The 246568-nt window shown below is 39.8% G+C and overlaps 1 protein-coding gene across 1 annotated transcript; it reads right to left on the bottom strand.

The window, feature by feature from the left end:
• Positions 1-22951: 22951 nt before the first annotated feature.
• thsd7aa (thrombospondin, type I, domain containing 7Aa) lies at positions 22952-228341 on the bottom strand. The gene is made up of 28 exons (XM_041808955.1): positions 228188-228341; positions 127395-128529; positions 118789-119037; positions 115380-115570; positions 104866-105021; positions 99238-99441; positions 81702-81896; positions 74454-74694; positions 70808-70923; positions 69198-69330; positions 68899-69002; positions 64273-64467; positions 63832-64098; positions 59274-59452; positions 59086-59091; positions 57160-57293; positions 55452-55605; positions 52977-53118; positions 52169-52284; positions 51971-52088; positions 44329-44474; positions 42679-42853; positions 39227-39400; positions 39022-39117; positions 36032-36114; positions 28282-28495; positions 27656-27743; positions 22952-23452 (listed from the first exon to the last, which is right to left on the bottom strand). The coding sequence occupies exons 1-28, from the start codon at positions 228339-228341 to the stop codon at positions 23365-23367; spliced, it is 5253 nt and encodes a 1750-aa protein (XP_041664889.1). The 3' UTR covers positions 22952-23364.
• Between the last annotated feature and the right edge of the window lie 18227 nt (positions 228342-246568).

Here is a 246568-nt window from a genome sequence, read left to right as displayed (position 1 = left end):
ATTTTACTGTTTTAGCGGAGGTTACAGTTGAGATCATCAGTTTATGAGGACTAGTTTTGGCAGTTGATCGTAAGACTCGATTTTCAAATGTAAAGCAGAGTTTTAAGGTGGTGTCTAACAGATCAATGATTGGTTATTTGTTGGGATGCGTTTCAGTGTCGTCAGCAGAGGATGGCGTTTGGCTGTTGTGAGCTACTAACTTACTTAGAGCTAACAGTGCTAATGTTAAGCTAAGTGCTGTTGTTGTTTAAGTGTTAAACAAAGGCTGTTTGACTGCATGTGTGTAAGGAGCAGCTCACAGTTTTCATTGTTTGTTCAAACAACTTATTTAAATACAAATAAAAGGATGTCTTTCTGCAATCGTTTCCAAAGTCTGCTTATGTGTCAAGTAGGCTTCTTGAGGACTGCAGGTTATTTTGGAAAGAGACAAAAAAGGTCAAGTGCAAACTCAGAGTCAGTTACTGAATTGTACCTCTAAACCTTTAGTATTTTTACTAGTCCTGCTCTCCCCCAACCCCTGTAAACCAATGCATGTCTCAAGGCTCCATCCTAGGATCGCTTCTTTTCATCTTTTCTTGGTCACATCATCCACAAATGTAGTCTCAGATTTTATTCCTATGCTGATGAAACACAGCTTTATTAAAACACCACATCATCTGCCCAGTTATATGGCAATTTCTCACTTACTCTTCCCCAGGTTTACATGCAGCTACATACTCTTCAGTTATCTTGTTAATTTTCCACTTTTGTGTAGGTATATTAGTGGCAGGTCTTTTCTGCATAAACCAGTTTTTTCGTACTGTTCCCTAGGTGACTAGCAGTTAGTTTCTTGTGGCTACCCCGTAAATGTGCCAGTTTTTTTTTGTTAACTACATCATAATTACCTGATAATTTTAGAGTAATTACAAAGTAATTTATAGTAATAAGTAAAACATCTCACATGGATTTGTTTTCATACATCCATCTGGAAAACCTCTCATAGCCAGTGTTTGGAAAAGGGCAGAGCCTTTGGAAAAAAAAACTTGGAGGGTGATTGGAGAAACTTTCTGTCTGTCCCATCTTTATGGGTCAATCAGAGCAACAAAGCATGTGACGTAGTAGCTGCTGCAGAGGTTTGCTGCTACGGAGGAGTAAACTCCATAAAGAACTGCATTACATGAACCATGGCGAGATGTTGACTTTTGTTGTTTTTGAAAAGAAAACAACCCAGTGCTGTTCTTTGTTCTTCTTTAAATGGAGAAATGTTGTCAAGTTCTGATAAAACTGGTGCTATGGCAACATCCACGCTAATCTCTTCCACCATGATTGCACCGGCCTCTTGTTGCTGCTTGCTTACGTCACGACTTCGCCACGCCTGAAAGTACTGTCCCTTGAAGCTGATTAGTCCTGTCACTTTCTAGCCGGGTCCAAACTGCTCAGATGGGAGCTTTGCGAGATGGATTTAGCAGTGAGAAACACGGAAACAGGCGAATCCGTCTGCTTTACAAGGTTATCAGAAATGTGGTAATATTGAGGAAGTATTTAAGTAGTAATATTGTATTAATCGACAAGTGATTCCTCATGATATTGTGGCAATTATCTGGCAATTAGGTGGTATTTTGCTCTTACCCTAACCCTAATCCTTGTAATATTATAACAATTCTCTGGAAATTAGATGGCATTTCATCAGAACCATAACCCAATCCCCTACCCACTAACCCTAACCGTCATGGTATTGTGGCAACTCTCTGCATGTTATCAGGCAATTTATATAGAAAAAACATCATTTTATATCTCAGAAAGTAACTAGATTAAAATAACAACAATTATCAGATAATTGCCACAATATTATTAGGAATTACTTGATAATTAATGCATTATCAGTGGGTGAATACTTCCTAAATATTTAATATTTCCATGATATATCCATATTTTGGAATTATTACTTAGTAAAATTCCAAGTAATAACAAGGTAATTGGCATTCATTCTTGAGAAATTATAAGATAATTAAACTAATTACTCTAAAATTACTATGTAATAACTTGGTAATTAGGGCCTACTAAAATAAAGTCTTACCTAATTTGGTATTGTAAATCATTACTGAACCTGAACCAGTATTCAGCTAATTACATCATTTCCAGAAGAACTTTAAGTGGTTAAAATGAATTTTTGTATAAATATGAAAACACAGGCAGGAAAATATCTTTGCAGGGGACAGGATGAAAGGAGGAACAGAAATAAAAGGCAGGAAGACACTGCTGGCAAAATGATAGGTGATCGGTGACTTTTGATGCTATTGATATTTTAAATGCCTTGTCTTTGGCTCTATAAAGCACTTTCAGTTGTTGTATGAATGTTGATCTATAGATTAAGCAGCTCAAAGTAAAGAAGCCATGACCAACCAATAAAAAAATGAAGGAAAATATGAACTGTAAGCATTTGTGAATTAACTGTCCTAATCATGAATCACAAGTGCATAATCATGAGTTCCATGACTTTCAGTCTCTTAATTTACATTTTTAATCTCATGAAAACAACTTAAGACTTTTAATTGATCCTTTGCTATATTTTTTCCTGTCCTGGCAGAAATGGTCTTCCATACATGACAGCATAAGGGAGATTGAAAGCAAAGTTTCTCTCTCTGTTTTTTCCTTCTTAAAGAGTCGCTGGTGAGGGAGAGTGGTTCACCTTGGCTGCTGGTTTGTGAGCTTGATTTAGATGAATGAGCTGACATTCACAACTCTGCTGCCAATAACTCCTGGCAACACCCCCCACCCACTCCTACCCCCCTCTTCTGTACCCCAAACAAGTGAGCCTCAAACCCGAACAAACACAATAGCTGCTATTCATAATGTCATTCCAAACATACTAAAGTAATACTCGATTTGACTTTAAGACACTACCGTATGACTGATATATTTAGATTGTCCCCTACATCTGTTCAACATCTGCCACCTTGATATCTGGTGGCTCAGGCTGCATACAGTGGTGGTCTGAGATGTCTCCATCTAGACTGGATTGGTTGTGAAGATGCAACAAATACAGGCATGTGTGAAAGACCGCCCTGTCAGCTGAATTGTCCTTCTGTAAAACAAAAAGCACGGCTTTATTTTGTTTAATGTAGGGTTTTGCACTGTCTTAAACTAAGGGTGGTTGATTTCCTGTTTGGATGAAGATATGCTTTCAAATTAAAAGAAAATCAGGAACATTGGCTGAATCAAAGATTATGACATGAAAATAACCACAGAAACAGGAACTAGTTCCAGTACAGTCTGGCTGTAGACCATGAGATGCTTTATATATCTCAGCACAGAAATACATTCTAAAACTTTCAAAACAAAATCGGATTTAACTTCTGTTAAGGGTTAGGTTAAGGGGTGGATACAAAGAGTTAAAACTTAAAACCTGACCTGCAACACCTACTTACCTGTACAAAATGATTTATAATGCCAAATAAACAGTCTGCTTACAGGGACAAAGCTCGTCCTCCAAGAAAACATTCCAAAGCAGCAAGTGTAGCTTACATAGCTCCAATAGCTGCATAAACTACGTAGATGATGTAGCTAAAGCTAAGATCACAAAGCAGCTTCGTATCTATATAAACTACATAGCTATGTAAGATAGATATCTACATTATCCAAGTAGCTAAGTTAGCTTCAGCTACGATCGCCAAGGCTCGCACTGTTAAAGCTAAGTTGGCTGTAGATAACAGAACTGTGTAGCTAACACAGCTATGTAAGCAACGCAAATCACATTGCTAAAGCTAACTTAGCTATAATGGTTTTTGTAGTAACATTACAAGTAATAAGAACGTAGCTAGCATAGCTATGTTGATTTCAGCTAAAGCTAACAAAACTAAAGCAAGCCACTGTTCAAATAACTACTTCTAAAATGGGTCTATACATAATTTAATCCCGGATTAGACCTCTGAATGTTTTTTATGTGTTATTTATTAAATGTTTTTTTGTCTGTAATGTTCTCTATGTGGTTATTTTATTAATGTAACTGCCAGACTTTGTTGACGAGTAAAGTTGAATTTGAAAAACAAAAATCTAAAACTCGAAATACATTTAACAGTAAATTATGGCAATATTTTTTCCAAGATATAAGGCGTTTCAGATGAACGGTTTGTGGCAGTGGCTGTCAAAGATGTACAGTCTTGCAGCCAGACCCCTGTCCCTTGTTATGGATCTTAAAGGATATAAGTAAGCAGTTAAAAGGTAAATGTTTGATCACACAAGGGTCAGATGACTTTTGATTTGTCTACTGAGCTGTCTACGAGTTTTCTAAAGAAAAATGAGACGTGAAGAAGCAGTGGTTTAACTAGTGTCTTTAAAGTGACGGTAAAATACACAACAATCTCAATTTTAAAAATGCACTAATTATAGACCTTCATCACATCCTGATTAATGCATTAATGCTGACAGTTGCTGTTGTAACATGTCGCATGGTTACACAGGCTCAGAGTCAGTACAGTGGAGAAATATACAGTCAATGACGGTAACTTTACTCACTTTGTGGCTTATTATGACTGGTTTAGGTCAGATACATCTCCTCAACACTATCATCGTTTAAAATGTCTGTAGAGAGGAACAGTTGTATTGATTAAATGCAGGTGCAGGTTAAGGATCTTTGACTTGATACTGTTTATTAGTTGGGCCATGCCATAGTAGAGTCACTGAGCTTTTAATTTGTGTAACTGTTGAAACTCAGAGAAATCAGAGGGCATTTGTGTTTATTTAAGTACTAAGAATCCATGGTGTGCATGTGCATGCTGTGTTTGAGGCAGTACAAGGTGACTGCAGCGTGGTTGTGTGTTTCTGGTTTGCAGATAGACAGATAGGATCCTTTTTGTTGAGGAGCAGTGGGGGGATGAATGGAGAAGAAAAGACAGGAGGGGCCATGCTTTAATAAATCCCAGCAGTCTCATTGCTACAACATTGCAGTGGTCAAGCATTGTGGCCATAACTCAGCCAGCGGGGCTGATGGGATCCTGCTCTGAATGGCCCCGATAGCCTTCACAGGCTCAGCATGGCAGCGGTGCTGGAGCGGTCGGAGATATATCACCGGAGAGCGGCTGACGTCCATTGTGGCTGTAATGAAGCACCAGCTGGTGTCTGGTAAGCTAAAGGGCCTAAACTTCAGCTATCTCTTCTTGTTAATTGAGGATTTATAATCCAGGTTTAGCCAAAAGTTCATACTGTGAATTCCAGTAAGGCTAATCTGGGTCAGAAGTAGAGGGCATATGAGCAGTTTACCAAGAGAATGGAATGTAACCATGATATAACTTTTGAAAACCAGCATGACACAGAAAAGGACTTGATTTTTTTAATACATTTCTATTAGAACAGACAAAATCACTGAGCCATGCTTTGAAATAAACTAAATTTATCTCTTAAAATAGTCATTTCAAAGTTGATTCATCAGTAAAATCACTTTCAACATGGAGTACAGTGTCAGTCTATCCAATTTTCCATCACAGCACTAAGGCTGGACAAACATCAGCTGTGGAAACACAAGCAAGATCAAACCATAATGAGACAAACCATAAAAACTGTACTGAACCAAACCGTTGAAATTGGACCATATAGGGTGTTGTCTGACACCAGTTGTCCAGGCTTTAGATAGAGCCTTTTCATCCATGTCTGCTTCAGTTTCTCTGTGAGCTTTTCAAACATTTTTTGCCTGAAAGTGTCACTATGTGGGACCAACTTTTTGTGTCCACTATGAACAGTTTGCACAGCTGTAAATGGCACAAAATGTTGGCATTTGATAGCACTTGTCTATGCAGAAATCACTTCCTGTGCCCATCTGGAGTTCTCTGATGTTACAGGCGAACATCATATAGTGGGTATAACTGGCTGCTAAGCAAAAAAAAAAAAAAAAAAAAAAATATATATATATATATATATATATATATATATATATATATATATATATATATCTGGGGAGCATGTTTCCAGACCCCCCTGTTTTGGACTGAATATACAACACTTTTGGCACTGCCCTGTGGTTTCACATTAGGCTATCTCTTCATTGTGCTGAGCACCATATTTGAAAAAATATGGCACTGGCACTGGTAGTGTATAGCTAGGTCCATTAACCCCTCTTACAGAGGTTGTTGTCCTCAAAATAGTTGACCTGGGTTCAAATCCAGTTTGTGGCTCCTTTACCCACATCTGTCCCCTCTCTCTTTCCTGTTTCTGGCTCTAGCCACTGTCCTTTTTTACAATAAAGGCTTAAAAGCCCAATTTGTTTTGTATTTTATGTTAGTATTTGCTATTTAAGACGTTTCAGTTTTCTGTCTGATCTTTATAGCCATATGTCATAGCCAGCTAACTGTGTGTAAAGGGGAGCTAGTTCCTTAATAGATCTGTTATTTTTCCATCCAGGGAAAAACAGCTGCCACATTATCAGATAAGGAAACACGTGGGTGTGATTCAGAAGACTGAAACCATGTTAACTTGTTACTTGATTGGATCTACAGGGGAAATGGTCAGCTCCTGTCCTGTCCTTGTTAAAAAGAGTGTGGTAGAGTTCTGATATTTTAATCTTTAACAGGAAAGCAATGGGCTGGCTACTTGATTTTTCCAGTGCAAGTTCCTAGAGTAATTCTATTCCTTTAGTGGCCTACAGTTAAATCTGTTTCAACCCTTGAAAATGATCATATGAAACCAATGCAAACAATACAAAAATGATGACTTGAATTTAGTCAACTGTGATCTAAATTAGTGGTTCTCAATTGGTCTATCCTGAAGATCTTCTAAATGAGAAATCACAACCCCAGTTGCCAGAAATTGTGTACCACTTAAATGTATTTTATGACAAATGTTGCAGTTTGGGCCTTAAATGGAACAAAACATACAAATGAACAAATTTTGCCAAAATGTCATGACCGCTGAACTGTCACCATCTTTAGCAAAAAATCAATTCTGGCGAGAACAACTCAAAATGTGACCAAAAGTCATGACTGTGGACCTGTCGCAAAATTTGAGTAGAAAAAATCAACCCCGGTGAAAATGACTCAAAACTGGGATGAAGAGTCACTACCTCAGAACTGTGGCCGTTTTTGAGGGAAAAATTGACCCAACATAATGTGACCAAAAAATTATGACTGCAGACCTGTTGCCAATTTTAACTGAAAAATGAACCCCAGCAGAAACGACTCCAAATTTAATCACAAAGTCATGACTGTGGGCAGAAAAATTACTTGAGATCTCCAGAAAAAAGTATGATTTGTGATGGCAAAATTCTTGCATGTGAACATTGCTAACCCTTGTAAGTAAAAAAAACAACACGACTGTGACCTTGTATTCAGACCAAAAGCTAATATTGCTAAAGGTCGAAAAAAAAATCACAAATTACCAGAATTCTGACTTGATTGCAGCATCGCTGGCCATCACCAAATTCTGTGCTTAAATATAAGAATCAGAAACAATATTTGATATGGTGTATTATAATCAGTGATGTGTCCAGGACATCCCATGACCAAGATTCAACAACACTGGCATAAGAGAATTTCTCTTGAGCCTTGTGTCTAGTTTGGCATGCTAACTTTTGGTCAAAGGTATTATGACACATTCATAGCTCCAGTTCTATCTGAAGGATATCAGTCCTTGCTGTCCTGTTCTGGATACATGGGGATGAGTCGGATCTTCTGTTGTTATTTTCCTTTCAGGGCACAAGATCACAAGTGTCAGATGAAAAGCTTGTTGTAGCCATGACTGACACTATTTGACCTGCCTGTGAGTTGACCTTTGAACTCACGTACAGTTGTGAAGACAGCAGATATTGTCATGACTACAGCATTGATGATTGCTTGGGATCATATTTGTTTTGTTGCTGTTCTTTTTGCCAAGTCAGGACAAAATTTTGTACAAGTCTGACATGGTGCCATGGTTAAAGTATGGCAGCCAATTTCTACCACTTAAATAGAAGATGGCTCACCAGCGGGGATTTAGCACAAATAATCCTTACACCTGCTGTTCTTTAACAACTACGTGACAACACACTTTACAAATCATGATGGACTGATACAGGATGCACCTGCGACCCCATCTTCAAAAAAAAGTGGGAAACTGTGTAAATGTAAAAAAAAAAAAAAAAAAAAAAAAAAAAAAAAAAATACAGTGCCATAAATCTTATAAACCCATACTTTATATAATATAAACCAGGGGTTCCCAACCTTTTCAACCCGCGACCCCCAAAATAAAGGTGTCAGAGACCAGGGACCCCCACTGTACCTGAAGGTGGCTGAACACAGCCATGTACATTCTAGAATAACCATGTACAGACACAGCCGCCCCGGGGGATGGGAGAGCTTTCTGGGGCCCAGCCAACCTGGGGGCCAGCAAAATCAAGGTCCATTGTAAAGTTAAGCTGTGGTATTCTATATTTAACCTGAATAACAACCAGTCTTAACAAAGAAACACATTTTCTTTCGTTTGGCAAGTAGCCCTCTTAAAATGTAAATCTTTTTGTTAAAAACAGAATTTAAATACATTAAAAAAGCTAAAATGGGTTAATAATGGCAAAAAATGGTGGGAAAGGTGGTGAAATTGGAGTTTAAAAGTAGCAGAAGTGGGTTAGAAATGCCAAATATTGGATTGAAGTGGGAAAAAAGTAAAAACGTGTTGAAGTGGCTAAAATGGGCAAATTAGTTGGTAAAAGGGGATTCAAAAGGGGCTAAAATGGTGTAAAAGTGGCAAAAATAGGTGGAAATGTGGTGAATTGGGATGAAACTTGATAAAAACTGGCAAAAAAATGTTGACGTAGAAATAGAAACTGGCAAAACGGGCATATCAAATTTTGAAATGTGACAAAGTGGTAGAAGGGGTTAATAGTGGCAATAATGTGTCAACAGAGCAAACAGAGCAAAGAGTTGCAACATTTGGTTTAGAGGTGGCAAAAACAGGCAGAAAAAAAGTGGTTGAAAGGGTTAAAATTGACAAAAATGTGTTAAAATTGGCAAAATTGGTGGGAAAAGTGATACAAATGTGTTAAAATTGGCAAGATTGGTGTAAAGTGGCAACAGTGTAATTCAAATATGTTCTTAGTTTTTTCTTAGGCATCTAGAGACCCCCTCTCAGTGTCTCGCGACCCCAACGGGGTCCCGACCCCAACGTTGAGAAACCCTGATATAAACAACGTATCAGACAATGAATCTGAGAGATTTTACCATTTCACTTTTAAAAAATGGCTTATTTTGAATTTGATGGTAGCAACACATCTCAAAAAAGTAGGGACAGATAATAAAGGTCTGAAATAATTAGTGGTGCCAATGAATAATAGCAGTGGGAGCATTTTGCAACTAGTTAGGTTTACTGGTAACAGGTCAGTAACATGACAGGGTATAAAAGGAGCTTTTTAGAGGCAGAGTCCCTCAGATGAAAAGATGGGCAGAGGCTCACCAATCCACTAAAACTGCATCTAAAAATTGTAGAACATTTCAGAAAAAGGTTTGTAGCACCACATTATGTAATGACGCTGCATTATGTAATAATGTAATACATTTTCCATCCATCATGTAATAACGCCACATTTTCTAAGCCTCTAAGAGGTTAAGGTTAGGGCAAGGTAGTAGGGTAGGTGTTTAGTCTAGAGCCCTGAAGGGGGGTTAGGTTTAGGCAAAAGTCACTAAGTGGTTAGAGTTAGGGCAAGGTAGTTGGGTAGGGCATACCTTGGAGCCCACACTAAGTCCTATGGTTAGGGTTATTACATAATGTGGCTTTACAAGGTTCCTTGACAGAAAATTTCAAAGACTTTGAATTTCCCACCATCAACAGTCCATAATGTCATCAAAAGATTCAGAGAAATCTCTGTGTGCACAGGGCAAGGCTGAAGGTCAACAATGGTTGCTCTTGATCTTCAGGCCCTCAGGCATGATTCTGTATTGAAAATCACTGCATGGGCTGAAGAATACTTCCAGAAGTAATTGTCTGTCAGCATAGTTGGCCATGTCATCCACAAATGCAAGATAAAGCACAGGATCCAGAAATGCTGCCTTCTTCTTTGGACCAGAGCTCATTTAAAATGGACTGAGGCAAAACGGAAAACTGTTCTGTGGTCAGATGAATCAAAATTTGAATTTTTTGGGGGGAAACCACAGAAGTCATGTCCTGCAGACTAAAGAGGGGAGGGACCAATCAGCTTGTTATCAGTGCACAGTTCAAAAGCCTGCATCTGTGAGGGAATGGTGTTGCATTAGTGCCTACAGCATGGGCAGCTTACACATCTGGAAAGGCACGATCAGTGTAAAAATGTATATAGAGGTTTTAGAAAAACATTTGCTCCTATCTGGACATCTCTTACAGGGAAGGTCTTGCTCATTTCATCAAGACAGTGCTAAACCACATATCACATCCAGTACAACAGCATGGCTTCACTGTAGAATAGTCTGGGTGCTGAACTGGCCAGACCTTTCACCAAATGAAAACGTTTGGCACAGCTAGAATCCTACATTAGATGAGAATGGAATAACATCCCTCTCCCAAAACTCCAGCAGCTGGTGTCCTCACTTGCCAGATGTTTACAGACTGTTGTTAAAAGAAGAGGGGACGCTACATAATAGTAAGTATGGCCCTGTCCCTGTCCTGCATCTACTATCTCAGGTAGTTTGAGATGGAACCAACTGGAACCATTACGAACATATCTAAATAACAGTAAGACAGAACTAGAAATATGCAGCCACCACTTTTTGTTTCTTTATTCTTGTTGAACCCAACTTTGGCCCCAAAATTCAGGTATAATCTGAACTGTGACTTCTGTGAACCATCACCCCCCCAAAACCATGCATTGTCAAATTTGCATGGTTTATTTGGATTGTCATGATTGCATGCATCTAATAAGTTTAATTTGTGCAGATTTTAGGGGTGACTTTGCTTTCCTTTTATTGTAACGTGTTCATAAAAGTAAGTGAATAAAACCGGAGAGGCTTTTCAGAGCTCTGACTAATGCTTTAGGATGTGCAAGCACAGACATTCAGTGGGAAAGTATGAGTCTCATTGCATTTCAAGGACGCTGTAGAGCATCAGTGAAGCACAGAGAGTCAGAAGTGAGCGGCTGAGTTGTGTCCGTGTCAGCGAATGAGAACCATTCAGGAGAGTGATGTGAACACAGCCGGGCCTGCCGACCAACCGTCGAACATTTCTTACTTCTCTATCAAACACCTGCTCTCCTTCCTCCTCCCAGCTCCGGAGCGTCTCTCATTCATGGAGCTTAATCACGAGGTCAAGTTGCTAATTTTCAAAGCACACCTCTGGGTGGCCATTCAGAGTCGGGGGAGAAAATTACAGAGGAGCCTCTTCCTAATAGATTACCATGGGGATGTGAAGAGGAGGAGCATGGGATAAAAACAGAAGAGAGGAAGAGGATGATTGCCCAGCTGATTGACGCTGGCGTCCGGTGGCATGAATATGTTGAGCTGGCTGGGCTCCATCAACGATTGTGAGGGCAGATGTTGCAGCAGGCCCTCAGGCGTTGATGGCAGCAGGTTTGTGTGGCCGCTGCCCAACCAGCTGCCATCTCAAGTGTCACTCCACATCCGCGGCGAGGAAACGAGTCAAACTGGGCTTGACCAGAAGGGCCGAGGGCGCGCTTCACGCCATGTGTGGTGACAAAAGGCCCAGAGAGCTGCAGTCACGGTCCAGGCTGCCAGGACTTTTCAGGAGGAAGAGGAGAGTGGGCGGGTCGAGGCGGTGGGGGTAGCTGACAGAGACAAATGGCTGAGCAGAGTGACGGTCACAGGATGCAGCTGCTGCACATCAATCGCTTCCTCATCACAATTAGAATGACTGCCGGCTTCAGCGTGGAGGAGTACAAACGGAAACTCGTGTTTCTATTGGGCTTATTGAAGGGTGTGAGTGTTCGAGAGGAAGAGAGACTAACTTCTCTTTGAGAAAAACTTCCAGAACTTAACTTTGCTCCAGTAAATCTTTCTCTATGCTGCCAAGAAGCATCAGATAGTTTCCAATCACATAACTCTGAAACAAAGAGGGAAAAGATGGATCAGGTTTATCACAGCTTTGGTCTTTTATTGGTGTCTTTGTTTTTATGGATCGTGATAACTCTGAGCTCTTTTTTATTTTATGGCTAAGACTGAAAAAGGTAGCATTACTGCACAATATCTTCAAACATGATTTACTACCTCATGATTCAGGTCGAATGTCTAGGAAGTACTCTGCCCTTACTGGAGGGATCATTGTGGCTGCTATGATGCCATAGGACGAAATACCTTGTTCTGCAGAATCCTTCCATATCAGAGTTGTTGTTGTGCATCACTAACCTCTGCTAAAGCTGAAACAAATTATGACCACTCCTATGTTATATATGCATTTGTAGTTGAGTACTCACATCACATCAAGGATTTCCAACAGTTTTAAAAAACAAGAAAAAGCTTCATTTTTACAGTTGTACCAGGGCATCTCTTGTTACAGGTGCCACTATAGAGAATTACAAACCAGGGGTATTCTTATTCTTTTCCTTGCCATGGAAAGACTGCTTCATAATGAAGTCATAATGAACTGCTACTGGAAGCTACTGTTGTGTCACTGTATCTCTTTCATATTTTAACAATATTATCTGAAATTCCATGCAAACTGCAGTTTTGCCTGGATCCTGGGAACCCAGTGTACCGTGAGCTGGATCAGGTCCGGAGAAGTAATGGGCACACCGGGTGTCTGCAGAAGCTCAGCTGCCACTCTCATCAGCACATCAGCATCAGCATCAGACACATGGGACCTGTGATCACTCAAAGCTTACAAGGAAGAACACTTTTAACTGATTTTTTCCCTAGCAGGACAGTGGATAGTGTAGAAAATCAGGAAGAGAAAGTCAGGAATGCCGAAATGGGTGTTTCAGTTGGAAAAAAAATTCTCAGAACCAATGCGCAACAAAATGATAGTTCAGGAACCAGTAACAGTAGCATGCTTATTGACCACTGGATACTCTATTTGAAATGTTAAGTCTAATGGGGAAATATTATGTTATAGTGACTATAAAAAGTATTCACTCCCTTAGATGTTTTACCCATTTATTGATTTAACATATCAATTATGGCCAAAATAATTTGGCCTTTTTAACCCCCCCCCCCAAAAAAAAAAAAAATGAATGAATAAATGAATGAATAAATAAAATCCATAGGATTAAATAAGTGCATGCATACATATTCACCCCCTTTAAAGTGACTGACCTAATTCAACTGAAGTCCAGCCAGTTGGTGCCATTGGTCTCACAATTGGTGAAATGGGGATCACCTGATTGCTGTGAATGTGTTCCAAGTGATCATAGTACAAAGAAAACCGCATCTGGAAGGTCCTGTCACCGGTTTATCAGTATTCCTGGCTACCATCACTCAATCACTCAAAGCAACTCAGATAAAAGGTTACTGAAAAGTATAAGTCAGGGGATGGATTAAAAAAAAAACATTCCAAGGCACTGAACATCCCCCAGAGTTCAGTTAAATCCATCATCAAGAAATGGAAGAAAGATGGCATGGCATGAAATATGTGTAAATCTGCCAAGATCAGGACATCCTCAGGAACTGAATGACTGTGCAAGAAGGAGACCACTGAGAGAGACCACCAAGACACCTGTGACTGCTCTACAGGAGTTACAAGCTTCAGCAGGTGAGCTGGGAGAGACTCTGCATACAACAACTGTTGGCCAGATTCTCCACCAGTCAAAGCTTTATGGGAGAGTGGCAAAGAGTAAGCCACTGTTGAAGAAAACTCATGTTAAATCTCAAGGAGAGTTGGTCAAAGGCATGTGGGAGACTCCATGATCAAGTGGCAGAAAGTTCTTTGGTCTGATGAGACCAAAATGGCCATCAGACAAGACGCTGTTTGGCTGACACCAAACGCTGCACATCACCACAAACACACCATCCCCACTGTGAGGCACGGTGTGGTAGCATCATGCTGTGGGGATACTTCTCAGCAGCCGGCCCTGGAAGGCTTGTAAAGGTAGAGAGTAAAATGAATGCAGCAAAATATATGAAAATACTGGAGGACAATCTTATCTGCAAGCAAACTATGGCTTACTGTTCAACAAGACAATGATGTGAAGCAACCAGTAAAAGCTAAAGAGAAATGGTTTAAAGGCAACAAAAATTGCAGTGTCCTGTTGTGCAAAGGGTAAAACACCCAAGGGGGTGAATTCTTTTTCTAGGCACTGTACATTTTTCATGTCCATGTTGACACTGATCAGCTGGATGTAAAAAGTTACAGCAAGACATTTGGCAAAGAAGTTACTCGGTATTTATTATTTCTTTGTGAACAAAAAAAAAAAAAAAAAGAGAGAGAGAGAGAGAGAGATGATTCTTGGTTTATATTGCTCAAACTAGATCCATGATTCTGTGACAGGCTGACAGCAGATGATTAAGGGGAGTACCAGCACTCATGGTTCCACCTATAAAACTGCTTGGATTGATCGCCAATCAATCACAGGGCAGATTTGAAATCAGAGGGGCCTCATCTTGATCTGGAGATGGAAAATAACTGACTGCTTTCTTGAGAAAGCAGTATTTTGTTCTAAACATTCTGTGTCTATCTTATAGTAAAACATTTGCATGCTCGCTTTACTACAAGGATCTTGAATACAGGATCACAGCTGTTAAAGTGATTTCCCACCACTTGTTTTTTAGCATTAGAAAATTTAATTTAGGTTATGAACAATTTCTGTCGTGAATGCAGAAAACATTAATGAAGCTAAATTTTTCATGATGTTATTTGTTGGTTCTTCTCTTACACAGTGTTATCTTTGCAGTGAGGCCTTTTTAAAGAAAGACCACCACTTTGTTTGATTGAGTCAGTGCTTTATTTTATCAGCAGGAGATCATCAGTTAAAGCAGACATCTTTATCTCTGTTCTTAGGGGAAGAACTTAGAAACAAAGAATGCTGCGTTGATGATCTTTACTGTTTGACCTACTCTTTAATCTCATTTTTTAGCCAGATCTTGATGTCTCTGAGGTCAAGGCAAAGTCACCGGTTTGAAGTGGGTTTCACGACATCACTTAATTGATTAGGACGGCCTGTAGGACTTTCTTTTCTTGGCAGAGGAGATTTAATTGAAGACGGAGACGTGATTACGTGAAGTGCTGATTAGATGAGGAGACCAAAAACCATGTCGCCAGTGTCTGTTTCACTTCCCAACATCCGATCATAACGGCGCTCTGATGATAAAAGCAATTACAATACTGCGATGAGCAGAGGACAACAATTTAACCAAAGGAGGAACACAATAATTAGACCTAATTGTGTATCTACATGACTGCTTTAAGCCAGAAATGATGCCTCCAGGGTTCATCCTGAGATAAAAACACACTTTAGTGCAGAATAAGACAAGCATCTCTCTGCAGGCCTCTGAGACGGAGCAAAAAGCTTTAAAATGGGATGATTTTTTTTGTTTTATAGGCAAATTTGTGTATCTACTTCTCGTGGCAGAGGTTTGTTTATTCAGATATATCTTTGTTTAGTCAGAAAAATATCCTTCACTTGGCTTTCATGTGGAGTTTTTTGCATGTGTTTTGCACAGAGGAGAGGCTTCTGTCTAGCCACTCTGCCATTAGCCCAGATTAGTGGAGGGCTTCAGTGACAGTTGTCCTTCTGAATCTTCATCCCATCTCCTCACAGGATCTCTGGAGCTCAGTCAGAGGGAACCATCGACTTCTTGACCACCTCTCTTCTTGGGACCCTTCTCCCCTGATGGCAGAATTCTTCTTAATTTACTGTAAACTTTTCACTTCATGAAGAACTCAACCATGGTTAAAGCAATAAAATCTTGGAGTCATACCGAAATGAATGGCAAATCAACCCCAGAAAGGGAAAATAATCCACTGTTTACGTACTATTCCCACGTGACCTCGTAGTTCTCCTATCAAAGTTCTCATGTCCAGAGCCATAAGGGCTGTGTGGGGCTTCCAGTGAGCGAGGTCTCTCGCCTTCGGTCAGAGCAAAGCTCTGTGCACTCAGATCATGGTACAGGTGTAGTATGGGAAAATTAGAGGCAGGCAAACTCTGGATTGAATATTCTGGAGGCAGAGGAAAATTGGCGACACAATGTGGTGGTGAAATCTAACCAGTTTGTATATAAATCCATCTGAGCCAACTGCTTTGACTAAAACTCTATTCCACAATTAATGTCATCATGCTGATATATATATATATATATATATATATATATATATATAATTTTATTTTATTTATTTATTTTTGGCCTTTTTTTATTAGATAGGACAGTGGATAGAGTTGGAAACAGGGAAGAGAGCAGGGAGAGACATGCAGGACATAGTGCCACAGGCCAGATTTGAACCCGGGTCACCTGCAGATATGGCGCATGCTATAACCACTCGACTACCGGCGCGCCATCATACTGGTATTTTAAGTATAGCATAGCAAAGGAGGGATCTGGCATTATGTGAAGAAATCAGGTTGGGTCCTATAAATAAATCAGAACTGCAGTGAAACTCGTGTAATTGGTGGATATTTCGTACTGTAAGCGTATAAATCAGAATTCACAAGCTCCACAGTTTCAGTGTTAGAAAGTCTATTTTCTTTGACTTCCTCCCGAATGCCATCATGGTTCACCACCAAAGACCTTGGATCTGCCGGCTAATCATAAGGAGTAACCATTTCAGGTTGAATGTAGGCATGTAAAGTTCAGAACAGACGGCTGGTCTACATGCACACTTTTTCAGGTGGATATATGAGAGCGGGCGATGTTTAATAATTCTAAATTATTGTTTGTGCACACCAATTTTGTGTCTCAGGTGCATGTACAGTTTTAGTCTGGATTCTAGACCCTGTGTCATAAATAAGACCCCTGGCCATGACACCCAGTAACGGTACTGACCATGTTGTTACACAAAAACTAAGATTTAAAACAGACAAAACTTCATTTTACCTTCTGTTCTGATGTAGCTCAGTTTACCAGTGAAAAGAGCACTCCATAAGATGCATTTACTGAACATGAAACCACTGTTTTGGTTCCATTGACAAATTTCACATGATAATGAGGGAGAAAAGCTGTTAAAAGTGGTCTTCCTAGTTCATGCATTCAGGATTTGATGGTGTGGCTACCATGTTACTACAGGGGACTCAGGGTTGATGATGAAGTAATGGAGGTCATATGGATGACAGAACGCCCAGCAAATGTCAGAGAGTAACTATGATCCATGACAGATAAGCAGCACAAAACATGATTGAGATACAGCAACAGAACGGCAGCTTCCAGCAGCAGTTCAGGTTTCCTTATGTAGTCTTTGACGTAACATGTGGGATTCTCGTGGCAATAATAAACCAGTCATGTCTGTCCCTCTGGCACCATAACAAGACATTGAAAATTAAGACTCTCTAGTGCTGAAAGTATTTAAGGTGATGTAAGACCTATATGAAAGATATAGGAGTGGTCTTTTTAAATTAGACAGGCATTTCAGTGCAAAAATTCAACATATTGCAGTTTAAATATAAAGGCTTCAGCACAGCCACACCAAGCTGAGTGAAGCTCAGCGGTCTGCAAGCATTTAGTGGTCTTTTACTGACATCTGGTGGTGATTTATAAAACATTTTGACTCTGGTGTGATTTATTTTATTCCTAAATTAATTTGATTTTAAGAAGGCAAAATTACGCGATGTTAGATTTTCTGAATATTTCAGTAAGACCTATTACAGTTTTTCTGCAGAGAAGGGCGATTAAAGAAGAGAAAAGGGAACAAAAATACAAGATATGATACACTTTAATTACACCCCCCCCCCCAAAAAAAAAAAAAAAAAAAAAAATCTGATATGATAATATGAAGTTTCAGAACACTGAAAATAAAACAAAGATGTCAAATGTTGAAATTTGGGGGAATTTTATGTCCATAACTTAGTAGGTTTTCATGTCATGCAAATCATCACATTCTTTTCTTTAAGGTAAATTTGGAAGTTCTACTTTACATCTACTCTAAATTAGTCCAGTACATGATATATAATAAAAAATATTTCATAGATTTGAGATTACAGCTCAACCAAGCTATGTACCTTCCCAAAGTCCAATACACAGTATGTATGAAGTGGTTGAGAAGTATGTTGGACCCTTTAAGACACATGGATCAGTGCTAACAACCCCAATTCCAAAAAAGTTGGGGTGCTGTGTATAATGTAAATAAAAACAGAATGCAAGGATTTTCAAATTGCATAAACCCTTCTTTTATTTACAATACAACATAAACAACGGATCAGATACTGACACTGAGTCATTTTACCATTTCATAAAAAGTACTAGCTCATTTTGAATTTCATGGCAGCACAACATCTCACAAAAGTAGGGACAGGTCAACAAAAGGCAAGTTAAAGCTGCATCATGCAAAGAAGAAGCTGTATATGTGAACAGGATCCAAAGCTCACTTGAAATGGACTGATGCAGAATGGAAAACTGTTCTGTGGCCAGTGGCAACGAAGACAAGATCCCCAGCTAGAATTCAACATCAGACAAGAATGGGACAACATTGCTCTTCCAAAACTTCAGCAACTTGTCTCCTCACTTCCCAGACATTTACAGACTGTTGTTAAAAGATGTGGAGATGCTACACAATGGTTAATATGGCCCTGTCCCTACTTTTTTTGGGATTTGCTGCTGCCATCAATTCAAAATTAGGTAATATTTTTCATAAAATGGTAAAATGTCTCAGTTTCAACATCTGATGTGTTTTTTATGTTCTATTGTGAACATATTATTATTACTTTTATTTCCATTAAGCACAGCGGCCAAACTTTTTTGGAATTGGGGTTGTATATATATATGCAGTTCAGCTTCTGACTTTCACAAATTTAAACTCCTTTGCCTTAATTTATAGTTTATCAAAAGTGCACAGGTGATCATAACTGCCTCCATTGATGACATCAAGAAATACTCTAACACACTGAAATCTTTGCCTTGTTTATTATTAGTCAAATACATATAAACAAAGAGTAGGAAAAGGACAGAATTCATCAGCGACTTTGTTTTTCACAACATTATCAACATCGCTTAGAGCACACCCACACTCACACTTTCTCCACTGTTTGATTCTTTTTTTATTCTTTTTGCACATCGTCTTGTGCCGTAAAAAAGGAAACACATGATGGTACATGAACAATAAATTAAAAAAGAAATATTTAGCACTTTATTTACAACTCATATCCCCAGAAATATAAAATAAACATTCCGTTAAGTTACGAGCAACAAACTTCACAGAATATTAAACCGCTGCCGCCATCGTCTGGCGGTGATATGACGTCTCGTACTGATAAATAATACACCGTTCACTGCGTGTGACTGTGTGTTAGCGTAAACAGGACAGCAGGATATGGGTTACAAACATTTCCATACAATGATCCCCCTGATTTGAATCATTATGAGTAGAAAAAGCTCAGGAAAAATAACGTCACACGATCCTGGGACGCTAAAAGTCACTCAGACATTGATGGCTGAAAGCTCTTCAAGACAGAGACGCTGTAACAACATTTCATCATTAAGGTCTCTCTGGATGCATGGGCTCAAAGTTCACTTCTATTAATGCCATTAAACACTGTTATGGGTGAGGAAAACCTGAAGGACAGGCTATTACCCTGCAGGATTTTAAACAACTCTAAGCTGTGAGCCGGAAAGAGAACGTTTGGTTCTACTACTGATACTATGTGGGAAGGCTGTCAAAATAGATTGTGAGGTGTTTTAAAGGACAAAAATGATCAAAAATGATCAACATAAATAAAGGCGACAGTTGGAACACATTAGCCAGGGTCAGTATAAGTCTTAATGCAGCCCCAAGCAAATCTAATTGATTTCTCTTGGGATGCATTAAAAAACATTATATTTGTTTTTCACAAACATGTTAAAGAAACAGCCTTAAAGATCTTTGTGTGAAACTCCTGATACAAAATATCCAAAAGTTTTTGTTTTTTTAATCTGAGGTGGAAAACTCTTCCCTTCCAACTTTTATCCCTGTTTACTGCATTACTCTGTACCCCTGATCAATTTCCACTCTAGTCTCCAGCTGATCCCAGTGCAGTTTTGTGGCGTCATATTGTACCACTTGTGAGCATGACAACTCACAGTGGAAGTAAGTTAACCAGTAGAAGTCTATGGGGCCCTCTGGTGGTGACAGGACTCTAGGAAGCTGCTTGTCTGGCATATCCTTAGCTGGCTCTGACATCAGTTTGAATGAGATATCCTCATTAGGTTAACTGGTGACTCTAAATTACCCAGTGTGAGCATGCCTGGTTGATGTCAGCCCTGTGATTGACTGGTGACCAACCCAGACTGTTCTCTGTTTCTTGCCCAAAGACAGCTGGAATAGGCTCCTGCCCCCCTGACACCATACGATATAAGTGGTGTAGATAATGGATGGATGTTTCATCCTGCAAATATTTAACATGTCCTCATAACTGATCACTAAATACTGACGCCTTTTGTGAGGCACCACTTTGGCATCTCACAAAACACACACTCTTGTTTCTCTCTTTTTATGGTGGCCCTGAGGGTCAACTGAAAAAAAAACATTTCCTGGAAAGCAAAAATAATAGATTTCATTTGTTTCATGAAATGTTATTAAATTTCATAAAGATTTTTGTTTCACAAAATGGTTTTCTGTTTAATGAAATATTTCTGCTTTTCACACAGTTTTGCTTTTCAGGACTTGTTTTTTTGTTGCATGAGATGTTTTTGCATATCAAATGATGCTTATTCATTTTATGAGGTGCTTTATCTTCACATAATTAAAAAAAAAAAAAATTCACTACAATTTTTTGCATACTTTGAAATGTTTTTGCATTTTACAAATTGTATTTGGTATTAATTAAATGTTTCTGCATTTCCTAAAATATTTCTGCAACTTAGGAAATCCTATTTAAAAAAAATTTTTTTTTGAGTTTTGAAGTTTTTGTATTTATGCGTTAACAAAATGTTTTTAACACCCATCATATTTAATGACATGCTTATTCACCACATAAAACATTCTGTCAACTAATGAAATGTTTAAGCAGTCTTTTTACAAGTTCTTCTGTTTCCCAAAATGTTAGGGTTTTTTTAAAAGAATTATTTCTAGCAGTTAAAAATTGGTTTTTGCATTTCATAAAATATTTCAGTGTTTTATTTCAATTTTGGCTTCAAAGAAGATGTTTTCTTGTTTATAAAATGTTTTTGTTTCATGAAATATTTTTACTTTTAATTAAGTTTTTCTTTCTGTTGACCACCATTCTTTTTTTCTGTTACAACAGTTTGTTTCACACAAAGTTTAGGATGTAACTTTTCATGTATGGGTTAAATGGTATTATTAACATGATATCAGTATTATCAGATATCAACTTAAAAAGTTAAATTGGCAGCTATGAGAATTTCTGCCCATGCTTCCATCTACACCTGCCAACAGAATTAGGAAACCCAGAGAATGGGCCCTCCCCAGATGTTATTGATGGATATCAGTGCGTGTATGGTGGACCAGTAGCACTGGTGCTAGCATCTTGGCTAACAGTTAAGGTGTGTAGACTTTAGACTTTAATCGGGTTCTGATATTCACATTATTTATTTGTGCCTCTTTTAACCCCCCCCCAATTTTCACCTTTTCTTTGCCCCCTTTTGTAACAATTTAATTATTTTTGCCTTAAAGTTATTTCAATTTCTTCTACTGATGTTTGTGCACATCATGGTTTAGCTACGAAGTCTGACAATACTCCCTAAATGGTTGAGTCAATGTGCCTATTCACATTGGAAACATTTTCAAGAAAAAGGTAATTCTGGTTATAAGAAAAGATGTTACATGCTATATTTTACTCCAGCATTAACAGATAAAATTTAGTTTCTGTTTCTTTGATTAGTGTGGATATTATTGAAGTAAAAAAATTGCCTAAATGTGGTTATCACAGATTAATTTTAAAATTGACCTTGTTAATGGGCCTCCATTGACTGGGCCCCAGAAAGCTCAACCCCTTATCTCCCTTTATGGGTGGCCATGCTTACAGCAAATTTTGTGGTTTAAATCATGTATCAGCCTTAATGGTGCTTGAGAAATTCAAAAAAGAATTTTGAGAAAAAAGCTGGGGAAACTGACGTCATTTTGCCTTGTTTCATGGTGGCAAATTGTAAACATCGTGTTGATAGTCCAAACCTTTCTATCCAGACATGAACTGAAGTAAAGTTTTGGCTTCGATAACATTTCTATAACATAATATGGCTATAACAATTAAATCCTGTTTGCAAAGAGAGATCTACATCTAGATCACTGGTTCCAAATCAGGGCTCCAGGCCTCCCTGAATGATGTTGAAATGTTCATGAAACTGGGGAATATAAAAATCTTTTCTCAGAATCTTTAAAGTCCAGTTTGAACATTGATTTATCTTTAGGTTTTGCACTGTTTTGTTTTTTTTTCTTCCTGGATCACAGCTTAAGAGTGTCACAATGGGTGGGATTTTTATGATAATACATATCAATAATTTACAAAAGTAAAGGATCATGATCTTAAGCCACAGTCAAAAACGTTGTAGAATAAATAAATTCAGGCAGAGTTCGGGACGTGTAGCTGTACATACTAGAAAGGTAAAGTTAAGAAGACAGAAAAAATCCTATTTACATTGCGTCCCATCATATCACACCGAAGAGGTAATAAGAGAAAAATATTAACAAACATTGGTGAGTTCCTCTGAGAAAAAAAAAAAAAGAAAAATCTACTTTTTTACATTTCTAGCACAAGACTGTACACCATCTTGTATTGAGAGAGGCAGTTTCCTATGGCAAAGCTAGACATAAGTACATATCATGCTGCACTAATATAGTGCAAAATTATGCCTGAAAAACTGAGAAGGGAGAGGCAGGCAGAGGTGACGGCGGCTCGGGGATTCATCACACTTTTCTTCACTGTTTTCTTTTCATGTGAGATGAACCGAGACCACAACATCACCAAGGAATTTAAATATTCTTCATGGGACAGAGAGCGACGTTTCCTACTGAGATGATCCCATTTAGTAACGATAAAAAAACAACAAAAACATCGATGAAGATTTGTGCTTTCAGAGCAAAATCTTTGTGACCCTCCCCACGCCCGTGGTTGGGATGTTAGCGGCAGTATAAGATGGCAAAGAAGCAAAGGCAGACTTCCAGAAGAAGACAAAGAATTCATGAAGGCTCTTGTGAAACAAAAAAAGTATCAAAATATAAAATAAAAAAAAGGACGGGAACATCAAGGCTGCGAATGGACATGGATTCAGTGAGTTGAGGTTTCTCTTCCTGGCAGAATCGTCTCGTCAGCGTGTCGAACCTTGAAGTTGAACAATGCCCAGAGGCAGCCCTGACATCAGGAGGTTTCAAAGGAAACCCAGAGTGTCCTGCAGGAGGACGAAAGTCTGTAGGTCAACGTGGTCAGTGGGAAGACGTCTACATGTCGGCGTCTCCGTCGTAAGCCAGAGTCAGTGGCTTCAGTCTGTTGTTCATCTGTCGGCGTTGCGGCCTCTTTGGCTTTTTGCTGCAAAAAAGAAAAAAAAAAAAAGACAGATCAAAGGTTAGAAGAGCAGGGATAGGAATGTTTAAGCTCAGCTTTTGTTAACATAAGAGACTGAGCAATATTGATTTTTCCGGGTTAATACTGATAAAGTTATTGGTTTTCATCAGAGTGATAACTGATACAGAACTGATGTAGGCTATAATAGACTCCTATTATAATAAAGTGACAAGAAAAAGTATTCCACCCCTTTGATGTTTTACCCTTTCACTGGTTTTATAAATCAATCATGGTCAACATAGTTTGACTTTTTGACAAAAAACAACAAAAAAATCCTCTTCAATGTCAGACTGAAAACAGATTTCTAAAAATATAATGTCAATCCAAAAACCTGGAGGACAGTTTATTTGGTCTGCAACAGAACTCTGGATCTGGAGAAGATTTATCTTCCAGAAACACAATGGCCCAAAGCATACAGCGTAATCTACACAGAGGTAGTTTAAAGACAAAGAGGTGAATGTTCTGGAGTGGCCAGGTCAAAGCTCAGACCTCAATCCAACAAACAATTTTAGGCTGGACTTGAACAGGGCAGTTCACATATGATCCCCGTCTAACCTGACAAAGCTTGAGCAGTTTTGCAGGAAGAAAAGAGTAAAAATTGCAGCAAATCAAATTGACCATGATTGATTTATAAAATAAATAAAAGAGTCAGACATCGAAGGGGGTGAATTTTTTATAGGCATTTTTTTATAGGCAATGTATAACTCTTTAAAGTTATGACCAGAGCTGGGCACATATCCATTAATTTGTTGATGATTATTTATCAGTTTTTAAGTTTTCATTAGTTTGTAATTTGGAGGTTAATTTGAAAAATGATTATCAAAGCCTTAACTTTCCTTCCATTAGCACCATTTTTGCCACTTAAATTCAGCTTAATTGTGTGTTTTGGATTCACTCAATTTTTTAGTTTATAGAAGTAGGAGGATCCAAACCCTGCTCCTACTTGTTACAGACAGACTGAACAAGATGTCTATGTAGGTTTCTCATTCATCCAGGTCATGGTTTTCCATAGCTTTATCTAACAGGGCCAGCTGGATTGGTTGAGGTTTCTAAAGATGGGAAACGTCTTCAAGAACCTCAACCAGGACAGCTGTCCCCTTTGGATGAAGCTTTGGTTAACCTGAACAAAACCAATACGCATGATAGCTTATCCCATAACTGGAAAAAATGCCTTCAACATAAAATGCTTTGGGGACTTTTATTGTGAAATGCTGCTTTACCTATATAAAGTTAGGTACTTCCAGAGCGCTACCAGAGTGAAGACAGTGATATATCAGAAAGTTTCTATTATTTGTACATTTTCAGTCATCATGGCCTCACAAGAATACATAAAAACATATTTATGTCGTGAGCTCTTAAATGTTTTCCAGAGCTGTAGTTTGGAAATACTTTTTATAACAAATGTGTTAAATGATCACATTCACTGGTACTCTTGAAAACGGAACAGAAAGACAGAGATGGATGTAACATGAAATGAGTACGAATGAACACTAGATAGCAGCAGAGGTCATAAAACATAACCATGAGCTGAGAGCATCTGCAGAGGTTGTGAAGCCTTTTATATCCTGATTCAGGCATTCACAGTAAAAATGAGCCGAGGTTTAGCTTCTTTTGTTAAGGGTTGAAATAAGGGTTGAAAAACGTTGCATGCCTGCACTTCAGCATCTTAAGTAAAGATCACTTGTTTATTGCTTATCATGTCTTTAGCTGGACGCCCTGATTTTCAATGGCTTAAATAGGCTTTTGTTTTGTTTTTTAATTTTGAAGAAATTATGAAAAGAGATGACAGATGTTTAAAAAAAATGCTGACAAAATTAAGAAAACAGCCATTATTTTAAAAATGCATACATGAAACTAGTTCAATTTAAAATAAATACATAGTTGTCAAGGGTGATTTATGTTGAATGTAAGTTGTTTGTGAAACAACCTGTGGCACTGTGATTTGGGGGATTCCATGCTAAAAGTTTGGGGACTCCTGGTCTAGAGTGTAGCCAGCCTTCAACTGTTTCTCCAAAATTGACCACCTAAGTTAAATTTTTTATGTACTAGAGGCATATTCCAATCTGATATTGTACAGAGGGGAGAATTCATGCAGGCATGTCAGATATTACAGATGTTCCCATAGGAATAAATGGACCCTCTGATGGATTCATCTCCAAACTCTTAAGTGTTAATGAGGCGTGATGTTATCTCACCATAAATGGTCTTACTTGTAGTTGTTATTGCGGTGCATAGGAGCAGAGTGCAATCATAACTTCAATGCATGACTGCTGTGAACACAGGAAGATAACATCTAGAGTATAAATCAAGTGTGATCAGCGGTTCAAACCCCTCTGCCTTACTGTGCTGTATCAGGATAGCTCACCTCCGTGGAGTGATGCATTGAAAAGCTCAGGCACTGGATGTGTTTGGGCACAGTGAATGTGAGGCACAGAGAGACAGGAGGGAGCTGACTATCTGATGAGAGTTTCAAAGTGAGGAGGAGGGGGTGGCAGAGACTGCAGCTCCTGCTGGGGCTGCTGCGGATGTTGTTGTTGTTGTTGTTGGTGGTGGTGATAGAGGTGGAGGTGGCTGAGCCGCTGCAACTTTTCTTGCTCTAGTTGCTGGCAGGCGGGGCAGACGTAAGGCACAGTGTAGCTGTTTGGGTCCACCCAGTAAACCCCGTCTGGGGGGGGACTGGAGCTCGACTTGCAGCAGCGGCAACAACCACAATGACTGAGAGGGGAGGGGGGGGCGTGAGGGTGGAGGTGGAGACAAAAACGAGAAATGAACTGACAAACGATGAGGGAACAAAAAGTTAAATGAAAAATTATGGAAATGAAAAAGCTGTGAAGTAATGGAGGTTGGAACCATGGTTAAATTATTAGGACTAGTCCACAAGTACATGTTGTGGTGTGTATCCCGCATCCAATAACTAATCACTGAGGAAGACGGGGCACACCAAAGAAGGCCGCAGGGAGGGCAAGGCTTTGTCTAGTCTCAGGTTGTAAAATTTAGATTTGCTTTCATTAAATAAATTGTGATTAACAATTTAAACAAAAGTCTGGTAAGAAAAACATGTGGACCTATTTTCGTATGGTTTTACCAATGGATAAGAGCATTGCAACGTGACTTCCTGCTCTCCAGAGCAAGCATCCCATTTGAGTGAAACACACTCTGTCTGCAGGCAGTAGATACAGAAGTGATAGAAAATGATAGCAAAGCAAATAATCGCTATTGTGATGCATTTTGTAATTTTCATAAACCCGTAATTAACAAGGTTTCCTTCCCCTAAATTGACAAAGCCGTGTAAAAAAGAGCTATGTAGCTTTAGGCAGAAATTAGGGAGGATTATAGTGGTCAAATGTTGGAACAGTGCTGTGTTTATACTGACTTTAAGGCTGTGATCTCTCATCAATGTATTAAACCTTTACTGGGCACTCATTGAAATACTTAGAAATTAAGTTTGAGATACTCTGGGCTATTGATGATTAGCTAATCCCATCCGAACGCATTCATAGAAATTTACACAAAATGTTGACGTGACTGCTGAGGGATTGAACCAATGACCTTCCTGCTGTGAGACAAGCAACTCTACCTACTAAGCCACTGTCTCCTCAGACACTAAATAGAAACTCAAACATACTAGCTGCTTAATTTTATACTGTGACGATCCCAGTTCTTACTGAGAAATGGCATATTCTTATGCCTAATTCACCTGCCATTGGATTTGGGCTCTCAAATACTATTACTATTAAATACTATTAAATTTCAAGCTTTTAAATTGTGAATGACCCCATGTTTCCCATTCACTGCCATCCACTTTGATGGAAATGTTTTCACCCAGAAAGGAGTAGGGCTGGCATTGGTTGGCCAAAGAACCCGGATGGATTGCCCCTCAAATAAATAACTAAAATGTTTGTTGTCAATCTTTTATAACTTATCACTAATTCAGATATGTGAAAGTGGGTGAAAAAAAGAGGGGCCCAGGTTCATGAAATCCCCAAATTCCCCTATTCAAGTGACAGACTGATTGTTTATCTTCTCAGGAAACTGGTTGGTCTTTTCTCCATTACCTCACTGACAAAAACATAAAAGATGACATAAATGGTGACAAATATGATGATGAAACTAAACACATACAAAGGACACAAAGTGGAGGCATATAAATCAGTGCAGGTACATTACCATGCTAAGTACGTCATGGAGATTATAAAGACAAGCAGAACGAAGGCTCCTGCTGCAACACCGTACACCCAAGTCTTCAGCTTCCCATCTGCACAGTCAAACACACAAACACATTAACTGTTAACCGCAGGGGCATACAGTATGAAAGTTAACTTCCTGGAGTAAGCTGTAGGGGGCAGTAGAGTTATTCAAATAGCACTGCTTCTGATTGAGTCATTTTTGTGACAGTTTTGTGTGGTCACAATGTTTACATTTTGTATTACACTAATGACAAGAATGCAACCACATATAATAATGAAGCATGCACATTACCAGAATGGTTGGAATACTTACTGTTCATTTCTTCCTCTGGCTTGCTGTTTCTGTCATCTTTTTTTGTGATTTCTATTTTTGCCCTGTTATAATTACTATTTTCATCCTCTCAGCAATCACACTGTTCCTGTTCTAGTTCAACTCCATTTTAATTTGGTACCAATTAAAGGGATCATTGAATTTCTTTTTCCTTTTCATAGAATGGGCCATTTTTTACTCCTTTATTTAAAAAAAAACACAGTGTTGTGTTATTCAAAAGTATAAAAATCAAAGTAAAGCCTTCATCTTTCACAGACTGCATTATTGTGTCTCACCTGGACCGAAAGGCTGAAGGAACCAGGTGCGTCCCGCCCTTCCTGGCGTGCTGGCTTCAGGCATGGATGGGTTAAAGGCTCGGATGGTTTTGACGTCAGCCTTGTTGTCTCCTGCTGTGGGGATCTCCAGCACGGGGATGACTGTGCACTGATCCAACAGGCCGTCAGACGTCATGACTTCAGTGTAACCCTCCTCACAGCCGCACACGCCCGCCTGAAATAGGAAGAGAGAGGTTTAAAACATGATGTACAAAAATTAACCTCTGTATGCTTGCCAGACAGGCTGTGACGTTGTACTTTAGGGATACCTTAAAATTCAGATTTGAAGCAGTTCTAATGTTAGCCATGTACATCAGCCTAATTTATCACATTAGCAACCCATTAGCATTACTCCTTAATAAGTCAGCATGTCTCTTTAGTACTGTGCCTTACCTCCTGGGTGACATTATATGAATACATACTCTCTTTTTTCATTTTCTTCCTCATTGTAAGTCATTAACTTCTTCTTTCCTCTTCCATCATTCAATCCTGATTTTTACATGACCTTCTTCTTCCCTGTTGTGTTATAATGTGATAATCATTCCTGCTTTCTTTAGCTACTATGGCTCTGGTTAATGGCCATAGTATAATGCTGCTATAATGCTCTACTACCTGGATGTAAACAAGCAAATGGATATCAGGAAGCTGATGCTTGTTGTTGGTTTTGTTTATTTGCCAGTTGAGATTTGACATCATGATGAGAAATTGGATGCAGGTGTGTGGTCATAGGAAAACGAGGCGGTAGCTACGGGCGGGGTTGAGTTGCACAGTGAGATGATACCTATGGCTTCTGCTTAGTGTAGCAGTTAGCTCAGATGTAGCTTTAGTATAACGGAAGGTTTACTGAAACATGACCAAATTTCTTTATCAGGAGTAAAGAGCCTCACTGTAAGCTCCCAAATGCAGAGAGACACTACACTTCATTGACAAAGATGTCTGACAGCAGACTGCAGGACTGTAGCTGAAATGAGGTCTTCATATTGTACAGAAAAAGAATAAATTAAGTCTACACAGGCTCAGTTAAAAAGTTGTGAGCCACCACAGTGGGATTACACAATAACTTGTCGACCGTGTAACCCTCTGCAGATTAACATTTGTTAATCTGTCTTCAGTTCCTTTAAACCCCTTTGCTATTTTTGTCCATCAGTCTTCTGTGAACCAGCTGTTTGGTTGACACCAAATTCGGAAATTACTTTTCTCCCCCAGACCAAGTGGAATACTGTAAAATTAAAAAATAAACAGGCAAGTGACTTTATAATGTTTCATTAAAGACAATTCATACACACATGAAAACGTCAAGCATCCTCCATGTTTGTTTCCTTCTTAAGTCAGGTTTAACGCTGTGAGTTCCTGCAAACTCTACAAATGGCCCGCTGTCTCGCAGTCTGGCTGTCAACTACTGCCAGGGTTTTATGCTTCTGCAAAGTTTTCAGTTAGTGGAAACTGACAGAACACTGGTTCGGCCAAGAGGAAGCAGTGGGGTGTTTTCTGTGATACAAATGTTATGAGAAAGAGTTGACCATTAAGGCTAATGACCTTTACCTGTGACCTTTGAACTCCAAAATCTCATCAGACCTCCCCTGAGTGGGAGTAAACGTCTAAGCAATGATTAAATTCTTGAGAAAGTGCATTTACAAGAAAGTGATACACATGAGCCCCAGGCATGAAAATTGGTTAAAAGTGTCCTTGTGCCTGCCTTCCATGATTTTTAAAATCAGTTAAGATTAGAAAGCCATCCAAAGTGTGGCCACTACAGGTCTTAAATGTTTAGAAAATAAAACTGTTTGCGGCTAGCATAATTCTTCACGGTCCTTTGACAGGTTTGAAACTTATCTCAAGACCATTTTAATCCTCGTTTTGAAGAAATGCCTCCGTAAGGAAAAGCTTTCATTCATCCGGATTATTGTTTGTTATTTCTGCCCTGCTGTGTGTCATGACATTTCCTAAGATTGGTTTTATTAATTCATTTAAATCCTCTTATTTTTGTCTGGGGTTGTATTTGATCATTGTTGCCTGGTTGTTTTTTGGATTTTCCCCAAAAACCCTTTTCTTGATGCTCTTTGAATGGAGGCACTTGACTTGTGGTATTCTCCTGTCTGACAGCTTGTTTCTGATGTTACAAATGCAAAGTTATGACCATGATAAAGACCAAATTTGTTTAAAAACTGATATAGCATCCATAACAGCTATGAACAACAAGGCATGCCTCTCAGAACCAGACCAATTGTCTTGATCAGTCATCTTGGGTCTTGATGGTTCTGCCTTCATGATTTTGTCATTGTGGTTATGTCTTGATGGTTTGGTTTTGCCATTAAAATGGGTCTTGATGGTCTTCTCTTGATTGTTTTATTTCATCTGGTTGGTTTTATCTTAATTGTTTGGTTTAGTCTTAATGGTTTGATTTAGGCAAGCCACACACTAGACGATTTTTTAATCTGAAATGATTTTAAAACCGTGGGAGACCACAGACTTCAGGACAATTTCCAAAGATTTTTTATCTTTAATCCTCTGAACGCACACACTAGATGACTCAGCCAGACTGTCAGATCACTGGAGACCACACACCTGCTGACCTGCCTACGACCTTGCATGATCACATGACTTCAGAAAAACAAAACAAAACATGGATGTCTGTCGATACTGTCTTGCTGTCTTTCTACAACAGGCTGTCCTGGCCTGTGTTACAGGTGCAGCAACAATCATAAAACAGGAAAAACACTCAGGATGAAATCCTGGCTGGAATTAAGGTACAGTTGTGTTTATGGTTGTGAGCGGTGAATGTACATATGAGTTGTCTAGTGACGCTACATGGTGTACTTGATCTCATTGATTGTTGTGGGTACTCAATCATCGGCACTACGACATAGAACCGTAAATATCAAACATGTTTGATATTTATGATTCAGGTCCTGGGAGGCTACGCGGACTACTCAGACAAACAATCATTTGTGACGAGGCTCCAGTCGGTATACGATCCCACAATTGTCGAGGGAGTCGTTTCTTGGCTAAAATCGGGCTTAAAATCCTGTAGCGTGAGGCCAAACTTAGTCTTAATGGTGTGATTAAGTCTTAATGGTTTGGTTTAGTCTTAATGGTTTGTTTTTGTCTTAATGGTTTGGTTTTGTCTTAATGGTTTGTTTTGTCTTAATGGTTTGTTTTTGTCTTAATGGTTTGGTTTAGTCTTAATGGTTTGTTTTTGTCTTAATGGTTTGGTTTTGTCTTAATGGTTTGTTTTTGTCTTAATGGTTTGGTTTTGTCTTAATGGTTTGTTTTGTCTTAATGGTTTGTTTTTGTCTTAATGGTTTGGTTTAGTCTTAATGGTTTGGTTTAGTCACATTGGTTTGGTTTGTCACATTGTTGTTGTTTTTTTTTTTTTTTTTTTTATTAAGCTATTTTTACCTGTCAGGATGGCATAGTCTTGATGGATTTGTAAAGTCCAAATAGTGGTTTAATCTTAATGGTTTGGCTTAGTTTTGATCGTTTCGTTAAGTGTTGATTGTTTGGTTTAGTCTTAATGGTTTCGTTTGGTCTTGACGGTTTGTTTTTCATCTTGGGGGTTTGGTTTGACTTGAATGTTCATCTTGATGGTTTGGTCTTAATGGTTTGGTTTTGTCTCAATGTTGTTTTTTTAATTTTTTTTATTTCTAACCGTCTGGATGGCTTTCTCTTGATGGTTCAGTTTTGTCTTAATAGGATTCTCTTGATGTTTCATCTAGATGGTTTGGTCTTGATGATTGGGTTCAGTCTTGATTTTTTGCCCTCCAACTTCCTGGATGGTTTAGTCTTGATTGATATGTCTTGGTGGTCATGTTGGTCGTGTCTTGAAGTTTGGTTTGTCTTGATGTTTTCTGATTGTCTTGATCGTTTTGTTCTCTTGGGTTGTTCATGGATCTCGATGATCTTGTTATTATTATTTTATTTTGTCAATGGATTGTTTTAATAATTCTTTTTTGTCTTGATGATTTTGTTTTAATAATTCTTTTTGTCTTGATGGTTTTGTCTGGTGGGTGACTGGTGCAGTAGGTAGAGTTGTTGTTCGACTAGATTCTCAAGGTCATGCCACATTCATATGCCACTGCAATTCACTGTTGTGTAAGTGGTGTGTGAATATGTAGTAGACACATATTAACTGGGATCAGCTAACACTAAAGATCATTCTACATAGCAGCCTTCACCATCAGTGTATGAATGTGGAGCGAATAACTGTGAATGGGTAGCTTTGACCTGTGGTGTAAAGTGCTTTGAGCAGATGACTACAGAATTGCTATAAAAGCTCAAATCCATTTACCATTTAAAATTTAGTTTTGATAGTTTTGTCTAGATTATGTTGTCTTGAGCTCTTATTGCCTTCAACATAAATTTTGTATTTCCTGGGACACATCCAAACAAAAACTATCCAACCAATCCGACTTCTATCGAAGTCGAAGTTAGATTGGGAGTTTGTCCAGGATCAGATCTCAAGATTAAAATACTTCTTCCACTCGTGATGTTCCCTCTCTAAGTCAGACTTGTGTTAAAAATACTCAATCCACAGTTCAGGCAAAGTTCTCACAGAGTTTTCACAAAGTTAGGAATTGGTCTCAGTTACAAGGATTTTCAAACATTATCTATATACTAATAAACATTTTTTTTCCTTTTCACTGTTGCAAGAGAAGAGTTTATGGTGTGCAAGCAAAACTGTTGATCCAATGCAGGCACAGTAGTTTTCAATGAGAGGCTTTTGAGTATAGCTGCAGACAGGAAATTTCACACGGGACTTCTAGAGGTTCTGTTCTGGTTCTGGTGAATACATGAGATGCATTCAATGGTATCCATATTTGAATGTCCCAAACCAATATAAATCAGTTTAAATGCATTCTATATATGGGCTCCTTCTTTACATCTCACAGGCCAAAGCAGTCTGTTTTGTGACCTGAATATAATGTGGTGAAATGGACTTGTATCTTCTAGGATTTATCATGTGTGGTTTCCCCACTGATAAACAAAAACAAGAGAGTAGATGCTCTTTGTAGTGATGTCTAAATGAAATCCATCCAGCATCTTTATCAAATCAAAAAGAGTCTTTGAAAGCTTAGATCTCATTTAAAAACAGCTCAGTAACAGCTCTACATGTTGATGTTTTGTTTGACAGGCTGTGTGTGTTAGATTGTGTACAGTAATGATGTGTTTGTTATGCATTTTTGTGCCCCTCCTCCACATTACTCCTCTCTCTCATCCTGACTCCATTCATCACCCTGCAGGGGGTCCCCGTCTCCCCGACAATCTCTGGAGGATAATCGTCCCCAGAAATCCCCGCCGTGCAAACAGAAGCAGCAAACGTCCAACAGCAGCCCGAGCCAGAGATGAGGAAATGATCATCTACATCTTTTTGGTGGCAAACAAAGAAAAAAGATGAGGTCTACTACACCCTGCTATCATTTTATGTATAAATCTAGAGTCTGTCTCTTATGGGAGCAGTCATACTGTTCATTCATATGCTAGATGAATGTACTCATCCTGCAGGCATCTCTATCTGCCTTCTAGCAAACACGTCTCTGAGTCATACAACCACATGCTAAAACAAACACTTTCATCTCCAGTTATCTGATGTGTAATGCTTTTGGTGTTTAGCTAAACTGAGAAAATATCTTCTTCAAAACACGGCTGGATGTTGTTTGAGGTTTTACAGTGTGATGCTATGGAAACAAAACATTAGTAAACAAGCATCGCTGACTCACAGTTTCAAGCCTCGGCCATTCTAAGTGGGGTTGCAGCTCTGATTCATCACCGTTTCCAACAATTATAATTGTGACTGAGAACAAATGGAGGTTGAACTGTGTATTGACCATATTTGAAAGACTACATTTTAAATGTGGGGGGGGGGGGGGGACTGAAGATATATGCTGATGAAATTTAAAGGAGAGATTGAACAGATTTTTTCCTATAGAGCTGTAGGGAGAAAGAGGACCAAGAGCACTGTTAAAACTGTCTGAACAGGAGTTCAGAGTAGACAGATGACTAGAAAAGCGCTATACAAGCTCAAGTCCATTTACTTCCTCCCCCTCCATCTGACATTTACACATTGTTAGAATCACGTGACTGCAAACAACCCATTCATAGCTTTCATGTGATGTCACACACTCGCCCTCATGGGTGGGATATGCTTCCGTAAATGCTGGACACTAGAGAGAAATTGATGGTCTCAGCAAAGGACTGATTTTGCTGAGTAGTGTCACATGATGATTTTTGGCAAATTTAACAGTGTATAACCATCCTGGCAGCTAAAATAGCTTCAAGTCAAGAGAAACTGTAACAACTGTTAAAACGTCAAAATCTATACTGTTCAAATAAGAAGCATTCATCAAACACACCTGAGTTTGGGTAAGACAGCAGCCAGGTCGGGGCTTAAACACTGTCTGCCATTTGGCAATTCCTGCTCTACAAGATGAACAGATTTAGTTTTTTTCTGTGGACTTTCATCTTCTCTAATGAAAGCCTAAGATCGTTTTTTCCTCGTGCCTCTGTGTTGTGTTCCTAAAATACAGCAGCAGCTGCTGTTTAACCTGCAGTGCTGTGGTCCAGGTGTGTTCACTGAAGATAATTGGAAAAGATTAACAACAGGTGCCAACACCAGCAGAGTCAGATTATACATCTTTCTGCTCTCTTCTTTCTCTGTTCGTCTCCTTTTTTCTTTTACCTTTAACTATCCAGATGCACTGCTTTCATCCCAACAGGAGGTCTGGGGCTCAATCTGGCCTTCAGCACACCTTCAATAAACGAGGTCTAAGGCTGCAGCTCTTGGGCTCTGAGCTGCTGATTAATTCTTAGCAGTTTTAGTTGAGTTGGACAGGTGCACGGCTTCAAAAACTGTCCAAGAAATCTATGGCAATGGAGCCAAAAAGAACTGAGCCAAGAGAAGAAAGATAACCTAATGAAGCAGGAAGACATTCACACTGCCTACAAAGACAAAGTACATTCAGTGGTGTTACACCGAGTTTCCTGATCAGTAGCTCTTTGTTCTGGTGTTTATGAAAAAATATCAACTGATACTTTATCAACAGGGTTCATACACTCTTTCAAAGGTCAAATCCAAGCACTTTTCAGGTGCATTTTCAAGCTTTTCCAACACCTTACAGCTGTATACATCTGTATTAATGTAAGCATACACCCTTTTATACCTTAACATAAAATGCAGATATTTTGAAAGTAATTTGTCATAGTAGCAGCTTATACAGATGGACAACAAAAAAAGGGAAACACAAAAAGTCAATGTGAATATTCATAAAATATAAATTAATTTCAAACAGTTACTGATGAAAATATCCAGGAAAAATGACATGCCAAAGAAGGCATTTTTTCATAATAATTATTCAGGTTGGGAAACAAGATGAAAAAAAAAACCTACCTGTTAATGATTGGATGTTTTAGATCGCTCTTGCATATACCCCTTCTAACCATGTTGAAGTAACAATAGTAAGGACACAATGTTACCACAGCACACTGGAAAGGCATTGGTGAAAGTCTATCAGACATTTTTTTATGGGGATGGGGGCCTCTTTGATTGGTAGGCCAGTGGACCAATCAGAGAGCCAAAAAGAGACAGGAACTTCGCTGTCCTCCTTAGTGAAAAAAGGACGCTGGCTAAAGCTGCACAAGATCTTATGGATGGAAATGCTGCCAACCTAAGAGCTGACTTGATTTGGTTTGGCTCATGACTCTGTTTAAAACTCACCTCCGTGCACAGAGAGCGTGGTTTGGTGCAGGGCGGGTCACATGATCTGTCAGACATCGGTTTGGCTGTTGCCGGGCATCCACCTGCAGAACAAACAGTCAAAAATGAAGCATCAGAGATTTAGAGCTGTTTTTCTGTCACTGCAGGATGTATAAAAATCTGTTCAAGCTTTGCTGTTGGTTCATCAATAAAAAAATAAGTGCAGCAAAAATAGATTTCCAGAGCAGGAACAATGGTGGCCCATTTTTAAATCTGCTTTTTGTACACTTTTTTTTCTTGAGCTGGAGGGAGTAAGTGTGACAAGCAGCACTCATCTCTGTTCCCGTTCCTCTCAAACAACACTCAGTCAGATTCAGCTTGTTACAATGATACTCAGCATGTATAGTGATGCTGAAATTTGACAAAAACTCACTTTGAAAAGCATTAAAAATTCCTCTTAAATCCCCAGAAGAATGTAGGCCATTTTTTTATTTCTCCTTTAGCAGACATGTTTTATAAAGGATGAGGGTATTCAGGGATCCAGGACTGATTGAACAGCCATGAAATGTTATTTACTTTCCTCATTATGTTGTGATTTACAGCATTGAAGCTTAGACCGCTGCCATTCTCTTACCCACACAGAAGCGCTATGGTTATATAAGTGAAGCATATGTGACCAAAACAACCATGAGCTGGTCGGCACTGTGACGCTTTCTGTTGACAAACAGCAAAAACGTGATTTTTTCAAACCTGATGGCCTGATGGAGCATTTCTCTTTAGAATTTTTTATGTTTGTACATGCTTCTTGCATGTAAAAATATCCAAATTAGGTTCACTGGAGGCTCTAGGTTGGCTTAATGTATACATATTGGTGTAGGTTGTTGTCTGATGGCTAGATTGAGCAGCAACCTGCCAACGTTTTACCTTCCTTCCACCCAGTTTCAGCTGGGACGAGAACTACCACTAACCAACAATGGTTAGCAACCTTGCTAACCATTATTGGTTGCTGTTTGTCTCTATATGTTTATGCTAATCTTGAGCAGTGATGTTCCTAGTTGAACAATTTAATTTTCAAAGCCACAGGGTCGTTGTGTAAGCGGCAATGATGTGAGCCTGATATACTCCTTACAGCATGGCTAACATTAGCAGCTAGTTCCACCAGCCTTTGTTCCTCATTGCTGATTAATATCGTGCTTTGATATGTGGATTCTTTTCTCTTTGGTTGAGTAGTTATAAATGAGTACAACCCTCAACAACCTAAATACCACTTTGTTTACATTTTCTACTTCAAAAATGGTCAGACCGCGTGTCAGACGGGGAGCAGGAAGTGATTTCTGCATGGAGAAGTGCTATTCAGTGCTTTCTACCATTGTCCTTACTCTCACTGTCACCACAAAGGTTTATTTACGTAAGTGTTTCCATTAAAAGCATGTTTAAAGCAAAATGAGGGAGAAAAGCTGTTAAAGATGCTCTGCTAGCCTCTTAGCTCAGTACAAGACTCCTCTACATATTCAGCAAGAAAGGTGAGATGCCTGACCTGGTGTTGTTCCTGCCCAAAATATGTCCACTAGACTGAGAGAGGAGAGGATATCTTGATGGTCTCCTGATCAACCAATCTTTGCTATCCTGCTAGCCCTGAGGACAATATTGATCAGGCCCCTATGTAGTGTCCTGTTTGGGTCTCATATATGTAGAGGTGATGGCAAAGGATCATATAAATATGTATAGGTTTCTACTGTTAGACCCTAAGCCATGGAAAAAGACTGAAACAAAGGTAAGAGCTTTCATTGCATCAGCAATGTTAATAGGTAAACATGAACAAGGGAACTTACATTGGAGAGGAACTGACATTCTCATTCAATTTCAACATACATCATTTCATCTGCAGCAGGATTTTCATTCAGTCATTTATCACCTGGGTTCATGTGGGGTTTACTTGAGGGGAAGACTGTGTTGCATGAGGACAAAATAAGCTGGATAACGTAGACCGACAGCACGAGTGACACTGATCCAAGCAGCAGACATCCAGAGAAACCACGAGTCTGCAGAAACATGGTAATCTACCAGACTTTCTGGAATAATGATCAGGGTGGCGTGCTTGGAGAAAGAGCAAGCTTGTTCTGAATATTTATGAGTGGGAATGCAACTGCTTGGAAGGAAACATTTTAAAGAAGGAATAAGATGCAGCGTGCCAATCAGAGCCGCCCCACATAGGCGCACCATCTGGAGCAGTGGGTGAGCTGATTTTATCGCTCATTTAAACCCTGTGGCGTCTGCTCAGTTGAACCAGACAATGACATGACTCTGGGTCATAAAAGCGATCCCCGATGAGAGGAAGTCATTCTTACAGATATGGTTTCCCACCTGAGAAATGATGCTTCATTGAAGTGGGGAACAATGTTATCAGAAGCGGGCTTAACCCCGACAAGTGATGGGCAATGGGATTAAACACTCACTGTGGCACTGCTGTGGATTAAACACTCATCTGCTTACAGCTTCCTAGAATTCCCCGTCAGCTAATGCTTGAAAGCTATCTGGGATCCTCTGGAGGCAGACAGGTTTAAGTAACCTCATTCACACTATCGCTACGCCCTGAGCAGCTCATCACCTCATGTGTCAGAGTTTCAAGACAGCTGCTCGGCTCATTTAGGTCACATCCGGACGATTTGACTCGAGCCCAGATTACAGACGGGTTTGCACAGGATGTTAGGGGATTCATGGTGTTGTAGCGTCTAATTTCACATGAACAGTTTCATTCCCTTAAATGAAAACTAACACCCAATGGATACATTCTAAAAGCTTTAAAGGGAGAGAAGTGAATGAAAGAGTTGGAGCAAGACTTAAAATGTGATGTCACCAAATACATCCAAGCCATGAGGATGTTTCTTCACTCATTCATTATTTGCCGAATGCAGCTCAGGCTGGCAACACAAGAGACGATTTTCAAATCCTAACTGATTCACAGAGAATTAACCCTTTGAAAACAAAGAATGAAGTTTAGTCATTCTTACCCGTGGTATTTAGTCCATCAGATCGCTGACACCAGACAAGTCGAGACGACCCCTTCCATGGTCCAGTCCTCCACTTGTACTCAAAACACTGACCGTCTGCAGAAAGAGCGAGGTCACATTTAGATTTATTTAAACCTTTACCAGTAATGTGAACATCAAAAATCTGCCTTTGCCTTTTATCAAACAAGGACCCTGTCTGACTGACCTGTACATGGCCGAGCCTCCAGCTCCTGTTCTGGACACTGCAGCAGGTTCTCAGGGTCCTGAGCCACCACAGCTCGTGATCGGACCTGGACTGATCCAAAACCCAGGTCGTCCCCGCTAACACAGCTCAGCTGACACGGACTCCACACGGTCCAGTCTGTGAGGTAGCACTCTCCTACAAGACAAACAGTAAGTTCAGTTCAGAAAGACGTATAATCGTTGTGCAGGGTTGAAGAGACTCACTGTTAAAATGCATGAAATAAACAGCACAGATACTTGCAGTGTGAACTAAAAGATATTTATTTTAAAATCACATTTTTTAAGGACTGTCAACTGGATTTTTCAGTCTTCATCACTGTGATGAAGACAGAAAAATCCATCCACAAGAGGAAATCATGACATCCTAGAAAGTATATGCTTACAAATCTATAAAAAAGTGTTCTAGTTAACCCTTTAACAGGGAAAGGAATCACATATGGTTACTTTGATATGACTTCCTCCCCTCAACTCTCTGTGATACAGTAAAACCAGAATGATTTTTCTCAGCCAATCAGTGGAGATCACTCAACATCTCAGAAAGTGGTATCACAGCATCCTAACTAACCATGATAAACTAATAAACTCACATATTTCACAGGTAATCAGTAGTTCTTCATGTTGTGATACATTCTGTTTGCAAAAGACTTCATGCAATTACTGCAGTTTTAGTGTGAAAAATGAAAGAACCTTATTTGGACATATGCCCGTTAAGGGGCATTAATGTTGACAAATGGCCAACACGCCTAGCAACCATACTAAGGGTATTTTCTCGAAAATAACTTATCAAATATAAAAGGGGTTCCTCATTTTTTTAGCAATCCCCCCCATGACTCATAACTGAGTAAGACATTTTCCTTGCATGAGTTCTGCATTTGTGAGCCTAATTAAATTATTATTTTACTGGGACTGATCAAAAAGAAAATAAGTTATCATTACCATCTAAATTTAGAAGAGACATTTCTGTCAACCAGGGCTACTAAACAGCTGTTAGGGTGGGCATATTGATTTGCTGTAATTTTGTTTACTTAACAATTTTGTAATTCATGATGTTGTTAAACTTGAAATTTTTGTGTTCATGTCAAAATGTATGAATTCTAAACTCCCAAATTCTGAGTTTGGTTTTTGTGAATGTATAAAATTTTTAATAAAAAAAAATTACAAATCTTCTTACCTTGCTTTTTTGTATATTAGCCCCTAACGCACTGTAATACATTATGTTTTGAATCATGATTTAAAAAAAAAATGTATGTTCATCAAATTTTCACAACATCAGAGCAGACAGGAGCCTGTGCGTCTCAAGATCTTTGGCGCCCCAGGTTCAGTGTTAAACCACTAGCATATAGTAATAATAATAATAATAAGAAGGAGAACTTATTATTATTAATATCATAATTATTATTTAAGATATACTACTCTATAATGTAGTTTTAAAGGAATAATTATCAAATTGGAATGATTTTGTTCATTTTTATAACATTATAACAGTATCATTACACCTATGTAATGTTTGCTTTTTTTTAATTTCACTTTGAGCCTTATTTCTGCTTAAATCTATTAAGACATTCAACATTTGTGATTTTTTTTACGTCTTATGATGGCATTAGGATGGAAAAACACATGGTATGACAGCTGAATATATGTTATTTTTAGTATTGTAACTGTATACCAGTTTTATTCTACCTAAATTACATAAATTATTTTTTATTTTTATTGTGAGTCTCATCACTGCTCAAGTTCACTCAGGAATTCAATATTTGTAATTATTATTTTTTTGTCATACCTTAAAAATAATTATGTGTATGAGATACATATTTATTTTTCCATTAAAAATGTTTAACAAATATTTATCTTTCCATAAATAATATATTAATATACCTACACTTATGGCCTTGATTTTCACCATATTAATGTAAACTATATAGAGAAATGAAAAAATAGAAAATATAAGGGATGTCCACCAATAATATTCTAGGGTTTAAATTTTGAATTTCGAAGTATTTCAGAGAGTGCCTGATCAAGATTTGACAGCCTAAAGACAAAATATCTCTAGTAGCAACAAATGATACATGATGAGCTAAAGACCTTTGGCCAAAGTACTTTGGAAACATATAAAGTCAAATGCATACCATTATTTTAAGCCTCTGCAAAAGATTTTGAGATGCTTTCTTGATGACATACGTTAAAATGTCATCCTTTCTTATTGTTAGATGTTGTACACTCAGAAAAGGTCAAAAAACACTGCAGTGACATCAATACTCCTGTTCCCACATATTTTCCCAACAAATGCCTCCTGATCCATTTCTCATAACAACTGTCTGCCTGAAGCAAAGTGAAGAATATCTGTGAACTAGGTCACAATGCGTTGTTTAAATCATCAGAGCCGATGATGTGAGCACATTTCTGCACGGTACATTAATAAGATCTCCGGTAATTAATCTTAGTTATGTAAAATCATGGTTTTCATAAAAACATCTATTCACTGAGATAGAGATCATATTTAAAACGACGTCTCACTGGACACAGTCTGTTTCCTTTTGACCTCTGCTCCTCTTAAAGCCCATTAAACCTAATTATGGGCTGATTGTGCCCACCCACAATCCACCCTGTAGTACTCTGTGAAGTACACACGTTAACACAGATTTTTCTATAAATACTGTACACAGGAGCAGCTGCAGCCTGGTATCAGCTCAAGCCTTTCACTCAGCTACAAAAACATCCATTATGAGCTGTGTGAAAGCTCTCTGCAGCCTCCCACCTGTGGACATCAGCGCTGCATTGTGTGCCACTTTGTAAAGCTCTTCAAACTCCTTCAATCAAACACACTTGAGGATAAGAGCCTCACCTGGTGGCTCTTTGTTGTTATTGTGAAACCTGGGCTGAGCAGCACTGATCGAAGAGAGAGAGGCAGACTGAATACTGTCATGTTACAGTATGTGCTTTTATTACTTGACTGTTGAATTTTAAAGGTAGGAAGCATTGACAGTTTGCAGCTCTGAATCCTTACGCCATCTTTTCCTTAACTTGGGGTCTTTTCTAATGGGATGCCAATTGGCAGATCTACTGTGCAACCCAGAGGATGAAATAAGATGCGCTGCATGAATATGACAGTTCCAAAGGGGCAAGAAATGTTATAAATGACTTTACAACTCTACTAGCTTATGAATATTCTCTATGCAGGCATGACTACTTTCACATCTCCTGTACACCACGCCTTAGGTCACATAATTCATGCCCGAGATCACCTCAACAAGCAGACTTGGGCACAATAGTAAACATATCGGTATGTAGGTCTCAACAAACTATAGATAAATTTATAGTTAGTACATCAGGTACGTACATCAGATAAGCTTTATATGGGTTGGTTTGCTGCTCCAAAAATCAGCCTTTCTCTTTCTGTTTCAGTCCACTTCTTACCTGGACAGGGAACAGTACATTCCTCCTGCAGGATGATCTGAGGGTCTCCGTCCACTGTGGGCTCCAGATCTCCACACAGCTCGTCATCCACCAGGCTGCTGTCTTGCTGACCTGAACCATCCGAGACGAAGCACGATATGTTTCTGAAGCGTAGGCCTTCCCCACACCTCGCACCCTGGTGGAAGAAAAACATATGCTAGGTATTACCCTTTATTAACTTCTTTAAAAAACAGAGTTTTTCAACATTTTTTTAACTTACTTTTTGCTCAGAAAAAGGAGACAATTGGCTTAGTGATTAGCCTATGCTGTACTTTTTGATCCAAATAAAGGCCGGAATCAAACAAAGCAACCAAACATGGAAAATGCTCAATATTTTGTAAAAGATTTTAGATTTATTCATATTTGTGGCCATGATCATTAAGTTCGATGAGTTTTTGGGAAGACTATTATTTGGTTTTGCTTATAACTAGGTGTCAGCAGCATAACTGATGATTTTATGCTTGGAGCATATACACGAAAAGAGTAAAGGACCTAGGATTGAGCCCTGAGTAACACCATTTGTGATAATGCAAAGAGAACTTTTTCAAGCAAGCCCCCTAATAAAATGAAGCAAGGGTGAGCCATTCTGAAAATGAAGTATGTAATTTTGAGGAACAATCTCCATGAGCAAATAGGCATCAGTGATAACTGTGACATTTTCTATCACTATGAATATTGCAGAGGCAGAGAGAGACAGGGCAACCGAAAGTGGTGGTAATGCCCCAAAGTCTTTGATGCCAAATGCTGTTATACAGGAAGAAGAAGAAGCTGCTGCTTGGTTTCCAAGATGCAATGTTAACAGACAGACTGGACACCTTGTATCACACCTTTACAACATCAATATAAACGTTGCATGGCGCTAAGCAAGCAAAGCTTCATTGTGACTCTTGTGTTGAAATACAGACTTATGTATTGGTGTGCAATTCTGATATTTCATCAGCCAGTTTGGCATCGGCCTTTTTACATCAAGTCCTGCCTGAAGCAGAGGCGAGTCAGGAAGATATTAGGGCTTGCCGATCTCTAAAAGTTTTCAGGAGTGCATGTGGAAAAAGACGCAGATATTCTAGGACCCAAGTTCCGAATCGGTAACATGCCAAAGTAGTCTATAGAGCTCAACAGCGAGGTTCCAGAGGTCAAAATCCTATTTGTTTGCTCTTTAGTGGACTTCGTTGTTGGCCAGAATTTCATAAACATCAAAGGTGAGCTATCTGAGCGTGATATTATGGTATGTGGTCATGCAAAAGACACAAGTTCATTGGATATTTACCTTGCTTTGGGGAAACATGCTTTATTGAATTTTTTGGTGCAGACTTGTACCTTCACCTTTTACTGTTTTCCATTTTTCTTTGAATCACACGTTTTATAGTCACATGTTTTTTTTCAGGTAGCTGGTGGACTTGGTTCTGGGATCAGAAAATATTGATAAAATGATTTTCTGAAATGTCACAGCAGGATTTGACGGATGAAATTTACAAGCAGAATCAGAGCTGCCTAAAAGTGTGGGGTCACAGTTGAGTCTTTACTGTCCTCATATTTAGGAAATCAGCTTAGAGATGACTGGTTGATTGTAATGCAGAGCTCTGACAGACAGCAGGATGGAGGCTGACTGACCTCAGACTTGCACTCGGACCAGGCGCTGTATTTCCAGCTGTAACAGGGCTTCACCAGGCACGGCTTCCACTGCTCCATCTGGGATGGGCACGGCCTCCCGTCACCCTGGGGAGCCTGAATCACTGTCCGCCTCCTCCACAGCTTGCCTGCAGAAGAGATGATAAGGAGAAAAAAAAGGCATCATTTATTCATGAGGACATTGACTGGAATGCTGAAACTTGACCGCTCCATAGCCTGAGCCTTGTTAAGATCAGGCAGACGACCGGGTCAGAGCAGCTGGACGGCTGCGGATGTGTAAAGTGGTTTGGAATATGATATTCTCTGTCAAGGTCACCCTTGGGTGCTTCACCTCTGGAGCCACAGAGGAATCAAAATTCAAGTGCTGGCCTGCATGAATAAATGAAGGTCAAGCTGAAAAACATTTGGGAGAGTGGAATCATTCTAGCTTATTTGATAATAATAACACAATGAACAGTTCTACAGTTCTAGCTCAATAGTTTTAAAATCGGTTAAATGGATATGACACCAACTTGCACAACAAGGTGCTTTACCCTTTTAACAGTGTGACCTGACTGGACATGACACAAATGAGCTTCAGCATCAAAATCAGCTTGATTCCAACTGTTGTGTTCCAACATCCTGCATGTAGTACAATGCAAATCAGTGCAATGTGACACACGTTTCTTTCCCCATCTCTATTTTAATCCCTGTCACTCATGTTGTGATGGGTAAAGAGATATAAGACAGCTTAAAAGTGCATACTCTCTCAATACATTGTTACCTCAGCCATGGGTGGGTTTGTTCTTTTGTTAGTTTGTTTGTTAGTTTGTTAGCAACATAACTCAAAAAGTCATGGACAGATTTTCATGACATTTTCAGGAAATGTCAGAAATGGCATAAGGAAGAACTGATTACATTTTGGGACTGATCCGGATCACCACCTGGACCAAGGAATTTTTTTAAAGGATTCTTTACAAGTGGGAGATAGGGCTGTTACCTCTTTACACCAGGAGATGGTGGACATGAGTAACTTCAATCCCAGTACCATGTTTTTGGTGTCTTTCTATTCAAAGTTTTGGAGTTTATAGAGTTTGAAAGACACACGCCCGTCTGAGGAGACGAGTCAGAGCGTAACAGAGAGACAGACAGCGAATTGTAGTGAGAATATTCACAATGCTGGAAGGAATAGAGGAATATTCACCCTATGCCATGACTTCCAGTTGTCTGGTGAGACCATGGGTGCTTGCGCCATGACAGTCCACATGTAGGGAAGCCAGTGCTTTGCCTCACCGTGTCTCCACCCCACTGGGGAGGGAGTAATCGGTGAATTAGATTTTGGGAGTGATCCAGATCACCGTCTGGATCCAGGAATGTTTTTAAAGGATTCTTCACTATTGGGAGCTAGGACTAATGGCGGAGGTCTGTGCTCTCTGAGTGCTTTTCTAGCACACTGTGCTTTTCTAACACTGTTTTTCAATAAAAAGGAGTAAAATGAGTGAATGTAGAAAATGACTCACTGATGTTGTGATCCTGGTTGATGTTACAGCTTTTACACTTTTCAGGAAATTCATATTTCATTATCTCTGAGTAAGTGACCCAGGTAAGATTAACCATTGAGATGAGACATTTTCTCAACAAACTCTTAAGATAAGGGTACTTCGGTTCCTGTTTAGAAAAAATATATATTTTAAAGGATCATAAGGAACTTGTGCTAACACACTGGAATGCATTAGTGCAAAAGCAGTGGAGGTGGATGCAGTTCCTTAAACGTTGGGTATTTTGCTTCATGTTTGGACTAAACCAGATTTTAGTTTGAAAAAAAAACATTAAACAATTACACAGGAAAAACTGGAGTGTTTAATTCTCAGTATTAAACATTTTAAAGCTGGTTTAAACCCCATAAGTGTAATTTTAACTCCATTCTGACTTAAATGGTCTTTAGTGTTGGAGATAATTGACAGTGTTGATCCATTTAGTGTTAACCACATACAGAGTCAATTGATCCGAGCTCTGCCAACTACAATTCAAATCTGGGGGATGTAGATTTCCAATCATGCCCTTGGCAGAGTGTTCAGATGTGTTTGGATGTTGCCTTTTGCACAGCGATAACTACTGGGATTCCTTTGCTCATTTTTTCTGATGGGTAATTGTTGTTTTCACCGTGGGTGAAGTTCGCCACTGAGTTAGTTGCTTCCTGTCTGTGGCAAGGGATGGTTTTCAGTGAAGCATGGAGGCAAATTCAGGAGACACCTGACTTTGCCTCAAGTGTTGAATATGAGGTTGAAATCTTTACAAAACAAAAAAAGTGCATTGAAATGAGCCGCTAGTTAAATCTATCAACATTTAAGATTTACACCCAAAGTGAAAGGAACACAATGGTATGTTAAAAGCACTCTCTTTTGGGGCTTTTCCACTACGAGTATTGGCGTGTCGAGCCAAACCAAGCCGTGCGGATTTCCTTTTCCATCACCAGTTTGGCCAAGCCAAGCCATACCCAAAGCAGGCCAGCCCCGCCACCAAGCACACTACGCTAACGTCAAAGCAGTTTGCAGGGTGCGATTTTCAGCCTAAAGGGAGATACATTTCATCCCTTCCTCTGCTCCAGCTGTCTGTTACTCTGTTACAGTGGTTGCTAAAGTCAGCATTCACTTTGGGACTTAAACATTTATGAGACAAGAACAAAACTCGAGATTTATGTGTATATTAAGGTTGCGCACAGCTGGAGCTCTCACACTGGCGAGTGAAATCAGGAAGGGCCAAGCACAGATCCAGGATTACACCTTTTTCTGCACCTGCTAATAACAAAAGTTTGTGCCTTTCCTTTTAACTTATATGCAGGAAAATTCTCTCCTTTTGGTGATAACCATGAATTGTTGTTTGTTTACTGATTGCGGAAAGAGAGGAAGAGAAAGAGCGAATGTGAAAAGAGCAGCATGCAGCACTGTCAGTCTACAATTTTTGCTTTAAAATGATGCAAAGTCAATCAGATCAGACAGTGTAGAGAGATCAAGGATGGCTCAAATCATCTCACCATCAGCCCTCAAATGAGTGGCTCAGTAGTAGCAGAAAACAAATCCCCTGCTGTGCTGGGCTGCCGTGCTGAGTCAAACCAAATCGAACTGAGCCGTGCCATGTAATGTGAAAAGCCCCATTAGGTTAATAATTAGAGAAAAAAAGATTTTCTTAACAAACTGCCTTTACTTCATAATTTTTCTTAAGATAATGAAACATTTCCTGTTTTGAGAGAAACTTGATTTTATTTCTTAAGGAAATAAGAAACTTATGGTAACAGCTTTCAGTAAGCCATGACAGAAAGGAACTTGACATGGATTTAAAACCATGCTTGGTGTCCCAACAGAAGGGAGCCAAAAATGTAAGACAGTATGGATCCATTATTTTACAGTTATCAGAACCTTTCCCAACTTTTGAGAGTAGATCTGCATATCATTGCATACCAAACAAACTGAAATAAGCTGGATTGCTTTATGGAGACACACCAAAATTGTATTTTACTTGCTGTTTGGATAAAACCTGCTTTTGAGCAGCAATATGAGTTGGAGAAAAACAGCCAGGTACAAATTGAAAACTAAGTTTAAACAGTCAAGATGACTTTTGACTTATGCCTTGAGCTGTCTGTGAGTTTTTTAAACTGGCATGGGATGTGCCGGAGCAGTGGTGGACTTATTTTACATCAGTGTGAGAGCAAGAAGATGCTAGATTGAGTAGTGTTCAGCTGATGCCCTGTGACCAGAACTACGGTGCACCAAAAGAAACAAATGCTATGCAATAAATGTGATTCCAGAATATTTAATGCATTGAATCAACTCATAAAGTTCTGATACAAGAGTTTCCTAAAAATCATTGAAAATTAATGAGAACTTATGATGCTCTGGCCAAAGAGTTCTTGATTCAATAAAACTCTAAAAATGTTCATCATGCCTACCTATAAGTAGCCAGTGAAACCTATATCCTCGCTGTCAGGCCCCTCTTCTCATTGTTCGTTAAAAAAATCTGGCATTAATCTTCCTTTTCCTGCAAGCATTGAACCCATTTTATTCTCTTTCAGCAGACTTACACCATGGTGCAATTTGGGGTGTCATCATATGCCCCAGGGTCGTTTTGAATATTTATATTTCTTTGTTGAGTTAAAACCAAACACATGGCTGTCTTTGGTTTCAGGGCAGATTTGAGGAGAGTAGGAGCTCTCTTTACCAAATTCTCTCTGCATTTTAACCAGGGGCCCCTAGGGTGCAGACGTGAAGAAACTCTGAATCGGCGCATTCTCAAGGGAAATGCATGTCGTGTTTACACACTGTAGCACCCAAAACCAATACTACATTTAGGCATAATGACACAAAATAGGAAAGTAGGCATTAAACATTCCAGATCTTTGCATTATGAGGGAGCACTTCAGCTTCAATTTTGATACATAAATGTCAAAGTATGCCCTTTAATGCAGACAATAACACTGAAATTCTTTGATCTGCTTCAAAAAGGCCACTCTCAGAGCTCTAGGTCTTTGCAGAGAGATCGTTAACAACCATTCTTCAAACACAGGAGGGATTCATTGGTGTAATCTCCAGTGCTGTTATTGCCAGGCCCGGTAGAAGTGCACTAAATGTTGAACACCATCAGGAACAAGTCCCAGGGTGGCGATTCCCCAGCAGCAGGTCCCACCAGCTGCCAGCAAACAAACCAACGTGCATGAAACACAGAGGGAGCTGCCAAAATCCTCTGTGACTGTTAAACAATGGGCCCTTTGGAGGAGCCATGCACAGAGTCGATCAGTGAGCGTAACATGCCAATGATGTAACATCAACTTGTTGTATTCCCAACAAACAAAATCCCAAAGTGATCCTGACTCACCGCTTCTGTACAATTAACCTGCCTCTCAAATGGGGAAACACTAGAGGGGGATTTTTTAAAATATGCATTTTAATATATTTGTGCCTAAAAGACTAACACTGGTTTCAGTTTAAAGGTTCTCAACTGATTTAAAAACATGGAAGCCCACAGACAGCTTTGAACAATGTTAAATCAATAAATCTTTTTTTTTTTTGTCTAGCACCAATTCTTAACCAAAGTTATCTCAGGACACTTTACAAACAGGGCAGATCTAGACTGTACTCTCTGTTGTGGCCTATTATAATGAAGACCAGAGTTAACCACCATGAGCACAGCACTAGCCCTGATACAGCAGAGACAAAAACATCCCTAACTATAGGGCAGGACTGTTAAAAAGACCAGACTCATGTTGACAGCTCATTGCTGAAATTGTGCTGGGGTTGGAAAGGGCTAGAAGGAGGGGTAATGGTGGGAGACAGGCAAGAAGAGGAGAGGGACAAGAGAAACAACACAACAAATGAAAGACACATTTATGGCAGTTTCAGCCTTAAACTTTTTTCCGATTTTATAGGAAATTGCCTTAACTTTATTGATGATGTTAACAATATTTTTTTAAAATCAGGAATAATCTCATGCAGCACACTGTGATTAATCCATGTGTTTAATTGTTTTGGCTGTTCTCCATCAGATGAAGAAATGCATGTGATAATGTGAATGAAATGAAATATACATACAGTTCTCCAGTGGATAAGAAAAAGTAGATACTCTTGCAAATGATGATGCAAAGATAAGAAGCAAATGCTCTCCTATTGATAAGCATTAAGATACACTTTGTTGACTTGCAAGAATTGTTAGAAAAATTCTTACATGCTAGTGTTGTTGAGTTGTGGTCATTGGGCATGTTGGATGTGTAGTTCATTATGTCACACTACACAAATGTCTGTCGTTCCTCAAGTAAAATTGTCTTCTTCCCTTATTTTTTTTTACAATCCATAACAAGTTCACATTTCTGTGGTTAACTTTATGTCATAGTCTTTGATCTATCCAGAGTTCCTTATTGTCTTTCAAAATACACACAGTTATAACGGGAACAAACAGGAAGTCAGTGCAAAAACCAAGAATGAAACAAACAGTTTTAAATGAAAAATCATGGAATTTTAAAATGGAGCAAAAAGGTGAGGTTAGTTATGATTATTCAAAAAATATCTGTGGTTAATCACAATTACAATTTTTAGTCTTTTATACAGCCCAAAACAACTGTCATTTCTTCCCCAAAATTTTTAAGGTACAAGGTACAAAACTTAACAAAAATGACCCATTTTAAAAATTTCATAAGGCCTATTAAAGCACTTAACTACAGTTCAATTATTTTTTAAGACACAGAACATTTATTACTTTACACTATGCATTGTTCTGTTCTAATGACTGTCTCAACATTTAGCAAAAATAGTTTCATATCAGATTACTGCTGATCTAATCAATTTATCTTCAGAATGTTTAATTCTTAACAGACTGTAACTGGCATTTACTTTGTTAAAGGTATGATCAACCTACCTTCATTGTGGTTAGAGAGACTTGAAAACAAATAAGTGTAGGAGGTTGTGGCCTTTAAAATCAATTAATGTCAGACCAAGTACCTCACCCACCATTTTTAACTACAAGGCCCTGTAAGAACTTCAATACACCCGGGCTTTGTATTTCTAATCAAAGTCTTCGGCTCCTTATAAATTGCTGCTTTTTTCCCTTCAGAAGATGTGAGTTATTTAAGCCCACAGAAACCAGTCATCTCTCCCAGGTATGATCCTCATGCTGGAGCTGTGTCTCTGCAGGAGGCCGTGACAGTGTTTGGGTGGCTCTGAGATCTGCTGAGCCTGTGTGCGGCCTGTGCCAGCTGTCCCTATCAGTGTTTGGCTACAGAACACACGACACCATGATTATCTATGCATGCAGGTTGGACACATCCAGGAAAATACACCGCCTGATTGATAGCTGCACCTTGCCGCTTCCAGGTATGTTCATTTGCTTGAAATAACAACCCAGCTCATTGTTATTCCTGGCTATGGAACAGAAATTAGCTTCTCCAGGGAAGTTTGTGCTCACAGCCAGCCCGAGATAAAAACCAAACCAAGGAAGGGAAACGAGGAGGGCCTCTCTTCCTCTGGCCTACCTGCTGTTTCTGTGCACAAGGAGAGAAATCCTCCTCGCCTGGGGACAGATTAAGGTTACCACAATAGCTAAAGCCTGTATTGGTTTCATATCTACTGTTTGCTCTCGTTGCCTCTGGCTGCTGCTCCTCTCAAGGACTCGTGGAGAGCAGAGTGCTCCCCGAGCCCCAGAGCACACACTGGTAATGGACCGCCAATCAATGGCCTGATCCTATGGAATTACATGCGAGGACATTATTATCCCCCTCTCGGTTGGTTTAGGGCTATAACAACGTCGTTTCTCACATCATAAAGCGTTTCTGGTTTCCTCCATTACCGTAAAGAAGAGGCTTTCTAGAGCACACAACAGAGAGCAGAGCACTGCAGGCCTACAGTGGTGAAGGTTTACCTAAAGCTATGGAGGTTTATGTTATCAAAGCTCTATGAAGAGGCTGCCGTGTTGGGATTTCATTGGACTGCAATCAAATACCATAATCGTATTTTAAAAGATGAGGGCTGCATGTGAAAATGTGATTTGTTTCCTGATTTCTTGACTCAAATTCTGACTTTATTTTTAGCAAAACTTACCTTTATCTTGATGGTGTGTTATCACCCACAATAAGACCAACTACAAGGGATAAAGATATACACACCTGCTAGTCCACAGGTGTGGGTGCATTCGGACCATGATGACCAATCAGAGAGCTGGCAGTTGACGGGACACTCCACCACACAGGAAGCGTTCATCTGCCACTTCCTCTCCAGGCCCAGCTGTGACAGAACACCAGTCTTCATTTACTCAAAGAAACATAAAAATAATGGATTCTGGTGAAAATGCAGCATAAACTCACCTCTTTGCAGAGCTTGAGGTCGACAGATTTGCCATCGCTGCGCACACAGTCCAACATCCGAGTTTTGATGCCGACTCCACAAACCGCCCGGTCGCTGAGTTGGCATGTGCTCCAATCTGAGGTAAGAAAACGTATCATATCGGATGAGAGTTAAACTTTAATCTCTGATCATTTGTGCTAACTGCAGAGGACATCTGTTTCTTTAATCCTGTAAAGTTAAACTTCCAAGACAAATTACCAAATATATTTCAGCTCAAACCAAAGACATGTTTGGTACAAAAACTGAGACTGAAATAAGGTGTGACGGGAAAACAGCCTGAAGGACTATTAACGCCTGCATCTTGTGCAACCTGACAGAGCTTGAGCAGTTTTGCAAAGAATAATGGAGTAAATTTGTAGTGTTGAGATGTGCAAGCCTGACTGAGACCTATCCACACATCCTCAGTGCTGTGATTGAAGTCAAAGGTGCATCTACTAAATACTGACTTGAAGGCATGAATATTTATGAAATCACTTTTTATTACATTCAATATTTTCCTTTTATAGACATTACTTTGTAGAAATCTGTTTTAATTTTGACATTAAAAAGATTTTTCTGTAAAAAGTATTTTTGTCCAAAAAGCCAAATTATATCGACCATGACTGATTTATAAAAGCAATAAAAGGGTAAAACATCCAAGGGGGTGAATACTTTTGATAGGCACTATAAATAATGTTTTTTTTTTTTGCAGTTCATATAATCAGCATAACTTTATGTCATACTTGAAGATCTTCAGATCTGAAAGCTGCATGTAAAGCTGAGTCTCACCAGTGATGTTGTAGGAGTAGTGGAAACAGTTGCTGTTGAGTTTGCACGGCTCCGTCTCTTTGGTTGGAGGACATTCCTTCTCCTCTCCAGGCTGTCGGAGCGGGTAGGCACTCCTCACCCGCGTGCTGTTCTCGCTGCACGGCTGAAAAACAAAAGAAAGGATCAGGATTTAATCACTGAAACAGATGCATGTTCACACAGAGCCTTTTATCATTTTCTAGAACAGATTAAAACTTTCAAGCCAATTCCTGGAAAGTAAAGCGGTTTAGTTTGGTGTCAGGTCATGTAGAGGGAAAGTCATGAACAGAAAAAGCTGAACAGGTCAGAACCTGAGTATAGAAGCTAACCCTGATAGAAAAAAGTGACAAGAAGAAGTTTTGATCGAGTGCAGAGCTAATATTGGAAAAGTTGTCAACTTTGCACACAAAGGAAAAGAATGGGTAAAATATCGCCTGATGCAGCACAGCAGTGGGGTTCACAAAGAGCTCTATGAACAATAACTTACAGGTGTGCTATTCCTGTACCTCCACCATGTGAAGATATATTTGCCGAAATTCAACACATTTTTTTGTGTGTATTTTTGAGCTGGGAAGAGGAGAAAACAAACAGAATATTTTAGTGGCACTTCTCTGCTCTGTTAATCCAGTCAGAACCCTGATGAATATAAGATCAGAATGAAAACTTTCAGTGCCTATGAATAATTAGTGTTTTGACGTGTCGTCTCGATACGAGAAATTAAACCAAGAGAGTCAGCTGATCCGTGAGCAGAAATGACTTCTATCCAAGCTGTCGGAAGAGCAGAATTTGGAAAGCACACTGTGAGTTCAGTATTACTACTGGCAAGTGACGTGTGTCATGCCAAGGACTGCAGAGCTGGTTGGCAGGCTGGTTTTAGTATCTTGGAGGCTCCAGACCTTGTCTTTTACTTTCTCTAATCAGCTCCAGTTTAATGGTCACTATCACATACAGTCAAAATTTACCATAAATGTTTTCATCTAGGTTATTTGAAGATGACACCCCAACACAGTAAAATAAAAGAGAAACAGATGAGGAAAGAGGAGAACGATCAGAATGCCAAAGTTTTGTTTTGTTTGCAGCTGTGCCAACTGTTCAAATTGGTAAAATAAGCAATCTTGAGCTTCTTTTGAGTTTGAGAAAGTTTAAAAAGCTCAAGGAAAAAACAGTGGCAGTCCTGGATTAGAAGCCTCTGTTTAAAGTCTGGTAGAGTCTGGTTTGGTTCAGTAGAGTTTGTCACAGTAAACCCTAATCTTGCTTGTGTTTCCACAGCTGATGTCTGTCCAGCCTCACTCGCTGTGATGGGAAATCAGCCTCTTTTTTAGAGATCCGGAACATTGGGCTCAGCTCAGTGATAAAACTGGCCTTTAGGCTCCCAAACTGCTCCTTATTTATAACCAATTTGACTTTTAAATGTGGATTCAATCATGACAAAAATTTAAGAAAAGTGTATGGAAGGGAGCTGGCTCTCAAATGGGAGCCAGCTCCTGTCATTCATACAGAAGAGTCCCCTCATAGGACTGGATTGTTCATAAATGACACATCATTGGGTGGTCACTTACCTCACAAGGTTTATTTGTAACACTATTCACATTTCCATTAAAAGCCTGTTCATGGCAAAATAAGGGAGAGAAGTGGTTAAAGAGGTTTGGCTAGCCTTTTACCTCAGTACAAGACTCCTCTAGACTCTTGTCTCTAGCAATGTGGATGTAACAAAACCTGACAATTCCAGGCCTGTATTAGAGCTGCCATTTTTTAGTATAATTTTGAAAAGGTTGTTTTAAACCAGTAAGATGATTTCATTAATTCCAGCATTTTGTATGAGAGTTATCAATCTGGTTTAAGAAAACATCCCAGTACTGAAACAGCTCTAGTTCACACTGTTAATAACCCCAGGTTCAACATGGATAATAAATTACCCTCTGTTTTAGTTTCTTGGACCTGAGGGCAGCCTTTGATACAGTAGACCATGCCATTCTTTTAAATAGACTATGTAACTATATTGGCATCTCTGTCACTGTTTAAAACTGGTGTAAATCTTATCTTACAGTCAGAGAGGTTTATTTGAATTTTTGGAATCACTAATATAAATTTCATGAAATGAAATGTGGTGTTCCCCAAGGTTCCATTTTAGGCCCTACACTTTTTAATCTGTTTTTAATATGTTACCTGTGGGAGATGTCGTCACTCAGCTTAATGTTGCCATGTCTCCTGATGACAAAGGGCTGCTTAATGCCCTTTTAAAACTGTTTAAAACTGTTTAGATGTAAAATCTTGGATGGCAGAGTATATTTTACAGCTCAACCAGGACAAAAGCTTTAACAGACTAACTTTCCTCCATTCACATTGATTCCTTAATGCTCTTTTTCATTTCCTTGTAAACTAGTGACTTCATTTGTAGACGACGAACCCATGTATGGGCTTATTACTGGAATGGAATAGAATAAATAACATTCTTACCAGTGGACAAGGACTCCAGGCCCCCCAGTCTGATAACACACAGTCCTCAGGACAGGGCAGCCTGCTGTTTCTGGCTCCTAAAGGCATCTCCTCAGGGTCACACAGGTAGTCCTCCACCTGCTCTGACGGCCCGTCAATAGTGTTCAGCATACATCTAAAATCAGAGAAAACATTACAAATTTTGGGATATTTTTAAAGAGGGGTTAAATGATTTAGAGGCAGACACATCTGGCAGCAGATGGTCTGACTGACTTTTTTGATTGTGGGCAATTTTGACAAATATCTTGTCTTTTACTTTCATGTCTTTCAAAATTTGAATAGTTTATCTCTGCATGACTGTCCATTGTTTGTCAGAAACTTTCATTGTCCTGGCCAGAGCACTGTTGAAAGAAATTCCAATTGGGGTTCCTGAAAAAAGTAAGGTTAACCAAAAAATTGAAAGCTTCCAACAAATGTTAAATTCATTGCATCATTGGATACTAATCAGTGATAAAGGTAATGAGAACTATAGCCTGGTTGAATGCCATAGAGGTATACAATTGCCAAAAGCATAGTGATGGATCAAGCTATGAAATGTTGACTGTGACCTCATATTATACAAGGTCTCAGTGACCTTTGACCTCCAAATTTTAATCACACCCTTAGGTCCAAGAGTAGGTGTGTGCCAAATTTGACAAAAATCTCTCAATGCATTCTTGAAATACTGTGCTGGAAAGATGTAAAGTCTAAAGAAAACCCTGTGAGGCATTCTGGGATGAACATGAGATCCAGTGATCTTGACCCCTGACCTTTGACCCCAAAAATCTGAATGGTTGTGCACGGATGAACAGACAGCCCAAAAAACATATCAAGTTTGGCCCTGATATGCTGGAAAAAAGTTTTATTCTTAGAAGTATTCAACATACATCTTGATTGAAAGCTATGTTTTTATTAAGTAATGGCTGCGAAGAATCCTAACAAATTATGATCTTTAAAATAAAATAACATCGCATCTTCAAACGACTTCAGAAACATCAGAGACAAAAGTGGAGTAGCAAAGGGCTGCTGAGGTTCAGACGGCTCTGATCATGGTGTGGATGACAGCCAGTTTCTCCTCTGATGTTTATGTTTATAAAAACATCAGAGGACATTTTTAAGTAAGCACTAATTTGATAAATCTACCATTTAAAATGAATCTATTCTCAGCTGAATAACTCAAATCAACTCAAGTTTCACAGTCATGGTTTGGCTGTCTTCAGTCAGCCATCATTTGTTTGAAGTTGAATTGAAGTTGGACTCTTAAAGTTAAAGAAATGAAAAATGCATTCTTTATTCTAAAGCCTGCAGGGAACCCTAACGAATACCATATGTAAGTTTATGAGAAAATAGGCCAAGCTACCATCCGTTATAGCACCTATTCTAATGTAAAGACAAAGCTGTGAGAAAACTGGAAGTTGGCAAGCTGCCATGACTGCAGTAGCTTCTCACTTTGACATTTCAATGAAAGTTGACCAAAGAAGTGATGATGCCAAGAATTTACTGGGATATGTACTGTATCTATCCCAAGCTGATGCATGTAGCCTAATCTTTCAAAAAAACACATCAGCCAAAAACTCAAGCCACATTGGGCTCAATGGGCTAAAGGTCCACAGTGAGTCAGAGCTGGAGATTGGTTTGGGATGAAGTTAGATCAATGAAGAACGAGTTAAAACAGGATTACTGATCTTACCTGACTTTCCTTGTCTGAACTCCTTCACCACAGTTGTCCTTCAGGTCCACGTTGCTGACCTTCCACACACTCCATGGCTCGGCCACCCAGACGTACTGCCCACAGTCACTGAGGCAAGGCACCACCTCATACACCTGATACAGTAATACAAACATTATGGGTCCATTCATAGACAGGAAGAATTTAGCTTTGCAAAAAGCAAACAAGAACCAGAAAAGCGTTGATTATGGGATAAGAAGTGGTAAACAAGTGATCAATAAGATGTAAACTGGTGGCATGTTAGTAGCAACCAGTAAATAAAAGTGAGTCAGTGGTAATAAAAAAGAAAGGCAAACAAGTGGTAATTAAGAGGTTAGCAAGTGGTATAAAGTGTGCAATAAGTGGTCAAAAAAGGTCAATAAAAGGTAGTGGTACACATAAAACTAATGGCAAATAAGTGGTAAATAAATGGTTTAAAAAATTAATAAAGCAGTGGTAAAGTGAAAGTAGAAAAGAAGCCATAAAAACAGTCACTAAGCAGATTTTAAGTTGCCAAGGAGGGGTCAAAAAGTAGTGGCAAACAAATGCTGCATATGGTGAAAAAGTGGTCGATAAATGTAAAATTAGTGTTCAACAAGCTATTAATAATATGATCAATAAGTTGTCAATAAATGGTAAATAAGCAGTCATTTAAGGCGCAGTATGTAATGTTTAGCCAAGTAGCATTTAGCAAAGCAAACTTGGTGAAAACTGGGACATGATATTTATAAGTACCTCTCTAAATAAGTGTTAAATCACCCGAAAATCTAAATTGTATTATCCTTATAAATTTAGAATAAGCCTTTTATTCATGCATGGGGAGGTCCACTCCATGGACTCTGCCATCTTGGATTTTTGCATCTTGCATATTTTTACAGTACCACAGAAGGGGCCAACTGATACTAAAACAACTTTATATATTCAGCTGATTAAACAAAAACTAATTTGGATAGGCCTGCTTGTAGACATTATGTCTCATTTTTGCAAAGTTTGTTCCACTAAATGCTACTGGGCTAAAAACCACACACTGCACCTTTAAGTGGTGAATTTTGACAGTGGTAAACTAATGGCAGACGTGCAGTCATAGAGTGGTTAAAATAATGTGGTAAACTGCTAAATGAGTGGTAAATCAGTGGGAAAAAATGTTAAAAAGTGGTAAACAAATGATTTATGAGCATTAACTAAGTGGGCTCAATAAAAAGTTAATAAAGGGCACATCAATGATCAGCAAGAGGTAGTGGTAACTTTGGGGCAAACAGGTATTAAGCACCAAATCAATGTTAAAGTAAGAAGGTTAACAAGCAGATGTAAGAAATTAGAAAGTAGTTAAAGGAAAACGAATGGCAATAAAGTGATAAATTAGCAGAAAATAAGTGGTAACTACTAGTTGAATTAGGGGTTATTAGGGTCAGAAGCCATGGTCAGTAAGGGGTCAACAAGTGGTTAGTAAAGGGTTGTAATTGGTCAGAGTAAGTGACAAACACTGACATTTTTGTTCAGGTCTGTAACGCCCCATTATGTAATAATGCCCCATTATGTAATACTATGATACATTTTCACTTCATTATTTAATAACGCCGCATTTTGTACTAATCTGCCACATTTTGTAATAAATTCTTGAACGCAATATGTAATTAACTTTGCTGCATTATGTAATGCGTTCCTACATATTGCATCAGTAATTACAAAATGCAGGTGTTGCACTTTTTTATCAATAAAATGTAAGTCATTCAATCTAAATTCAGTCAAAAAAGTCTATTTTGGAGACCTTCATGACTAAAAGCAGGATAAAAACATGATTCTACAATATGATGACATTAACTGCCCTAATGTTTATTACAAAAATGGTACAGCACTATCATAAAAGTACTAACGAAGCAGTAAAGACATATAAGACAGCAAACTTACTTGAGCCTTTGATTGAAATCAGCACATCAAAGTGGGGAAAGAAAAAACAAAAAAAAAGGTCATTTGAGTTATTGTATTCAGGAAAAACACTTGAAATAAAAATCATCTTTATCATTAGTAAACATCTTAGGTAGGAAATCAAGCCTGAGATTAAAATTTATCCCAGTGTAAGATGAGACATCTCCCACCTGGTTGACGTGGTCGAGTTTAGGACAAGGTCTGCCTCCGTTGTAAGGTTTCTCCCTAAGCCACTTAGAGCGAACTTTGACCCCGCTACCACACGACTTGCTGCAGCGTGACCAGTTGGACCACTCGCTCAATTTACAGTCAGACGGGCACGGGATGATGCAAGCCTCCTCAATGTATCCTGTAACCGATCAGATGGAAACAAATCAGATTCAGTACTGGTCCTGGATCCCTTAACAAGACCATGAGCTGAAACAGATAGAGTATAGCCTTCTTAATAAGGCAAATTATTTTGGCTCAATCCCAGTACATTCTTTGCCTCTGCCACTAAGTCCTAACCCTGGACTTGCACATTCAAGTTTAGCAGTAGGGTGTCTTGTTGGAATGGGGAGGGGGTGCCATAGGGCTACATGGTCCTGTAAACAGACAATTTCTACAGGCAGTCTTCAAGCTAATTGTTATGGAAACTGTCCCAGAATAACTTGGGTATTTTCTGTAAGATTAGAGCACTGAAAAGATGCATGCTTGGATAAAAATCCCCACAGTCCATTAAAGGCACTCAACTGGCAGCAACAATTCTTGTCTATTTCTTTCTTTTTGACACTTGCTACATTTGTGAGGGCATGTACAGTAGATAGGATTCCCAATTTAAAAGTCTGACTGGAAATCTAAACTCCAAGCACCATCAAACTTCTCTCAACTTGTCTCAAATTTTCCTCAAGCATGAAAGAATTCTGGCTCTAACTCAATTCAGTCCTCTCTTTGACCCCTGCTAAAGCCCAAACCCAGAATCATTCCCAGCTTTAAAACATAAGAAGGATATCACAAAGAAGATCCAGGCAATTACCATATAACCCCGACAATACACTCTAGCAGCAGAGAGCCAGTCAAAGTCGTCTTAGGTAGAAAGACTGCAAACAGCAGCACCAACTCTGAGGCCAGTTTCTCTTCTCCAGTTACAGCCAGTTAGAATCAAGCAGCCCCATACTGGGAGGAGAGCTGCAGCTCACAATGAGAGGGTTTCTCAATGAGAAAACACAGACACGCCGATTCCCCCGAGTGCTTTGATGTGTTCTGTATTTTCCCTGAGCTGACATGTGAAGTACGACAGCACTGTGATTCTTAATTCCCTTTTCTCCCTCTGCTGGAATCGACTTTTGAATGTTAACACAGCTCACCACAAAGTGCCCTCACAGATAAAACATCCCAGAGTCACCGTGGATTATTGTTGAATTTATTTTACACTTTGACTTTCTAACACACAGAACTGACTCCAGGTCAAACAAGATCAATGGACAAGTTTGATTTCCTTTTGCCAAAAACTTCAACAACATTACAGGGTTACAGTAAAATTGTTGTCTGGTGACGCTTTCAGGTTAGGCACAACTAATCCTACCACACATCTGCTCCCTCCTTCTCCACTAGGCTGCTTTTAAATCAGGATTCCCTTTTGAATGAGTGAAAGATACACAAAACAATCCTAATTGTTGCCATTTTTACTTTTTCCTGGTACTGAAAATTTTTGCAATGATTACAAAAATAAACCCATGGGACTCAGTGTGTATGGACTGTTTATGTTTACCATTATATGGGTTATGGATCTGAAATGCATCCAGATCTGAAAAAACATTGGAAATTAATGGAGAAAAACACACTTGGCCTAAACTAGGAATTATGACAATATGAAAGATGTTAGTGAGCTTCCCAAACTTATTTTCCACACTTTGCTCACTTACAACATAAATGCAGGTGATCACGACGAGGGATGCAAGATATTATCGGTGTGATTTCAGTGTCCACTGATATAAAAAATTCTGCTGATATTTACAACAAATACATCAGCTTTAAATATCAGCTGGATGCTCAAATGATTTTATGGATTTTTTGGCAGGACCAGCAGACTGACATCAGCTGTAGTCTTTGTCTTTGTTCCTCGTCATTATTTAAACTTTAAAGTTTGTTTAAGGGTCTAATTCTTTTTTAACCCTTCAACTTCACAGGATTTAAGTTTTAGGTCTGAAATGATGTGAATATCAGTTCCAATATTAGCTGAAATGAATCTGTAAATATTGGCTTATTGGTTATTGGCAAAAATCCAATAACCCTAATCAAGATGTGTATTGTGTGAAACCCAGTGGTCCAGTTAATTTGGGTTTCTTCGTACAAAAATTGTTAGAATAGATTACTTCTTCATTCTGCAGAGAGATGTCAAGGTAGGACAATGCTGATAAGTACTCATGAATTATGCTTGAGGCCACCTCTCCAAGCGGACTCAGGATATGCTTGTGCTCACAATGATGAAATAAACCCAACTTCAAGGTCAAATGTACTCAGTTTCGGGGCTAGGCCCCTAATGTGAAATCATCCTCAGTATTTCACTGAGTTACAGCATGAAAAGTTGGTGTCTTTGGCAAACTTTCTCCAGTACAACTAAAAATAAGACTGCAACAGAGACAAAAGTGTCCCATTTAAGAGTTTCTCTCCTTTGAAATGCTCAAGATGCATTTCATCCAACAAATCTATTTTTACTAACATAGATTGTTTGTGAATTCCAAAGCAACCTACATAAGTCTTATGAAATAGTTTCATAAGTTCCTACTCTGTAATTTCTTTAGTTTAGGCTGAAGTGGGAGACAAGACACATAAGGACAGTTTTGACTGATTTTGGACATTATACTCCTTCATATAGGCTAGTCAATTCAGCCAGAATGTAAGACAACTGTAGACCGTAGTAATAATCCCACAGACATGAGGTCTCACAGAAACTCGTGACCAAATGTAACTTACTCAACATTCCATAGCACAGCTTTATTTATGTTTTCTGCCATGTTTTTGAGCTGTAACATCCATTTGGTGGCACTGTCGGATGCTGCCTAAGCTAATCAAACAAGTTTGATATTTTTGATTGAAAATGAAGGAGGCCTGACTGAGAGAGGTAAAACAATCTAAACAACACAACACACTTGAAGGATATTTGGGCAAATAATCGGGTTGTGTCAAGCCTCAAAATTGGGAAACGCCAGCCGAGTCGTTGGGAGCCAAAATCAGGGCTTAAATGGTTTAGTGTGAGTCAACGATGGGCCAGTAAACTATCTTTTTTTAGTGATTATGGTGGGTTAACATAAGGATATTTTTTTAAAATGGGAATAAATTACTTAACTTTCTTAGTACACAGACCCATACAATCATTTCATGTAAAATCCAGTGTAATTATTTACTAGTGTAACCCAGTGAATGGGGTTGACTTGATTGGCCAATATTTAGCATTTAGCATTTTGCCAATTATCTGTATTCTTTTTTATCCAACAATTTCTAATAAAATAATCACTTAAAAAGTGACCCACATTGGCTCCACTGTGAAGTGTGTTCTCCCCTTTGGCTCTGATTCCACTCCCCACAGTCCCACTTAATCTCCTGCTTACAAAACTGTCTGATATGGTTAACATCACATGTATAATAGCCAATCAGCAATGAAACCTATACCCCCACCCGTCATGGTGTATTGCAAGGTAAGGCAACTTTTTACCATCTTTTCTCCCTCATTAGATCTGAATACTTTTAAAGAAAACAGTGGTATGCTGTTATGTAAATGATCTGGTTTGAAAGTTAGAGACTAGGGGACACAGGCAGAGAGATTTGTCGAATTTGCTGTGGGTCTGTATTCACAACTATCAAATGTCCCTGGGCAAGGAGCTCAACTACTCTACAAGTAACTCGCATGAATGCAACCTCCTTATAGCAAAAACAGATGGTAGCAAAAGAGCTACATAGCTTCACAGATGTGGACTTTAGTGAACACCAAGTTTTATTCCTCTCTGCAAAACCCTCTGAAATAGATGCAGTCTTTCTTCTATTCTGGATTTTATGGTAACTCAAGTTGAGATAATCTATCTTTTCCTCAACAGCAGCCAGTCTAACAGCACAGTCTTGAAGTAGGCAGACAGCTGAACCATCACTTTGACCCAGAAATGTCTGCAATAGTATCATCCAAAAAAACTTGGCCAACATAAGCCAACTTTAGTCATAACATTAGTCAACATTAGCTCATACCAAGTCAAATAAAGCTACAGTATAACAGCAAAACTCCTCCAGGAACGTATGAAGAAATAGCTTTTGTTTGTATGCTTTACTTTATATGCTTTGACAGGGTAAGACAGGGTTAGGCCAAGTTCAACCTCCTAACGCACTGGCCATCATTTGTCAGATAATTAGCCCCTGGGGTCTGACAGCCAATAGTTTGGATTTTACTGTGTTGACAGCAGATATTCAGATCATTAAGCCTGGAGTTCCTTTCTCATTCAAAAGCCAACTAGAGTGGACAGGCTTTGAACTGGCATCCCATATGTATCCAGAAATGTGCTCAGTTAAAAGCTACATTATCTGATGATGGCCGATGGGTTCCAGGATCATCAGATAACAACTGGAAATCAAAGAAACAAGACTATAGAATTTGGATTTTGCGGTCTCTCAGAGAGGAAAAAAGTTTCCACTGTGTTTGCTCAAGCTCACAATTTGTAGTTTCGTTCCTGAGGTGTTTGCTGCTTATTTTAACATGCTTACCATGGCTGTTGCATCGAGACGTCTCCACAATGCGGTTGTCCTGGTCGTAGCACACCATGGCCTGGTAGCGGTAACCCTGGCCACACTCCTTGATGTCACCTTGGACCTTCATGCTGAGTTGACCCTCCACTCGTCCGCCCTCAGGTAGGACACAGTCTGACCAGTTCCCCACGGGCTGGGCATTGTATTTGTTGCATGGACAATACTGGGTCTCACTCAAAGGATACATCTGGCTGTTTTTGCACTGGTCACGCTTTTTACTTTTACCTACATTGGACAAAAAAAATGTACATAAGAATAAAACTTGAAAATAACTGGGTATTGGCCTTGAGGAAGGCAGACATGAACTTCCCACCAAACAAAAAACACTAACAGTTTTTCACAACCACTGACCTTATTCTAAAGCTTAATTTCCACTGAAACTGAAAGTCTGTCTCTCACCTATGAGCATTCTCTTGCGCGTCCTGACGCCCACGCAATCAGCTGAGCACGGAGAAAACTTGGACCAGCTGCTGAGTTGACAGTCTTCCTGGCAGGGTAGCTGGCATGGCTGTGTGAGAGGCGGCATGGAGCTGGCAAACTTAAGACAAGTTTCAATGTCTGCCTGCCCACCATCCTGCTTCCGGCATGAGACAGCTATAGGGGAAAGAGGGTTGGAGTTTTAGCAAGAGGATATCCATGTTTTCATAGTATATTGTTGGGTCTGACACTTGAGTCCAAGCCCACATACTAACTGTTTATTTTCCACATAGTAGAAGTAGAAATTCAAACTTGGCCAGAACTACTGCCTGTATTTATACTCCTCTGTAAGGCCTATTATAACTGGACAGTGATGTAGTGGTGGGTCGGGAAGAAGGTCTGGGGTGGCTTCTGTTGTAAACCTTATTTCTACTTGTGTAGGTGCATGCTTGTACTAAAATTTGATTCAAAGAGCTAGTTAAGTGTCATCTTGCTAACCACTGTTGTGGTTCTAGTGTTGAACCACTCCTGAACCACAGACGTCATCTGCTTCTCACCTGGGCTAAGGAGAAAATGAACCAAACTGTTGCTCAGCAATCCAAAGTCCTGTTTTAATCAAATAGTTCACTTTGTGTGAGATAAATCTAGAATACATAGAAGTTTGAGTTTTTGAATCAAATCACGGCAAAAATGAACTTTTCATGATATTCTTTTTTTTTTGTTTGATGTACCTGTTTATGAATGAATCAATAAATTCCTGTTCCAGCTTGCAGGGGCAGAGCCAAGCACAGAGTCACAATCACATGCCCTTTGATCTGCTCTTGAATTAAGTTTTAAAACATGTATCAGTGGGTTTCAGATTATATTATTATGCATACTTTGAAAGAAGACCTCCAAAATGTGCCCTGTCAGCTCAGCAGCCCCTTGATGTTGAATGTTTGATCAAGTCAAGGTTCACTGTAGGACTGGCACGCAGACCCATAGGAGATGGTGGATGATAAGGTGGCTTTGGCCTTCTGCTGGTTGTATTGAGTGAGTGGGTAAATTGTAAGAGGGTTGTATTGAATTGTGTCTCTCGGGCTCTGAGTATACGGTTACAGGTAATAGTACATAATGACAAGAGGCTCCCCAAGATGGAGGAGCAGGATGCTCATCACTGAAATCAGATAATGGTATCTGTCTCTGACACTTTAATAGGAGTCTGAGAGTGTGTGTCCTGATAGCAAGTCAGCCGTCTGACTCCCACCCAGGTCACTGATGTCAGTGCTACTCTCAGCAAAAAGTCTGAAAGGGGTAGACATCTTTTGTTTAGAGACTGTCCAGTTGTTGGTAAAGGTAAAATAGAGAACTGTGCTTCTGTAATTAAAAAAATACCACATCATTGCATATTTTACACTTTTTCACCATATCTACTCAGCATCCTTGTAGCCTTTGCACTCCTTGTAACCCCATTAACTTGACTTACATACATTAATTGAATGCCCAGTTAGGGCCTCTACATTTTAATATTTTTTAGATATGTATCTAAAGTTTAATTCCAGTACATTGAGAGCTAACCAGAGTAAAATTCTTGTTTGTGTAAGCATACATGGCCAATAAAGATGATTCTCATTCTAATTCTGAACATTTCCAACAGTTGTCAAAGCCAGAGAAACTTCTTAACTTTAATATAATTGTAGTATGATGTGTCTTGTCATGGCTGCTATGAAAAACACCATTTGTTCACTGATGCAGTGGAAACACTGTATTTACATGACAGACTGCTACAGATTGAAGCATGTAGGCTACTAGAAGCTGCTGTTCTGTTTCTGTATCTCATTCATGTTTTGTGCAGCTTACTTGTGATTTTTCATTGTAATTTTCTTACATAGCTGAATATTTGATCACTAAAGCACCCTGAGAAACTCTATTCCCCAAAGCTTCTACCCCTAACCTCCATAATGGCGTAGCTTTATTAGAAATTACCAGGTCAAGTAGAGACCAGACCCACTGAATTGAGGACCTTGTTCAATAAAAACTTAACTCCATAAGGTGTAGAATCATCCCTGAAGGATTTCTGACTGGCTTGTGGTGTTAACCAGGAAGGCCACTTTTAACAGCTTTTCTCCATCAGTAATTGAAGTTCATCCCATTCACAACCTGCAGCAATTAATTAAGAGCCTGGCGTCAGCAACACTGGTTTTGGTAGTGAAATTCACCATTCAAATCCTCCGTAGACATTTAAAAAAAATCCTTACTACAACATTTTTTATGCATGAACCAGGCTAACTAGCTACCTGACAACTCATGACTATAAGAAATTTGATTGAACAAAAACAGTGTTGAGGAATGGAGGAAGAGGTAACTGTTCATGTTTCTTTACAAGGAGGAAGGAACTACAGTCCATTGCAATTCATTTTGATTGTTGTTTAGGATTGTTTTTCTTTATTGTATTGTTTACATTTGAAATGACAATGTTGAAAAATATTGTAGTTTGCACATTTATTGTTTCATACTTAACCTCTGGCCCCACCAATCAGAAATGTTACTGTGACATGCAAGGATTGTGGGTAATGTAGTATTTTTTGGCTGAGATTGTGAATAAACTCTGTTTTTCTTAACTAGAGGTTGATATCTTATGAACTTTTGTCTTCTAAAGGAGCATATATCACACTCAAGTAGCTTTTGGTGAGTCTAACTTGGATATTTTTTAATAATATAGCTGGTAATCAAATCCACTATGGAGAAAATGAATGGGAATTTTACTTCCAGAAACACACCTTTGAGCTGCTAACCTCTGACCTCTAGACTGATATCTCATTTGACCATCTTGCACTTTCCTTACTCAGTCTACAATAGCCAATGAGGGCTTGAGTTGAAGGGAGATGCCTGCCCCTCTTGTGATGTCACCAGCCCCAGCCATGTAAGGACTGGCATGCTGCCAAAAACATGAAAAAAGTTAAATAATGTCTCTAGTAAAGTAAATGAGTGTAGGATCATATGGAAATGTAAAATTAGATTATCAGATTAGTGTCACTTTTTCCATAGACACCAAGATACTGCCTGTATGTTGAAGTGTTCAGTAGCAGCCTTTTTTATTGTAGGTTATACAACCATGGTCACCAGGTTTCCTTTTGGAGGTCTCCAGTTTGAAAACACCTGGACTTTTCCCTCCTAAAAATATATCTAAGACACTAATTTTCAGTTTGATCATATCAACTTTGAACCTCAACTACTTAAGGCCTTGTGCTTTGGTCCTGTTGAGTTTTCCAACCAATACCTCCCAGCTGTAGTCATCACTATAAAAACTCTTTACTCACTACCAGTAGCATCTATAGTGAGTCTGATGGGTATGTCCAGATAGATGTTTTTGACTATACTTGTAAAGCCGCCATCTTTCCAAAGGAGCATGCCCCCTAAGTCTCATTCCATCAGGGGATCTAAAATCCTGGCATAGAATATAATCAAGAAATAATCAAAATTAGCTTTACTTTCAGGAAATCTTGTATTTATGCTGACATTTGGAAACATTTCATCTTAGTTTTATCTTCAAGGCATCTGCTGGTTGATTTCTATGAATTATTTGCTAGATCTGCATAATAATTAAGACACTTGGACATGGATTTCCATTTTAATTTGGATTGTTGCACATGCTACAATATTGTGCATTTACTGGATTTTTTCAGTGAAGAAGACATCAGTGATTTCTTTTACCCTTAAGCTTGAAACCTTACAAAACTACAGTGAATAGTTTGGCTGCAAACCATAATGCCCTTTTGGGAGAATAAGGGATCCAATCCAATCCAATCCAATCCCAAAAACAGAGTCCATACAAGCTCAAGCACAAAGACCTGGTTATATACATAAACCACTTAGCTCCCACTGATGTAATCAAACTAACATTTAGTGAGATATGAGGCACTTTGTCCAACATATGTGCAACAGCGACAATGCCTAAAGGTTACTGAAAAACCCAACTGCTGACTGAATAAATGACCTTAGATATCTGTTGACCTTCCTAGCCTTAGTGAACTTCAGCTGTGTTGGCAGAAGTCTTAACTCTGCATGCAGAGGTTGGTGAGGGTCTTCCAGGATGGTTTTTGCTTTCTTACTTGAAAACCACGGCCAACATCATTCAAATCAATGCCAAAAATCTTCTGGCAAAGTTTGAAAATATTTCTAGTATACTGTCATACATCTGAGATATCTACACTTGAAACAGATGTGACCTTTTAACACAACATCTGGAAATATTAAGTCTACCAGTCTGGCAGTCTTTTGTCTGTACAGGTTATGTTTTTCTCATCTTGCACCATAATTTTATAAATTCTGATAGATTTGTTGAACCTAATCCCTAACATTCCAATTTCTCCTCTTAGTCTTATATCATTAACAGCTAGATCACAGTTAAATTCACCCCTCAGGTGCAGCTTTGATACAGCTCCCTCGTTCCAGGCTTCAGCAAAATGAGTAGGTCGATGGAGGGATCCCCATTTAAACCTTCTCTCTGATGCCTTTTTATGATGACTGCTCATAGTTACGTTGCTGTTTCTGGTCTGTTTTCCATAAAGCTCATACAGAGAGGAAAATGAACGCTTGTGTATTTTGTTTGTTAGTGTTACTTCTCACCCCGGATCTGTAAACCAGGTCCACAGGTCTCCTGAGCTCCTGGACTATCCTGACGAACAGACCATGGAACCAGCTGGCATCGACGCCACTTATGAGTTTTCCATCTAGACACAAATTTATACAGGAATTAGAAGATTCAAATTCTGTTTGTCATTTTCCTCATGTGTCTGCATGCATAAAAAGAGGAAATGCTATTAAGGTGCAAATATATTTTGAAACAAAGTAATGCAAAATTGATATTAATTTACAAGAAAAAGTGAGTGATATGTGCAGATATTCATGTTATCATGACATTTTACCTGTATCCTTGGCAGACAGAAGGAGCCTCACAATCTCTCTCCTGGGTCAGAACGTCAGGGCAATCTTGTCCCCCATTGGCTGGTGACTGGATGACGATCCGTTTCCTGTACTGCTTCTTCTTGATGTTACCACCTGAGCAAAGGCACAAGAAGACTCAAATAAGTACTACTTTTAGCAAAATAGTTAAAAAATCAGATAAGTTATTTGAAAAAATCCAAAAGCTTTTGCTTGAGCCCATATTTCAAAGAACTTTAAAACTGAAGATATCCTATGTCTGTTCTGTGTTTTTTAATCCTGGATGTAATGTAGGCCAGTTCATTTCTTCTGTAACACATCTCTTCACTCCCCCTCTGCTGAATCTCCCCACTTCAAGGAGACGATAATACAATCAAAAGGAATATTGAATAGCATCACATCATCTCCTCCGTGGTATCTGATACATCTCCATGGGTGGGAGAGGTTATTGATTTTACAGGAAGTCTGCAGCTATATCTGGACCATCACATCAGAATGCTGTTCTCACAAGGCCAAAGCCGTGGAGGTTTCTGCTGGAGGATTGTTTATCAAGAATGGAGATGATACAGATTACGGAAAAAAAGTGACAGTTAATGTCATCATACAGAAAAAGAGCTTTCAAATGCTAAATGTCTAAGAATTATCATGGTATAGCTACCAAGCACTGAACTTCATAATGGCAGGTTTATCTTGTTTCTTGCAGGTTAGCTTGGTTGTAAGTAGAGCAAAACCACCAAGTAGGGATGCACGATATTGGATCTGATGTGCTAATATTTACAAACTCATTTTATGAAATGCCAATATTGATACCCACATATGGTTGTGGTTCAGTTGATCAAATTCTGTCAGGTTTCATATGGATTGGGCATAAACAGCCCAGCCATAAATTCTCTAATGGATTTAGGTCTTGGCTTTGACTCGGCCACTCCAGAACATTCATCTTGTTGTCTTAAACCATGTCTGTGTAGCTTTTGTTGTATGGTTCGGGCCATTGCCTTGCTAAATTGTCTCCTAAACTGTAGTCCTCTTGCAGACTGAATAAGATTGTCCACCAGGATGTACCTAATTTTGCCACATTAATATCACCCTCTACCCTTACAAGCCATCTAGGGCTGACTGCTGAGAAGCATCCCCACAGTATGATGCTGCCACCACCTGCTCCACAGTGGAGATGGTGTGTTTGCGATTATGTGCAGTCTAGACATACTTTAATGTATTAACTTTAATGATTTTACAGCTTAATGTCACTGTTGTTTACACCAGCTGTTGATAAAAAATGTAAGCTAGTTGAATTTTATAACATTATCACAACTTTCCTCTTCATTGCTGTTTGTGAATTAACGGCTGTTTACTTTTTTAACCATTAAGCTGTTAAAAGACAATTAGGCAGAGTTAGTACTGTAACAAAAACTGGTTTACGTCGAGTTTAAACTACATTTTGCAACAAATTTAGCAGCTTTGCTCCACTAGATAAGCTTCAGCAGAGCTGATACAACAGGACACAAAAGTATATTACAACGCTGCTGTATTTGGTCCATGCTTCACCTTGAGAAACCTCAGTATTTGTGCTGAAAAACAATAAAGGCGCTGCTACCTGCTCGGCATGTTGATGGGCACTGGCTCCAGTCGCTGTACGGGGTGACGATACAGTCCCTCTTGCACGGCAGTAGGCAGGGCCTGACGGTGTCAGGGCGCAGACTCTCCGGACACCTGAAGGAACATCATTGAAATGCTCAGACACTCTCACACACAGAGTACCCTTGAAAATCTGTGAAAGATGTGCTGGATCAGAGCCAAGGGGACCACGCTGGGAGTTCATGTGGAGGTTCCTAACGTGCCTGATTTAGCACAGGATCTTTTCTGTGAGACTGGGACTGCGTGTGGTTATGTACGTGTGTGAAATCCTCAGAGCAGAAAAAAGGAAACCCTTTTCCTAAATTAGGATTTATTTATTTGTTTGTTCAGTTTGAAATTAGACCAGGTAAGGAGGAGCGGAAAGATACAGTATCAAGCAGGGAGGGAAGAGGGTTGAAAACAAGGACAAGAGGCCCAAAAAAGGAAGGATGGAAAAGAAAAAGAGATAGGAGGTAAGAACAATGGAAAGGAGAAGGATACAAGGGTTGAATTTTACAATAAAATTCACAAAATTGGCAAAGTAAAAAGGTAATAAACATGTGCCTAACTGCTAAATAACTTACTAAATAATTACTCAGAGATAAGCTGGTAGTTAACCACAGAGTGAATTGGTAACTACCTGCTTGTTAAGCAACCAACAAATGAGCCACTAACTACTAATCCTAGAACAAAAGTAAGGAAATTTCAGTTTGGTAGATTATATCTTTGTTGTAACAAGACTTCTTGCCAATAAATCTTACACTGTTGAAAAACCTGTTTATTTTCCTTTTAAGTGGTGCCGCATTTGTAAGGAACATGAGTTTCTGGGATGAGCAGCAGAGCTGAGTATATGGGTTGCGCCCATGAAAAATTTGCCAAATCCTCTCTATCAATGCCAAACATTTTGTTATGCTGTTGCTACTGACTCCTCTTTTGACACCCCAAGAAGGCCGTTTCCTCACCCTGCACAGCAAAAACTGGAGTGTTGAATTCTCAGTGTTAAACATTTCAGTGTTGATTTTAACACTCAAAGTGTTATTTTAACTCCATTCAGAGTAAATGGTCTTCAGTGTTGGAATTACTTGACAGTGTTAAATCAACCAGTGTTATTCCATCACTGTAGAGAGTCAGTTGATCCAAGCCCTGCCTACTGCAATTTCAAATCTGGGGGGCAGAGTTTTCCCATCATGCCTTAGTGCAGAGTGTTAAGCTGGGTTCAGATGTTTTAGATGTATTTAGATGATTAGCTGTGTTTAGATGTTGCCTGTTGTACAGGGGTCACTGCTGGGATTCACTTGCACATGTTTCTTGAATTATCTTGAGTTCCTAAGTTTTTGATGCATGAACACTTTTGCACCATGAGTGTAGATGTCTTCTAGGTTGGTCAAGTCTTGGCTGTGGTGACAGCTTACTTATAACTGTGGAGTGAGGGCAGATTGTCATCTCAGGACAAGCTTTGTCTTTGAGTCTGCCTCATAACTCCCTGATTGCTGTTGAATACCTCACAATGTGAGGTGGCAGTCAATATTGTCAGTTGTGTCTGATTACCAACACCCATTTTGTGGAACTTACATGTCTTGTTTCTTGTTATTATCAGGTTAGTGGAAGAGGGGCAGTTGCTATCCAAAGTATTTTACAACTGCTGAAATTAATTGTAAAACAGTCCTTAGTGTTAATTTTTTAACACGGACGCCAGTGTCGAGTACTATCAACATCTGTTGGTGGGGGAAGTGTGAGGGTGTAGGGCGTCATCTCTCCCACTGGAAAACAGAGACTTGCCATCATTGGAGGCAATCTCATTGCAGAGAGATATTGAGATGAAATTGCAACCAGTGGCAATCTCATATCTCTACAGACTACCTCCAGAATTTGGGAGTAGAGAGGATGGAATTGCCTGCCAGCAGTCCTGACCTCAACCCCATTGAACTCTTGTGGGATCAGCTTGGGCATGCTTTTCATACCAGAGTGACCAACATTACCACATTGGCTGACTTGTGGCAAATGCTGATTGAAGAACAAAATGCCATCCCATAGCAGTGTGTGACCAGGCTGGTGATCAGCATGAGGAGGAGGTGTCTGGCTGTTGTGGCTGTGTGTGGTTCTTCCACATGATACTGAGGTTGTTAAATGAATACACCGTTTAACTCCCAATATGTCAATCATTTAATCCACCAAACAAGAGTCAGTGGTAGAATAAAGTGTTTGGCATTGTCAGAGACGATTTGGCAAATGTTTCATGGGAGCAACCCACATACTCAGTTCTGCTGCTCTTCCGAAAATGCATCTTTCTTCCAAATGTTGTACCATTTAAAAGGGAAATAAACAGGATTTCTCAGATTTTGTGCCAAGAATTGTTGTTACTACAAGCAGTTTCCTTACTTCCTGTGCTAAGTTTAGTTAACTTGAGTGTAAGTGAGTCTCTCTTTAACCAGGGGAAAGAATGAGGAGCCAGTGAACCTGAGAGCAACTGATAAACTACTAGCTAGTTGAGAAAGAAAAGAATGAGCAATTACTGACTAGTTAATCATGAGTTAACATGTAGATGGTTAGTAAGTCTGCATCAGTTTTAGTGGGTCATGAAAGCTTGATTGTGTCTAGCAACTATATGGAACAAATGGAACTCATTTCCTGTTAAATTTGCCTGTTTTTGTGTGTATGATTGTGAACTTTAATAGAAAAAAGAGACAAGTTAACTAAATATGTTGGACGTAGAAGAGAAGAGCAGAAGACCCTTGCCTCAAGGTGTAAGATTAAGAATATAATAAAATCTCTTTTAACCTTTTCCAACATCATTAAATCATAAAATCCTTCCCAAGAGGAAACCAGAAAATTATCTCTGCTCTGAATTCCCATGGCAGATCAAGAGTTAAACAGTGGTAGAAATCTCTTCTGAAAAAAAAAAAAAAAAAAAAAAAAAAAAATATATATATATATATATATATATATATATATATATATATATATATATATATACATTTGCGATCATGTCCATAAATATCATAAAATGAAACAAATTTATACCTTACTAAAACACGTTTTTTAATATCTTCTTTTGAGTCTACTTTTTTGCTTTGGTGCTAATGCATTTGAAGCTTTAATGCGACTCAGTGTTCAGTGGTCATATCTCGGCCACAGCTGGGTCTGCCGGTGTAGACGGGAGCTCCTCTCTCTCCATTGATGTGAAAGTGTATCCCAAGGCAGTGGGTTCACAGCTCAGCATGTAACAGTAGGTTTTGGAGTAAAAAGCCAGATTAATTTCCATACACAGCATGGGGGCCGGCGGGGTTTGCCTGCACAGTGCTGCTGTGCTGCCAGAATAATGCTCCCGTTCTGTTGAATAAATAAATAGATAATTCATGTTCCCTGTAGATGCCGTGGGGAGGGAAACAGACCCTGATGCTAAAACAGTGGGCCAGCAGCTCATCAGCTCATCAGCTAACACCTCCACCAGACAGCAGCAACAACACACCAACCAGGAGACTAAATGACAAAAATGGCAAACACATCGGCAGCCAAAAAAGGGTGAATTTTTTTTCACCTACAAAAATAAAGGCATTAACAACATCCCAGCCTGCTGGGCTTTTACATCTGTGTTAAGGTAACATATAAACAATGATGAGTCTTACTTCTTTGGTGGAACCTGGCCCACGTTGACCCGGACACAGATGACCTTCCGGGTTTGCATTCCAACTGAGCAGGACGTGTCGTCGCCTCGTGTCCGGCCTACAGACGTGTTGGTGACAGGGATAGACGAGTCCTCGATGCACTGGCCCCACGCACCCGTCTGCCAGTGGTACACGGTGCATGGGTGGTCGTTACAGTTCCTCACCTCCTGCAGGGCGCTGATGTTTGGACACTGGGTCCCACCTGGGAAGTCATGCAACAAAATAAGTCTCCAGTCAAAGCTGTGCAGACAAAACTGACAAGAGAACTAGTACAAGAACACAGAAACCTACTGGATGTAACCACAGATTTCTAGACCTAAAAGAGCAGAAAGCAGATCAGATGATCACCTTTATTTGGCAGACATGGACAAAATTCTTTACTGCTGCTTATTTACCAAGACATCTAAGTGTGATACAAATTGGTTGCCAACACAACAGTTGGAATGAGTTTTAGCCACAGACACCAGGTGTTTGTCCTTACCAGTAAATAGCAGATATTCATGTGCTGATATTCCTGCTTTTTATGCATTACAGCACCCTCTTATCTTACTTTTTAACCTTTGTCTTGCATGTTTTGGTGAATATTTTATTCATAAATGTTATGCATAAGATATGACATCTTTTCTGGGTGAAGAAGGGTGTCAGAAGTACAAGGGGGAAACAGCTCAGAACAATGCTTTAATTCAAAATGTGAAATGAGCTGCAACACTGTGCCCTAACAGCACTTAAGTGTGAGATATTGCAAAGCATTGCATGCTTACTTTCCACACTGCATCTATTAAAAAATTTAATTCCTGCTCTATGAAAGCACTCATGACTTACATTCTTCTGGCAAAATAATGATGATAACTGGGCTCTGGTTGGCCAGCAGGTAGGCTCTTTGTTCCTGCTTTAAATTAGCTTTTAGCTTCAGCCGGTTAGAAAACAAACAACCCGAAGCTGCATGAGAGATAAACCGAAGAGTCTCTGGGGGACAAACGCCTGTCAGGATCAACAAAGAAGACATGACCTACGGGTGCAGAACACAAAGACTGAGACCTGAATGTGGGCACAGGTGGGGTGTGCACACCATGTGACCCTCTTCATGGTGAAACCTTGTCATTAGCAGCTGCCATCACCTTGGAGGAAGAGACATCCCCAGGGAAGAGGGTTATCCATTAGTGCTCAAAAGTCATTAGAAGACATAGTGAAGTCAGAGATGAGACAAATCCTCAGACAGAGGAATTGTCTGACCTGTACGGGGTTAACGTCCTTCATAGCGTCATTTATAAAATATACATAACTGGATTTCATCAGGGCTGCCATTTATCAGACCTGCAGCTCATTAACACTTAGAAGGACACCATTACTGCTGCATGGGTTAATTTAATAGTCACTTGATAAATATTTAAGTCCAATCAAGATGTACTAGAAATGTGTACTGCTATCATTTCTGCTGCCATGTAAACAATTCTTTCACAGCCTCCTCGGTATCGCCATCATCACTGTGTTCACATAATTACTGAGTGGATTATTTACTCAACAATGCCTTGTCAGCAGATAATCCCCTCTGTCATCCCCAGTGTTTGCCTTGACCTAAATAATTAGCTTACACACTGAGCTGCTACTCTTATCCTTCAGTGTGTCGAAGTGATTAAGAGGCTAATTGTTAATTGGAAACTGTTGGCAACATGTCGATACACAAAACACTGTAACGGTAGAGTATGTTATGTTTGAGGTACCATGGGATGGATTGTGATTGGGCATCGGGAGTTGGGGCAACATGAGGCAAAGGCCAAATGTCGGTCAAACTGGAGCATGCTGTAGGTAGGATTATTGTTTAGTCACTTTGCAGGTTAAAATGATGCCCCATTAAAAGCAAGTTGTCATGGAAAGGAACATTTTCAGATCTTGTGCAACTGTTCCGATTGCTCCCCCCTCTTCTCCCCTACTGGTCTGCCTTCAACTCAGTAACTGTGCCTGAGCATGCCTGCGTATGAATACAGTCTGATTCTGTAGATGGTGGTATGTGCATTGTTAGCTTGCAAATTTAACAAGAAGAAGAAATAAGACGAAGCAACCATGGAAACCATTTGGGTTGACATTTGCTTATGCTCCATGCAGAAACTGGAATCCATCCTGCTACTTTGAATGTTTTAATTATACCTCAGATGTGAACAACAACCCTCCTCCTACTTCAACATCTACTAGGATGCTCAGTCTGTCTGTCTTGATTTGCATGCCACACTGTTGCTCCAATTGTACTTGAAACCTCTCAGAGGACTTCTAGGTTGGACTGGTTTGAAACTGGTGCCATGAAAAAAAATCATAAATATGTACAGATTTGTTATAAAATCCAAAATTTTTCCGAGACATCATTTGAGGACTTCTGCTGTGTTAGCTTACCTCGGAAGTCATCGGATGTCAGCCTCCAGCTCGTAAGAGTAAGTGACAGAGCCAGAAAACAACTGGACTTTGTTGACACAAGTCCACAAGGGAACATATTTGGTTCAAAGTAAGCTCTCTATAAGGCACTTCCCCATATTTATATTAAGAAAGATAACACAGAAGATGTGTCGCATGTTGCAGTTTAATTCCTGTTTTGTCAGCTGTAGTCGCCAGTGCTACATAAACATGTTTGAGTGTGAGTCTGTCTTCACATAGCCAGCATCACACCACCTGATGCTTTGTCAAAGCTCCACAAAAAAGTGCAAGCGCTAAAACTTTGTAAATAAGTCAAAAGGCACAGCTTTAATGCTCTCCTTGTTGTACTGTCGACCTATCACCACACATACACACCTGCATGCAGAGACGCTGAGCCATCATGTAGTTATTGGGGGAAAACACAGCCCTTTCCATATAAATTAGCTTTATTGTATTAAGCATCTTAGGTTGGTAATGGCACTGTGCAAATAAAGATTAGTCAACTACTGTGAAAGCTGATGGAAGTGCACTTTTTCTGACACATGAACTTTCCAGAGGTCATGAAACAACTGTCAAAATATGTGCAGAATAGGGGTGAGATCTGACACACCATGGTTTTAAGTTTTAACTGGATCTAACTAGTTTTAAGTGAGTTTTAAGTAATCCTTTTTTTTTGGGGGGGGGGGGGGTGTATCTTCCTGATTGTTTTGGCAATTTTACTGTTATTTTGCTGCTCTAATTCTGCTGCCTTAATACTACTGGGTATTTTTTTTAATGCTGTGAAGCACTTAGTGTATTCCTGCCATTTATGCTTATGTTCACACTGACCACAGACTTTGCGGTTGAGTGTACTGTCTGCCTGTACGATTAATTTGACCTTGATTTAGCCAAATACAAAAGTATTTTTCTTTTATTTCACGAAATTAAGGATATCAGACCTAATTTAAGTTTCTAACAATCCTGCTGAAATTATCTGTGTGAATGTTCAAGTTTAAGAGTTATGCTGAATGAGGGTTTCACATTAGAAATAAACAACAGGCACAGTGTTGAATGGAAAAATATATTGAATTTACCATTCCATCTGAGGTAGGCTAACTTAAGCAACCATGCAGTGGTGGCTGTTAGTGACCTCCCCCATAGGCAGTACTTCTGTAACTGATTGGATAACTTCACTCATGGTGCAAAGGCATTCTGGACAACTATGCAGATTATAGGATTATTGACAAATAATTTCAGTATAAAACATACTTAAATTGTTTGAGTACTTTTAACTTCAACCTGCAAGTTTTATCAATTCAGGACAATAGAGTAAAATAGATGTTTTGGATTTTTAAGTCAACACAACTCAATTTTTTAATCGCCTTTTACTGTTTGATCTTACAGTACAGTGAAAAAAGTTACAAGTTCTAAACACTATTTTTTTTTTTAAACAAGTATACTTCAGAAAATTGAGTTCTAAGCTTTTACGGGCAAGGATTACAAGTAACTTGTGTATGATAAATGTTTATACAAGGTTACAACTGAGTAAGTTTAACTCTGTTTCTGAGTAAAACTGATCTTAGTGTTTACAGTTTGACTGTTCCTCTTTGTGTGAAAGAATTATTAAATGTGGCCCTAAACCCCCACTTTAATGTGAGCATGCCCAAAGCTTGAAGCATAAGGAGTCGACAGAGGAAGTTCAGAACCAGCTTCATGGTAGCCAATGTCTAGAACTGAAGTTTAAAGCTTTGTCCTGCTCACTTACTGAAGGAAAGACTGGAAATGGCGAGCTCTCTTCTTGGTATACCTTGGTAGTCTTGAGTAAAAGAAACAAGTGGAAAGTGTTTTGACCCAGTTGTTGGTTCTTGAACTAAAACATCAACTATACTACTCCTCTCTACTCCATCTTAAGACTCATTCTGTATGCTGAAGTCCTCTCCAACCTCTCACTTTACTGAGCTGATGGCTGGGAGAGCTCTGTATGACCTCAATCAGCACACACCATCAACCCGTCTGGCTCCATGCTCTGATGGTAGTCATCCATCTACAACTGCAACAGCGTCTGCCATGTGAATGCTGGGAAATCGAACAAACAAGTGTCAGGGTGTAACCTACAGCATGCATGGACGTCCTCCTGCAGCCTGCATGGCCGATGGAGTAGGAGCATCCATTATGTATGAGACGTTTCCTTACTCCAGCGCGGTTGCTGCGTTGTTGTGAATATGCCAAAGACAGCATGTCACGCAGTGTGGTCCAGGAGACGACTGTGTGAGCTGTTGAAATGGTAGTGGGAAGTTAAAGATAAAATTCTGATCAGCTGCCAGGCTACACGCTAACCATCTGTGCAGCCTCCCATTCCTTCTCATTACAACGTTTGCAGAGAAGTGCTTCGTTCTCAGGGTGTGATTGGCAGCTTGGAGGGTTGGGCTTTCACACAGGCGCTGTTACTTCAGTATCATTCCAACAACATTTAGAATACCCATCTACTGCTCTCCGCTGGGATTTAAAACACTTAATGCTAGAGGAGACTGGATGCTACTACTTTTCTGTGAGAGCGTTTTTCTATTTCAAAAAGCACAAGGATTCTGCTGGCCCAGCACAACCACAGGAGGGTATTATATCATGGAAGCTACATTCCTACTTCAATCTAAATCACCAAATGAGGACAACATACTACATCAGCAAGAATCACTTTCTACATCTACAAACATCAGATATGAATGTACCGAAGACTGGCTGGACCTTTGACAGCAGAGACGGACCTTAAACGGAGGGCACAATCCTGGTTATTTCAACAACATATGAACAAACTGTGTATCATATTTGTGTTTGTTATCTTTCTATTCTTACCCTGCATCACAGTAACCCAAGCCACAACCTTTGCAGTCACTGTTGAGGAAGACAGACAAATTTGTATCATTCTAAGGCCTTGTCCAAATGTAGGTGGATATTTTTGAAAACTGCCGTCTTGCCATTCATTAAAAAAAGCACATTTTCGGATGTCATTTACTGCTTATGCCTTACTGATTTCTGCCACTAATACAGTGGCACTCATCACTGGAACTGGACACTGACTGTGATGTCCCATGAATATCTTCTATAGGTGGAAACTAAAAGGAATGTTACAGAGATCTCATCTCTTGCAAACTTACTTGACAGGGTTTGATACTAGCATACATCATTTCTAACACTCCATTTGTGTTAGAATTGATGTATGCAGAAGAGGTGTTGGCGCAACTACTGGGCTGTGGGTCTGTCCCCCAAAAATCATAGCAGGCTGAGGCCTTAACTACCATATTATAGCTAGTAGATGTGCAAGCTCCATATGTTTAAAACAGATGGCACCAAAAGAGCGACATGTGCATAGAAACTGCATGTTGTGGATTATACTGAAGGAAATGGAAAATATCCCTGACGAAGACGGTTTAAACCTTTTCCCTAGATATCGTTTTGGACATTTGTGTAAAAAGACATCGTTCTGAACTGAACTGCATACTGACGTCGTCTGAGTTGTCTTAATTCAGATTGGATTGGTTGTGTAGACACAATTTCTACCGACCAATCATAAACTGTCATAAGTAAACAAAAATGCATGATAGCTTTATTTAAGTCTGTCCAGCCTCCCTTGGAGTGATGGGAACTGTGGCTCTTTTAAGAGATCTGGATTATGCAAATCAACTTATAGTAATAAGAGTTGGTCTTTCATCCCAAACAGAACTTCCTTTAGCACCGTTTCGCCTTTTTTAACGTCTTCAAAGGTGGATGTACACCATGCGATTTTCATCCAATTTAGCCACAAATTTTTAATTGTATGACTCACTTGAAAGTCGTGCTGCTTTTCAGCTGGGTCATGCAATGTTTGTTGTGCATTGCACAGGGAGATACGATGGAAGACCATGGCCCAACAATGGCCCAACCAGCTGCTCCTGACTGGCCAGATGGATTTCTGACATGTTTGATATTTTGGTTGTAATACTCCAGGGCAGAACCACAAGCAGAATCCTCAATTTTGGGGTATTTTTTCTTTGTAAAATGTCGTGCAGCATCTTAAACCATCATGACAACAGCAAGGAATGACTTTCTAATGCCCCATCATCTCTCTATAATATAAAAGAAATGTTCCTAACCACAGACCTCCAGTTGAAGCTGGTACCGGTGCTGTTTGTGTGTTTGGGATAGAGAGAGATAGCGGAAGAGAAAGATACTGAGAGAGGATATGACTAGATATGACTTCACCCTTAGTATGTGAGACTTTTTCACAGTAACACAGTGTCACAGTCCATCCTGACGCAAACAGTGTGAGTACTGTTGGACCATTCAGTGTAAGAACATAATCTGTGTGCGATGGTTATGCATCTTAAGTGATTAAGTCCCACAGTACAAGCTGAAATCCAGCCACAAATGTTGTAGAGTCAGCTTGAAATCAAACAGTGTATGCCCAATTTAAACAGCTACAAAAGTAGAAAAGGAAACAGTCTCTAAAATGGGAGCCAGCTCCTGTCATTCCCAAAGGAGCCAGTTCTACAACCGGCTGGTCTGCAAACAACATGTTGCAACTCCCTCATAATTTGTTGTCTTAAGTTGAGTTTTCATTTTAATCTAACCAGTACCCCCCAACATATTTGCTAAATAGTAAATTACAGTAAGACAAGCCTTATATATTCAAGTTTCTTGATGCATAAGACACAAGAATCAGCCATGTGAGATGGAGTACTCAGACAGCTCTGACTTTACACACTAATGGGAAAATCATGCTGTCACACAGCTTTTAGGCAGCTGCCAGAAATGTCTCTCTCTAACACTGTAAGAGTCTAATGAAGGACTTACCTTCTCCTGCGTTGTAGGCAAGGATGGAGCGAGCTCTGGTCTGCTTTCCTTCAGTGTTTTTCCCAGAGCATGTGTGGGAGCACAGAGACCAGGGGGTCCAGGGGCTAAGGGCACAGTCCTTTGGGCAAGGCACCTCACAGATGACTGGCATGGGTAAGATGGCATCACGGCAGAGCTGCCTCTCCACGTACTCACCTGGAAAGGCAGAATGATAAGGCTTAGAAATTTGCCAGAATACAGATGTAAGATTTAAAGATGTTAAATGGGCTTTAATCTTTATAATGAGTCAATTGAAGTGAAAAAAACTTAAAACATCACCAAAATTAACAAAATAATACACAAATACTAGAATTGACTTTTTTTGTTGTTAGTTTTGCAGGCTCTCTGATTGGTCTGTGCACCCACCAATCAGAGATGGTGTTTATTTCTGCATGGTTTAAAGGTATGCCTGGGGAGTCTGCAAGAGCGATTAAACATCCATACCATGATCTGGGAGTATTTCCATCCCATTTCCTGAAGGTTAACCATTGAAAATGCCTTCTTAGGATTTGACTCCATGGACGACCACACTGGTAATTCAACCTAACAGTTGCAATCACAGCTAAACATAAATCTTCACTGTAAAACAGCACATTTAGTTATTATTTGTATTAGTAACTTAAAACTTTAACAGAAGATGCTTTACATATTAGAAGTTAAGGAATTCGAATCAGTCATCCACTAAATTGTGCCAACAAGGTTTAAAATGTGTTTGCATACTTTATTGACCTGTGCCACATGCAGCAATGACATGGCAATGACAGTGATGAAGAATTTTTACTATTTAATAATTAAAACCACTCAGCTGGACATTAATACTTGAACATCTTTTACTCTGCCATGGCTCACTTTATCAGACTGGCCAGTTTCAACCAGAGCTAATGGATACTTAAACATGTAAGAGTTAGCACATTTTATGAAGCCAACAAAGTTCATGATATAAAGTCAAGAAATTCCTTCAAGCTTTCTCTGGATATTGGTTGTGCAAGAACTACCTGGTATACACATTAGGGGTCGACTGACAATCGGTCTGGCCGAACTTTAAAGGTCACATATGTTACCCCTTTAAGACAAGTTCATATTGGTCTCAGAGGTCCCCAAAACATGCCTGTGAAGTTTGTTGCTGAAAAAAAAAACACTCCGGTATTGGATTTTTGCATGTATAAAAACCCCTCTGTTCAAGCCCTGCTCAGAATGCACTGTTTCTGTGTCTATGGCTTTTAATGAGCTGTCTGACTCCGCCCCTCTCAGGAAATGGATGTGATTTGATGGATGTGTCTCTCTTGATCTTTCTCTTAACTGGCAGCTGAAAGGAGGAGAGGAAGGTGGAACTTTCTTCCAAGTGGGGAGGGCCAACCAAACCTGGGGGCGGGGCTAACTCCTCACATGACATCATGAGGGGAAAATCTGGGAGGTGGGGGGGGGGGGTCTGATTCTTGGGCACATACTTTTGCAAGAAAAGCCTGAAAAAGTGTATTTTGCACAATATGTGACCTTTAATTGCCTGGCATGTCTTACAGGATTGTTACTTTGCCCTACACGACTGGGGGGAAAAGGCTGTAGATTTGAGCATCCTCTCTAGTTAATAATTACGGTTCTAGCAAGGATTTTGTTTATGGACAGTTGCTGCAGCCAATATTGATCTCCATCTTCAGGCTGTCTTCACTCTCCTTATTCCTCCATTCCCCGTCCATCTGAGCCCATCCTGTCACTGAAGGATCAAATCTGTGAAAATCTGGCAGTGAAGAGCTGCAAGAATGGCAACCAGTGAGCTGAGTGATATGTCTGGGACCCCGGGGACAAAAACAGATCCATTTTCATTAGAGGAAGACAACAGGAGATCAATAAAGGGCCAGTCTGAGGGATGCCACATGGTCATGGAGGAGGGGCGGGGGTCAGTGATGGGAGTCCTATGAGCCTTGACAGGGGTAATAGAGGACTTCCTGGTGATGGATTCTTGTGGAAATCATTAAAGTTTCTGTATGACAGTGGCAGTTAAAAGTCAGGCTTATCTCTACACTTTGTTTGAAGCTCTGGATAAAGGTCCGACTCAGCCAATCAGAGTTACACACAAAGGGGAAAATGCTCTGGGAATTTTGACAAAGAAAATTGTCTCTGTGGCCCTTAGACTGTTGTTCAGCAAAGGAATCCCCACATTTGATTTGACCATTTTAGAAATACACACGTAGACAAGCCTCTCTTTGCTGTGGAATACAATATTTTCTATTATTGTTTATATTTTCAGTAAGTGAGTACTCCAATGTTGTCTTCTTTCTTGATACAATCTAAATGACCTTAGGCATGCTGATGCAGAAAATCTAATATGCCTCAGTGACCTAAAATCCTGCTTCACAGACAGGCCTGTGGTAGTTAATCTGGTTAACTTGCATGATTTTTTCTAGCACCAATGCAAAGTTCAGATATTTTCAATCAATTGCAAAAAATACACCCAAGCGTGTGCCAACAGAGTTGAAGTATTGTTTTTCTTATATGCAAGCCAAAGTCTGTTTTCATGAAATCTGCAGATTCTACAACATCTGCAACAACAAAAATCACTTTCACTCCCTCTTTAGCATGTCTTTTAGTGAACAGTGTTGGCATATGTTTCGGACTTTTATACTTTTTATGCCTGCTTGCAGTTTGCATGGTTGCATTTGGACACTAGTAATACAGCTGCATAGACTTTACTGAAAGATATGGGGATTTCTACGCAGGAGGGCACACCTTTTTGCCCTTCAGGAACCTCCATAATCAGACAGAAGCTCATGTTGTCTGTGACAGGGTTGATGGTTTAATCCACCTGGCTCAGACCGGAGCTTCTCAACCCTGAAAACAACAGAACAAATTTCCAATTTGAGCGTTCATACTTTTCAGGACTCCAAAATTTCTGTGTAAAATAACATCCTTTTTTTCTTGGTTTAAGTGATATATTCTAATTTTCTGAGATACTGAGTTTGGGGTTTTCATAGCTGTAATCTATAATCATCAAAATCAAAAGAAATACACACACACAAATCTATCAATCTGTGTGTAATGAATCAATATAATGTGTTTCACTTTTTGAATTGAAATGCTGAAATAAATCAATTTTTTCATGATATTCTAATTCACTGAGATGCACCTGTACATAGGCAAGAGACACGTCTCCAAGGCCAATTCGGGGGCATTAAGGAACACGCAGACTTAAGGTAACTGATATGGCTCAGGGCTGAAAGACCTGTTTTTTTCTTTACAGAACATCTTAAAGCTTAATCATTGCCTTTCCTGTCCCATCTACATTCTGTATATAAGTTTCTGGTGTAGGACCGCACTACCCAGAAAGGAACCTCAGTCCTATCACCATGTACTGATTCTGGTCTCTTCAATAAATCTACAAAACTTTGATGGTCTCTGATCTTTCATCATGTGTTCTCCAGTCACTTGGTCTCTGTAGCAACCTCAGGAATTGTCTCTTCATCTTACTTTCAATGATCAGCCAACATGGGACAGATTAGAGGTAATGCCAATCAACTTGAGGTTGGTCAGCACCCCTCCATTCAGGAAAGGCCAAAAAAGAGAAGCCCAGGTCAGGGATGTCAGAAAACTTGAGAGGGAACAAATAATAGGTTGTTTCTTTGCTTCTGTTACCAGCTGCCAAAAGCAACAAGTACTGCTCAGCTAGGAGGAATACATTTTCACCTGTAGGTGGAACAGCTAATGTTAGCAACCTGGGAGTAGGGAACCCCAAAAGCAGCATGCATCAGTAGATCGGATCTCGTTTTCCCCTAAAGTGAGACTGTTGGGGGAAGCGATGGGTCGTGGTTGACTGGGACTTTGAATAGCCTCTGCACCACATCACTGATGCTGTCTGGATATAGTCCTGGCATGTAAAAGATATGCAGTGCATAAATTCATAAAGCCTGATTGAACATGTTATCCTGACTTGATGATATTAGAGCACTGACTAATTACTGAGCGTTATATTTTGGGGGGCGTTTTGAAGTTGTTGCCAAGCGGCATGTTGTCATGTTGGTCTGGCCCTTTATCCAGCAGGTAGCATATCCCTTTTGGCGTCCAGGTGGAAGTGGGACCAAGCAGGACAGATTGTGACATCCTATGCAAAGGGCCTATACCAGGGGAACTTGTATGGTTCATAACCACAAATTTGACTCCAACACTGACTGTTGTGACTCATGTACAGTACTAGACTTTAAGTTGGTGAAACTGTTCTATTTTTAAGGTGGGGATATATGATCTGTTGCGTTGGTTAAGCTGAGGTTTTAAGCGAACACATGAGGATATCATAATCGGATAAGAAGCTTTCAAGGAACAGGCAGAATCCCTCCCTCAGACAGCCTAACATAAAATGTATAACTTTTGGGAAATGAAAGCCTTTCAGTGTGAATGAAAGTGAAATCAAAGAGTGCTCATAGCATAGCAGGAGGAAGAGTTTCAGAGCGAGCACCTTCTTCTTCTTCTTCTCTTGTTTCCACATGCTGCTCAGAATCGCTCCGCTAAACTCACAGATCTGAGAGGCTGAAGAGGAATCACTTCGCCCTGAGCTCAGCAAGCAATTCAGGCGATCAAAGAGAGAATTTTCTCTTTCTACATTACAAACATCAGACAAGCCAAACCGCTGTCTGAACCTGTGCTGATGGAAACATAGCAGACGGAGGCTGACATCTCCTCTATTCAATCCAGCACCATCCGGGGGAGAGTGGCTCTAACGCAGTCAGAGGTAATGGGGAAGAAAGGCAGGCTAAATCTGAGCTGACTGTGTGGAGCCGGCTGAGCTAATCTAATTTACCAATAAGACTGATTCTACGGGGGGCCATGAAAGGAAGACAGCACGTCTTCAGTCCAGAGGAAGGATGGAGATGAGGTCACCTTCAGGACTTTCTCTACTTACCTGGACTTATTCCCTTCCATTTCAATGAATCCAGATAAAACGACTACAACGAGGACGGGTAGGAGAGTGGCTGAAAGATGAGGGGATGAAGATTGGAGAGGGTTCACTGGAGGACAAGTGACAGTTAATCGTCTCTAGTCAGTTCATAGGAAGGCTACATGAATAAATGAAAAAGGCTTTCAGCAATCAGAGCATGGGATGGTCAAAAATGTGTTTACTGCTTGGATCTCAACTGGTAGGTGAAACCCAAAATCCATTTTCAGCAGATGTGTGCATGGAAAATGTCTATGACAAAGAGTCTATGATGTGCTTTTATTTTGAAGAATATTACTCCTTGTCTCTGTCCCGTTACATCTTATTTTCCATCTTAAGTTAAAACCACCCCATGTTTCATTAAAATCTTTTGGTTATAACAAAAAAATGTAAGAAATGTGGGCTGAAATTTTTTGTAAAGGAGGTGGTGGTGGGTCATCACACTAGACCAGATATGAATAACTGGTTTAATTCTGCAATGTATTGGGAGATTTTAAAATAAAAAGGGGGACCATTCCAGATAAATGCTGTCTTCTTATGTACTTAAAGTCCCTGTAAAGTGAAATATAAATGTTGTGTCTTAACATACTAGAAGTCTTGGAATAAGGTTGCTGTAAATGTGAAAAAACTGAGCCGTTTCTGTGTCTGTAAAATGTTAATGAGCTGTCTGACTCCGCCCCTGACCACCCCCCTCTCAGGAAATGTCTGCAGCACTCCTGATGTTACAGACACTTTTATCCAAAGTTTAGGACATTACTGGGATTCGAATATCAATCTCTCAGACCATAGTCAGCAGGCTAACCCACTGAGCCATCCAGCATCTTAGCTGGTAGCTGAGAGGATCAGCAGAGGAGGGCAGAACTTTCCTCCAAGTGGGGGAGGGCCAACCCAACCTGGGGGTGGGTGCTCACTCCCCACGTGAGGTCACGAGGTGTAAAATCTGAGAACGGCGTGTTTCATCACACATTTTCTGAACATGGAGAAAGAGAGGGGGAGAGAGAATGGATTTTTCTGGTATTTGAGGGGATTGTGGACAGTCCAGGGGCGCATACAGTATTTTTGTGAAGAGCCTAGCAGCTGCTCTGAAGACCAGGCAGAAGAAGATCAATGCCCTGCCTCCTCCATCATTCCATCCTACATCAGCAAGGGAGTTCATCCGAGAAGGCTCAAAGCCAGCCAAAAGCCAAACACATCAGACATCGGCCAGCTTAAGGGGCACGAGACTTGAAGTTGGTGGCAGATCTGAACCAAAGGCTCTGCTTCCCGCCCGAGATTGCCACAACAAGTCTCAGACCAGACCTTTCTGGTCCTTGTCCTCTTCACTCCAGACCGCTTACATCATAGAGCTCACTGTTCCCTGGGAGGGCGCTGTGGAGGAGGCTTTCGAATGCAAGAGCCTTAAGTACGCCGAGCTGGCAGCGGACGCTGAGCAACGAGGATGGAAAGCCAAGGTTAGCCCAGTGGAAGTCGGCTGCAGAGGTCTTGTGGGCAAATCAACCATCAGGCTGCCTAAGGATGTGGGAATTTGAGGCCAAGCCCAACGTCAAACCATCAAAGCTCTCTCAGGGGCAGCAGAAGAAGCGAGTAGGTGGATGAAGAGGCAAGACTCCTCCTGGGCCCCGAATAACACCAGTGGGACATAAGGGTTGAAAGCAGAGGGGGGCACACCTGGAACGCCAGTTGTCGCCGATGAGCCCTCTGGAGGTGTCGTGGGCCTATCATTGAAACACCAGTGAAGGAGGGCGCCCACCTGACAACCCCAATGAAGCCTACAACCCCCCCAACCTGCCGTCGCTGCCACAGCCTCAAAACTGCCCTGATGGATGTCCCATCACTACTCACTCCACAGATATCAAGATCAATCAAGGATTGTTCCACCTAGTCCTAAAACAGAATTAATGTTAGAAAAGCCTGAGAAAGTGAGTTTTGCATATGTCCCCTTTAAAAGAAACATGCCGGGGCTTTGTCTCTCTCAAAGCAGCAACAGTTCAATCTCTCATATCTGTGAGCTTCGCAATGCTAAGGTTTGGTAAAATATATCATGATAGACATGTTCTATTCTTGACAAGTCTATCACAATAAAAGCCTCAAATGCTAATCATAATTGAAGACTTTTATTTTGTAGAGCAGCATTTGGAAATTGAGTGTTTTCAACAGCAATTTAACAACAAAGATGTCTCATAAACTCAAAAAAATTAATATTAGGAATACCTGAAGAGTTAAATACACAATTAGAAAATGAAACCGAGAATTTTTCCTTGTTATGACAAGAATGTAATTGTTTCCCTGGTGGCTTAAAAAAAGAGTTGTAACACAGCAGTATGGCAGTCAGATGATTCCTCCATTCATGTTGTAACATTTTTTAAACGTTGAGAGGATTGTCTTTCTCGTGAGTGAGTGTGGCTTTGTCTCATTCAACCAACACACCCACATCATCCTAGAGCAGATGTTACTACCATATTTTTTAAGATGTCACTATTACCACATCAATGCAATGTGGTATAGAGCCAATCAGCCAGTGGCACTGCTGGGGAGGTTGCTCCAATAGCAGCCTTCACGTCACCTGTATTGTGGAGTCTGGTGTCTTTTAACTTCCTGTTGACAATTCCTCAGATATTCTTTACAGGGTTTAGGTCAGGCCACTTGGCTTGCCAGTCAAACACAGCAACACTCTGGTCAGCACAAGCGCCTGGTAGTTTTGGCTTCTTTGTGGAAAAGTGACAAGTACTGCTGGAAAAGGAAATCAGTTTCTTTTTCATTGAAGTTTCTTTGCCAAGAGACACCGAAAAGGACCTGCTTCCTACTTCCACATCTACCATGCAGCTTAATACAGTTTAGTTAAAGTTTTTGAAGAGACCCGAGCCCTTAAGAATTGTCTCTACTATTTGCTTACAAGTATTCTGTACTCAGGCACATCCTTCACAAGAATTGTGCCCAAGAGACTGCCTCTTCAAGCGGACTCAGGCATGGGGATCAGGTCTCAAATGCTTGTGGTCCCACTGATCAAATGAACTGGATTTTATGGTCAAGTACACTCGATTCAGGGCCTGGGTCCTTTATGTGAAGCTACCCTTTGAGGCCCACTGTGCATCTGAACATTTAAAATAGATATTTAAAACAGGTCTCAGTGAAGTTTTTTCTCCTTCTATTTCATGATAAATTATCTTCTGAGGACATTTTCCTTTAATTTTCCAGAGAAGCGGGATGAAAAACAATTAGTTAAAGAGAAAAAGTCAGAAAGATGGTAATTTCAGCAACAGGGAGCGGTGCAGCCTGTGAATGGGGGCCTTGATTATGAGCATAATGTGGAACACCCCCTGTCTCCCCCTTATCTCCCCCACTCTCTCTCCCTCTCTGGTTCTCCCCAGGGCCCTCATTAGCAGATACTGTGTTGTGATTCAGGAATCTACTACACAACTACACATTGACACACAGTTTTGGTAGGAAAGAAGAAAAAGTGATTGAGTGAAATTAGCATATTCAGGTCATTATTGACTCATTAATGAAAATGAGTTCCTTCATATTTCTCAAACTTCTGGTTTGATATAAAAACATGCTGCACATGCTGTTGTTGGCATCTGTTGTGTTTTCTATCATACAAAGTGGATGTCACCCGCTGGTTTGGAAACTTCAGATCTCATCTTTTGCACTAGTGAAATCTTGGTTTATTTTTTATTTTTTTCCTTTTTGAAGCGAACGAGACACCGAAAAGACAACTGTAATGTCAGCACAGTAGTAATTTGTCCATTATTGTGGTGACAACTGTATGTTTTTGCATCTCAACGATGACCCCCTTCCTACTCCTACATCAACTTTGATGAGTGGATACAATGATTTTGGAAGAGACAGGAGATGTTTAGAGTTGCCTTTACAACTCTCCTCATGGATGTTTCCATACTTTCACACTGTATCCCAGGGACATGCACAGACATTTTGGGGGGCAGGGGCTCAAGTGAGAAAAAGGGCACTTCTCTTAATCTATTCATAAAAAAAATGCTTAAAACCCTCCACCACTGCCTTAATAATCAATTTATTTTAATACCCTCACATTCACATAGTTGTTGTATACTCAACACCATGGTCATGCTTTCTATGCTTCTAGTCTCTACTAAATATTTAGAATAACTGCCTGTAGCTACTCGGGAGAGGGGCATGGTGAAGTATGAGTTTTCAAGAAAAGAAAAAAAATGCACTAATTATTTGTTCATTTTTGCACAAGATAATACATTCTTTGAAATCCTTTTGTGTAATTGAAATAAAAATTACTTCAAAATAAGCATTATCTTCACAGTGAACTGAAAAAGACTGTTCTATACATAAATAAGCAAGCCAAACTACCTTCCAAACTGCTATTAGACCAATGTTTAGTTGCAACAATAAGGCTTAGTGCATCTGCACTCCTCTACTGCTCACTTTGTTAATTTTACTGGAAAAAACAGCAGAAACACTGAAAATCACTGCAAAAAAGAGATATTGACAAAATGGAAATGGCATCATGAGACGTGATTAAACGTAAATTATTTGAGCTTCTATAGCCAAGCAACAGAATACAGAATATCCTTATAATAATGATCTATTATTATTATTATTAGTAGTAGTAGCAGTAGTAGTAGTAGTTCTATCATTATTATTATTATTACTATCATTATTATTTGTATTATCTCTCCAAACAAGCACATACTAATGGTGACATGATCTGAGTTGTAGTGCATCTTTCACATCTGGAGGAGGTCTGTCTGTCTGTTTGGTATCAAATATCTATCTAGAATGAATAGTTGTTATCTGAGGAGCCTACAGTCTAACTTATTTAGTAGCTGTTCCAGACAGGACTCTACAGGTTAAAACATTGCGTTACCACGTTCTGGTCAGTTTAGAGATTTTGGTCTATTTTGCATCCATGTCTTCTTTCACTCTTAAAGAAAGAAAACTTACAAAAATGCACGTAGATGGTGTTTATTTTGACTTTCCTCTGTCTGTTTGCATCTGTAGATTTCCCCTGAATTCTTTAAACAAGCTCCCCTACATATTTAAACATTTCAGGGGAAAAACTGTCTGTAATTTACTGGGGAAGTTTGATGGTGATCTGTTTTAGTTCCTTTTTTTGTCCTATTCACCTCAAATGCCTTGGCAAATGTGTGCAAACGAGCACATTTTAATTAAAAAGTGCATAATTAGCATATCAATGCGGCAATTTTGATGATGGATTTTTAGATACACGTGCCTCTATTCACCTGTAGTAGCTCCGCTTTAGTACAGTATGTTAGCCTGTATGACCATGATGAAATGCCTTAGCTAAACCGAACTTATAACATCAGCTAATGGCTTATATGTGTACATTAGCAACACATGTTAACTGTTTGGTTTTGTCATTTGTGAACTTGAGACCTTCCTTAATCACCACTCACCTCCAAGAGTTTTAACACCAGAAACAAAAGCAAAACTGTGCTGAGGGCTGGGGTCTGCTGGAGCCTGTCTCTGTGCTCACATTCGCTCTGCTGGAGAAGGGAGAGGGGAGGGGCAGCGTCTTACAGAGTGCACTGGAGCTCGTCATCTTCCAACCAGCTATTTGGAGTTTTCTTTTTTATAATTCATATTTATTTGACAGGGAAGCCATGCGCAAGCAGGAATGTATACATATATAAAGAGAGATAGAAATTCATCTTTTTTATTAAGAAAAAAAAAAACACTTTGACAAAAGGGCACTTTGGGCATCAAGGGGCAAAGGGGCAGGTGCCCGCCCCAGCACATGCCAGTTGTATCCTATCGTACCGAACCATGCCATATTGTATCGTATCATAAAGTGCTGTATCATATCATGGTGTATTGTGCAATCTTATCAAATCATCGTATCCTAGTGCGTTTAAAGAATAAAGAATTAAAATTCAATAATGAAATCCTGCATCAATGAAGTTAGTTAGTGAACTAAATGAGGTGATTTGACAAATTCTTAGCATTTTTCTAGCTACAGATTGAGGGATAGGGAGTGAAGAACAGCTATTCAGAAACACTATGAATGGAGGAAAGTTAGGTGGACCTGTATGCTGCAGTTATCAGACGATTTCTACATCCATAGGCTAAGATCCATACACTTTACAAAGAAGTGATTTTTACCACAGGTAAACGTAAACCTAACATAAAGGTGATCAATATCTCGAATGACTTAGTCCTGTAGACCAGATGTCTAGACCGATAAAGGGAGACCAGAGGATCTTGTATTGAGCTGTGTGTTGTTCATGAATGAAACTGATGAGCCAGCTCTTTTATATGAACAACAGGAGTGGCCCCTATTTGAGAGGCAGTTTCCTCTCTTCCATATTTGCTATTAAATCCACATTACTAAGCAGAGCCAAATGATCCAGACCTCTAAAATGAGATAGATTTCCCAACACACCAAGCAAGGCTGGACAAACATCAGCTCTGACGACTGTACTGAACCAAACCAGACCACTAGGTGGACCATATGTCAAGATTGTCTGACTCCACCTCTTCAGACTTTAGATGGAGGCCTGAATCCAAGTCTGCCGCTGTTTCTGTTCAGAGCTTCGAAAATGTGTTGCCTTTATTTGTCACTACTTAACAGATTCAGAAGTAACTCTTTTTTCCTACTTTGTCTGGCTGGCAAAGCTTAAACCAGCAACATATGTTGCCATGTTGATAGTGCTTCGTAGAGCAAAAACCACTTCCTGCCCCCCCTCCTGTCATTTCTGTGAAGTGACACTATCAGTCTTGTTTTCAGGCCCTTCTTGTGAATAATATTCATAGAATGCTGTGAGGGATTTTCTGTAAACTGCACATTTTTCCACTTAGATTTAAAGACAAACTAATTGAATTTATCAGTAAGATTTGTATGAGCACCCTACTCCCTGCCCTTCCTCCTGACCCACCCCTGTACTACCCCTGTCTGCCAACTGTAAACCTTGCAGAGAATTATAACCACCAGGCATTTGGCCTTTGTTTGGACGCAGTTTAGCATTTTTATGTCTCCATACACATCAGTGAATTATAAATTTCCCCTAGCAGGCAGGATTATCTAAATATTACATCATATCTGGAAGAAAGAACAATGAAATTAAAAATGTATCAGAACAGCTCTCCCATGATGTTGTGCCTCCTGCAGTTTAACTAAAACAAATGTTTGCTTTTGTTCAGACCGCCTCGGAGGAAAGACGAGAGCCGTGGTGTTTAGCATCTTCAAATCTGATAAACAAAATAAAGACATAGATGAAAAATACTTCCTCTAATCATTATAATGTCCTGCTTTATCTCTCCTTGAATGTAAGAAATGTGATTTTTAAGAATCATGTAGATTAAAATATTTCAACCCTAGGGGACTTTATGTTAAAAGCTGCTTGCTGCATTTTCTTATCTTGAAACTGATTTATCGCTGTATTCACATGATCTTTATAAACATTTTTGAACAACTCTGCTCTTAAATGATCCAAACTATGGGAAATATCTCCTCTGCCTCCATCACTGCACACCAGGATTCAAGTTCAACTAAATTTATTCCTGCAGCTTGAGGCGATAAGAGCTCGACACTACTGCTGTCTCCTCAGAAACAAAATCCTAACAACACATCCTGGTATTATTTTTTGTCTTTCTGTGATTTGGTGCATTATAACACTTCTTTTTTAAGCAATACTTCATATGGTTATAGGCTTTAAATAAGGAACGTCATCCTTTGAGTCATTTATCTGTGGGCTACAATTAGAGCTTTCTCTGATGAGTCAATTCATTATGGTAAATCTGTGTCACTTTAAGTATGCATTATACGCTTTGATTGGTTCATGTTCGCAGCAAACCCTGAGACTTTCAGAAAAATTCATGTCTCTGTTGCTTTGAATTTTACCACATTCTTGTTTCTCTTCTTACAGAAAATATAATGATTATTCACCAAAGTGTAAAAACATCATTCAGCCTGTATTTGGGGTTTTCAAAGGCTGATATGAGGATGGCAAAGGCAACAAAAAAGTAAGTGGAATACACTAGTGTGCTGGCTTGGCATATATTATCCCCTGCGACAGTGCACTTTAAAAAAATGAAAGCATTAGTTAGAATATTGATTTGTAGAAAACAGTAATTCCTGTTCCTGACCTAACAATGGAGTAAAGCAGTTCAAAATGGCACCAGCCCCAGCCAGTGTGGTTTGTGTCATGATGTATTCCTGGACACGCTAGTTAAGACAAAGTGGCTGCATACAATACGCAATGAATAAGAACGACTTTTCCTTTGCGTTAGGTCTTATGCACTGTATGACAGCAGCAGCGGAGCGTGCTGGAGGTAATGACGTGTCCATTTTCAGGTCTCTACAAAAATGTTCAACAGGGTTCAAGTCAGGGTTCTGGCTGGGTCACTCTACAACATTCACAGAGTTGTCCCTAAGCCACTCCTGTGTTTAGGGTCATATTGGAGGGTTAGGTCCTGAGCACTGCAGAACAGGTTTTTATTGAGGATATATCTGTACTTTGCTCCATTCAGCTTTCCCTCATCCCTGACCAATCTCCCAGTCCTCGCTACTGAAAAACACCCCCACAGCATGATGCTGCCACCACCGTGCTTCACTGTTGGGATGGTATTGGGCAGGTGAAGAGCGGTGCCTGGTTTCAAACAGACATAACATTGAAAATTAAGGCCAAATCAATATTGGTTTCAACAGACCAGAGAATCGTGTTTCTTACAGTCTGAGACTCCTCCAGGTGTTTTAATATAAATTTGAAATGGGCTTTCATGTGTTTTGCACTTAGGAGAGGCTTAGCCATGCTGCCATAAAGGCCAAATCAGTGAAGGGGGGCACTGATGGTTGTCACGTCTTTGTCTCTAACTAAAGCCGTCCTCTCCCAATGGCTCAGTTTGGCTGAGCGACCAGCTCTTTGAAGAGTCCTGGTTGTGCCAAACTTCTTCTATTTAAGAGTTGTGGAGGCCACTGTGCTCTTGGGGGCCTTCAGTGCAGCAGAAACTTCTTGTAGCCTCCCCCAGATCTGTGCCTTGCAACAATCCTGAACTGCCATAATAAAATGCTGATACAGATAATTGCACAAAACGCCAAATATTGGCACATATAATCAGCCAGGTCAATACCTTCCTAAAGTCCTGTATTATAATCTAAGCTGCAGCACAAATATTTGTCTTTGTTAATGAATCACCAATAGCTGTAAAAATAGAAAAACTTTTTAAAATAGAGCTCCCTGTTAATGTCAGAGAGAAAGTTTGTACCCTATGTAGGCATAGTGAGACTTTCTCATCAGATCCAATCGATTATTTTAATGGTAAAGTACAGCGTGTAAGTCATTTAAAAGTTTAGAGAGGCTATAAGAGAATAGGAGTGATGGAGGTGAAATCCCACACAGCTGCCAGAAGAGATAATCGATCTCTAGGAACATTACAAACTTCAATATGTCAGTCCTTATTTTGTTATCACAGCTTGTTTTTTGCCGTTTAGCTTCATCTAAAGTGAGACTGTGAAGAACTTCCTCCTTTAGTCAGAACAGTCTGGATTTCTCTGGAGGGGATGCTTTGCTTTCTTGTACTTCTCTGCGAGGCTCAAAGACTTTTTAACAGCTTCATGAACACTGTGATGAGATATGCATGGTTAGGAAAGACAAGAGAAGAATCTTGTAGAAAAAAAAGAGCAGCATGTGCAACAAACACTTTGTTTTGAAGGCTTTACAGGTGTTACTGTCTGAAAAGGAAACCATGTGTAAATCTGCCTGCTGTTTCCTTGGCAATGCAGCGGGCAGGGAACAAGAAAAGCAGCTGCTGAGTCCTGAGGTCAGTGTGTGCTTGTGTGAGTGTGTTTTGGCATGTTTGTGTGTTTGTGTGACCTCCCTCCGGCGGTGTCAGCACTGCTCCTCTGCTGCCTCTGTCTCTCTCCTCCAGCAGTCAGACGCAAGCAGCGACCGCACACATACAGGCACAAGATAAAACTGATCCAAATTATCCCCCCAAAAAATAGGCAAAAATCTTTCTTCCACGAGTGCAGCAATTACAATGTTGGGCAGTGAGCCAAAGCTAAAAGGCCGACAGTTCAGCGGTTCAATGAGAGGCCAAGAGTCTCAGCAGCATCAGAGATGAGTGGACTCACATCACATCTAATTTAACATGAATAAAAACCAGAAATATCACTGATTGGCTGGTTAACGCTTTGTTACAGCTACCCTTTTATTTCAGTATGTTTATGTGCAGCTAGAGTGAGTCGATTTATTGGGTTAGTCTGACTAAAACTGAATTTTTTTATTGCACATTATCGCCAACTCCAAGGAGAAACAGGAAGAACAGGATTGTGGATCGTATTATTCCTGCTCAAAATAAATAAAACAGAAAGACGATGTGCAAACAGCTGTTCTTGAAGGAATAAACTTTGCCAGTCACAGCTGGCTGTGCTGGAAATAGAGTAGTGGTGTGAAGTACTATGGTGTGGCATGTCCAAGCGTGTCTGGCCACTGGCGTGGGTTTGTACATACAAAATAATGGAGGTAGGCATTTGGATCACATTGGGCTGCACCAGTAATCAATTACTTCACCTTTAAATAGCCAAGTTAGTGCCATTAAGATCAGAGCTCTCTTTTTCATGGGCGACCTGACCAAGTGACCTGGCAAAGCACCATTTCACCAACTAACATACTTGAACTCAAACACTTCACACTAACCAAGTTGGCAGTTTAAAATCAGTCTTTTAAGCAAAAGGTGCAGAAAGCCTAACAAAAACCCTAGCCCCTTCTTTACTAACTCAGCCCAGACTTTGGGAAGCTTACTGCACACCGTCAAACAAACACAGGTTTTGCTATTTGTCCGCCAAGATTAAAAAAGAGAAGATAGTCTGGAAATTCGTCCAGAATGGCTTATAAAAATACATACCAATGTCCAAGACACTGCATTTAAAGCAGTCAAGTTGACTTAATATAAGGTATAATGATGAGTGAGGAAGACACAATTAGTGATAAAACTCAATGATGCACCGCCCAACATATGAAGACTAATCAGGTAAAAAAGCTGACTCAACTAGTCTCTGTTTTTGACAAAGATGGAGACACTGGACTTGTTTCTCTTAAAAAAAAAAAAAATCAAAGCCTTCAGTTCTTTAGCAACATACTAAATATGCTCCTGAAAAGACAAGTTGTCATCAAGTAAAAAACCCTCAGTATTTAGAAGAAGATACCAACTCAATTTCATCTCCGTATTTGGTAACAATATTCTGTGGCACTGTTCTTTTTGCTGCTCTCAAGGAGTGGGGCGTTCAGCATTACAAGGGTGATTTGGCAATGCGACTGAAGGCAGCCCCCTCAAAGACACGCCCCACCTGATGTAGTTAAGGGTGGGAGATATGGAAAAAATAACACACATGGCACAATATACAAGGGCCACCACCTCTAACAACCCAGGAAATGCCAACTAGCCACACCACCAGATGAAACGACTCTGCCAATGGCTGTAAGGTGACCACACAGCTCATTTGCATAGCAATTGTCAACCTAAGCAATGTATTCTGACTCTTCCCCAATCATTCTCAGGACCGAAGAAGGATGTTGTACAAAAGGCGAAATGTCTTCAAGAATTTGGAACTAGTCCAGTTGCCACTTGATCAGTGTCGGATAACCATGACCTGGATGACTGACAACCTACACAGAGATCTAGCAATACATTTTTTAAGACAAATTTGAAAGTAAATGACTAGAAAAAACAAACTTACTCTCCACCTAATTCTTTAGCACACAAATATGTTTACTAGACAAGTCTTTAAAGTTTTCTTCTGTTGGTCAATGCATGAAATTTTTTTTTTAATGACATTTTCCCAGTTGGCACATCAGGTAAGGAGGGTCTGGAGGTCTTCTCCAGAATATTCAAGCATCAAACACTCATTTCTGCATTTATTGAACCAATTTGTGCATTTTCTGCACTATTTTAAAATCATGATTTTGTATTTTTCAATCTGAATAAACTTGGGTATATGTCTGGATACTATTCAGTTACATATTTTATTATATGCAGATGATATGATCTTATCTTACTAGCTGACTCTGACACTGGTTTACAAAGCATGTTGGACTTAGTTAGATCCTGGTGCTACAAATGGAGATGAATCAGAGTAAAACACAAAAAATGCATTTTTGAAGAAGGTACTAAATGAAGCACAGAATGTTTTTCTTTCAGTTAAACTGATTAAAAATATGTTGGAGTTATATAAATACTTGGGTTTCTTTCTTGATTAATTTTTGATTCATGAGACTGGAAAACAGCTGTACCTCTACAAAAGCAGCCTGGTTTTAGACAACCAAAATAAATAAATATAAACTTATCCCAGAATGTGATTAACTTCTGAGATACATGGTCATGCAGTAAAGTAGTGGCCTTCTGCTCACAATAAAGGAAAGAGGAGAGATATGCAGGCCGAGGGGCTCAGGGCTCCAAGGAAAAAAGGTCGGGAACCACTATCCAACACAATGCATGGGATTTGTTTACCTTTGCAAAGGTAGGAGTAGTAATGAAATAATGACAGACTGTTGTTGGTTTGTACAATATTAAAAACCCAAGGGGAAAAAAAATGAAACCTGATTAATTTTATGAACTGTTTCTACTCACCATCACTGTTGACACACTGCACTTGAGGGATCTGCGTTCCTGGTCCACACTCCTTCTCATTATCAGGGATGCACTCCTCCAGTTTGACCACCAGCCAGTCGAAGCAGCTGGGGTCTTCACACGGGATTGCCTCCACCAGGTGGGGGCAGTTCCCCGTCCCTCCTGTGGGCTCATTCACAATCTTCCTCTTCCTCAGTTTGAAGCCTGTCAGGGAAAAAGAGGGAGTAAATGAGCATCAAACAGTGCCATGCTAATCAAGCAAAGCTCCCCTCTCTGCTATAAGCACATTAACTTCACTCTGTGGTCACAGTGTGTCTTTGATGATAACCATAATGTTACATTTAAAGTGACAGACCATTAACTTCACAGAAGAAGTTGGAATAATGATTTCTTATTTCCTCTCATTACATTAGCTTTACCCAAAGTGATTAATGCGTGCAGGAATTCATTATTTCAGCCGTGGTTCATCCTCGTGTGTCGCTTCCTTTTCTCAAGGGCATGGGATCCTATGACCCGAGTCCTTGGAGAGTGGGGGTGTTCACACCAGCCCAGCCAAGGTCACCTACCACCTAATCCACACTCCTGCCCAGGCCCGATAAGGCAACAGGGGGCCGGAGTGCCCGTAGGTGGAGACAGCAGAATCTCCTCTTTTCTATCTCATTGTGTCTTTCCTTTCACCTCAGAAGCCTTTATTTAATCAGGCGGGTCAGTGGAACATGTACTGTCATGTGTCTGGACCCATTGATGGAGCGTTTATCAGAGAGGGGGGAGGGGCTGGTATGAAGGAAGATGAGACCTGGGGTGCAGGGAATTCAATTCTATCAGGCATCACTCAGAGGATATCTGCAGGCTGAGTATGAAGAGGAGGCTGCAGCTCAGACAGCTGCTGGAAACAATCATGGACTGACCCGTCATGTTCATAACATGACAACTGGAGATGTTCATGAGATCAGCTCGGCAGGCTGGGCAAGGTTTTTATTTTCAGATAAGGAGAAAAACAGAAACAACAACACACATTTATATTAACTCCAAACATACACCATATCCAGTGTGGCATTTTTATCAGGATTACTGGATATTGCACTTGTTTTTATTTTATATATCACTTTCAAACATACTGCATACATTTGTTATCCTGACATATTTTTTTTGTATCTACACAAGTCATATCCATCTTGCAAAGCTTCATGCTTTTCTCCTTGTTTGAGGAGAAGGGGGTGATAGCTACAGGTGTGGTTTAGTTAAAAAAAACTGTTAGCCTGTAAACAGTGGTGGTCAGTAAAGAGATTTGCCTGGATGCAGCTATAGCAGCAGTTTGATCAGAACTGGATGTTTCTTTATTAACAGAAGGGCAGAAAATCTTGCTGAAAGGTTTGTTTGGTGAAAAGGATGTTTTTGCTAATTTTCTGACAGTATTCAGCAAGTTTATTTTACTGACTGGCTCCACTAAGAGTGAAAAGTCGACATGCTCTGATTGGCTCGTAATAAATATATTTGTCCAATCACCCTTTGAGTTCATTCTGAAAGGTTCTGCCCTTCACAAACACCATCTATGGGCTGTTGCCCAGATGGATATGAAATAAATCCAATGCCATGGTCTTGAAACTGTAATCAGTGCCTTCCTCTTCTGGAAAAGACTAGATCCTTCTTTGCAGGTGTAAAACAGTGCTCCCTAAAGTTTGAGCTGCGGCCCTCTAGTGGGCCCTGGATGTACTGCAGGTAAGCCGCAATAGGTAACAGCGCTGACACCATCATCTTGCTTCTCATTTATCATGGGGGGGTAGGTGGACCTTCATGCTGCAATTACCATCAAAAAATTTCTACATCCATTGGCTATAATCCCAACACTTTACATAAAAATGATTTTAAGGAAAGGTTAACTGACTTATCAGGCATGGAGGTGATAAATATTACTAATGACTAAGTACTGCTGAACTTATGATACATAGATGAAGGGAGACAAGAGTCTTTTAAACAGCTTTTCTCCATCTTTTTGTCATGGACATGCTTTAAAGAAACACATAGAATATGAAGAAAATAAACCTTTTGGGGTAAGAGACTGAATCATGAACGAGCCGCTTCTTCGAGCCGGCTCTTTTAAATGAACAACAGGAGCTGGATCCCATTTGAAAAATAGATTTTTTACTTCAATTATTGTTGTTATTTTTTCCACATTTATAAAGCCAAATTGACACCAAATGATAAGCTGTTTTGGAGCCAAAAGACTGGCTTTTATTACTGATCTGAACTAAATGAGCTAAAAAGAGATGAATTTCCCATTACAACAAGTGAGGCTGGATGGACATCAGCTGTGGGAACACAAGCAAGATTAGCTGCTGAACCAAACCGGACTGCTTATTGGAAACGGACTGTATACGAATGTTGTCTGACCCAGTCCCTCCAGATTCCAGATGAGGGCTTTTAATCCTGATTTTCCACTGTCTCTTCAGGAGCTTTTACCTGAATATGTCACTACTTTTGTAACTAAAAAGTAGCTTAAGATTGTTTTAATTTGTTTGCTTGTTTTGTGTTATTTTCCTGCTTTTTGTAGTGGGCACAGCCGTAAACATTACAAAATCACTTTCCTGTCACCCTTATAGAGTTAAATGTGACGAGACGTCAAATTGTTTCTAATCACCAAAAATTTCAGGCAAAACACACTACTCAAAAACACACATTCAGTTCAGAAAAGTTGCTGATGTTTTTGTGCAGTATGAACAGTTGTGAGCATGGTGGTGGAAGAAAAATGGGGACTAACAGAGACAAGGTATCCAAACATTATTGAGGTACAAATTTAGTGACTTTAAAGACTTTATAAGACCTCTTAAAGGCAAAAGTGCCAATACTACATCAGTGTGTTCAAAAATGTTGGCTTCAGCCAGAGAACCGGAGTCATGGTTTAACTGGTGTTGGATTAACTAGTGTAGGTACCTTGTTAAACATTCTACTACACCGCTGCCTTCCTGATTACCAGAATTTATCGGTGTCTTGGACATAAATGTTACAAGGGTTTGCAGAGTTACCCTAAAAGGCACATTGTGTTGAGTTACTGCATTTGAAATAATTTGTCCATAGTTTCATTCAAAGTGCAACAAAGAGAAGAGATCACAAAGTCTAAATTCTCATTCAGCAAACACGTAATCACAGCCAACTAATGACCCTGTTCTTTGTCAGGAGGATAAAAAGCTGTGAAACCAGGAGGACGTGTTTAAAGGTGATATATGTCTGGATAATGAGAGCCAGGATTCACTGGCCTTACATTGTGTGTGTGTGTTCATGTTCACTCTCCATTATGTACCAACGTCGACAGCGAGTGCAGAAGAAGTGTAGTGAGCAAATGAGCGAGAAGGAGTGGATCCATCATTAAGATGCATGGAGGAGAATTTCCAGCCGTCCCTTTCATTTGAGGCGCTTCATTAAAGCAGAGTCAACATGCATTAGTCATAGCCGACGCTGCTGTTCCAGGATAATTAAGGGCTGGAGCAGCCACTGCAGCCGCCTGGCTGATGGACCTGCACACCCTGCTGCAACCACCAACAAACAAGCCGAGGAGATCAGGACGCTTCCTCTGCTACTAACACTCTCCTCTAGTGATGTGACCCATCCAGAATTTAACTTTGACAATTCTTATATCTGAAGCCATATTCTAAAATGATACCACAGAAGAATCAATCAAGGAAAACATCTGATGAAATGGAAGAAGGACAGAGTGAGATGTATTCCTTGTTGGAATATAACACAGTAAGCCTGAATAAAAAATAATGAGGAGTGGTTGCATTATTTTAACATACCATATGCTAATGGTCCAGGAGACAGAATAGACAAGATATAACGACAGGAAAACAGGCAGGTGCAGCTTTAACAATCACAACATCAAATTTTTAAAAATGTGATGTACTATGTGGAGGTCAGACTCCACAATATCCGAATGGTTAAAAATCAGATATAGGGTATAAGGATGTGTACTCTTGCCTGTGACCACAAGCATCAGGTTATGTCAGGTATGGAAGCATATACTGGTTTGGCTCTTCAGGGCCACATCAACCTTGGCTCTGCACTGCTTTAGCCTCCAATGCCAGGCACCAGGCCCATAAACCATCTCTCCAAGTGTCCTCCCAGCTGATCCCTCAACAAGGCCTGGTCCAACCCACTGGGTTGAGCTTGCCACCAGTACCCCAAATGCTCCCAAGAAAAGGTGTTGCAAAGGATTCCACCTGACACCTCTGGTCCTAAGCTAGCATCCAGGCCTCAAAAGGATATAGTATAAGTATGAGACCAGTGGACCTATCTCTATGAGCAAGTCTGGGGTTGATCTCATCCTCGCAGTTGTCAGATTGATCGATTACGCTGCTATGGTAGGTGAACTGCTCTACAACTTCCAAACTCTCACCACCCACAGGCACAGATTTGATGGCAGCATCCCTGAATGCCTCAATTTTTGTTTTGTCCCTGGAAAAGCGTAGTCCTAATGCTTCAACCTCCTTATGAGTGCAAACTTTTAAAAATGTCCACAGTTAAAGACCCTGAAAAGTGAAATCCAAACTTTTTGTCTTAACACACTAGATATGCTTGAATATGGTTGCTGTAAACATGTGAAAACACTGAGATCTACATGTGGCTGAATTCTGGATTTAGACTGTTGGAAAGTTTTTCACCTCTTTCCAGGCTTGGTTTCATGTGGGCGGGGCCAATATGTGAGCTCATGATGTCTTGATGTCATGAGCCCACAGTGGGGAATGACCCTGCCCCTCTAACACTACAATATAAAATCGCAGAGCAGTTCATCTCAGTACAGTCTGTTGTTAGCTGATGTCACTGCCTTTATTGAAGGAAAACAGTTAAATGCTGTTTTTTCGTTTTTTGTTCATTGGGAGGTTAATCTGCCAAATCTATCAGCCACAGTGGTCTATGGATCATTGAAAGTATCATAACAGAGATTTGAGCCAGAAAAAGGACTTTGTCTCTTCTCTAGCACAGAGCCAGGCAGCTGCATTCTGCTCATAAGGTTAACATTCAGATTGAAGAATTTTTTGAAATCTGAGAGGACTGTATTTCCCCTGAGTGGGCGTGACTTCAGCTCATTTTTCATGATTTTGAAGCTTAATTTTCTAAACTTAGAGGTGTTTAAGTTGACTGAAATTTGATTTAGGGGTTCATAACGCAGTGACCCGTCATACAACAAACCTAAACACAGATTCATCTTCACTTTACAGGGTCTTTAAGGGAATTGACAGTTCCTCTGGAAATTTTGGCAAATGCTAACTACTGTTCCAGTCGGTATCAATGTGTGATTGGGTGGACTAAACAAAAATAAGTTGTCATGAGCTCTGTATGTGCTGCTCACTCCCAATTGGACTTGAAAAACCAGAGGGAGAAAGAGTGGGGAATGTCGTGGAAAAGGAGCCACAAGTCAGATTTGAACCCCTACTGCCCATGTCAAGGACAACAGCCCCTACACATGGGGCGGACTGACATAATGGCTCAGCCTCAGCTAGTATTGAGGCAAGCGTGTTGTTTCATTGTAAAGTCCAAAGTCTGAGATGCCTCAAGAACGCTCACTACTTTCACTACTTCACTACGTTCACCACTTTTTTAAGCTTTGAACTCCTAACTCTTGTGAGATCTTACCTTTTTTGGATGCCTGATCCTGGCAGTTTTCATATGTGCAGGGTCCCCAGGCACTCCATGACGAAACCTCACACTCTACAGGACAGCTGATGTGGCAGAGCTGGGTGGTGTTGGGTGGGACACCAAGGCACAGGGAGCTGTCCACTGGTCGTAATGCTGTGGAGACAGAGACGAAGAGTAAGAGCATTAATTATTGTTGATGAAAAAATGATGGAAAATGTTCATGAGCAACACTTTTTCTACTCTTTCTTTCTAAGAAGAGTCTATGACAAGACAAAATAGATCTCTGATAATAAAAACTCCAGGATAAGCAGGCCTGCTGTCCACTGGTCGAGAAGACGCCAGCTTTCATAAGTTATGAGACTGGACAGCCATCCCACACTCACTACCTTCCATGCAACACGGCCTGAGACCCAGCTGACACCATGCAGGTGAGATTATACAACTTTTAGCTCCTGCCATTTTATTTCACAATTAAGGTAAGGGGTTTCAGTCTTAAGTTATATGCCCAAGGTGAACCTCATTACAGTTCAGGGCTATGGTGTAAGTTACAGAGCAGATCTGACACAGAGGCATGGATCAGGCTTAAGACTAATTCTTAAATAGCTGTAAAATGAATACTGAAGAGCAATGGGTATCGACATGCAACAAAAAAAACCCAAAACTTAGGATGATTTAAAAATATCCACAGCCTGTTCTGCAGTCCCAATAAAAGAATGAATCAATGCAGTGAGGAGTTTTTTCCCCCTTGGTGCCAAAAGCAAAATATGAGCTTTCTCTTTCATCTCTTACTGCACTTTTATCTTCAAAACTGTACAAAACACAATGCTCATATGTTCTACCCTAGCACAGAAAGTTTTGTGAAATCTTTAAAGTTTAAGAGAACAAACGGCACATGTATGAAAACATGTAAAAAGTAAAACTAAGTCTTCAGAGCCCCAACACCCCAGCAATTAAAATCCCATGTTCCCCTGGAAACAACTTCTCTCAGCCAGAAATCAAAGTAAAATAATGCAGCCCTCTCCTGTTTCACTCCCAGCACCCCCCAATATTCCCAAACCAGACAACTTTGAAACAACAAAGCTTTTCTTTTCATCCCGGCACAGCAGGCCAGTCTTCCATTTGCCTGATTCTCGGTGGACTGCAGCTCCAAACAGCTGTAGGTGACTCTCTGCAAGGTCGTCAGGCTGATGAATCATTCTGGCTGTGCCACCACAGCACTCAGCCTCATTCACATGCAAATTGCCTCCGCTTGGCCAAAGGTGTGTCCTCTAATAGTGTTGCTTAAGCGTGCGTGCACGAGCCGTAACCTTGAGTGTCGGTGTAATGCCAGAATGAGTGATGTGTCGAATGGTGACGTGATTAGGGGTCGTTTCATTTACATCTACTTCAAATCAACTTTATAATTGCTTTACATAACTTCATCTGAATGTTTTTAGTCTTTCTTAACATGTTTCCATGTAGGAAACAAGCGAACCTTGGACCTACTTGAATGTGGGACTACCTTTAATAGTAAAAGGGTGGTATGGTGCCTTCAAGTTCTTCTAAATTCTCAGGGCTCTTTTACATGACACATTGATTTTAGTCACAAGCATTCATTAACACCACAGTGAAAAAGTGATGGCAGAAGGTTTTATTGTCAATCAGCATAAAATAAAAGCATTTAGACGCATTAAATCCACCTACATGAAAACAAGGCAAAGAAAAACATAATCATTTTTGTTTTAAACCCTTCTGGGAGTTAAATTTGGAATTTCAAGATAAAAAGGGTTTAAAAAGGATTACATTTAAGCCCCATCCACACGGAGACAGATTCAGGAGTATACACAAAATAATTTTGTCGTATCGACGTTTCATCAATACAGAAACGGCGCTTTGGAAGGCCATGAATGCTACTTTTTCAAACAGCGTCCCAGAGTTAACAAATCTGTAAATACTTACTGTTTCGTCTCCATGCGGACGACCAACCGCATCTTTCTCGAAACAATTACGTCACACATAGTGTAGCACACACCACACGAGCAGTCGAACCAAAACAACAATGGCGGATTACAGGGTTGTGTCTGTGCTGCAGAGGCTTATTAAGTCTTTTACAGCAAAATCTGATGCTCCTTTACCACCACCGAGAACACCATACACCATGTGTTCTTAAATCCACTGTGGAGAACAACCAGAAGGGCAACTAGGAGAAAGTTTGTAGCAGTTTTCTGTGATCTACTTCTTTCTTTTGGTGCATTTCTGTGGCAGCATTACAGCGCCACTTACAGGCTTGGCACACATACTGCAGCGTTTTCAGTCTTTTTCAGTGGCTCTGTGCTTATGTGAACATTTCCTGAAACGATCCCGTGTTTACAGAAAACTTTTTCATAATTAAATAGAAATCTATCGTTTTCGTCTCCGTGTGGACATGGCCTTAGCCAACAATGTTCAGGGTTTTACTGCATATGAAATTACAAGACGGCCCCATCTAGCAAATTTTGTGCCTCTCCCAGCTGTCAAACTCTGACTCTGTGTAGATGTCATTTTTAACTACAATTGGTGGTGCTCCATGTATGAGTGAGCTTAAGGACACAAACTAGAGGAGGCTTAAAGCATTTAAGGAAAAGTGCAAAGCTTTCTCTGCACTGGTTCCTCTCCACTTCATGCCATCAGATCGGTGTATAAAAGTGCACTGCCCCTTTATATTGTATGCACGCACTTCCACTGTCATGCCCGTGTGAACTGGGTAGCACGCTATGTTTATTTACTTATTTAAGAGGTCATTATTTAATATGCTTTTCTGAAATGTGGTGAAACCTCAGCATGAGTGTGTGATTGCAAAGGTCAGACATATCACTGTATAGGAAACATAGATCAATTTTGATCGTTAGGGGATCTAAAACATGTTCAAAACTCCCTTTAACAGAGCAACAGCTGCAAGAAAAAGTCAGCGATTGTAGAAATTGGTTAAATATTTTATATTCATAGAAAATCCTGGAATGTTTAAAAACAACCACCATGCATACAGACTTACAGAAAGAGACTAAAAACCTGCAGTCTTTTGCCTGGTGGTTTTCTCCACCCCATCTGTAGCATTTTCCCATGTCTGGATGGAGCTTTGGTCATGCGTTGTCAATCTTGTTCACCAACCCCACATCTCTGTTCCTATGACCAGGCTCTTTCATGCCATGTAAATCCACAATGTCTCTTTTTGCTGCCTCTATTGCTTGTGCAAACTTGAGTGTTTTTTAACGTGTCAGTCCATTGTCAGACAGCAGTCTCCACTGTATCGTGTTTATGCCACAGATCAAATGATCTCAATACCATTGTCATCAACTCACCAAAGTTACAGTCCTGCACCTGCTTCCCAAGTTCTGCCACATAATCACACCCACTTTCGGGGAAGTCCCCGAATTATGACATTTTAGGTTTTTATTGAAAATCTGTACATATTTATGATTTTTTATGGTACCATTTACCTCCTGAGAGGTATCAAGCACAATTCAAGTAACGGTATGGCATGTAAATCAACACAGACAGACAGACAGACACACCACCTATCATAGTAGTAAGACATTCCGTTTTCCATTTGGCTGGGTGTGAGATCCTTTTGATCCAATCAAATGATGGTTTGAAAAAATATGAAAAATGCTTTATTGACTACTTTTGCATGCAAAAAGAGAATTTTGTCTTTGATACGCTTGCGCAAAAACACTACAAAGCATAAATCTCAGATGTGCGACCTGTGACGTAAATATCAAACACACCAGAGAGGGTCTGCAATACAGAGAAGTAAAATAATCTTATCAACACCACACTTGAGGATTATTTGGACAAATAGTCGAATGCAATGAGCCTCAAATTGGGTTATGGCCCACTGATCATTTGAGAAGGGAAATATGGCCTAAATTTATCTAGAGTGTGGCCAGATATGCAGAAAAAGGCCCTGTTTGAGACACATCAACACAAAAACTGACTGAAATTTTGAACCAAGCACTACAAACCCACCTGGGACTGCCAGCCAAATAAAGGTTTAAGGGAAATTATGATATTATTGGCAGAAAATATTAAACTGTGAAAACTGGCTGTTAAAATTCCCCACTCTTTCAGCGAGCTAACACTTACAGCTGGCAGATGACTATAAATATGCCGCTGTGCTAACAGATGCTGAATTAGATCATCTTTAAACGACCTGTTGAGGGTTTAACACCAACATGTTTATGTGTTGTAATGCTAACGGAACATCACATCTTTCATGCGATGCTTTTCATCCTAATGGTTCATTAGGAACTTTTGGAGGACAATAGCCTTTCTGTTCTCCTCCCCCCTTGTCCAGTTGAAGCAGCTCTGCACAGACATAACAAAGGCTGATTAATGGAAATCTGCACACAGCCTGACCTTGTTCAGGTATCTCCATGCCAGATGGTCCAGTCTTCCCTGTGCTGCGCTTCCAGCAGCCAAATTAGGAACCTCAGAGGCAGCCGCCGTACGCTGGGACATGCCAAGTGCCATCAATAACCCGACTCCCTGCTCCTTTCCAGCCGGGGATTCATGGCGTCGCAGCGGCACAGCTGTTATACAGCATGTCACACTTTGCTCCCCAATAGGGTTCTCACTGACCAGAACCAGGACAGGAAGTATAACTGATACGACTTATTAACATCCTTTTGAATCTTGTAATCTTCAAAAGAACATGGGGTGGAATATGTAACACCAGGGAGATTAAAAAGCTGCTTATGATTAAAAAACCTCCATATGAAAGGGTAAAAATGTCCGAAACAGATACAGTGTCAGCAGTAATCTTCATGAGTGTGGGAGAATTTTCGCACAGGGTAAATCCTTCTGCTAGTAAATCAAATCAAGAACTCACAGTGATCTGGGATGGTTTTGGCTCCCAGTAATCGGACTGGGAATGATGTGTATTCACAGATATCACTGCCAGACTATCGTATCACAGTCACACTGGGATTTGCCGATCATCCTTGAAAGCAAATGATGAGATTACATCAGCCTAATTGGGCCACACATTCCCTCCTTGGAGCTGCTTGGCTCATCACGATGAAATCATCGTCTGCATCTTTCTTTTACCAGAAATAGGGGATGAGACAGTTTCTGTGGTGTTGATAAGAAAATGAACAACAGTAGTTATCCAAAAGCTCAAATGGGAGGATACATTTCAATGCCAAATTCCTCTGCTTTCATTTCTGGGAACTTCGGGGCAGGGGGTGGGGAATGGCCTATTTTTCTTTTCATTAGGGTCAGATCAAAGCTACACAAATTTAGCCTGATGTTGGCCGCAATTGCAACCTCACTGCCCATCAGGAAAGATCGGGCCTGAATGTTAACATTGGGAACAATAAATAATCTTGTAGTATGACTTAATCAGTGTTGTATCCAGGACAACCCCTTATCAACACGACTGTCATGTTAAAAGACTATGTCTATAATCAGATACTTTCTAAACTTTAGCATTGCGATGCTAACAGATGGAAGGGATTGAACTTTTGCTGCTTTGAGAGAGACGAAGCCACAGTCTGCTTCTTTTAATCATTCAGGACTAAAGTTGTGTGAAATATGTTTTAAAACGCATCTTCAGCAGGTAAGATGTCTGCTCCTGCTACACCTTGTTCAAGTGATAAATAGACAAGCACTCCAGCAATTAGCCTGCCCCCGACCTTACAGTGAACTATGGCCTGAGTGCAGCTGCCTGACTCTGTGCCGGAGCAGATACAGAAGTCTGTTTTCTGGTACCAATCTCTCTGTTATGATGGTTTCTATGACCAGTAGGCCACCATGGCTGATAGATTTGGCAGGAAGAAGGAAGCTTGCTTAAGGTAGAAGTTCTAGTGATGAGAGCTAGTTCAACTAGCGGAGAAAACTCTGAAACTGAACCAGTTGTTGAACCAGTCCCTGTTGCTGACTCCTGTGACGCTCTGCTGACCAGATTTAGAGGATTGTTAGCCTGTTTCTGTTTGTAGGCTACCAAAGGTCATAATAAGATTATTACTTCAATTATTTGTTTGTAAGCTGTAATCAAATTGTCTGGTTGCCACATTACCACTATTGCTGCTGCTTACACTCCTACCTACTACTGTTAAGTGAGTCATCTAGATATTTGTTTCAATCGCTGGCTCAGTTGTGTTCCCACAGAAAACAAAACGCTCCAGGGTTTGATCAGAAGCGAGCTGAGACCACTTCTATCACGCAATCTTGGCTCTCTTGTGTTGTTCCAAAAAAATAAGAAAAGAAAAGAAAAAAGAGCACTATTTTGTTTCGGAACTTCTTCAAACCATCCAGGTGTGGCAGCACCCTTAAACAAGCAGGAATAGAAAAAAAGAAATCAGTTAGAAAGTGTTGAAATGAACAATGGGGATGGATAAAGGCTCTCATTATCATCTTGGCATGTCCGAGTAAAACGATGGGTATAATTATACGAGACATGACAGCACTAAACCTGTCTGAGAGTGAGGACAGGTGCTGGGTGAAAACACGGAGGATGTGTTTCAGCAGCTGGGCTGGCAGAGCTTCTCCTCATTTATCACATCAGCTCCTCTTTCCTTTCCTCTCACTCCATCCTTTGTTAAAACACCTTGCAGCCAAATCTAGTCACTTCTCACCCATCATAAAACCTCCATTAACGTCTCCGAGCTCCCACCCTAAAACACTTTCCATAACAATCACAGTGTTAACATGCAGACCCAGGTGGTTATTTCAGGTTTTATCCTGACAATAAAGGTAAAAAGAGAACAGCGGAAACCTCACTGCTGTTAACAAAATTAGCAATGTGGCATCTTGACACTGAAGGATGAAAGTGTGCGGCTGGTTGTGAGCATCTGATCTGAATAATTTGGAGCAGCAGACGCCGGTGCAGCCTCCCTGGCCAGATGGACCGAGACTTACTGTGTCAGTGCTGGATAAGCACGGGCATGCTACCAGGCTCCTTCCAGCCTCAGTGTGCTCAGTAATACCACCAATTTAGGTGAAAGCTCATAATTCATCTGCTCTCCTCTCTATGTGGCTTTTGCACGTACATTAGCATATTCATACAGCTCCGCTCCAGATTTGATATGAGGAAACAGCTTTAATTCTCCTCTGCTCCTCATACAGGGGGGGAGGATATCAGTGACTCTGTGCAGAGCTGGAACAGATGACACGACTTTAGTGTTTGTGTGAAATGAAAGCCTGAGCAGATGATTCAAAAGCTCATAAACAACTTTTTTTTTTTTTTTGTCTGCCGCTCGGCCCGCGCAGATGTGATTTGAAGCAGCTTGCGTCAAAACATGGGCTATTAAAGATGCTGTTATTTACTCCACAAACCCGCTGTGCTCCTGGTTGCCCAGAATCGGATGTTGTTTATTTGTTATTTGAGAATATAAAAGGCTCTGTTTGGCAGTTACAGTAGTGGAACTGGGATTAAACTGTGGATTACCTGAAAAAGACCCACATATTTGACTATAACGCAATAACTGGAGACTAAAACAGATGTTTTCCTTGCAAACCCAGCCAGTAAAGTAATACAAATTTAACAAGAAGCCGTCAGTGTCCTCTGTTTATAGTTTCGACACAACCCTTCCACTAAAATCTTTATGCTACATTTTTCTTCCATTTTTCCTTTTTTTTTTAAATACGGTAAATGTACCTGCAGAGCTGGTGAAATTCAAAAAGGTAAAAAACTGAAAGATTGATTCTTGTGCAAAGAATTAGACTAGAAAAACACTTAAAAAACATTTTAAAAACTACTTCCACTGAAAACATAAATGTCAAAGTAAGGATTAGGGTATGCCGCAGGATATGGATATTGATACTGTATATCCTTTAGCCAGTTTTCTCCTGTTCATTGACCCTAATTCATGTAACTGGCACCACCATGAAACAGTGAAAAGCTGAGTCAAATTTGAAGAGACATCTGCTTTTTAAATCAGAACACCAATATGTGGCACCAGTTACGATCATTATAATGCATGAGTCAGGGCAACATCACACATTGCTGCATCGACCATTCTTCCCAGCACCACTGCAGAGGGATAATTATCTAAGAAAAGCAGCCAATCAGTGCCAGTCTTATGTTAAATCTTCCTCTTTCCTTCAGGCCTCTGAATCCCTGCTAATCATGCATGCCCACTGCACCTGCTGTCCATCAAGAGATCAACCGAGCGTTATTTTTACTCCAAGTCTTCACCCACTCACTGCTAGATCATTTGTCCTGTCACTGGTTTCATAGATGAGGTAATTTGTTCTTTGACTTTCTATTCCTGGATTTTATCAGCAGTTCTCTGTTTATGCTCAGAGCTGTTACTTACCTGCCTGCCTCTTCATCTGCCTCCTCATCCTCTTGCCTCATCCTCATGTTGCAATCTAGCATTTCTGTCCTTTATACAACAAGTCAACTGGTCTAACTTGCATCACTCCTGCAACTTGATAAGTCAGTCTTGTTTCCATAAATACTTCCATAAAAGAAGAGATTGAATTTAATGTCAAACAGTCCAGTAATGTGCTTGATCCAATCTAAAGGGAATGCTATGGTGGTATGCGTGTGGTGGTTAATCATAATGATCTATAACCAAATAAAATACACGCAGATGGCCTCACCTAAGAGCCAAAGTCCAAAACCACAGAGGAATTTTTGTCACAGGCAAAGTGATGGCTGAACAGAAGTCCCATACTCAGCCCATTAAATATAAAGACGATCAGTGGAGGTTCAACAAAACAAAGAAATACAAACATGAGCACAGCAATACTGTCTCAGCTAAAGCTGGCCATACACTACTCTGTCTTTTACATCAATCCTGAGGTGCACAGTCAAGCTCTGAACATCCTTTGTTTTCCGGACAATGTGGGCTTTAATAATAAGTCTGCTGCAGAAATGTCACTTGAATATATATATATCTTTTAAGTTATGGGATTATAAATACAAAAGAAAAAAACTGAGCGGAAACTCACAGATTTCTATGTGTGATACACAGTAAAAAATAATGACTTTTTCTTTTGCACAAACTTGTTCTCCAATCTCTTGGGGACCAAAGGTTAAAAAAAAAACATTCTGTGACAATAAGCCTTCTAAAATTTTACAAAAAGTCCCTCTTCTATGTGTTAGCTCCGTTGTGTCATAAGTCAAAGTCGTATCTGTCTGCAAAGACACAGAGGGAGACATCACAGGTTCTCTGTCTCTCTTTCTCTCCATTATGGGCTATTCAAGCTGTCTCCTCAGATATACTGTACATGAGCAGTATGGTGCGATGATGGCACAGCCTGCCATTGGTTGTCACATCCAGGTCACAATGCATTGTGGGATACAATACAGACATCATGGCAAACAGCATTAGCTGCTAGCAGCAGAAACGATCGAAAATGGATTTTAAAAAGACGTTCACTATCAGAGTTACTGGCATGAATGTAATCATTGAAGAGCCTGGAAAGTCAGCCAAGTTTCAGGCTTGCTAGGAAAGCCTCTTTAAGGGCTACAAAGGCTTCATTAGAATGACAAAACAGAGGGCAATAAATAAAAGTAAGTGGCTAAGATTAATGGTTTAATAGTTATTTCACTTTTTGTCTCTTCTTGTCTACAGGGCGTCAGCCTGAGAGGGTTAACCCCAGAAAAAATTCTCATTTTTTGGAAATTAAATGTTTATTCAACCTCCTGAAATGCAAAAAAAAAAAAAAAAAAAAAGAAAAATTGCCATAAAAGTTCATATTTTTTGCATCATTTTTGATACATTAGACGTTTTTGGCAACTGATAATCCACTGAAGGGCATTTTATATTTTTTCTGATTGTGTTCAAAAGATTAAGTAATTTATTGATCATATTGATTAGATTGAGATCTAAAAAAAATATGTATTAAATTTGATACAAAAGGCATTAAGGGGTTAAGCCCAACTTTAGGTCAGATTTTCCCCCTCGGATGACAAAGGGAATGTCGCAATTCGAGGCTTGTCGCAAACAATATTTGTCCAGATAATCCTAAAGTGTGAGGTGTCAAAATGACTATTTTACTGCTCTACTTCACATCAGTTGTCTTTTCACAGAAAACGCCTTCAAATGAGCAAGAGCGAGCAGGTTGGGTCTTTTTATCACCACTATCACAAATGTGGTTTGCAGCTCACAAACATAACCCGGACTGCACCTTCATCTCAGGCAGGATTTCACCCATATTCTTTTCCTTGTTCTTTTGTGTTTTGCAGTCACTGTAAAGCAATTCAGGATTTCACTTGTCGTCCATGCAGTTTCTCTTACGTCTGCAAAGGGCACATGTAGTGAAGAGGTTGTGAATATTCAGAGTGAGCTGGATAAAACCCATAACAACTCAGAGAGCCTATTGAATCTGTGACTGTGGTGCATTATGATGTGATGATGTATGCACTAGAGGAAAGAGTGTTAAGGGTAACAACTGAGCTTTTTCCCAGTATGGGGCAGCTTGGCCTTGTGTGAGTACTTAAGTAATATGAAGAGGTCAATAAATAATTCCTTATCTTTACATTAATAAAATGCAAGACTAAAAGGTAAAATTGTAGAAGAAAGGCATACTTGGAGATTTACCTTCTTTGCTCCGGAGTGAGCCCAGCTGCTGGTTAGCTGCAGGTGTTTCAACACTTGTCTGGACACAGTACACATCCCGGGTTTGAATCCCGCCTCCACATAACCCAGTCTGGTTTCCACGGCGTCGGTCCTGCTGGCTCAGCAGCACGTCCACCCGGCACTCAGTCCACTCAGTGGTCTTCCAGCTGTAACTGAGGACACAAGAGGAAACAAGAGGAGTTATCAGCAACATCTCATCTAAAGAACTGAAAAAAGGGGTGCACAGACCAGTGGTTCTAAACTGGTCCACAGTCAGGACCCAGCACCTCCTTGTCGACCAGCCAGGAACCAATTTCTGAAAATTTTCAATCATAACTAAATGTTCTTAATGAAAAATGAGGCAGTTTGGACTTGAGATGCAGCAAAAGATGACGCAATAAGACATGGAGACATTTCTTTCAAAATAAAAGCACATCATTGACTTTTTGCATCATTTTTTTTCTTCCAGGCGCATTTTCTAATCCGGTTTAATATCTAAAAGCCAACAGCTGTCTTAAATAAATATAAGTGTTGTATATACAGGGTAATAGTCATAAGGTAAAAGTGTTTCTAATGTTATAGATCATGTTATGCATCATGCTGATGGCTTAAATGCTGAACTCAAGGCTTCAAAAAGGCCGTCAGTGAGCCTGTGTTTGACGTCATGTTGGTTACAGTCTTTATTCATAATCAATGCTTTTCACGGGCACTGAACTGAATCGGTCTTGCCTGAGTGATCCACAACGGTGGCTGCTCTCAGCTTTGTCAGAAGACTTTTGACGTTATTGACCTGAGATCTCTGTTTACAATATGCCTGAGGATTTGCAATTTAAACAGACTGTCCACAGCCAGCTCTGTAAGGCTGGGTTTTTTTAAACCTGAAAGGAGGTTGTTAATTGCAGCGTCTATTCATAGAAGGGTTTGTGTCTGGCAGGAGAATTGGCAGCAGTCTGCTTCAGCAGTAATGTATTGTGGTTTCAGCCCTGAGGTCACAAAATGTAAACCCTGCCTCCATCTCTGCCCATAATGGAATTCATTTGAGGTCGCCAATGAAAGGGTCCATATTCATGAGCCAGGTCTCTCTGTGTGCTGCCTCTGCACTGCTGCGGGACAATGAGGCCCCTGGGAGAGCAGAGCATTGTGGGGCTTTAAGTTCTCCAGATGGGGACACTCACAGGGAGCAGTGTTTCAGCACCATGGACAGAGGCGCTGCCTCTCTTCCTGCTGTCTGAGCAGACGGCAGAAGTCGATGGAGATCGATTTACTGTTTTATATTATGGTCGATTCTTTTCTGACCATAAAACAGAACAATAACATCAGCAGATCCCAGCACTGTAGGAAATACATGTATTATGGTCTGCATGCTGCCACTAACCAGAATTAAAGACCCTAATGCAGGCCTATTCAATTAGCAGCTCTGGGACCACATGCAGCCCAGAACCAACACGCAAGTGGCCCAGCCTGTGGTCATGCTAGAGATGCAGAGGGCAACCTGTTTTGCAAGTTTTCATAAATTTCCACAGTATTTCAGACCATGAATGCAACACTCCGCACAGCAACAGTCTACCTACAATGCACTGCATTGTTTTGAAGCATGGCTAGCAATGCTGATGGAAGAAGCCCCAAGATACAGAGTATAAAACATGTCCTTTTTTAACTGTAGCTACAACTGTGCAAATTTAGTTTTTTTGCACTTTAAGACATGCCTGGGCAAGATGGGACAAAAATTATTATTAACAGATATTCATTTCATTTTTTCATTCTATTTATTTTATTTTTATTCAAGTAAAAAAAAGACATTTCTACCTCAGGTTGTGTTCAAATACAGCTCTGTCATTCTGTTTTAAAGCACTTTTTGATATGCTTTTGTCATGTTGCCAAATTTAAAAGGGAGACTATGAATAAAAACTGCATAGTTTTCATAAAATTGATCTGTATTCGATCGAAATTTAACATTACCAGCTACTTACTGGGCGCCAAACGTGTCTGGCCAAGCTACATTTCTTGATTCTAAAATTTGGCCCAGATGAATTTGTAATCGAATAGCCCTGCTCTATTGGGACTTTTTGTGTGCTAAACATTGTATGTTTTTCTACATAGTTTAGAATTAGGGCCATGCTTCCAACAAAAAGATTTCAGCCAAAAACAGTCACCTTTTTGTGTTTTGTGGCTGAAAATGGAAAGTTTTGAGTTTTCAAGAATGCAATCTTTGAAAATGCCATGATTTTTGTCATCATGTAAACTGCCGTCTTCTTCTCAAAACTGAGACTCTCTACTCAGGCCAAAACCTGGTATCTCCAAAATCAGCACTTTTCATGGAATGAAAGAAATGCAGCATTTTGCAATTAATTTAACACTGAATGGTCATAGTCAGCATCTTTTAAACACTTTTGGAGTTTTTTAAAACCCACTAACAGATGTAAAAGGTGACCAATAGCATTAATTTCTAAAAACAAAACAAAGAAAAGAAAAGAAACATGATAAATGGATATACAAGGTCTTGCCCCAACGCAAGCATAGGGCAGCTACACACAGCACACCATAAGCTTTTGTTGGCCTGTGAAGTGAGCTAGTTAACTCTTATTCTACTGGCATGAACACAAATTTCAACATTAGATTAATATTTCTCATTCAAGTCTTTAGCAGATGAGCAGATGAGGAGGACAATGGTTTGCGATTTTGCCCCAACTGACGGCGTGCTCCCTTGTCCAATGCAAGCATTTCTGGGGTGTGCTTGCACGTACACACCACAGACAAACTTAAATACAATAACACTACACTCATTAAGCATTGCAAAACTTCATGGAGGTTTAAGTGATTCATCCTAAAACAAACTGCCAAAACCATAGTTAAAGACTGATATTCATATGTGATTTAGAGAAGATGACGTGTAATGCTGTGTTTGATTTAAGAAGCTTACTTTGCAGAGAGTTTAACAAGCATTTATAGATCTTCCAGTTAGTGTGTATAGAAATAAGCAAACACTCATGTGCAGGCCAGTACTGTATTCTCCCCATATACACTGCAAACCCAAGCAACATGCTTCAGGTTTAGAAAATGTGGAAAGAAAGTCTCAAAGGGAGCAACAGGCTGTGCTCACAATCCATAATCTCCTCCAAACAAACAGACCCACTAAGCCCCATCTTCCGGTCTCAGTTGATTGTGTTAGCTTGATAACATTTGCTAATTAAAAGATTAATTATTATGAGAAGACAAAATGACAAACAACATGCTGACCTATTATCTGTATACTCAGGCGGCACTAGAAGCTAATAATGATGCTTAGGAAATGGTAAATCCCACAAATTTCTACTCCGATGAGTAGAAAATTCAATGAAAAACTCCTTCTTTCAGCACTGTTGCAGAGGAGTCTTTCTATCTTTATACTTACACAATACATGGCAGCACGCCGTCTCCCTGCGGGCTGCACGCCTCCTTCTCCTCCAGCTCCGGGCATTCTGCTCCTCCACCGATGGGGAACTGGCTCACTTTTCTGGTGCGAGTACGTTCCCCCTTGGGCCCGTTGGCGTCATAGCACTCCTTAGAGCAAACAGACCACTCGGACCACTCAGTCACATCACAGTCTTTGGTCATGACGCAGGCCTGGAAGGTCACAGGAAGTGTCTCCTGGGAGCAAAAACTGGAAGAGAGGCAAAAAGAGAAGAAGCTTTACTACCACAAGAGTCACAAAAGAGAATACATAAACAGTAAGTTCTCCTTCTTGAAGATTTTTTTTGTCAAATACGTCAGAAAAGGTCCTCTTTTGAAAATCAGTGCAGTTAATAGAAAAGTTACATCTTGCAAGATGATTTTGCACCCTGCAATAAAGGCAAAAGCAACAAAGATTTTGGTTTTAATAGTGAGGGGAAACATAGAGATTGGGAGGATAAAGTGGTGGCTGACGCAGAGGAAAAGCATCCAGATTAAATGTCAGAAAATCAAGCTTTTACTTGCAAAAGTTATTGAAAGATAACTTATTTTGGGCTACAAAGATTGGAAATTGCTACAGAAGATTGCTTCAGGCAAGAGCCATAAAATGGACTGTAAATGCAGCGGCAGATTTCAAAATGCTTGTTTCTTCCGCTGATGCCCTCAGATTGGTTTAGGTCAAATGCTGTGATGGTTTTGTTGAAACTAAAACGGCTTTTACATCACTCTCTTCAAAGCCAGCAGACTCCATCAACAAAAACAGTCATTTTTCCTCTCGCTTGAGTCGATTGAGATGTCTCTATTTATTTCTTCCACATGGAAGTCAAAAAAATACTCACAAAAAACCCCCAACAGATCAAAAGCCATAGACCAGAAAAGTCTGATTCTGAAAAATAGAGGGTTTTTTTTGCTACTATATCATATCATATCATAAAAAAATGTGTCATACTGTAACATATCACACTGTACTGTACTGTATCATATTGTATGCATATTGTAATGCCAGTTTCAAGGAAAGTAATGCTTTGGATTAAAGCCATAATAGGTTTGATTATTTAAAAAGGTATCTGTTTTCATTAGAGATGTTTGGTTCCCTTCACATGAGGGATACTAAGTAACTAATAACAATTACTGAAATTACTGTAATTGTTGTCAAATTATTTGTACTTCTTTGAGTAGATTTTGAAATCACTATTTTTATGCTGCATGAGTTTTAACCAAAGTAACTGTACTTTGGTTAGCTCGGTTGGCTCTACTGAAGCGCAATGCTCTTGTGCTTTTTCCACCTCTGTACAGTGAAGGGGGTACAGTAAAGGTTAAAATTGTGAACATGTAAGAACTCATCGAAGTGTGGACAATGTTAACAGTGTGAGCACCACTGTTTTTCTTTCTTTTTCTTGCAAGTAAATGTCTTAATGCCTTAGCTGAATGTGGCTACTCAAAACTCTAGTACATTGGTCATACACAAGTTAGAACTTAATAAAACTACAAACAATTTTATTTCTATTTTCTGGATGCTTTAACATGGCTGTGTTACAGTTCAGATGGAGCCTTTAGCATGGATTGCTTGCCTGATTAAAACAAAACAAAACAAAACATATAATTATGACATTACCTAGTTAAACCAATGAGTAACACTGGTGCCAGCTTGTCAATGAGGATGCTTACATTAATCATTTAGCTAGCAAATCCCTAATTTTTCAAATATAACGGAGGCATAAATGAGCCTTTAAAGAATGCTTTTCATTGTTGGTTTTTTAGTCAAAATTGACATTACCAGTCCTGGTACTGACTAGGAAGAAAAATACAATTTGAAGATTTATAACACGTGTTATCAGTCTATTATCCATATTGTAAGAAGCAGACATTAAACTGGCATCACAGCTTGGAAGCAGACAGCAAAAAACAAACTAAACAGCATTTTTCGATGTCAAACATAGAAATTAAAGCATTATTAGAGCTTCCTAAAGTGAGCGTAGTGTTGGGATTACAAAGATTTAAAGAAACATGGCTGTAACCTCCACGTCTCTCCTCGGTCTGACTCAGCCTGTGAGATAAAGACGGTTTGAAAGTCGTTTATTACCCACACAAACATTTTTTTATCTGTGTTTTCAGCGTCTGCGTCTCTGCACCGAGGCTCCGTTTGATGATGGGAGGCTGTGAAGCTCAAACACTTTGTTTCTTTTCTGTCTTTGTAAAAGGCTGAAAGGCCATTTAGAATAATGACACACTGCTTCTCCTTTCTACTTCACAGTTTTACTTCCCCTGTCCCCTTTTAGTCCCAACAGCTCCTTTTCTCCTCGACTCCTCTGAACGCATAGAAGCTTCTTCTACAAACAAACTGTCTGCTCTGTCTGCTTTGGCTTTTACATCCTGTATAAAGGATAGCATCACGATTTTCCTTCAGCCATTTAGCTTTGACTCAGATGTGACTTATACTGTATGGAAAATTATTAAGAAGCTAAAGCTATCTTTCTTGCACAACATTATACATTTGTTTCATTGCACTTAAGTCTGTAGAAACATTAACACCAGGGCATGCAGGTAAGGCCATGGTAAACAATTTTGAGAAGATTTCATACAAAGACCAAAGACACAGAAAGAATTTAAAACAATGAATAATGGAGATTCGAGGTTACAGCCTATCACCAGCAATGAGAAAATTTCTGGATGGTGGTCGTGATGTGGGGTCAGTGGTACTCAACCTTAAAAAGGCATTTGACATTGTCAACTAGGGGTGAGTATTGCAAGGACCTTACATTACGATACATACAGTATTATCATACTTGGGTCACTGTTTGAAAGTATCATGATATCAATCACAATATTGCAATATACTGCCATGGTCTACCCAGACAAAAAAAAAAGTTAACAGAGCACAATTTGGACTATTTAGCTCATAATTTCAACTATGGTTCTCATAATCATGACTTTTATCTCATAATTTCAACTTTGTATCTCACAATTATGACTTAGGATTCTTTTTTCTTTTTTTTAATTGCCTGACTTCCTGATTTTTCTTTTTTAAGTGGCAGAAATAGGCTTCCATAGATTACGGCCCGAATGATTGTTTATTTTATTTATTTGAAAGGGACAGTGGATTAATTCACCATCTGATTTAATCAGCCTATTATAGCCTATTCAAAATGGTTGTTAATCAGCCAAAAGTTGGTCAATAGATGCCATTGTGAACAGTCGTATTTTCTCAATTAAATTGCAAGGGATAATCTTGGTTTTACTCAGACATGATGTCTGTCTCTTTTACCCAGTAGAGGGCGCTCTGACTCCTTGAGCAACTTGGCTTAGCACCAAATTTATTGAAGAGAACGGTTTGCCCCTGTGGTGAGTGTATAACTAGTTTGTGGAACAAACAACAACTCCATAAGTTTCCTGTTTGAATTCAACCTGCTTTTCCATGAGTGATGATGTGCCACTAGTGTTGGTCATGCTTATCTTTTAATGTTAGCAAGCTAATGTTAGGATAACCTAGCTTAACATTAGCTAGCTATAAACTTTAACTGAGTCAGTGACGACACATAAGAGTGTAATATGTCACAGTAATATTACGCTCTCAGGCAGCTGCATGCCGCCAGATAAGACCAAATAAGACCAGTGAGTTTAATGACAGTGCTTATCCACTTACCTATTATCTACAGATAATCATGTATGCACTCTGACCACTTCATTGGACTCATCTGTGTAATGTAATGCACACCAATAACAACATCTCTACGATGAATTCTATTTCACTAAATGTATGACTTTGTAAATGTTGTGACATTGTCAGAGAGAGTCATTCTTTATGTTTATTACTAAGATTATAGCGATGTTGCTGTTGTTGTAAAAGGTGTACCTAATATTATGACCCTTTGGTGCATGTGAGTGGGGTTGGCAAACATCACAGACCTCAATATGACGCTCCTCACACCAACATTAAACTACCACCTCATACAGAACATACAGAGCATAAAGCACAGTATTCAGATTTCTGACTCTCAAGCTATTTGCTTTATTTATCAACTCACAGAAAGTTTAATCTGCAGATACAAATCGTTATCAGAATTCTTTTGTCCCTAATATTGGTATCGGACCCCAAAAATGCATATCAGTCCAGCCCTAGTGTTGATGTGTTTCTCCATTAGGAAACAGAGCTCATTTGAGAGATTTAAGGTTAAAATAAAGAATAAAAAATGGTGAGGATAATAATAATGAATAATGATGTCCCTAAGAAATAATCTTGGATCCACAGCTAACGTTTGATAAACAAAAACAAAGAACAACCTGAATTGTTTTAAATTATTAAGGATTAACTCAGGCAGCCCAAGTGTGTTATTGCTAGCTCTGCTAACGTTAGCCAAATTCTGTAAATCACTTTAAACCAAAAATGAAAAAATAAAACATACTCCTTTATGACTGTTTTCATAACTTAAGACCAGTTGAAAGCAACTAAATTTGCATTTAATTGGCTGTAAAATTCTTTGCCATGAAGCATCACAAATTCTCAATAAATTCTCATAATAATTGACAAAACAAAAAGCTCTGAATATTTAATTGGCAGGGAAAACATATCTACCAGTCAAGGAATAAATACAGTCTATACATTTCTTTGGAAACTCTTCTTATAGTTGAGTTTATATTTGAGTTTTGTAGCCTGGTCTCAGAGGAATAATTAGCCATTTTAGTGGGCAGATAAAACAAGAAATTCCCACTGAGATGTGCCAACAGTAAATAAAGTTGATCCTGGACCTTGGCCAGCATTAATACGGTCATCACTGTGGACTAAGCCTCTTTGAAGCTTTGAGCCATCTGTGCATTCAGCGAGTGTCTGAAAAATTAGTATGGATATGAGCTTCTCTTGTGGTTAAATATTTCAAAGCAGATATTAATCCTTCTGTGAATCATACAAATAGAATATTCTGCTTGAACTGGACGATGACGAGTGGCATTTGCTTGAAGTTTGAATGATTTATGAATGCTGACCTTCTCCCAGGCATTAAAAGCAAATGTATCACAAGAGCCTTGATTTTCTCGGTTGTAATGGAAGCTACTCACTGGCCTCTATTAGAGAGGCGAGTAGCGCTGAGAGACAGAATGAGGCCATTCATCCCGTCACAAAGAGCACGGCTCTCAGACGCCACATGGACGGTGACCTCGCTCCAGAGAAACATTTACAGAGACTGCACGTCTCACAGCCCAGCTCTGAGGGAAGAGCGTGGTGTTAGAGAGCGGGAGACGCTGCATGTGAGCTCATGGTGTTTAATACACAGGAATAAATATACAAAGAAATTTATATGCAAGAGTTATGGATATGAAAAATTTCTGCAAGATAAGAAAAATACATCTTTGAGGCATTTTATAATACAATTTATACTTAGAAAAATATCACATCTATACCATAAAACATCATTTAACAATAATCCTGTCTCATATTTTGTACATCTTTGATGATGTTTGGGAAACTTTTAGGTGTCTGTAGTAGCCAGTATTTCCCTCAAGTGTCAAAGTTTACTTAGCTACGCAGAAAATGTGGTAGCATAGCTTACTTAGCTGCTTTGAGAGCTTTGCTTCAGCTATGTTAGTTACGTTAGTTACATCAGATATAGCTCCATTATCTACAGCTAAGTTAGCTTTAGCAAAGTTAGCTTTAGCAAATTAAGCTCAGGTTAACTTAGTTATGCAAAAAACGTGGTTGCATAGCTTACTTAGCTACTTGCATAAATTACTACTTAGCTGTTGTGAGAGCTTCACTTCAGCTGTGTTAACATTGTTAGATACATAGCTCCATTATCTAAAGCTTGGTTAGCTTTAGCAAGTTGAGCATTAGCAAATTAAGCGCAGGTTAACTTAGCTATGCAGAAAACGTGGTTGCATATCTTACTTAGCTACTTTGAGAGCTTTGTTTCAGCTATGTTAGCTACATTAGAAACACAGCTCCATTTTTTTAAAGCTGCTGTAGCAAGTTGAGCATTAGCAAATTGAGATCAGGTTAACTTAGCTGTTCAGATAACATGTAAAAGTAGCTTATGGGTCTGCTTTGAGCACTTCACTTTAGCTATGTTAGCTATGTAAGATACATAGCTCCATTATCTAGCTGAATTAGCTTTAGCAAATTCAGCTCTAGCAAATTAAGCAAAGGTTAACTAAGCTATTCGGATAACACGGATTAGTAGCTTACGTATCTGCCTTGTGAGCATTGCTTACACACATAACAGAGCTGCTTAGGCTATATGCTTGCAATGTTTGATTGTTAAATACATGTCTCCACTATGGAAAAACTGGTACAAATGCCTGTTTTTAGTGTAATTTAATTTTTTGTGCTTATATTGAATCTGATTCATTAACTTATTGTGCTGTCACGGTAACATGCATGTATTGTTCTGTCCTTTTTATGTGTTTTGTATTGTTTTGTTTGGTTTTTGTTCTTTTTTATTCTCTGGACCTAGAGTCTGTAATAAAGTTTTGAATGAATGAATGAATGCTTCCATGGAGCACATGCTTTTATTCATGTAAACAAATTGTTTACTCAGCTTTATTATACGTTTTGTAATTAGGTTTTGCAGGTCAGGCTCGTAACATTTAACTTTTGGTATCATAAACCTTTACCTTAGCCCTTACCCTAACCCTAAAAGAAAGTCTAATCCATTTTTGTTTCGAAAGTTTTACTGTGTATTTCTGTTCTAAGATTTACGGTGTCTCAGATGAACAGTTTGTATGAGTGGCCATGAGAAATTACCAATCTGTCGCCAGACTGTCTTGAGTAAATACTCAAAAAATAGTGATTTATACCACCCCTGCCCCCATTGTGCATAACTTTGTTTTTAATCAAAAAAGAGGAGTTATCAAATGTACCCCCATCAAAAACAGTTCTTGTAATCCTTATAATTTCTACACACATTTTAATAAAGGGAAATTTTAGATTTCTGTAGTCATCCAGCATCCTCCTAGAATTGTCCAATGAGTTCAAGTCATGAAGTTTCAGGTCAATTTGTGTGTGTGTTTTTTCCAAGTTCAGTCCTGAGCCTTTGGACAGACAACAAGAAAGGACAGGAAGGGCATCTGACCAATGTTGTTCAGGAAGGTAAGAAGTAAGAAAGCAGAGAATAGCCTTGAAAATAAGAATAACATTTCTCTCATTGTTATATGTGTCTACTGTGTGATCTGAAAATTGGATTAGGAATGATCTTCATCCTTTTATGAGGATTTCAGGGTTACTTTTAGGCATGTAGGGCACTTAGGATTCATCATGGGGTTCATCAAAGTTTAGGAGTGTGTTTATGGGAATTTTTGACCATTCTTCCAGAAGGGCATTTGTGGGGTCACACACTGATGTTGGATAAGGAGGCCTGGCTCTCAGTCTCCACTCTAATTCACCCCAAAGGTGTTCTATCGGGTTGAGGTCAGGACTCTCCCAATCACTTCCACTTTGTTATAATACCACTGACAGTTGACTGTGGAATATTTAGGAGCAAGGACATTTCACGACCAGACTTGTTGCACGGGTGGCATCCTATCACAGTACTATGCTGGAATTCACTGAGCTCCTGAGAGCGACCCATTATTTCACAAATGTTTGTAGAAACAGTCTGCGTGCCTATGTGCTTGATTTTATATACGTGTGGCCATGGAAGTGATTGGAACACCTGATTTCAATTATTTGGATGGGTGAGTGAATACTTTGGGCAATATAGTGTATATGTGTGTTGCTCAGCAGCCAAGGTCAAGCTTGACAGTCTCTGTTTTTTTTGCCCAGGCCTTTTTACCCGTGGTAACATGCCCGGAGACAGACCACCATGGTGACCCTACTACCCACCTGGACAGTACAATAGGCCAATCTAATTATTTGGACTATGTTAATTTTTCAGCAGATTTTATTCCCATGTCCCTACTAATATAAAAGGACATCCAGAGCACAACCGGGGTTGTGACAGTCCTCTTTCCTTCCATGCCTTACTTCAGCCTCAATTTTTGGCCCAAATATGCCTTTAAGTTCTTCACAGCTCTGTACATTTGATTTCAACGTATGGTTTTTAGGTCGAATAAAACCAGTACTTTGATATTTGTGGAACTTCTTTCTGTTCCACTGCTGTTTGCTGGCTGGGCAGCATTGAGTCCTGCTTCTTTTAGCTACTTTCACTTTGGGTCCTAACTGCTTCTTTTTGGGTTTAAAAGAAGACTTTTTCCTTCACATAAAGAAGTGTTCCCCTGAAGATAACTCATTGTATTTACTGTGTCAACTCTTTAAGAAAACCCTGAGGCCTGTGATGCATTTTGGGATGCCTTCATAAAAGCTTTTATCGTGAACTATACTGTATAACCCCTGAGGGTACGCAGAGACCTTTCCATGACTGCCACTGTGCTTTATATCCCTAAAAAACTTTCTCTCTGTACATTATCCTCTAACTAAATGTTGAAACTAAACCTTTATCCTGGCAGGGCTCAAAAGAGAAAGCCAAGGCGCCATCCTAAAAATCGAGTTTACTTTCTAAAGTCAACAGAAACACAAAGCCATGGTGGTGTTTTTAAAGTGAAGAGGGGTCATATGAGGACACATTTTGGAGTCGTTCTTACCTTAAAGCCTCGACCGTGCCACTCTTGTGCACACAGGTCACCTCTCTGGTCTGGTAGCCGACCTGTATCTCCCAGAATTTTCCTCCCGGCCGGTTCTGACGGTTCCTGTTCCTCTTCTTCTTGATGAGCTCTCTGGTTTCAGGATCTTTCACTTTTCCCTTTTCTCTTAACCTCTCTCGAGCTTTCTCTCTCATTTTCTCTCTTTTCTCTTTGTTTTTGGCCTTTTTCTGTCGTTTGGGCCGGTCTGCCTGTCTGTTCGGTCTGTCTGGTTTCCCATTAGCCTTAGCTAGTTTTCTACTGGCTCTGGATGCCTTGTCTCCCTCTTTGGCGAGCTTTTTAGCCTCCTTTTTTCTCTTCCTTTCTTCTTTTTGCTGCTTGTCACTGTCTCTGCTCTGTTTTTCCTCTCGTTTGGATGCTTTGTCATCCTCGCCTCGCCCCTCTGTGGATTTTTTGTCTCCTTCTTTGGACTGGGTTTCACTTTCTCCGGATGGTTCGTCAGCTTGTCTGGCTTGCCTTGGCAGAGGGACGGAACACAGCCCCCAGGGACCCACCCTTAAGCTGTAGAGGCTCTCTTCACCCACACAGGGCCCTGGCTGGCATGTCTGAAACTCTGTCAGGTTTGGGCAGGCTGCCCCGCCAAAGAGCGGTGGGGCTAGAACATGACGTATCCGGTTTTGTAAGCCCATCCCGCATGTTTTTGAACATGGAGTCCACAGGCTGAACTCAGAAACTACACAGTCCCGGGGACAGGGGATCAGACACGCCTGCTCCAGACGAGGTTTAGGCTCAAAGTATTCACAGATGGCATCCTCAGCTGGCTCTCCATTTGCTTTCTGGACGCAGCCCACCTCCCTGGTTTGGATGCCCTCCTCTCCCCTGGTGCACACAGCCGGGCGCTGCACCCCCACGCTCCGCATGGAGATGGGGACGCACTGGTTCCAGGCGCCAAGCTGCCAGTCGTACAGGTCTTTGTGCCAGTCGCACACCCGGAAGCAGCTCTGCTGGTTGTCCGGCCGCTCTGATTGGTCGCAGTTTGTGTGTAGTGTGGTCCAGCCTTCAGAGTGGGCACACCACACCGCCCGACTCTGACTCCCACCGGGGCCGCACTCGCTACCCATACATCGACCCCACGGACCTGTAGAGAGAGAGAGAGAGAGAGGAGAGAGGTTAGACTCAGAAGAAAGAGGACTCTGCCTTCTATTGAAGGGAGCACTCAACACCAATATGCAAGCCTCAGTGCTCTCAAATTTTTAACTTTTATTTTTGTTTTGCTGTTTTGAGTTTGATGAATAGATGAGCAGATGACAAGAGGAAAAGGAAGACAAATCATAACGATTGCTTTTTGCTAAGCAGTGACTGCTATGAAGATGTGTGGGTGCAGGGTCACAGGCAGGAGTGCTAGGATGACCTCATTCATCAGCTTCTCTACAAGATACTCAAGGCAAGACACTCCAAGAGTTCCAGAGACCCATCGCTCTCAAGTTGGCAATTTTCAAACCAGAACTGATTTTATAAGTGTTGCAAACCACACATAGAAGGACAGTTTTATCTTACTTTTAACATCATAATCCCCTGAACGCACCCACTAGATGATTCAACCAGACTGTGAAACAACATACATGTTGTTTGTACTGATGATTTCACAGTGGAGATTCAACAGACATGAGATCTCACAGAAACACACATGATCAAACATGACTTTACAAGACAAACACAGAGGACGATCGAAATCCTCAGCTGGCTGTCCTGGTGTGCTGTAAAAGTACACAACATGAGAGCAAGCAGACAGCCTCATCGGCTACTGTGGTTATTCTTTCTGAAGCAACCTAAACTGGAATCATAAAAACGTGCTTGGGGCAAATCTGTGCTAAAGTTAGGCTTAAAGTCAAGGCTCGGGAGTCTCAGGCTAAAAAGTCACAGCCCAGGCTGGTTCACAACTGCTGGTACCCAAAAGTGGGTTGCAAAGCTGTGGGTTTCAAATAAAGATGCTGCAAAATATCTAAAACCCTAAGTAGGCACACACTACATGCATGCCTTTTTTATGTTTTCCTGTGATGCCAAGACAATTTCTGCTTTTTTGTCCTCAGGATTTAAACTTATTCATCTCCTTATGGAGACAGCAGTGCACACTCGCCGTTGCAGAATGCTGTGACGTCCTTTCACACTTGTTGCGGAAAATTCTGTTACGACTCTGATACTACTTCTCGGTCCGGATCAGAGGTGGGGCGAGATCAACCCCCCCATTGCGGAACCGTCGCTTTCATACAGAATGCCGCTGCAGAACAAAGACACGAAATGACATGGAAAAGAGAGGCAGTGTGAAAGTAGCTATAATTTTAGTTGACGCAATTAACACAGGTCTTGTGGAAAGCATCTTACAACTCCCTTGAGTGTTTCCTGACCCCCACTATTGGAAATGCTGGTCTAGGCAACTATCTACTTCAATTGGGTTGAAACTGCAGTCAAAAGGAGCAGGTTATTGTACATTTTCTAGCCTGACATGGCATGTCCTCACAGCATACAACATGAACAAGTGTTGGCAACAAGCATGGCTTCAAAATGGACAGTCCTAACAGGCTGCAAGCACTGTAGCACAAAGCAGTATGGACACTCATACTGTATTTCTTATTTCTTTCTCTGTCGCTTGCACAGACATGGAAGAGGAAAGAACAAAAAAGAAAATTATAAGGAACCAGGAGTTACCTACAGTAGTATTTTCATCATTTTCTTTCACTTTCTCCGCTCAGAGGGCCTGTTAGCTTGCTTACAAGGTAGAGATAGTTGAGCATTGATAATATCCATGTCAATGTGCTCTCACTCTAGTTAACATGGAAACAAAAGTATTTAGCTCAAACTATCAAATCCTTGTCAATACAAAGCACATAACTTCTGTTTCTCCACCTTCAAAATAAAAGCACTATCACAGAGGAGAATACTTAACAGTGGAATTCAAATGTCTGTCATTCTCGCTATGACTGAATGTGGGTATGTTCTTATGCTAAGGAAGGATTCACAATGAAGAATGCATGGTATGACTTCTTCTGCAGAAAATAGCACAGTTTTAGATGTACGGTTCTCCTGTCCTGTAGGCAAGTCCATTCACCAAAGCCTTATTCCCTGCTGGTCTGCTTTCACATTAGCAACATCATCCTGTGGGGAGGATGTACACTTTCATCTGTACAGTGCCTCATACAGTAGGTGGTGATAAGTGCTCGTATCTGGGCCCAGGTCCCTAATGTGAACCCACTCCAAGCTGAACTTCATTTGGTTTGGTTAGATCTTCTGTAATCATCTTGATTAAAAAAATCTAATTTTCTTTCTGCTGATGTTCCTGGTTGTAGATTAATCGCAACATTTCCAAGCATTTGATTTTATGAGTGTACTATTATCATCAGAATACTATTGAACAAAGATTTATTATACATCAGAATTATTGTATGTGCTGCCAGTCCTTGAACAGAGCAGCTGTATCTGAAACCTTTAAGTGCCTCCGTCTGCTCTAATGATGTCCTGACAAATCCACGCATTGCTTTAAATCACTCTCTCAATACTGTGATTGCACTTTCGCTGGATTTATGAGAATGCAATTATAGGTCTAAGTAAACATCGACTTTCAGCACAAAAATCCCGTTAGGAGAGCAGCAGATGTAAAACCGGAGCAGCCGAGGAGTCGATCAATACTACATAAAAATTAGCTGATGAGAGAAACGCTGCACTTAGCATGTTACAGCCTTGTCTGGAGCCTCGGCGATGTGAGTCTTTAGAGGTTTAAGCTTACAGAAACATCAGTCACACTATAACAAGGTGAGGGCAGCTACTGGGCACCACCTTATTTAAGTGAACAGGCCCACACTCCAGTCAGAGTCAGGTTGATCAACAAGCGGCTCTTGGGTATACCTTAAACAACCCTCAACACCACCAATGGGGAGTCGAGCTCTCACTGTAGCTGCTCTTAATCCGTAGAACAGCTTACTGCTCCAAATAATGATGCATTCCTGTCAATCTCAGAACTCAGAAATTCCAAGTTGCCAGTTGGATTCGTCATAAAAAAAGCATCCAGAACTCCACATTCTGACTTGGAAAGCATGGCATACACTGCACTATTTCAAGCCAAATCTAAAATGGTTGTGGTGGAGTATCAGCACACACTGTGTGACTGAATCAGTTATGACGTACGACCATCATGCATGATCTAGGTGCTCACACTACATGGTCCAATGGTCGTGCATGACCTGAGTGCTCACATTGCACGAGTGAGGTGCAAAGTTATTCCTGCTATTTTTGTGGTGATTTAATATGACAGTTTAAATCCTCAAAGTTGAGGATTCTGCTCGTGGTTCTTCTCTCACCATGGGAGTGTATCATAGAACCAAAATATCAAACATGCTATTAATCCATCAAGTGACAAACAAACGACGCATAATCTGAATGAAAATCAGAGCAACATCTAAGTGAGTCGTGCGACTCAAAATTCAAGTCTGAATCCAATGATATTTGCAGTTTATGCTTGACTTTAGTTGGTGATAAAATTAGCCTAGCATATTCGGATTTTTACTTGAAATGCAATCATATACAACACCTGAAGAAGGAAACTTCTAGTTTTGCTGTAAAGAGCTAATCCACAGGGGTCAACAAATGGTATCGAGGGGAACTTCCAATATTATATTTTGAATTTCTGGACTGCTGATCAAGCATGAATGTGCACAGCTAATAGTGCTCAGCTTTTGTTTGGCTCTCAAACATACCAACGTATCGATCATGTGAGTTTAACTTCATTTTTGTTATTAGGTTTTTACTCTGCTGGCTTTTTGCCTGGTGTCAGCTTTATTAGCTTTTAATTTGTATTAAATTGGTTCTCCTGGCCATGTATCTAAGGCATTTCTGTTGCTTCATGATGTTTAAAATGTGCTGCAGAAATAAATTTGTGAGATCAGCTAAAAACAGAACAATTCCCCAAATGTCTGCTCCCAGCGAGAGCAACCATGAGAGAGAATCCGAGCTGTAACTGTCTATCAGCAGACAATGCAGTAATTTATAGTAGTCAGGGTATGAAGTCAGGGGCTGTATTAAACAGTGCTTTATGGTTTCACTCAATAATGCTGAGAAACAGCAATGAAAATGTCAGCGGAAGAAGCAGCAGGCTGAATTAGCTTACAGCTGCAGGCAGAGGGTCCAGATCAATACCAATCAATAGGAGGAGTGAGAAACTGCACCCAGACACAAGAGACAGCTGCAGTCACACATCTCACCATGTCTGTTATCCTCCATGGCTGGAAATAAGGAAATAAACCACAGAAAGAAGGCATTTCTAAGGCTCATTTATAGAAACATTTAATGTATGGAGAGGTCAGCGACGAAAAACAGCTGTGGATTGACTTTATTATTAACAAAATAGACAAAAAGCTACAGGCTGCATGGCTAAGTGGCCATCTGGGCTGTAGTTCTCATCACCATTCAGCTCTCCAAAGAGGCCAGCGTGTTTAGTATTAGTTCATCGGCAGGAGGTATTGTCTCAGCGCCACGCAGGTGTTCACAATAATTCATGAACATGCCACTGGACGGCACCGTTATCTCTCAGCCAATGGGGAGCTGAGGAGTCAAAGAAGGGTGGTGGTGCTCACGCTGGCCTACATCACATTATCACAAAGCAGGCCAGGAAGAGAGGAGGGCAGCGTGCCAGAGCGGAGGAAACTACAGGAGGGATGTCTGATCATACCACGCCTCCACACTCAGACTACAAACACCAATCAGCAAGACACCCATTTATACCGCTGAGAGAGTGTTTGCTAATCTTTGGCATGAATTTGGTTCAGAACAAGATCAGCTTTGTCAGCTGCAAGTTCTGCTAAACAAAGACAAAATTAAACTCAAGTTCTTTATACTTTCAAGAAAAGCAAAGCGAGCTTTTTCACAGAGAAATCATGGGTGAGAAATTGCTCTTTTGTCTTTCAAGGGGTGCATACAAGATAATGCCAAAAATATGAAGGTTTACTTCCTGTTTCTTCTTCCTTACCAAAAGGAAATGATAATAATGATAACAACTTTATTTATGTAGCACTTTTAAAAACAGTTGTTTAGAAAGGGCTTTACACACAGCAAGAGCAAAAACTCAGGGAAAAATAAACAGAACATAATGTGAACACAGGGAAAAAAATAACAAAAATGAAAGTGACACAAGTAGGTCTTGAATGCCAGTTACAGTAGAAGATTATAAAATCTAAAATGTAATGGAGTCAGTGAAAAATAACGATTCCAATGATAATACTCCGAAAGATATTATTGGAAGTGGGAGAAAGAGAGCGTTAAATACACATATTCAAACAAACAGTCAAACAAATACATGATCATGATGATGATGATGATGATGATGATGACGACGACGACGACATCACATCAGTGGGATAAAATAAAGACAAGACTCAAGACAGAAAAGTAATAGAAACGAGGACAGGTAAGTGAAATTTAGGTAGATAAGTAATAAAATAGATACATAGAAGGGACATCACATAAAAGCAAGTCTGTAAAAGTGAGTTTTAAGGAGTGATTTAAAAGATGTCACCGATATGAGCAGAGTACCTGTTTACTTGTAGATGCTATAATTATGGTGATTAATAGCTGTCAATAATCCATAGCCTTCAATAATGTGGCCAGCATTGAGACCTGGAGGGCAACAAGAGTACCAAATAATAAAAACTATCATCAACTACTACGTGGAGCTGCAGCCCTGTGCATTTTAAAGCTACATTTCCTTAAAACAACAGGTTTAGATTGCCTTAAAATGACAAAAAAGCAGAGATATTAAATTAAACTGTACATTTGTGTCCCATTTGACCCTTCTGCATGCCTCTCTCTTCCCCTATTTCTTGTCTCTCTTCAGCTGTCCAATCCAAATAAAGTCAAATGCCCAAAAATAATCTAAAGAGGAAGAAACTACATGTCCCTGCTCTATATTGTTAAGGAAAGCATTAGGTAGAGAGCAGCAACAAAACCCAGGGCAGAGCAGACACCAATGACAACAGAATTACACTGATTACAGGTGGAGCTGGGGTGGAGGAGGGTTACAAGAGCAGCTTGAAGAGAGAACAGCAGAGCATAGCTGGGCAAGAGGAGTTTAAATAATGCAGCATGAGAGCAGTTAGCTAATAGCCTGATTAGTCAAGAATAGCCTGAGTTTAGTAAAAAAGTGAGGACCCTAAGGAATAACTTTGCACCTGATTTTTAAGACTGCCAGCTGCCACTGTGGACACACCACAGATGTAAATGCAATTAAACACTTTTAGATGTCTGCTGAATGATTATGGTCTCTTTTAAAATACATTAGACATTAAAGATCCAAGATCCTGGGCACCAATTGGGCTTTAACACATATTCAAAACAAGTACTGCTGAATTTCAACTCCTAAAATCTCAACAGATTCTTTAAATTTTATGGGGGAAAAGATTCAAGTCTGATTTAACATAACCACACTCTGTAGAAGAATAGAAAGAAGTACACTGGTGGCTGTTAACAGAAAAAGGCTCTTACTTGCTTTCTAAAGTCACATTAATTTGAAACCGACTCCCTGACTTTTATAGAAAACAATCAGATTTCCTTCTCAAGATTTGAATTTCTAAATAGATCAATCAAAAGATTTGGAAAAGATGCTCTGGAAAAAGAAGAAAATGTTATCTTTAAAGGGCCATCCTGCCTATTTAATGCCAAGTCAACCTGACAGCCGTCAGACCACACAGGAGTAAAAATAAAGGCTTTTTCTGGTTGTTCCTAACAGGCTTATCTCACCAGCACAAGGAAATTTAGATCTGTGTGAAATGATTTCACCCCCAAATAATGGGATTGTGCTTTTCTGACACATCCGGACCTCCCACCTGGCTCCCCTCCCTCCTTTTCCATGGTGCCAAACAGAAGATTGGCACTGGCATTTACTGGGAAAATGGAAACCAGTGTGAAGCGTGCATCCCACCAGTGGCTTTTAGATAGAAAGGCAAGAGGAATGAGTGCAGCAGCAGGCAGTCAATCTGTATTCATATGTTGAACACATGTCGATGATAAAGAGACTTTGAAAAGGTCACAAATTTTACCATTAGCCACCGGACGCCTTCCTGCAAACACAGAATTTCCATAACTGTGAAATAAAGAAATCTTATTCCAGCTGGAAATCCAATAAAAAAACAGCACAAAGATAAACAGCCGACACATGATTGAATCGTCTATCCTGTATTTTACATTTTCTGGGGCATCTAACGGAGCTGAAAATTGGTTTCATTTACATGCATTACTCCAACAACAAAATCCTTGACCCACTGACCTGCTTTTGGATTGAGCATGTAAACAGAATCACAGGCTTACTGTTCAAAAAATATAAAACCTCTCATTTATTCAATTTCTAAGCAACAAAAGAAGTAGATTTAGATAATATGTCTTAAAACAGCATTCGTGACCGGAAACAAATCAGCTTCAGATGCTGCAGTGGGCATTAGTTTCAGGGCAGGTTTGATAATTTGGAGTTCCCAGGTTAACACCAAAACAAAACAATCAGAGATGTTGCCATGACACTAGGATTGTGGGTAATGCAGAGCTGTTAACTACGATCATAAATAAATAAACTATATTTTTTTAGAATTAAGTGGATAATAAACAAGTATATATCTTCTCTATCAGTGTTTCCCCAACTTTTTTTAGTGGACCATTTTCACAGGGTAAAAGCCATCACAACCCAACAACTTCATTGTTATTGCTAACCTGCCTTTTGCGCTGTCCTCGGCCAGTTGGTTGAACTGACGTCGAGTGCCAGCTTGGAAAACATTAATTTAATTTCAGACTCAACCTGGTCCTGATCTCGCGCTTTCTACTTTGCAAACCTGGAAGAAGCCACTTCACCTCAGTCACACTGGCTGTCTTTGCATGCTTTACCCCTTTGGCTTTCAGTGGCTGTCTGGTCTGCAACAATGTATTTCATTTTTATTATTCTGAAAATGCATTTGGGGAGACAAAAACAATCTCCCTTGAACCAACTGTAGTTGATTGAAACTGCAAATAAATCATGTTTTTTTCTTTTGACAAGTGTTATGTCAGTAAGTTTTATTTACTGAAAGGATATTGGCAAGTTCCACTGACGGATCGTGCCAAGGAACTTTCAGGATTTTTTATCCTGGATGGATTATTTGCATATCGCAGGATGCCATTTGGTCTGAGGAATGCTGGTGCTACCTTTCAGAGGCTTATGCACATTGTGTTGCATGGTTTGGACAATGTTGAGGCCTGCATTGATGATGTAGTGATTTTGAGTGACTCGTGGTCTGACCATCTCCAGCAGATTAGAGCAGTATTTGAGCGATTTAAAGAAGCCAACTTAACAGTCGACCTGAGAAAATCTGAAATTGCTCAGGCCACTGTTACATACCTGGGAAAGGTGGTTTGACAGGGAAAGGTGCTACCAGTGTCTGCAAAGGTTGAGGCCATTGTAAATCTTTCTGTCCCCACCACTCGCAGTGAGCTTAAATGCCTCTTGGGGATGGCTGGGTATTATAGGGGCATTTTGCCGCAACTTTGCACAAGTAGTCGCCACCCTGATTGACTTGACCAGCTCCAAGGTCCCTTTCCAGTGGACACCAGAGTGCCAGGCTGCTTTTGAAAAAGCAAAAGCACTTTTGGCCTCAGCTCCTGATTTTTGGTCGCCCTTTTGCTCTATACATGGACGACAACAGTGGGGGTGAGCATCCTGTAGCATTTTTCTCAAAGAAACTGAGTCCTTGCCAGGTGTGCTATTCCACCATTGAGAAAGAAATGCTAGCTTTGGTTCTGGCTTTGCAGCACTTTGAAATCTATGTCACAACCTCGGATCCTTTGGTGGTTTATACAGACCACAACCCTTTGTTGTTTCTGCAGCGATCAGCTTTTGCTAACCGTAGGTTATTCCAATGGACTTTAGCTTTGCAGGAACTACCGCTGGAAATCCAGCATGTAAAAGGAAAGGACAATTTAGTCACGGGTTGTTTATCCCGAGTAGTAGTGGTTGATTAAACCCATTGTACATTTAATTTTTTTTAGTGGTGAATCATTCTATTTTGAATGACCTTTTGTTTTGATAAATCTCTATCTGTAATTTGAAAATGGAGCATCAAAGTACCAGAACTATGTAAAAAGAATTGAAAAGTTTATTTTTGGGCTATAATCTAGAATGTGGGCTATTTAAATTGATGTTTTGGACATTATATGGTTTTATGGCCTGTTCAAACATCTAAAGCCATTTGGTTGCTTTCTGCAACACTTACCCATTTTTTCTTTTCATATATATTGGAGTGAGAGTTTGCTTTGTATTTTGTCAACAAATCTGTTAGATTTGTTTTCTTTTAGGGGGGAGGTGTTATGCATTCTTAGATTTTTAAGAAACTGGATGACTTTTTTTCCCCACAAAAACTCTGTGAAAATTCACCCTGCTCATTTAGACAAATTTGGTGCACCTGAGGTGTCTGCTCCCAGCTGAGAGCTGTTGGTAATCAGCAGGGCTGGGAAGCTATATAGGAGGCAGGTCACTGCTCAGTTCAATTGGGTTATGAGTGTGGGAGGGTCAACACCGTCAGTTGGCTCTCTATTTGTGTTTGAATTTAAAGAAAAGAGTAAACTTTGTTTCAGGGTTTTTTGTTTGTGTGTGAGGGGGAAAAATCAAAAAATATTTTTATTTCACTTACTCCTTATTTGAAATGACTCCCACCTATCCTTATATTGGGTCAGTTTTTTCGTTATTCTATCATTTTGACTCAGTGGGTGGCAGTGTGAAGAAATAAAGCCCTGCCACCTTTAAAAAACCCAAGACCCATTTTGTTTTGTTCATGCAGTTTTTGTTAGTTTCCCCATTAGCAACCTTTGTTATAAAATTTGTGATTTCTTTTGGGGGGAAACGTAACACAAGGTTGATACAAACAACTGATGTCTTCTGTTTCACACTCAAATCTAAAAGCAGCATAGATTGGATGATGCTGTGGCTGATGAGGGACAGAAGGAAAAAGATGTGGACTTGTCTTAGTCACCCACCTCCCAGCACCGTCAATGACGTTCTGAAGGCATTCTGTGGGAGGTAGATGCACCTCAGCCAGAACTCTGGGGTTTAGTTAACGTCTGTAAATCTACCTTCAAGTGGCACTGTATAACTGGTAGTGATGCGTCATTGTGTACAAGTCAGTTAAAATAGCCGGACTTTTTTTGATGATGGGATCTAGATCCTGTTTGAGAGCTTTTGTTGTTGCTGTTATTCGATTGACAGAATAGCTAGCCAGAGAGTAGGTTTCACTGGCCCTTAGGGGAAATAGAATGTTTTTGGCATTAATAACATGAGATTCCCATTGAATAAAATAATTAAACACCATTGGAGTCAAATTTAGTATGAATGAACACTGTTAATAGAGCAAATGAAGAGTTGTTTAGTAGCCCAAGTGAGCTCTTCTTGCTGAGCCAAGCCAAATGATTCACATCATAGAAAAAAGAGCCACGATTTGCATTACTAAAAACTACGCCTAGACAACTTTAGAATAAAAGAATTCTGTTCTGACAAGGTAAGTTTCTCCACATAAATGCCACCAGGCTTTTAATTTGAAAAGCACAAACTGGCAAGGCTAAGTCTGAGTGTGAGCTGCAACTCTATCCCTCTGACTTCTTACTCTACCTACTGTTCTCTCTAAATAAAGGCATTAAAGCCCAGAGATACACCAAAAAAAGACAAAAAATGAAGATTCAGTGTGAGTGCTGTTGTGAAAGTAAACGCTGGGAGCATAAATATGAAAGTTTTATTTGATGTGAAGGCTGAAATCAGTTGTGTTTATTAAGAAATCACTGTTATATTTATTTTGCTGCATTAAATGAAGCTTATCATTAGCTTATGCAGGGTATAGAAGTCATACACCCAGCCACGATCAGCTGATGGCCAGCTAATCCAAATTACTAATTCCAAGGTTTCTCAGCCAATCACAGCTTTCTCTCAACACACCAGTGTATCTAAATATGACATGGCCTACTTCTCTCTAATCCCTTCTTGCATTACTGCAAAGACTGCAAAGCCTAGCCTCCTCCACCCCAGCCTCTTCCTTTATAGCATAAAGCTTAATGCACCCTCACTCAGATTCATGCTACTATGGATGAATTGCTTTTGAACTAATTTTATTGTATTGAATGCAGTCATAAATGTATCTATCCATATGGGGGTTTCTAGCTATGTGCTCCCTGGAAAGTCAAAGCATGCTGCTTGACATACCCAGGGAGCATCTTTAGTGCAGAGCCTTCTCCGCCAAGTAAAACTGTATATCCATTTTGCAACAGAATGGTTAAACATATGACAAGATATTCCTGAATGAAAAGGCATTCCTTATCCTACAGGGGAATCTTCATGCAGACTTTACAGACATAATGACCCTAACAGCCCAGAATCACCAGAGCCAGCCACCTAAATGTTGTAAATTAAAGCGTTATTCCTTTACGCTCTCACATCAGAGATGTGGAGCCCTGCAGGCTGAAGAGAAAGCAATCAGTTGGAGATTCCTCTGCAGACGTTAGAGCTAACTCACTTATCGTCTCTCTGCAGTCTCTGGTTCTCTGTCTCTGTTCCTCTCATGCATTCTCAATAAGTTTGTTTGCACCTTTCTTGCACCCTTGTTTTGTTAATTTCATCATCATTGTTTTCTTGTTTGTTGCTCATGGTTCCATCATGCACAACGAGTGAGATGTTGCTGATCAGAATTTGATGAAACGAGGAGACATCATGCTGCCGCTGTTTGTCGGACTTTGACCTCAGGAGGATCTACATTACGATTGCATTGTTTGACTAACTGGATTTATTCCAGTCTGCACCAAATGTAGAGGATTTAAAAAAGCTAATTAAGTTTAGTATGCAGCTTTCTCTTGTTTCTAACCTTACAAACTTGTATCGTGGCAAAGCATGCTGACATATAAATGTATTTCATTAGAAATCCTGTTTTAGATCACCTTGATGAACAGCAACAGCTGCTTTGAACCATTCAAAACATTTTTTGTTTTGGCTTTTTTGGGGGGCATGAAAACCAAAAACAAAGTCACAATATCCATTTTTAGAATTTACTGTTCATTTTGTATTATATGGTTAAAATTAGGGATATTATGACATATCTGTATCGGCAGATATGAAAATTTCTGCCAGCATTCACAACTGATATTTTGGTGATAAAAATCTGCCTATGTCAGCTGTATATATTCGCCATAAAAAAAATGAAGTTAGTGGATTCTGGGCGGCCGGACCAACAGACCTACCTCAGCTGAAACCATATTCTTCTGTCATTTTCATTCCTAACACTTTAGAGTGCTTTACTGATTAAAAAAACAACAAACAACTTCTTTAATGTCAAAGTGAAAACAGATTTCTACAAAGTAATAATCTAGTAGCTAGTAGTTCCACAGTTAGTGAAATGGAGATCACCTGAGTGCTGTAAGTGGTCACTTGTTAATCAGTATTCCTGGCTACCATTATACCATGAAGACAAAAGAACACACCAAGCAACTCAGAGAAAAGGTTTTTCAAAAGTATAAGTCAGACGTATGGGTAAAAACACACTTCCAAGGCACTGAACATCCCCTGGAGTTCAGTTAATTCCATCATAAAAAAAAAATGGAAGGAATATGGCACATGTTTAGTAAATCTGCCTAGATCAGGCGATCCTCACAAACAGCTGTGCAAGAAGGAAACTGGTAAGAGAGATCACCAAGACACCTTTGACAACTCTGAAGGAGCTACAACTTCAGCAGCTGCGATGGGAGAGACTCTGCAAAATATTGCTTGGGTTTTTCATCAGTCAAAGCTTTATGGGAGAATGGCCAGTTCTTCACTGTTGAAGAAAACTCATTATATATAAACTAGAGTTTGCCAGAGTTTGTGGGAGACTCCATGATCAAGTGGAGGAAAGTTCTTTGGTCTGATGAGACTAAATTGGTGCTTTTTGGCCATCAGAAAATACTCATCACAACAAACACACCACTGTGAAGCATGGTGATGGCAGCATCATGCTGTGGAGATGCTTCTCAGCAGTTGGCCCTGGAAGGCTTGTAAAAACAGAGGGTAAAATAAACGTGGCACATCTTGCTCAGTCTGAAAGAACTACAGCTTTGGAGAGGATTTATTTTCCTGCAAGACAATGACCTGAAGCATACAGCGAAAGCTTCACAGAAATAGTTTAAAGACAACAAGGTGAATGTTCTGGAGTGGCTGAGTAAAAACCCAAAACTCAATCTACAAGAAAATTTGTGGCTGGACTTGACACCCAATCCCCATGCAACCTATAACCTGATAGCAGCACAAATTCTAATTTAAAATTAGACAAATTAGGCCAAAATTGGACTCTGATCGCTCTCCTGATTTTCAGTGTAACTTTATGGTCAAGTTTCAATCTGGAAAGTGAAAGTACAGCTGTGGGTGAAGAAGCAAGGTGGTGGTGTTTGTCTCCATCTTTATTTGTATTGTGCTAATTCATGACCAAATTATCTCAGCACACTTTAGAAAGAGCTGATCTTGACCTTCAAATCAGTTCATCCTTAGCGTTGTAAATATACAATAAACACAAGAATGGTTGGCCATTCCCTGACCAGGTGTTATAACAAAGGTCTGCTTTGGCACAGGCAGGCTAGACCTGGCTGAAGGGTCGCCACTTGGGAACAGACTGTTTGTCTGTTGGCTAAATACCACTGTTTACACTTGAATTATTTAGGCAGGAGAAACAGCTGACACTTCCCAAAATGAAAAATTCAGCCTGCCCTAACCTTAACCCGACAGCTAAATACCAGACAGTGTCAACTCCTGGAAAAATCCATAGTCCTTAAAGTCAGTTGTGATGTGGTAACAGCTCATAAATAACAGCTACAATCCTAAATGCGTAATCTGTAAGGGAAATGGATTTGTTTTGCATGTAGGTGTTGCTCCTGCATTGTCATTGTCTATCATATTATGAGAAAGAAAATAGAAGAGCACATTTATTCTTTCTGGAGCATTTCATTGCTACCAAGGATGCAAACGGCAGAGAAAAATGTCCAAAAGCATGAGTAAAAACAATCATCCGTGTACATTATTGTAGACAAAGCTTCACTCATGGGGAGAGATTTAACATCATCATATTTCACAGCAGCTCAGTCTCTTCCCTCCTCTCACCATCTCTTCTTCTGTTTGTTTTAGAGCAAACTGCTTTAAGGTTTTCGCCATGTTTCGGCTCTGGCTGAGTGCCTTTGTGCATCTTTGATGTGAAGACAGCATGATCAAAAGCAGAGCTGCTTTGTGATGACAGGACAGTGCGCTTTGTTTGTCCCGGGGTCACCAAAGACCCCCTGCTGGCTCCATGTAAAGTACAGCATAAAAACACATCTATCTGATTGAACCTTCTCTGACTGCAAACGCAGCTGCATGAAAAGGCTGTATCCAGTCCATTTGTGAAAGACAGACTTCACATTATAAGCTGATACAAAAGCAGCACTAATCCAAAGACGTTTAATGATGTTTATTTTGAGAGCATAGTTGGAATAATAGCACAGCTATGGCAGGGCAGGTTAGGGAAATAAAGGTACGAGGAGGCAGCAGAGGCTCAAAGACACCAGCGTTCATGCATCTTTCATAAGAACTGTCAGAAGAGCGAAGCCATCCGTTTCAGGAAGCGACATTACACGGCTCATTTGGGGTGTCGTGCTGCTACACGGAGAACAGCTTCAGTACAGCAGCTCGGTGCTGAGCGTGCTGCTTGTTAAACGTAGCGTTTGGCTCCGTTTGGGAACCATAACACAAAACCCCAACAGATGGTACATGCTTGTATTCTCTTTTGTTTGCTTTTTTGCCCAAGTCAGGATTTTTGAGGACAATTTTGTGACCAACAGCCGTCTCTTTTTGTGCTCTTGAAATCCAAAAGAACAGATTTGGTGGGAATCCACTTTGGACTGCATTTTCTGGGAGGAATGTTGTTCAGTCATGCTCCAAAAACAAACAGAGCAGGCACTGCTTTACTGTAGCAAGAATAAAACCCCTATCCTGTCACAGTTTCTGCTTATTTTCATGAAAGGGCCAAGCATGAAATACAAGACTTTCAGAATAAATTCAGAACGAGAGGTATGGGTGATGTTTGTGCAAAACCAACAAGCCACAGAGCCGCATTATATACACCTAACACAAAGCATCTTTGCACAAGTGCCACATGTCTTTCCTGTTCTCCACCTGATGCATTTTTTTAAATGGCGAAGTACCTTGCCTTTCCAACAACACCCATGAGTCTGTTTGTCCTGAAATGCAGGTTGGTCAGGGGCAAAGGTGGCCTGTTCCTCTCCTCTCGTTGCAGACAGGACACCCCAGCCCCTCATCATCTCCCTTGTTCCTCCTCCCACGTCCATGTCAACACAATTGAGAAAGAAACAAGGTGTCGGGTTAAAAATTGCACTTTTGCTAGCTTGTGTTGAATGCTGTCAGCATATGCTGTTGTTTAGTTTTCTATGTTATGCAGTGGAACGTTTAGGTAAATTGAAAAGGCTCTTACTTCAAACTACAGCAACACCTTGTCAGAAGAGAATGGGCAGACTGGTTCAAGATGACAGAAACTCTACAGTAACTCAAATAACCTTCTGTAACAACCAGGGTATGCAGAAGACTATCTGTGAGTGCACAACAAGTCGAACCTTGAAGCAGATGGGCCATAGCAGCATCGGACCACACCCGGTGCCCGTCCTGTCAGCTAATACTGAGGCTACAATTCACACAGGCTCACCAAAATTGTAAGATAATCGAAGTTTGAAAAAAAGTGCCAGGTCTGATAAGTCTCAATTTCAGCAGCAGCATTCAGAAGCTAGGATCAGAATCTGGCATAAATGACATGAAAGCATGGATCCATCCTGCCTTATATCAGTGGTTCAGGCTGGTGGTGGTGTAATGCTGGGGGAGATATTTTCTTGGCACACTTTGGGTCTCTTAGTACCAACTGAGCACCATAGCCTACCTGAGTATTGCTGCTGACCATGTCCACCCCTTTATGACCACAGTGCACCCATCTTCTGATGGTTATTTCCAGCAGGAGAATGCACCATGTCACAAAGCCTAAATCATCTCAGACTGGTTTCGTGAACACGATGGTGAGTTCACTGTACTCCACAGTACTCCACAGTCACCGGATCTCAATCCAACAGCGCACCTTTGGGATGAGGTGGAATGGGAGATTCACATCATGGATGTGCAGCTGACAGATTTCTGAGGAATGTTTACAACACCTTGTTGAAACTATTCCACAAAGAATTAAGGCAGTTCTGAAGGCAAACTGGTACTAGCAAGGTGTACCTAATAAAGTGGCTAGAGAGTGTGTGTAACTAAGTGAACATATGGTTTCAAATTTTTGACTCGATAACTTTAAATTTACATTTTCAAGTTTAAACTTTGTCCTTTGGAGAAACCAGTGACAGTAAATCCTTCTTCTGTGTTTGTGTTTGCTTTCTTTCATCTTTCTAAATTGACTTTGTAGGAATCCGCACTTCTCTTGCAGCCTTATTTTCACCACCTCTTACTGAGATTATCATCTTTCTTTGACCTTTAAAAATGTCTGTGATAAGAAAAGAAAAATGATTTAGAAAAGAAAAGGAGGGAATGAAGTCAAACTTTGAGAAAAATAATGCTTCCAAAATCTCCAAAAATTAGTAATGTGATGTTTGGAAACACGCAAATAAAATAAAAATGAGACATATTGAATATGCACATGCAGCATTTATACAATCAGGTAAGGGCAGAAATATATCATCAGCTGAAGCTCCATCTAAAACGTTTTGTCAGCTGTAAATGATACCACTGATAAAGCAAAGTTCACTGAGCTGATGAACTAGAAGTTCTCATAAATGTGAGTAAAGGCATAATGATTCTTCTGCTAACAGCTAAAGAATTCTGCTGCTAAAAGGTCAGACTGGAAGCCCTATGATTCAAACATTTCAAGATTGATTTGCTGTGATCATTTGTGCAACTTTTTGAGTTTTATGAAATCCAAGCCTTGAAGGTTTTAATAATTGACTCATCAAAGTCTCTATTAGTCTAATTTGGAGATTGTTGAATGATGCATTCACAGTTCTGATTTAAACCCTGGTTGACCTTCGAGGAACTGCAGGGGGCAGTGACTGTGAGCCCGCTCACTGTGACTCATCAGTGTCTTTCTTATACCAACACCCAAAAACCAGACACATCAGAGGAAATACACACAGACAGACACAACAGAGGAGGCTATTTCATGCTACAGTGCTACTGAAGCAGAAAACAGACGCTGCTTATCGGAGAGAATGTGCCAAAGTGATGGCAGATATATAAGAGCACATTTATCTCAAGTGTTTTTAGAAGGATTAATTACATACTGACACCCACTCACACACACAGACATTCAAAGACACACATACACGACTGCTAGCACATTTTTACAGCAAGTTCTTCTGAATTTGATGATTTAACTTCCAGTCTGGTGACATGGCTTTCTAGATTTTTGTTTCAAAGGTGCCAGTGGAGCCCAAAGATGAAGTAAAGCAAGTTGGAAAGTCCACTCAGGCCGATGTGCCATGACATTTAACATGAGAGATTTGAATACCCTGTTAAAATATGAACATTGTGAATAATTGTGTTCAGACCTAAATAAAGGCAATCTTTTCATGGCCATGGACAGAAACTTTCTGTAGATAAACATAATCAAGTTTTAAACCTTACAAATGTTCAACATTTTGCTGCAAAAAAGAAAATGTGACACACTGACATGCTTTTCTTCAATATTTCCAAATCTACTTAAAATGAAGTGGAAAACGCTCAAACTTGTGCCTTATACACGGTCATAAATCAAGGTTTCTCACTCAGGTAGCTGGTGGTAAGTCTACCTTAAATGGTTATGACATTATGTCTAACAATCAACTCTAAAAAGAAAGCAAGATAGACTGAGTGAATGATGCTGTGGCTGATAAGGGACAGTAGGAAGGAGGAAGTGGGCATATCAAGGTAGATTCTCTTCAGATGAAACTAATTAATCTTGAAGTGAAGTAAAATAGTGTATTCAGAAGCAACTTTTAAATGTATAAGTATGCAAGAAGCTACTCATTTACATTGTAATACCAAGTACACATGTTTGAACAGAAGTTTATCTGTGGTCTAACAACAGAATACTCTCACATTGTGGTTTATATCAGAGTCTGAAAGCATAACTGTTAGCTGTAAGCAGTCAGTTCCTTCAGTTAAAGTGTGCCAACATGCTGCTGTTCATACTGCCTTAAGTGTTTTGGGTTTGAAGCAGCCATTTACTACCTCTATATGTAATAACGTCCCATTTCAGTCTCCAACCACCACCCCAAGCTTCTCTGCAGGCAGCTCGCCATTACCAACACCAACTGCCCATTCCTGCTGTGACAGCTTGAGCTCTGCCGAAAACAATCACTCCCTGTTTGTTTCCTCTAATGATGGCAACCAGCAACCCACCCCCTTCGACCCCCTCCCTCGCCAGCCCCCTCTCCTCCCCCTTTCCTCCCCTCCTAAAGCACCAGCAGCCTGCAGATGTTCAACATTTCTCCTTTGTTCTTCACATCTCTGAGGCGAGTAGGGACTGTTTGTCCTCGTCACAGTGTTAACAGAAAACACAGAGAGATGTCCTGAATAAAAAACAGCTGTTAGACCCAGAAAGAGTGTTCCCACTCTGAGGAAGAAAACAAACACCAGCACGAGGTAGGACACAAGCAACTATTAAATACTTCAGTTGTCTCAAATGTTTCGAAGTGTTTTCAAAGCAAGAGAAATCTATCATTTTTATAGTTGTGGTCCATGTCATCTCATAACTTCTGCTATGACAAGACAAGATATGTCTATCATTGTGGAAATGCAGGATCTCACATCCAAGTCTCTACATAAGAGTATGAAGTGATACTGATAGCTGCTGTTCTGTTGCTGTATCTTAATTATATTTTGTGCGGCTAACTTGTTAGTTTGGCTGCAAATTCTGACACCCTTGCTCTCTTTTGATGCAGTTTTTCTGAAAGGGTGTGTTGCTGCCTTGTAACAGCTGCATCATGTCTTGAGTTTCATTTTGGCTATGTTGGCTACCAGGTTAAAAACCCTGAGACCTGATAAATAGAAATACAAATCAGCAAATTTTTGGTATTCTTGGACCTTTAATGAGTGAAGTATTGATATCAACATATAGGAAAATTTCAGCCAATAAATAAATATTAGCTTATATTAGGATGAATATGTACCTATATCAGTTCTAAACATCACCCTTTATCAGCTATAAATATCAGCCTATATAACCTGTAATAAAAGCCTATATCTGCAGTAAACGTCAGCCTTTATCAGCTGTAAACATCAGCCTATAACAGCTGTAAATATCAGCTGTAAATATCAGCCTATATAACCTGTAATTAAAGCCTATATCTGCAGTAAACGTCAGCCTATATTAGCTGTAAACATCAGCCTATAACAGCTGTAAATATCAGCTGTAAATATCAGCCTATATAACCTGTAATTAAAGCCTATATCTGCAGTAAACGTCAGCCTTTATCAGCTGTAAACATCAGCCTTCCTCCCACTACCAAAGAATGCTTGTTAGGTTAACTGGTTACTCTAAATTGGCCAAGATGTGAATGTGAGTGTGCCTGATTGTCTGTCTCTATATGTCATCCATGTGATTGTCCAGGTTGTACCCAATGACCACTGGGATAGGAACCCCCCCCACCCCCACCCCCAGCATGTAATTTCTGTGTGAAAACACCCTTCAATTATACAGAATGCTTTAATGCTGAGTTCCCCAATGATGATAAATTAATGAATCAAGTCAATAGTAGGGAGATTAAGTGAGGGAAAAGTGATGAAGAAAGCCAAGGCTGTGACAACAGAGTGACACAGCAAATGTGCAGCAGACAAACCTGGTATGAAAGTGGTGATGGTGCAACCAGAGCAGACATGAGCTGCAGCCAACATGCAGCAAACACGCATCCAGTTTGGTCATGTCAAGTAATGATCTGAGATGATGAGGTAGAAAAGCTGTTAAATTTGGCCATGGTGTGTCACACTGATTTCAAGATGTTAGATGTTTTGTAAGTAGGCTTTAAACTAGTTTAACTGCCTGATAATCAAAAAAATCCAGTGGAGCATGTCTCTGCATCCTGACTTCAGACTAAATCCCAGATTTGAATTACTTGTGGCTCCACTGCTGTTCAGTGGTAACGTTTTTCCGTCTGTATATTAAAGTGTGCCATCACACTAGATAGCTCGGCGCTTAATCAATAGAACCATTCCAGTTTTGGTGTCAGTTATTGTGGTGTTACCCTAATAAATTTAACCCATATTTTCTGCTTAAATTTGAACCGTGGTTTCAAAGAAATAAAAGATGTGAAGAAGTGTGAAATATTAATTAGTCTCTCTGCGGGGCTAAAAAATAATCAAAGCTGCTGATAAAAATGTTCTCAAGGTGAATGCAGGCTGGATTTTTATGCCCAGTGGGGAGATTTTAGAGGGAAAAATGGGAAACGGTCTCTGCAGCGCTGATGGATGATCACTGAGTAGCAGGAAAATATGAGGAACCATCATGCTTTGAGTGGCTGCCGACCTTATCAAGACACCTCGGGGTCTACAGGGTTTCATCTGAAAAGAAACAGCAGCCTCCAGGGAGCGGATGGAGGAGGAGGAGGAGAAGGGGAGCCACTGGGTGGAGAAGGAGAGGACGAATGGCATCGGAGAGAAGATAGAAGGGTGACTCTTTGGTGAAATCTGCCCTTTAGATGAAAAGGCATTAGTCAGCCAGGACCAGTGAGTGGAGAAGCTAACATGATTGGATTTGGCTGGAAAACACGAAGAAGAAATGCTCCCCGAGGATGGGTGGAAGAAGAACGATGGACAGAGGCAAGCGTGGGAGCCAGCGGGGGTTTGATTGGGAGAGGCTCTGTGGATCAAGCTTTTGTCACCAGCTTTGCACTCATGACTGGCACTAATCCACTTGTCCTGATCTGATTAGGAGACTTTGCTTGGCAACATGGGAAATGCCAACTGTAGCTTCAGTCCATGCCCGGCTCCTCAGCTCCTCTGCTCTCCTCATTTCAACGTAATCATTCGCATCGCATGCAAAAGGCCTATACATAGATGTGGAGAGGTCACATGTGATGAAGTCAGAGGAATAAATCAGCGGAAAGATGAGCATAACGCTTCTAGAGGAACATCAGAGGATATTAAGTGATGCTGTTATTAACAGTTGACTAAGAGCTTCCTAAAGATTAAAATGTCTTTAACCAGGGATGAGTTTGAAATTAAGACATCATTAAAAGACCAAGACAGAGACACATCCATCTGCTAACATGCAAATTCCAAAACTTCAATGGATGGAAAATTCAGCAAGGATGCTAGTTATATTAAGGTGTAGTAGGCTTTTTAATTTTTTGCAATTGCGCCAGAACATTTCTTCAACCATTATTCTCAAAATTGGTTGTCAGTGCTGCAGCAAAATCCCTAGGAACCTTCCCTTGCCTGTTGAGTTTGTGTCCTTTGCATGAATATTGCCATGATAAGGGAAGAGGACTTTTTTTTAGTCACACTGAATGTGCTCTTTGGAAGTCACGTTTTCATCAAGTGAAAACTGTATTTAAAAGAACTCAATTTCGTGTCCATATTAGTAAAAATGTTCTTAGGCAATCTTAGTTATGAAGCTCAGCATTAGTTCATGCAGGACACAGTAGTCATACACCCAGCCGTGATCAGCTGATGGCCAGCTGATCCCACTTATCGTCTCCCAACTCAAACAGCCAATCACAGCTCTTTCTCCCAACATAGTAGTGTATTTAAATATGACCCACGTCTCACTGCTTGCATTAATGTTGCTGCTGGCAAAGCTTAACCTCCTCCACCCCAGCCTCCTCCTTTATAGCATAAAGCTTGTTATACCCTTATATTGAGATTAATGCTTCTATAAATTAACTGCTTTTGAACTAATTTTATTGTACTCAGTACGCATTGTCACAGGTGTATCCAACCATATGGGGTTTTCCATCCATGTGCTTCCTGCAGCCTCAAAGGATGCTGCTTGACTAACCCAGGGAGCATCTTTTGTTGATCAAGTAAAACTGTATATCATTTTGCAATAAAATGGCAAGATGAATGACAAGAGTGTTCCTGACAGAATAGCTGTTCTTGAAAAGTAAATAAAACTAAGCATGAGTTCAGTTTTGCATATAGAAAAAGCTGCAACTGACAAAGCTAATTTTGTCCCATGTCAAAAGCATGCTAAGATACACAAATGCTTGTGCAGGCGTAGGTGCACTGCCATAAATGACTGTATCGTCAGCATAAAAATGAAAAGAAAAAATATTCTGTCCAATGCAATCAATAAGGTAAATAACAGAGGTCCCAGCACCGGACCTTGTGGTACTCCCTTGTGAATTTGTAGCACCTCTGATGTTAACACCCCTTAATTTAACAGTATGGGTTTTGCCAGTAAGATAGTTTGCAAAAGACCTTAGAATACAGTATAACCACTCAACCTTACACACTGATGCACCAATGTATTATAAGCACTAATCATTACAGGGTGAGAGAAAAGCTTACAGCCCACAGTAAATAAATGACTTGAAGATCTAGAAACATATCTCATTCACATGAAAATGCACTGCAGTGAAATGGATTTACACACATCTTGTTTAAATGTGCATAAGTAGAAAAAAATAGGAATCACTGGAAGCCAAGAGAACATTTCCTAAAAGTTTCAAAATTAAAAACCATCCTTATGCGTATCATATTGGATAAAGTATCTTTCATGCCTGATAAGGTTCACATAGAAAACAGCTGCTAGGTGAATAAAAACTGCAGTTTTACCATTTTTAATCACCATGTTCCTGTTTTGTATGCCATCAGCACGCTGAGCTAATTAGCTTAGCTGAGCCTCCGGTTTGTAGTGAAGATAAATTAATAAATAAATCAGAGTCAATTCATGTAGAAGGAGACAACCAAATCCAGTGAGACTATATGAGGACTTCTGATGAAGTCCTGATTTTTCTTCTGATATCCATAAGACAGCCATGAGGTCCAGGTTATTGAAATATTAATATGAGCATGTGGAGGTCGACCCTGCTCTCATTTGAACTTAATAAAAGACTCGTATTGATCACATAGGTTGGCATGATATGAATGTGATTTCAAAATTTACATGAATGGAGGTGAAATGATGAAGAGGGAGAGTTTAAATCTGCTGAGGGAGAAAGAGAGAAGGGGATTCAGACAGGCGTACTGTCAAAAAATGAGAGCCCTCTGCAGAGCAGAGCTCGTGTGGAACAAAGGGTGGCAGGGAGGGAAGGAGGATGGTGAAGGGTGAGGGGGAAGTGGAGGGGGAGGAAAAGGATGGGCAGGTTGCTGAAATGTCACTGGGAGTGAGGTGAGAGGAGACAAAGGAGAGAGGGAGGGTGGGGAGGAGATGTCTGCTTATTCAGAGACTCATAGTAGCAAGGAAAACCATTCATTTATTTTAACCTACTATCAATGCTTATACAAGACTGGTTTTCAACTGGTGGTTCAATGTTGTGGCAAAAGTTATTGATTTATGGAAGCCTTCAGCAGAAATCTATCCCACTGTGCCATGATAACACAGGCATTTGGGTTATTTTCTTGATCTTGACTTACTGAGCTCATTAACTTTAAATATAATGGCTTGTTTTCCAATGATAATTCAGGTGTTTTCTCAATATCTTAAGAGAACCCCTGGAATCTATGTTATCACAAGAAAGAGTAATAAATATATGCATGCACGTCCGTCCCTTTGTTCAGTCATACTTTGATTTTTTTTTTTTTTTCATTTTCAGTTTGGCTAATGATTTCTGTTTCAGAAGGTCATGGTGGATCTCTGAGGACAGGCACGTTGAGAAATGCTAAAGTTTGTTCCTCCTTTGCACTAAAACTTCACTTTAAACACTGCTTGATCTCGATTTCAAACTTGTAACATCAGGGATAAGGTAGAAATGTACTCACATTCACATAAGCAACAACGGAAAGAAAACATGTCTTATACAGTATCTCCTCAACAGGCTTTTCTGTTTTCACAGTTTGTTGACTCCACTCATACTGAAATTTGAACTATCAATGCAACAAACAAATTTCTGTGTAGCTTTCACAGTAAGCTTTGGCTCATTATCTTGCTGAAAATAAATCTTCTCCTTAGTGATAGTTTTTTTGCAGACAGAATAATATTGTCCTCCAGGATTTTCCTATATCTTGCTGCATTCATTTCACCTTTACAAGCCTTCCAGGGACGGCTGCTGAGAAGCATCCCCACAGCATGATGCTGCCACCACCAAGCTTCACAGTGGGGATGGTGTATTTGCAGTGAGGTTGTTGGCCCTCTATTCTCCTGATTTTCTGTGCATAAGATGCAAGTAGGCACTCATACAGGCAGGTTGAAAGCTTTGACTTATTGAGATGTGTGCTAAAATTTAAATCAAGCCATGATGCTGCAGAGACACAGCCACCATGCACCCAGTCTGAAACGGCTGCTAGTGTTACTCTTGATTTAACATTTAAAATTTGACTAAAGGACTAAACAAACACTGCAACAGTTTGAGAAATTATCATAGCTTTTAGTGCTTTTAAATGCAATAGTTCAAGTAATTACTGGTTACAGAAGTAAATTTTTTCTTGCATTTCATTTTTTTTTTAAAGAAAGCATTCATAAATAATTCAAAGAAGGATCCTCTTTAAGCCTTGGGCCATGTTTTAACCATTTAGTCTCACCTAGACTAATTATCTTAAAGAAGCTTGTAAAACATCAACCCTCTGGTGAACAGTCAAGCTCCAAACATCCTTTTTTTTTTTTCAGGACGCCCTGGGCTTAAAGAATATGTGTGCTCCAGTAATGTCACCTGAATTTTTGAAAAACTTTAGAAACTAAAAGGACAAAAGAAAAACCAAACCAAAATATACACAGCATCCCAGCATGCTCGGCAAACCTAAAGAGGTTATAGCTAATGGATTATTTCTCTTTGTTTACTTTGGATCTGCGACCTACCGACACCTAAAAACCCAGGCTGTGGGGGATCTTGGTTAAACATGGAAAAAGGAAGTTGTTATGGATTGAAAAATGAAATAGGAGAACATTAAAACAGTTCTGATGACTTCTGACTTGTCTACTGAGCTGTCTGTGATTTTTTTCTAAAGAAAAATGAGACATTAAGGAGCAGTGGTGGACTTATTTTATGTCACAGTGACTGCCTTAACAAAAGTGTGTTTAAGGAGAGAATAAAGCATGTGATTAATCGTGATTTAAAAAATGGGCTAATTGTGGACCTTGATTAATCATGATTAACTCAATTAATCTTGACAGCCCTAGAAAAAATACACTTTTGTTTGTGTAGATAACAAAGTATTTTTTATAGTTAATGGGAATTAAATGGTTTAATTACTTGACTAAATAGTTTAATTCTAGTTCTCCAGAAATTTGGGGGTTAAAAAAACATTTAAAAATTCATTTTTGTACTTTAAAGTCAGATTGTGTACCAAAAACATGACGTTGATCTCTGCCCTATCCCTGTCTTTATTACTAAAAATGTACCCGGTGCCCCTTCATTTTGATTCTGAACACTCTGGCAGACGATGACTCTCTCTGAGTTTAAGTTATTCTTCTTCTTTGATTAAAAGTGAAAGCAAAGTCACTTCAATCCTTGGGGAAATAAATTTCTCTTAATGAGAAGAAGTTAAAAAATCATGTTTCTATGAAGCTGTAGAATTCCCGGTATGATGAAGGGCAAGGTGAAAAGAGTCGGCTCTACTTTGGTGAAATATTTGGATTTCTTTCACATGCTTTGTCTTGTATGAGGATTTGTAGTTTTTCTGATGTTAAAAGGAGAAAGATGAAGTCATAAAGTCAAAGCGTGTAAAAAACGACAGAGTTCATGTGCAAAAGGGTGTTAAAGATATGAAAAGTGACGACAATCTGCAGAAGGAGCTGAGCGTGGTCGCTGCTTTGAATACTAATGATCAGTAACTGCAGCACAAGGTCAGAGAAATGAGCTTTAGTTTCTCTGAATAAACATGAAATCCTCCTAAAACGCTCTGAATATTCATCAGCAGCACTGTTGTCGTCTGGCTGTGACTGGGGCGAGGGCTGTTTGGCTCAGTGAGCACAGCAGGGGGGGAGACACCGATATGAGGGGATTCCCTGCACGGGTGAAGACACCAGCAGCACCCAGTGAGCACCCAGGGGTCCAGAGATGGCACGCAGAACAGCCATTTCTTCCTGTAGGAAATCTGTTTTGATGGGATTCAAATGCACCTACTTAACTTCTTCAACAAGAGAGGACCTGCGTGCCTCTTCCTCTCATGGAGCTGTTAAACATCTCCGAGCTGCGGTGATTTGCGAACGCGTGAAAAGGTGAACGCTGAGACGGCCTGCAGAATAAATATTTCACTGTTTATGTTTGACATGCTCTCAGTTATTACCCAACAAGAGAGGAAGCAAATCTTTTTCCCCTGTTTCCGCTCAGTTGAAATGGAGTGCTCCCTCTGGCTGTTTATCGCTCTCCGTCTGAATAATTTGATTGCAAAGATGATTTTTGTTTCCTCCTGTGAGTTGAGGAACCTGAAGTGGGGGATGAGGCAGCATCTCTTTGGTCACATTCTGCAGCAGAGTTGATTATTTTAGGAAAGCATTGAATTTGCTGTTATAGGCATGCTTTCTGCCTCCAACAAGATAAATGTCAGTCATTTTTTTGTTTCCTTATTTGAGTCAAAGATTTCACTTCTAAACATACAACTGTGAGAATACTGAGAATACCTGTTTTAACGTACTTTAACCTTGTGTCGTGGACCACTTTTTGGTCATTTGAGTTATTCATCCTGCAATATTTCTGTCTGTGATGTTTTCATATTAAGTAGGGATGGGTAGTTTTAAAATGAAATTAGTATTCTGATTAATTATAATAAAACCTGTCTAAACTGAGAGAAAAAAATCATGATTGGACCTCCTTTGACCTTAATTTGACAGACACATTTTAATGTCCTTTCTGTGAAGGTCAGTAAAAAAGTTTCTCAATTCTGTGTGTGTATCATGATGGCCAACACAGCAGACTAGACACTAGATTCATTCACCAACAACTGGAGTCCATAAGAGTTTCAGTTTCTCGTTGGTAAACCGTGTGGTCTCTGGAAAACTTTCATTTTGATGGAGAAAAACTAAAGCTGAAGTATTTCATACGGGTCTGATATTTGTCATGTACAAAATGTACATCCACCTTTGTGTAGTTTTTTCTTTCTTTACAGCTCTCACAATGTTTCTGTCTTCAACTGATGCTGTTATCCTTGGTCTACCCATTCAACATCTGTCATTGAGTACACCAGTGGTTTCTTTCTTCTTCAGGACATTCCTACTGGTTGTACTGGTTATGGCCGATGTTTGTGCAATGGCTCTGATTGATTTTCCATCTTCTCTCAGCTAGCTTGTTTTTCACCCATTGACAGCTCCCTGGTTTTCATGTTGGTTACACCTCTAACTATCTATTAATGCAGTCTGCACAGGCAAAACCCAAAATCTGAAACTTAGTGTAGACATTCAGCGCTATTTATTGTGTGACTACTCAATGTAATAGGACACACCTGGGCAACAAAACACACCTGTCAGTCACATGTTCCAATACTTTTGCTCCCATGAAAAATGGGTGGGTTCAAACAAAGAGTGCTATCTTCAAATTGGTGTATCAGATCCAGATGTAAATACCTGAAATAAAAGCTGAAATGTTGATCTTTTGTCTCATATTCATCTTTTGATGTCAAACCCAAATGTTTTCAGTCTACAGCAAAAATAAAGGAATTGGCCTCAGTGTTCTAAAACTTTTGGAGAGGAGCGTATGTTGTACCAAATGTTTTATCATGTAGTATCGTAAAAACACATTTTTAAAGTGCAATAACATTTTAATCACTCATGTTTTATTGTTGTTATAACCTGTGTTTTAAGACATAATAACTGTGTAATAGCTGATATTCTATTGTGTAAAAATTGTAATTGCTTATGTTTTCATTGTATAATAATTTCATAAAAACTTGTGTTTTTAATCATGTAAAAATGTCCATTTAACATTTTTTGTGTTATAACCTTGTTATAACTTGGTTTTTTTTTGTGTGTGTGTAACAACATTAGAATCAGTACTGCCTTTATCATGTTATAACTGACTTTGGTTAAAAAGGGAGGAATCACGTCCAAAATCACCTGCCTTTGTTTTCTTGTTGCATAATTTCCTAAAGTTGGCTCTCTGCTCACACGGTGAGCACATGGTGATTTATCTGGACCTTAGTCCTGTCAATTAGCAGATGAACATGTGAGTAGTTGCTGCAGCAGCGTGCACAGCTGCAGCATCAGCTTTGTACCATAATAGTATCATAAGCAGCATTATAATCAGGGCTTTAAGAGGAGAGGAACAGTGTCATTTGGGTCAAACTGTGTGTCAGCGGCTTTTCCTCCCTGACTGCAGTCAAATTAGCACAGTGAGCGGAGATGTGTCCTCGCCTCGTAGTGTTAGCTCAGCAGATCAGGGCCACTGTGTCAGTGAGCACACACAAATCCAGCGGGCATGTAAAATCAAACCAGTGAGAGTTACACTATCATGAATTTCATAGATGACGAAACACCAGCTCAGTTTATTCAGCTGAACAAGGTCAGCTCTGACGGCTCTTTATGATTCACTTTTATTTTCCTCTAAACACTCTGCATACATAAAAATTATGAGTGAAAATAAACATCCAAAACTTTTAAAAATTGTTAATAAAAAAGTCAGGAGAAGTAGATTTGACCTTTCTTTGATTGGCATTTCTTTACCCACAACAACAGCCCATGATAATCAGTGAAGACCTACATAATCTATTTGACTCGCCTGGTTCAAAACCAAAGGAGAAAGCAAAAGTCATCAATAAATTCATGATAATTAGTCTCTAAATAGAGGATTTAATGCTTTACTTTCCTTGTCATCATCAGCATTAGTAATTAGATGCAGGGTTAGCTTGGATATGCTGTCTATGTTTCTAAGAATTAAATTCATGCATTTTGGTTCCTTATCTTTCAGCAGTGAAAGAGGCCGTATGTCTGCAATGTAATCCACATTGGATCAATGTACATCCTGTAAAAGCTGTCGGTCTTTTCACTTTGCTTTTAATATTGTGTTTCAAAGTGGTCCAGTCCAGTTTCATTCAGTATAGTATGCAATTATAACCTTGCAAAGCAGATGGATTCGCCTGTTTCCGTGTTTCTCACCGGTGAATCCATCTTACAAAGCTCCCATCTGAAGAGTTTGGGCCCTGTTAGAAAGTCACAGAACAAATCAGCGATGAGGAGCAGTACCTTCAGGCACGGCAGAGTCGTGCCATAAGCAAGCAGCGACGAGGCCGGTGCAATTATGGCGGAAGAGATTAGCGTGGATGCTGCTAAAGTGCCAGTTCTATCAGAACTTGACGACGTTTCTTCGTTAAGAGAAGAACAAAGAACAGCAGTAAGTTGGTTTCTTTTCAAAAATGACAAAAGTTGTGTGCTGACATGTCTATAGTCGCCATGGTTCGTGTTGTGCAGTTCTATATGTAGTTTATTCCTCGGTAGCTACACACATGCACCTCGGTAGCAGCTACGACGTCACATGTTTTGTTGCTCTGATTGGCCCATAAAGATGTAACAGACAGAATGTTCATCCAATCACCCTCCGACTTTTTTTTCAAAGGCTCTGCCCTTTCCCAAATCCTGTATATCGGAGGTTTTCCAGATAGATGTGTGAAACACATCCATCTGGTTTGTCAGGTTGATGCAATTATTAAAGTTGGGAAATGTAGCAAAACAGTGCATGTTATCTTGAGATCTAGTTAGGCTTTTTTATGTCTCTTTAAAGTGAAATCCAAACTTTGTCTTAACACACTAGATATGTTGGAATTTGGTTGCTGTAAACATGTGAAAACACTGAGAGCTATGTGACTGACTTTTTGATGCAGACTAAAAGAGTTCTTCACCTCTTTCCTGACTGGGTTTTAGTTGCACAGGGCAAATATCTGAGCATGTGACATCATCGGTCTTAATGGAGAATTACCGCGCCCCCAAATGCTAGAATGATATAAAATCACCAAGCTGTTGATCTCAGTACAGTCTGTTGTTAGCTGATGTCACTGCCTCCACTGAAAGTTAACAGCCAGCTACACGCTGTGTTTTTGCTCATTGTGAGGTAAATCTCCTACAGCTATTAGCCAGGGTGGCCCACAGGTCATTAAGCGCATCATAACAGAGAGAGTTGTACCAGAAAACAGTAAATTTAATCCCCAACTTCTGTCTCTGCATTTTTTTAATTTTGAAAGAGGATTTTATTTCTCATGAGTGGGTGTGGCTTCGTCACATTAAAATGACACGCCCACACCATCCTACAGCAGATTTTACTGCCTCTTTTTTCATGATTTTGATACTTAATTGAACTAAGAGATGTTTTTAATGACTGGAATTTGGTCTGGTGGTTCATAACAGGGGCCTGTCATACAACAAACGTATTGTTGTTTTTATCACTTTACAGGGGCTTTAACCTGATGATGTAGTGAAATAACGGCTGACTCAACCAGCTTTCACTTTCGTTATCATGGCACAATAACAATTCAGAATCATACAGCCTACAAAATAACCTAAGATAAAATATTTTTATCTTAATTGATAACGTTAACTATTAACAAGACCCATTTGTTCCAGCCCAAGCTGTGTAATTTACAAGTATATACCAAACAGCATGCAGCATTTATCTATTGAGGTAGAATGAAAAAAACATCCACAGGTCAGGATGTTTAAGGACCAGGAGACATTACTTTCTTTCTCCTCTGCTCTCTGTCTGTAATAGTACTAACATGAGTGTATTTTAGCAAGATAATAAAGGGGCAATGTATTTGCCGACTGGTGAATAAAACAGGCATTAGGAGTAGATGCTGCTGTTGCATTGGCATGCATTAGTATCAGTGTGCTAATAATACACATGGAAGCACCAAACATGCATGATGATGATGATGATGATGATGAGCAGCCTGTGCATCTTGTAACAAATCTGACTGTATTTATCAGAAATTGAATCTCCCCTCTCCCATGAGCCTAACAGAGCCAATCGGCAGGGGGAGGGGTCATCACTAAGCCGCATCAATATAACCAAAGCATGCTTTTCTGAGCATGCATATTAACATGCATATGCATATGAATGCTGCGTGCTTTGAACACACCACACTTAATCCCACTTCCATTTGCACACAGCCCACATTGTGCGTGGTTAAATGATTCCCAGACCCGTTCAGCTGATAACTTTAACTCTGAGTGTCAGATTTCATTTCATTTGTGTTCGCCACCATCCAGGAACAACATGGGCTGATCCCAGTGCTGAATAATTCATCAGTTACAGTACGCTGCCAGACAACGACAGAAACTCCAGACTATTTTAGGGCAGGAGAAATGCGCTGGCAGCTGCTGGGAGAAAAGGCAACGAGGTTTCATTTCCGTCACTTTAGACTTCAAGAAGCCTTCAAGGAAGAAGCTCCACAGTGACACTGAGAGATATCATCAATGTTTTCTACTGTAAAATCCATCCTATTCACTCCCTTCAAGGATGCTGATAAGACACAGACTATTTCTGCGTTTGAAAAGCCTCCATGATATGTCAAAATAAGAGTGAAAATCTTTGTGGAAATACAGATTCAAGAGGATTTATATGCTGCATTTCCACCAGGTTGTCCAGCTTGGTTCAGAACAGTTTTAGAATTTAAAATTCTGAACTTTTTTGCATCTCAACAGCCAACTCCATCCCATAAGCGTCCCTTACTGTCAACTTTATAGTCTCGTGATAGAACTGACAGGCTCTGTATTGCACTTTCATTTCAAAGTCTGCCTCTTTTACCATTGTCAAATGATCTTCAATATAGTTGTCACAATGCTGTATTTCAAATGTAGATCTGTCAGCATGAATATGATATTAATATTACTGAAATATCAGTCAACCACTCAGCTCCACCCTCCTATAGCACTTACTTCCTTTGTTGAACTGAGGCATTTTTTCAATGAAAACTGCACTCTGTAATGTATATCTACTAATTCTTAAAATACTGTTGGCATTTCACTGATAATTGTCACATGTCAAGGGAGAAAACTTATTGTGGTAAAGTCTTCCTGCTTCCAGCATGAGTTACACACAAAGCATTTTGGAAGCAAGCAGCAGCATGAGGCCCGAAGGTACTGCCACTTTTGAACAAATTTTCTCCCTCAATATTTTAAATCCATATATGAAACAGAAGTACTGGTTTACTCTTTAGAAAATATACCAAAAAATTATAACAACATAAGTCGCCCCAGTATATAAGCCAATGTCTGTTTTTGAAATCTCCCACGGGGAGTCAGGAACTCTCTCTCATCACATTTAACCAGTTATTGCAAAATTGATGTACAGTTTTGTTTGGTGGTAAAGACTAAAGACACTCCCTAGGTTAGTCAAGAGGCATGCTTCAAAGTTCTGAGGAGCGCAGTGCTATTTATGGCAATGTATTTCAACATTTTATCAATTTTAGCATTAATCCACTCGTAAGCGGAGGGAATGCACAATTTTATCGGCAAAATATCAGTAATGGCAGCTGAAAAAGTTAAATATTGGCATAGACAGATATCTTGCTGATATTCACAGCCATGCAGTATCTATAAAAATGACCCTCTCCCCTTGGATGTTTTTCCCTTTCATCAATTTTATGAATCAATCATGGTCAATATAATTTGGCAAACACAGCATCCTCACTGTGAAGCACAGTGAAGGCAGCATCATGCTGTGGGAATGCTTCTTGGCAGACATCCCTTGAAGGCCTGTAAAGGTACAGGGAAAAATAAATGAGGAAACATATAGGAAAATCCTGGAGGACAATCTTACTCAATCTGCAAGAGAACTACAGCTTGGGAGGAGATTTTTTTTCCAACAAGACAATGACCCAACCATACAGCAAAAGCTGCACAGAAATCATTTAAAGACAAGGATATTTCAGCATATTTGACACCAGCAAAAATCCAAGTCAGTCAGTCATTTCACATTTGCAATTTTTCAAGCATTTATTATGCTAGCATAGCATATCATAGCTTGGCGTCAGGCTCCAACTTAATCACTCCTTACCGACATCTTACATGGAGTGATGAGAAAACATCTTATACCCCCAGCAGAGGAAGAGACAGGAAATCTTGCAGCTTAAATAGGCTGCTGAATTAGGAGGATGGGGGTCATGTGATTTGATTACATAGATGTCAGGTGTGAATCGTTGGGCTCCAAATTACTGCCTGAACTAACTCACAAAGTTCGTCACATATTATGCGCCCCCACAAATATGATGGTGAAACAAAAGTGTTAGGTCAAGAGAAAAGCATTTTTGTGGGAGAATGAGCTGTGAGTGGCTGCAAGAGAATGTCAATCACCTGGCAGTCAAGCAGACGCACATACTTGTGGTAATGATATTGCATGTCTTGGCAATTTATACTGATATTTCAGCTGTCCTGGTATATAAACCTTGTGTCCACTTTGAGGGATTTGATTGGTCAAGAAGCAAATCAGGTAAAGCTGTGCTCTTTAAAATAGACTTAAAAGCAGTTCTGCACAGGAATCAGCATGTTAGCCTTTAATAATACCTCTGTGTATAACAGGGGTCAGCTCTTAGTTGCTTGTGTGGACCCCAACCCCAGCTTTAATATGGGGTCCAGTCCAAACAGCATCAATATGGAAACAATATATATTAGCTATGCTAAGTGGAAATTTAAATGGATAGGTACACGTTTTTTGTCACTGCTTTTTAATTTACATGTTCTTTTTCTCTATACATACAGCAGTCAAAAACTGTATTGTAAGCTCATGGTCTGCCTATGTATTCACACAATAAGAGAGTACGAGCAGGGACCAAAACAAACATTGTTGGTCACCATGTGTTACCGTCTCTGCAGAGCTGTCACCTCCTGTCTGTGTCTGCCAGCCAGCCTGTGGGGCATCATCTTCAATCGGCCGACACACTGACGCGTGGGGGATGGGACTACACACAAACACACCTACTGTATGAAAACATGCAGCCAAATTTAACAGTGCAGAAAATCTCTCCTGTAAACAACAGCACACATAGAACCAGGGGTTCTGTATTAAAGATGAATAAAATCTGCTTCAATATTTTCGATTTAAACATTGAATTTAATCACTTCCTGTCATGCACAAAGCTGGTGGAGTTGGTAGGATGCCAGAAATATTTGGAAAACAATCGGTAGGGTGAGCAAAGGCAGAAAAAGCTCCATAGCAACATGAGCACGGCTTCAATATTCACACATGAACTCTTACACATAAATAATCCTCAGGCTAAAAACGCTCTCACTCTCCATGTGCTGGCCACAAACTCAGTCTGATCTGAATACAGAAGAAAAATTAATAACCGCATCAAAACGGATTTATTCTCTGCCATGGTTAAGCCTCAGCATGTGTGCTTTAGTGTGATATAAGAATCATTAAAAAAGACAGAAGAATTCTTATATTCATTTATTCTTTCAGGTTTGATTTCAGTCAACAAGGTGAATGAAATGACCAGCAGGATATGGATTAAGGATTATTCCAGCAATACTGAGCAATAAAGAAGACTTCAGTGATATTATAAACCTATAGGCTTGATTTTTATAATTCCATCACACACATATACCATAAAGACTTTCCATTGAGGAGCAGGAGTATCAAAAACATGCATTTACACAAACCAGATTTATGAAAGGATTAATCTTGTATTCATACCTTTTCCTTTTAATAACCAACATTGGCACAAACCTACCTTTAACTTGTAGTAAATGCAACTTAAACATGTAAAAAGGATACATCAATGTTAAAAAAAAAGACATTTTGAGTTTCAAACTTGTAAATTTCGAGTTAACAAAGTCATAAATGTATGACCAAATAGAGTTGTATTATTACAAGAAACAAATGGATCATAGCCCCAGTTTCTGCTGATGTCTCTTCATTGTCTGGATGGAAGGAAAATGTGACGATTCTGGACTAAAATCAGAGATACAATGTTGTTTCTCAGTCCCAGTAAAAATGTACTTTTTACTGGAGGATATGTGCAAGGCAGATAGCTTTATCTGGTTTATCTTCCAATCAAAATTCTGAGTTTTGATTCTCTTAAATCTACAACTTTTTCAACAGAATAATCCATCTTGCAAAGCTCCTGTCTGGACCGTTTGGGCCCGGTTAGAAAGTGTCAGGACCAATCAGCGTCGAGGGGCAGTACTTTAGGGCGCGGCAGAGTCGTGACGTAAGCAAGCAGCAACAACAGTCCGGTGCAATTATGGCGGAAGAGATTAGCGTGAATGCTGCTGAAGGGCCAGTTTTATCAGAACTTGACGACATTTCTTCATTAAAAGAAGAACAAAGAACAGCACTGAGTTGTCTTCTTTTCAAAAACCACTAAGTCGTGTATTGACATGTCTATAGTCACAATGGTTCACTGTGTTGATGCAGTTCTCTATGGAGTTTACTCTTTCGGTAGGGGCGCAGCTTGGTAGCAGCTACGTCACTTCCTTTGTTGCTCTGATTGGCCCGTAAAGATGTGACAGACAGAACTTTCATCCAATCACCCTCCGACTTTTTTTTTCAAAGGATCTGCCCTTTCCTAAACACTGTCTAAGAGTGGTTTGCCAGATGAATGTGTGAAACAAATCCATCCAGCTTGCCAGGTTGGTAAATTAAAGCATGAGAACCAGAAAAAAAAGAAATCAGCAAATGGGGAGAAGAGGAGACCACATGTTAGTGGCATTTGGTCTGATGGTGTTATTATTTAAAAAATACATGTGTTTGTGGTACTGTGTGAAAAGCAGAGCTTCCACAAATCACACCACTGTCCTTCTCCCATGACTCCACATTGCACTGCATGCTTCCTTCTCCTTTCCTCTGTGGCTATAAGGTTGTCGTCTAATGAGGAAGCTCATTAGGGAAACTCGGCATCAACTAACTCATGGTTTTCAAGCTATGCCGGTTATTTAACATGCTGATGTCAGACCGTCAGATGCCGGCCAGCTAACCAATCAATGTAAACTACAGAGACATACAACGCATGTAGCTGATGAAGCTATCACACAGGTTTGTCATGTAAAGTCTGTTAGTCCATTTGCTATAATTACAGTGTGAGACCAAAACTAACCTAACCAAATATGTAACAAAATCCCATACTTTGGTCCAGACCTTTAGGTGTGAAAACACCTTTAATAAACATTTTATTTTCTTAGTTATCAAAAACTAACTTGGTAAGCTGTCAGAAACACTCAACTAGTTAACTGCAGAGCTGCAAAGGTGGATGAAGTAAAATTACAGATTCATTAATACTAAAGTAAAAGTAAAAAGTAATTCATATAAGTGCTTCAAGTAGCAAGTAGCTACTTTTAATACCAAAGGGACTTGTTCTAATCTTTCCTTAAAGGCAGTATAACAAGGGATTATGCATCTCCAACCAGATTATTATAAAGACACACCTTTAAAATGAAGTGGAATGTAACAGCTGTTTTTGTAGCCAATAGTCAAAAGTCAGACCTGGGTCACCTGCTTGGAGGACTGTTGGCTCTATGTATGGGGCGGGGCCTAACTACCAGACCAAACGTGAAAACAATTCAATTTGAAACTGTCATTTTTAAGTCACAGAGTCATTTTAGAGTTCCAATAGCATTAAGATTGCAATTATTCACAGATAATAGTGTATAGTTTTAAACATCTTTTGTGATCTGGAATAACTTTATAAGCTTATTTTTTTATATTTGCTTTTCCAGCATGTATTATTTTAATAAACAAAAATAAATGTCCAACAAAAGCACAGTTAATTATTTTCCTTGTTTTCTCATAGTCTTATTTTCTTACTGTAAGTTGTGTTAAACGTCATTGGCACCTTCTATATGAAATCCAGCCTCTTTACTTGATTTGCTGCTATAAAATATACAAACACACCATGAACTAAACTCATCTTCTTTCTGGCAGGTGTTAAGCTGAGCTGCATACCAATTTATCCTGACAAAATGACATGAATGAGCCGTTTTGACGTCACGTGCACGCACAGATTGCTGCTGGTGTTTCTGGTTTATAAAAGAGAATCTAAAAGACAAAATGAAAGAGAATGAGAAAGGCACTGTGGGAAAAGAAACGAGTGACCCCCTGCTTCTGCACCATCTCCTCCCGCTCAGGCTAATTGCAGTAAACAGAGCAGATGGGGTACAGCGGCACCTGGGGGAGGGCTTTATGGGGGTGAGGGTGGGAGAACAAGGGTTGTGGGGGAGGATGGATGGATGAGGTGTTGATTAGCCCACCATAGACTCATCGAGATCTCGGCTGTGACGCGCTGCCAGTGATATATTTAGTTTAATCACTCGCAGTCAGGAGTATTTCTCACATATAGAAAATGTGATTTCTCGCCTTGATGCATCCTCTCGGCTTAAACCTGCTGCCACGCTCTCTGCCTGTACATCCACTCTGTGTTTAATCCATTTTCCTCCCCATTTAAGAGACGAATTAATGCAGAATGTAATCTGTTTCCCGTCTTCTTCACACAAACACAGAAGCTTCCCAGGACCTCATCTTCATCGCTGTCACTAGAACGAGGATTTCAATTAAATCTCTCAGCTCTGAACTCCTCAGGCTTCACTGTATTATTAGACAAAAGCGTCATTGTACTGGTTTGAATGGGATGTACAGATGAGATGATGCTGTGCTTCAAATTGTAAAGATATGAGATAAATCTCTTCCTTAGTGGGGTGTTGATGTGGAAATGACTTCTACAAACAAATTTCTTAAAAGGGATGGGTATGTGTGTGTGTGTGTGTGTGTGTATGTGGGTGGGTGGGTGGGTGGGTGTGGGGGGGGGTTCAAATAGCTGAATACTGAGGGAAATGTACAGTTACAATCTTCCCTGAAAGAGTTACTAAACCACAGAGTTTAAGGTGAGCCTCATCTAAGCCTTTAGACTCCAACTGCACCACATAACCCACAATAGTGTTGTATGACATCTCTGATTGGTTTAGCTCACCTTTTCCCATGAAACTTCCACATCCTGCTGCTACTTATTAATTTGATTGTTTTTTAAAGGAAAGATTTCAACAAAGAAATGATGATTTATTGCCATGTTGTAGACACAAGTTTGTATATTATCTACCTTATTTTGAGAAAAACGTGTTTTATTGCAATTTTGGGAAACAGCACTACATTACCCACAATCCTGGAGAATCATAACATCTATGATTGACTGAACCCACCTTTCCCATCAAAACTTCTGCATTCTCTTGCTACTAGTGAATTTTATGGCCAATTTTTACAAAAGACAGATAAAAAAATTATAAATGATCAAGAAAAAGACACATTGTAATGTGTCTTCAACCTTGTTTTAATAAAAACATGGTAAATCTACAATTACAGGCACTAAACACAATTCCAAACCATTACAGGGACGACTCTGATTAGTGGAGGCCACTCTGCCCCATGAATTTTAGTCACCAAATGCTACCAGAGAAGTTAAAAGTCATTTCTTTTTTAACAAAAGACTTTTTAAAAGTGTAAGATAAACTTAGCACAAAAAGTAATGAAATTAGTGTTTGGTAGAGTTCGGTCCCAGGCTGTGGAGATATGGGATTGCCACTGGTTGCAGAATCTCATCTCGATATCCCTCTGCATTGAGATTGCCTCCAATAATGACAAGCCTTGTTTTTCCAGTGAGGGAGATGCCGCCCCACACCATCACACTACCTCAACCAAAAGATGTTACTCTATTGGAGCAGCAATCAGCAGAGCTCTCCGTGTCTTCTCCACACTTTGGCCCTATGATCCAAATGTTCAAGAAAGTTAGCACTGTAAAGCTCTAAATGACACTCCAAATCTTCTACATACATTGAGTATAATCCCTTCACTTTAGAAAACAGTGATTTTTTTTCCCAATAGTTAAACTGATTTACCTGGCATGGAGGTGATCAGTATAACAATTTACTAGGGATGGGTACCAAATTTGGTACTTTTATGGGTACCGACCGAATTCCATTAATACTCCCGAGTACCGATTCATGTAAAATCAAACGGTACCATTTTTTGATACCTAAATGCATCCTAGCAAATGAGTGGAAGAGTAGTCAATTTTCCATGCCAGACCTGAACGCAGCATTGCACATATGAGAGTAATGACGTCTGTAGCAGCTTACTGAATTAACAAAACAAGCATGGCTGATAGGAAGCGGTCGACTCTACTTTTTAAAATACAATGCAGATTACGCTGAGATATTTGTGACATGAAGTTCAAGGTTTACCGCGGCAAAACTTCTAATCCAAGGAAACGGTGTGATGATCGATGATTCAGATCGCCCCCTCACCCCTTCCCTCTCTCTCTCTCTCGTACTAAATCCTCACTTTGAACACAGTGATTTGCCTCTTTATCATGTGGATATCAACCATGGAAATATAGTAGATAAAGGGATATGTTCACTCAGTCACCTAACAGACACTGGATTAAGACACAGTACGGATTGCCTAGTGTGACTGCATCCCAAAAGTTACTCCCCATCTCTCTAACTTGGCACAGCTGGTGCCGTATGAAGCACTCTGTCAGGATGGATTCAGAGTGATTTTGAAGGAGTGACAGAGCCACAGGCTCGTCCTCACTGCTTATTTTTATCGCAGGATGAAACAATTTGCCACTTTCTATTAATTTTTTGCAGTAAATACAAACAGAATGCAATGGACCCAGTGTGCACAGTTGTGGTGTGTGACGTTTTTTTCATAGTAAGACTCAGGAATGGTTCTGCGTGGACGGGCGCATTATTGATTGATGAGTGAGGAGCAGACTCTGCTCTTACCAGAGAAAGATGACATCTTAGTTTTTTTGGAAAAAGAACCAGAGGCAAGAAGATGTGAAGTAGTTCCTGGTAGAGAAAGTAGTTTGTTTACTTTCATTTGAAATACTTAAATTGGTAAAATTGTATACCTTTATTTATTTATCTAGGTATTTTGACTCCATACTCTATTGTTCATTTGTTTTAAACATATTCGCCCTCCATGGACCCCAAAGCACATTTTTACAAAAAGGGGAAATTAGAGGAATAGGGGGCAGCGGGGCTGGGTTTTAATTTGTGCAATTTAAAGAAAAAGCACTAGGTAGTTATAGTAGTTTAGGTTTTCCATGTTGGAGTAATTTGTAAAAACACTTGTGATGTTATATTACAAACGGTGTTTGATGTTGTTATGATATATTTGATAGTGTTTTGATATTGAGAAATAAAAATCTACAATTCAGAAGTTTTGAGGTTATATAACGTTTATTATTGCATATTATTCACACACAAACGTACCAAAAATGGGTACCATTGTGTACCAGTACCGGTTCATAGGTACTGGGTATCAGTAACGTACCAGTTCAAATGTGAAAGATACCCTTCCTTACGATTTACTCAGTTCTGCAGACTTCCAGGCATCGTCTAGCTAGATGAGGGAGACAAGCATCTAGAGGAGTCTTGTTCTCAGCTAAGAGGCTAGCTGAGCTTCTTGATCGACTATCACCTGAATAAACCTAGCTCGGTAAGAGACCAAGTAATGATGTGCCATTCACAGATGAGCCTGTTTGTGAGCCACTGTAGCTAGTTCCCATTTGAGTGCCAGTTTCCTTTCCTCCATCTTTATTAAATAATCCATTTTTACAAGCCATACGCTTACCAAATGTAAGGCAAATGATCTGCGTCTCTCAAAAGAGACGGATTTCCCATCACAACGAGCAACACTGGATAGACATCAGCTGAGGAACATGGGTAAGAGTTAAATGTGCTAAACCATGGCAAAACTGTGCTGAATTAACCCTTAAAAATTAAACTTATGGGATCGCCGCTGCTCCCATTTGTATATCTATTTTTAACAGCAGGTAGAATTGTAACCAAATGAGATAGAGCAATAATTATTTTTGCATATAAAACCAAGAGAGTAACACTAACATACCACACAATCAATGTGTTCAGGAGTACTGTTTACTTCTAGAAATATCCTTCTTTCTTTTGCAGAAATGTAGTATAAAGCACACAGATCAAAATATATATATATATAATCCAGACTATAATTGTGTTGTTTATTTGCAGGTCACGAGTCGCACTTATTTTTGTTTCAACATGGTCTTCTGCAAACACATGTATGCTCAAAAGTATCTGGTGCACTTAGAGATTTGATTGCACTACTGTAAATAGTTCATTTTATAAAAAGATGCTGTCTTTTTGCAAATTGAGCGCAATTTCATTTTTTCTTCGTTGTTGCCACAGTTCATAAAGATGAGTGTATTTCAAAAATGAAGTTATGACCATACTCAAAATCAATTTTTGTGGGTTGAAATAATCTTGTACAACATTTTTACAATCACAATTTTGAGGGATACAGCTATTACATCTCTGTATTAAGGAAAATGTGTTAAAAAAAAATCTCTTTTCATTTTTTTAGCATGTAAAAATGTAAAGATATGCTCTGGCAGACTTGTTGTATGGTAGGTAATGGTAGGTATGGCGCACCATTTGCCACTTACTTCCTTTAACTTAGAAATAATGTTTTTAATCTTGCACTCTGAAGGCTTGGCATAGTCATGTACAGCTCAAACCACTGCCTTTTTTGGGAGCGTTTCCACCCTATGCAGAAATCTCAATTTGTACATTTCACTTGTATGATGGAGGCACGGGATTAATGGTCATAATTTTAACATGTTTGGAAAAGAAGAATGAGGAAAGAGCAGCAGAGTAAGAGGCTGATTTGCATCTGTTCCTACTAATAGCTGAAGAAAGCTTGTAACACAGAGCTCAGTGTTGATGTTTTTTACACTATAAGTCTGTTAATAACCTGTGTTACTATCATTGCTGAAGAGCAGATGAGCAGCACAACAAAGAAAGCCTGCAAGTATGTGTCTGGCATATTTGTGACAGTGATAAATGCATTAAGTGAGTACTCGAGTAATGAAATGATTAAAATGTCCTTTTATAGTATGCATTATTGGACAAGAGGATCATTGTGAATTAGTTTGAATGGGATGTACAGATGAGATAATGTTGTGCTTCTAACAATGGAATAAATCTCTTCATAAGTGAGGTGCAGATGTAAAGTCAGCTTCCACAAACACACCCCTTAATTGATTCCACTCTCTAATTTCCTCTCCTCCGTCTCCTGCACGGCTTGTGATCATCTTCAAATGAGCCATGCTGACCGATGTGTATTCATTTATTCAAATTAGCATATGGCTTTATTGAAATATTAATGTGCACAGTTGTGCGTGGCCTAATGAAGGTGGAAAATTAGCAGGGCTGTGAGCAGGGCTGCAGCCGTGAAGGTGGATGAGCCAAGCAGGGAGAGGCTGATGCAAACAGACAGGCAGACAGCAGTGAGGCTCCTTCGACCTCATGGTGAACACATGGACCCATCTCTGCAGAAAAGAGTCAAGTTTCTATCTGCACTTCAAATCACATCTCAGCACTGGAGATGGATAGCTGTGTTCAGGAAAAATCTCCAAACTTTTTTTGGGGCTTTATTTCAACCTTAAAACTGCAGATACATTCACCTTTTTGCTGCATTCACCATGTCCTTTCCTTTAGAAATGTGTTAAAAACCCAGTTTCATTAAATAAAAACAAATTCTGTGACTAAAAGAGCCCCAGTGTTTTGACTCCATCCACGCTGACATTTCCTCATCTGTCATCCAGCGCAGGTGTTTATCACCCAAGACAAACACTCATCCCCTCAGCACACAAGTACTTTTAAAGCTCTACAAACATGCTGTGGTATTTCCCAGACTGACAGTTGTTTACCATAAAGCCTCACAACAGAGAGCGCTGAGAGCGAGGATGAACCGCTGACTGACCCGCCACAGTTTGCCTACAGGCAACGGGATGATGAGCACCACTCCAAAATCACAAGATAATGCACCCCTCCCCCTGATGTGAGTTAAAAACCATCCTCTGGTTTCTACAGGGACCAACACCAGAGGGAAACATGACAATATGCATGACAAATAAATGTTTTAATCCACAAACTGCAGTTTTAAAAGTGCATGAGGCGTCTGTCAGCTCCTCCCTGGGATAAAATCATCTGGTGTCATTGCTTCATGATGCTCAAACACAGCACAAGAGACAGTAAACACGTGTCTCAGCACCATATTTTCAGGAGTTAGGTTCATATTTATGATTCAGACCTCCAGCACTAATGTGGGATGTTTGCTCTATTTTTAGTAAAGCTGAAATTAAGAAGTGGAGCTTTGGGCACACGCCATGTCAGACTTTCTTAGACGAAAACAAAGTTTTCAGCTGCTGACAGACCTGAAATCAATGCCAGCAACTTCATCACAATATCTTCCAGTTCTTTATTGTGCTAAAGTTCATGTTGTGAAAACATTAGGAAGAGCAGGAGTCCCACCCTGCTATTAGATATGCTCTAATCCTGACCGGGTAATATTCTACCTAGATTGCTTGGAGAGTTTGTTCCTAAACCAAGGAGAGTTGCCTCTTTGGCCTTCTCTGTTCAGACATGTTTCTTTGGACCAAAACAGGTCTGAACCGAGATTGCTTGGAAGTAGAGTCCTGGAGTGGTCTGTCTGCAGTGAGAGAAACAAACTCTCTGCAAACCTTAAAATTCCACATACTCCTGCGCTGCATTCAGCATTGTGCCCTGACCAAGACTGCACACCTTTTCTTTGTCAATGGTGCCACAGAATGAGATGTAGTGCTGATAGAGGACTGATTTACTTTATGTGCAGGTCACTGTGCAGCCGGTGTATGTGGAATATTGGAGTAACAGGTGTTGCACGTTAAATAGAGGCGGTGTTAACTGGTGACCTTTAGCTGCTTGTCTGTGATGACGAGACAACAACAGATGATGAAAATGCCAGGATTCTCATCACAAATATTTTTTATTTATTCATCATACTATTAAAACTAGCTAATCAGACATCTCTTTGATGGAAATCAGATTAATAAACGTTTACAAAGAGCGCTGTTTGACATCAGTTAACATGGTCACAATAAAGTCTGTAACACCAGTCGAGTTTTGAAAGCCCCTTTCCTCAAGCAAAATTTAGATCCATCTTCCGTTTCCGTCTTTCTGTTTTTTTGTTAAAAAAAAAAAAAAATGTATAAGGAAAGTTTAATAGATCAGGTGGAAAAATATCCAGAATTACATTGACAAAAATCCTAACTTGACACGCTGGATAGACCATTTCATATATCAATATCATATCTTATTCTGCACAAACCTACAGCTTTGCATGGTTAACAAAATCCTGTTATTTTAACGGAGCTTGACATAAAAAAGATACTGCTTCTTCTTCCTCCTCTTCAGCTGTTCCAGTTGGTAAGTAGTAAAGGTACATTACTGCCACCTTTTGGACTGGAGTGGGAAACAAAATTCAGGGTTGACGTGCTACTATCATTGTATGCTAGGAGTAGACTCTAAGGTACATCACATGACGTGCCATGCTGCTGTGGTGCTAGTGTATTTTGGGCTTGAATTTCACCCCCGTTGTATGCTACATGGTTATATTTTAAGTAAATCAGCAGAGTAAAAATAAAACACTGTAAAAACAGTGAAAGGGCCCTCCCCAATTGGAATTTATTAATACTACTAATGCATGTGCATTGGATAAGTGCTAATACCCACTGTTTCCCTCATTTATGCCACTTTTTTCCAGTTTTAACACATTTTTGCCAGTTTTTGTATATTTTTCTCACTTTAACCCCTTTTTACTTCTTAATCTGGCCACTTTTACTACATTTTTTTTTTTACTTTTTGCCATTTCTTTTACCCCTTTTAAGCACTTAAAACCCTTTTTCACCCATTTAGCCAATTTTTTGCATTGCAGTAACCAATTTTTTTTACCACTTTTATCACATTTGTGCCTCTTCTAACCCTTTTGTTGTCAATTTTGCTTCTTTAAATGCATTTAGGCCTCTCAACCTATTTTTCAATAATTTTATTATTTTTTACCTTAAAGTTGTCTCAGTTCCTTCTACATCACAGGTGTCAAACTCAAGGCCTGGGGGCCAAATCCGGCCTGTGGAACAGTTAAATCCGGCCCGCAAGATGGTCTCATATTTCTGTTATAACTGGCCCATCAGTATGAGGTCTGCAGATTTCCTCAAGTATAAAAATGTGAACTTAGCCTTGATGATTTAAGAATATCTTTAAGTCACAAAATCTGAAAAAGTAAGGAGAAAAAAATATTTAGATAAAACGTCAGGAATGTGGAAAAAGAAATTAATTTGTGTTTTAATTTAAAATGTTCAATTCAGCATCTCACAATTAGGACTCAAAATTAGGATTCTGACTTTTAATTTCATACTTTGAGCATTTCAACTCATAATTTTGACTTCTAATATAACATTTTGAGCTTTAAGATTCATAATTCTAAATTTTAAGTGATATTTTGACCTTTTTAACCAAATGTTTTGTATCTTACCTCAAATTTTCAACTCCAAACTTTGACTTTAGAATCCCATAGTTTGACCTTTTAGACTCACAATTTAAAATATTGAATCATATTTTGACTTTTGATTTCATGATTACAAATTTTATTTCATATTTTGACCTTTAAACTCATAGTTTTGATTTCTTTCTAATATATTTGCCATTAAAAAACATTATTTTTCAATTCAAATTTCATGTTTTGACCTTCTTGAACTAATAAATGTACTTTTCTTAGATTGTAAGCCTTTAAACTTATCTTTTAGACTTCTTAAATGTCCAAATTGTTTATCATCAGTGCTAAGTTTTTTTTTTTTTTTTTTTCATATTTGATCACCAATGAAACAAGGTTGACATTTTTTGGTTAAAAAGAAGATCCTGTTAGGTCCTCAAGTTAGTCCTGAATCCAGAATCCAGCCCCTGCTGTGATTGAGTTTGACACCCCTGTTCTACATCATTTTCTGGCATCTTTACGTTTGTGCACATCATGACAGCTATAAAGTCTGACATTACTTTCCAAGTAGTTTGGTCAATTTACCCATCCACATTGTTAACATTACCACAAAAAGGTATTTCTGCTTTAAGAAAAGGGGTTTACATTTTGTAAGAGGCTATAATGTACAACAGCATAAATAAATACATTTTCTTTGTGTTGCTTGATAAGTGTTACTATTCCAGTTAAATGTAAATTATGGTCCATTGTAAATTTACTTTACAATGGACCACGATTCATCACCTCCTGGTACATTTAAGGAACTGGAAGATCCTACATTATAAGTTTGGGTTAGTTGAGATGAGGATGTGCAAAGTGATGAAACAAGAAGCCATGTTAGAACCACAGCAAAGTCAGCATGTTAATATTTTCTGTTTTCAAATGTTCTGATTATTTCTCACATTGTTGGCTCTGACTGCAAGCTCTTCCACTCTTAAAGGAAATATCGAGTCCTCATGGAAACTAAACGAGTTGAAAATCACTGATGATAATCTCTCTGGAGCCTGCAGGGGTATTTTTTACTTCTGTTATTGCTTTTTTTGTTCTTAAATTGTGCTTTTCTGAAGTCTTTGCCTGAAATACCATCCTGTAAGCATCAAAATGGAAACAAATTTTCTCAGTAGACCATAAAAGAATCTTTTGTCATGCTTTGTCACATTTGTTTGGGTAATTAAATGTCAGAAGAAATAAAGTAATCCCAAATCATGTTGAGGTTTTGTCCACATTCATTGCAAATAAAACATTTATTAAAGTCAACAGCAGAGAGTTGTCTGGTTTGAGGTGTTAAAACTCGACTGTTATTGTAATTTCAGTTTATAAAAGACGTTATTTTTAATTTGCTTTCAGCTGATTAGGTAAGTGATTAACGGACATTTTGTGGTGGCACTAATTGAATTTTTGTATATGACATTTCACTGAAAGCACCAATAAATGAGATTTAATTCAGAGTCTACTGAAATCCCTGAGGATGTTTCTGTTTAAAGCTGAATTAAACAAACAAAAGTAGAAAGAAGACGCCTGTTTCCATGTCTAAACACAGACATCACTGCATGTATAGGGCAGAAAAAAGGCTAAAGGATGAAGAGATCCGAGGTTGAATGTGTTGTCCCAGGTCTGCATCCCTGTTTAAAATAATTGGGGTATTTCAGGTGTCGGTTCTGCTCTGAAGACTCCCATGTTTTCATTTCATGCCTTCTGCTGACACCCAGAATGTAAAATGACAAATCTGGGCTCCTCCAGTGCATCAGGGCACCATAGTCAGACAATAGCTGGCATTAATATTTAATGTTAAAGTATCATTTCATGCGCTGGCTCTGGGATGATTGCCTCGCCCTGCGGTGATATTCACCTGTCTGGGCATGATGGAAAGTCCCAGTGGAGAGGTGCAAAAAAAAAGCTAAGAATGATCCAGTGCACATCTTCAGGTCTGTAACTACATTCAGAAACAGACTAATCATCAGCTCACACAAAGACGCACAAAATATGCAGAATTAGGCATAAACCGGCGACATTATTCAGCTCCTCAGACAGACACAATCACGTCGACGCCCTGCTGAGGCGATCGTTCGTCCCAGCAGGACTCTGTCGCTCTGTTTTCTGCCCTTTATTTCCTCTCAGATCTATAATGCCATTACAACCTTTTCTTATTCAGTAAATGTCTGATTTAAATTATTTTATCACTGGCTACAGCTGTTAACCAGAGCGTTCTATCAGCGCAGCATGAGAGGAGCCAATTAAAACATCCACAGCCTTATCATCCTGGTTGAAATAGACCATACCTCTGTACATGTCCTCACATGGTATTCAAACAAGCTAGCCTGTGCACTACTGAGGGGAGCAAGAACTGGGACATGGACTGTATCTATGTGGCTCCCTCTGCACACTACAGCACAGCTCTGGGATAGTTTTACTGCCAATGAATATGGCACATATAAAATAGGGCCTAACTGTGCTGCATAAAAGTCCCTGTAAGGTGACAGAAAAAAAACTATTTTAGGCTTGTTTTTTGAAAGGGCCTCTGTGTTATGAAGCATCAGGCCAAACTTCAGTCATGAAAAACATCTCTAAGTTTGCAAAATTAAGCATCAAAATCATGAAAAATGAGGCAGTAAAATCTCCTCTAGGATGGTGTGGGCATTTTGGTTGAATGCACTGAAGACCACACCCACTCAAGAGAAATATGATCCTCTGAAATTAAAAAAAGGGTTTTCACAAAGCAACCATAACCATAAAGACAATATGAGAAAGGGACTGAGGGGACGCGGCTGCTTTTTGTGCATTCATAGCCTGTGCAATGACAAAAAAAACTAGTGTCCCGTTCACCAAGCTAGCATGGGCAAAGGGAAAATCAACAAAACCTGCATGCAAGATGCTCTGCAAAACTAACAGCCCCCTTGATGCCTGTCCCATTTGCATGCATGTAAATGTTGGAATATTCAGAATTTCAGAGCATTATTGCTCCCTTGCAGTGCCAATAAATCACAAACCATAAGTGGTGCAATGGTGCCAGATGAACCCTTGTATCAAATAGTCGCTACTTTGTTAGCTTGTTGGCGCCAACTTTCAGCATGATAAGTGGACCTTCTTTTTGTGAATGCAAACAATGGGGCAAATAGCAGACGCTAAATGTGCACCAGACCTGGTGCTATGAGTACTGAGTAATTAATTCTTTGATCTGCCAAGTCATACACAAATGTTGAGTCTCATGACTCTCTTAGAAGTCAGGCCAACTTTCAGCATGATTGTGCATCATTTGTACTGCAGAGTACAGGCAAAAACGATGGCCAGCCACAGCCCGGCCAGCTTCTTCAGACTGGCTGAATGGTTGAATTTCTGGCATTTTTCTTTTGTAACTGTCAAACAGTGTCTGAAATCAACACAACAACAGCAGAAAGGCTTTTCCAAAGTGCCTTCACAGTTATGACCACTCTACTGGCTGCTGGTTGCTTGTTTGCTTCTTGTGCTCTGTGTGTGTTTCAGGTGCCAACAGGTGTGGTGGAGTAATTCTGGATTGAACACACCTGAGTCTGGCATTCTCTATTCTATTTGTCTTTATTCCATAGCTCATGAACTCTTTCAAGGTCCAATTTATGTTTTTTAATTTGGTCATCTAAATTTATTGTAAAAAAAATTCACTGTATTTGTTGCAGTAACTCCTTGTCTCCTTCCGTCTCCCGTTATTTGTCACCAGCTTTGAGCCGGCTGTGACAAATTGGGGGCTTGTCCGGGATTTGAACCCCAGGCCCTCTTGCACGCTAAATGAGAATCATACCCCTGACTGAACAATAAGCAGGAAATAAGCAGGAAATAGTTCTAGTAGACTTCCATCTGAATATTTGTTATCATTTAGCCTCTAGTTGTGTTTACTGCTGTTAATGTGTTTCTATGAAAGCGAGATGGTGAGAGCAGTTTTGTCGCTGTTTGTGGCTATCGGAAGTGTGAAAACAAGACAATAGGTCTGACTTTAATCTAACTTTTCAAAGAAAATTTTGCCATTTGTCACAATCCAGGTCATGATCAACCATCACACTGTATGTTATTCATAAACTTTTCGGACAATGTTGTAGATGCCCCCGCCAAAGTAATCTGACTGAAGGGAGCATTTAGTGTCTTAGAGGTCTGCTTTCTCTTCTTCTTTGTCCAAGCATCTTCTACTCCAGAGGTACTGGTTCAGGATTACAAAGAAAACAAAGTTTTTAATTATACAGAATAAGTACAAACATAAATCAATAAGAGCATGGGCACTTTTTCTGGCGATGTATTATTCAACAAAACAGAACATGGATAGTGGAGCTTTGGGACACAGCTAGCTTTAGCTGCCCATCTCTGCATTAACATTACTCTTCTCTGACGCTGTTTTGAAATGGTGTGGGCTGCTTCAGTGTTCGCCCTGGATCACCAGATCAAACCCTGCCGATGGCAGAAGATGCTTCTTTCTCCTGGATCCTTATTTACACACTGACCAGCAGCCCCATTGTCTACAGTCTGCATCTTCTGTTGGATATTATACAGTGGCTGTAATGTAAAGGCAGGCTGTGTAAATAACATGTATGTGCAGCTTTAATCAGTTGTTGTTTTGCCCAGGGGTTCGATGAATATTCCAGCGGGGGGAGCTGATCCACAAACAGCAGCTGCAGCATGAAGAGAGCTTGTTCCTTACAGTCCACCTACTGCACGATGGCTTCTTTAATAATAGCTATGAGAATAAAACTGATAAGGAGCACAAATACAGCACTATGTTTCACAGTGTATATAATAAAAATGATAAACCTGCAGGGATACTCTGCTTCTGATCACAGCTTCAATAAGGTTAATTTAAGTGTAGGTTCTCTAGTCACCTCAAGCGTCCAATCCAAGTTAGAGATCCATTCATGAAAGTTACTTTCACCCTCAAGGCCCTACCTTTAGATGATAAATGAAACTGTTTGTGCTATTATTGACAGATGATGAATGAAAAACAAACAAAATCTGCCACTATTTTCACCAGACTGAAACAATTTCCTCAAATCATCCGCAAACTAATCAATTCACTTATAAATATATTAATCACTTTATTTTTTAAGTCAGGTGCAACAGAAGATGGAGGAGGACCCGACTTTATTTTCCAATTCTGAAAGTAAAGTCAGAATTCTTCCTAAAATGTCAGATTTTGAACTCTCACTGTAATCTTAGAATTCTGACTATAATCTCCAATTCTGGCTCAAATCTAAGCAATCTGACTTTAATCTAAGAATTCAGTATTTAATGGCAGAATTCTGACTTAAATATCAGAATTCAGACTTTAGCTCAGAATTTCTGTTTTTTTGGTGTCAAAATTTTGACTTTGATCTCCAAATTCTGACTGTAATCTCCAATTCTGGCTTCAATTTCAGAACTCTGAGTTTAATTTAAGAATTCTGGCTTTAGTAATAAGAACTCTAACTTCAATCTAAGAATTTAGTGTTTAATCACAGAATTCTGCTTTTATTCTCAGAATTCTGGAATTTTTTTTGTGTCACAATTCTGATTTTTATATCAGAATTCTGGCTTTAATCTCAGAACTCTGAATTTAATTAAAGAATTCAGTGTTTAATCTCAGAATTTCTGATTTTGCATTTGTCGCTTTTGAATTCCACCTTTCACCTCAGAACAGTCTTAATTTTGGCAGCTATTTTTAATGTTAGTCTTAGTTTTAGTCAAATTTCAGTCAGTTCTACCCTTTTTGGTTTTAGTCGACGAAAACTCAAAAACATTTTATTCTAGTTTTAGTCCATAAATATTCCTCACACTTTAGTCTTTCCTTTCATTCCAGGCATTTATTTTCTTGCCTAAATCTGGTATCAAATCATGGCGGTGCGTTCTATGCATTCTGCTAAACCTAGGGTACAGCTGCATATATTTTGACAGATTTACCCACAGTGGAGAAATAGCACAGATTTAGAATGTCAGTCTAGTTTTCGTCATCTTGATGGAAACTTAACTTTCTTAGTCTAGTTTTTGTCATTGGAAAAGAAAAGGCTCTCGATGAACATTTTTAGTCATAGTTTTAGTCGACAAAATGAGCAAGGCCCCAGAATTCTGACTTTTTTCTTAGAATTCTGAATGTAATCTCAGAATTCTGGCTTTAATTCTCACTTTCCCCTCCATCTTCTCACTCTTATCTCACAATTTTGACTTTTATATCAAATTCTAACTTTAACCTAAGAATTCTAGATTTTTTATCTCAGAATCAATAATTTAATTTTCTAATTCCGCCTTTAATCTCAGAATTCTATCTTTTTCAGATTTAACAAAAAGTTGGTTGTCAAAAAAAAAAAAAAACAATCCACTGCCCCCAATCATTTTGTTTAAAATGCATTTTGATTGCTTTTTTTTTTTTTTTTTTAACTTAGAAGCTCATATCACCTCCACTTTAATCATTAAATTTCCATTACTTTTGCCCTTCACATTCTTTATTTAGATATTGTGTTCACAACAGAAGGATGATGGACGCCCTAAAAACATAATTCCTCCAGCTTTGGTTATCATCAGTGTGGAGGATAAAAAACACAGAGCTTCATTTCCTGCCACAGGAAAAAAAAAACAAACACATCAGCTGGAGCAGAAAAGAAAAAAGTTCAACTGTTGTGAGGGAAACTCTTGATGAATAAACTTTGTGAACTTTGAGTAAGACAGTAATGAAAAACAAGTCTGAGCAACAACTGATCAATAGGTTGACGAAACTAACAATCCATTTATTCAATTAGTTTTACAGTGAATCATTCAGCAAAAGCCTCTGCTAAAATCTGAACTTAGACTCGGCTCTCCTGCTGATCTGACTCTTTCCCTGAAGCCGTACACGACCACATGATCAAAAATGGATGATAACCAGCTTTTTAACATACACACTGATGAGTCTCTTATTTTTTCTGGTGTACTATTTCCTCTCATGACCTTTTCCCACTGCAATCTCAGCGTCTGTATTATTAGATCTGTTAAAGCAGAGCTGCATGAGGGGCGGTCATACACAGGATTTATTTAGAGAAGAGTGAAAATGACCAACAAAGTGTGAATAAAAAAAGCTTTTTATTTCCTCTCCACCCACCCCCTTTGTGTGCTTCCTCCTCAAACTGCATCACATCATCCTCCCAGGAGCACTTAGGGGCATTGTGGGTAATTTTATACTGCCAGCATAATTAAATTCAGTGCTGAAAACAGGGAACAGGCTGTGGTTGAGAAATTAATGTGCAGTCTGGATACTGACATGGGCAGAGCCTGCTGTGTGACTGTCGTGTTAATATCCCAACCACTCAGCCGTGAGCACCATTATTAACCAATTAAACATAGTCTCTTATTGTTGTTTCCAAAATGGATGACTATGGATCCATGAGCTCTCACAGACTGGGTTAAACAACACAATGTTGTTCTTTTTATACGGTTGTGCAGCAATAAAAGAGACCATTGTCACTGTAGGGTGTTTTGTTCTTTCTAGAATCCATCAGCCTTCAGCGTCTTCAAGTCTTACTGAAAGTAATTTTTATGTCCATTTTCCCGTTCAGTCCTCTATAGTTAAAAAAATCAACCATTAAATTGACTAATAGCAGCCAAACACAGAGGTTTTATGGGAAACAGCGGTCTCCACCAATCAGAGATGTCAATGTCGTACTCTAGGATTGTGGGTAGTGTTGCATATTTAACAGTCAACTGTAAGAGATATTATTGGAAAGTTGAAGCGTTTAGGGACAACAGCCACAAAGAAAAAGACCACACAAAATCCTCGAGTGCTGAAATCTCACTGCCACCACATGATGGTGATGACAACTGAATTTTCCTCCTGCACCATCATTTTTGGTCTGAACAGGGCACAACTAATATTGCATTATAACATTTTCAATGACTAGTCAAGCATCACCTCTACAATATTATTCTAGTTCATTTGGACTAGTGCTACACTGGAAAATATGACTCTTATGCCTAAGGTAACCAAATAATTATGGTTTTAGTTCCAACTTTACTGGTTTCAGTGTAGATTTTATGCTTTAATTTTAAACTCAGCTTATAGCTGGTGAAACAGGCCACTGGGTTGTAGTTTTTCTTTAAATAAAAAGAGAAAATGTGACTTTTTTAAATGACTGGCATGTGCTGAAAGGAATGTATGAAAGCATTTGCACTATTCTGGGATAAGGCTAAAGGTTTACTGTGAAGTTTATCCAAGTTTGACAATCAGTCCAAAGGTTAAATGTAAAGAAAACACTAGATGTGATCTTTCACTCTCTCTGTGCTGCTGGATTCCTTCCTGCATCTCCTTCGATGCCATGCTGCCTCTAGCTTACACCACCTCTCTGAAACATCTCATACCGTACAAATAATCATGTAAAACCAGAAGCAGGGGTGAGTCCGGAGACACGGGAGTCAAAAGGTGCTGTCTCTGTGGTGGGTGGCTCATGGAAAAGAAATCTATGTGAGGACGAAGCTGAGCAGAGCTGATCTGTGCCGGAGCGTCCAGCACGGTCAGAACAGCCCGAGGCTGCAGAGAGGAGCTGTGAAAGGAAGCCGAGGTCGAGGTGAAGCTCAGAGAACATGCAAGAGAAAGCTACATAATCCTGTCCATATAGTGAGGAGCTACATCACACGTTGAGAAATGTTTGATTTAAATCCAGTGGAAGACCAGCAGACTGAATTTTCTCTTCACCTTATGTTTGATGATTTTCATCATTTTAAAGGTTACATTGTTTACCTACAACTCCATATGCCCACCCACGGGGAACTCTGAGTAGACCACAGTGAAGATTAACAGGAGGCTCCTAAGCAAACGTAAACAGCCATAGCAGAGAATCATCATGGTAAGTAAGCTGCTAGTGGTGCCTCTTTAACAGCTTTTCTCCTTCATATTGTCATAAACATTCTTTAAAGGACATGATGTACTATCTAGCAGACAAATCTTGTGACACTAATTGAGGATGACAGGTTAATGTGACGTTAGTTTAAAAAGCTTAGTCCTTTTGTGAATGACTGGAGCTGGCACCTGTTTTTGATGTAGTTTCTTTTTTTTCCATTTTAATTTTTGTCTTAAAGTCATAAAAAAGGCAAAATTGTACTAAAAAGAGCTGTGTGGAAGCCAAAAAGTTGGACTCCTATTACTAAGCAGAAACAGATTGCTTAAAAAGGGCCCCAATTCCCATCACTCCAAATGAGTCTGTGATTTTTTACCACTGCTGAGCACACTAGCACCATGAGAGATCATCAGCCATGGGAAGTGATCAGATTCCACTTAAATGAGCAAAAAAAAATAAATAAATAAAATTTCAGGAAATAATTGTTTAAAAACAGCTTTTGCTGGGTGTCTGTGCACTGTGGTGACAGGCAAAGTAAACTTCTAATTCCTCCCTACCAGCAGGTGACAGTACAACAAGAAGAGGCATGTCTTATTAAAAGTTAAATAACTTTTAAACCATACATCATAGCCACTTAATTGTGCCATTCTAATCACCCTATCCCTGCTTTCACAGCTCTTACAGAATATTTTCTAGCGAGCCTGGACCTTTGGTGACTTTCCAACGTGCAGAAGCTCAAACCAAGCCTCAGAATGGGGCGGAACAGGGATTCAAGTGACTTTGAACGTGGCATGGTTTACCTTTCAATGACATCACAAGACTCAGGTAGATGGCTGCCACTGAGGACGCCAACTTGCATGTCACCTGACTCAACAGCCAACCCCCAAAGACAAACTAGAACGACACCAGGAACGGCACTAATCATTATATTTGTGTTAAAACTCAACCAAACAAATACTGAACTCAAACAAAGCCTGCTCATGAGCCAGCAAGGCCTTAGGCCCAGCTGACCGGTGTGCAGGTGAGCTTATCCAGGTTGTGTTTAGGGGGCTTAACTCATAACAGTTACCATTTGGCATCTGAATGCCCATAACAGATACAAACCCAATGAACGTACTGTCTAAAGGGGGTGTTTGACATCAAATAAGGTATGGATATTTTACATCAGTATATTCTTTTACTCTCAAGTATAAATGTATGTATCAGCCTCAAAAAGCTGTCTCCTCTTTGGCTTTGGATGTTATAAATAAGGGTGTTGATAGTGATCTTCACATCAGGCCAAATCACTCTGGTAAGGAAGCTTCTCTCTCAAACTGTCAAGCTGTTCCTTTAATCGTGTTGATTTAAATTTTTAAGTCCAGTGACTTTCATTGAAGTCCTTCTGGCAGTAAGCTCTCCTTCTGTGAAGCCGAGCCCTCACTGCCAGTTCTGCTTTAACTGTCAGTCAATCAGCACGATCCTGAATTTAAATCCCGCTCCTTATCAGCGGGAGAAAGATCAAAAGTAGCCGCTGACCCTACCGACCACTCCCCGTAGCTGCCTCCCTCTGCAGCCACAGGAGATTCAGCATAAACGCTGCAGCACCTCTCTGTGCGTCCTGCTGAAAACACAGCAGAATATTCAGGATGTGAGAGTCCCAGGGAGGCGTGACCCTGACCATGGGCTTTCTGCTGATGCTTGGGGTTTTCTCTTAATGAGAGCAAGCCGAGCGGCACGGAGGAGCGAGCTGGAGGTGGAAATAAAGAGGGAGCCTGTCTGGACTAATGGCATGATGCGGAGAGCTAATTACAACACTCCTCATTTGCTGTAATCATATTGTGCTCTGATGTTTGCTGCAGTGTAAATGGGGACTGAATTTAGCCAGGAGCAGAGCTGAGTGCAGGCATTACATCTGTGAGACAGACAGATATTCTGTTAAAGTTTAATTTCTTAAACCAACTCTGACCTAACCTTTTAACATCCAAAAATATGTTTTAATAGATAATATCAGCTCAATATTACTTTGAAAACGAAGTAAAAGGTTTGGATAATATGTGTATGTTCTGTCTAGACTGGATGAAAAAGATCAACAAAGAACTCTGACCTGCTCACCAAAGCTGCCAAATAAAAAAAAAAGGTCCTGCTATCTGATATTTTCTGAACAATATCCTGCTGTGTAGTGCTTGTTTCTTTCTCAAGTCAAGTGAAAAAGTAAGCAGGAGGAATGAGTTGAAGTGATGCATTTGGATTGGTCAAAAAAATAAAGGATTTTATTCAAAAAGCACACTCAAATTTCCATGAATATATTACCTTTAAGGCACCTTACTGCAACTAATCCCTGCCAAAAGCTTTTAACTTTTAATTTAGGATACCATGCTACCAATTTAGGATCCAAATGGACTAATTTAAGATGGCAAAACTGTCTTATAGTAACGTGCTGCATGTGGGAGGGGTAGTAGGAACAGCTTGTTCAACTTTTACCCTGCATCATACTGTGTCATCACATTACATATATCAATATGATCTTATAATCATATCTATCATATAATATATTCATACAATCATATTCTGTTGGGCACTTTTACCCATCCAGCTTTACTTTGATGGCAAAAAACAATGGTAACTTATTTATCGTGGAAACAGGACAATCAAAAGTGTACTGAGTGCTCACAGCTTCCTCCTGATATTGCACTTTTGTTTCTTTTTAAGAGAAGGAAAAAAACGCATATTGGATTGTGGGTACTTACTACGAGTGTAAGATGCATCCTTGAAAACTGTCAATTCGAAGGACTCAGCCCTCAACATTGGAACAGTCCTCAGACCCTATCAATGACGTAGTATCCTTCAAAAACCTGGCTTTGAGAAACCGTATCTGACTTTCATCCACATGCTCTGATACCAGAAATGCCATATTGTCTTGCTCAGTGAACCCATAGCCCCAAGGGGGAGTCCAGGTCTGTGGTTGATCTCAGGAGATCGATGGATTACCCTGCCAAGGTAGGTGTCACTCTACAGCTTCAACCCTGCCGTCATTGACAGACAGATTTGATGGCAGCATCCAAGGCATCACCAAATGTCTGGATCTTTGTTTTGGCATTCCTAATGCTTCAGCCTCCTCACATAGCAAGTTAAGAGCCCCCACAAGGTCATCTACAGTCCTCACAAGGATAACAGTATCAGCAAATGACACTCCACTGTGCAACACAGAGACACTACTTAAATCTGTAAAACTAGAGAAGTCCTGGCCATAACTTATCTTCAGTGATGAGTGTTTCTATTCAACATTTCAGTGAAAAAATCACATATATTGGCTCTTATTTATCAAACTGGAGTAGAAACCATCACAGATTTGGATGTAGAAATCATCTTACAACAAGGTCAACGTGTGATACGTGAAATGCATTACAATATCGCTCATGGTAATTGTTGGGGGTTAGGTATGTCATCAGATACATTTTAAATATTATATCTAATCTAACAGCTCCAGATTTACGCTGCACAGTGAGTCCACACTGACTGATTGGTAGGTAGGCAGGTTTGATAAATAAAGGCCGCTGTACCTTTAAGGCCCAAAAACCTACACTGGTGATGGCCCATATCCCAACTCTTGTAAGTCAACAAACCAGCAGGTGAATTTTGGTGTGTTCATCCATTATTTAAACACTCTATGCTTTTTTTTAACAGCCCGCTCGCCCGTAGTCAGCATGTCCTAGGAGAGGCCAGTCTGTTACGGTCAGCGAGCAGACGTTTTACTTCAACTTCCAGCCTCCAAACCTCATAACCTCTCTGTAAGGGCACAACACTGAGCAGACGGAGAACCTGCATGTTTTCAGTGAATAGATCTAACAAATAAGATACTATTCATTTATCAAAGGAGTTTCGAGGTCATGCTGGGTGCATTTTTTTGATCAGGAGGAGCGTTTTTCCCTGATTTAACCCCCACTTGCGTCATTAATTTAGATTATTTCAGTGGAAAAGAGAAGGCTGCAGCTTCTCCTAACCTTTCAGCGTTGATGGAGTGATATGGAGACAGCAGAGAGAAGGAGACGTTATTGCATCTCTCTGCAATAAGACATCCTGACGTCTCATCACTCAATTTCTGAGCTGACAGATTTACACACACCAGCTCTCTCTCTGATACGAGCTGATATGGCCCTCTTCATTGCTCCTCTCATAAATCTCCTTTGTCTCCGTCTTTATCTCTCTTCATTTCTTTTCAGTGCTCTGTCCTAACCTTAACCTTTTGATTTATCTCCTCTTTCAAACATACACTTCATAAAATGATCCAATCCTTAATGTCTGATAGTCATACTTCATTTTCAGCCCTGGTATGGTTTCAAGGAATTTCTAATGTCATTAATAATAACGCTTCTATGCTATTATTTGGATTTATCCCATCCCTGTGTAAAATGTATAAAATGGGCCTGTGCTGTGCAGATCACATTTTTTTCATGAGATGTTTAAAACTGACTTCATAATTCTATTCACCAAGTACTCAGGTATGTTTGCATTCACATCTGTACCCAGGCCATCTATTTTTATTTGGATTTAATTATTCAATCATAATAACTCAATTATAGGCAACTGGTGGCCCAGGGGTCACATGCAGCCCTCCTCCTCACTCAATACCACCCACAAGTCATTTTCAAATAACAAGAAATTATGGAAGTGTAGAAAACATGATCAAATCTGCCATGAAAACATGAAAAAAGAACAATTCTGTGATTAAATAATCTGTTTTCACTTAATCTTTGACATATACAGTGCTTAACAAATATATTAGACCACCACCCAAAGTAAGGTTTATGCCACAGGTGCCCTAATTTAACAGCATTAGTAATTACCAAAATCATTTTTTATGTTTCTGCAATGGTTGATACACCAATATGTAGAAGCTCTCCAACCCAAATGATATTTTTAATGCTAATATATAATTATTATTGTTATCCATGATTTTTCAAATTTACTTATTTACTGAAAAACTGAAAAATAGTAAAGCACATTATTATTTCTTGATTAATATGTCAAATTATAGTTATTTACTTGCATTCCTGAACAGAAAAATTAGTTTAAGTGGTTGAATGCTTGATTAACTTCTGACTTCTCAGAGAAGCCCAGTGAGCCGGCTCAAATTTGGGTGCATTCAGTTTGAAATCCCTCATTCCTGTTCAAAATGGTAAAACCTCGAGAGCTCACTGAAAATGCAAGAGTCCACATTAAAGCACTTCACGATGCTGGATGGTCTCTGAGACAAATATGACAAGTGGTCTAATAAATTTGTTAAGCACTGTATGTCAGGCATTTATTGAGAACTATAATGTTGCCTGTATTTTTGCTGCAATAAATATCTCATGTGCATCATTCGATGCATTTGCAAAGAAAAAAGACATAACCAAATTTCAAAAAAGTTGGGACACAGTGTAAAATGTAAACTTGAAACAAAAAGTAAGGCAATTTGTGTTTGGTACATTATTTCTTTGTTGTAACAGTGCTTCTTGGCAATAAATTTTATACCGTTGGAAAGCCTCTTTATTACCATTTTAAATGACGCACCATTACAAATGTGGCACCATTTAAAAGGATAATAAAGAGGCTTTCCAACAGTATAAAATTTATTGCCAGGAAGCATTGTTACAACAAAGGAATAATGTACCAAACACAGATTGCCTTACTTTTGTTTTAAGTTTATATTAAAACAGAATGCAGTGATTGTAAAATCTCCCAACCCCACGTCTTATTCATAATAGAACATAACATAACAGATGTTGAAACTGAGACATTTTACCATTTCATGAAAAATATTTGCTCATTTTGAATTTTATGGTAGCAAAAAATCCCCAAGTAGTAGGGACAGGGCCAAAAAAAAAAAAGGCTGAAAAAGTAAGTGTTACGAATGAAAAACAGCTGGAGGAGCATTTTGCAACTAGTTAGATTCATTGGCAACAGGTCAGTAACATGACTGGGTATAAAAGGAGGAACATTTCCAGAAATCACTGTCTGTAAACACAGCCGTGCCATCCACAAATGTAAGTTAAAGCTGTGTCATGCATAGAACAACATGATCCAGAAACACTGCTGTCTTCTCTGGGCTAAAGCTCATTTAAAATGAACTGAAGCAAAATGGAAAACTGTTCTGTGGTCAGATCAATCAAAATTATAAATTATTTTATAAAAGCACAGACAGCATGTCCTGCAGACTTAAGAGAAGTGAGCCCATCCAGCTTGTTATCAGTGCATAGCTCGAAAGCCAGCATCTCTGATGGTATGGGGTTGCATTAGTGCCTATGGCGTGGGCAGCTGGCACATCTGGAAAAGCACCATCAATGCTGAAAAATACATAGAGTAAAATACTCCTCATGGTTTCGCAGTAGAGGAGTCTGGGTGCTGAACTGGCATTCTTGTAGTCCAGACCTTCAGCAATAGAAAACATTTGGGGCATCATAAAACCAAAAATCTGACCAAGAAAACCCAGGAATGTTGAGCTGCTAGAATCCTGCAGTCAAGAATGGGACAACATTCCTCTTCCAAAACTCCAGCAACTGGTCTCCTCACTTCCCATACATCTACAGACTGAAGAGGGGATGCAACATAATGGTAACATGGCCCTGTCCCCACTTTTTTGAGATGTGTTGCTGCCATCAGATTCAAAATGAACTATTATTTTTCATGAAATGATAAAATACGTTGTTTATGTTTTATAGTGAAAAATATGGATTTATAAGATTTACTAATGATTTGCATTCTGTTTTTATTGAAATTTGAAACAGTGCCCCAACTTTTTTGAAATTAGGGTTGTATTTTTCTGTTCCACTCTAGATAACTTAAGTTTTTATAACTTTGCATTATCCTGCTATTTAAAAAAAAATGACCCTCTGACAGTGGAAAAAAAGAAATGCGGTCCTCTGAGTAACCAAAATAGCCCATCCCTGGTCTATCTTGTACTTTAAAAAGATTTGGTGTCAGTGATGATAGCAGTGGATTCATCTGTATTAGATTTAAAAGAAATCTTTAGAAAGCCTGTTTTGTACTTCATGCAGGCATCCCTAAAAGAGCTAAATTCTGCTGAGGTGGAAATGAAAATAAAGTTTGTGTAATCTGTGAACAAATGACGACTAATAGAGAAGGTGTGTATTAGAAAGCATATTCTTCTCTCTGGTGTCATTAGTCGTGCGGAGCGGGGATAAACGTGTGTGGATAAAGATAAGCACGGTGTTCAGACAGCTGCTCCTCCGACAGGCAGGATTCCTTCCAGCTAACTGCACAGCGACCCTGCAGTGTCAACACCTGAAGGTTAATGTCCAGCTGCCCTTGGCTGTGCCACCATAAGCTGCTTTACTGCCGCCAGTAAGTACGCTTATTTTACTCGCTGCTCTCAAAGGCTCACAGCCGGCCAACACGTCATTCAGACAGGAGCTGCAGCTGCCATGTGTTCAACCAGGAAGTAAAACTAAGAATAAGATGAGTGAACAACAATCCTATTGAAAATCACAGCAAATATATCCAAAAATAAATAAAGAACACCTGGATTGCTTGTGCAACTGTTACAGGATGCTTACAAAATGTTCTCTTTCTTGTACAGTACTGACATTTTTGGGCATAAAGTTCATTTATTTTTGTGGTTTTGTGTCCTGATCCTGCCTTCCTGTGGAGGGGTCACCTGAGTGAAAGCTCATGATTCCAACAGACTGTCACAGCATGTTTCAAAAGCATCACACCCCGCTCTGATCTGCTAAAAATACGCAGCTGATCTATTTCTGATGGAGCAGATGTACGGGATGAGCTGTGCAGGTGAGGCAGGTAAGGTGTCAGACACAGGAGCGGCAATGCGATTCTGAAACAGACTCCTCTTTGAAACTGACGTACGGTCGTTTTTTTTATGATCAAAGCATGGTTCGAGAATGCAGCACTTCCTGCAGGGGATTAAATTTACCACAGCAATTCCGGCACGAAGCAGAAAACCACGACGATTGCTTAAAAGGTTAAATAAATAAAAAGTCACCAACAGCTGTAGAGTTCAGAACTTTCACTTGCATTAATACAAGCATAAAAACTGTGCAGTGAGAGCTTCATGTAATGAGTTTCCATGACTGAGCAGCTGCATGCAGGCATCATATCACCAGGTCCAATGCCAAGTGACGGATGGAGTGGTGTAAAGCACACTGACTTTGGACTGTGGAGCAGTTACCTGCCTGACTGCACTGTGCCACTAAATTGTGAAGTTTCGTGGAGGAGGGATAATGGTATGGGGCTGTTTTTCAGGGTCAATGCTATGCTTCCAACTTTGTGACAACAGTTCTTTCTATTCCAACATGACTGTGCCCCAGTACACAAAGAGCTACAAAGACATGCTTTAAAGAGTTTGGTGTGGAAGAGCTCAATGGGCCCACACAGAGCTCTGACCTCAACTCCATTGAGCACCTTTGGGATGAACTGGAACGAAGATTGTGACGCAGGCTTTCTCATCCAACATCAATGCCTGACCTCCTAAATACTCTACAGAATGAATGGGCTGAGATTTACACAGAAACACTCCAAAATCTTGTGTAAAGCCTTCCAAGAAGAGTGGAGGCTATGATAGGTGCAAAAGATGGGCCAACTCCATATTAAAGTAAATGCATTAGAATACAATGTCACTGCACTCCCTGTTGGTTCAATGGTCAGGCGGTATTTGACTATACAGTTTGAAGTTTGATAACTGAATAATTATATATAATTATATAATATATATAATAATTAATAAAATAAATCACAATGGATTGTGGGATATACAGTTGCTAATTAAAAAGATTTATGCAGTCTTTAGGCAGTACATCAGAAGATATAAATAATGTTTTATTGTAGTGTGACAAGCCCCTGCACCACCTTTTGGCCTGTATAATCTTATATCTTTCATCATAATTAAAGAAGCTTTTTAGATTAATAAATTAAGCTTCTTTGACACTGTGCCATAGATAATTTTATAGATAGGAGCTAGTTCAAGAGATACAGGGCTCTGTTTTTATTACTGTAAGGTTTAATGAGTCATTAACCTGCACTTTATAGTGTGATGATAATGACACTGAGGTAAATCATCAGTGAGAACACAAATACAAAGAGGCACCTAAAGATGATGGTGAAAATGCACAGCTTGGATTGGATGTGTCAGCAGCTGTTTAGAGTATCTGCCCCATTTTTTCCCCCTTTTCTTCAGTGTCTGTGTTTGTGGAGGAGAGCCAAACGAGCTGACAAACTACAGTCTGATTTTATAGCATCATTTCAGCTGAAAACACGAAGCAGAGACAGTTAAAGGTTCATGCAGCGTAACAAAAACACTAAACTGCTCCTCCTCCTCCTGTTTTTGCACGCCGTTATCTGATGACGGCACAATCAGACACAAACAATCCGGCCTGTTGCCCTTTTGTTTAGAGCGAGCCAGACACCGACACTTACCAATTCCAGGCGTCGTGTTTGCTCGCCATTAGCCCCTGAAGTGGAGAGCAAATTACAGCTATTGAGGAGGCGGAGCACTCGTCTGCCGGTGACATTTTGTTTAACGTGGCAGCAGTAAATGATGAAGTGGAAAGAATAATTTTGTGTGGCGGCGGGGTTACGCACCGAGCACACAGACTTGACGATGTTTGTGTGTAGACGGAGGCTGACTTTGGGGATGGGAGTGCAGCGTGTGATACATTTGTACTCGTGTGTGTCATTGTGTCAGTGCAGCACGCCGACCATTTGATTTGGCTGGGCAGTGGTGCGAAACAGACACACCGGGGAATGTCACTCCACTCACAAACACTCTTCAGAGAGGTTGGAGGGAGGAAGGTTTGGCAGAGAGTACACAGACCAAGCCGGCTTTTAGACGGGAGCAGACGGGCTGAGGCAGCACCGGAAAACAGCAGCAAGGCCGCTGGAGGACCACGAGGACGGGGTAAAAAGTTGTCACAGTGGAAAAAACAAGTTTGTGGCTAATTATGATGCCCAAACTCACGACTTTTTATACTTTTGAATCCCTGTGATGGCAAAAACTGAACACAAATAAGCGTAAAAAATGACTGTCTTTGTCTAGCTATGGAACTCCCTGCTCACTTTTTAGGGTTTTTTTCAATCAGCAGAGGGATCTGATTAAGATGGGGAACATTCATGTGATCAAGACAGAGGCCATTGGGCAAAACTTCACTTGATAGAAGTGTAAAACTATAGAAGTCTTTGCAGGAAATCATCAGTATTAAAGGAATTTGATTTGGTCATTGATGAAGGTAATAGTGATTCCAAAACCAGGAGGACGGTAGACAGCAGAGTCATATGAGCACCAAAGCAGCAGCAGCCTGGGTGAGGAGACTGAGTTTGGGCCTTGCAAAAAATTTCAGTGGACTTTGAAGAATAGGAAAATCTACCTATGACCAGTTCTCAGAGAAAGTGTAGCTGTTCAACACAGAATCACCATTTCTAACAACATTCACAGTTACTTTTACCAGGCCAAAGGTGGTTACGGAGTCAAGCTGCTGCACCACACTGGCACACCCATGCTGGGAATGGACTGAATATTAAAGAGCACCAGTATGAGATGCCGTTTATAGCAGGAATCCACTCATCTAGGATTGGCCTTTGTGCTAAGGACAGGTCAGATTGCAAAGACTGACCACTGAAAGGACTACTAAAGGAAGCAATTTCCAGTGCGCTTCACATGTAGACCACTGCAAAGATGGAGTATGTGTAAATTAGGGATCACTGGCTGCAGGGAAGAAAACATGAGAAGAAGACAGCACTGACCTATCCAGAGTGGACTCTTTTCTCCCTTCTTTTTTGTCTGCTTATCCAGAGCCAGGTTGCCATGGCAGCAGGCTCATCAAGTCCACCCAGACATCTCTCTCCACAACATCATATTCCAGCTCTTCCTGGGGATTCCAAGGCGTTCCCAGACCAAATGTGATACATTCTCCCTCCAGCGAGACCAAGGTCTCCTTCCAGTTGTGGATGTCTGGAAGACCCCGACAGGGAGGCAACCAGGAGGCCTTCTGATCAGATGCCCGAACCACCTCAACTGGCTCCTTTCATGGCAAAGGAGCAGCAGCTCTACCTTGAGACCCCCACTGGTGAGGGCTGGAACGAAGATCAAGTGGTAAATTGAGAGTTTTGCCTTCTGGCTCACCTCCTTTATGGTATGGTACAACGGCTGCAATACTGAAGTTATCCTCATATACTCAACTGTATCTTTATTTTTCATCCTTTCACTGATGACAAGTTTATCATAGAAATAAATCAATTAAATACCAATAAAAGTGAGTACAGTTGAGGAGTATTTTCAGTTGTTTAGGGAAATGGGAAGGAGCCCGTTGAGGAGGGATTTTAAGCAACCAAACACTAACTAAAGAGTTATTGATATTATCCACGGACAGTTTAAGAATTAAGACCTCATCAGAAAGCTGCAGGTCAGATTTCCTCCATGTTGAGCAGAGAACAGGGAAACAGCTGAATAGCTGGGTTTCCATTATACCTGTGAAAATAATGAAACTAATCTGATGTGTTTAATTATATCTTCAAAGGCTTTTTCATGCCGCCATAGCAACCATAAAAAGGTATCCTGGCGTGTGGAATTAAGGACAGCCGAACAGTCTCACTCTCACTGAGCACAAACGGAAGAGAATTTAGGTTAAACAGGATAAAATGAGATTCATCCTAAAAATATCTCTTTCTCTGGCACGGATTATTGCCTATTTGTAAATATGCTGTCATTTTCTGAGTCATTCAAATGAGTGAACACCTTTAAATGGACCAGAAAAGCTTATAAATCAGGAGCAGGAGTGCATATTACCTGCTCCTCAAATCCTCTTAAAGTATTTAAAAGTGCTTTTTGTGTTATATAATCCAACCATGAATATTTATACCAGCAGGGTCGGGAAATTAGTTTAAGCACACTCATTAGAGTAATAAAGTGTCTCTCACTGAGACTGCAGCTTTCTTTTTTGACTCGTTTAAACAAATATGATGGATTTGAAGGAAGGGAGGCCAAAAGTAAAGTCCTCATTATTGCAGGAATGGAATGATTGGTACGAGACAATTAGAGCTTCTAGTCAATGATCATCAAACTGATCACATGTGGTTAAAACTCTGTAGCTCAGAGAAGCACAATGTCTGGACTCTAGTGTAATTACAAAGGGTAGAAAATCGAAATGAGACAATGCCAAGGAAACAGTGAGTACGTTCATGTCAGGGTGCAAAAAAAAAACTGCACTGGGCAGCAGGGAAATAAAAAATCAGGCCCCAACTGAGTCCACCTTTGGCCAGACATGAGGATGGGAGCCTGGGCTGCGCTGTTCTCTGGAGGTCTCACATCCCTTAGTAGATCATTCAAAATTTACTCTCAGTACTGAGTAGCTACTTTTAATATCCAAGGAGCTTTTACATGAAAACGATCTTTTCTTGATGCAGGGGTTCCCAGACTTTTCAGCCCACAACCCCCAAAAATAACAGTGATGGAGTTTAGGTCCCTAAGTTGTAGCATAGTTGAACACAGCCACGTAATTTCAAGTATAGCTGTGCAGAGTTACAATATAAGGATTTATTACACATTGCTTTGATTTCAGCATAAATCTCACCAAATCGCCATGTTTTCATTTCAAATTGAACCAATTTAAAGCCTATTGCTACAATTAAAACAACTTAGAATTATACTGTTTTGTTGAAGGCATGTCGAAGCCCCCTCTCAGTCTCTCGTGACCCCCAAGGGGGTCCTAACTCCCATTTTAGGAACCACTGCCTTAATGTGTTATAACAACTAGAGAATACAAGACAGTCTGATGACACATTTCTGTGTCATCAGACTGGAAGTGCTGTTATTTGCAAGTAAAACTTTTTTTTTTTTTTTTTTTTTTAATTCAACGTAATTTATAGAAAAGTCTGGTCCCTTCATTTTTAAAATAATAACATTTGGCATTCATACATACAACAGAGATAAAGGCCAGAGGTCTAATCCAAGATTCAATTATGAATAGACCCATTTTAGAAGTAGTTAAATGAACGGTGGCTCGCTTTAGATTAGTTAGCTTTAGCTTCAGCTGACATTAGTTACATCATTAAAATTACTATTCAAGCCAATGTAGTTAAGTTAGCTTTAGCTTAAGCAAACTTAGCTAAAGCTAATGTAGCTACATGGACAGCGTAGCTCTTTTGCTCAGTTAGCTGCTTTGTGACTTTTATTTTTCCTATGTATCCTATGTAGCTACGTTAGCTACATAGATGCTTCGTTTGCTGCATTACAATGTTTCCATGGAGAAGGATCTTTTTCCTATACGCAGACTGCTTACCCTACTTCATTAATTGTTTTGTAATCAGGTTTTGCAGGTCAGGTTTTTTACTTTTGCTATCCTAACCCTTACCTTAACCCTTACCCTAAATGTAAGTTTAGACCAATTTTATTTTGAAGCTTTAGCATTTACTTCCATTCTGAAATAGATGGCATGTCAGATGAATGGTCTGTGAGAGTTGCCGTCAGAGATGTACGGTCTGAAGCAGACCCCTGAAGACAATATGAATTTCCAACCAGGTTGTTTGTTATAGTGTGTGACTTTAGTAAAATGCAGCAGCTGTTTTGGGATGAAATGTGAAATCATTCTCTTGCAATGTGCCACTGACCGTCATGTGTAGTCAAAGGCAAAACACCAATCTAGTTTCATGTTGCTGGCAGGAAGTTAAAACCTCCTGATTTTAACTTTTAGTGCTGAAGTTTTAACTTGGTTATCAATGCTTTTGAAAATGTAGTGAAGAACAAAACTTCCCCCAAAATATACTTCAGTAAAAGTTGAATTACTAATTTTAAAAAGTACTTAAAAAAGCTATTCAATTACATTAAGTTGATTAAATGTAATTAGTTACTACTTCTCATCACTGGTCTCACCACATCATCCCTTCCTGTATCTACATAAACCAGTGTGCATTAAAAATATTATTAAAAAAAGTGTGATTAGTGATTCAAAATGTGATGGGAAATTCCCAGTTTAACCATTTTTTGTCCATTCAGAGGCTTTGATTCACAAGCTACGCTGAAAATGTGATTACTGGTGGCATACCTTATTTTTCTTCACACCTTTATGTGCATTTGTTGGTATTACACACTCGATAGTTGACGTAACAACAACAGATGCTGAATCAGATCAGGCTCCAGGAAAAGAGTAAAAAACAGGAGGAGATTAACACGATTAAATCAGACACACATGTGATGAAGGATGATTGCCAAATGGTCCAGGATGTCTGCTAGCTCCTTTTCTGCTTTTATTGTTAGAATTTTTACATATTTATTTTACAATATGGTAGCTGGAAGAGACAACCACTTTCAATTTCCAAACATGTGCTGTCATATGACCTCTGACCTGGATCTGTCTGTAGTAACAGTTGTAAACTACAGAGATTAACTGCTGCTCCTGCTGGCACTGCTGTTTACTTCAGCTGCAAAGCACAACTGTCCCTGTTCACTTCAGTTCATCCAGCTAGCTTTCAGCTTATCTGACACTCCCTGTGTACCTTTTTCTAAATGAGAAATGATATAAAAAAAAAAAATCATGTTTTACAAACATTAATGACCTTTGTGGGTTTTTTAGGTTGGAACAAATATAGGTGAGGTTCCAACGAGAATAGCACATGTATGTTTTGATTTTTTCTTTGCATGTGTGCTTTATTTACAGTTAAGACAAAGTCTAAAGGCACTGCATTTTCACCAGAGGTTTCCTTGCAGTACTAACCCAATGGGAACAAGTTGTGTCTTTAAACTGAGTTCTCCATATGTTTGTAGAAAATGTTGGCTGTAGTGTGTAAGTTTGAAAACACCCAAAGTTGAATTTACTTAGAATGCAGCGTAGTGACCAACAGTGGCATTTGCAGTGCAAATTTGGAGATTAATTTAACCATTGTCAAAATGAGTTGGGCCAGATCATTTGACTCAGCTCCCAAGAGGGTCTTCATGTGGTACCATTTTGGCTCTTTTGTGTTCTATTAAACAGCCACATTTGAAAAAGGAAACCCACTCTAAAATGGACACTGGCTGCTGTCCTTCACAAATGGAATCACAGCTCAACTTGAGTTGTCATTTCAATCTAACCATGAGATTAATTTGCTGATGGTATATCGGTGTCTTTTCAAAGCATGTTTAAGACAACATGAGGGAGAAAAGCTGTTAATGAGGCACAGCTAGCCTCTTAGCTTGTGGCTAACTCACCCCTAAAATTCTTATCAGCAGCAGCTTTATTGCAGCATGTAAGGATACCAAGTCATGGTAAGAGAGCAACAGAAATGATGTATGGGGTGTTTGAATAAAAGGAAGGACTGTGAGATTTGATTTCAGGGCATCACTGATGACAGATTCTTAATGGATAGTATTGATGCATGGACTAAAGTGCAGTCATTTGGTATCTGAGTGTCCAAACACATCACTGAAGCAAAATGTTAACATGGTCTTCATCTCATTTGCACAAATAAAGCAGCTGCAAAAGCAGCTAAATCCTTCAGTTAATTTGGTGCTCGGTGTAGAAACAGAAAGAGGTCAAAATAATGGGCCAAAATGAAAATCGTCCAGTTGTAAATAGATTCAGATCAGTGCATAAAAGAGGAAGTCTGCCCCAGATATTCTCTGTCCTTTATGGCCCATTCCCTTTTTGAGGGATTGAGGGAAAAATGGTCCAACCCTCCAAATGTGTTTTGACATGCAGACTCCAAAGTGAGTGAAAGACAGCATCCTCAAACTCCCCAAGATCTGAGGCAGTGTAACATAGCATATGACCCCTTTGTAAAGAGAAATACAAGAAGTTATACATCAGTCAGAATATCTGTTTAAAGTTAGGAAGATAGAAATGTAACTCAATCAAGCCTCATTGCAACCATCAAGAAAATAGTGTCTTTCAAAGTCCTTGGAAGAAATGGTTAGCCTATAAAATACAAATACATCTCAGATGTGAAGCTTGAAGGCATGGTTTCAACAAATGCCATTTTGGTGCTTCCCTTGAGATTAATTCATGTGGTGTTGAGTGTCTGCCTCCAGAGTCATGCAAGTGTATCTGTGAAGCTAACAGCAACTCTAGACCTTTATACGATAGACTGTTTCACATCACCATGGCACGGGATATATTTCAACTTCCAGCTGGGCAACACCCCAAAGAGGATGTTAGGGAGGGAAGAACCTTTCTGTCTATTTACATTCATTACAACAAACATATGATGCACTTCCATTTGGGAGAAGAGCAAAAACATCTTTTCTACCAAGTTCTGGTTCTTTGCTCTTCTTTTAATAAAGAAATGTCCAGTTCTGGTTGAACTGCTGCTATAGCTTCAGCCACACTAATCTCTTCACAAGCTGCCATTGTTTACAGTCTTGCAGTCAATTTAACTAAACCATGCCTGTAGTTACCACCTCTTTCTCCTCCAATGATGCAGATTGGTTCAGTCATTCTCAAGATGATGGGCATGAAATCTTCACCTAACAAAAAAGGCAAAAAGCCTAAAATATAATCTTAAAAAAAGAAGGAAACTAATCATGAGTGAGCAGTAGGGGGTTGTTACATTTATATCCTGTAACCATGTCCATAAAAAATACTGGAACTGCTCCATTTCATTTTCTTTTAAACAGTTTATAGTTCTTCATACTTTCGTTGATAACATGAATGTGGTGCACTGCATAACACACTGACATCAGAGCTGTTTCTGCACGTCTTATTTCCTCAGACAGGTTGTTCCAAAGTGCTAATGGAAACATGCTCGATCACCTTTGGTTTTAAGTCTTGACTTTGGAATAACTCACCTAAAGACCTGAGGCATAGGGCTGGCTCATGCATGGTGTCCTGTAATGAAGCCTGTAACAGCAGTAAGGATGCACGCACATTTGGCTGAAAAACAATGTAAAGATATAAACAGCTCAAAGGCATGTAATTCAGTTTGCAGAGCTGCAGTTCAAAGCTCTGTTTATGATCTCTATAACGTGACACATGACCAGCCGTATAAAACCAACACTTCATTATTGTTTGTATGTTCTGTCGTGACTATTACGAGGCCAACAGGTCGCCACAGAACCATCAACCAGCGAGTCCTATTCTGTAAACCTGATGAGGCAGAGGTGGCGGAGGGCGGCAGGTGGTTTGTGGGTAATGGTGCATCGTAGGGTAGAGAGAGGAGGATGATTTGAAAGAGCATTCCTTCAGGGAGCGCCGTGACTGCCATAAGTATGATGAATCGAGCGGTGCCTGTAACTCACTTAACTCAGGGCCCTTAGACACCCACAGATGAAAAATGACAAGAATAAAACCAACCTCTTTATCCATAAAGTTTGTCTTTTTCACATTTCCCTCCTTGAGCTCTGAAGGAGATTGTTCCGTCTCTGCAGATAAAATGGTGCTGCAGCAGAAGAAAAGACTCAGAAGATGTAACCTTGGTAGATGAATATCTCTGATATCTCATCCACTATTGAAGAGGTGAAGTATTGCTCTCAGCCCAGACTAAAATATCTGGGTCATGAACTAGTTTGGGTCATGGAGGGAAAGTGTTCAAAGACAGGAAGTAAACAACACCGATATCTGATCTGGTCTGGTTAAGTTTTTCCTGCACATTCTCATAAAAGTCACAAGTATTATTATTACTGCAAACAATTGCAGTAATGGTGGCTTTTCAACATCTGGATTTTCTTCCAGATTCACACTCCGTTTGATTTATCAGCCATTCAACTGGATAATTTCTAAGAGGGTGGTGGGGACCAAAGCAGAGTTAAAATAGTCATAATTTTAATCTATTAACTGCATGTTTGAACCTAATATAGTTATGATATTATCTGTTTGCTCTGCCGACTCCAAGCAAACAAAACTTGTTTTTCCCAGGCTTTATGTGTGGTCCCAGATTCAGGTACGTGCTGTTTTCCCAGATCATTTGAGGCCATCTGTATCCTCATCACACTCACAAAGCCTCGTGTTCAGGTGATATAATTAAACGAGTATTTTTGCTTGAGACAGACACATGCTGCCTGAAAGGTGCTTTAATCTCACTTCAAACATGAGAAATACAGAAAAGAACACCTCTCGCAGCCTTGCTCTGAGTGAAATCAATCTCTTTTTTTAGTCTGCACATATTGTTCCTGTTAATAATGATGAAGTTGTGATTTCTCACATATTTACATACACGTCATGCATTCTGTGCACGATCCACCCTGGGGTGTTTATTATTAGACAGGATCTTGAGAGTTTCTTCCTGCTGGAGCTGCAGGATGACGAGACTTATCCTTTAGAGAGAGAATCTGCGATGTCAGGAGGAAACGGCTCCATCCGTGGATCAAGGTCAGCAGCACGGTTTGCCAAATCTGCCCCACAGCACACTGACGGCCCCTGCAGAGCTCGCTGGTCATCCCGATCGACTGCTGTGTTTATTTCATGTCAGATTATGTGATGTGACACGGATATGACCCAGTTATAAGAGCCTGATCACCCGCTGCGTAATACAGATCATTTATATTTTTGCATTAAGAACAACCGAAATTCCAAAATATACCTTGAACCAATGCCAAATTGATTCTTCACTCATGCAAATAAAGCTTAAAACCTGTGTTGAAACATTTATGTAGTAAAGAGAGGTTCCCCTCAGTCCTTATTAGAATGTACATACTTTTATTAAAGAATTTATATTCTTTTTTTAACTTAAAAATGACATGGTGACCACACGGTCCACTACAACAACAAGCAATTCAGCCAGGAACACTCTTGTGTTTTATCCATTTTATTTCAAAATAGATGTACAGTCTTACTTGGCAGCTAGAGGCTCTGCTCAAAAAATACTCCCCGGGTGACTTTCCAGGGAGTGCATGGCTAGAACCACCATATAGATAAATGCAGTTATGCCAATGTGTACTGAATGCATTTCAAAAGCAATCCATAGTAGCATGAATGTGAGTGAGGGTGCAACAAGCTTTATGCTACAAAGGAGGAGGCTGGGGTGGAGGGGGTTAAGCTTTGACATCAGTAGTGTGGTGCATCAGCATTAATGCAAGGAGAGATTAGTGAGAAGTCATATTCAAATTCCCCACTGTGTTGAGAGAAAGAGCTGTGATTGGCTGTGGGAGCAGGGATAGATAGGATCAGCAACCACGCAACCAGTCTCAAACAGCTGTTCAACTCAAGGGCTGCACATGGTAAGTTGCCTCAACAGTAGGGCTGAAAAATACTGAAAAAACTGACACTGTGATAGTTTTTCTTTCAACCATTTCCAACACTTTTGAAATTAAGAGTCCATATGTCACTTATGATTAGATAAAAGCTCATCGTGTCAAGTTGCTGTAACTGCCACACTCCGCTGCACACACATGAAGCTGTACAGTAAACAATCAGCACATCTGTTCCATGAACAGGCCGTACATTAACAAGCTCCGGGATTAGATGCCACTTATAACAGACATCCACTTGCCTAGGGTGGGCCTTGTGTAACTGAGCATCCTCTGGTGTAGCCTGTCTCTGCCACACCTGTGGCCTGAACGTGTGCAGGTGACGCACTAACTCTGCCTGCTCAGTGCTCAGTTCTCTGACTGCTGATGTGATTTCACAAACCGTAATGCAGGTAAGACTCAGAAATAAGAAAACTCACATTTCTGGCTTACATCCTATAGCATAGAGGTGGTAGCCTGATGGACTTTATATTGCATGTGCTAGGAATGGGCAGTAAAACGATAATACCATTTCACGGCATATTAAAAAACAGCCATGGTATTGCTTTAATTACTTTCTTGAAGATGGTGATGCATAATGAGTGCACTTTTATTATAACTGCCTTGAGAGTATGTGTCCATTTCCACCAGCAGCACCACTGCCTGTGTGAGAAGATGGTGGTAAACGACAAACATATGCATATATATCGCCACATATATCCTCGCGTCCCATGGTCTCAAGGCTGGCACCATGGTTATGTCTTCTCTAAAAACCAAACTGTGAAACGTGCACCACTGGCTGTAATGTGAACACTTCAATTATTCTTTCTGGGTTTAAATCAGTGATGAGAAATTATGAAGTTCATCAATAATCCCACGTGTTGTTTCTTACAGAAGCAATACAAGACACAATTCAAATCAAAGCTTTCAAAAAACACTTAAACTCATATTTATGTATGAAGTGTAGATAGGTTAATCAGTGCGTAGAGGTTATTTTAGCCGTTGCAGTTGCCTGGTATGATTTTAGAAGGCACTGTAGTTATACAGCCGTGATCAGCTGACGGCCAGCTGATCCTAATTATCGCATCCCAGCACCCACAGCCAATCACAGCTCTTTCTCTCAACACAGTGGTATATTTAAACATGACGTACTTCTCACTTATCTCTGCTTGCTGTAATGCTGATGCACCACACCACTGATGGCAAAGCTTAACCTCCTCCACCCTAGCCTCCTCCTTTGTAGCATAGAGCTTGTTGCACCCTCACTCAGATTTATGCTACTATGGATTAACTGATTTTGAAATAATTGTATTGTGTTCAATATGCATTTTCATAAATGTATCCATTCATATGGGGGTTTCTGGTCATGCACTCCCTGGAAAGTCAAAGCATGATGCTTGACTAACCCAGGGAGTGTCTTTTGTGCAGAGCCTTCTCTTCCAAGTAAAACCGTACATTTCTCATAATACATCAGTGAAGAGGGGATGGAGGAGAGAGGAGAAGAGCGCATGTATGTGCCAAAGATGGAGAGGAAAAAGAGAAGGACTTTTTTTTTGCTCCCCTGTCCTTGTGTAGTTCAGTTTACTGAACAAGTGTAAGAACATTTCTTCGGCTATAAACCACTTCCAGTGCTCCTGGTATCCTTGTCTTATAAATGTCTTTATTTTGAGACCTGAAGCACTGACCATAACGGTACGATAAGGTACGATACAACAGTACACTTTATTGTTACCTTGGGAAACCTTGACCAGAGTGCTGCACACAATGAGCTTCCTCTTCAGAAGCATAAATAAATAAATTAAAACAACAATCCATATGTATGCTTATCCCCTTAAAAAATCACCATCATATATTGCACATCACCCAAACTGCTAAAGATCTGAGAGTAACACCACGATGTCTTTGCTGGACCCATACTGCCCTATGAAACATATTCAACATGCTTTAATTGACTAAATGAGACACTTTGTAATCAGTGATGAGTCTTTAATTCATTCATTTTTAATATCATAAATGTGACTGCAGCTCTACAAGGATTCTGATTCATTTTATCCTCTTGAATCAATCATTTAACACACTTTCATTTCCAGGAAATGGCATCCTCTCATCTTAATTAGCGGATTTGATTGATTGAATAGTGAGCAGTGAAGATCTGAAGTAGTGCTGGTGTGACACGGAGCCAGCAAACATTTTATTCTCTGACTTGGGACCTGAATTTAACCCTCATCCACGGCTGAAGGGAGTGTCTCTTCCTTTTAGCGTTACTATCTTTTATTAAAGGGTAAGTCTGACTCTTTTGACCGTGAAACAATCAGCTCACTGGCAGAGCTCTGGGTGTGTTTTGACTTCAGTGGCCTCCTCAGGGCCTCGTTAGACTGGGGACGACTGGTGTAACTGTGTTTGGATCTTCCAGGGAGCGGCTGCCTCCGAGACCTGATGAATTATGCAGCGATGACTGCAGTTAAAGTGCTATTTAAGGGAATTTCTGTGCTGCTTGCTGGAATAAAAGAGAAATATTTCACATTTCATATCTCATCTCTCTCTCTCTGCTGAACTGAAATAAGTTTAATTTAGTTCAATTCAAAACACGATGAGGAGTCCAAACCTTGCTGGAGGCTAGAATGCAGTATTCATGAAAACTGTTGGATCGTTCAACTACACTGGGCTTAACATTTGGATTTTCTTAGACAATTTACAGTACTGAAAGTGCACTTCATTGGGTTCACTTGTGGAAAGTTACAATATCAAACATTCACACTTCATCCTCATGGGAATACGAACCATCTCAGGAAACATGAACAACCTCAGTAAATCAAACAACAATACAGCCAAACCCTTCATGGGTGCTTGGGTACATAACCTGCACAGGTGGTAGCAAAACAGGAAAATGTTTGAGTGATCTTCATGGAAAAGGTTCATCCTCCTGGAGCATGAATCCAACAGTGAGATTTGTGTATTTTCTTTGCTTACTGGTTGTAATTTGGACATTATTGTGCTCTCATAAGAATTACTGGAGGATCTCCAAGAACACTGAAGTCATTCTTTATGGTCCCTGGACAGTTTCAAACAAAATTTCACTTTGAAATTCAAACATAACCCTTTGATTAGACTATATTTTTACTGTTTGGAGCAAATAAGCTGCTTATTTTGTTAATGGGGAAATGTGGAGTAGTCAGCCTGTGGGGGAAAAGTGGCCAGGTAGGGGTTTAAGTGCTGAAGGGCATCTTGGGGTAACCATGCAATGTTGGTTGATTGTCCAGATTCCATGTCTGTCATTAAGCAGATCCATCTTGCAAAGCTTCAAGCTGATATGCTTATGGACCAATCAGTGATATCTGAGGAGGAAGAGATGATAGCTATGGGTGTGGTTTCAGTTAAAGCAACCGCAAGCCAGAAAACAATGGTGACCAGTGAAGAGATCAGTTCAACAATCAACTGATTCCACTGACAGTGAAGAATCCTGGATTGACAATGGATGAGAATGTAAATCCAGCACCAACAAGTCCAATACAACAAAGATTTTGGTGCTTCATTTTAGTGCCCTGCCATCCAGAGGCAACCCCCACTACGCCAAAGGACAGGCGAAAAACACTTTCTGGAATTTATGTTATTTATATGCAGTCATTTTATTTCAGCAGAACACAAATTTGTTTTGCTGTCCAGCAATGTCAGTGCTCTGCTCACATGTTCCTGCCTAAGACACAGTCACCGCCATTTTTTGTCTCTGTAGTACATGACTTTTGTTTGAGCCTCTTACATAATGTAGTTACATGTGTTTCTTTTATTCATCCATTCTTCTTCTGGCATCTTCAAAAGATATTTCTCTGAATCATTTATGATAATCAGAAAGCTTTTATTCACATGCTGACTTTAAAGTATTAATTCAGACACATTGTAGGCACCAGTATATTTTATAAAGTATCTTTTTGGCACCAGTAGGAAAAACTATGCAATACCCAACCCTATTGACCCGATAAGGGCTGCCTGTAGTCTACTGCATGGCGGTGTTGCACACCTACTAAGTCATGTATTGTTTTTCTGATTGTCCCGTAATGAATGTGACAGAGAGAACATTTGCCATGAATATGTGAAACAGTCATAGCAAGTCTGGTTAATCATGGGATCATCTCAAGCAATTTTGAGCGTCTAACATTTAGTCAAGCACAGACGAATGTTTTGAACTCTTGTCATGAGTCATGAAAACTGATCTGATGTAACTGTTTATTATTGATGTTTATTTTATCAGTTAAGAGCTCAGGATTATCATCATATCATCACTGTTACCATGTTTGTAGTTTACATCCCACACATCAGGTTGTGGTATACCTTATACCACTGAAAAGCCTCTGTATTACCCTTTTAAATGGTGCCACATTTGCAAGGAACATGCATTTGTGGGATGAGCAGCAGAGCTGAGTATGTGGGTTGCGCCCATGAAAAATTTGTCAAATCTTCTCTGCCAATGCCAAACAGCTTATTTTGCTGTTGCTATTGACTCTTCAATAGCACAGTCCAAAACATGACAAATCAAAGAGACAGGAGAAAAACAGTATGTTTTATAAAAGAGTGTCATCAGCTTTTTGATGAAATTCTTTTTTCCACATTTGCAACCATTTATTTGGATGCAACCCACCAGCTGAGAGCCACTGCTCTAGAGATTTTTGCCAGTCATATTTGCCATGTAGAGGCAAAAGAAGGCTCATGAAATAGCCATGCAAATGTAAAATTTAACACCAAGTACAGTATAACTCTGGTCTATTAATACCTTTTTTGCAATCGATTTCATGGAAAAAATAAAGAGAATCCGATGAGGTCAATGCACACCTGTTCCAAATAATATGAAAATCCAGTCCATTTGAGGGTTTCTAAGACAAAGTATTTGTCAAGGTGAATCCCCATATAAAGGTAATGCTATGCTGAGGGCCAGGGGTCAGGAATGACATAATGAATAAAGTGCATATTGTGAACATTATGTCCATACCAAGCACCTACAAATCAAGCTGGTACTTCTACGACTTCCTATTTTGGACTTCACTGTAGCATACCGGCCAAGGTTTATGTTGCCATTGTGTGTTTTACTACCATTTAAATGTATTTTAGCTTTTTTTTCCCTGTGAAATAGGATCTCTTTCATTCTTCAGGGTTTAAAATCATCCTGAGTGTCTTTCTTCATCACTGTTTTTATGTCTGTGTGGGTATGCGTCCATGCTCGTGTGCTCTCCATCTTATTTGTCTAGCTGCACAGTTTTGACTGCCAGAGGTGAGTCTCTGCTCGTGTCAGCTCCTCGGTTATTTATATCACATCACATGGAGCTAAAATAGTACTATCCACCTTATCAGTGCGTGTCATTGAGGTTCTGCCAGCACAACCTCGTAGTGCACTGACTATTCAGAGGATCTCTTACTAGTCTAAAGCTGGCTGCACACTACATGGGCTTAGGTGAGATTTACCCCCAGACAACTGGGGTAACGTGGCTCGATTCAAGGTATGTAAAACCAGTATCAAAACCATAATATTACAGCATAGAACCATCAAGATGCTTCAGATTTCCCCACTTAAAATCTGTTAATAAGAAGTGAGAAATGGTAGTTAGCCAAGATATACTGTATCTCCTTCTGACTAGATTATTAGATTTCCCAGTTTCTGTCTTTATGAGCAGAGACTCATTTTTTGGTTTCTACTAGAAATCACCATCAATTTTTCATTCTTTTAACCATGGCTGAAGCCTTCCTCTAGCCTTAATGACAAACTTTTATTGCATTAAACTTAAGCTGATCTTGGAACCAATGGGCTGCTGTCTGAGGAGGGTTTAACCTCCTGGGGAAACTGCCAATTTTTCAGGGCTTCTATGGCTATCCCGAAACCTGACACTGGATATTCAAGTCAAGACCTAGTCTCTAGTGAGCTGATCTATCTGACTACAAACTTGAGACACGAGTTTGAATGAGCCTCTGAACAGACAGTGTTTGTATGAAGACATCTACTTATAGAGTATAGTCAAAAGCAAAAATCAGACAACAGATAATGGGGTCTCATATGAATCAGGAAGCAGTTTTTGCTATAAAAGTTTGATGATATATGAAAGCTATGACTTGGATGCACTAGACGAGATAAACCTGGGTTTGACTACAAGAGAACACCATAAAGCCCAGACAGGAGTAAAAAGTGGATTAATGGTCTAGGACACTCCTCTGTCTTTCCTTAAGGGCACTGGTTCTTGACTGATTCAGCCCCAGGACTCATCACCACCTTCTCATATCTTATATCTGTAATTTTCAACCACTCCACTGCCCAAAAACACTTCACTACACAGACTACTGATTTTAAAGCAGTGTAGAAGAAGCAAGCAGACAAGGGAAAAAAAGACGGTGTTATATCGCAGCCGCAAAGTTTGGAGACAGCATGACATTCATTATTCTCTGTAAGTGTTAAAAACTCTTCCTGACCAACATTGCCCTATACCAAAAAGAGTGACACAGGTTATTTAAAGTCAAATGACTTTTGAACAATAAATCATACCCTCTTACTTCTGATCTTCTTGAAGCTAGCCATTGTGCCATTCCAATGACACTATCCATGCCTTCGAATTCCTTACGGAGGCCTTTCTAGTGAGTCTGGAACTCAGGTGACTTTCTGAGGTATTTGAATATTAAATCCACACCAAGTAATCTGATAGTTAATGTCTATTTATACATTTAAGCCATTTTTTAATCTTTTCTGCCATTAGCTTTGAATGCTAACCACTATATCCCACAATGCTTTGTGACATGCTATCAACCAATGGCAGACTGTTCCATTGTCCTGTCATGCTTTGTGTGCTCAAACACGAATCATTTTGGATTGTGGATTGGCGTGGCCTTCTGTGTCATTGTTAGTTTCATATTAATAGTAAAACTCACAATAATTGGCAGAAAAAATAACTTTAAGTGCCAGTACATCATCTTCCTGTTTGTTGATGTTCTAAACTCACTATAGAGTTTAAACAATGTGTCAGGTTTCCACAGCACAGTCAATCCAGAAAGTTTACACCAGTATTGGGATTCATACTTTTAATTAGCTGATACCCAACACTCTGGTATTGGGATCAGTATCAGTAAGGAAAAATGGTATAGGAACATCTCATCTCATCAGTTTTGAACATTGAACATGAATTTATGACAGTGGTGCATTTTTTGACCTAAAGCCCTCAACATCTCTGCTTCTGTGGAAACCTGTTTAAATTTGACAAATATGTGAAACCCAACATGGGGAGAATTGGCAGCATTTTTAGATCATATGTCAGCTAAGGGTTATCCTGGGGTGAGCGCTAATGGATGTTGACATGGAGAGGAAAGAGCAGGTTGGTGAAAAGCTCTTTATGCTGCTTAGGCCAATCCTCCATCACGTTACCCAGCAGGGCTACACTGAGAGAGAGCAAGGGTTAGACCGAACTGAGGGAAACGAGGGTTAATCTGGGAGCAGGAGGACCAAGCTGATCACTGTAATGTGGTTAGCAAGAATGCCGTAATGTGGTGTTGTTCTGCTGCGCCCACACATTAAAAGAGAGAGCAGGGATTCCTCTCAGCTGTTACTACAGCCACATGGCTCCATCCTGTTTCATTATTCAGTCCATTTGTTTGTAGGTGACAAATTTACATTTTTAAAGCAAAAATATTAGTTATTTCCCACCCTGACGATGTGGCCCAAGAGACAGCAGAGTGGGTCTTTTATCAAAACCAAGATGCCAAGAGAATGTTTAAAACATTTGCCAACATGTAAATTAGCCTGCAGCATCTTTGGGTCAAATAAATGACTGAAAATGTGCAGGTTATTTTTAGGTTTTAGCATTTTGTGAAACTGATCATTTAAATAATGAAGATTGTATTATCTTAAGATGAAAAGTCTCATCTTGCAGGAATCACAAAACAGACTTTTTACAAATCTGCATCATGATCAAGTTATTCCAGTATTCCTTTACCCCTTTACACCATTTCAAATCAAAGCAAAACCTGTTTGCTTGTTAAGCCAGATTTCTGCCAACATGTTCCTTGTTTGGTACAGTGAAACTGCAACACAACAGAGACAGATGGACAGGAGCTCCACAGATGACGGTTTAGTTGAATCAATGGCAATGTAAACAATTGTGGCCAGTTAAGAGATTAGCCTGAAGGCAGCTACAGCAGAACAGAACTGGACATTTCTTTATTAAAAGAAAAGAACCACTTTGGTGGAAAAGATGTTTTTGCTTTTCTTCTGACCCGCTCCAGCAAGAGTTTGATCCACCAAGTGGCTCCACTGATAGTAAAGAACATTACAATGCCTACTATGTCATATGTTTTGATGTTCTAATTGGACTGTAATGAATGTGGCAGACGGAGCATTCACCTTATCACCCTGCAACTTTTAATTTGAAAGGTTATGCCCTTCCTAAACATCCATCTATGAGGTGTTGCCCAGATAGATATTAAATAAATCCCTTGCCATGGGAGTGTAGCCAAACTGTAGCCAAGATACCATTTTAAAACTAGTTGCTCATTTTGTCTTCAGCATGAAGCAAAAAATATTAAACAACTTATCAACTTTCTTTGCTTCATTCTGTAGTTATTTCAACACCCTTCTAACCCATTTATGGAGATGTAATTGCATCAAATTATTTAAGCCAGAATTCAGCCACCATGTTCCTTACTGCTTACAGAAAAACTGCAAACCAACAGACAGATGGACAGGAGCTCCACAGCTTATGTTTCCTGTTCTAAAATCCCAGGTACTTGCCCTGGCTAAGAGGTCATATACTTGGCATTAGTCAGCCTCAAGAGGCTGCAAAAAAGTACATCAAGGCACACTTCCTGGAAAAGGTGGTGACACTGACCAGGCTAAGTGCACTCTAGACTCATTCCCAAAGTCGGGTTTCGGGACCCCAGGTAGGTCACGAGGCAATTATTTTTTGGGGTTACTAAATGAGCTTTTAGTTACTTTCTTACGGTACTAAATGGGACATGTATGCAGTACATATTTTGTCCACAAGGGTGAGCTCCACTTTACAACACTCATCCTCTCACCAAAATAAAAAAATAAAACACAAAATAAGGCTCTACCAGCCACTGGATAGCAAAAGACCCAAAGTCACAGGTATGGATGCTTGATTAATAATGAAACTCATTGTTCCATAGCAGATAGCTACTGAAGGTTCAGTGGGGCCAAGCATTCAAAAAAGGCTTATGTGGCTGAGATAAAGTGGTCCCTTCCAGGCTCTTAAAACGGAAAGCTTCAGGTCAGGACCAAATTGAGTCCAGAATTAATGTTAATGCTAACCCAGATAATACTGGCCATCAGCTCAACCAACTAGCGGAGGATAGTGCAGACGGTAGACTTGATAAGTGATAGCGTACAGAAAACAAAGTTGTTAGGTCATGGTGGCTTGTACCTTTTAAAAAGAGGGTCCCCAGGAAAAATAGTTGGGAAACACTGCTCTAGGTCCCAAATGCAATGGTTGGGTTTCTTATGGTGGCCCTGAAGGTTAATATTTGCCAGAGTTACCACATATCTCTTGAAAATATTATTTATGAAATGCAACTTTTATAAAATGAAAACATCTTTTGAAAATCATAACATAAGAAAAGAGAAACAATTAACACTGTGCAGAAGAAAGTTACCTTTTGCCACAACTATTTCACCTTATGCAAAAGGTAGAACACCTATAATATTTTGCACTTGCACAACCTTCAACCAAAAATATACCAACAGCAAAAGTATATATTAGCAGCTGCAGGATATTCAAGTTTGTGTGGAAAATATTTGCAAAAATATAACATCATATGAATATTTTGCACTTCTGCACTTTATTTAAAAATGTTTTACTTTCTGGAAAAAATATTTAATCATCTGCAAAAAAATAAATAAATACTACACATAATGCAAAATATTTTTGCACTTAGCAAAAAAATATTACCTACTACAAAATATTTCAGATTTTATGAAAATGATTTTGAATTAAACATGTTTTTTGCAGAAGATAAAATATTTCAAAATTGCATTTGCACTTAACATTTTTTGCATTTTATGAAATTTCTTAGACAGCTTGTGAAATGGTTTTGCAATGATGAAAAGTGTATAATTTGTTCTTCATGGCTCCCATAGTTCTTTCCCTGTATACAAAGCTATCCTGGGGTCAAACTTGAAAGCAGAGAGGAAAATTTGCTTCAATATGCTTTGAATACTCAAAATGCACAGATGCAAAATCAGTATCAACCAATATCATCCCTTTTTTAAATATCAACCATCGCTTAATAGTGCTGCATAAACAGATATTGGTTGTAAGTGTTTATGTGTCATGTCTAATCAATTTAATCTTTTTTTTTTTTTTTTTTTTTTTTGGTGCTGAATCAAACAGGAGATTTTTAATTGTGGAGAAGTGACCTGTAGGACAAACTCTGATCTGACTTCATAGTCAAACAAAAGAGAAAATGTTGGCATACTGGGAGTGTTACTAACCTGACACACCAGATGGATTTGTTTCACACATCCATCTGGGAAAGCTTCAATAGGAAACGTTTGAGACGGGGCAGAGGATTTGAAAAAAACTCAGAGTGTGATTGGATGAATGTTCTGTCTGTCACATCTCTACGGGCCAGTAAGAGCAACAAAACACATGATGTAGCAGCTATCAAGCTACACGTGAGCAGCTACGGGAATAACGCGAAACATGGCAACTATAGACATGTAAGTACTCATCTTTTGTTGTTTTTGAAAAGAAAACAACTCACTGCTGTTCTTTGTTCTTCTTTTAATGAGTAATTGTTGTCAAGTTCTGATAAAACTTACGCTTTAGCAGCATACACGCTAAGCTCTTCCGCCATAATTGTACTGGCCTCTTGCTGCTGCTTGTTTACGTCACAACTCTGCCGTGCCTGAAAGTACTGCCTCTTGTCGCCGATTGGTCCTGTCACTTTCTAACCGGGCACAAACAGTTCAGATGGGAACTTAACAAGATGGATTTGCCAGTGAAAAACAAGGACATGGGTGTATCCATCTGCTTTGCAAGGTTAGAGTGTTACACCAAAAGAAGTGTACTGTGTTCAAAATCTGCATCGGCTGAATCTTCACAATCAGTGCATCTTTACTGAATATAGCCTAAAAGTGGACAGAGTAGCCACAGATTTGTCGTCTGGCCTCTTCGCTGTCATTTTATGGATTTTGTGACCACGCTCTCCAGACACACTCTCTTGTAAATAATTGACCGTTGTCTGCCACATACATGTGTAAACACATTTATCAATCAAACCTCTGCGTGTTGGTGTGTTGTCAGCGCCGGCCTTTCGTCAGCGAACAGACAAGGTGGCAGCCATGCAGTGGAGTCGCACCTCGATCGAACAAACCCACTCCAGTGTAATTACTCAGCCTCCCTGTGTCCACTGCCCGTAGGTGGGATACTGACGAGACCACTCCTCCCCCACTGTCAGTGCTCTCTACGGGAGTAATGAGGCTTGCCGCACACACAAACACGCTCCACACAAAGCCCACCACTCTGCCTGTAAGGGCGGTTAGAGAAGAAGCATAAAATTGTAAGGAGGTGGTGAGAGACGGAGCATCATTCAGCCTTTGTTAGGGTGTTGAGGTTTTATAATACCTGCTTAGACATTATTTTTTTACTTGTCAAGTAAGAAAAAGGAGGATTGGAGCATTTTCACATAGACATCACCCCGACGCTCAAGGTGGGAAGCTCAAATCCTGTAATAATGTCAGTGTCTGCGTTGAATGTCAGGGATTTCTGATTCATTTAAACATTTCTTTAGTGATGGAAAATCAAGAGACAAATGTTTAGATGCTTTGCAACATGGTGAGTTTTTAAAGGATACAGTGTCAGCAAAGAAAAGTACCACAACTTTTAAACGTCTGCGGATCAGTGGACATGTTTTAACAAGAAAAAGAGAGTGCTGCCAAAGATGTTTGACATTTTGAGTGCAATTTTTGATGATTAACAAGAAATAAGGCCACACTGGGTGCCTATAGCTTATGATTTTGTTGTGTTAGTAGATGGCTTGCTAGTTAGGAATTGGCTCCATGTCCAACATTTCTCTTTGAAAGTATAGATGCATCACACGGCGTGCACGGTCATCCTGGCTGGCCACCATGACTGCTGTATCTACTGCTGACTTTGACAGCCGGAGAAAGTTGGACTAAAAGTGTCAGACATGTGGCCCCAAATTATCTTACCTTTAACTATATTTTACTAGACATTGTGTACCGTTGGCTAAAATTCAACTGTCTGCTTTGCCACATATTCATTGGTTATTAACTGGCATAAAGCATCAGGACCCACTGCCACCTCCTTGATGACAAATCTTGACCCAAATTTCTTCAAGTTTTCAATCAAAACTAAATTATTTTAATGAAAAATGGAGCAGTTTGGATTTACAGAACAAAATATGCTTTGAAACAAAGAGATTGAGGCATAATCTTCAAAATAAAAGCGCACCATAGACCATTTGCTATTTATCCTTAATCTATGGCCGACTCATGCACCATGTGTGTTTCAAAAATCAACACGTGTTGTGACTTTTAGAGCAGTTGAAAAACCAACAACATGTTTACCAGGTCCTCTACATTGCAATGTTAATTTTGTCGACTTAAACTATGACTTAAAATGTTAGTCGGCTGATTTTTTTCCATGAGGAAGACAAGACTAACCTGTAAATATCCACAGACAACGGCTAAGGCCCATTTGCGCAATGCAGCGCAGCCCTAATCAGCTGGAGACAAAAGGGCAGAGATCAGGGGAACTGCAAGTTCACGCAGTAATGGTATGTCAACAGTATATTATCATGCCTTTTTAGGGTTGATTTGCGGGTGATTTCGATATGATTCCATGATTTTATTGCTCCTGCCTTTGGTAACTTACTGTTGTAAAACAAGAATGACTGCCCGGCCTTTATTTGCAACCTTGTTAATCTTTTTAAGTTCTGTTTAAGTTCTCTTCACGTCCAAGTAAGACTAGAGATAAAAGGAAAAAAAAGGTGAATCACTTCTATTTGTTCACATGTACAGCTTTAAAGGGTCTACAATACACTGCAAGGTCACTGCGACCTCACAATATGTAAGATCAAGTGATCTTTGACTGCCAAAATCTAATCAATTCACCCTCAAGTCTCAGAACAGGTTTGTGCCGAATGCTGCAAAAATCCCTCAATGTGTTCTTGAATTATTATGTGAACAAAATTTCAGGTCACAGTGACCTATGACCTCCAAAATCTAATCACTTCATCCTTGAGTGCAAGCAGGCATTTCTGCAAATTTGATCCCTTATAGCATTCTTGAGATGTCACGGTCAAAAACACAGGGATGAAGATGAGGCCTCTTCACCTTGACCTTTGACCTAAAAAATCCAATCAGCCACTTTGAGGTGACGATAACAGCTGTGTAAAGTTTAAAAGGAAAACGCTCAAAGCCCTTTGGAGCTATTGCATTCAAAAAAAGGCACAGAAGGATAGACAGAATGGCAGACATATGGCCTTCAGGCTTGGCTATCAACAGAGTGGAGGCATAACAGAACACCACGTAAAGATTGTTGATCCTTTATGCTATCTCTACATCTACATTATACCAAATCAGGAAGCTAATGAACATCATGGGGTAGATATGCACCAAAGGTCGGGAGTCAAACCCCTGAACTATCCAGCTCTGATTGAGCTCATCCACTCTTCATTCGACTCCAATTTTAGGTTGTTTTTCATCATTTTCATTTTATTTCTGAATATTTCTCAGACTATGGATATTTTAGGGTAGCTCAAAGCAGCTCAAAATAGTTTTTTTTTTTTCTTACCTCAAATAAAAAACCCTCAGCTACAGGATTCAGCCGCGACTAGCTGTAACATTAGGGGTTGCTATACTGATGTAAAAAGATGTTTTTGGCTTGGATAAGATAAACCTTTTTTTGTCACTCATGATTATAAACCTGCTCTTTCATATCATTTCACTGTGACAGCTCACAGCCATGTTTCCTATTTGCTAAAATGTCCGTCTGTTTCTCAGCCTCGTGAGCAGCTTTATGGGATGAAAGCCCTTTTTTTCTCCCTCACTCTCATTTTGAGTGCCGCTGATGTGGAGCACCCTTTACAGTGAAAACATATGGATGTTCATGAGTGATTAAAAGGCGTTTGTTGCTGTGAGCAGACACTCCAGCGTCAGATTGGCCCGTGCAGACGGAGCTGGAGGAGTGTTATCAAGGCATAATGGAGGCGGAGGAAATTATTTCTGTTTTTCCTGGGATTCATCAAGAGCCAAATTGCAGCTATTATTCAGTGTGGGTTTGAAGAAGCTGAATCCAGCTGTTCTAGCCGGCTGGCACACCGCCCCAGGTGGAGGAGTGAGCATGTGTGTGTTTAAACCATCATACAGGCAGGTGCATGTAAAACCATTCCACAGATCTCTGTGCTGTGTCTTTGTCTCTTTCTCTGCTGTCTGCTTCCTCTAATTACTCCTTGTTTACTTTAATACACTTTTATAGAATATTATGAACGTTGCAGCCATTTTCCTCAACATATCAGGTTCAAGTGAAGTAACTCAAATATCTCATTTTAATACTTTTGACTGCTTAATCAGGAGATCAAGAGTTATATTTCGCCATTTTTAATGAATAAACATAATTCCATAGGTGCAAATTCCTTACAGATGTAAAGGCTAACAAGTACTCGCACTCACCTGAACTTCAAGTAATGTTAGAAGTTAGTTTTTCATAGAAGTACTTTCTTACTGAAAAAACACCCCATACCCCTTGATGCATTGTTGCCACCAAAAAAAAAAAGAGAAAAATCCCAAAGTGTCTGCATTGTTTCTGTTTCTCTCCCCCCTGTTGGCACACATTCCCGTAGCTTACTGATGAAGCTACTGAGATGTCAAACAAGCATTACAATCTGGAATATTTGAATGAAAGGGACAATTATGTCAAAGCAAATGTAGGTGCAAAAGCTCCTGATTACTTATAATGGTTCAGCTGCAAGTTCACCCCCCCCCCAGACTGCTGTAATAGTGCAGCCCAGCTGAGTAGATGTGCACTCAATAAGTCATATTTATTACACAGTAAACCACTGTTTTCTCATAATAAGGTAGAAAAGCTGTGTCTGACCGGCTGCATATAGGCTGCGTCACAGATTAATTCCCATTCCAGTATGCATGTGAACAATGGCTTTCAGACTGTCAGCGTGAGCACCATGTATCTCAAACTGAGAATCTAAAGAATAGAAAGCTTGCCTATTTTCAATGTAAGATGTGCCTGTCTCTTGGCCAAAATAGACAGAAAAATGAAAACAGAAAGCTATATTTGCCTTGAGCAGATACAGTATGTATGTATGTCCAGGACTTACCCAAATAGTAAATCTACTTCCCTAAATAGCCAATAAGACTTCATAGTCTCTTAGAAGAGCATCAGAACTCAAACACAAAATATTTAACCTGTCTTTAGACCAGGTGGAACTTAGAAAAAAATAAAAACAGTTTGATGTACTGCTGCCATTTTACCACACAATAATCCACCCATTCATTGTTTTAGCATGTCTATAGGGATCTTTCTAACTACCATTAGACTGATACAGATACATTTTGGAGCTTTTGAGAAGTTGCATGGTCTTTTTTATACATTCAAAGCACACGTCTACATCATTGAAGTAATTTTAGACTTTTATGTCATATTTGATGCACACCAATTATCTTGAGGCCCCTTGGAAGCCCAGACCTCAGGCAATTGCCTACCTTGACTTAATGGTTAAACTACTTATGCATGCACTCAGCTCCTCTGTGTGATTACAGAAGCATTTTAAGAGGCTAGTGAAGATAGCTGAGCATCCTCATACAGTATACTGATGATGAATACTTTCAAAAAGAGCAGAAACGTACAAAAAATAAAAATACAAAACGTGGTAAATGGGATGCCATTTGACAATTGGAAAAAGGGACAGCTCTTATTTGCATCATTTAGGTTTTTTTTTTCCACGTTCATTAGAGCCAATAACAATCTGTATATGAACTGCATCCTTATGAAGACAATCTAAGGATTTTATCACCGTATGTTAAAGATAAACATCCACCAGACGACCTACAGCTGATTTAATTTTCTGGTGTAAAGGGCTGAATTAGCCACTTGACACTCGATTCTGTGGAGCTGCTGTATTTCAGCCTCCACCCCTGCCTCCTTTTCTCCGATGATGCCCTCACGAGACCCCTCTCAGCTCTGGGGTCAAAGGTCACTCTAAGAGAGGGAGGGGTTGCTGTTTAATGGGGTGGGGGGGTGGGGGGGGGGGGGGTTCTTTGGTGACATCTGAAGCAGAACAAAGAGCAGCCCATGCGTCTGGAGGTGAATCTCCCTCTTTCTTTGTCCACTACACCACAAGCATCTGCAGCAGACGGCCCAAACAGAGCCGTACCAGGACAATGCAGAGACACAGTGTTGTTTTCTGAGCGTGCCCAAAAAGCCTCCATTCATCAAGTCTCTCTGAAGCTGACCCGGGCCGGACAGGCGGACGGCCCCACTAATTAGCATCAGTCATCTCTGCTCAGTTTGTTCAGCCCTGCAGAGACCTTTGTTGTCCCGCTCCGTACCAAGAGGTGTTAAGCCCTGCGCTGTATGCCAGCTGGTTCCCTGAAAAAGACCATTAAGTGCACACTCAAAGTATACAAGACTTTCTCCTGAGCCACTGAGCTTAATCTGCTTTTGGTACAAAACCTGAACGCTGCAACAAGGGAGGATTGGTCACCGGTGGGGAACAGATGCTGCTTTCTTTGTCTGTAATTCCTCCACTGCGATGCTCTCTACTTACACTGTCTACTCTACATGACTGGTTTAAGAACAATCTTCCTGAATCAGGGTGGATGGGAGGCTATGCACAAAGAATCAAAACACCTGCGTTTATTTGTCAAGTCTGTGTACAACAATCTGACCCTATTCTGGGAGATCTGTAGTGATGTTTGAGGTGGATTCTGAAGGATAAGTCCATGTTATTACCACTGTGGGTCTTACTTTTTAAGGTTTCCATCATCTCAAACAATACAATAGATGACATTTAACCTCTTTTGATTACTAGTTTTGTTTTTTGTTTATTGTTTTTAGTTACGGACATTTTTCAATAAAATCTGCACCTCAAAAATTGTTGCTAAACCTCAGTTTTGATTTAAGAAAAGTAGCAAGAAATAGCCTTCCTGCTACTTGCAAGACATTCTGGGCTTATGAGGATGCAAACCCGGAGGGCCGAATTCTTTTTTATTATTATTTTGGGGGCTTTTATTTTGAAAGGGAAGTGGATAGTATCAGAAACTGTAAAAGGAGGGTGGGGAATGGCATGCATTCATGCAGAAGGTAGATATGCCTCAGGAAGGCAACTTTTAACAGCTTTTCTCCTCCATTTTTTGAAAATTTTCCTTTAAAACCAAAACGTTCAAGCTTTATTAACTAGCACATCTATTTCAAGGTTATTCCAAAACAGACACCTGCACCAGTATTTCTCAAATGTGGTAAGGCACACTTGTGTGCCATAGACAAATCTAGGTGTGGTTTGGAATTTTACTGTAACACATGCTATTAAGGCTATTTTGAATTATTTGGATATGAATATGGTGCTTTTAGAGATTTTGGATGGTTCTTTGGTGTGCCTTGGGTATGAAAAAAAAAGTCAAAGGCCAACTATCACACTACCAAAAAACAGCCCTTCTTCTTGACCCACTACTGTACTTCCACTGTCACTGACTGTCACTTGAATACCTCGCAGAAACACAAACACTATACAGTATGCTTCCAATTTTAACCCTCTAGTTCCACATACTCCGAAACCCTCTCTCTAGTTAACCTTTGCAATTCTACTGCACACGCTTCGGCCCATCTCCCAAATGCACCACACTGCTCTGTCCTGCTCCAGACACGCACCAGGTCTATTTTTGGTGCTGGCCATGGCCAAGCAACATAAAGCAGATAAATCCAAAGAGCTGGAAAAAGGTGCAACTTCAAAATCCAACACAATGCACAGTCTCCTGATAGTAAATCTCATCACTACATCAGCATAACGTATCATCCTGTGAAACATGCTACTGGCCACCAGTCGGTCTGTAACAATTAAAAACTTTTTTAATGCATGGTCTTATCTAAAAGTTTAAAAAACTGCCAGACCGTCTGCCCTGAAAACTCGATTAAACGAAAAATAACACAGAAAAATCACCACAGAGAAACTCAGAAGCTGCTTTAACGCCATTTTAATAACCAGAGATCTTTTGAGATTTTTACACCTGTTTTTATGAGGAAAAGGCCAGGTGTTTCAAACTGGAGACTGCAAAAAGTATCAAGGTTTGGCAGACATTTTTTTGTATAACATTGCTAATAATTGCCTAATAAATTGCCATGCCACCTCAAACACTCTCAAAAGGGTCTTCAGACCAATAAATTACGACTGCGGAGGAAAAGTTAACTTTCAAGGTGAAAAAATACAAAATTTAACATGAAACCACACATCCTTCTTAGAAATCTTAAGCTTTCACTTCATAAAGTGTTCACCCATAGTAGAAGCAACAAAATCATGGAAAGGTTTAAAAATAAATGGAAATCAATCTCAAAAAGGTAGAATAATCTGTTGTTTAAATACTCCTCTCACATGAACTTTTGATCTCGAGTCTCCTGCGCTACTGAATTGCTTGTGTGAGGTCTCTGATGTGGACTAAATGGTAAATCATGTATTTTCTGTGAGTTCACACATCTGCAGAGTTTCCTATGGACTGAATCAACGTTCACTGTAAGTTTGTTGGCCTTGTCAAGGGAGAGGTGGTGGAGATGATCCACCATCTCTGCTGTGGCTAAATTTGGTGCTAGTGTTGCTGCAAAAACAGAGATGCAAAATGAAGCTCAGCGTTAGTAGGCCACGGTAGTCATACTACCAGCTGTGATCAGCTGATGGCCAGCTGATCCTAATTATTGCCTTACAGCTCCCACAGCTCTTCAGAGCTCTTTCCCTCAAACAGCGGTGTATTTAAATAACATATTTCTCGCTAATCCCTGCTTCCATTAATGCTGATGCACTATGTTGCTGCTGCTGCTGCTGCTGCTGGCAAAGCTTAACCTCCTCCACCCCAGCCTTCTCCTCTATAGCATAAAGCTTGTTGCACCGTCATATTCAGATTCATGCTACTTGGCACCAGAATCCCCTATTTATCATGTTTAAAGCAGCTTCTCTGATTGAAGAGTCATTGAAGCTTGCAGTAACAGCTGATAACATAGTTTAAAGTTGAAATCAACTCTCTCTGAGCTCATCTGAGGAAGCAGCATGTCAAGATCTGGTGCAATCTGGACTGACATAAGCTCAGCTTGTCTCTGTAATAACCAAAAACCATCACCATGTATGTTATGAACTTGAAATCTTCTTCAAACAGGGTTGTTTCTGGTTTTATGAAACATATTTAGAGAGGATTTTTTCCAGTAGAATCATTAAAAAGGAAGCCAAGAATGAGTGCGAGTCAAACGGCTTTGTGAGAGGACCAGGAATCTAATCCACCGACCTTCTGTCTGCAGCTTCTGTGCTCCAAACACTGACATAATACCAGCCGGGCTTTTGCCAAAAGACATTACACATGGTGCCAGATTACACACTGTGCTAAACTTCCATACATATGCAGGTAGAGCGGGGGCCTAATGTGAAACACATGACTCATCTGTTTGTTTCATGTGGCATCTTTGGCCTGGTTACACATCAGCTTTGTGCTAATCCACAGGGGATGATTAAATGGATTAAATACTCATATTTCCACAGTGCATCTTGTGAAATAAGACTCTTTCCCTCGGCACTTCCGCTCTTATTGCTGGAAGCAGCAGCTTCTTGAGATCCCACCCCCCATATTACCCGCCCTTGCTGCACCAGAGGCATGGATTTAGCTCATTTATCACTGCAAATATATAAATAACACCCCCTTATTTCCAAGATGTCACAGACTGAATTATATCTCCTGCCCCTCCCTCACAGATGAGGTGTAACAAAAAACCTCGTGCATTGTTGTCTTAAGCACGTGGAGAGGAAGAAAAGCTCTGAGACGAAGCACCAAAAATGTCACATCAAAGACCTAAACGCACCGACACAATGCAAGAAAAACTAAAACCTTTCATGCTGCATTCATCTCTGCCAGGGTGCCAACAGAGAGCCAAACTGGCATCAGGGAGCCGAGTGCCGACGCACTTAAGCCAAGAGGAGACACACATAAACATGTCTATACTGTATCTAGGTTAACTTTGTCTGGCCAATCTGCTCTGGTTTCTCTACCCTTAATCTCCTCCCGTGCCTTAACTCGGTGGGAGGTACAGCACATAATACCACCAGATTTCCATTCCTCAGCACAGGGTGTGAACAATGGAGCGAGTAAACAATAAAAACAGTGAGGAGACGGCAACAAAAGTCATCTTTTAGGGTACAACAACAGGGAATGTTCTGCTTTCTGAGCTGAAATTTTACATTAATTATAAATGTAGGTTTTGGCACTAAGGGGATACACAGCTAACAAGCTCCGCGTTTCCCTCCTCTGCTAAATTTTGCTCCTAAGGGATGAAGGGAATAGGAAACGGCAATTAACTGTTTCTAGAACTCTGCTGTTTTTCTGCCAAAATAAAAGAAGTGAAGAATCTTTCTGCTTTAGAAATCAAAATAGGCTGCGTAACAATTACTGGAAAAAGAGAGATCGGACAACACAGCACAAGTTTGGATATTTTTACATTATTTTATAAGCCTCAAAGCGGAAAAAACATTGAAATTTTTACTTTTTCTTTTCAGGGCTGCACAATAAATTGCAATTTTATCATAACGTCAATTAAAACTTTTGCAATAAATAGTGTAGAGATGTGGAATTGTTACAAACTAGTGATGCTCTCTCAAATGTCATGCATAGATTTTGCACTCTCACACCATTTTCATGCAGTTAGAAACTCAAGCAGTCAACTTTCACCTATCCTTAAAGTAACGATAACTTTATTTATACAACACCTTTAAGAACACATATTAACAAAGTGTTAAACAGACAAAACACTAAAGTATTATTTAGTATAAATTTTTCAGGTTGTCTATCCATCAGACCATCTGGGCCAATCTTTTGAATGCTATATCTCAAGATCACTTCATCGGATTCTTTAGGGGTAGAAAATGCTTTTTTATTTATTTATTCTAGACTCACAAGAAACATGTTGCCAAATGCCTATATGCATTCTTTTATTTTAGTTCATTTGTCAAACTTAACATACAACAACATAAAAAAATCAGCATTACTCATCATATTTCTTCTTCATATGTTGCAGGTCAAAGATAAAATAGACTAGGTTGGGCCCCTTGTATACTGGTAGCTCAGATTCAAGTCTTCTCTCCTGCATGTCATGCCCCACTTTCTCACCTACCTTTTTAACTCCATTCACTGTCTTAGCTCTGTCAACAAAAGCATAAAGCCCATAAATAAATTAAAAGAAATACATATATAGGATTTTTAGATTCAAATGTTAACCCTCCACAATGAGGCTTAAAGAGATTTGCTGCTTTTTGGACATTGCAAGGTATGTGTTCCAGAAAGAAGTGATAAAGTGATGTAGAAGAAAAAGCCACTTTTAAACATAATTTATTTAATCCTTTGTCCTCTGAGTGGGTCCATTACAGGGCAGTGGTTGAGTGATGTGAACTCCAGAGCTGTGCTGGGAAAATAATCCATTAGACTTCATCTTATGGGAGTTAATAAGCCTGAAAGCTTTACTTTCTCTTGTTAGCAAGCTAAGATTTCTGTCCAGCTACAGCTGGCAACAGTCAGGTTTTAATTTCATTATACATTCAAAGCTTTGTTGAGTCGTGCTGATTTTGACTTTACCATCCTTTAATAACTCATGTCATCTCATGCCAAAGACAGAGCACTGGGCAAAATGTATTGTAATTGGATGTCAGTTTTGCAATGTTTGCATGTACAGTAAGAGTTTTTGCTACATGTAGGGTAACATCACCATTGAGACAAACCCACGAAACCCATGAAACTTCTGAGCCGTTGACCAAAACAGCATACTTGATAGTGCCAGTTCATGCTTGATTTTCAGCAAATAAAACTCAGTGTGACAAAAACCTAAAACATCATCCTAGTCGCTTATGTTGGGTTGTGTCAGCATTAAGGTTTTCAGAGTGTTTCTGTCCTTTCAGAAACTTTTCAAAACCATGTTTTCTGAAACTATGCAATCTCTGCTATCATAATGATCAATATAAGAAAGTACTAAAGCATGAAAGAAAATCTACAACTATTTCCTAAGGCAGGCAGAAGAGAATTAACCAGTCACAAATTGCATGCCACTCTTGCACATGGACTATCACGTCCATCATGTGACAGCATACAAACACTGCACTGTGCACAATCATGCACCATGGGTCAACATCATGCAGCATTGCAATTACATGATCCTCTGCCCTGTAAATTTCAGTTTTCCGCTTAAAAATGACACTGAGCACTCTTATTTTTAATGCAAAGAAATAGAAGTGATGTGCTTTGTACTGACGAGCATGTGAATTGCATAGTTTTGCCTCTGTGTTGACACAAGTCAAAGCACCAAGCGTCAGTCATTGATATAGATGTTATTAATGCACAACTACATCCACTTAGCAAAACAAGCTAACAAACTCTGTTGAGTGAGGAAAGTGAAATAAAATCAAGGAAACTTCCTCTTCAACCCTCCTGGTACCTTGTCACCCCCCTCTTTCAATGTTCCCCATCCATCTCAAAGCAAGTGATGGAGACAAAAGTAGGAAGGAGGATACAGGGAAAATGTTTCACTGTGTTGCTTGCAGGCTGTCAGGATACTACAATAGGAATTAATGGGATCCAGCTGATTTTGTCACTGATGCTGCCTTGCACTGCATCAAGTTAGGAAACGCTTCAAATTGCACAAATGCATGGGAAAAGTTTCTGCAAATCTTTTTGCACAATTTAGAAAATGTTCTGCAGTTTGTATTAAGTTTTGAATGTCAAAAAAAAAGTAGTCAACACTGGGTGTTTATGACTCCTATTTTTGCAGCTGTGGTATCAAAATGGCTGTCCATATCATATGATTTTTACCAGAAGAGTTAAAATTACAGTTTCAGCCAATAAGTATGGTGAATTCTGTTGGCTTTAAGCTGCAGAGGATATAGCCTTGTTGTCTTTTTCCAATTTTCCAAACTTTGTTCTAGAGTGTATGTTTCATGAGGAAGTAAGTGATGGTGAGTGACCACCCTGTCCAAAGCTTATGTTAATGAGCAGTCTTTTAGCCTTTGCAGGTTCCCAATGCAAACTACACCAATTAATGAGAAATATAACTGCTGGGCAGTGGGCAATAAATGCCAAAAATGACTCATAACACTGGCACTAATTAAAGTAGTCTTCACTGAGGTAGAAAAAAAAAGGAAATAATGATCTGACATTACTTTTAGTTGGACAAACAAATAGCTCCACAACAAACTTGACAGTTAAGGTAAGGTAAGGTAAGATATATATCTGCAGAAAAACAGATTTAGTTTCTTCTTTTTGATATTGACAAACTAGTGACTACAGAGGACGTGTACTAGTGTTGATTTCTAAGTGCTCATTAAGCAGCACGGGCCAAGCTTGCATTAATTTCATTCCGTCTATAAAAACATTAAGGACTTTACATCCTGCAGTCTAAGGAAGGATTAATAACAAGTATAGATTAGACTCCACCCAAAGCAAGCATTGATCCATACAGGCCAAGCTGCGTTTCCAGGACTATACCCATTGATCAGCTAGCTCCCAGTGGTAGGGGGTTGCAGGATCCCAGTGAAACCAGTACATTGATCCAGAGAAACAGAGAGAGATTAGACAGTAGAGAAAGAGAACATTGATTCAAGCTGCATCCAAAGGGCACTCCTGTCCCGATGCGTAAGGGGGGGTTTCATCCCCATCACTCCTTTTCCCATCACTCCTCCTCTATCCTCCCCCCCCCCCCCCCGGCTGCTGGACCGTTCATCAGTATTGTGTCCCTCTGACCATGTGCTGCTCTCTCTCAGTGAATGAGCCTCTGCTGGTGAGAGGCACCACCCAAAACAACAGCAGCAGAGAGGAGGGGGGCGTTTCTTCAACGGCACAGCTGCCTTCACTGTACAGCTACTGTACTCACAGCACCCTGAGTTAACTCATTAATGCCCACTGCTGGGGTACTTTAGCACAAATCACCAGCATCAGCACCAAAATACTGCAGAGTGCTTTCTCCTCTACAGCCTGACAACTCACTAGACAATGTTCAGATCCTGGAAGATTTAAAAAAAAAAATGGGAGACCACAGACTGTTTGATTTTTAACATTGCAGTAAGACCACACATCTGCTGTTTGTAGCAGCAGTTTCACAGCTATGATTTCACTGATCAGATCTCACAAAAACTTGCATGATCAAAAGTGACTTCAGACAGAAATCAAACCTCAAGCAAAATCAACAGCTGCCCAATGACAGATCAAAAAAATTGGCTAAATGAAGTTTTCTTAGTTTTTGTGAGCCGTAAAAGTGGAAAACATCCAGTTAGTGATGCTACCTTGTCTGTTAAGTAAGTATCAAACAAATTTGATGTCTTCAATTCAAGATTGGAGAGGGAGGGAGCAAACTAAGCAGAAGTCAGGCTTTTTAACTGTAAATATCAAAATTGTGACCATCAACCATGTTTGATTCTGAAGATATAAGATCAATAAGGAGCAGGAGCAGTAAACTCATTATATCAGTACCGGACAACTTATTTGCTGCATCAAGCCTTGAATGTAGAGGCTAAGCCAATGCTTGAAGCCCCTGAGGTGCTTCACCGGGATTTATCTAATTGACACGCTAAACTTTACTGCATCTGATGAAGAGAGTCCGAGACAATAGCTTGCGCTGCAATAATCTGTGTATTTATTGCTCCAAAACTTCTTTGAGCTGATAAAAGCAATCGTAATCCCACATTCATCAAACACGAACAAACAATTCACCATACCGGCTTCTTCAGCGGTCAAAAACTGTTTCACTTCTGGGCAGAACACCTGCCTGGACAAAGATTGGTTCCTGTTTATAAAGTAGCACTCATTGGCTGCAACACCTTGAATCCAGCCATGCCTCCCCTCAATCATCGGCCAATGAGACAAAGAAAAAATCATGCTTTGGACTTGTAAATATCAAGAATCACACATTTAGTATTATTGATTTAAGAATGGAGAAGTTTTAACTCGGCTGGGAGCAGTATAATGACAGTAGTGATAATCCAAACTTGAGGGTTATTTGCAGGACTGAATGACTGCATCAAGCTTTTAATCATGCCATCCTCCTCTTGATCATTGGATCAAAAATCAGGCTCTTACATCTTAAATATCATAAATATCAAACATTTTTGATGTTTACAATTCAAGATCAGAGAGGCCTTGACCAAACTTGGTGGTTAAATGATCGTATTGATATTACTAACCTGAAGAATATTTGTACAAATTACCACTTGGATCAAGCCTTGAATTTGACTGTGCTTCACCCCTGATCATTAGAGGGTGCAAATCAGGCAAATGTCAGGGTCTTGATCTGAAAATATCAAACACCATGAATATCAGTTATGCTGGAAACTTCAACTCAAGATTGGAGAGTTTCAACCCCATCTGGCAAAGGTGATGGTTAGGCAAGAATAGTGATACCACGCACTTGAGAGTTATTAGGAGAAATAATCAGTCGCAACAAGCCTCAAATCCCCCACTCTTGGAGGGGAAATCTGTGGCAAAATAAAATACGTTCCAACCCAATAGGGAGCAGTGAAGTCACTGAATTATACCCACACTCGAGGATTATTTAGAAATACAATCTGCAACAACCCTTCAGATGGGCCACACCCCCCTGGTTGTTGGAGGGGGTAAATTGTGCCCAAACTCAGTCCTGAAATCATCTAGTGTGTAGCCAACCCTAAGCCTCATGCAGCTACCATACACAGACCATTTCATCAATTGCACTCATGTCAAACTGTGATAAATGAGCCCAGAAGCAGCGTGGGGCAACTGAGGATTCCCAGCTGCCTCAGCCCAGGACAGGGGAAGCTCAGCCAAAAGACAGCCAGCACAGCAGCGCTCCTCTCACCCGAGTCTGGAGGCAAAGAGACCTTCACCCCAGGGACTGCAGTAAATATGTTACCACACTATACAGTAGCAAGATGGCTCCAATGCATAAACCTCTGCAACATGCAGGAACAAGGCTGCAGGAAGGAAAGTTTTCCTCTAAATCAGATTTCATTTAATGGCACAAAAGAGAAAAAATCAACCAGAGAACACAAAGAAGACCACTTTAAGCAAGTTCACCAGTTTCTTTATGTGCACAAACATTTGCATATCCACATCGCATCAAGGCTGCAAAAGTAGTAGAGGATGGGACAGCAGCATCCCCAGCATCAGCACCCCAAAGAGAAAGAGTAGAAAGGATGCAGCGTACCTGTCTGCCAGATGTACAGAGGTTTAGTTTCCACTGCGGTTTGTGCATCCAGCTCACAGATGGAGAGAAAGAGCAGCGCTATCCTGCAGAGAGAGAAGAGCCGAGCCCCTCTCCAGACCCCCAGCGTCCCCATGGCTCTGCCGGCCGGCCCCATGGCCACCATACGGGGAGCACTGTAGATCCCAATGCAGAGGAAAAAAAAACAAGCCTGACCACGAGGTAGAGAGCAGGACTGTGAGTGAGATCTGCTTTGTCCACAGCAGTGCGTCCAGAAAGAAGAAGAAGTAGTAATCCTCTCGCTCTCCTCGTCCTTGCTGTGTCTCTTTCTCTCCTGGAGCCTTAATGAGAGACAACGAGGTCTGGCAGTAATAAAGCAGGGAACAATAGATCCCAAAGCCCAGCCTGCTGCTGCTGCTGCTGTATGCCGGGTTGATGCAGCGCCTCCCTCCCTCCCTTCTTCCCTCTCTCTCTCTCTCTCCGTTACACACAAACACATGCCCACACGCCCACTCTCTCTCCCTCCTCCTCCTCCTCCTCTCTCTCATCCTCTTTTCAAAGAGCTCACTGAAGCCGCTCCGCGCTCGTTTAGGAGAAGGCAGCTGGACCGGGCAGGTGGAGGTGTGGTTGAGCCTGTTGTCTTTTTTTAAACTCTACTAAAAAATACCAACACGCTACTTTGATAGACAAAAACGACCCAATTAAAACTTGAATATTATTGGGGAAAAAATCAGTAAATATCGCAGCACCAGTTTTTCTTTATAGAGTAATTAAACCCTCAGACCACTGAAGTAGATGAAAACAAGTATTTAGTGGTAGCCTACTGCTGATCAGCTCTCAGCTAACCACTACTGTGAGACACTGCGTCTGTCAGGACAGATACACGCCAAAACTTTGAAAATAAAATTGGGTTAAACTTCCGGTTAGCGTTAGAGTAAGGGTTAAGGTAAGGGTAAGGATACCAAAATTTAAAAGTCAAAAACCTGACCTGCAAAACTTTACAGAAAGTTTTATAAAGCCCACTAAACAGTTAGCTTACAGGGGTGAAAAAACCTGCCCTGCATGAAAACATGTTAATACAGCTAACAAAGCTAAGGCAGAAGCTTACAAATCTATATTATTGACATAATGTCATGTAACAGAAGACAGTACACCTGTTACTGTTTTCCTAATCTCAAATAATATTTTTCTTCACATAAAATAGCCTATATAGCCAACATTGCTAAGGCTTAAGCTAATGAAGCTAAGTTAGTTACGTCAGCTTATGCTGTGTTACAACACAGACAGCACACGTACGTTTTGCCGACGTTGGCCTTAGAGATGCACGTCAGCCCGCAATATTTAACGTCCGACAAGCATCAGCCGAAAAGGCTGTATTTACCCAGCTCATTAAATGTCTCAGCAAGGTCAGTTTGGGATTAGCTGGCGGATACCGCCGTGTACTCCAGACCAGAGGGTGGCAGTTATGCACTGAAGTAGTTTGCTACCATAGTTAAAAAAAAAAAAAAAAAGAAGAAGAAGAGCACAGAGAGTTCACCACCAGCTGTTTTCAGGTAAGTTGTCATTTTCATTAAAATGGTATTTTAAAAAAGCAGTTTTTCATAGATTTGGGCAAATTTGGAGTAATTATTTGGCTGGAAAGCCGAAAGGATACCGGGGGGCACTGCCTCCTCAATTTGTTTTTAGTTTAGGAGTCCATGAGATTTTTGGCGGAGGCTGAATAATCTGTGCAGATCTCCTTTAAAATAAGATCCAGTCATTAAATCGGTTAAAAGACACAATAAAGCTGTGTGACGGCCAACATGGAACAATCAAAACAAGTAGTGCTTTATTATGACCTAAAGAAAATGATGCAAGTTACATGATGCTGTGAGATATGTTCATTAAAATTACATGCTCATAGTCTTTTTTTTTCCTTTTGCAGGCAGCCAGAGGAGGAACGGGGTGCTGCTGTTATTGCTGTTGTTTATTGTTATTGTTTAGTGATGTTTATTGTTCACTGTATTGTCTGTGCTGGAGATCTGTAAATAAAGTTTCTTAACTTGAATTCTGGCTCTTCATTACAAACACACATGAAATTGGGTAGCTATTTTTAAGTCAGTATTGTTTTTCACACTGGATAGTAAAATGTATAATCTTAAAGGTCCGACCTAAATAAACAAAGGTCCCATAACCGAGGCTATATCTGCAGAGTACCCTGGCGCTACAGCTTTAATGGTTCAGACGTCGTGTGATGGCAACTTAAGATGAAATGCCAATGTCTCTGCAACATATTCGCAAATAGCAAACGCTCTCCCTGCAACATCTTGGTGGTGGAACTTTATATGCCGGGCCGACATCAGTGCAACAATTGTGTGCTGTCTGGGAAGTAGTTAACGTAGCAGAAACAGTAGCCTACATCTTTTACAGTTTTGCAAATCGCATAAACAATATCTTCACATAAAATAGCTAGCCTGTATACCCAACATAGCCAAATCTTAAGCTAATGAAGCCACGTTAGTTGCGTTAGCTTATGCTTTGTTTACTAAAGCTAACTAAGCTACATAGCTACATTACCCAAATAGCTAACTCAGCTACTTTAGCTACATTACCTACTTAGGTAACATAGCAGGAGACCGTACACCTTTTACAGTTTTGCAAATCTCATAAACCATTTTTTTAATATAAGCTAGCTAGCCATTACAGCTAACATTGTCAAGTCTTAAGCTAATAAGGCTACATTAATTAATTTAGTCTATGCTTTGTTGGCTAAAGCTAACTTAGCTATGTTGGGTACATAGCTACATTACCTCCATAACTAACTCAGCTACGTTAGCAATAGCTTTGTCACTATGGTGCTCCCCTCTGGAACAAACTGCCTGCTGACCCAAGGTCTTTGTTTATTTTTGTCTCTTGTTTTTATCTTCTGTAAAGCACATTGAGTTTACATTCATATAAAATGTGCTATATGAATAAAATTGAATTGAATATTTTTTCTAAAGCTCACATTGCTAAAGCTAACGTAGCTACATTGGCTGACCTAGTAACGTTAGTTTTGTAGCTAGTGTAGCTCCATAAGTTTTAGCAAAAGCTAATGAAGCTGAAGTAAGCAACTGTTGGGTCTATACAAAATTTAATATCCGGTAAGGGATTAAATTGTTCTGTTTTATTTATGATGTGTTGCTTTGTCTGTAATGTTTGCAATGTGGTGATTTCACAAATGTTACTGCCAGATTTTGTTTATGAATAAAGTTGAATTAAAAAAAAAACCTTCTAAAATGGGAAAATCGGTGTACCAGCAAAGAGGGCTTAATAGTATCAAGCAGATTTGATTATCACCTGTTTTATCTGAAGTATTCAAGGTAGACTTATCACTACTTGAGTGTGAAACAATGGTATATGCTCCTGTAGAAGACAAAATGTCTGAGGGATTTGAATGGTGAGTTCGCCTTTGGAAACAGGGCTAATAAAAAAGTGGGTGGTCTCTGTTGAGCTCTATTACGTCTCTTCTTTCCTGATCGATGTGGCGTCCCACAGCAGTGGTCTGTCGGTTCAGATTCAAATTGACATTTTTGCAGAAATTATTTAATTCAGTTTGTTAAAATTGTATATAGTGACTGCCTTCTACAGGTTGACCGGTCACTAATGTTAAAACCCCTGCAGCAAGAGTGGGTTGCATTTTTATCGACCCATGACTGATTAACTCAGAACTATGACGCCAAGTTTGGTTTGCCATTTCAGACTGGTTTATCTTCACACCACTAGTGCCTATACAGCACTGTGAAACAGTATTTGCCCCCTTCCAGATTTCTTCTCTTGTTTTTTGCATATTTGTCACACTTAAATATTTCAGGTGATCAAAAGAAAATAAATATTTGACAAAGATAACTCAAGTCAATTAAAAAATGCAGTTTTAAATGATAATTTTATTTATAAGTGTGTGAAAGTAATTGACCCCTTAACCTAATAACCGGTTGTTCCACCCTTGGAGGCAACAACTCAAAGCAAGTGTTTGCATCAACTAGCAATGAGTCTTTAGCTTTGCTGTGGAGGAATTTTGTCCCATTCTTCTTTGCAGAATTGTTTTAACTCAGCCACAATGGATGGATTTCCAGCAAGAATAACCCGTTTAAGGTCACCCCACAGCAACTCAATCAGATCAGAAGATGAACCTGGACTAGGCCACTCCAAAACTGCTATTTTCCCTTTCTCTTTCTTATTGTTGAATCATGAACACTGACCTTTACTGAGCCAAGTGAGGCCTGCAGGTCTTTAGATGTTGCTCTGGGTTCTTTTGTGATCTCCTGGGTGAGTCATCTATTCACTTTTGGAGTTATTTAGGTAGGTTCAATATGGTTCCAAGTTTTCCATATTTGTGTTTGGCTCTCACTGGGGTTTGTTGGGTCTCAAAGTCTTAGAAATGATTTTGTTGTAATCCTTTTGAGACTGATAGATGTCAGTGACTTTGTTTCTCATCTGTTCTTGAATTTCTTTAGATGAGTTGGAGCCAAATGAGAGCACAAATGTCAAAAAATGACAGAATTTGACTGATCTTATGAAACCAAACTGATAAGAAATGAAAAGCTGTTTGGGAACTGAAGGAGCCAGATCTCTCTCTGAGCTGAGCCAAATGATCCAGATCGCCTAAAGGCTGATATTCCTATCACTCTGGTCAGGAAGTATACCACACTGAAAACTCTTCAAAATGCCCAGAGTTCAAGTTTGTTTGTTGACTTCTGAGTTGGATTGTTATTGTATTAATTATGTACCATGCAACAACAGGGCACCAAAGCCATTATCATTGCTCAGGGTGCAGGCTGCACCCAAAATCAATCTGAAGTGCAAAGATTTCTAAAGTCCATAGGAGTCAAAAAAGAAAGTGATACTGTTTTCTCTCTGTAAATCATCAAGTTTATTTTAATTCTACAACTTGTATCCAGAATGTTCTACCACTGGACTAGACCAATCTACTTGCATGAGTAAACAAATCCTGAACATGCCAGCTTAACTCAGAGGCATTTTTAGCTCATGGTTGGGGTCAGGGTGGGGACAAAATTCATCCCTGGCATTAATTCATGTGGACATGTCCCATCATTTATTTTTGGAGTTTGCAGCATCAGCAGCAAGTTTTTTTCCCTTCCTTTTCATCTCTGATTTTTTGTGCAGCTCCTTTCGCCTCTTTATCCCTTTCATTTTTATTTTATTTCCTTTTTACCTCTCTTGTCCTGAATTAATCTGACTGGTTCATGCTCTGCCTCCAACTTTATAAATGTTTTACATGATTGTTGGTTTGTTTGGGCAGAAAGGAAGGGGGAAATGGGTAAAAAACTTAAAAATATTATCATACTACCCAGGGATCGGCTCAGTCTGATGTATTTATCTGCTTTGTCTGTAAGAACTCCTGTTGCACGGTAAAAAAATAAACCAAAAGTATGAATTAAGTGTAAAAAAGGTAAGACTTACTGGTGCAGTTGACCAGTTTAACCTTGCATGAAATTCAGGCCTCAGGTTCCCCGTTCAGTAAGAAGAGCTGCTTATTATTCATGAGAGTGGAACGCTGCACTCAATGAAAGCAGATCATAAATTTGATCAGCGGCAGGAGGGTCAGTAAATCAAATGGACAGTGTCAGTCACAACGCCATGGGAACAGAGCCGGTTTTAGTTGATTTATTTAACATGGTCCTACACTTTTAAGGCTAATAGTTCACAGCTCCTCTCCCTTGATGCTTGTAATTAGATTTTCCTTTAAAGATGGACTAAAGTGTGGTGGATTCTATTTTAACCTCTGGCCACTACTGCAGGAGCAGAGTTGTTTATAACCACAGAACATACAGAAGATAAGGCCACTGTGGTGTCAACCAGCAGTCTTCTAGACAAACATTTCATGGCAGAGAATTTGGAAGTTGGAGGAGAGGGCAGAACTAAGAAACCCCTTATCAGCTAAAGATAATGGTGGTTTATCCTAAGCAGCTCTGAGAAATTATACCAATATAATAAACCAATATAGAGGCACAAAAAAAAAAAAACATTTTACCTATTTTCCTTAAACATTCCATTTTTTTTCAATATTATGACTTTTTTTCTCAATATGTCAACCTTTTTTATTCAAACCAAAAAAATTTATTTATTCTTGACATTTCAGCATTGTTCTCAACATTTTGACTTCTTCCCTCAGTATTTTTCCCTTTATTACTAACATTCTGACTTTTCTTAACAACAATTTTCCTGTTTTTTGTTCCCTAAATCTTGACCTTTTTGAATTTTTTTCTGAGCATTTTGACATTTTTTCAAAACTGATCAGTTTTTTCCAAACAATAAAAAAAAAATTCAAAATTTTGACTTTATTTTCTCAATATTTATCTCTTTGTTGTTCTTTAAATTGTAACATTTTCAACAATTTTATTTATTTTCAAGCACTAACCTTTGTCTAATTTTTTTTCCAACTTAGAAGAGACATCTCACACTGAGCTATTCAGAAAAAACAACACACTGACTGCATCTAGGGCATTGGTTCTCAACTGGTGGGTTGGGGCCCAAAAGTGTGTTGCAAGGTTATTTTCTGTAGGCTGTAGATGTGTGCATAGAAAAATCTGTGCATAAAGGTCTATAAGGTGCTTTTATCTTGAAGGATATGTCAATTCTTTCCCCCACTCATTTTGACTGACTTTTCTTAGAATTTGACCCTTTCCTCAATATTTAGATCTTCTGTTTATCCCAGCATTTCAACTGTTTTGTCTTTTTAAATCTTGTTGTGTGTAATATCTTGAATGAAGATGTCTCTCTGAACTTCTCTGGAGATTGTGGCTTTTGCTGTGTTTACTGAAATTGTTAGTATTTTTTTTTCTACAGATCAAAACTACATTTTGATGAGATGTGAGTTTTTGCACTCTGTTGACTTCACCAGTGACATGTTCATACTGGCAGAGGGCCCATAGCACACCCACCCTCCCACTTCTGCCAGCCTGTGACCACCACAACACCCCCGAGCCCCCGTCACACTACACATCCTCCACATTTCCCTCAGGCCCCTTCACTCATTTCACAGCCATTAGCTTAATAAAGGAACTTTTCACCTGCTGCTCCATGTGGACCCCGCAACAAATTCACCCAGCAGTGACCATGCTGTGTGGGCCCCCACCACCCAGCTGGCATCAAGCTTTTGTTAAGACCCTCATGGAAGCCAGGATCAAGAAATCACACTTATAAGCATTTAAGGAAATACAAGATATCTCCGTAGTTAAAGAATAACTGAACCTCAGAGTTTCAGCTGAGGCTTATCTACCCTGGAATTAAGAAAAATGAACACCATGGAGAGTACTGGGCGAGAGGAGAGATAAGACACACCCTTTTACTCATTCTTGGAGAGGATGACTCTGTCATGGTGGATGCCATAATAAGAAAAATCCTGTTATAACAATAAAAAATAAGAATTTCTCTGGAACTATACTTCCCACAACCTGACATCTCTGATTGGTGGATCCTTCTGTTTCAATGGAAATATCTGTTCTGTTGGCTGCTACAACTCAAGTCTCTTTTAAATGGAATTATTACTAAGGCCTGGAAGGTTGCTATTGAAATGGGGAGACCTAAGTGATGTCAGTAACTACATACCAATCTTCAAACATTCCTGTCTGGCTCAAGTATTAGAATCACTGGTAAATAAGCAACTATGACGTGTCACAACTATGACACATCAGCAAACAACAGTTTTACTTGTCACCAATCAGGATTTAGACCTGGTCACAGTACAATCTCTGCAACCCTTATTTTAAACAATACTGTCAGTTCAACTGATTCAGGTAAAAAATGCATTGCTCTCATTATTGATTTATTAAAGGCGGTTTTGACAGGACTCAGTCAGTTGTGATCAATAATGCAAAATCACCCATATGGTAATGAATCCAGGGGTGCCTCAGGGTTTCATCTTGGGACCACTTTTCTTTTCACTGTGTCGTAATGACATCAATGAAACAATACAAAATTGTAAAACTGAACTTTATGCTGATGATATAATTTTATATACGTAAAAACCTTCAATGCGCCAGTCAATCTGTCTCAACAACAGCATGATTTGTAGTTCTGATTAATCTAAGATTGACACTGAATGCCACAAAAACCAAAAACATGGCTTTTTGAGATGAATTTGGCCACTATGATACTTCCTTGTCTATTTTATGTTAAACAATGTCAACAATTCAAGTATTTCGGTGTTTGGCCAAATTAGGTCTTGTCTTAAATCACAGATTTCAGATTGAATTGGAAAAATAAGACCTCGGCTAGAGTTACTGTTCTGGAAAAGTTCTTACTAAAAGACAAATAATAGAAAAGACAGTTCACGCTACAGTACTGCCTGTTTTGGATTATGGAAACACTCTATATACAAAGCAGCTGTTTCTATATCGAAGCCACTGGATGCCGTATATCACAGTGCTCTCCGCTTTATCACTAGTGAAAGATTTCATACTGATCATTGTGACCCACATCACTGTAGGCCGGCCTTCCGTGGGTCAGTGTAGGAATCAGCAGAATTTTTATTTGTAGGACACTTGCAGGTAAACTCCCTCCATATCTGACTACTCTCATGTCTACAAACATCTCAACTTGTTCAGCCAGATCTCAGAACTGGGTCACCAAACCTTGGATCAACCAGTAACTTCCAAATGATGACTAGATTGTTCTCTTCGGCATCATATACCATCTTTCAAAGAGCTTGTGTCTGAACTAAATGTAGAGCAAAAAGTAAGAAAAGTTGTGTCTGGTTGATTATTTCTTTGTTGTAACAATGCTTCTTGGCAATAAATCTTATACTGTTGAAAAGCCTGTTTATTTCCCTTTTGATGATGCTACATTTGTAAGGAACATGCAGTTGTGGGATGAGCAGCAGAGCTGAGTGTGTGGGTTGTGCCCATGAAAAAATTACTAGATCTTCTCTGCCAATGTCAAACAGCTTATTCTGCCATTGACTTTTTTTTGGTGTTTTTTAATGAATTGGGTGATTGAAGTCTGAATAAACAAGACACGTGGGATGGCATCCCGAGTCTGCCAGTGTGGTTGTGTTGGTCACTCTGGCACGAACAGCACACCCGAGCTGATCCCTCAAGTGTTCAGTGGGGTTGAGGTCAGGACTGCTAGCAGGCCATTCCATCCTCTCCACTCCTTAATTCTGGAGGTATTCTCTGATAGACCCCGCTCAGTGGGGGCAAGCGTTGTCATCTTAGAGGATAGAGTTCGGTCCCAGACTGTGGAGATATGGGATTGCCACTGGTTGCAGAATCTCATCTTGATATCTTTCTGCAATGAGATTTCTTCCAATGACATCAAGCCTTGTTTTTCCAGTGAGGGAGATGCCGCCCCACACATCACACTGCCTCCACCAAATTTCTTACTCTATCAGTGCAGCAATCAGCATGGCATTCTCTGCATCTTCTCCACACTTTGACCCTTCAATTCAAATGCCATGGGCAGAATCTCGACTCATCACTGAACATAACGTTCCTCCACAAGTTCAGGTTCCAGTGCACATGTTGCTGACCACCACAAATGAGCCTGATGGTGAAGGGCAGTCATCATAGACCTCCTGGCAGCTCTATAAGACTGGAAATTGACTGTGTCTGGTCTGTCCTGGATTGTCTGGGTAGAGAGCCGTCAGCGCTATCATCCTGCAAACCTTATTGTTGGTGTTAGGTTTATACAAGAAGAGTGATTGCAATTGCTCTAAAATGTGATCTATTAACCTGGGCATGGGTTTACAAGAATAAGCATGTGTCTACGAATGTATTTGTAATTGTTCAGTCTGTATTTTTCTGTCCTTTCTTTTGTTGTACGCTTCCAGGGTACCCCTGGAAAAGAGACCTTGGTCTCAGTGGGACCTCTGTTAAAATAAAGGATAAATTAGAATAATTTAACAGAGGTTTATGGTTGTGGGCAATCAAGTGGGCATTCACTGTTGAGCTCTATAGCTGTGTTTAAACCGAGCAGTCCGACTCGGTTAGGGTAAGAAGTACTGTTAGACAGTTATCATTACAGGTTGTTTGAATAAAACAAAGTCTAATGCAGTCACTTGGTATCGCTTAAAAGATTTGTATTAATGCATTGTCTAAACAACCCTTAAATGTACCCAATGATTACAACTAAAAAGTGGTCTTGGGGTTTGGGTTCCTCTCTAAAACAAACACAGGGCTGATTTTCCTCTCTGATGATCATCCTGGCAAGTGCTTTGCTGAAACAGAGAGAATGAATCCACTTCCAACATAATGAGACAAGCAGACTGAAATCCTTATCGGAGGTTTAATGATTGTCTGAGCTCGTATAAGACTGTGTGGTGGCACTTTCTCCAAAGGAAAGCTACTTCCCCACAATCCCCTCTGCTCTACAGGACTGACCAGGTGCACACTGGGTGTGCCAGCCTGTTCCAGCGGATGATTGGTCACATAGGGTCACCTGGAGGAGGAAGGAGGGGGAGAAATCAAGGTTAGAGCGAGAGCGGGGCTGAAGCAGGGCTGAAGCAGGGCTTATTGGGGCGCTAAGGGGCTTGAATCTGACCCTGATTAGGTGGAATCTGCTGGGTGGGATTACGACTGCTGCGTTTAAGACGACAAACAAGATAGTGGTAATGAGAAGGGCTAAGAGAGCAGATACTGTGGAGCAAATCAAGGAGGCTTTTGTTTGACAACAAACCTAAGAAGATTATAATCTTAGATCCTAATGTATTATAATGATAGATTAACCGAGTCTTTAAAAGCCATGTGGGGACAGAGGAGGATGGTACGTGCTGTGTTTTCCCATTTAATACAATTTTTTTTTTTATGGTGGTTTAGCACATTTTAGCAGAGGGCAATGACAAGATAGGGGCTGTACTACTCAACATCTCCGTGTACAATGCTATCGACCTCTTGCAGACTTGCAGTGACCATGATGCTCACTGAGCCGAGTTGACTTTATGCAACTATGCATTTTAATTCATAATCAAGTTTGTTGTAACTAAGATAAACAAACACTAAAATAAGCGAGTTCGACTCGAGTGACGATGGCATGTTTACTGTGGATATAAGGGGATACTTTGATGATCCAGATACACATAGGAACTTCTTCAGATGGAGATTCAGTGGAAAGAAAAAAGAGGAGAGAAATTTTAGTGGAGACTGGTTAGCAGTAGAGATCCTGGTAGAGTTCCTGTCTTAATAAATGCCGGTGTTTTATAGACCTTTTATAGACCTTCTTCGACTTTCCAGAGAGATACTGTTGAAAGGTCATATATTATGCAAAATACACTTTTTCAGGCCTTTTTTAGCAAAAATATGTGTCGCTGCCCTGTCCACAATCCCCCCAAGAATCAGACCCCCCCACACCCCCACGCCTTTCTCCACCTTTCAGAAAGTATGTGGCCGTTCTCAGATTTTCCCCTCATGATGCCATGTGGGGAGCTAGCACCGCCCCCTGGTTCAGTTGGCCCTCCTCACTAAGAAGAAAGTTCTGCCCTCCTCTCCTGATCTTCCTCTCAGAGAGGAGGATCAGAAGAGCCACATCAATTAAGCCACATCCACTTCCATAGAGGGGTGGCGTCAGACAGCTAAATAACATTTAAAGCCACAGACACAGAGACAGCTTGCTCTGAGCAGGGTTGAAACAGAGGGGTTTTTTAGACAAGCAAAGATCCAATATTGGAGTGTTTTTTCAGCAACAAACTTCACAGGCATGTTTTAGGGACCTCTGAGACCAATATAAATATGTCTTTAAGGGGTAAAATATGTGACCTTTAAGAAAACAGCTGAGTTCCCCTTAATTTATTTAATGGCAGTGCTGAACTGATGGTTTTGAGAAGTAATGACCTGAAGTCAGTGTGTAACAGATGTTGGCTTCTGCTCCTTGTCATGGTATGAGTTACTCACTAGTGCTTCAGTTGTCAGTATGTTTCATACAAAAGATTGATCACACATTTTGGTCTTTTTTGTGCATTCTGGTGGTTTTTGGACTGAGAACTATCAGCTAATCTGATATCACTGGTACAGGCAGTGATCTTATAGGCAAACAAAAGCCTGAATACCATGCATCACTGGAGACATTTTGTTAAAATTGCAGTTTATTGTTTATACAGTACCTGATTATTGAAACAAAATGTGATATACATTAAAATCTTTATGTTTATAAGCAAACAAAAACATGTTCACTCATCTTTTAGGGAGCAATTCCATTAAGAATTTAAATCCAGCAACTATTTTTAAATTAAATCATCTTGATTGAAAATATATTGTATTAACGAAGCACAAGCTTAGCATTAGCAGGCAAGCATAAGAAAGGCATGTATCCTGTGATATTATTTCATGATTTTTCTGCATATATCTTATCATTTTTTTTAAGTGAAGAGCCCTTTAACTGCAGTGATAGATTGTGGAGTATTAGCATGGAAGGCAGAGATATGACAGCTCTCCATAGAGACATATCGGGTTCAGTGATGATGAGGAGAAGAGAGATGAAGGATATACAGGGCAGAGATAAACATGTTAGGAGGTGAGAAAAGGGGGGGGGGTGTATTTGAATAATAGAGCTGCATAAGTAGAGCAGATCGAGGCAGAATAATGAAGACAGCGATACATGATCCTCTCTGATCAACAGGAATACAAAAATGCATATCACAGCTAATGTAAATCCAGCAGAACACATTAATTCCACAGTTTGAAGCACTCAGCCCACTAGCTCTGTGCACCGTGCCTGTAAGTGAACATATCACATGGAGCCATGTAATAAAAGCCTGCAGGCACTCGGAGGCTGAAGGCAGCACATAAAAGAGTTATTACTGTCACCATTAGAAGAGCATCATCATAACTCAGCTGCTGCCAAAACACTGCGCCACGAATTATAAGAGGGGGTTTCATACTCTATTGTTTCTCTTTCTTTCTTAAGTTATAATCTTTACATCAGAGATGCCAAATATTGAACTTTTGAACACAAAGCCAGCGAAGTATTTTATGTTCATAAAGCAAATTGTTGAAATGTAGAGTAACAGTGTGACATGACTGAGCATCAGCAACAAAATGACCTCAGACTGATTCCTGTTACTGTGTTGTTACAGACAACGAGCAACACAGCACTAAGGGAGCATAACGCAACACAACACAATGGGAGGCGATGCAACACAACACAACAAGCACAATGTAACAAAACACTTCACAACACAAAGTAATGAAATTCAAAGTTACACTCAAGCAGCATGACTTAGGATGACGCAATGCTACAGGACATAACATGATAAGACAACACGACAAGAGACCAAGCAACACAACACAGTCCGACACAATGCACTGAGATACAATTCAACGCAGAGAGACACAACGCAAAGTGACCCAAAACATCAGATGTGATGCAGCATGACAAAACACAACGCAATATGACATTAAGTGACACAACGGGATGTAATGTGGCTCAATATGATACTCCACACTGTAAAGCAATTCGCTGTAAAGTTATGCCATGGAAGCAACAGGAGGGGACAGGACGCAGTGCTACAGGATACAACACGAAGGGGTGCAAAATGCTAGAACAGGAAGATTTGACATGATGTGATTCAATGCAACACATTACACAACGCAATATAACACAATGCAATGGGATGTGAAACAATGCAATGAGACATAACAGAATGAGATGCAACTCAACCCAAAATGACAGGATGCAAAATGACCCAACATAGTAAGACAGAAGGAAAATTAACTGTGGCAAGACTTAATGACACAACACAATTAGGCAAGACATGACTGGTAGCAACAAACAGGACACAGCATGCACAACAAAGACAAAATAGGACACAACAAAGACAGGACGGTAACATGTGACAGGACAAGGCTTGACAGGACCCAATGTGATGCACTATGAGGCAAAGTGAAACGATGTGTGAAGTAATGCGACACAATGCAAAGCAATGCGACATGCAATGATACATGATGCAATCTGCAAGATGCAACATGGCACTAGGCAGCATGCAAGATCCAACTGATGCAATGCAGCTGGCGCAATTCAATGTGCAAATGCATTACACGTGATGCAGCATTGTGTGATGCAACATGCCCCTATGCAACATGATGCAATGCAACGTGACACGATGCAAAATGACGCGATGCAAAGTGACGCGACGTAAACGACTTGATCCAACTGACGCTACGCAACTGATGATATGCAACCGCCACTATGCAACTGACGCTATGCAACTGATGCTATGCAATGTGACAAGATGCAACTGACATGTTGCAATGTGCAAGACGCAATGTGAAACATGCTTCGGATGCCAAGCAACTTGAAGCCATGCAACTTCATGCCATACAGCATAATTCAGTGCAATTAGCTGTGATCCAACACAAAGTGACTGATTGCCATGTGACACACTTGACACAATGTGAAGCAGCATGATGGGATATAACAATATGTTACTCTATGAAATATGAAGCAACGCAAGTTAACACAATGTAAAATGACAGAACATTAAGAGGACATGGTGATGCAACACAATGTGATGCGACCCTATGTGACACGATATGGTGTGACGCAATGTAATGATTTGCAACATAATGCAATGTGATGTGATACAACGTGACATCATGCAGTGCCATGTGATGTGATGTGATTGGTGACTCTAAATTGCTCATAGGTGTGAGCATTTTTGGTTGTTTTTCTCTATATGTGTGTCTGGTAGGTCAAGGGTGGTAACTAGTTTTACTCAAACTATTGTAGTTAAGTAGCTTTTTTATGTAATTTTATCTTTACATAAGTTTATTTTGGGGGAAGCACTGTACTTCACTACATTTTAAAAAACACCACGTACCAAGTAAAATTTAAGCACTAAAAGCTAAAATGAGGAGGTCTAAGGTTTCTGCCAACAATATGAAACTGTCCAATAGTCTAGCTTTGACAGCACGTGATGGTCAGTAGCACATTGCAAGACAATGATTCCATGTTTCATCACTAATAAGCTGTTGCTTTTTAATTTAGGTTAGTTCACACCTTACACTAAAACAATATTGGATTGATGGATTCCTTACAGAAAGGTTAAGATATACTGTATATTGTATATGAAGTGTTAGATAGTAGGATTATTTTTTGTCATCATCAACAGCTGATATTTGGCTCTAAAATTCAGAGACATCAGTGCAACACGTGTCGATTTTCCTGGAAGTGTAGTTTTTTGCAAATAACCCATGATTTTCTTTTAACAAGGTTTATTTTGTACGAATTTGTATCTGCTACAGTAGCACATAACATCCTTCCACACTCTACCTTGGATGCTTCTTGAACCTGGCAAATTCATCGTATCTGCTATGGAGAAGATAATTGTGGGGTTTTTTCTTTGTTTAATTTTTTTCCCCCCTTTTTTGGAGAGATAGGACAGAGGAAAGAGCTAGAAACAGGGATGAGGCCCTCTACAATCCTGGGGTCAGGATTTTTGCCTCTAAAACCAGCTCTGTACAATTTTTGTTCATAAGGGAGTGCTGAACATAGCATCCTCCTAAAACTTCCTTATTTTCTTTGGCCTTAGATGGACAGACTCTAAAAGTAGAGGAAGCATTTGGTAGCAGGTAACTTCCTTTTGTTGTTCTTTGCTGTTTTTTCTGTCCTTCGTTCCCTTTAACACATCTCAGTGGATCTTTACTTTGTAGCCTGAGGGTGTATAGAAAGGGGGGTAGAGGGGTTAGGATGAGGAGAGAGTTGTAATGGTTGGGGGGGTTACCAACACATGAGGGGAGGGGGCTTCAGGGCCAAGCTGAGCACATCCAATTTAAATATGCAAATGTTATCACAGGAAACGGGATGGAGAAACGAGGCAGCAATGACAGAGAACAGAGAACAAACAGCCCATAATGTAATTAAATGTTTTCTATTGTTGGTTTGCACCATCCGCAAGTCAATTATCACATTTAGAAGTCGTGAAAACGGGAACATTGTCTCCTGTCGAACCTCCAGGGAGATCAGAGGCACAGGCGGTGGTGAAACGTGAGCTGACATGTTATGCAATGAAAAGATTTTGTATTAAAGGAAAATTAGACAAACATGGAGGTTTATTCACAAATAAAAAAAAAAACCTTCCTTTAAGATTAGCTGCTCACTAGATACATATGGACACAATTTTGTGTCTTATTTGCACCAACAAATGTGGAGTTGTGGACTGATTGTTGGATTGTTGCAACCAGTTCTTTGTCCAAATAATCATCAAAAAAATATCTTTTGACCAGATTAACGGCTTTTTGCATCTAATTATTTGTCCAAGCAGTCCTTAAGTGTGTGATGTTGCTGCAACCATTTTACTGCTCGTGACTGAGTAAGAGCCTCCCCAATTTTTAATGACAATATGAAACAAGTTTGATTTGTATGATTCATATCCCCTCCCAAAAACTTCGCCTAGATGGTTGGCGAGTAGTCATTGATCACAATAGTCCTTACTTGCATCCATTCTCTGAAATGATTACCACAGATGGCAGAGGTGTTGTATCAGGGTCCAGCTGAGTTGTCCGGTGTGTCTGTTCAAAAGATTTAAAGAAGGCCCAGGTAATATATAGTATGTGTATAAAATCAAGAATGAATAGTATGAATCTAGATTTCTGTCTCTTCAGGCTGTGTCCAGTTGAGTGCAAGATGAACTGGATGGAAAAGCCACGTCTGAATGAAAAACTCATTTGTCCGATGGCTCCCTGTAGTGTTAATTTTGTTGACTCAGGTCTTTTTCACACCTGATAGGCGGAGGGACTCGGTTCATTTGGGGGCTCACATTGCACGTCAAACAAACCAAACCGTCTTGAAAACGTCAGCTCATCTGTTGGCCAGAATAGAAACAGGATATCCATCTCCTTCTACCGTCTTTGTCACCTCATAAGCAATGGAAAAGCTTTTTGGTGAATAATTGCTTTGGAGTTAATAAAATGTATGTGTTATACAAGAAGACAGCCAATATGTGCAGCCAGCTGTCCAGCATTTTGTTTTTCATATGTTACTGTAAATCATTATCCTTGATGCCACTTCCTGCCTTTGGTTCAGGAGTTTAACCACATTGCTTTTAAAGTCATTTAGTTTGTCTAGTTCCATGTCTATTCTTAACCAACTTATTCTTACAAAGCTTCAAGCTGATACAATTTTTTTTTTTTTTAATTTAACCTTTATTTAATAAGACCCATTGAGATCGAGATCTCTTTTACAAGGGTGACCCCCCTCTGTTCCCGGTCAGAGAATGACCACGCATCATTTAAGGAGAAAAAGGTGGCATCCACAGTTTGATTTGGTTGAAGCGACTCCAAGCCTGTAAACAATGGCAGCAGGTTAAGAGATTAACGTGGGTAGAAAAGAGTAAAGAAGCACTCTGAAAGCTTTTCTAGGTGGCTCCACTGATAGCAAAGACTCCAAGATAGACATGACAATAGCTGACTGTCGAGCTCGCATGATGTTGTTTACTCCTCTGCTGCAGAGCATGCCTGTATCGTGTTTTGTTGCTCTGATTGACAGAAACACAATTGATGGAGTTTTTCATTCTACAATATGTGGAATATATCCCATGCCATGGATATGTGAAGCACTAAATATCACCTGAAAATACATGATGCACTTAAAAAGACAAGCTTAAACTTTAACCCCAAAAGGGAATCTTAGTCTGCTTTAATTTCTGAAAGAAGAAGAGCAATACTTGAGTCACTGATTTGTAGTCTTTTCAACAGGACACAGAAGTAGGCTGGACTTAAATCCCACATCACCCAGCTGATTATGAAATTAAAAATTGGGCCTAACTGTCCTTTACATCTGTGGTCTCCCATGGTTGAAATCATCTGGTGTTTTGCATCCTAAAGCGTCTCATTTTTCTTCCCGGAACCAAAGCATGAACATTTAACACGTATTGTCCTGGTTTGAGTCAAAGGGAGCAGATCAGCCTGTTCTCCCGCTCTGAAGTCAAGTAGATCCATGAAACAGCATGCAGGACAAAGATATGAGCAACAGCATCGGTGTTCAAATTTTAAATCTGTTGGGGGGGCCTGTGAGGAGCCGCTAAGCTCTCCGAAGCTTGTTTTGACCCCTTCCCCAATCAGGAACAAAGAGACTCGCCAGTAATCCAAGCAGCTCATATCAGTCAGAGCAAATCATCCCTGAAATGAGTTCAGCCAGGCGGAGGCCACGACTGCAACCGGCCTTTAGCCTCATCCCTGGCTTGCCATTGTCTTCCGCTTCATTGGCTTGGAGACGGTAACCAGATTGGGGGGGGGGCAAAGCTGGGAGGTTGAAAGGGGGGTCTCAGCTTTTAGCCCCAAAAAGTCCCACTTCAGGCTGTCTGTCACACCCCAGAAAGAGGATTTAAGCGAGCCAGTATCAACAACATAAGAGCAACCTCTGGGGATCAGGCAAACAAACAAGACCATTGTGTAATCGCTGAAATCTGCCAAC

Source organism: Cheilinus undulatus, linkage group 16, assembly GCF_018320785.1.
Source record: "Cheilinus undulatus linkage group 16, ASM1832078v1, whole genome shotgun sequence".
Lineage (NCBI taxonomy): Eukaryota > Metazoa > Chordata > Actinopteri > Labriformes > Labridae > Cheilinus > Cheilinus undulatus.
The sequence above is the reverse complement of the archived record's forward strand: the minus strand, read 5'-3'. Positions and strand labels throughout refer to the sequence as shown.

Excerpts from the sequence above, each read along its gene's own strand:
- thsd7aa (XM_041808955.1), bottom strand. The coding sequence starts at position 228,341 with ATGGGGCCGGCCGGCAGAGCCATGGGGACGCTGGGGGTCTGGAGAGGG. Across the intron at positions 128,530-228,187 it reads TCTGTACATCTGGCAGACAG|GTCCGTGGGGTCGATGTATG; the intron begins GTACGCTGCATC and ends CTCTCTCTACAG. Across the intron at positions 28,496-36,031 it reads CACGCTCTCTGTGCACGGAG|GCGGGCGTGTGCGGCTGTGA; the intron begins GTGAGTTTTAAA and ends TTCCTATTTCAG.